This window comes from Ambystoma mexicanum, chromosome 9 (genome assembly GCF_040938575.1).
Source record: "Ambystoma mexicanum isolate Mex_15411 chromosome 9, UKY_AmexF1_1, whole genome shotgun sequence".
Taxonomy (NCBI): Eukaryota; Metazoa; Chordata; class Amphibia; order Caudata; family Ambystomatidae; genus Ambystoma; species Ambystoma mexicanum.
In genome coordinates, this window is record NC_090931.1 from 170,564,955 (window position 1) to 170,853,312 (window position 288,358).

Consider the following 288,358-nt stretch of genomic DNA (forward strand, 5'->3'; position numbering starts at 1 on the left):
GAGTTACTGTTGTGCTGTAGCACTGTAGCAACGCTCTGTGCAGATACTGCAGACTGCCCTTGTCGGTCCGCTTTGCGGAGGACTGGAAATATGTAGCAGGAGGGCTCGGGTCCACATGTCTCCAAGCGCACACGCCTCCAACAATAGAGAATGAAGAGTTACTGCTGTGCTGTAGCACTGTAGCAACGCTCTGTGCAGATACTGCAGACTGCCCTTGTCATTCCCTTCGCGGTCCGCTTCGAGGAGGACTGGAAATATGTAGCACGAGGGCTCTGGTCCACACGCCTCCAAGCACACGCCTCCAACAATAGAGAATGAAGAGTTACTGCTATGCTGTAGCACTGTAGCAACGCTCCGTGCAGCTACTGCAGACTGCCCTTGTCAGTTTGCTTCGCGGAGGACTGGAAATATGTAGCAGGAGTGCTCGGGTCCACAAGCCTCCAAGCACACGCCTCCAACAATAGAGAATGAAGAGTTACTGCTGCGCTGTAGCAACGCTCAGTGCAGATACTACAGACTTCCCTTGTCAGTCCCTTCGCCGCATGATATAAATAAAAGACTGTTTTTTTTAATTCATCATGAAATTACATAAAACGTGATTGGGCAGCACTATATTGGGTAGTGGTAATAGATGCTACTATAGCACTTAGAAGTGGGAGCGATCTGGTAATAACTGCTATATACAAAAGTGGCATTATTACTTGTGCCTATGGCAAATCCCTGTTCCTTAAGTTTATGCAAATGGATACCTGCATACTAGGTGCATGAATGCTCTAGCCTATCTTTGTCACATGTATATCCATGTTCCCTCGGTGTAGCATGTGCTAGTATACATGTAAAAGTTCATGGAACACAGACGTGCATATGTGCCCTCAGTACACATGTGCATTTGGTGTGCACATGTGCGCCAAGTTATATGTTACTGTCATTTGTACTGCACACAAATAAAAATAATAAATCAGGTTTTCGCATAGTGCTTAATGCTGGATTCCTCCTACTTCAGCGCTGTGATAATAGTTACGACTAGCCAAATGAATGGTAATCAAGGTAACAACCTGAGAGAGATGAAAGACAGAGTCGGCAATGATGGTTTTCTGACTTCCAAGAGCAGGATGGGCCCACGTCAGAGGTGAGGTTGAACCTGGGCTTTTTCACGTGTTTATTTATACCGCATACCTGCGTTCATGTCAGCATCACATCTCAGTCCCCATCACAACACATGCCGACATGTTCCATTCCATTCGGGTGATGCTAGCCTAGTCCTGGCTTCAAGTTCCTGGGACTTGTGTAGAGGTATCGCGAGAGCCCGGCTCTCGCGAGATCTCGCTCGCGCGACCAGCTCCGCCCCCGCGCGCTACGCGCGATTACGGGACGAGCTGAGGACGCGAAGAGCAGCGTCTTCCCGGCTCCTCCGAGCACGGGAGTTGTTTTATGAGTTTTCCAGCGGATCAAAGCCACGGCACCCAAACCCCTGTTAGCCACGTTTGGCACTGTTAATCCTGGACATTTTCCATGCCTCATTGATCCATAGTTAATGGAAATAAAGTCCTGGTGAAAAACCTGCCTGGCTCCTGTCTTCCTTCAGGCACCGTTATACTACATAAATTGGCGACGAGGATCACCACAAGCACCGCGCAGAAACATGCAGGGAGCCACACCGCCACCACCCTTTCTACAGACACCAGGTAGGCCTGCCATTCCTTGGCCACAATGGCAACCCCTGTTCACGACCTACGTGGAGGCAATGGGTGGATCGGGATTTTCAGCAGTGAGACGCAGGGCCATGTTACTTAACGCCTTAGGGGTGGAAGGGCAAAGAATTTTCGAGGGCCTTACCCCGATACCAGTAGATGACGTCAATGACGATGTGTTCATGGAGGCCGTTAGAAGAATCATTAAGAGGTTCGCCAGCAAAGAGAACACTGTACTCCACAGAATAAGGTTTTACACTCGGAAACAGGAGCAGTCCGAACCCGTCGATGACTACGTCACGAAATTAAGGGAACTAGCAGCCCTGTGTAACTTCGGTACCGAAGCGGAAAACCGCATATGCGACATGCTAATCGTCCATACCAACAGTCGCAAAGTCCAGGATAAGTTCATCCTCGAAAAAGAGTTACAGTTAGAAAAAGCCGTGGAAATTGCCAGAGCGGTAGAGGAAACCGCGGGGAGAAGGAAAGAGTTCACAGGGGCCCAAGTCCCCACTGAAATACAAGCAGTTGGATTCCGTCCAAGAAAGGAAAAATCTGCACCAGACACGAGAGAGTCAAGAAACAGCAAGAGAGAACCCCTCAAGTGTCATAGGTGCTCCAGCACCAAACACCTGGCATATGACAGAGAGTGCCCAGCCAGAGACAAGGAATGTTCAATCTGCAAACGCATAGGACACTTCTCGATAGTGTGTCGATGGAGGAACAAGAAGGTCGCGAGCCTCACCACAGACCACACAAAGGAAAGGGAATCCTCGTCAGATGAGGAGGGGAGACCCACGGTCATAATGGTGAACAGCACCCGAGCCAGGAGAGAGAAGCCTCACTGCGTCATCAGAATCAATGGAAGAGAGACTCGGGTTATGGCAGATTCCGGGTCGGACCTCACCATCCTACCCCTTCAGACATATAAAGACATGGTGGGTAAAGAGAAAGTGGAAGTGCTCACCACACGACACAAGCCCACGGTGTTTGGCGGGGCCTCAGTCGAACTTTTAGGGTATATCAACGGAAAAGTCGAATTCAAAGGAAGGGAAACCATCACCAGAGTCTACTTCAGCCATGAAGGGCCTGCAGTATTGGGCTGGGATGATCAAGACAAGTTAAAAATCAGACTGGATCCCAGCACAGAAGATCAAGTCCTATCAGTCCATACGAGAAATGAATCCGTTGTCAAGAGCGATTACCCCACACTTTTCTCGGAGGAGCCGGGGCACATTAAAAGTTTCATTCACAAGATCGTGCTCAAAAGAAATGCCGTCCCTGTCAAGCACCGGGTGAGACCAGTACCGGCCACAGCAAGGGACACCCTGAGGCAACAGCTGGACAAAATGAAGAGGGAAGGAGTGATAGAAGAAATTGAAGCGTCCGAATGGCTGAGCCCAGTCGTCCTGATAAAGAAACCCCACTCACAGGAATTAAGGGTGTGCATAGACCTGCGCAGCCTGAATTTAGAAGTCATCACGGACAACTACCCGCTCCCAAGCATAAACGAACTCATATTATTAATGAAGGAGGCCGAAATATTCTCAAAGCTTGACATGAGAAATGCATATCATCAGATACAGCTCCATGAAGAGTCGAAACCACTTACTGCATTTATCACGCCCTTTGGCACGTTTCAATTCACTAAAATGCCTTTCGGGTTGTCGTCGGCTGCGTCGGCCTTTCAGCGCATGATGGACGTCCTACTCAGGAAAGTCGAAAATGTAGTATATTTTCAGGATGACATATTGGTTTATGCAAAGGACAAGCAGACGCATGATACCACCCTCAAAGTGGTTCTCAACAAACTACAAGATGCAGGAGTGCGTTTACGCCACGAGAAATGCTCGTTTGGAGTAAAAGAAGTGGAATATCTGGGGTACAGAATTTCGGAAAAGGGGATCAGCCCGAAAGAAAATCTGATGCAAGCCATCACCAAAGCTCCTGAACCAGCCACCAAAGAAGAGGTGAGGTCTTTTCTGGGATTGGCTGAGTATTACGCGAAATTTATACCAAAGTTTTCAGAAACCACGTCACCCCTACGCGATCTACTCAAAAAGGGGACAGAATTTTCTTGGAGGGAACCTCAGAAGAGGGCGATGGACACCATAAAGCAACACATCATGAAAGCTCCATGTCTGCAACCCTTTAACCCAGAGTGGGATACGGTCATTACCACTGACGCCAGTGCATACGGATTAGGAGCAGTGCTAACGCAGAGGAGGGGTGACACCGAACATGTGGTGGCCTTCACGTCGAAGGCACTATCAGAGGCGGAACGGAATTACTCAACGATTGAAAAGGAAATGCTAGCATGCGCATGGGCAGTCGAACATTTTAGAACATATGTGTGGGGCACAAAGTTCAAGCTGGTGACAGATCACAAGCCGCTCATCCACATGCTCAGCCCGGGAGGCACCAAAACATCCACGCCTAGGCTAGCTCGCATTGCAGCAAAACTACAAGAATACACATTTGAAATCCATCACATATCAGGATGGAAAAACTCGCAAGCCGACTGCATGTCGAGACTGCCAGAGAACAAGGAAAGGGCTACCACATTCCTACAGGGGGAATGCATAGTCGCATCCATATCAGACATAAGGGCCCCAGATTACCTGGAACTCAGTGAAAGACACTGGGAAGAAGAAGACGGGAAGGACCTGATCATGGCCAAGATACGCAATTGGATCAAAGAAGGCTGGCCCCATGAGAAAATGCTGCCGGAGGGCATGAGAGCATATTGGAAGGTGCAAGATGAGTTGTCGGAAACGGAGGGAATAATCATGAAAATGGATCAGATCATCCCCCCCACAGGAATGAGGCGCACCATACTCTGCAGGGCCCACGCGGGGCACCTTGGGAACACGATGACTCGCCGCAGGGTGAGAGAAGCTTACTGGTGGCCGTCCATGGACCAGGAAATACGCACCATGATAGAGCGCTGCCATGAATGCCTAAACAGTGACAAAAGACTTAAGGTCCGACAAGCGCCTCTCATTCCCACGGAGATACCAGAAGCGGTATGGTCCAAAGTGGGCATTGACTTCATAGGGCCCCTGGAGGCGATGGAAACGGAACATAAATATGGCATAGTGCTGGTCGACTACTTATCCAAGTGGGTTGAAGCCGAGTTTGTCCCGAACATAACTACAGAGACGGTCATAGAGGTACTCACTGAAATATTCCAAAGGGAAGGTCTCCCCAAAGAAGTCGTCACAGACAATGGAGTGCAACTAGTATCCAAAGATATGGAAGCATTTTTGAGAAAGAACCACATCAAACAAAAGAAAGCGGCCTTGTATCACCCCCAAGCAAATGGACTGGTGGAGAGGGCGAACAGGTTCATAAAAGGGGCCATCCAACTGGCAACAGCGTCAGGAATGAACCCCCTCAAAACCGTCAAAGAAGCCATAGCGGCTCACAGGCTTACGCCAAATGGAATTACTCAAATATCCCCATTCAAAATGTTGAGAGCGAGGAGTGCGGCATCCACCCTCATTCCTCCATGGCTGGCGAAAGTAAGGGAAGATGAAGCAGTTGACATGACTGAAGTAGTATGGCGCATGGAGAGAAACAAGAAACGCATGAAAGAGTGGAGTGATGAAAGAAGAAGGACGAAGCAAGCGCCCAACATAAGAGAAGGGGACTGGGTCAAAATCAAACTGCCAAGAAAGGACCAAGCCACGGGATCCCGTTACAGTAGGCCCATAAAAGTAGCTCACCAAGGGACAAATCACGTCCGCACGGAAGACGGGCGCTCGTGGAACTTGGAAAGGGTAGCACTATACCAGAAAAGGCAAGAAGAAGCGAAGACCCAAGAGACACCCCACTTAGAAACGAAAGAGATAATTGGAGAAACGAGGAACAAGAAGCAGAGGGAGGCGAAGGAGAAAGAGACGCAACCGTAGTGGATCGAGAAGAACCATGTGAAAGTCCTGAACCAGAGCAGCAGAGACCATGCCCTGTGATCAGTGAGAGGCCCCGAAGGGAGCACAGAAGACCGGTGAGATACAATGACTATGTAGTACAGTGAACCCGCCCTGCTTTTGGGAAAAGGGAGGTGTGTAGAGGTATCGCGAGAGCCCGGCTCTCGCGAGATCTCGCTCGCGCGACCAGCTCCGCCCCCGCGCGCTACGCGCGATTACGGGACGAGCTGAGGACGCGAAGAGCAGCGTCTTCCCGGCTCCTCCGAGCACGGGAGTTGTTTTATGAGTTTTCCAGCGGATCAAAGCCACGGCACCCAAACCCCTGTTAGCCACGTTTGGCACTGTTAATCCTGGACATTTTCCATGCCTCATTGATCCATAGTTAATGGAAATAAAGTCCTGGTGAAAAACCTGCCTGGCTCCTGTCTTCCTTCAGGCACCGTAGTCCCGGATTTCCCCATTATAAACCCAGGACTACAAGTCCCAGAATGCGAAGTTAAAACCAGGACTGGACAACCATCTTTCGAATGGAATGCATAACGTTGGCACGTGCGAACCAGGAGACAGGGCTGTGCAGCTCTTCGGATAATGTGTGTTCTGAAACTAACCCTAGGTTAGCGCTGAATTGGGGTGCCAGTCTTTGCCCCAACCCCATCGATGGAGAGCCAATTGAGGTGCTGTTGGTTGTGTTCGAATGGTGATCCCATTGAAATCAAGAGATATTCCCAGTGTCTTTGGAGAGTGAGGGGAGTGTGTGGGGCGGGATCCCACTGAGGTCCAGCCGTGGGAGTCATTTGGCTTCTTGCTGGGGCAGGGGAGAGTGATGCCAAACGTATGGTTTGCAGAGGGGCCAAGGCGATGCAGCTGTTGGCGTGTGCGCGTGCATGAGCACGCGTGTACGTCTGTTTCCACGGCGACCGCAGATCCATGTGTGTGCTTACACGTGCTGTGCGTCCTGAGTCAGTAGGCACGTGTGTTTGTGTACATGTCTGTGCTGACACCTGTATTGCAAGTGCGTCTGTGTAAGTGGGCAACGGGGGGGGTATTGTTCTGGAAGGGGGGCAGTCCTCCTGTCCTGTGGGCCATCCCTCCCACCTAAGAGCCGAGCCCTCCTCCTGCCCATCCTGGTTCCCTCGCCCGTGACACCGCACACCTCTTTCCCGTGTTTTCTTCCTTCCTTCCCTCCCGCTCTCCTCCCCCTCCCAGTTGTTCCTCTCCCTCCCGCCCCTCTCTCTCGTTCCTCGTTGTGCCTCCTCTCCCCCAGTCACAGCTAGACCCTGGTCCCCCCTCGCTTCCATATCTTGCCTCGCCCCCTCCCCTCCTCCCCCGCTCCCCCTGACGTCACCCACCCTGCTCTCCTCCTCGCAGGCTCCTCACTCCTCTCCCTGCCTGGCTCGGTGAAGATGGCTCTGTACGGGATCTGCTCCAGCGCGCTCTTTCTACTGGCACTAGTGGGCTCCAGCGGGGGTGAGTACCGGGGCGGCCGGGAGGGGTCACCGTTGGGCTATGGGTAGCTCTGCTCTCCTTCTCCGTGGCACGGAGGAGGGCGCACTTGGAGGGAAGGGGTGCAATACATATGTGCTGAAAGTACTTGTTTATCGATACAGGTGCGCGCTTGGGGATGTCAAGTCAGTGGGAGGGACGCAGTTTGATTGGTATTTGTAGTGTCGGGGTCTTTAGTGACGGGGGAGAGCACTTGCAGCGTTGGGTGGTAAATGTAAGATCCAGCGGGAGACTGCGTTTGTAGTGGTGGGGTATTACGTGGCGAAGGGGGTGTTTGTACGCTGTATGGGCAGCATGTGTAGAGGAGGGCAATTGCATTGAGGGGCATGTGTAAGATGTACGTATTTGCAAGATGTAGGAACTGCATTTGCAGTGCTGGTGCATTTTGTAAGATGTAGCCATCAATTGGTGGGGTATTTGCAGTGGTTGTGCATTTAAGGTGGCAGTGCTGGTGTATTTGTAAGGTGGGAAATGCGTTTGGATTGGTAGTGGCATTTGCAGTGGTTGGTATTTGTAAGCGATCGGGGTTGATTTTGCAATGGAGGGGCATTTGCAGTGCTGCACTGCTGGGGTATTTTCTACGATCTAGTCATGTGTTTGGATTGGTGGGGTATTTGCAATGTTGTGGTATTTCTAAGAGGCCGGGAGTGTGTTTGCCAAGGTGGGGTATTTGGAAGATTTAGAGCATGTGGTGGGGTATTTTCAGTGTGGTGGTGTTTGCTAGGGAGGGGGGGCTACATTTGCAGTGCTGGGGTATTTATATGCTGTTGCGCCTGTAGTGGCATTGCTTAGATGCACTCTCGGCATTTGCGTTTTTGGCAGGGTAGTGGCGTGTGCACAGCTGTAGCTTGTGTACTTGGAGGGATGTGCTATTTCAGGCAGGTGTATTGCATAGTGGCTGGGGTGGAGTGTGTGGTGTGTTTTACAGTGGTTGGATGTGTATTCAGTGCTGGGGTACTTAGTCGTGTGGCCAGTGGCGGGGGTGTTTTCCCACCTATTGGGCATGCGCTTGTGTACCCAGGGTCTGTGCACACTGTATGGGGGACACAGCCAGGGAAATGCTGGATTCTTATATACAGTGGGTGCTCTTCCCTCGCCCGTCTCTTGCTGACTTCTGCAACCATTTCCTCACCACTGGCTCTTTCCGTATATCCCTCAAGCACTCCCTTGTTCACCCTCTCCATCTGCTGACCTCTTCTGCCCAGCTAATTTTTGCCCCATTTCCACTACCACCTTCTGGGTAAACTCCTGGAGAAGTTGGTCCTCCCCAACTGACCCTCCACATTGATCTTGTTGGCTGCCTTCGTGACCATCAATCTGGATTCCGGGCATTCAGAGGCAGGGAAGCTGCCTCCTTAACAGCTGTGACACCATGCTTGCAAATCTCAACTCCAATTCTCCAGCTGTTTTCATTCTCCTTGATCTCTCCTCAGCCTTTGACACAGTCAACCAACCATTCTCTCATAAAATGTCTCCATGACACCCTTGGCATCACTGACCGGGCACTGGATTGGCTGACCTGTTTCCTCAGTAACCACCCTTCCCAACTACAATTGAGCCCTTTCTCGCCCTCCGCCCCCCGCCCCCCCCCCATCACTCTCTGCCTGTGGCGTCTCCCAGGGCTCTATCCTATCGCCATGGCTCTTCAATATCTATCTTGCCCCTCTTGCTCACCTGATTTCCTCGTTCTCTCTACATTTCCAGTGTTATGCCCATGACATAGCTTTCATTCGAACTTCACCCTTGCACCTCCTCTCTGATCGCCATTCAGGCATTGTGTGCAGTCAACAATCTTTGCCTTAATGCAAGTAAGATGGAGATCCTCTTGTTTGGGACACCTGTGCCCTCTTTTCCACCTACCCTCTGGCAACCCTCTTTGGGCCCTCTACCCCTACCATCCTGTAAGACCAAAAACCTTAGGGTCATCTTCGACTCCGCTCTCTCCTTCACCCCTCACATCATGGACTTTACTAAGGAGCCCCACTACCAGCTGCACCTCCTCAGAGGCATCCATCCTTTCCCTACTTTCCCCCCGTAGCGCAATGTCTCCAGACCTCTGGTCCTCCCCAGGCTGGACTACTGTGACAGCCTCCTTCTCAGTCTCCCACTGACCTCCCTACGCCCCCTCCAGCTTATCCAGAATAGGGCTGCATGACTTATCCTTGGCCTCAAGCCCAGGGACCGCATCTCTCCCGCCATGAAAGCTCTTCACTGACTCACGGTGGCTGCAAGCATCAAATTTAAGACCCTCTGTGTCATCCACAAGGCATTCTGGGACCCGGGACCACGCCATCTCCAACTTTCCCTCCCTAAATACACCCCCCCCGCTAGCGCCCTACGCTCCTCTAACTTTCTGACCAATGCTTCTCCAAGCAGACAGTGGGGGGGACCAGGCCTCTCCTCGGTTGGTGCCTCCCTGCCCCTCTCCGACTTCAGCCGTACCTCCTCAAGTCCCGGAGACTGCTCAAAACTCTGCTGTTCTCGCTCTTTCCCTTCCTTGCTAACCACCCCACTGCCGCTGTGACTGGTGGCCTGATCATCACGTGTCTCACAGGATTCCAGTCCCTTCTTTCCCAGCCGATACCGGCACTGCCTCCCCAACCCCCACTGCACTACCCTTGTGGGCCTTGCGTGGTGGCTCTGCATCCCACCCTTGGGGGTCGCCTGCACTAGCACTTATGTTCTCCTCGTGGCTCCCCTTAGCACTTCCCTCACGAGCCCTCCATCAGCACTTGGCCACTCTTCTGCTCCCCCTGCACTCCTCCTCGCTGTACTTGCACATCTGAATACCACAAGGCCTAGAAGAACCACCATTGTCATTTTCCCCGGTTCCCTTCCCATTTAGCCTTGTGGTGCTTTGAAGCACAATTCAGTTGTATAAAGCACCTTACAAATGCTCAATAAAATAAATGGGATATTTGGACCATTGGGTGTGTACTTGCAGGGGTGTGTGATCTTCCGTTTTGCGTTGTTCAGTAATACCAACATGGCCCGTCCCATTCGGGAGATGTTAGGCCAGTCCTGGTTTTAACTTTCCATTCTGGGGCTTGCAGTCCCGGGTTTTTAATGGGGAAATCTGGGACTGCACGTCCCAGAATGCAAAGTTGAAATCAGGAATGGACCATCATCTCACGAATGGAATGGGGCATGTTGGCGTGTATGATTTATACTGGGGTACTTGCAGTATTCCAGGAAACATGTAAGGTGCGGAGGGTGTTTAGCGCGTGTTTTTTTTTTTTTTTTTTAAATTCAATTCTTGAGTATTTGCAACCTGTAGAATATGTATTTTTGGACCGTGTGATAGTTTAAGGTTGCAGGGTGTTTGAATATTAGTAACATTTATGATGTGCATTTACATTCTGTGGTATTTTATCTTTCCCAGTGAACTATTTGCGGCATGTAGAATTTGCCATTGCGTCGTGCGGTATTTGAGGCACGCAGTCATTTTGAAGTTGCTGGATGCCTGAGTATGTGTGCATTCTGCATGGAGCACATTTTCACCAGGGTATTTGCGGCATGCAGGGTGCCCCTTGTGGGGTGCGTGGGTATGTGTTATGCATGGCGCGCATTGTCCGTGCGGGGAGGTTTGTGGCATGCAGGGTTTTGCACTCTGCGGTGCTACGTGCTTGCTCTTCGTGCACCCGGTATCTGCAGGCGGCTTGTGTGCAGCGGCGGGTGTTCTCAGCAGCTGCTGCTTTGGGTGTTTTGTGGACGCTCAGATCTTCTGAGGTTTGATACAGCGGCTTCCGCTCATGGATCCGACAGCCTCAGTCTGGCGATGTTGGACGGTGGGGGATGGGGAGGTGTTCTTGGTGTGGGGGGGGGGGGGGCTCTACTTATGTGTCTGTAGTCGGGACACCCGGTTGTGTTCGGAGATGACATGTAAATGAAAGAGCCCCCGCCAAACGAATGGTACAAAATGGTGTGCCACAAAAAGGGGGGTGGGGAGGCAAACACCAGTGGCCCCACCAGGGATGGACTGGGAACCAAAAGATGCCCTGGAAATAATGTTGAAAGTGGACCCATATTACACATTTAAAGCAAGTCTTTTCCTGTGAGACAATTTGGAAATACCACCGAAAAGAGACCCATGGTACAAAGGTCTGCCGGGAAATCTCCAGAGTTCCCCATAGGCCAATCCAGCCCTGGCCCCCACCTTGAGTTCCGCCCACGCTCAGACGGCAGACCTACCCGGCAGAGCAGAGCAGAGCAGACACACAACCCGCTGTTCACTTAGACACTGTTGCACTGGACGTGTGCTGACAGGGGGGCTTCGCAGTGGCGCTATTCCTCGGGGCAAGTCCTTGTAGTACTTTTTTAAGCGCATAGAAGTCCATTTAGACAGCTTGCATGTACTAACTCATATTCGGGGCCTAATTCACAAAACGTTTTCCAATGGCGTTTTGCCATTATAAAACACTTCTTTGAATTGGGCCCTTTATAGCATAGTACAAAACACAGGTATGGAGAAAAGCCATCGGCCAATGACGGTATACATCTGCCAAAGTAGATTGGTATCCTGTAGTGAAATAACATTGTTTGGCCCAATATCGCCTGCAACATGCTAATGCCTTTTAGACCAGAGGTCTGCAATCTGTGGCTTTCCAGATGTTCTGGACTTTGTCACCCGTGATCTCTCACCATTGACTCTGCTTGCTATGGAATTATGGGCGATGTAGTCAAACTTCGGGAGATCCAAAGGCTGCAGAGCCCTGCCTTAGTCTAGTGCTATCCTGCCGCACTCACATACTGAGTATCGGTCATCCTCCTAGGGGGCAGAGCTATTGTCATAATATAGAGAAACAATTTACAATATGTGTGTTTAGGGCTGCACTTAACTAAATCCTGCACAGGATGCCGCTCTCCTTATTGTACGGAAACGCTCAAGTTCTATCAGAAAACCGACACCCCTTTCAAGCCCTGCGCCAATGATGCAGAGATCTGCTTTCGGGTGGAAAGGGAACTGGAGGCCCCGCCTATTCTCGTATCCTTCCCAGGGCGCATTTTCAAGTGACGGAAGGCGAGCAACCGTTGCCATTGTGGGGACCTGATGGTCGAAGGTAGACCACCTCCCTGTTCTGGTCCTCCTCATCCTCTACCCAGTGGATCCAACGAAGAACCGAGCAATCCTAGATTAGTCCAAATTTAGCAAATGTTGCACGACTAGGGTTTCCCCCTGAGGAAGGTTAACTGTCTGGGGTTGCTGACGGTACTCTTGTTCAGAGGAGAATTGCTTAGCATTTCAGGGCTGGGCTGTCCATGAGGCGTGACCAGACTGGACCAGACGTGCAAATGGATATTTCTCCTCTCTGAAAGGTGCATGGAGCCTACATTCTGGTTGCAAACACTGGCCATTTGGCTGTATCTCCTCTCGGTAAAAGAGCTTCTACAATTGTTGCAGATACTTTTCTTTTGTTGGACCTTTCCACCCCCACGTCAATTCTGTGTCCAGAGGAACAAGCGACTGGATGTACCTGGTCTAGAAGATCCACCCCCCTTCGTGAGGGAATCACAAGGTAGGGTCCTTTGTGGCACCAACCCTGACCAGGCCAGGAGGGACACTAGGAACTATTCCTTATTGATCCATTGGAAGTGAGATGGATGAATAAAGCCTGGTGGAAGAAGCACTGGAGACCCAAAGCGTGCGCTCTGGAACCCATTTTAAATTCGCTTTCAGGAATTTCTAAGGCTTTTCATGGAAAATTCTCTGAAGAAGTTTCATAGCTTACTTCCCTGCAATAACAGAGCCAGACCCAATCCAGCAAGCCCGCTGCTAGATAGCAGTCCCATTTCTTACAGGTAACAAAGCTGTCCCTCAACAGAATCGCTGATGACCCTACATCGGTGAAACACCCCACTTATCAAGAACATACTAGGAAAATCTGTGAGGCGGCCACATGCTTGCATGTATCATTCCCGCCGAGCTACCTAAGAAAAGCGTAACCACAACGCTCCACACAGGTTTGACAATGTTTCCCGCTAAGACCTGCTCCTGATAAAAGGCCTCTACCAACAGCCAACCAAATATTCTCAAACCCCCCCCCCCCCCCACCATGACCACTCCTTTTCAAAATGTGAGACAAAGATGTGTGACTGAAAACTTGGTAAAGATTTGGTGTAGGACGGGCAAAATCAAGTGTGGGGAGACGTCTCCCCACAATTCCCACATGTTGGTGGTCTTTTCTTTTAGGTAAGAATGCTTCTTTTCACATCAGAGGACAATCTACTAATGGATCGCTATGCAGAGAGCCCCCCTCTGCCCCACCTTCCCCCGCCCCCCAGGGTGAACCTGTTGTACTTTTTGGAGTTCCTGATATGTCACTCTGGTCCCATCTTCAAGACGGTTTTATAGGATTAGCCGTGCCTCATATGAAGATACTTAGCCTGGCTCCCACTTTAATCTGCCAAGAGATTGCCTTATATTGGACTTTAACACCATGGACCAAATGTCCTAGAGCATCTGACGCTTCTGGCGCCTTTTTATCACCTGCTTCCTCTCTCACCACTAAGGCATGCCACCTGGGAAGCTGACTGCTTTCTAGACAATCAAACTGGCAACTCTCTGGTGTGTCCACAGACACCCAACTAGTCTGTCTTCACTCTGAAAAAGTGACCTTGAGTTTTTCTGTCTGTCCCATATCAAACTGGGAACCTTTGACTCTTACTTGGAGGCAAGCAAACTGACCCGAAGATGCTCGTGTCTCGGCACAAATTCTCGAAACTGGCACCCCTGCTGTCTGCCTCCAACCAGATCTCCCGTCGAGTTCCCAAAGTACCCAACATAAGTTCCTCAGCCCTTGTTGGCGCCCACCCCCTGATTAAATGCACCATCCCCATTCAGTGCAAACCCATTTGAGCCACCAAACCGTCCTGTCCCCAATGATGACTCGTAATTTCGTCTGCTAACCATTTCGCCCAATTTGGGCCTGTAAGGGATGCTGGGTTGCACAGTGTTTTTGTGAGTGATCCTGAATCCTGCAGTCAGTCTGCTGGTAATCCTGGGTTGCGTACTGAGAACGTCACTGAGTATTGCTGGGTTGCACAGTGTTTTTGTGAGTGATCCTGAATCCTGCAGTCAGTCTGCTGGTAATCCCGGGTTGCGTACTGAGAACGTCACTGAGTATTGCTGGGTTGCACAGTGTTTTTGTGAGTGATCCTGAATCCTGCAGTCAGTCTGCTGGTAATCCTGGGTTGCGTACTGAGAACGTCACTGAGTATTGCTGGGTTGCACAGTGTTTTTGTGAGTGATCCTGAATCCTGCAGTCAGTCTGCTGGTAATCCCGGGTTGCGTACTGAGAACGTCACTGAGTATTGCTGGGTTGCACAGTGTTTTTGTGAGTGATCCTGAATCCTGCAGTCAGTCTGCTGGTAATCCCGGGTTGCGTACTGAGAACGTCACTGAGTATTGCTGGGTTGCACAGTGTTTTTGTGAGTGATCCTGAATCCTGCAGTCAGTCTGCTGGTAATCCCGGGTTGCGTACTGAGAACGTCAGTGAGTATTGCTGGGTTGCACAGTGTTTTTGTGAGTGATGCTGAATCCTGCAGTCAGTCTGCTGGTAATCCCGGGTTGCGTACTGAGAACGTCACTGAGTATTGCTGGGTTGCACAGTGATGGAGTACATTGGTGGGGCATCTCAAGATTCCTGGGAAGACGGGTCTTCAAATGTTCTATCTGCTCCTGCTGTACTACAGGTCTCTTCACCTGAGATTTCCAAAATGCCACACCTGTGGATTTCAGGTGGTTCAGAACTGTACCACCCATCCTGCCTGCCTCATGAACCCCCACTAGTGCAACTGACTGACTTCCCGGAGGCTCAGGTCTCAGACGGCAGAGCTATCATTCGTGTACACAGATTTTACCAAGGTACAGTCTTGGCCAAGGGTCGGCCTGGCAGGGTGGCACAATCTGGGAGGTTGCCCAGCCCCTGCAAGTCAATGGCTGGACAGCAGTGATATCCCTAACGTTGTTTATACAGGTATTGCTGGTCACTTCTTGAACAGCAGGTCTATTTTTCAGCTGACCTATTGGGCCAATCCTTAGACGTGCTGCTACCACTCAAGCCACACAGATTTCTATGTACGCGGGGCATATTGAACAGCAGATGCATCTTGTGCTAACCCTTTCGCTGCCGGGGCGTTAATGGGACTATGGAAATTGGGTTGTGTCTAAGGGTCATTCCGTTCTGTATGTTGAGCCCTTACGTAGTGGGATCCACCAGTGGACTGCACAGATTTGAATGTAGCCAAGGACTGGGTGCGGGAGCTGGCATCTGTGTGGGGTATCCCTCCTTCTCTGGCAGTGTGACATGCTACCCAGTCCCCAGTGGAATATTGGGCCTCTAGCCCTGTTTAGGGTCGGGAATGACATTTTCTTCTTAGTACTCATTTTTTCTGAAACTTGTTTTAGAACTCTTGCTTGTTCTCATCACATGGATAAATCTATTTTTTTTTTTTTTATTATGCTATTTATCTTAAATGTGTGTAAAGTTTATAGTTTAAACTATAGCACAATAAATATTAATAAATAAATAAGTCTATATATAACGTTTTGATCTTCATGTTTTGTGCTTTGACTTCATCCTGTATATTCATGTTGGTTTGATATATTTTCTTAATGCATTGCGTATTGATTGCCATGAACTCCTATCGGTTTTGTTCTCATTCCATTCCATGTCTTATGTATGCTAACGGATGTTGCATTGAGTTTACCAGCAAGAACAGTGCTTTGTATGTACTGCCCGCTTTCCCGGGACATATGAAACCGAAGGGTGTCCTGCCAAATGCATGTTCTTTTTTTTTTTTGCTACACTTTTAGTTTGTTTTTGTGTAATTCAGCACGTGTGAGATTGATAAGAAAGAAATAATTTAGCGTTTCATTTTCATTGTCTGTGCAAATAGCAAAAACATGAAGAAACATAATGTCACGTCCAATTAAAGAGGGCTGTCGAGATATGCAAGCTGTTGCTTCCTTCATTTGCACTATGACTCTGTGAACCTAGAAATTGGCCTTGGATGGGTTCAAAGGGCAGATTAACTCTAGCTAACATCTATTTCTTAAATAATTAATACATACCCTAACCATGGTATGTTCAAACCATTAAGTGGCAGGACCCCCTTCTGTTTCATATATTTCAAGCTCCTTCCACATGGGGTCGTGCCTCCAGTAACTTTTGCTTTCCCGGGACAGCGGCTTGGGCCGCCGCGTTGGCCACCATTTTAGATGGGGGCGTGTGAGGCTTTACTCGAACCGTAAATAGGTCGTGACATTCGCAGGCCTGTGGCAGCTTCACTGCCCTTTGTCTCTTCCTGCAGGGGGCGACAAGTCTGGTAGCAATTTAACGATCACCCCCTTTCTTCTTTCCTGGAAAATCACAATGGAGGGCTTTTTGAAAGAGAGTTTATTCTCTTAAAAATGGGACGGATGTTTCTAGTAAACCGCTGCTGATGACTTATTAGGTATGTAAACGTCAGTATTTTCAACTAAAACTTGCGGGATCCCTCTGCCTTAACTATGCTGGCTAAGGCTGATGGGAATTGTAGTTCAAAACATCTGGCGACCCAAAAGTTACAGACCGACGTGCACACCTCAGTCGTTTTTAGGTCATTGCACTGCAGTAGCTAGCTAGTAAAGTCAGTGGGTCCCCTGTGAGGAGCACTGGAGGTGGGCCCCTCTCATAGGCCCAACCCACCCCCTGTCAGCCTCTCATCCTTGGCATTCTGAGCCCCACCCTTTCTTCCCACCCTGACAGATTGGTTGCTTGTGAGCCTCCCTTCTGGTCCTCTCGGGACAGAGTTTCTCGTGTGACCCGTTCCTATAAAATGACGCTCCTGAGGCCGAAGGGGGCTTAAAACAATATTAGCACATGGAAATCGTTTTTGATCTACTCTCAGCTAATTAGATTGCAGCCAATAGCTACTGCGATTTCCAGGCACGATTTCTTTCAATAAGACACTTCCTCTCTAGGAGGATTTTATTTTGTTAAACTTTTTTTGCTACAAAATCCTATTTGACACACACGAGAAAGATAAAACATGGGGAATGTTGCTTTCCTGTAGAGAAACGGTTTACTTTCACATGACCCCAAATCTATGCTCCTGTTTCAGTTCAACCAAGTTTGGAATTAAAATGCTTAATTGATGAAGAAAACCATCTAATTTCAATGCTCCAAAATAAAACCACTTTTAATTTACTCAGTTGCCTGTTTACCCAGTATTAAAGTTCTACACGTAAACATGTACTGCTACTCGCATTATACCTCGGCAGGGGTCAATATCGCTTGGGGTAATGACCCTTCCCCAACATATGGCACGACGAGAAGAGGAGGGCCATAACTTGGTGGTGGGCGATTATCCTGCGATAATGACCCCTCCCCTGATCTATAAGGCTATAGAGTTTGAGTGCAGCCCAGCACATGTGTATTCTGGCTTGGGGAGGGGACTTGAAGAGTTGGATATAACCCACATCTCTCAGACCACTCCATCCTGTATTGAAAGCAATTTTTCTGGGCATCATGTAGGATTGGAGTCTTCCATTCTACCCACCCTCTTTCCTTTTCTAGGGCAACTCTGACCTTACAGTTAGCAAGGGCTTTGATCCTGTTCTGACCTCCCTGAAGTGGAGAATGATTTTCAATAATACTTATTCAGTGTAAAGAGAGAGCAACACTTTATTCCCAAAATAAGGGCTTCTAAGCACTCAAATCCTCGTCATGTATTTACATTGTGATGCAGTGGTTGGGGCCCCATAGTCCATGAGATGGGGCATCCATTGCAACTAGTGGTCCACACTTGGGTGTCAGCGTGAGCAATTTATGTCTGATTCTATGTTTGACTGGCAACCAGTATAGACCCCGCCTGGCAGCAGTGATGTGGGTGCGTCTAGCCACACCCATAACTGCCCCATTCTGCGAAACCTGTAAAGCAGAGAGGGTGGATCGCGAACAGCCGCAAAGCAGACTGTTGCAATAATCAAGGTGAGTGTTAACGAGGTTAGGCTAGGTTCTATTGGTTCAGGAAAGCTCGAATACTGCACAGAAGTTTATTAATCAGGCCACAGGAAGGTCTAATCTGGGCCTAATGGTGGTCATAGAAGTTCAGCGTCTAGAACTACGCAGAGAGTCCTAACTTTCCTGGCCACTGGAGTGGCCAGGGTGTAGGTGGTGCCAACGGCTGGGAGCCTAGACTTCCCCATGCAGAGGGCAACTTCGGGAAGTTGACCCAAACATATTGTGCTACTTTGTGCTACCTACCATGGTTTGCCCACTCGGCGAAACAGAACGAATGGATTAATTGGCCAGATCCAGCCAATTTATAAGTAAATAAAACTGTACCATAGGTAGGAGTGGTGGAGCATGTTCGATGCAGAAACTAACTGGGGTTCGCCCAACACAGCCCCAGCTGCCCCTTTGGGTGGCACTTATCATGGCGGAGGCGTGCACACTTTTGTTTTTTTGGCACACTTGGAATCACAATGTCACATTACAACAAGATATTGGCTACAGGTGAGGGGATGGCACAGAGGGGGTATGAGGATTACACGAGGAAGGGGTTCCGGGGGATCACCTGGGCTTGACATAGTCCATAGTAAGTATAATCTCAGTGGGGCCCATATGTCCTTAGGCCGGGAGTTGAGTGGTTGCCTCTGTATCCATTGCTCCTCCCTGTTATTCACCCAAACCACATCTCTCAACCACTGCCCCTTAGGGGCTTGTGTGTTGGTCCCTCTTAGGAAAATACGTTTTGTGAGCAATAAACACAGTTTTACAAATTTACTAATGGGTAGTTTGGGGGATCGAGGATATGGAATAGGCACAACAGGGGGGAAGGTTCGACAGGATCGCATATCATCTCCAACAGCACTGAACATATATCTTGCCAAAAGGGGGTTAACATGGGGAAGGCCCAGATCATCTGGAGATATCTAGCATTTGGGGATCTGCAACGTGGGCATGCCCCGGTCCCCTCATTGGAGAATAAAAAATGCTGGCTCGGAGTGTAGTAGTAACGATGCAGGACTTTTACATTTTTAACTGGATCCAACAGAATCGTGAGTTGTACGATACCCTAGATATCTGGGAACACAGAGGTTGTCGCTAATCTGAAGTTGGAGGTCCAATGCCCACTTGTCCCGTGCCTTATTTTTTATTTATTTGAATTTATAAAGCACCCAGCGGCCTGTAGGCATCGTGGCGCTGTTACAGCCTATTCATTTAGTACAGGTACATTACATAGCAGTTGTAGAGATTTGGGGAAAAAAATCTTTAGTGTCGGAGTGGGCCTGGATCAGTTGATCTAGGGTTAACACACGGTTATGGGTGTCATGTGTGGATAGGGCAAACCCTAGGAGAGGGTCACTGTCTGGTTCCACCGGGAAGTTGGGCCACAGCTTCTTGCATGCTTTCCGCAGGCCAGAATAGTGTAGCCACTGAGAGGATCTCGCACGTTTCAAGCCTGGTATCTCGGTGACTTGAACGAAGTTACCCTCTGGGTATAGCGAGTCCAACGTATGATATCCGTGTTGTAGCCAGATTTTCTGGGAACCAGTGTCTGAGTGTGGCAGCGAGGGAACCCAGTTCCAAAAGAGGAACGTTTTTGTGGTAACGATTCGGGACACCTATATCTTGCGCCACGCCAGTGCGGTAAACCTAGCAGGGTCAAATCTTCAGTCATTGGCGAAACCCATTGGGAAAATTAATGATCGGAGGTGCCTGTCCCCAGCTGAATGTCTCTCCAATTGCACATGGGGAGGAGGGGTGCTGTCCCCGAACCAGGCAGTTGCGGCCATCCAGTATCGCTGGAAGTTCGGAGCTGCAAGACCCCCTCTTTCATGTGATTGAGTTAGTGGCCCAGTTGAGCCGAGTGGCAAAACATTTTGAAATCTCGCTGTTCAGTTCTTGAAAAAGATTTCGACCCGGCCATAGGGGTATATTGAGAAAAAGGTATAAGAGCTCAGGTAGCATAATCATTTTTATTAGTGGTATTCGGCCGTCAATCGTGAGCGTGCAGACTTTCCTAAGTGGGTCTCCTAACACTCTGACACGGTAATATTAAGAATGGGCTGTAACGAGCTGATCGTAAGCCCAAGCCAATGTGTAATGTGTCTATTCCCCCATCCCCCTCCCCCATCTAATGGGCCTAGTGGGACAACTGCACCAAGGGACCTCCCCGAATGCCCCTCCACCCCCTCCGCACGATGGACCATGCACGGTCCCCTCTGCCAGCCCTTCCCTGCATTCTATTTTACCCTTCGCTTGCTCCCGTTTTCAGGGCGCCTTGTTTGCGCCGCCGTGGATAGGCTGACAGTTCATGTACAAAGCAGGGCCGTTAATTTGCTCCGGTTGACATGGAAATGGAAACGTCGCGAGCTCTGCAAGCTGGCAGCTCGTGCTGCGGTTTTACTTAAGCAACTGCTCCTTAGTGAAGCTACATTCGGCTTCTGGGCTAAATCCTGTCCGGGAAAAATGTTGGTTTCATAAACAGAGCATTCTTAATGTAATGGGGGTGGAGGGATACAAACGGAAGTGCTTTTGCAGCCGCGGTCGTGTGGATTGTAGTTATGTCTGCAATAGGGCAGCTCGCGACTGGCCAGCCCAACCGGCTGGTGTTTCCAGTGCTAATTATTATTTAAGAAATGTATAGAGGGGTGGGGTCCACATTTTTTCTGGCACGCCTGTGACGGGGCCAGCTGCTCGCCTACTGTTGACACCCCACGGCTGCTCCCTACAGTGTCTGCATCGGAGGTGTAGCCAGGATGGGCTAACGAGTGGGTGGGGCCTGACGCTAAGCTAGTTGCAGGCATGCCAACATTCTGGAGCCCCTCAGAGCGAGATTTCACCACAGACATTGGGAGACAGTATTTTTCCCATAGGATTGCATTGGCGTTATAATTATTTTTGGTGGGAGACAGTTAAAAAAAAAAGCATTTTTTCAATTAAAAATAATAATTGGTAGTCTCCCGCCTAAATCTGGAGGATTGGCATTTATGTATTTGGGTCCACCACAGTGACGTGCACATCTGTAAATGCCCACACATTGCTGCTGAGCGGGCAGTTAAGATTTTGGGTGGGCCTTGCCCACTCGGGCCCTGCCCTGTCTATGCCTCTGGTCCACCGTTGCAACCCCCACCAACTCATTCAGGGCGATGGATGCCCGGACTATGGCATATGTGTGAAACATACTAATTGTGTCGGATATAAATATTTATTTAAACACATCCTTAACATAGTGCTCTAATGCTTTAGGTGGCAAGTGGCACATGTTGACCAACTAGAGAGCAAGTGTTTTCCTTCTATGGGAAATTGATTGTCAAGTGCAGGCCGCATCGCTGCTGAACTTGCCTATCAAACACTGCAGCAAGGTGTTCTTGTCAAGGATGGCTCTCGTGGCAGGCCCTGCTTTGTGACAGTGGCCTTTTCCACCATGACCCTGCACTGGGGTTATGGACAGTCTGCTGTTGTCAACTCCTCCTGCTGTGGCATCTCTGATGGTTATTTACAGAAGAGCATCTGCACCAATGTCCTCCCGGCTGACTGGTGCAATGTGTGGACATGACTGTCACCTTTATCATTGTTACCCATGAAAATGGATAGGTATTTCTGCCCTGCCGAACTGGGTCATCAGGTTCATGAAGAACAATGACTGTGGCCAGCACGTGCTGTTTCTGGCTGTGCCGCCACACTTGTCTGACACTTAAAATAATACAGTTGCTAAAATGCCACACCATGATCCAACTGATGCTGACTCTGTCCTTGCCTGGTTTCGCTCTTCTCGCTCTTACTCGGTTTCCTGGTCTGGTTCTTCCTCTCATACACTCTCTCTTCTTCATGGCGTTCCCCAGGGTTCTGTCCTCGGCCCTTTCTGGTTTCTCTCCACACCTCTGCTCTTGGTGCGATTTTCTCATACATTGGGATTTCGCATCACTTTTTATGCTGATGATGCACCATTTTTTATCTCTCCTTTTCTTCTTTTTCATCTGCTATTCACGATAATTTAACTTCCAGTCTGCTTGGATGTCGGATCAATTTCTTGTCCAACTCGTCTAAAACAAAAGTTCTGTTCTTTTCTGCCACCAATATTCCCCTCCCCCCCCCTTCTGTCTTCTTCCACTCCTTCTTTGTTACCTCTTTTTAGCACTGCTTGGAATCTCGGTCGTTATCTTGACACTCATCTGTCCTTTTCTCATATTTCTATTGTCTCTCGTTTTTGTCGTTTCATATTTTTAATTTTCCAAAAGTTCTTTCTTTTTTTACTTTTGCTGTTACTAAACTCCTTATTTCTTTTATTTATTTCTTGCCTCTTTTATTGTTCCGCTATTCTCTTTGGTCTTCCTCTCTCTCTCGCTTGGCCCCACTTAAGTCTGTTTTCAAAGCTTCCATTCGCCTATTTATTAGCTCTCTCCTCGTAATTTTATTTCTCTATCTTTGCTTGGTTGGCTTTCCTTCTACTCGTCTCAAATTTAATTTTCTCTGCATTGTGTTTAAATCTCTCTATGGTCTTGCTCCCTGTTATTTGTCATCTTTGGTATCTTTTTATTCTCCGGCTCGTTCTCCTCATTCTCATTTTGTATTATTCGTCCACCCTGTGCCCAATCACGATTCAGTTTGTTCTCTCTTCTTGCCCTGTTGCACTGGAATGATTTTTGTTCGTTTTATTACTTCTCTGTTGTACTGTAACTTACTTCCTGTACAGTGCTTTGGAGTAAATCGCTCTATGAATGTCAAATAAATACACTTTAAGTGCTGCTGCTCAGAAATGCCAGGTGAGCCATGGGCTAACACCACCACAAATTAAGGACCAAGTGTTTCTCAGTTTTGTGGGACAATGTGTTCCACCTTGGTAGTGCTGTAGAGAAAAGTAACTTGTGCACGTCACAATTGTATGCAATTATTATTTTTTTTCGACTTGTTCAGCTGGACGATGTATTTGGCCCAAAGAAACCTGACTGTTGCACCAGCGGCCCTTCTCAGATCCACACCCAGAAGCTGTGTGGTGTCGCAAGGTCCCACCCTGCTGCCATGCAGTGCCACAGCACTAGAAGCGCCCCCAGCGATCATGCACTACCACAGTATCCACACCCAGAAGCTGTGCGGTGTCGCAAGGTCCCACCCTGCTGCCATGCAGTGCCACAGCACTAGAAGCGCCCCCAGCGATCATGCACTACCACAGTATCCACACCCAGAAGCTGTGCGGTGTCGCAAGGTCCCACCCTGCTGCCATGCAGTGCCACAGCACTAGAAGCGCCCCCAGCGATCATGCACTACCACAGTATCCACACCCAGAAGCTGTGCGGTGTCGCAAGGTCCCACCCTGCTGCCATACAGTGCCACAGCCCTAGAAGCGCCCCCAGCGATCATGCACTACTACAGTATTCACACCCAGAGGCCCTGAAGTGTGCCGACAGGCAGCACTGCACAGTAGCACTCACATTGAACTTCCTGCCGACAAGAGTTTCTTGATTGTTTTTTTTCTTCCAGATCTAGGACGTTTTTCCCGCCAAAGTAAGTACAAATGAATTTTAAGAAGTTAGTGAGTGTCTTTTGTCATGGCCCTGTGACAGATCTCTGCCTTGTTCTCACACAGATGGCTGCGTGCCCCCCTGTGGTGTGAAACACAAGACTCTGGTGGGTTTGTTACCGTATACACTTTCTCAGTATATGGGCTGGGGAAACCGCTATAGCCTGCTGGGGTAGAGCTAAATTCGATACAGGTTTCCCTGAGCAAACTAGTGTTTGTTATGTGGTGCGTCAGCGGCACTCGCCACTCATCATATGGGGTAACCAAGTCATTGGGGACCGGGATGGACCTGTTTATTAATTTTTTTTATTTTTTATTATTTGTATTTAATCAAAAAGATTTTTACAAAATGACGTTTTGTCATGAAATTCACATAAAACGGAGGGTCTGTTTCTACCTCATGTCAGACAGATGTGTGGATTGTGGGGCCCCCACGGATTCGCTATCCCCATACAGATGCAAACACACGGCCTCAAGAACAGCCCTGTGTAGTCTCACACCCGCCAACTCCATTTCCCACAATGCAACATGAAGGAACCAACCCACCTGGAGATCGGATACAGAAGCGAGCAGTGGATTGTTGATCCACAATGTACTCCAGCACCCATCCCGCGTAAACTCTCTACCCCCGGCAGAAAGAGCAACTGGACGGTGTAGAATAACCATCCTCAACTTTGAGAATTCCTAGATTGGAGCTGCATGCCACAGGCACTTTATGAAACCTGATTTTGTTTTGATTGGTTATCAATTGAAGCCATTCCCCTGTAAAGCAATCACTAACCAATCGGAGTCGGCTGTAAAAAGATCCCACAGCCTCATGGATATAAAGGGGTCTGGGGAAGTCCATCCACTGTCTCGGATCCCGAGGATGCTGACATACCTGCTGATGCTGGCTCGCTGCAAGCGGAGACTGCTACAGAGACGAAGGCTGGGAAAATGACTACCTGGAGTGAGCCTGGGGGGGAGGGGCGGAGTCCTTGAGCAAATTGGAAAGAAATGAGCCAAATGTTCTCCGCCAGTGTCCCCCACCCCCCCTCGAACACGACCTTTCACCCGTTGACAAAACAGGAAATGGCATCACATAGCATTGTACACTACAAAAAATATGGTTACGATATCACTATAATGTGATGTACATTTCATACGAGAATGGATCGCCATATGTATCGTTAAGATCAGTGTGTATAGGCCCATATTACCAAATTACTGTTAAAGCAAGCAGACGTCCATGACCAAATGATAATGATGTGTTATTGTATAGCACTTACGCTTAAGCACTTTATATAGAAAAAATATACACCCAATATCACCAAAACTGTGTTGGTACTTATTTATCGACCTCAGAAGGATGAAAGGCTGAGTTGAGGTGTGTAAGAACAGACTAAATCAGTGACTCACCCCTGAAGTGTGCCTGAAATAAATCTTTAATGAGTCTAGTAATTATTGTATAGAATTCCAGAAAGACACATTGTTTGGTATTCCTATTGTTTCTTATTTAGGATCAGTGCTGAAAGTGTTAGACTTGTGGCCCTCCTGTTCATTTTTCTTCTTTTTTTTTTACGGGGCCTGAACAAGAAAGCCAGCCACTCCAGAAGTAAAGAGCAACAGGCCAGGAGCTTGCATTGCATAAAAAAAGAAATTCTATACTTTTAATTATTATTTTTTTAAGAGTTCGCAAGGGAGACCTCAGAGGTCACAGTTGCCTCTGGCGACCCCTAAATGACGTCCCTGGTCACACCAAGCATTTTAGTGGGTGGTGCAACTTGCAGCTTTATGCTACTTCCGTGGACAGTGCATTGAGGCATTCTGCTGCTGGAAAGCTAGGTGGGATACCTGTGGTCACTGCTCGTGCAGTGAGTGGTAGCAGGGGCACCTAAAGTGAGTAGTGATCCCGTATTTGCCTCCCTGTCGACCAGCCGCCCTGCACCTGAACTCGATCCACATCCCCCAGCCACCCTCTTGGTTTTGCTACCAACCACTCAACGGTCAGATTCTAGGAGATGTCGTCGATAAGGAGTACTTTGGAAGCAGGAGGGGGGAGGGGGGAAGCGCAAGAGCTTTGGTGTACTGTTTGGTACCATCAGTTCAGAAAAAACGGTCACTGTATGTTGGTGTGATGTTAGTAGATTGGTGTTTGTGTGATGTTTTTGCGGATGCTTGTATGTGCGTTTTGGGTGTTGTGGAGAGTTGGTAGAGTGCCTGTGGTTTGGGTGTTTTTGTTGCAGGTCTGTGCCATGTTACTTCTGTGTGGGTGGCGGGTATGTTGAGTGTTGGAGAGTTTTTGGTATGGTTAGTCGGGGGTTTTCTGTGTTGTTTTAACAATGGGTTAGCCCTTTGATTTAGTCTTATTTCTATTGGGTTCGGGGTGGGTTTTCTTTGGGTTTTGCTGTCTCGTACGGTTCTCTTGCGTTGCAGTGGGGTGGTTTGTTGCTCCAATGTTTTCTTCAGTTTGGTGCATTAAAGAGCCACGTTTTTACCAGTTTCATGAATTTCAGGTGATCTTCTGTTTCCATTTCCTTTAGGAGCAAGTTCTAGAGTTCCACTGCTATGCAGGTGACTGCTGATTCCCCCACACTTTTGTATTGAGTATTGTTTCGATTCAAGGCGAATGTCGTTGCAGGATCTTAGTGTTTGTGAATCGTTATTTGTGCAATGCAGAGTTGAAGATGATTCATTTTTTGACTGGTAGCCAATGCAGCGTTCTTAGCGCTGGTGTTGTGTTTTCTCTTCTAGTAAGTATAAGGAATAGTCTTGCTGCTGTGTTCTGTATTCGTTGTAGCTTCTTCATGAGGTATTCTGGCATTCCGAGGTAGATGCTGTTGGTGTAGTCTATTCTTGAGATGACGAGAGCCATGACGGCGAGTGTTGTGTGTGTGTGTGTGTGTGAAGGAGAAGTATCTTCTTGATCGTGTAGGTGGAAGAATGATTTCTTAATTACTGTGTTGATTTGTGGTTCTATTAGTTCGTTGTCCATTAGGATTCCGAGATTGTTGACCCCTTCGGATGTTTCTGGCGGGTTTCCCAGCTCAGTGGGCCATGGAATGTTGTGGTTGTTCACCTGGATTTCGGGTGCAGTTATAATTTCGGTTTCCTCTGAGTTGAGTTTAAGGCTGTTGGTGCTCATCCACTGATTTAGTTCACTGGGGCCGCTGGTGAGGGTTTGTTTTGTTCTTCGCTGACATTGATTTTATAGAGAATTTGAGTGTCATGTGCGTAGTTGTAGCAGGTGAGGCCATGTTTTTTGATGAGCTTAATCAGGGGGTCATATAGATGTTGAAGAGTAGCGGAGACAGCGAAGAGCCCTGTAGTACTCCACATATTTTCTGAGGTGCTGATTTGAAAGGCGCCTGCCAGGTTGTTTCTGGAATTTAGCCAGAGGGGAGCGGTGTCGCCGAACTCATATCTTCTAGTCTTTTGATGTGGGTGTCATGGTGACTGTGTTGAAGACTGCTGAGAGATCTAGTAGTATTAGTGCTGAATTTGTGTTAGAGTTTGCGTTGCTCTTTAGATCGTCCCATTATAGATGGTAGTTTCCATTCCTCTCATGGGTGTGAAGCCTACTTGGGCCTGATCCAACAGCCGGTTGTTTCTGCGTATTCGAAGATTTGTTCATAGGCCTGCAATGTAGGAGCTCTGTCAGGTATGGGATATTTGAAATTGGTCGGTAGTTGGTTAGGTCTTCCCTGTTTCCAGATGTATCTTTAAGGAGTAGCTTGGTGTAGGCCCATTTTGAAGGCTTGACACGGTTCCTGTTGCTAGTGAGATATTGAAGCGGTTGAGGTACTATTCTGCCAGTGTTCTCGGTGTTAAGATGGTTTTGTAAACGTCTTGTGGGCTGCGGTCTGCTGGGAAGCCCAATCTAATGCTTTTGCTTACCAGGCTGTAGAATTTCTGTCTATCGGTGGGGGATGGTTAGTCTGGTTGGTGCTTCCGGTGTTGGCTGGTTGCAGTGATCAACATTGCTTTTTGGTTTGCTTTGTATGATTTGTTGGGTGCTAGTGATTTTGTTCTTGAAGTGAGCAAGGTTGTTGCATTGTTTATGCGTAGGGGTTGATGCATTGTTGCACATGGATGGGTTACAGAACATTTCTTTCTGGGTGTGGATTCATTTTGCAATCTGTTCACTGTTGTATGTCTTTTGCTTTGAGTATTTCAGCTTTATATACTCTAATCTGTGTTTGGTATGCATTTTGTGTTGGTTGTAGTTTTTCCTCCATTCTTGTTGTAATTTTGTGGTGGGTTTTTTCAGTGCTTTGAGATGGGGTGTGAACCATCTTGCCATTGTTTTCTTTAGTGAGGGGATGAAAGGTTTATTCTGGTGCAATGTCATTTTAATGTTTCTGCGACCCATTTTAGGATTGTCTGTTCTGACTTCTATTCTAGCTGCATCTAGGATGGTGATTGATGATTTTGTGGCTTCCCGTTTCGCATTTAGGTCTTCACTGTTGATTGTCTCCAATTTCTTTTCAGAATGGGATGGTCTTTAGGGAGTTTGTCAGATATTTTTATTGGCATTTGGATCACAAAGGGTATAATGAGGTGGTCGCTGTAGAGGATTTGCATTGGAGGCGCAGTTGTGACCGGAAACCTGAAGATTGCATCTATTGTGTGGTCTGCTATGTGCCGCTCCTTTTACCACTTGTCATAGGTGCATTGTCGCTAGTTGATTTAGTAGGTGTTTTTGAGCAGATCTGGGGTCGGTGGCCTGTAGACGAGTAGAAACATTAGGTTGGTTTGGGGATTTAGGGACAGGTGTAGGATGAGTGATTTGCAGTTTGGGATGTTTAACAGTGTTGCTGTTATTTGTATCTGGTCCTTGTATGCCACGGTGAGTCCTCCCTCTCTTTCTTTCTCGGTTGGCTAGCTTGAGTTTGAAGTTGTTGGGTAGGCATTAGTGTACTATAACCTTGTATTTTCAGATAGTCAGATTTCTGTGCGGAATAGGATGTCTATCCTCCGCCACTTATCAGATCATATATTTCTGTAGAATGCTTGGACGTAGATCTGACGTTGACTAGGTTGCAGTGTATCTTTATTTCTTGTGGTCTGTTTGGTCTTTGGCTGTGTATTTTGGTGGTTATTATGGTGTTGATCATTTTTACCGTTGGGTTTGGGTCTGTTGATGCTGTTTCTTCATTGAATAGGTCAGCCTGGTTTCGTATTGGTTTGATGTCTTCTCCGTGGGCTTGTCGAGTTGGTGGTACCTCTTTCTTCTGTGTCAATTTTTGTGAGGTATGGCATGTTGGTGTTGTTTCTTTCTGGTTTGATTTTGTGTGTTTTACCTCTTACCCTCGGTATTCTTTAATCCTGCTAATGTGCTTCAGATTTTTGATGATGGGAGGTTGTTCGTGTGGGTGGTAGGTTGACCAGTAGGACATTAATTAGGTAGAGCGATTTTGGTCTTGTTCGGCGAACTGACCTTTTTCCGTTGAACGTGTGGGTGTGTTATCGCTTGGTCTGCGTCTGTTCCCGGCGGTTGTTTTCGGAGGTTGTTCCACTTCATTTATTCTATTTTGGTTGTTCCTTGTGTGTTGGTCTTTCCTGGTGTGCGGTGTTCTGTGATAGGCAGGCTCTATCCCAGGCTAAGGAATATCATGGGTTCGCTTTTCCTGGAGATGGGGATATCCTGGGGGTCTGGGAGTTCTAGGGGCTGTGGGCTAGCCCTGGCTTTTACTGACTAAATCCTGGCAGTCGGGGATCGGCTCTCGCTGCCTCAGACTAACCTTGACTTTCGGGAACTAGCCATGACGGTAGGTGTCTAATTGTTGTGTTCTGGGACTAGGTTTGGGTGGTTAGTTGTATCAGGCTCATAGTAGTGGGGGCCTCGCTGCAGCAGTCTCTAGTTTGGTCTTTCCTTGGTGGTTCCTGTGTGGCTATCTCTCCTTATGGGGTCCTGTAGTTTTTGTAGTGGTGGTTTTATTGGATTGTATATGGCTCCCGATGTGAGGGCCTTCCTGTGGTGATCTTTGGTAGTCAGTGGTTATATCTTCCCTTGTGGGGTGGCTATCCTTGTGGGTTCCCGATGTTTTGTAGTTATTTGTATTGGATTCACAGTTGCAAATGCCTCCCTATGGTATCCTTGGGTTTGATCTTCCCTTGTGGGGACCTGTAGTTTTGTAGTTGTCAGGTTCAACGTGGCGAAAGCCTCACTGTGGTGACCTGTGGTTTGATGTTTCCCTTTGTGGGGTCCTCTGTTTGCGGTCTCTCCTTGGGTACCATGGTTTGTCATATCCAGTTCAGAGGCAGTGGCCTTCCTTAGGTGATCTGTTGTTTTGAAGTTGTGGCTGTATCGGTTTTACAATGGTGAGGCTCTTCCTTCTGTGACCTGTGGTGTGCTGTTGTTAGTTCTTCCCTTGTGGGGTCCTGTATGGTTATCTTCTTTAGTGAGTTCTTATAGGTTTGCACATGTATCGGGTCCCACCATGGCTAAAGACTCCCTGTGGTGGTTCAGTCCCTTGTTGGTCCTGTGTGCTTGTCTCCCCTTATGGGGTCCCGCAGTATTTGTTGTGTCCGTCCGGTTCACAGAGGCGTTTGCCGGATTCTTGATACTTACTAGGTGTTAACCAATGGTACAATCTAGTTGTTCTGTGGACGGAAACGCTGTGGGAGGAAATGCACTTCAATGTGGTATAGCCCCCCCCACCCCCGTTACTAGATTCCGTGTTACCTTACAGTAGTCAGATTTAAGGGGTTGGTGTGAAGTTCTCGTGGGTTCAACAGTGGCTCTTCTCCGATTAGTTTCCTTAGCTTTGGCAGTGGCGGTATAGTAGAATTCAGAGGAATTCTACAGTGGTTGAACTCTAGTGGTTCTCCAAGGTTCAACAGTGGTTACACTCTAATAATTCATCAAGGTTCAACAGTGGCTATTTTGTAAACTCGCATGGGTTCAGTATCTGCTATATTCTGAGAATTCCCCTGGATTTAACTGTGGGTATACTCCAATATCTCACCTAGGTTCCCCAGTGGCTGTATTATAAAAGTTCAACGAGATACGACCATGGCTATGCTCCAATATTCACCCAAACTTAACTGTGGCAATGTTTTAGAACTTCACATGAGCTCAAGCAGTGGCTAAAGTGTGAAATTTACCTGGAGTCAACAGTGCTATATTGCAATATTTCACCTATTGCAATATTTCACCTATATTCCATAGTGGCTATATTGTAAGAGTTCACCTGGTTTTAGCAGTGGCACTGTTGTAAAATTATTATCTAATATAAGGGTTCCTGGTAAGCCTTGAACATCCAGAGATCATGTAGATAACCAAGCAGAAAATTGTCAAAGCTGTAGTTTCTCACACTCCCCTCTTTCTTCCTTTGTTTGTAGCCACTACCATGAAAAATATTTAGTTCTTCATAAAAATCTGTTTTATTATTTTGGTACTAACAAGTCTTGTATAAATCTCTCTTTACAAAGAACACATTTTTAAACAGTTAATTTATACACATTCATTTGGCCAGAGAAAAAAGGCCTCCAACACAGTATTTTGTACACTAAAATCAACATATGTTTCTTAGACACATAATCTCGCCACTGTTAATTAGTGTCTTTCCAGTTCATGTTCTTGGTTGTATAGGGCCTGTCCTAGTTAAAGCAGTGCTGTGGTCGCTGTATAGGAAGGTTGACACAATGTCTTTCGGCCGCCTCATCACCAGATGCAGTGTATTAAGTAAGCAGCCTTCATCAGGATAAGAAGATTCTAAAGTACACAAACATGTGTGGTGTGTCTTATTCAGTAGTGGCCCATCCAATCTTCATACAGGGGGGAGAAGTCCCCTCTATTGGGTGAAATCCACAAAATGGAAGGACACTGCTTCACCAGGCTTAGAGTGGTGTCTGTAGCCACGAGATGTACTGGTCGTGGAGATCTGGTCCACGTCCATGAATTGGGAGGGGGCACAGTTTAGCCGCGATGTAGTACCGTCAGGTTTCCAGGTTACTGTTGTAAAATTGGCATGAGTTCAACAGTTGCCATATTGTATGAATTGACATTGAGTTGGATAAAAGCCCAGTAGGTGATTTATAAATAGTCAATGCTAGTAGCGTCACTCTTGCTTGCCCCGTGCATCTTTTTGAAGCATGCATTGCTGTACTTGATCTTTGTGTGAGGGAAGCTTGCAGTGCAGCAGGCTGTAGAGAGAGAGTGTGTGTGTGTGTACGCTTGTAATATGTGTATTTTATATTGCACAGGGCACCACCAGAATGGTCTTGAATCACCAAAACCTTGTTTGAATGTGACCTGTTAATGTTTGACGCTTGCACTGCTCCTGCTAGTACTTGTTGTGGGTATACAGCGTGTGGGCATCTTGCACTAGTGCCGCTTGTGCTGTATGTGTGACGCGCCATGCTCGCCCTAAGCAGCATACTGGCCTATTTTGCTTCCTAAATGCATGCCAAAACTGCCAACATAGAAAAATCTGGAGTAACTGATAGGCATCGGTCTATTCTTTCATGCCACCTGCGCTGTTCGGTGTTGTGTGTAGCCCAGCGGCACCAGCAACCCCTTCCACAAGGGGAGCCCTCTAGGGCTGACTAGTATGGAAACGGCCGAAATGACCAGGCTTTTTATATATGGGAATGGCCAGCTACCAAAATGTATGTATACATTAAAAAAATGCATTTTTTATTTTGTGTTGTATTTATTTTTGGGGGAAAACATATTTTTACTTAAGCCAGTTTAAGCGAGACTGTTTTTTTTTTTTTGTACACAAAAAAATGTACTTCCATCTCCCCGAAATGTGAAATCAAAATGTGCTCGTCACCAATTCTTCTCTGGAGAGCAGGTGCAGCTTCCCCCGGTGTCCCTGTTTTGTGTGTGTGCCCCTTGCACTGCTCTGCCAGTGCTGTAGCAGATGCCTGTGTCAAAGATGCCAACTGTACACTGCCGCTGAAGGTCGTGACGGTACTTCCTCTCCACGTGGGTTTGTTTTGCGAGTTCTTGTAGCTCTCTCTCTCTCTTCACTGTTGCACTTGTTCTGTCGAGCGTTCTGGCCGGCCAGGTCTCGGGTCCATATTGAATCACTCTCTCTCTCTTCACTGTTGCACTTGTTCTGTCGAGCGTTCTGGCCGGCCAGGTCTCGCGTCCATATTGAAGCACGTCGAGGCTTTGAGAAGGGGTTTTCTGAGGGCAGATTCCGTCCTTGGTGGCACAGGCCTTGGCAGAGCTCCAAACCCTGATCTGGGCTTGGAATGCTCGGCGCCACTCGCTCTATGTGGAATGGCGGGAGCTGCTGTGGGCACCAGCCTTGAACGGAGCGTTTGCTGGGGGTGTGGGTATGTCGGATGCTCGCCCTGCTATATCCCCCTCACACTGGTCATCAGTCTGTGATGCTAGTTTCTCATAAAATGTAACAGATTTTTTTTTATAGTTATAAATCATAGCCGACTTTAAACATTTCGTTCTAAAATAAAATGGGGCTAGTGGTGGGCAGTAAGGTGTCAGTGAGGCTAGCGGTAGGGATGAGCAGTAAGGGGTCAGTGGGGCCAGTGGTGGGGATGGGCAGTAAGGTGTCAGTGGGGCTAGCGGTGGAGATGGGCAGGCAGTAAGGTATCACTGGGGCTTGCGGTGGGGATGGGCAGTAAGGTGTCAGTGAGACTAGCAGTGGGCAGTAAGGTGTCACTGGGGCTAGTGGTGGGGATGGGCAGTAAGGTGTCAGTGAGGCTAGCAGTTGGCAGTAAGGTGTCACTGGGGCTAGTGGTGGGGATGGGCAGTAAGGTGTCAGTGGGGCTAGCGGTAGGGATGAGCAGTAAGGGGTCAGTGGGGCTAGCAGTGGGCAGTAAGGTGAAACTGGGGCTAGTGGTGGGGATGGGCAGTAAGGTGTCAGTGGGGCTAGCGGTAGGGATGAGCAGTAAGGGGTCAGTGGGGCTAGCAGTGGGCAGTAAGGTGTCACTGGGGCTAGTGGTGGGGATGGGCAGTAAGGTGTCAGTGGGGCTAGCGTTAGGGATGGACAGTGAGGTATCAGTGGGGTTAGCGGTGGGGATGGGCAGAGGTCGAATTGGGCGGGAGCGGTCGGGAGCGGTGCTCCTATACTTTTTATTTTTCAGTTTCACTGTTCCTATACTTTTATTTAAAAAAGAAACCGTTCCGGAACGGTTTAGTTTTAAATAAAAGTGTAGGAAGAAGTTGAAGCTTGCACTTCAGTGCACTGCACTGCACATTCCCTTAAATAACAGGTGTGTTTGTTTGGGGGTTTGGAGTGTTCGGTGTTGGAGGGGGCCAGGGATGGGGTTTGTGGAGAGTGTCTGGCAGGGAACATAGCTCCACTACTTATTTTTGTACACTTTGACCACTGGGGATGGGCGGTAAGGTGTCAGTGTGGCCAGCGGTGGAGATGGGCAGTAAGGCATCAGTGGGGCTAGCGGTGGTGATGGGCAGTAAGGTGTCACTGAGGCTAGTGGGGGGGATGGGCAGTAAGGTGTCAGTGGGGCTAGCAGTGGGCAGTAAGGTGTCACTGGGGCTAGTGGTGGGGATGGGCAGTAAGGTGTCAGTGGGGCTAGCGTTAGGGATGGACAGTGAGGTATCAGTGGGGTTAGCGGTGGGGATGGGCAGAGGTCGAATTGGGCGGGAGCGGTCGGGAGCGGTGCTCCTATACTTTTTATTTTTCAGTTTCACTGTTCCTATACTGTTATTTAAAAAAGAAACCGTTCCGGAACGGTTTAGTTTTAAATAAAAGTGTAGGAAGAAGTTGAAGCTTGCACTTCAGTGCACTGCACTGCACATTCCCTTAAATAACCGGTGTGTTTGTTTGGGAGTTTGGAGTGTTCGGTGTTGGAGGGGGCCAGGGATGGGGTTTGTGGAGAGTGTCTGGCAGGGAACATAGCTCCACTACTTATTTTTGTACACTTTGACCACTGGGGATGGGCGGTAAGGTGTCAGTGTGGCCAGCGGTGGAGATGGGCAGTAAGGCATCAGTGGGGCTAGCGGTGGTGATGGGCAGTAAGGTGCCACTGAGGCTAGTGGGGGGGATGGGCAGTAAGGTGTCAGTGGGGCTAGCAGTGGGGATGGGCAGTAAGGTGTCAGTGGGGCTAGCGGTGGGGATGGGCAGTAAGGTTTCAGTGGGGGTAGCGGTGGGGATGGGCAGTAAGGTGTCAGTGGGGCTAGCGGTGGGGATGGGCAGTAAGGTTTCAGTGGGGGTAGCGGTGGGGATGGGCAGTAAGGTGTCAGTGGGGCTAGCGGTGGGGATGGTCGGTGAGGTATCAGTAAGGCTAGGGTTGGAAATGGGCAGTAAGGTGTCAGTGGGGCTAGCGGTGGGGATGAGTAGTAGGGCGGGATGGGCAGTAGGGCGTTGGTGTTCTGAATCAGATCTTGGGTATCTGGAGCTCGTACAGCATTTTCAGAAAGCAACATTGGACAAAGGGGTTGTGTTTTTAGTTCTTTGTTATCCATTTTCGTACCCAGAGGTAGTGTGCAACTAACACCAAAGGACAACCTGGCGCTACACGACTTTCAGAACACCAACGTTGGCCCAGCCCAGGCTATTAGAAAAGCAAGGTTTTTAATGAACGTCTGTCCTGCAGCTGAGCAGCAGTGCACCGCAGTGTAATAGGCAGAGCATTCCACAGCTTGGCAGCCATCACAGAAAAGCAGCGACCCCCCCCCCCCAATTCTGACAAATCGAAATCTAGGCACAGAAATAGGAAATCTGTCCCCAGAGCGGATAGAACGGCAGGGCACATAAGGGCGAAACTTATGCTGAAGCTATTCAGGTGCCACAGGATGGAAGGCCCCGTGAGCAAGACACAGGGATTTGAAATGCACCCGCTTGGCCACTGGGAGTTCTTTATACCCTGGTATCACCATTAGTCCGGCAGCAGCGTTGAGTTGGATCTTTTCATGGCCAATACGTAGGCTGTTCAGAAGTGTTTTGTGCTAAAGATGCATCGTCTGTTAGGTATTGAAAGAGTGATTTGTTTTGGAGGTGCATTAAAATAGTATTGCTTGCAGGGAGGGTGGTGCGGGGGGCCTAATCCAAACCAGTATGTGAGAATATATGGATTGAAGTGTGCCCTCTTAAGATCATCTGCAGTCATTTGGCTTTCTGAGCGGGCCAGAAGTATTCGAAGTTAAGTCATGAGAATGTAGGTATGTGGTTTAGACCGTGTTTTTGTAATCATCATGGCCGTTTTGTCATGGCATCAAGGCATGTCGTCTTTAACCTCTAAGTGCTAAGGAGGCGTTGGCTCGTCCTTTATGCGTTGACCTGCATAAAGCTCAGAAGTTCAGTGTCGACAATCTTTAGGCTTTGAATTTGAAATCTGTTGGTGATCTGGGAGTCTCTCTTGTTTTAGCTTGGTTTTATTAGCATTCATGTTGACCTGCAAGTTGAAGCTGCAGGGGGTTGTGGTAATATGAAAGAGGAGCATGTTGCTCGGGAGGGAGGGATGCAGTTAATTGGTGCTTCCATCCAGAGCGATTGGTCTGTGCTGCAGTTGAAGTGGAAGGATTGGCTTCAGTCTTTGTCCCAGAAATGTGGGTTGTGTTGGTTGGCTGGCTAGTGGTGCGTGATGTGGCTGCACGATGAATTGATTAATAACGAAGGGAAGCTGGTGGCCAGAAGAGGCATATGGTATACATTGGGAATGCCGGGGCAGTTTCGGACCAATGGTCATACTTTTTTCTTTTTCCTACTATCTGACCTCTCAAAGGAACCTACAGGTCATGAAAGTTAAGAACGGGCCCAAGGTACAGAGGAAGCCATGAAGAAGCCAACGAGAGAGGCTGCGAAAGAGGTATTCACGGAAGATGCTGGTCTGATGACCACTCAACGTTGCTGCTTGGAGATGGAGCGGGGTCACTGAAGAGACCGGTGTTTGCAGCCCGAGAGAGATGATGTGCTGGAAGAACTCCAGGATGAGTGAAGCCGGGAACAGCTGAACAAGATGGAGGAAGGCGTTGGCTGCATGCGCTGATCAAAGCTAGTGGAGAAGCAGGAGCGGAAGGCTGCCAAGTGTAACGGTGGGACAGATGAGACCCAAATCTGAAGGCTTCTACTGAGGGAGTGCCACCTGGTGAGATCTTGATTGGATCCACTGTCAAGCGGGATCTCAGCGGTGGGCACAAAAATAACAGATTGGAGACCCAGTGAGGTTGGGGAGACCGGAACACAGAAGCTGCATTGCAAAGAACTGTGAAGAGCCCAAATCTGTGTCCACTCATTAATCCAGCCTCTCGGTTCGGCAATGAGATGAGAACAGTGCAAACCACTTACAATCTCATTGAAGGGGCAAAGCCAAGTGGTTTTGTCTAATGGGATTTGCAGTCCTAAAACTTAACGAGTTGAGTCTGCTGAAGTGATACTTAATAAGTATTGTTGTCCCGAGACTCCTCAACCTGCATGCCAAGTGGGTTATGCGCTGCTTGATCTAAATTGTGGGGAGCACCCAAAGAGAATAAGGGTCACCTGGACTTTCAGGGAAACTTTGGGCGTCCTTGTGACAAAAGCGAGTACCGAGCGAGCTGATGTGGAAAGAGTGGTGCGTTGACGGCGAGTGCACCACCTGATGAGCCTAAGGTTTGTGGCTGCTGCGTCCGAGGAGATTAAACCCCCACTAAAGAGATGGCGGACCCAAACAACACGGAGGCATAGCCTGACGTGCGAGGGAGGTGAAGGAAAGAATTCATATTCGGATGCCACGAGGCCCGGAAACTGAAATTACCTGTAAAAAAACGTAGACGCTAACAAATGTCTTTTGAATCAAAATGTTTGTTCTGATTATTTCAGAGAGGTGATTCCCCACAGTGGTGACCGTTGGGTGGTAGGTGACACGGGGTGGGGTTGTGGAAGGGTAGTGATTCCCCACAGTGGTGACCGTCTGGTGGTAGGTGACATGGGGTGGGGTTGTGGAAGGGTAGTGATTCCCCACAGTGGTGACCGTCTGGTGGTAGGTGACACGGGGTGTGGTTGTGGAAGGGTAGTGATTCCCCACAGTGGTGACCGTCTGGTGGTAGGTGACACGGGGTGTGGTCGTGGAAGGGTAGTGATTCCCCACAGTGGTGACCGTCTGGTGGTAGGTGACACGGGGTGTGGTCATGGAATGGTAGTGATTCCCCACAGTGGTGACTGTCTGGTGGTAGGTGACATGGGTGTGGTTGTGGAAGGGTAGTGATTCCCCACAGTGGTGACCGTCTGGTGGTAGGTGACATGGGGTGTGGTTGTGGAAGGGTAGTGATTCCCCACAGTGGTGACCATCTGGTGGCAGGTGACACGGGTTGTGGAAGGGTAGTCATTTCCCCACAGTGGTGACCGTCTGGTGGTAGGGGACATGGGTTGCGGTTGTGGAAGGGTAGTGATTCCCCGCAGTGGTGACCGCCTGGTGGTAAGTGACACGGGGTGCGGTTGTGGAAGGGTAGTGATTCCCCGCGGTGGTGACCGCCTAGTGGTAGGTGACACGGGGTGTGGTTGGAAGGGTAGTGATTCCCCACAGTGGTGACCGTCTGGTGGCAGGTGACACGGGGTGTGGTCGTGGAAGGGTAGTGATTCCCCACAGTGGTGACCGCCTGGTGGTGGGTGACACGGGGTGTGGTTGTAGAAGGGTAGTGATTCCCCACAGTGGTGACCGTCTCGTGGTAGGGGACACGGGTTGCGGTTGTGGAAGGGTAGTGATTCCCCGCAGTGGTGACCGCCTGGTGGTGGGTGACACACGGTGTGGTTGTGGAAGGGTAGTGATTCCCCGCAGTGGTGACCGTCTGGTGGTAGGGGACATGGGTTGCGGTTGTGGAAGGGTAGTGATTCCCCGCAGTGATGACCGTCTGGTGGTAGGTGACACGGGGTGTGGTTGTGGAAGGGTAGTAATTCCCCACAGTGGTGAACGTCTGGTGGTAGGTGACACGGGGTGTGGTTGTGGAAGGGTAGTGATTCCCCACAGTGGTGACCGTCTGGTGGCAGGTGACACGGGGTGTGGTCGTGGAAGGGTAGTGATTTCCCACAGTGGTGACCGTCTGGTGGTAGGTGACACGGGTGTGGTTGTGGAAGGATAGTGATTCCTGACAGTGGTGACCGCCTGGTGGCGGGTGACACGGGGTGTGGTTGTGGAAGGGTAATGATTCCCCACAGTGGTGACCGCCTGGTGGTGGGTGACACGTGGTGTGGTTGTGGAAGGGTAGTGATTTCCCACAGTGGTGACCGTCTGGTGGTAGGTCACACGGGTGTGGTTGTGGAAGGGTAGTGATTCCCCACAGTCGTGACCGTCTGGTGGCAGGTGACACGGAGTGTGGTCGTGGAAGGGTAGTGATTTCCCACAGTGGTGACCGTCTGGTGGCAGGTGACACGGGGTGTGGTCGTGGAAGTGTAGTGATTCCCCACAGTGGTGACCGTCTGGTGGAAGGTGACACGGGTGTGGTTGTGGAAGGGTACCGTTTTGTAAAAGTGAGATTATGAAAATGTATTTTAAATGGGGCTTTTTATCAAATTTGAGGATAATCTCCGATCTCTGATTTGTTGGGATTAATATAACTCTTTAAAAACTATCTTCATTCTTCTCCAGAAATGTGGTGTTCTGAAGAAATTTATCCGCTGTAGTAATACTATATTTTTTTTATTCTTTTTTTAAATGGCGAAATATTGAAAGATTCTATGTTTTCCTAAAATTTCAGATCTCTACGTAGGAACGAGGTTGGCTGCTTTATAGCATTTGATCTCCTCCCAACCACTGTAGGAAGAGATTTGTGGGTTGTTTAAGCCACGCGCCCAGCTTATGTAGAAGGCCACAGATCGTCCTACAGATGACAGCGGGGAAAAGTCACCCGTTCAACTGTCTCAATGAGTGACTTGGCCTGGGAGTTATGCGGCCCTAGGGCAGGACAAATCGGGTCCCCTCCAACAGTTGTCGCCATGTGTTGGCTGCATTCCGCTTTAGTAGACTGACACTTGCTGTTTCATGGTCGCCTTGGGAGGCCGTTTACAGCTATGAAATTGAACGTGCTAAATAGCAAAGGGCATTCTGGGTAAACGTCCTCCATCCTCGTTGTAAACATGCGAGAAATAAACAGTTGTCAGGTAGGTTTGAATGGAGGAGAGGACTGCAGCATGGAAAGTGTTGGTGTTTACCAAGAGAACAGATATTTTTTATTATTTTTTGGATTTATTTTTATTTAAAGTGCCCACACGTGCCGCCACCCAACTGTATTAGCAGAAGAGACGCCAATTTGACCAACTGCAATGCCAGTGAAAATTGACCTGGCACACACTCCTTGTTGGCCATCCAAGGGTAGGCGGAAACCAGGCACTGGAGCAACTGTGAGGATGTTGTGTTTTCATCGACATCAGACTTTAATGCCTAGTTTAATACCTGGATAGATGGGGGGGGGGCCTGAGAGGGGGGCCCATCGGCGGTGCTGCATTAGACGCTAGTAGTTTCTGCTTCTCTTGTACTGTCTGAAACCCTAACACAGTTGAGTTTGACGCGATTTGGGCCGTTTCTAATTGTGCACTGCCTGGAATTCTGGTCCCTCTGATCAGAAGGCTCACTGCCACCACTGCAAATCCCTTCGACCAGTACCCGCGGCCCATCACGGCGAAGACCCTGTGAAACCAGCCCTACTGTGACAAGTCCACACAGACCAAGCAGAACCCTAACCCACGACTACACACTCAACCCGCGATGATGGAGGAATGAGGATCAAGCCTTGTATCCAATCATCGCAGCTGATGGATAAAATCTATCAGCATGAAGAAGCAAACAGACTGACTGCCTGGAATTGTTTCAAATCTGCAATTTCAAACGCTCTATACCCTTGGCAGTGCACCTAAACTGACCCATCTCGCCCCCACACCCAAAGCACCCGACCGCTCCAATTTGTCATCCATGGGACCCTTGCTCGTCTGCGCAAAACACTAATTATTAGATTTAGGTACTAATACACTGAAGCTGCTACTTCTTTGGATGAATACGGCATAACGGCATGGACCAAAAACTTAAAGGCCTAAAATCCCACATGAGCCTCACAGTAGAAACTAAATGAATTTAAGGGTCCTTTCAATGCACCTACCACTCGGTTTCCAATTTATAATGCAAACAATGAATACAAGTTCTTAATTCGTCAAGCTTTGTATTAAATACAGTATGTGCTTGGTCTTGCCAACACGTGTTTCAACCTGCAGCACATTTCCGGTCTTCATCAGGGTTCAGCACAATCTTACTCAAGTACATCATCCACTATATTAAAGTTTGTCTATTGACAGTTATTCTTCGAAATCAAAACCAAACCCCCAATTGGTGTTCAAGGTACATTAACTCCGTGATATTCCTATGACTGCTATCAATCTTCCACTTCTTCGATTCTATATTGCGATCTTGTTAGCGCATGTGCGATATCCTCTGCAGTGTTCTGCTACACACTTATACCACACTGCAGAGGATATTGCACTTGTTGGCAAGACCAAGCACCTTATGAAAATATTATACTGTATTAAATACAGAGCTTGACAAATTAAGAACTTGTAGTCTTTGTTACAACTTGTATACACTGCTCCATTCCCCTTTGACAACATTTATGTCCATGGTTAGCATTTCTTTTTAGTCAAAACTTAGATAAAGGAGTGCCACTGTTTAGGGGCATGGCACTGTGATCATGTTGATGAGGGAGTTAGATGGGTGGGCTGATGGAGTAGCGCTGCGGTTTGAGGGGGCGCGTGGTTGCTTCTCTCCTTATTGGAAGGCCCTCTGCTGATTCACAGACACTCTGCTTGTTGACCGGCCCTCCCAGTGCCGTGCAGTATCAGTTTGCCTGGTTGTTGCTGCCTGCCCTTTGAGAGCGCCTGGACTCCTTGATTCTGCCTGCCTGGATGATGGAGCCTCCCTGCCTGATGGAACGTGCTTGGTGTTCTGGGCCTCAACTACTTGATGGTGCTTCTATTGATTGATAAATCATCTCCAGTTGAGAGCCTGGTTTAGTCCACGAAGCCTCCCTGGTGGTGCGCCTAGTCTAGTCTCCTTGGTGGAGCGCCTAGTCTAGTCTCCCTGGTGGAGCGCCTAGTCTAGTCTCCCTGGTGGAGCGCCTAGTCTATCCTCCCTGGTTGAGGGCCTAGTCTATCCTCCCTGGTTGAGGGCCTAGTCTAGCCTCCCTGGTGGAGTGCCTAGTCTAGCCTCCCTGGTGGAGCGCCTATTCTATCCTCCCTGCTTGAGGGCCTAGTCTATCCTCCCTGCTTGAGGGCCTAGTCTAGCCTCCCTGGTTGACCCAGGCTCATGAGTTTTTGGATCTTGCCACGTTGGCAGGGTCTACTTGACAACTTAGCTTTCATGGCAGACATTGATTGGCCTTGCTGGTTGACCGACCTCCGGCCTGACAATGGAAGCTTTCCTGGTTGGCCGGGCCTTGCAGGATTGGTCTAGTCCAGCATGATACTGGGGCGTACCATTTGCTTGTTAATGAAGCCTTCCTCTTTCTATTAACAACCGTTTCCAAATAATAGTATCATGGGATGGCGGAGGCTTGAAGATGAGTTGAGCCGTATTATGACACTTCTAGGTGTGTCCATACTGTGACACTGCTAGGTGTGTGCCCCTCTGCCAGAGTGCTTATGCTTTCTGTGTAGATGCATTTTCCAGTTTCAAGTCTCTGAAGTCATGAATGCTCCCTTGCCAATGGACCACCCAAGTTGTTGACGCACACTGCTCGAAGATCCCCGAATTTGTACTGACCTTCATGGAGCCTCTGGCTTTGACGCTGCCACCTGGTTTGGAGGATCCCCGATAATTGCTGATGCCTCTTGCGTTGCTAACGTTCTCTGGAGGGGGACCGGGTATGCCACCTCAAAGGGGGTGGACATGTATCGGTGAAGAGGGGTGGCCCTATCCCTAGCGTTACAATAGGCACTGAGCACACTGGAGCAATGGGGCAGGAACCCCACTTTGCCCCTGTAAAGCAGTTTACTGTGTTGTGTTGCTGCACAGTTCGATGGTCCTGGGACCAAACGCCATTAACTTTGAAGTCCCTTGCAGTTATTGACCAGTGTTCTGGGACCCACAGCCATAATGAATTCTCGGGAAGTTGTGTGCAGTCCAGAGACGGAATGCTGCAAAGGTAGCTCAGCAGGTTCAGTGAATGCTATTCCTCTCACGCTGCAATCGGTCACTTCATATTCGGGGGCGTGGGGTCGAAGAATCGGAGGTCTGCTCAGTATTAGTGTTGGGTCCTTTCTTGGGGGTGCGTGCGGCTCTGCTGTCTCTTGATGTTGTTTTGGGAAGTGGTGCGCTAATATAATGACGCACCCCTGCCGGATATCCCTGCTCCCCTCTCATTTGGACCTAATTTGCAGAGCTCCGATTGTTACTGTACGTTGCATGTCCGGCTTGTCGCCATGTCTGCCAGCGGAGGTTGGGAGGGGGGCAGTCGGGCCAGGAATTGTGAAAGGGGCTTGTGTGCGTCAGAAATGGGATTCGCTGACCTTCCCGAAACTCGGAAAGTTGGCGGGCTCGGCCAGCCTGAATGAAAACGCTTGTGCGCAACCCCCTCCCCACCGGGCTGTGCTATGCGGAAGGGGCTGGGGGGGCGGCGAGGGAGGCGTGGGGGGTGGGCTGCATTCTGCCCCAAAGCTGCACCCTATGTGGCTACGGAGAGACGTCCTGGCAATGTGGTAGCCCCCCCCCCCTCGACCGGACTTACCCCTATGGCATTGCAATGTGTCTCGTGGACCCACAACCACCTTTGTAACCGCACCCGCTAGTGTTGGGGTGAGCTCTACGATTGGCCCTTTCAGTATGACGTCAAAACGAAGACTTCCGTACCCGGTAGGGGGGATCAGACGTCTCGGTTTTCCCTCCCCGGGACAGTCCGGGGAAATCACCACACTTTCAGAGTTTTGGAGTAGGAGGATTGGCTCAAACCCCCAACCTTTCAGGTACAAGTCATGACACTTACTGAGCTAAAGAGACTGGCTTCAACATGATTGTACAGCAAGCCGTCATATCAATTAGAGCAAACGCTTGTTTTGCAATAACATGCCAAGATTCACAGACAAAACTGCACCCATGAGATCATATGCAGTTTATGGAAAGGAGAAGTGCTGGAAATATGATTGGGTGGGTGTATGTTGGGGAGGGGCGGTATTTGTATTTGTATTTTATTTATTTGTATAGTGCACCAGGCCCAGGGGCAACCGGGCGCATCACTTAGTTACAACATAAGAAAAACAGACAGATCCATAATTACAAAGTTTACAGGTATAATACAGAATTTACAGGTATAATAATAGCAATGAGGGGACAAGCAGGTTATGTATATTCATGTACAAATTAAGCGGAGAACCCAGAGCTAAATGTCCTGGGCGGCCAGCCAGGTTTTCGTAAGGTGTTTGAATCTCGGGAATGAGGGTTCTGCTCTAAGCTCATTAGTAAGCGTGTTCCAGAGTTTAGCTGTCAAGATAGGGAAGCTAATTCCACCTGATCTTTGGAGATTGAAACGTGGAACCTCAAGGCAGTTTAAATGAGCCATGGTGGGTAATTGGTGGGCTGTGATGGGGTAGTCCCTCTTATGTCGTTGGTCGTCCCGGTTTTTGGTTTTGGAAATCTGGTCACCCCAGTACCCGGTAGCTCACCGGTTCCCAGCTGAGCAACCAGCATCAGTAGCGTTCATGCACGTGCTGCAGTGATCTTCCCATAACCTGCAGGTTTCAATCCTGTTGCCGCAACACTGCCCGGCGTACTGATGACAAGAAAATGAGCCGTGTTTTCGCCGCAATACCATTCTCTGTTACTGCGCCACGAAGAGGCTTTTCGGGTGAAGCACCACATAAGGGGCCCTGCTAGAAGTGGCTGCATTCCACCCCCACCCCCAAGGGAGAACCAAGATTAAAGATAACAGACACCAGGGTTAAATAAAAAATACTTTCTTAAATGTGAGTGTGTTTTACTTTTGTAATAATCCATCCAGCCTACCATGGGGCTGGGTGGAATGTTGAAAGGAAAAGAAAACCAAAGGACAATAACTCCTCGGGTCCAGAATGTGTAGAGGAGAAAAGAATCTGGAGAAGAAACAGAAGGAAAACCACTCCCTGGGGGGCCGGGTGGGGGTTAGGGGCTTGCCCCGTTCTCCAGGGCCTAAGAACAATTTATATGCAGGGCCATGTGTGGACGGTGACCCAGCCGAGTAAACCGCGCAGCCCGACTGCATGGCAGGAGCGGCCCGACTGCTCGGGGGGCTTTGGGGGGGTGGGAGGGGGGTTCGGCCTGTCCGGGTGACAGATCAGAAAGGCCCAGAAAGATGAAGGGGCCCCATGCAGGTTGTGTGGGGCTGCCACGCCCGGCCCACGTGATGGGGGTGGCCTGGCCTAAACCAGACATCCCGGCCATGCCCCCAAGTCGGCTCATCTCATGGCCTGTCTAAAAGTCCTCCTGGGCCTAGGGTGGCCAACTGTCCCATATTTTTCAGGATTGTCCCATACGTGGGGACTCTGTGCCCCAGTTTGCAGAGTCCTTGTGCGGGACGCAAGTTGTCCCGACTTGCTTTGTTCCCTGGAGTGTGACTCTCTGGAGACAGCAAGTCCGGACAACCTGCATCCAGCACAACCACTCTGCAGACTTAAGTGGCTGTCTACACACCATGGCACTGCCGCCTGCTGCTTTCTTTCTCCAGGCGGCTCTGCAGCCCTCCCTCCTTTTGAGCCTGCAGGTCGAGCTGCTAAATCATACACCTGTCTTCATTCCACTGCTAATGCTTTGTTCCTGGGGTCGTGATGGTCATGTTTGCAGTTAAAAAACGTGATCATCACCTACCAAGGACAAACCATTTGCATTGCAATTAAGCCAGGTGTTAAGAGCCATTAACACACTTAAATTACAAATGGGGCGGGCTAAACGTGAATGATGCTGTGACGTCATCACCCACTTTTGGGCAAGTGTCCCGCAAAAGGATATCAAAAGGTTGGCCACCATGCCTGAGCCGTGTACGCCAGGCGGCCCGGAAGGTGAAGAGGGCAGGGCGGAGCGGCAAAGACCAGCCACTGGCTGCCTCTCATGGCTGCCCGGGTGAAGAGCGGGACGGAGGAGGAAGTCCTGAGCTGCCTTGGTGTGGCCGCTCTGGTGAAGAAAAAGCCCTGGGCTGTCATAACGACGCAGCCCTTGCGAAGCTCCAGCAACCCGCCACCTATATCACTGTGACTCCGCACAGAGGGGCGTGTTGGGAAGAGGCAGCCGACCGCGGAGGCGGCAGTGATCATTTCAGGGCCCCACCGCCATGGGGACGCAAAAATGGCACAGCAGTGACGTGGGCTCCTGCGGCAACTGGGCCCCCAAAAGACTTGCAAGTGGGCACAATGGGGAGTGCGTTTGGGCCTCCAGCCTATGAGGCCCTCCCTGAAGTGATAGGAGTGTGGGTGGCCACACGTTGTGTACAGGACCACCCAGAAGAAAACAGCAGTGGGGCCAGGCCACAGCTTAATCAGGGGATCGGCCCCCAACTGTGAAAGGCATGGCTGAGTGCAGCAGCCAGCGATGTGTATAAAACCGGCTTTTATATGTTGTATGTTATTATTTGTGTTTATATATTAGTTTATTGTGTTGTAAAAGTTAAGTAGTGTATATATTTAGAACTGGGAATGTTAAGTAGAGAGGAGGAAACCTTGGCGTGAGGGAGGGAGGAAGGAAGTGGCGGCCTTCCCAAGGCCACCTAAGGATGGGTGACCAGCCATGGAGGGCATCCTCTGTCTTCACACTTCATTGGGTGGCACCATGAAGAAGGTAAGGGGTCTATTGCGTCACTCACCTTATGGGTCTCCCCGAGACCCCTCCAAAATAGGGTGGGCTGATGGAGCAGATCCCCCGCACCCCCCCCCCCCCCCATTAAGAGGGAACTCGCGTCGGGGGAATCTTAGAGAGGGAGTTGGGAATTAGTCAATTTGTTTTATGAATACAGTCCCCGTCGAGATCCCTATTAAAATGTGCTTTGGTGTCTGTGTCCGGTTAATAAGGTAAGAACTGAGGGTGTAGCCCATATCCTGTAACAGCAATTTTATATTACAGGTGCAGTGTCCCTCCCTCTGTAGGTGGGGGTGGGAGTTCCCATGGGGAATGTCCCTGCCCTGGGGCAGGGAGAGCTCTGTTCATATCCCAGGTTGGGCCAGAAAACAGGGACTACAGAAGCACCACGCCTGTATACAGCAGGGATGTCATTTGGGGGTTGCCAGGGGTTGCACCTGCGACCCCTGACGTCTCCCTTGCGACCCCTAAATAAAAAAATATTAAAAATAATAATATATATATATTCATTCTTTTTAAAAGTTGAAGCTCCTGTGCTGTGGCCACTGCCATGTGGCTCTTTGTTTCTGGAGTGGCTGGCTATCTTGTTCAGGCCTCTAAAAAAAAAAAAAATAATAATAATAATTATTTAAAAAAATACAGGGGGGTTCCACAATTGTAACACTTTGAGCACTGACCCCCTAAGAAAGAAAGAAAGAATAGGAATAACAAATAATTTGTCTTTCTGGAATTCTGTACAATAATTGCTAGACTCATTAAAAGTTTATTTCAGGCACACTTCAGGGGGTGAGTGTGAGTAATTCGACCATTTGCACGTGGAGGGTGTGCTCGCCTGGGCTTTTTTTAATCATGAAAAGGAATGCTGGGAGACCAACCTCCGAGGCCTCTGTGAGGCCATTCCACACATGTACTCCGAGAAGACACAGCCTACAGGCGCCGACTTCCCCCGTCATATTCAGCAGGAATGTGACCGCCCCAAGTACATCAAAACATCTCAAGGAGGGGGAAGGCACACCTTCTTGCAGCATGGGCAGCCTAATTTAAATTAAAGGTAGGCTTAGCCTACACCAATCACTGGTGCCAATTTGGCGTTAAGAGGGCTGAACCCCCTCACTTAGCAGATCATCTGAAGACCTTGAAAGGAGCAAGTAGGAGGACTCATTTGGACCCGAGCTGAAGGTACAATCTGCCTTACAACTTCTGCCAGTGAAGGAAGGCCAGGAGTTCCAAGAGGGAAGCAATATCCCTCCCCTAAACATCTCCCAGGGAACAGAGGTAGATACTGGACTCAGAGGACCCTTCCAGCAGCTCCAGAACCGGTACCCAGCTAGCACACAGCGTGCATTGCTAGGTTCTGTCATTAAGCTTCCTAGGTGGGAAGTGCTGGAAAGTCTCTTTACAAAGGACAAGGCCGTTGCCTGCTAACACCCTCCTGAGTTTGGGGCGTCTGCCTTGAAAGGACACGAGTCCTGCAAAGAAGCTCTGAGCAGTGCCACACAAGCATCCTCAAGCATCAATCTTTTTAAGGACAATTTCGAGACAGTCGAGTCCTCGAACCGCATCCAGACCTCAACCTGCCAACCAGTACAGAGACAATGATTCTTGGCCCGAGCCGCTGCGCCGGACAGCCTGCAGGCGTCCATCCAGCCTCGCTTGCCGAACTGCCTGCCGCCTGGTACCGCAGCTGTCTCCTGCCACTAACTCTGTCTCAAGGGCTAATCAGTTCCCTGGTAACCGCCTCGGCGCTATCAAGCACCTAGAACCTCTTCAGCACCAGATATATTGTGGTTCTGCCCCTCTGGTCGTTCTCCGAAGGCCCCTAGAGATAGTTACGACCCTTTGCCCCCTTGGTGCTGAAACCAAATAACCTTGAACAGTAAGACTGATTACTTTATCAACTATCCTCCTGTCAGTATCCGTAGTGCATCATTTTCCTTCGTGAAACTGTCGGTCCCCTGCATTCCTTTACATGGTGGGTTATATTTTGTAGTGTGCTAGAACGTCTGTTGTAATAATAAAGTAGATATGTTTATACAACCTTGACTGGACAGTCCCTTTTATCATTGGGTAATGTATTTTCGCTGTGTTGCAACTAACCAACGATCCACGACCTGCCGTTCCATCCACGTTCCCAAAATTGAACAAGGAGGTCTTATAATTCACTTGTATTCCAATCTGTTCGGATCCCTTCTGGTGTACTAGAGGTGTGGGGTTGATGGTTTAGAAACCGATATTCATCCCTGGACCACTGGTGCCCCGGAAGTTGATTTGCCACAAATCTGTTCTTAAACACCTCAAACTCACAATGCAGACAAAAACGTCCAAAAAACATTTAGAGTAGAATATGGATCCGTTTCGGACTACATGTTTTGCAGTTATTGTTTCTTTCTGCCGTTGTCTCTGTTACGATCATAGCAAGACATTCCATTTCGATGTCCTCATTCGCTTAACAAAATCCTTATGCCTAAAAGCTTGTGTACAGTGTAGAAATGTTTGACCATAGCACGTAAAGTGGCCCTTGATTTCATTGTGCCACAATTAATGCTTTGTTGTAATGTGTCTATCTTTCCTATCTCCATGGCATGCTGTCCAGAATGTTTATTTGCGCGTAGGCGGTAACGAGTGCCCAGAGTACGGGATGCTGTGTGAGTGCACTGCTTTCTTTTCCTTTGCTACTCTAAATTCTTTAAAAAAAACTATTATCAACCCTCCCAATGCTATGTATTTTTCCAACCTCTGAAGCCTGAAAATTAGATACACGCAAGCTTGACATGTAGCCAACTTTGCACCAGACCTGCAGATGAACTGGCCTGCTGTTAAATGTCAGTTAGCAGTTTAATGGTATCCACTAAAGAGTGTTATTTACTTTCTGACTTGGAGAACATTCAGACATTTAATTGCTCATTTTAGGTAAGATAGCTATAGGCGGTAAGGTAGCTCAGTGGGTTGAGCGTTCGCTGCTGTGATGTGTGTGATCCACAGGTTCGAATCCCGGCAAGGCCAAGTCAGCTTTTCATCCTTCTGAGGTTGAGAAATGAGTACCAACACAGGTTGGGTGATTTTTGTATGTATATTTGTTCTATATAAAACGCTTACGCGTAAGTGCTATATAATAACACATCATTATCTTTTGGCCTTGAACGTCTGCATGCATTCAGTGATTTGGTAATATGGGCCTATACACACTGATCTTAACGATACATTTGGTGATCTATTCTTGTATGAAATGTATATCAAATTAGTGGTATCGTAACCATATTTTTCATAGTGTACTTGGGAACAATGCTATGTGATGCCACTTTCTGTTTTGTCAAGGGGTGAAAGTTTGTGCTTCATCGACTTCCTGTGATGTCACTTGGGGGTGGGGTCAAATGACATCATTTCCTGTGATGCCATCAGGGGTCAAGGGTCATTTAATGTCACTTCTGCTACCCTTGGTATTTTGCTGAAATGACGTCCCTGGTATTCAGCTCTTTGTACTTCGTTTCATATGGTCCTTCTTGTGTAAGGTGGGTGGTAGGCGGGGTGGACGGGCAATACGGATATCTAGCCCTGTTCGGAAGCCGAAGACCGGGCTGGGCTTCAGCCGGATGAGTGTGCATTCAGCATATGAGGCTTCATTCGTGCTCGGATTTTGGCAGTGGTGGTGAGGGGAGGGGGCGCGGAAGCAGCACTACTGTGGCCCAGTAAAGGGGCAGGATTTTCAAGCTCGGCTGCCACTTGGACAAGTTTGACAGGGGAGCATCGGTGGCCCGTGAACCAGGGTCGGACTGGGGTAAAAGTATAGACAGGCTGGGTACCAAATGACTACTCGTCACTTTTACCTCTGGTGACACATTGAATGCTCCCGAAGGTGGTATTTTCGTCCAGTATGGTGCATGAAGTTTTTTTTTATTTGTTTAACGCATGCTCGGTCGTATCATTGGTTAAAATTAAAGCTGCACAATTCCGTTTCTCATCGAACAGGCCCACTTTGGCAAACAATGCTTGTCCCCAACCAGCTGGTTGGGCTGGGCCGCTCTTCAGGCATTTCCCGCCTAGTGCCATATCGGTCGTCGTCCCCTGCCCCCACGAACCAACACCCCCGCCCCCCCGCCCTCCCCCTGCCGGAACTGTAAATGAGCAGGGAAATCTGAATAATTGGCACTTTCTTCAAATGTAATTGGTGAATATTCTCTGCTACGTTTTAGATTTTGAATCCTAAATGATCTCTTGGCAAACTGATTTTCATGTTTTAAAAAATATATTTTTAATCCGGAATCCCTCGATTGCTTTCACTGAAGAAACTGTTCCTTTTGTGATATCAGTTATTTAATTCTGTTTCCTTTTTAGATAAATGTTTTTAAACGAAACTGTCATGACTTGTACATTGACAGCAAATCGAATAGTTGGACTGGGACTAATTCAATGTATCCAGTGTGACCAACACAGGGCTTTTCACTTCGTGATAAGCCCCTTCGCTTTACATTCCAATGTCAGAGTTTAGCAGGCTAAGCGCCCACTGGACAGATCTGCGGTTGCAGGTTCAAACCCGGGGTGGGGGGACCACTCTGCCCTTTATACCGAGCTCACTTAATGGAGCACTATAATGTCTACTTGCCCGTAGAAGTCCCTACTGACCTCCCCTCAATGCAGTCAATAACTACCGGCATTGACTGCATTTTGGAGCTGCATGTTCTATCCTTTGCTAGAGCTGACAGCATGGAAAGTGCCAGACGGCAGCCCCAGGTTCCTAGAGACGTATCTTCATCCTTGCCTCTGTCTAATTTCCTCATGCACTCTCTCTGCCTCGTCACTTCCTCCTTTTTCCGTCTCCACCCCTTGCTCCACTCCTCCCTTCCAGTGCCTTCTCCGCTTAGTGGCCTCCTAGGGACACACCAATACTTACTTTAGAAGCAACCTAGGAACCAGAAAGCGTTTATCTGCATTCAAGAAACAGCAGTGCAATTTCCTTTCAGCAAGACACTCCAACCTCATTTAACACAACATGGTGAAAGCTAAAACATGGAACCATGTGGTCAATTTTTCTGTCTGGGGTTGCTGTTGGTACTCCTGTTCAGAGGAGAATTGCCTGGGATTTTGGTGCTGGACTGCCCCAGGGCAGGACAAAGACTGAGATGTTTTGGATATTTCTTCTCTGTGAAAGATAGCGAGCTAAAGACTATGAGTAAGTCTCTCGTAACCAGGACTAATGCCTGGCAGAGGGACTCCCAGGACCCCCCTTGTTAATTTGCATATTTAAGTAACTTTGGGTCTCACCCTAAGTTACTAGGGGAATCCAGACATGGACCACTTGCTCACTATTCTTAGAGAGGCACAGCTCCTCCCTACTGATGAGGTCCAACCAGACCGAAACACGTGTCTGGGGTTGCAGTTGGTACTCTTGTTCAGAGGAGAATTGCCTGGGATTTCGGTGCTGGACTGACCCAGGGCAGGACAAAGACTGATATGTTTGGGATATTTCTTCTCTGTGAAAGATAGTGAGCTAAAGACTCTGGGTAAGTCTCTCATAACCAGGACTAATGTCTGGCAGAGGGACTCCCAGGACACCCCTTGTTAATTTTTCACTTTTTCACTTTTTCTAAAGCAATAACGTTCACTATAACATTGCACCTAAAGTAAGCCTGTGCCAAAAACAGTTCGAGTTCAACCTAGTTTTCAATTAAAATGCTTACCCTGGGGACTCTTTCCAAACGTGTGGCCCTCTGCTTCTCCTCCGGCCATATGGAAGCGGGCGATTATCCCGCGATAGTGACTCCTTTGTCAGTCTATAAGGCAATTTTATTTTCACATGTGGCAGCCGGTGGAACATGCCATGAATCGATTTGCAAAGATGTTTTAGTTGTATTCTTTCTGGGCACTCCCGCCTTTTGTGGTTTGTGGGTTCCGGTGGCACTGAGGGCGAGGGTGCCTCATCAGAGCAAGTCTGGGGCGGTTTGCCAGGGAGGAGCGGCAGTGACTCCCTGCTTGGACGGCAACACTGCACATTCTTTGCCCCTTTGCCTGATGAGTGTGCCAGGGGCTGGCTGGGTCAGTCTGTGCTCTTGGCTGGCATGCAGCCCCCTCACTTTGGGCCAGGATGCCTTTGGACTTCGTAATGAACTGCGATAGCCGTAAAAATTCAGCGTGCCTGCGCACAGCCGACATCGTGGGCACGGTGCCCACTTTTCACTCCCTCTGGAGTCCGCTCTGTGACTCGGCCTGCGCAGCATCCATTCTGCAGCTCACAGAATCCCTCTGCCGTGCCTACTCCAGTCTCACTCCTAGACACCAGAAAGGGGCCTGGGGGGCACCTGCTACAGCCTGTCTTTAGAAGCTACAGGGAGACTTGCTGCCACACTCCAGGGATTGAAATGAAGGGTTGATGCCACAGGACCGTAAGATACCCCGTCGTGGTAGGACCGGCGACTGTGATCTTTTAGGGCTGGCTGATCTGGAACGAAAGTCATATCGTGATATTTTTGGGCTGATTGGCGATATATGATCGATATCTGAATATTGTTTGTGGGTAAATTCTCTGTTTTAAGCCACCAACTACATGTGAGATGTCACAAACACCTTTTTATTTATAACACATTGATCAAAATAAAGTGCAAATACAGGGTTCCTCTTCCTTTTTGAGAATATGCTCCGCTATGTAAATAAAAAATGGTATACGTAATGTATATATAAATGTGCCCCAGTTAAGATTTGGTGGTGAGAGTATTTTACTCCTTATTTTTTAAAGTTAGGAGTAAAATGATTTTTTAGGGAGTAAAAATGTAAGTCTAATTCCCAATTAGAGTATTTTATAAGCAATTAAAAATGATTTAACTGAAAAACAGAATGTTTTTGTAGTATTACATTTTTTGCTCCCTAGTTATTCATGCACATTAAAAGCTGCATATTTGCTTCTTGCAACCAGGCAGTTAAAATATGAGTTTCTTCCAGTGGTACTGCATGCGCTACTGGTCTAAACATATCCATGGAGCTGTGAGGGTGAAGGCAGGGGCGATTCACAGTTTCCTATTATAAAAATGGCTGATAATCCCTTACTAGTATGTTATGTTGGGTTATTTGGGAATTTATATAGCCCTCTATATATCATTGGTATGATCTCAAAGCGCTGGTAGGTTGAACGCCCTCGGGGACCGCAGTCCAGGTCAGTAGAGAGAGAGAGAGAGAAAGTGTCGAAGGATGCGTGGGTGCACCAGTTATGTGTGCAGCTGATGTAATTGCCAGATGGTAGCTGCATCCTAGCGTTAGGTGGAGAAGATATCAGTTGGATGTGTGCAGTCTGGTGGGTGGACACCCAGACTGGGTTCTGGCTGTATTAGGCCTGTAGGACGCTTATGTGAGCAGCTAGGCCGGAATGTCATGGGATAGCCGCGTTTTATTAGGGTTGAGGTGTTCATGTGAACAGCTAGACCAAATTGATCTAATTGTATGATGGTGTAGAGTAGATAGTAAGGCTGAACGCACTCGAGGACCGCAGTCCAGGTCAGTAGAGAGAGAAAGTGTCTGTCATCCTATATCGATAAATCTCCAAAACATAATATATCGCCCAGTTCTAGTTCTCCAGATGCTTTGGATTTCAACTCCTATCAGCCATGGCAATAATGTTCAAAGATAAGGGATTGTGGGAATTGTAGTCCAAAACATCTGAAGCGGCACAAGTGGCAGGTCTCTGGTGTAGGACCTCACCCTGTGAAAAGGAACTATTTCTGATGACAGTGTGCGGCAAACCTTACCTATGCAGATAACAGCAGCGCCCATTTTTCCTCAAGTAGTACAGGCCTTGTTACAGTGAACTCTAAATGTAGCCGTGTACATATGTTCTTAAAATGATGCAAAGTAAATGGCGATCTGTCGAGTATTATTTCTGTGATCCGCCTGAATTTTGGAGTGAATTCCAAGAAGCATACAGGTGGCTTGATAGTCTTGCCGTAGCGGGCAGCACCGATGTGATTCACAGAGGTTTATTTGTGTGGCACCAGTTGCCCAGTAGTCCGTTCAAAGTAGGTGTCTTGCTGTGCTAAGCGCAGACCAATAGCTGCCAGCAGTTTGGATCCCTGCCAACCCTCTATTCAAATGCACTCTCCGTGGCGAGGGGTGATGGCCCACATCTTTGCATTGAACTGGTCGCCTTGGCTGTGGTTTTACTGTTTGACCTTCTACTCGTCTCTGTTGTAAATGCACTGCGCTCTGCTGGTCTATGATATAAAATTACTTTATTGAATAAATAAATAATATGCAAATAAAGGCATGACGGCTTATGGGGGGGTCGTCTTCTGTGTAAAACGCGTGTCCAGTGAGGAAACTGAGCTCCGTGCCTGCTGCCCAGAGGGCACCCCAGTTCCGAGTAGCTCCTACCTATTACCTTGCCCTTTGTAGGCTTGTGTTTTCTGAAGGTGCTTTGAAAAAGCTGGAGGGCAGCATGTTGGCACTATAGAGAGCTCCTACTCTGCACGTTGCCTTGGTCTAAGGTTTGCGTGATGTTGAAGTCTGCAGTTATGTCATCCGTGATGTCATCAGCGAGGTGAAGAGGAGTGCGCCAGGGAGCGCTAAGCTTGGGTTTCCTACATTAACTGGTACTTTTATTTTTTGTTTATTTTATAAAAAAAAAATTGTTGTTTATCTTCTATGCTTTGCATAATTTCAACTTAAATGTATCAACAAGGCGGATAGCCTTACCGGGCAGAGATTTGCTTGGTACCTCTCAAGCAGGGTGGGACTGGGGTGGGCCATACAATTACCCCGGGCACCAATGAAAAAGTGGCCCATAATTGCAAATGGCAATTCATTCCTTCTGTGACAGACTGTTTGAGTAGTACCCAAGGGGGAGGTTTTTTGATAAAATATGATGCAAATTGTGCATTTTAAAGAATATTTATCCAGTAACACTGGTCAAAACTACTAGTTGCATGGTGAAGTAACTCATCAAACCGGCCCACACTAGTATTTTTTTGTGTTTTTGGTTTGGGAATTGGCCTCTTGCCCATCCAAGCCTTCTCGCAAGACCACATGGGTACTAAGTACTTTGATTCAATGGGTGGATCACCGTGACCGTGCATCTTGTTCCTGCAGCCTTCCAGGCTCCATAGTTGATAACCAGCACCTCCAAACGGACATCACATACCCATTTAATCTGCCTTGATAAAGACCTGTGGTCGAAACACGTGTTGGCTTTCCTCATGTGATCTTTGATTAAATCAAGACTGAATATACAACCTAGTGTCTTGACCATTGGTTTTATTCAAATCAACCAGATGTGAATAGCATTCACGGATCCAGCGCAGATGCACACAGGGTTTCTCCCATGCTTCTTTACTCTTACTCCAAGATTCCCTCACGGCACACAGCACTTGGTGGACTCTAATATTTCAACCTTTATGACTTTCCATCAGAAAAGACAATGTATTGAGCTGAAACAGGATTTGGCAAAATTATCGAATACCTCCGGAAAATGGCTGTCGCAATGTAGCAGGGTATCTGATTTAAGAATGGAAAATGGTCTGTATGTGATGACTTTAAATAGATGGATACCTAGCTTACGTTCTATTGCATCTACTGATATAAGATGGGTAGAATTTATAAATGATCAATTGGATTGTGTTTTGTTGCACATAGATTCTGGACTAGTGAGGCTGTCATTACTGGAAACTGCACATAGTTTGCTTCCTCTGATCTTCGAGATATTTGAGCCTACCAGGCAAAAAATTGTAACTAGGAGAGGGGAAAGATACCAAACTGAGATTAAGTTGTCCACACACAATAACAAAAATAAAATTAAGGGGCAAAGTATGGATCTATGTGCACCTAATATCGCACATGGAAAAAGAGTTTCAGAGGCCATGATTGAGAGTTTATAAGCAAAAGTAGTGGATCTCTCTGATCAAGGGAAAGCCCCTGAAGAGGAGTCATGGTCAATGCTATCGAAAGCCTTGGTCTTAAAGATTAACGAACTGGTACAGCAAGTCATAGAGCCATAACGATTGCACTTATTTAATAAGGGAGCTTTTTGTTTTGAAGAGTATGATCGATTATTAATGCAGGAGGCTTTATTATGTAATACTCTGGTGTTTGGTGGCTTTATGACGTTGTTCAACCCTGCGTTGAAAGGCAGTAGGTGTAGACCACCCTCGGGGTTATTGATAGTCTTCAAAGAAGTGCTGGGTATGGAGTTAATTCCGATGGAAAATACAATCTCGCACATCCAGATAACCAAACTACAGTGGCCCCATGTTAGATTTCCTGGTCGGAATCAGACTGTAATATGTCATGTATATTTGAATCCCAAGACTGTCAGATGAAGTTTTCTTGAATTCCTTAGCTAATTCATTGGATGATTGCCTTCGTACCCTTGATTATTCTGCAATATTATGTGGCGATTTTAATGCATTATGTTTGTACAAAGGGGCGAAAGTGTATGAGATATGGTTGAAGGCTCCTCCCCTGCAAGGATGAGAGGATGGAAGTTGCTATGGGTGATGGAATTGTGTGATTTGCATATATTAAATGGGAACATTCCGAAGGATAAGAAGTAAGCTGGTCTTAAGAATCCCATGCAGCTTTACTAGATCAGGTTTGTCTCTGGAGTATTGCCCCATTTATTAACAACATACAAGTGATCTTCTCCCCAGCCCCTCCACCCCCTCCATCCCCAACGAGATCCTGTAATCCTGGATTATAGAAAGTGGAGAAGAACCTAAGGTCTATATATCTAAGATTGAACTTTCTCAAGGTAGAAATCGGTTGAAAAATGGACGGGATCTAGTGGGAAAATGTATAGATCGATGTAAATCATTCATCCAGGAGGGAATTGGGGTTGTGACACTTAACAAAACTATTGGATGACATCTGGGTTATGGAACACCCCAGTATAAGCAAACACATGTATATAACCGGGAAGTGTTACTAAAAAAGAGAGAAATGAGACCAGACATTAGAAGGCTGAAATTGTTACCTAGAGAGGAGTAGGTTATCCAAGTTAAAAAGGGAGAAATGGAAATGTAAGAATCGGTTACATGCTCACAAGGCCATCCTGAAACAACATGGCATGGAGAAGATGCTTATAGAAATCTCCAAGAAGCGCACCAGAGATGTTTGGGAGCTCTTGAAAAATGAGGGCACTCCTCAATTAGCTTTAAAATGTTTGACCAAATAAGAAGGTCAAGAGAGGTGCCTCTTTCTTGGAAATATGCAGTTATAATGAAGATTTTTTTTAAAAGGTTGATAGTGCAAATCTGTGCACATCCAAGAAACTATCACCCCATCACCCTACTAGATGTTCGTGGAAAGATATTCACTACCTTAAGATTAGATTGTTTGATGAAATGGATCAAGGAAGCCAAACGTATGGATATTTATCAGTCTGGCTTTGTTAAAGGCACTGGAACTACTTTACATGCACTTATTATTAATTTGTTTAAAGGTCGAGTTTTATCTGAAAGATTACTATCTATTAGGGCTTTATTGATTTTGCGTAAGCATTTGATAGTGTTGATCGCTCATGCCTATGGACTAAGATGGCCAATTGGGGTTGCTCTAGAGACTTATTGGAGATCAGTAGTACGACATTGTACACGTCAACATGTCTTAGAATTAGATTGAACCAAAGGGGTCAACTTTCTAAAGACATTAAAACATGTAAAGGTTTAAAGCAGGGCTGTGCATTGGCTCTGGTCCTTTTCAACTTATTTGTGTCGGATTTGAGAGATTGGTTGAGTGAGGCCAAGTCATTTCCTCCTTGGATTGACAGACTGCTAGTAAGCTGGATGCTGTATTTGTTTGTTTTATTCGTATTTATATAGCGCACAACAGCCCAAGGACATTGTGGCACGTGTTACAGTACAAAGCTTAGTTGCTTAGTTACATGGTCATTAGCAATATATATACAGGTAACAATATAGTTATATTACATTTGTGTTATATTACAATATACATGGCAGAAGTGGAGGCGGTAGTCCTCCACTTGCTAGTTGAGAGTGGCCTTGAGGTTGTTGCGGAAGACAGAGATGGAAGTTTCAGCTCTAAGGGTGGCAGGGAGTGAGTTCCAGAGTTTCGGTGCAATATAGGAGAAGCCTAGACCTCCCGCTGTGGCTCTCTTTATGCGTGATATGTGTAGCTGGTTGGTGTACTGAGCTGTGGTGGGGCGAGTGGATGTGGTCCTTGATATTGCTTTAGATAGGTATGCTGGAGCGGTTTTGTTGATGCATCTGTGAGTGATGGTGAGGATTTTCAGAGTAATACGGTCTTTGACCTGGAGCCACTGGGCTTCACGTCTGGCATGGGATATATGGTCTCTTCTAGGGATGCTCATGGCGGCTCTGAGGGCACTGTTTTGTGTGGTTTGCAGTCTGTGAATGTTTTTGGCGGAGGTGCCAGCTAGGAGGGCCTTGCAATAATCGTGTTTGGCTCCTATAGTTGCTCTAGCTATGGCCAAGCGGTTGGGGGTGGATAAGTAGGGTTTAATGGCATTGATGTGTTTGGTGCTGAACCCTGATGCAGAGGCTATGGCGCTGACTTGTTTGTTCATCGATAGATTTGCATCAATGTGAACACATAGTCTTGACAGAGGATGATACGGAGATGGTTGAGTTGTCTATGTTGAAGTTGTTGTTGTTGCATTGGGGGCTTAGTTTCGATAATGTGTTTGTCTGGCCCAGGATGAGAATTTCAGTCTTCTCCCCATTAAGACAGAGGCCATTGATTGCCATCCAAGCTTGGATAGTGGCATAGATGTTGTGAAGGGCCATGGCGTCTTGGTGATAGTCCAGATAGGGGTAAAGGTACTTGAGTGTCGTCCGCATAGTTTGTATAGGCAGCACCCATGGAGTCAAGTAGGTCGAAGAGGGGTTTTGTGAAGGTTATAGAGGGTGGGGGCTGTACAAGATTCTTGGGGGACACCGCAGTTTATAGTGGTAGGATCTGCATTAGCTGTGTTGAAGTAGACCTTCATAGCTCTTCCTTCAAGGAAGGAAGTGATCCTTCCTGATGCTGCTTGATTAGAGAAATGGGGTGCATGGTTGAGGTGGGTGGTGAGTGTTTGGTGATCTACCAGGTCAAAAGCAGCTGTTAGATCGAGAAGGAGGTGCAAGGCAGGTTTGCCTTTTGTCCATGATCTGTGAGATTTGATTTTTTTAGGTGTAATGAGGCGGATTCCGTTCTATGCCCGACACGGAAGCCAGATTGTCTTTTGCCTAGTATGGAGTTAGCTTCTTGTATGATTGGATCTGGATGTGAGCTGCTTTGTCCAGGATTTTTAGGAGGAACAGGACTGTCATTATCGGTCTGTACTTGTTGGGTTGCGCTGGGTCAAGTGTGGCCTTTTTTAGAAGTGGCCGCACCCAGGCTCCTTTGAGATTGTTTGGGACAGTTCCTGTTTGGAAAGATGCGTTAATGAAGGCAGTAATCAGGGGAGCTAGGTCATTGGTGCATTCCTTGATGATTTTGGGAGGGAAATGTCTGCTTTGCAGACGGATGGTTTGAGGTTTTTGATGAGATTAAGGACCTCAGGTTCAGTGACGTCTCTGAAGGAGAATTGAGCGTGATTGAGATTACTATGCTTGTCTTGTGTAGGGTAGTTGTTTTTTTGGTTTGGGAGGGCTTTGCAGTGGTTTTAGATTTTGTTCTGGAGGAGTTTTATTTTGTTGAGCATGGCGGACTGAATGCTGGCACACAAGGCTTTGTCTTTAGTTATCTCGTCAGCGGTAGCCGGAGGAGTGACTAATTTATTAAAGATTGTGAATAGTTCTTTAGCTTGGGAGTTGGCCTTTGAGATCCTATCATTGAAGGAGTTGGATTTTGCTGCTAAAATGGCTTTTTTTTTTATATTGGAGGGCTATTTGTTTGAAGAGGCTCTTATTTAGATCACTCGGATCCGTTTGCCAGTTTTTAAGCGACTGACGCTTTTGAGCTCGGAGGGTTTGGAGTTCTTCCGAGAACTAAGAGTTGCAGTGAAATGATTTCATTTCCTTCTTGCTTTCAAGTGGGGCTATAGAGTTTATGGCATTGATGAGAGTATCATTGAAGATAGCTGATAGTATATTTGGGTCCTGAGTGAAAGGTGGTGCTAGGCAGGGGCTTTTAAGGTGGGGACGCAAGTTGTCTGGGTTGAGTTTTTTAGAACTTCTTATTGTGGCAGGTGGTATGTGGGTGAGAGTCTTAGGTTTAGGGTTGGTGGGGATGAGGAATTCGATGCATGTGTGGTCCGTCCATGGAAAGGCGGTGTTTGAGGTAATGTTGGATGCACAGTTGTGATCCATGACCCAGTCAAGGGTGCGGCCTTTGGAGTGAGGTGGGGGTGAGGACTCCTTGGGAGAAACCTAAGTCTGCGAGTTCTTTAGCTAGGGTTGCTGGTCATCCTGGAGCAGACACCTATCAGTTTGCAGTGCCAGGTGGAGAGGCTTCAATCTTATGTCCAGGTAAGTGTTCTGTCAGTAAATGCTGCTAAGTATACCGTTTTGATAACGCAACCCTGTAGGAGAAGGATAAAACGTGTATTGTCCTAGGGTATAGGTGGGGAACCACTTAAAAAGGTGGAGACCTTCTCTTATTTGGGCATATGTATACACTCTAGAAGCATGGATGCCCTGAGTGCAGATGTTTTAAAGATGAAGGCTAATTGTTTGGCAGCACAGGGTTTCATGCTACTTAAACGTTATGGCCAATTTTCTCTGATACCCATTATTCAATATTCTAAAAAGTTCTTTCCTTTTTGACATATGGGGCTGAGTCCTCCCTGTGGTTTCCATGTAAGATGTGGTCAGTATTCCCGGGCATTTACTGGAAGAGGATTCTAGCCATACCTAAAAGGAGTTCCCATACAACGTATTGGATACGATTTATACCTCCTCTCTTTATGGGCTATGGTATGTTTGAAAATATATCTCTTCCGGAAATTATTACTGGATAATGTGCCCTATGTTTTCCAAATACTGCACGGAGCAGTGATGAAGGGCTGCGACAGGACATTGGTTCAATGGGAATCCTGGTGCATGACTATACTAGCGCAACTGGGAGCTTCAGTAGATCTGCTGATGGCAAATTTTATTGATGGCAAATCCAGGATTGGTGAAAGAGAAATTGTGGCTGAGTACTGAGGCTGAGATGCTATATGTAGATTTTGCAAAAATACTTCAGAGAAGGGAACGTTAAATCATATATTTTTTTCTGAACGAATGTAACTACCTTAAGAACCCTATAATTGGAGTGCTTTTTGGTTCATTTTGTTGCAATTACTTTGGAAGATTGGTGGGAAATGATGTGTGCGGGATCCGATGCCTCATTGATTATTGCTGCCGTTCCTTTTTTTAGGGAACGTATTTGAAATTGTTAAAGACTAATAGGAAATGTTATAGTTCATATTTCCCATATTGTAATTGTTAAATATTTAGGAATGCTTCTTTTAAGGATTTTTAAGGATTGATCAGGAAATTGTAGTTTTTGTATTTCTTCTATGATCATTGCTGCTGCTAAAAATCTAAGAAAGATGTTTTGTAGTTTTGTTAGGTTCATTTGATAAAATTCGAACTTTGATTCATTTTTATAATATTGGAATACTTTCTGGAATGACATCACTTTGTAATGTGTAGTTTCATGTTTGACTTTTATTTATTTTAATTCTTTGTAGTTATTTTTATTGATGTAATGTGATAGTAATGCGAAAGGTTCGTAATAAACTAATCGCTAATTTAAAAAAAGATATTGAGAAGATTCTGAGTTGACCTCTCCCACCTGGTCCAGTAAAGCGTGTGGGATAGCAGCACTTTAATAATGTTGTGATGAGCAAGCCAAGATTCTGGAATAGCGCTATCCAGTATGGAACCAAGGGGTTCTGAGATCCTGCATTCAGTATGGGTCGGAGAATTCTAGGATACTCCTTTCAGTTTGGGGCAGAAGGCCTTCTGGTGCAGCCCCATCCAGTATGTAAAGGTGTCTTTCAAGGGTAGCCCTGACCCGAACCCAGGCAGAATGGAACGGAGGGATTCTGGGTCAGTTCGTCCAGTATGGTAAGGAGGAGAATATTTCTGTACTGTGTGGTGCAGAGGGAGGACTGGTGGGTCTGATTGTCCAGTATAGCACAGAGAGTGGTTGTTGGTGGCACCGTACGTGTGGCAAAGAATGTCCTGTCCAGTATGGCACTGAGAGGATAAATTGATAGCACTGTACAGTATGTGGCATAGAGGATACTGGAAATGCCCTGTCCCTTGTGGCACAGAGGAGATTGGTCAATGCCACCTTACACTATGTGACATGGATTCTGGGAGTGCCCTGTCCAGTGAGAATTGCACACAGATTATTCATTGATTGCACTGTGCAATATTTTGGGAATACCCTGTCCCGAATGGTAGAAGGGGATTAATTGATGGGACTGTACAGGATGTGGCATGGAGGATTGTGGGAATGCCCTAAGCAGTACGGTACAGAGGGGATTCATTGATGGCACTGTACATGATGTGGCATGGAGAATGCCCTTCCCAGTATGGTACAGAGGGAATTAATTGATAGCACTGAACAGGATGTGGCATGGAGCATTGCGGGAAATGCCCTGTCCCGGACGGTACAGAAGGGATTCATTGATCGCATTGTACAGGATGTGGCATGGAGGATTGTGGGAATACCCTATGCAGTGCGGTACCGAGGGGATTCCTTGATGGCACTGTACAGGATGTGGCACGGAGGATTGTGGGAATGCCCTGCCCAGTATGGTACAAAGAGGAATCATTGATTGCACGGTGCAGGATGTGGCATGGAGGATTGTGGGACATGCCCTGTCCAATATGGTACAGAAGGGATTCATGCAGTACGGTACAGAGGGGATTCATTGATGGCACTGTACAGGATGTGGCATGGAGGAGTGTGGGAATGCCTTATGCAGTACTGTACAGAGGGATGGGGATTCTTTGATTGCATTGTACATGATGTGGCATGGAGGAGTGTGAGAATGCCTTCTGCAGTAGGGTACAGAGGCGTGGGGGGATTCTTTGATTGCATTGTACAGGATGTGTCATGGAGGATTGTGGGTATGCCCTATGCAGTACGGTATGGGGGGAGGGGGATTCTTTGATTGCATTGTACAGGATGTGTCATGGAGGATTGTGGGAATGCCCCGTGCTGTACGGTACAGAGGGGAGTTCTTGGACAGCGGTCTGCATGATGCGGCATGGTGGAACCTGGGACAACTCTGCTCAGTATGTCACAGAGGAGATTATTGGCTAGCTCCTTGCCATTGGGGACATGGAAAAATTCTGGGGTGGCCCTTTGCAGTAGATTCTCCACCCACAGAGGAGGTTTTGTGATGACACCTACCAATGAGGTGTGCATGCGATGCTTGGATTCTAAGATCTAAAGGGAGGAAGGGGGTGGAGGGCCGAGTGTGAACCGGGTGGAACTAGGGCCCGAGTGTGAACAGGGCGGGAGGGACGCTCCTGCTCTTCCGCCCACTGGTCTATGCTCCGAGTGTTCCGCTGTGGCCTTCACTTGCCGCCAGCTCATTAATAATGTAGTGAACTCTCGCGTCATCACTAATCCCTTGCCCATTACCTGCCTTTTAAGTTGATGGGGATTCTCTCGTTTTGCGTGTTTTGTGCAGACTGGGCTCTTTTTTTCTGTGATGGAAAAGTTCCTGACGTTTTGTAAAACCCTCCAAGCGCAAGGGAGGCTATCGCTGGACCAGAACCACAGCATTTGCTTGTATACCTTAATTTCAGTGGATCAACACCACACCCTGTTCCTGGCAAACTTGGCATCAGTGCCTCGGAATCCCATGCGCTGCGGGGTAGCGCTAGAACCAGCTCCTCTGAAGGTCGGGGCTGTGCCATCTGCAGACCAGCAATGGCTTCCCCAGACCAGAACCAGACCCGAGGGCCAGGAGCCGGCTATCCCTGGATCTGGACCCCACCCTGGTGGTCAGGCCTGGCATCATTGGACGATAACCTCCTGTAGTTTTCTGCTCATGACTGAACCAATGCACGGTTCAGTTACTTGACTCGAGCATAAATCTACCTGGATCGGAATTACATTGTGGTCCGTCCAGGCATGGTTTTATTCAGTATTAGGCCATCCACGGGTTCGTGGTGGAGCAGACCTACTTCTCTGTACTGGTAGCATTGTGCAAAGCCTGGTAGCTTCATCTCCCCTCATCCCCTAATAGAATGCCAGGCCTCCTATGCCTGTAGCCTCTGCCCACAATCCAGGGTCCTTACCATCCACGGAGACAGGTCCACACAGTTAAGACCCTTTCAGACAGCTTGGTGGCACCTGCCCCTTACCAGCCACTGCAGTGAGGAGATCATATTGGAATAGATTGCAGAAGAAAACTTAAGTAGTCTAGGCTGATGTTCACTGTACCCTCTCCCATCCTGTAGTTCAGGGAGCACTGGAAGACTACTTGGAAGTATTTCTTGTCCATTGTTTCTCTCTCTGCGCAGACAACCCTTCTTTCCCCACCCCAACTTTAACTCCCTGGGAGCTTCCACCAGTGTACTGTACTGCTTCCCAGATAGCTTTCCACATCATTATCAGTCCCACAAAGGTGTCCATAGGCTAGGGCCTCTCGCATCAACCTTCTGAAGATGGCCACCAGGGGTGGAGCTTAGGAGGACGAGTGTCATTGGCTGGGGGCAGTATGGCCCAAAGCACACTGATTGGCTACAGAAGAGACGATCAGTTTTCAGTCCAAAGCAAAACTGCTCTCTTTTTGCCAAGGATTCACAGCCTGAAGACGGGGAATATTCATGAACATGTGAATCCATGCAAGACCCCATGCTGGAGAAATCTAGGCTAGGGCCTCTATTCCGTCAACCTTTTATCCTACAAGAGACTGGCGAATACACAGCTATGGACCAGAATCCTCCAGCTGCACCATTTTAAAGTTTTGTGTTGGTATCACTGAGCTGAACCACACTCTCGTCAGGCTGGCACTGCCGTTACTCGAACGCATCCTATGTATGACAGCACTGATATTGCAATCACGCCATTTGGTCTTATATAGCACCCTTCAGCCATTAATTTGGGCCTTGTGTGCATAATGCAGATCGGAACTGGTTTCAGAAATGTGCCCTGTGCAGGTAAGCCCCACTGTTAGCAATTTAGGCCCACATTGGTGTTGGTGGATTGGACCTCTACTATCTGCAAGTCAGTACTGATAACCATGGAACTGAATTATGATCTAGGCAGCTCAGGACTGGTTGTAACACCATACACCCCGTGCAGGTCAACGTTTGTATCTGAACCACACCCCTTGGAGTTCTGCACTGATATTGTAAGTGTGCACTTGGCAGGTCCATGCTGGATGCTGAACCACAATCTAAGCAGGTCATCATGATCAGTGGCTCAGAACCATAGCCTTCACTCCTGTTAAGATGGATTTCTGAACTCTGACCAGGGATTGGGCCAGTTCCACTGCAGCTTGTCTTAGGGCACAGGGGGGCACAGCCGCAAGGCACCCACAAAGCTCGTCACCACAGCGGGGCGACACGGGTACCGCATACACTCTGGTTCAGGCGGACTCTCCTAATTCCAGAACTAGGAATGCTAGGTGCATGAAACTCGGCGGGAAGACTGCCTTCTACCAAGGGCTTACTGTTCCCAACGTCTGAAGTTGAAATTCGAGACTGCATCAGTTCCAAGGCAAAGGTCCCGTACAAGCTGGTCAGTTCACTGGGCGGTCCAGGAACACTTCTGAAGAGGATCATTTGCAGGTTAAGCAGGAGGTGCCAAGATTAGTTGGTCCCACTACTCTCAATGGGTCGAAGCACCCTTGCAGGCCTTCAGTGATCGATAAGATACAGAGGCTCTGACGGGACAATAGCGGGGTCAGGGTGCCAAACCTTCTAGCGGGTCACCTGCGGTTCCACAGATCTGCTTCTTCAGTTCAGGATACTTGGCTCCTTTACTAAGTTTGGTGTGAACTCAGAAGATCGACCTGAAATAGGTTTAGAGTGCCTTCTCTTATCCAGAATCTCCTTCACGCCAAAACGAAGAGAAATCAATAGGATCTGCTCACATTCGACCATTCCAGACGTGTACCATGGTGGTCCCAGTCATCCCAGCAGACCGGACATCCTGGCACCCAGGATGTGTATTGGAACTAGACCGCTCCTCCAGCCCATATCCTGGGCGCACACACACGAGGCATGCAGAAGCCAGCGAAAGCTTCGGTTTGCGCGGGTGTCTGTATGACCAAACAAGGAATCTCCCGGGTCTGCTCAATCTGGGGAAGGCAAAGGAACAAAATGGCCAAAGGACATAACAAAGGACCTCGTGGCATGGCCATTTTAGGCACTGACCACTGTTGTGGGCCAATTGCGGTAAGCACGGTTTGGACCATAGAAAAGAGTCAGAAATGCTTTAAAAGTAACTGCTTCCACCAGCTCTGTCCTGGGCACACTTGTACATTCACCAAAAATCATTTGAGGGTGTCTAGGGCCTTAAAAATGAAAAGAGACCCCAGCGCACTGTACTGTAAGGTACATTGTGCACTGATGCAATGTTACCAACAAATGGCAACAAAGTGAAAGATTAAGGGAAACGAAGTCTGCCAGCAGTGACGGTCTGAAGGGCATAAACAAGCAATGTTAGTGCACACCTATTTATAAAAAGGCAGTTATTGAGGAATTAAAACATCTTAAAAGATTTGAGGTGCGGGGAGGAACTGTGATCCTGGCACAAAATCGCCACAAAATACGAAAACAAAGGATCCAATATTGGACCCTTCCATCCCCTGCACACTTCAGTGTCTGAGAAATTCAATTAAAAAAATTGTAGTGAATCAGGAGAGCCTGTACTTAGTTTACAGAAGAAAAAAAGGTTTAATAACAAATTTCACAAATACAATATTCAGGTCTGCTGTTAGCTGACACGTTTCGAGGTAAAGACCCCTTCTTGATGAGCAATTCGGACAGTACTCCCTTCATGGAGTATAATAGACCAAAGAATGAAGTATAACGGAGTACCAGCTCCAGTTTTCAAAGCCAATCTTCCACTTCTGCGTTCACTCTATGTAATCAGATAGGACACAGGTGTCGTTCAGCATCAATATATGGAACTGTATTTGAGTCCCCCAACTGGGGGGTCACACCTCCACTTAACATTCGACCAGTCGGCTCAATATGGAGAAGGCTGGGCTCCACTGGTAAAAGTCAGGATAGGATGGTCTGACAAAAAAGGTGGGGGGGTTGACAACTGGAAGGAAAATTACCCATAAAAGGAAATCTTTCCTAACAACGCCACATCCCAAAGCTACAGTCATTGGGTGAAATCCCCCTCCTCCATGACGGGCAGCAGGTCTAGTCCATGTTCTTGTCTAAAGAAGACTTCTAAACTGGGATTGCACACCCAATAGTGCATCGTGTCAGTTTGGCTCGACACACTCTGTTTACAGCGACAAAGAGCCATGATTGATTTATTTTATTGATCACATTTGTTGATAGCACCCAGAGCCGAACGTTTCAGGGTGCTAGATATGGTTACGGTACAGCAATACAGTCATGATATAGTGTGTCGGACAAATCGGTACAGTTTATGCAGACATAGGAAGGAGGGTACAAAGCTTTTTAGGCATATTTGTAAAATAATTGCATTTCCATTTTTTATTTTATGATTTTATGGAACATTTGGTATGATGCTTCTTCTTGGATACATAGCGGAAGGGTGTTCCAAAGAGTGGGGGCGGTTACAGTGAAGTTAGTTCCGTCTGCTCTTTTAAAAAAAAATCTAGGTGTGGCCAGGGAGGAGGTGGTGGAACAGCATAGGTATCGAGGTTTGCTGCTTTTGTTGATGTGCTGGCTAAGATAGGTGCAGTGTTCATGAATGCATCGGTGTGTGATATTTAGGACTTTACATACGATACAGGCTTAGATAACCAGTGAGTGGGCCTTACGAGTCACATTAAGAGATGTGGTCTGATCATGTCATACCCCAGACTGCTCGAAGGGCATTTTTTTGGATAAGTTGGAGTTTGTTCATGTTTTCTGTGGCTGTTCCAGAAAGGATAGCATTGCAGTAATCCAATTTTCTCCCTATAATGGCTTTGGCTTGCATTTAAAACCCTTACTCCCCGGCAGATTTGTATGGTGTAATCAAAGACCACGAACCAACGTAACTGAAGGGCCCCCTCGAAAAATTACCTGCCAGCATTTATAACAAAACCTTCACACTGAAAATGGGCCTATTAAGGCAGAGTGTGGGGTTTCTGCAAATAACACAAGGAAGAGCCATGTGAAAAGGGCCTACATGTCATTACAAAAGGAAAAGCAGCGCTTTAATTCACAGTGGCAAACACTAACACCAAAATGACTTTGCATGGGTGTTTGCAGTTTAAAGCAAGACATGAAAATAAATTCCCCAGCTAACATAAAGATGTCAGGGAAAAGACATAGTGTGTGTTGACAAGATGTAATGTATATTCTGTTACACTTGCAAAATACAGGCAACATTTGGAAAGGAAAGTCAGCTTTGTTTCCATGGGTCACATTAACATTTCCTGTAGGCCCTAGCCATAGGGTCAAACTTTACAAAGGACTCCGCCCCCAAACCCCACTGCAAGCCTGGCTTGCATCCCAGCTGTTTACAACTACAATAAAGTGTGACTGCTAAGGATGCTGAAAATAAACTTTCCTCACATTTGGTGTCTCTGAAAGCTAATTTCTGTGCAGGACAGATGGACTACCCAGTGCACGACTGGAATGTAGGGGAAGGTGTGAAAACGGGGGCTGCAATCAAGGCTGAAAAATACAGGAACATAGAAGCTTCACAGATCGAAATGGTGGTACCCTTCAGATAGAGGGCAAGATGCCAGATGTCTGCCGCGGGCGATCTTTGTTTTGGCCTGTGCATCCCAAGCATTTACGATCTGCAGCATACACTTCAAAGAACAAAGAGACTAATTTAAAAAAAAACACTTGTCTCAGGCTGGCCCAGAGTGGCAAATGGCTTAGAGACCAGAGAGCTACAATTTGCATAACATGAAGATTTCCTATTAATGTAAAAGGCCTATTATCATTTAGGCGTTTTTCTCAGTAACCATACGTCGTACTGCCTTCATTTTTGTGTCCATTTTTAGATAATTTCCAGCCGCTTCTGTTGAAATAAACAAAATACACCCACCTGCGACTTGGAGAATTTTAATAGCTAGCTGAAAGGTGTTCCTGGCTGTGCTGAGCATGTCCTGAATTTGAGAATTGGTGTTCTGGTGGAGGGTAAAATTGGTAATGTGTAGTAAATGACATGTTCCTATTATGCTTTTTGTAAAAATTGTGGAAAATTGCCAAACGGATGTGGAACATGGTGCAGACCTGGCTCTTGTTTTATTAAATTCCCCGTGATTAGCTGAATCGGAAAATATATATGTTATACAGTTGCTAGTAAATCACGATGTTTTTTTTTTTTACACCGAACTAGATTTTTGCAGAAAGCTGACATGAAAACAAAAGGGGATTTCAAATGGAAATTGCCATGTCTACTCCAGACTCTTAAACCAATCCTTAGAGAGAGGGTGGATTTGGGATGAGAGAGAGAGAAGGGTGATTGTCCATTCGTGGTTGCAGGAATTCTTGCAAGGCACTGCTCTAAATTGAATTTTTTATGGTGTCATCACTGGTATATAAAGTAGATACACTTTGAGAGAAGGGACGGAACTGCTGACAATTACCATCTGACAGCCACAAGGAAACGCCAGAGGATTTTGCTGAGATTGCATCTGGGGGGAGCTGTCTATTGCTGGGGAGGCCTACAAAAGCTGACTGGACCCTATGGCGAAGAGCTGGGGACAATCCTTGAGAGTGGAGTGACCAGACCCCCCTGCACTGTCCACCAAGAGGATCCTTGAATGCAGCTGGCTTTCCTGAACTTTTAAACAAAGATTTTAAATGTAAGTAGAATTGAGCCCCTTTGAAACCAAAAGGTCGGGGAATATGCCTTTAAATCCTTTCCCTTTATAGTGGGGAGGGGCACAAAGCTGTGTAGATCCTTAGCCTATTTAATGTAAGTCATTCCCCTTGGCAGAACACCAGAGGGGGATTCTTGTTAAAATTTGAAATAAACAAAGCTCACTCCCAGTGTGCACTGAAAGCAAACTATAGACTGTATTTAATTGGGTAATCCTATTGGTCCAGCTTCCCCAATACAGACATTTAAGTGGAGGGGTTCTGAAATCCATAATTCCACAATCATCCCAAATCACCCTCGGTTTATTTCAAAACAAAAGTGTGGGTGAAATAATATTTGCCATATGCATTTGTACAAATCTGTTAACCCAACTTCTGGCCTTTTAAGCGTGCAGGAAAATCGAAATTGCATAGCACTGCATGTCTGATTTTGTTCATTGACTAGTTTTTGGTTATTTCTAGAATTGAAATCCGAATCAAGTGAAGTACTGTGATTTGTGTTTTTACCAAACAACTTATGTGATTTATTTATGTAAAATGAAGTTTAATTGTGAGCCAGAAAGAAGGTGGTGTGTGTAGTTTTGGTGTGATTTCCATTATCATCCAATAAAAACAAATAATTTCCTGTACACCGTCCTGGTTCTTGGCTCATTGGTAGCTCAGGCGGAGGAATTCAAGGGGTTTGATGATTCTGAAATAGGGCTGACAAAGAACTGACATTAAATCGTTTATTGTGCGACACCTAGTTTGGGGAGGGAAGGAACGCCCTGTGTTGAGGGTGGCTTCTCAATAAACTATTACAGATCAAGCAAAGGATGGCCAAGAGGAGCCTTCAAAGCACAAAGTAACAAAGCTGCACTGTGTAGTGGGGTGCATACACGTGGTGGAGCAACCGCACTGCTTGCCGTACAGTCCATATGGAGCGCTGATCTGAGTTCACCCCTTCCTGAGGCTTAAGGGGGTAGGGCCGCACTTCCCTTGGAGAATGGTGGTCCAGGTAACACTGAGCCTGGTGCGCAAATTCACCTTCTAGAAGCCAAGCTCCTCTGCGAGGCATGCCACCCTCTATAATTACAGCAGTATGCTGGAGAAACGTATGGTTTTAAAACACCACCTGTCCATGGAAATATGCCATACCCTTAAACATTGCTAATTATAATTGTGCTGTCTATCTAATTGAGATCAGAGTTAGCCTGTAATGATTACAGGTGTTTGTTGCCGTAAGCTAATTCCCTTTTTTAAATCTAGAACAGTGTGTTTTCAGCTGGGGTGAGTCGTTGGTGAATTAATTACTTATGTTGGTAGTAATTAACCTCTTGTGCAGGGTTCTGGTTGGATGCACAAGGATTGGCAGGCAAACCAGTGATTGGTTAATTTAAGTCTATTGTTAGTGTGCAGGTCATTTCTTGTAAAAGCTGGCGGTCTACATCCGGTAATACTAGGAACAATGATTGTAACACTGTGTATTTAATTCGAAGAAAGGACATCCTGTCCTGAAACATTAACCCGTGCGGAGAAGCTGCACATGCAATACACACAGCAATGTTTGGAGGATGGCCGGAGCGGCTTTGAATTCATTCATACTGTGGCCGGCTTTGCAGCACATCCATCTGCTTTGCTGAAGGATGGAAAGGATAGGGTTTCATTTTATTTTCCTTGTTGTTTTGACTTGTGTTGTCCTAATGTATTTGGGCAGAACGTATTGGTCAACAAGAACCAAAGTTAACCATGACGTCAGGGATTACAAGAATTGGAGTGGTGGGGAAGGGGGGCTGCAAGGTCTTCCTGGGGGGAATACAGGGTGGCTGACGCAAAGGTTTTACCCAAAGATTAACCTATTTCTAATATCCTCTGCTTCCTCTTCTACCCCTGAGGTTCCTTAACGCCATCTCTGGGAAGAATTAAATGCTATTCAAGAAACCTACATTCAGGTGGTCTTGTATGCATATATGATGCCCGTCTGGGATGCGCAACCTTATAAAGGCACCTATCCTTTTGTGTGCCTCTATTTGGCTTTAGAACTCTTGTGTCCCTGCTCCCACCGTGCTAACACATCCTTGAACCTGGGTGCTACAAGTCCCTGGGAGGAGAGATTATTGTGTTTTTTTCCTAGTGCGCCCATGTGCTTACCCTCCGTACGCTGCCGGACTGAATCCAACCTAATTGGTCCTTTAGTTGAGGGTCTGCTGATTTGGCAGTAAGGTGGCAAGTTGCCACTGTATACACCTAAACTAGCAATGGCCTGATTACTGACGATTGTGGGTGTTTTTTCCTATGCATAACTTGTATTCTTTTTGGGTAATAACCCATTACCACAATGCTTTGTGGGAAAAATCAGCCATGAACAGATGTACTAACTTCCATATGATATATTCTTATCATACGCCAGTGTCTATCTGAATTTGGATTTTTAATCCCTGCCGATCTAAAATGATAGATTTTTTTTTCCATGCATATGTTTGCAAACCCACATGTTTTAATAGATGGGGTTATAGGTGAGCATTACTCTTGTGATATGGGAATTTTTTTTTTTTAAAAGTCCCTTTTTAAAGTATCAAATTGAGGTTACATAATCCTATTTCCAGTTCGAGCTGGCACTGGTTTATTTTGTGGGCAGTACTCCCTTGAATAGAGTCAAGGTAGAGCCTTTGGAAGTCATTACGATCCTCGACCAACCAAGTAGCTGATCTTGCTACAATGGGAGACTACCCTTCATTGTATGGACATTTTCACAACTCTTTCTCCATCCAGGGGATTGAAACCTAAATCTGTGGTGTATCCGCAGAGTTGTAGGGGATTCATTCTTCAATGCTTTTGAGACGGCAAGGGGACATTTGTTTACTAAACTTTACCTAATTAGGATCATATTAGAACAACGAAAAGCAATCCAAGTTGTTAGCAGATTAATCAATACTGATTAGACCTTCTGATTATGGTGGGTAATATTATTCTGGTGCGCAAAGTAATATCTGAAGGAAGCCAATAGACCACTGGGGAACCGTCTGGATCATGACACCAACTTCAGACCCAATTAACTGGATAATCGCCTCTCTTCGAAAAATGTTTGGCAATTGACGTTTGCAAACTCTTATTCGTTTGGGTGAGTTTTAATTCCAATTCTCTAATTTTCCTAACATCCACACAATATGCCTGCCCCCGTCAATGTGCATCGTTTCTTTAAAAGCCAACCACGAAGCCCAGTACAGAGCTCAGTAGGTTGTTTGGCCGAGCCTTAAACTCTATTGATTATTTCTGGCCACTATGTCACAAAGCTGCCTTCTTTCATTCAGGACACGGGATGTGTTTAATGGTCTTCGCCTGGATCTCTTGGAAGGTTCTGCATTCGTCCTGTTGGATGCAACATGCTGGTATACCTCCTTTTACCATGAAATATCGTTCTAACAAATCACTTCTCCAGGCTCTGTGTTTTACACTAAAAATTATTCTGGAAATTGGTTTATTCATATTGACAAACCACTGTTTATTTTCAGCAGTGCATTTTTCCAGCATGTACAAGGGGCAGCTATGGGCATTAAGTTTGCCCCCGCTTGACCCTCTCACCATGGGCTGTTGGGAGCAGATAAAGATTGCATTTTGCTCTGATAACCAGTAGAATGAACAGTGTTTTGTGGCTCTGTTCTAGTGACTTTTTATAATCTGGAGGGGTGATTTGAGGAGTTTCAGCTTTGTTTCCTTCTGGCCCCAGTTTGAATTGATCTTTTTTTAATCACGATGGAAGAGAATGAAATTTTGAGACCTGCACGTCAAGGACTTGAATGAGCAATTGGATGGCTATGCCCTGTGCTCTGTTTGCCCACCCCTCAATAACAAAGGATCTTGGATATGCACATTTATTTGTTAGTTACTTGACGGGTCTGTTATGTGTGTAGAAATAGCATATCTAATCTAATGGACCTTATCAGACCGGCCGGATCTAGAAGCAGCATCAAGTGGAGGAACAGGAGCAGATAATTGGATTCATATTACATTTCCAGGGGGGAGTAGGACTAGTGTAGTGAGCCACAGGATGAGGTAATGAAGAAGAAGAAGAAGAGGGTTAGGGGGAGCAAGAGGATGTGATTAAGACTCGCATGGCTGACGATGTTATGCATTGAAATCATTATTGTGCCGGTAAGATGGCATAGTGGGTTAAGCACTGCAGGTGCTAATGTCGACTCAGCCTTTCAATCTTCCGATAGTCCATTTAAGTACTGGGTAACAATTCTTTATAAAAATGTTCAAAGTAAAGCACTTGGGATAAAAGCACTATATAAATGACGGTGTGCAGTCAAAGGGTCGAATGAAAAAGGGTCAAATACAATACTTTCGACTCAAAAGGATAAAAAAAAAGGCAAGAATGCCTTTTTTTAAATGTCTTTTTTTTGGGGGGCTTGGTATAGGTAAAAATTGTGTTTTTTTGGCAAGGGTGTGGGGTGGGGGACCCCCCTCCCAAAAAAAACAATGCATTCGATTTTTTTGGTTTTCGGTCCTTTTGATTCGAAACGAAACAATTGTATTTCAAATCTTTTCATTCGACCGTTTCACCTACAACTTAAATGACAGAATTAATATTAGACGGGGTCAATCGCAGCAGATCCTTGTGAGCCCTTAGTGTTGCTGTAGATTGACTGCAGGATGTTGGGTCAAAGGGGGGGTACAGTGGAAGAGAGCGCGGGGCAGGAAGGCACAGCTCTGTTAGATGGAGTGCAAGTTCAGTTACAGCGATTTCTAAGAGCAAAAAAGAATTGCCCCCTTGCCAGTAGTTTTATCTAGCAGAGAAGTCTCAAGATGAAGAGGTCTACACGTAGCGGTTAGAACAACCTAACTTCTAGGCAGTTTAAGACCAGAGTGGGCCAGTGGCACCAGGAACATTTATGCAGCTTAAACACTGACACCAAGAACTATATCATTAGATGTTTTCTTGAAATATGGTTGCCAAAATGGGAAAAGTTATTCTTTTATATAAGCACTGGCATTTTCTTTACACAGGGAAAAATCCCTCAATCCTTGCTTTTGGGCCCAGTACATACTATACAAGGTTTTACAAAAGTCCTCCAGATGGGGGAACTTTAAAATAAAAATGTTTTTATTGATTCTAGTAGAAGTTGAGTGTGTACAAAGGCATTGCCGACCCTACAGAGACTGAACATTGTGTACCATGTCCCTGTCCCCTAAGCAACATAAATAAACGTTGTTGGGGCATGCCGAGGTGCTGCTCCATGGTCCCAACAGGGTTAACTGATTCTACACTGGCAGAGTTTTGGTCTTCTCATGGTCCCCAGCAACGAAAGGGGAATAGGGAGTAGAATTTGACATTGAAGCCTGACTTGTAATCCATTTTCAGACCAAAGTTCCCTTGGGCCTGAACTCAAGAGAGGGCTATCACCTTTGTTCTCCTTCCCTAGTATTCTCAAGTTAGTCTCACTTGGCCCATATTTTGTGTTCGACTTATTTCTACACTCGTAACAAGTACTATGCCCCTAATTGAAGATGCACATCCTTAGTGAAATCTTGAATGCGTTATGTTGTCTTATACTGTGCACCATTACCACTGGGGTAGTCTCCAGGTGCTCACGTGGTGGCATTGCAGGAAACTTGGCGGGTGAGTTAATGAGGGTAGAAAGGTAGGATAGGTCCAGAACCAGCAGAAACTGCTGTGTGTGTGTTGGAGTGTTGGCTTGTTGTATTTGTAAGGGCAAGGCCCAATTCCTGGGTTGTTTGTTGTGTGCAAATATTTGTTTTGTTGGTGTGTGCTTCATGTGTAGTTGGCTGGTAGTTTTGATTGTGTGCACTGGCTGATTATGTCCTTAAGGGGAAGGTCCAGTGTCTGAGTAGTTTGTTGTATGTGAGTGTTTAAGTTGGATGTGTGTTTTGTGCGTTTCATGTGTAGTCTGGCTGGTGGTTTTGGTTGTGCGCACTGGCTTGTTGTATCCGTATGATTTGGGGTCCAGTGTCTGGGGTTGTCTGTTGTATGTGAATGTTACCTATGTTGGGTGTATGTTTGTGTGTAGTTTGGCTAGCCCATAGGGTGTGTATAGTACTTGGGAGGTATGTTGGAGGGAAGCAGAAGCAGGTGATTAGTACGTTGTCTTTTCTCGAAGTTCTTCCAGGTATGTCCTCACAGCTCATCCACCTGCAACTCAGTAGTACCCTCCAATTCTTCCAAGTGCAATACACTGGCCTCCCGCGCCACCCCCTCCAAGCTCAACACATCAGCTACTCCCACAAATTCCTCTAAGTGCAATACATTGGGTACTATCCCTAGCCAGATACACATTTTCCTCGGGAGTGCACCAAGATTGAACCGCTAATGTGACGCATGGATAATTCATCTTTTTGGATAATGGCATGGTGTCATCGTGTATTTTTGTCACCCAGACCCTGTGGGTGTTGCTTGTTGACCACATGTTTTCAGTCGTGATGTTGCAAGAACTGGACATTTTCTTGTGCTGGTCACAACTAGGTTTCATGTTCTTGGGCTAAAAGCCTCTGTCAGATGTAAGCCAGTATCTGTTTCAGACTCTAAGAAATGAACATTACAGACCTTTACAAATAATGGACTCAAAACAGAAAACACTTCCTATATGTCCCCTTGTCTTCTCCCCTCCAGCCTCTTGGCAGCAGCCATCTGGCAACATGAGAACTTTGTACAAATGTCTGTTAGATGCTTGAGCTGGAGTAAAGAGGGGGAAATACTGGTTCACGAAAATTACCTGAATGTTCTCTGATGCATTGAAGTGCATTAAGATGAAGGCTCTTGGAACCTTTTTGAACTGTTCCTGCTGCTGAAGGGACACCTTAGGTATGCACGTACGGATCCATCAGTCGAGCGCTCGTTTCCAGGTGGACGCGTTGACGTCTAGCGAGTCTCCCCATTAGACGTTGTGTGTGTTGGCGTCGCTTCATTAGGAATGCAGGGTGGCTGCGGAGGTGTCCTCGCAAGATCGCTGAGCATTTACCGCCCTTAGTTGGCAGCGCATGCCTGCAGACTCCCTGCGGTCTCTTAGGTGCTGGCAGTCCTACGTTTGGCGCCAATGTGCTATTCCAGGCAATGATAGTAAATCACACGGGACACTGATGGCAGACCATGCCCCTGGGATGGGCAAGACTGACATGTAAGCGGAAGGGTTTGTGTGTATGTGGGTTTATTCCTTTATCGGAAGGGCTCATTTAAAAATAATTGTATTTCTGCGCTCAGAATAGTAAACTGACCTACCACAGCGGTGGTCACTGGTCACATCTCTTTACCATACGTTCCTCGGAAATCGGACACAGCCTTTTTTTGTCTTTTTCTCTCTTTGTCGTTGATTGCATGTGTCCCCAATACTGAGAAAAGGATACAGGTAAGTGGCACAAAGCCCTGTAATTGGCCTATGCCCAGCTACTTGAGAAAAGTGGATGACCACCCCTTCTCTGGGTGATGGAGGAGAGTAGAATCCACAGCACTGAGGCCGCTGCTGAGAATGTTCGACATCCAGTTCTTGCTCTTCCGTGTTTGTGTTTTGACTAAAGCAAACCAGGGGTGGTGGCTGGAAGGTTTAGAATTAATCTGAACCTCTGGCACAGCTCTGTGCAACCCTCCAGACCATTGTTCTTCAGCCTGCCCAAGCCATTGCAGAAAGTGGAAGACCTTGAGTAAATCTGGCTTTGTCCTACCACTGAAGGGGCAGTCCAACCCCAACTGCTTGGTCACATCCCTTCTGCACGAGACTACAAGCAACCCCAGACATGTTCCAGCCTTATTTGGTGCCATCAGTGAGGAGTGGCTTGGGTTTTTAGGCTCACCAGCCTACTGGAAATAGTGGGCCATGTCCATAGAGGGACTAATGGGTAATCCAAACAGTTTGGTGGGGGCCAATGTTACTGACAATTTGGGAATCAAGTCTGCCGGTCAGGCTGTGTTGCCTCTGTGACTGATGTGTGCAGAGGCTGCACTACATAAATGTGGAAGCGGGGGAAGTGCAATCCCCATTGCAGAGTTTCTGGTAGTTAACGGAGGCTGTCAGGGATTTGCATGCAAGACTTGGATACGTTGGTAAGCACCTGTAGTACACTGTGGACTAGGAGGACAGAAGCCGGTAGTGGGGATGGTGTAGCAGATGTTTTACTAGAGGCTAAAGGGTGATGGTGTAAGTCTCAAGATGCTCCATACGTTATGCCCAGTTCCCAAAATAAGCACAGGACTGGAGGACATGCTCACGCCCCATTTAGGACCACCTGAGAGTTCTGCATCACTACATATTTTTACAAGAGGTTGGACAGGGGGCTGAGGAGGCTGTAGCCAGAGTCAACCTTGTTAACCTGTAGAGCGCTTTAAAAAAATCCCATATAGTGACGAAGCAATTTATCTATTGCAGATTTATTAAAGTATTTTTGGATTTCGAGCTCTGGATTTATGATGGAAAAGCAAAGAATTTTTAAAAAGTGCTGCAAGATGGTGGCTATACGCTTTCCACTCTGAGTCTGTGTCAAGGGTGCTAAATTACAATTATTACACCCCACTGGTTTGATAACCTATGAAGCTATAGGCTTATTTCTGGATCATCACATACACATTAATTCAATCAATTCTGATATTCCTGAAAAAATGTACAATTTGCATTTCTTATTGGTTTCTCAAAAAAATGCAGTATTTCTTTTCTCATAACATCACCATGTTTAGTCCTGATGGTGCCGACATATGTTTCGCGCATGGACCTACTCTTCTTTAGGGCAAAATTATAGATAATCTGTGACACTCCAGCCCTACTGCCTTTCAGAAGCACTAGTCTATTTGGAAGTCTCTGGATTTTTATCCGGCCGCGCTAGGCTGAGACTATCGGCAAAGTGCCCCCACCCCCTCTTCCACGACCCCACTCCTCCAAGACTTGGTGTTGATAGAATCCACTGCACAAACCTGTCCGTGATGAAGGTGGATATGCAGTCGTAAGGCTTCCAATGTCCATGCTTTTCCTTAAGTTACACTCCATAGACCCTCCAGGACATGATGCAAAAATTGAAGTTGCACGCTACTGGCCAGCCATAAAATGTCACTAGCCACCACATTCTATACATAGATAGCACACAATGTCGTACTTGCCAAGAGTCAAATGTCACTATTGTATACATACATAGCACACAATGGCCCTCATTCCGAGTCTGGCGGTAGGGGATACCGGGCACCGGTAAGGAGACCGGTGCCGGTAATCCCCTACCGCCCGATTCCAAGCTCCCCAAACAGAACCCATAAGGTACGTTTGGTCGGACCAAACATACCTTACGGGCCCCATTAGGGGACCAGGGCGCAAATAACGGGCTTCCCATTCGCGAGCCCGTTATTTGCACCCTTCCCCGGTGCCGGACCCGTTATTGGTGGCAGTCATGGGGCAAATGGCGCCATGACTTCCACCAACCTCAGAATGAGAGCCAATGTCTTACTTGCCAAGAGCCAAATGTCACTAGCCACCACATTCTATACATAGATGGCAACGATTTCTTACTTGCCAAGAGTCAAATGTCACTAGCCACCACAGTCTATACACAGTTGGCACACGATTTCTTACTTGCCAAGAGTCAAATGTCACTAGCCACCACAGGAGAGTGCAAATGTTGCACACTGCCCGAGGATATAGTGGGATAGATTACAAAACGTGACAGTAAGGAGAAATAAATGTTGCGGCATCTATGGTTTATTTAATCATAAAAAAGGAGCTGTGAGATATCCATTGATAATGATCCTGTTGTGCCCAATAATTGAAAACAAGCTCTCACAGATTAGTTCCTTGGTTTAATTGATGTCCGGGTATTTGGAATACAGCGGCCCTTTAGAGTGTCAGATAACAGAAATTTCCACTGATTTTCATGTTGCACTGAAAGTTGCAGATGGAAAGAATTCAACGTTTTGCGACTTTTTATAGCAATTTCCAAGTTATATGGAACATTTTGAAAATTACACTTTTTTGGGGCTTTTTGTTGCTATTGAAAAATGGCTATAAATTAGATTGTGCGATCAAAAACATTAACAAGTATATTTTAGAAAGTTTAGCGTACTTAAGAGCATGCAGGGTGCAGTTTATAACCTATTTAGAAAATGGATGTCCAATCAGACACAGCTGACCTTTCCTCGCCACTTGCTTCACCTATTACTAAAAGGAAATGTCCACCTATTACTAAAAGGAAATGTCCACCCCCCCTTTCTCTCACCTACAGTTCTCACTCTTCTCTTTCACACCCGCTGCCTCTTCCACCAACACTGCCTTCTCCAGCTTCCAGTCCCTACCACCTGACTTGTTCTCCTCTCCCTTCCCACTGCTCACTCTCACCCCTAAGTCTCAGCATCCTCAAACATGGGTCACCCCATTCATATGCTCTCCCCGCATACACATGCGTCGGCTGATGCACACATGGAGGTGTACCCACTCGCATGAGGACCTGCAACTCTACTACCTCTCTGCCCTGAACTCTCTCAAGTCCACTATTGATGGAGCAAGAATGGAATTCTACCTAACCCTCATTGACTCTCCAACATCTGGCTTGGCTACAGGGCTCTCTAAAATCACTTGCACTCCTCCTAAGTTTATGACTATAAACTCCACTCTGGCAGCTAATGACCCTGCTGAATACTTTGCTGCAAACATTTCCAAAATTGGACACTCTCTCCTGACCTTCCTTGCACTCCCTCCTACATTTTACACTCCGGCTACTCTACCATCATCCTCTGCCTCCATCTCCCACTTTAGTCACACTAATACTGACAAAGTGCTATCTCTACTGATGAAGGCTTACCCCTCTTGTGCCCCATCAGTCCCTCTTGCTCCTCAGCTAGTCAAGCCTATTGCCCCTTTAGTGGCCTCTCACCTCGCTGAACTCTTCAACCTGTCCTGTGACTCCGCTTGCTTTCCCTCTGTTTTCAAAACTCTCCTAAAAAGGCAAGGGGCTGACCCGAACCTACCGGGTAACTTCCACCCTGTATCTCTCCTTCGGCACTACTCTAAAGTGCTCAAAAAGGGTTGTGTTCAACTGTCGTACCAATTTCTTAGACATCCAAAACCTTCTAGACCCCCGGCCCCCTACAAGCAGGATTCCGCTCATTTCACTCAACGGAAACTGCTCTCATGTATGTTTCTAACAGCATCGCCTCTGCTTAGCACTCCAACCTATTCTCTACCCTAATTCTCCTGGACCGGTCTGCTGCCTTTGACACTGTCCATCACTCTGCTCTCCATAATACTCTTTCTTCCTGGGATTCAGGATCAAGCCTTTGCTTGGATTGAATCTTACTTTGCACCTCGCCAGCTCTCTTGTCTCCTGGAGCAACAACACCTCTCGCCTCTCTCCTCTAACTTTTGTGTTCAGTAAGGCGGTGGTGGTGCCAGTCACATATTTTCTCAATATGGTTCCTAGTGATTACGTCGACAGTCAAAACATCGACAAACCATAGCATTGACAACAAAGCATCTAAAAAAAAAAAAACATCAAATTTTGTTTCTTTTTTTTATTTTTATGGGAGGATCCCCCTCCAACTGCCCCCCCCCCCCTTTCAATGGTTTAAAACACATTTTTACTAAATTAAACCCTTTTCCATTGCAAAAAATGCATTTGATTGCTTTTTTTTCCCGATGGTATGGTTTGTCGATGCTTTGTTTTAGATGCAATGACCGGATACCCTCAATATCATGACCTGAACCACTGGAAAGCTCTGAAAGCTGCAACTAGGTCTTTGCAGTTTGATGGTTTTTTAATTTTCAGATGCTCCGCTGCTGTTAGCATTCTGGTTGAACGTTGCCACCCAAACAGTCTGCGTCTATGATAAGTGATCAGCAAAGGTCTGTTTAGCTCAGGGTTGTCCAACTCCAGACCTCGAGAGCCGGATCTATGTCAGGTTTCAGGATACCCCTCATTAATATTCATGTGATAAATTTGCATACAATGATTCTAAATATATGCAATTTTTTCCTCATGAATATTAACAAGGGCTATCCTGAAAACCCGTCATGGATCCCGGCCCTTGAGGCCCGGAGGAATCCTTTGTTCAGGTTGTTCTGTACCAGCCACCACTGCAGACCCACGCTTTCCTTTTCAGACATTATTGCCTTGAATCTTGAGATATCAGTATCCAATGTTGGTGTAGTCTTGCCCCTTGAGCCACAAATGCACAGGAATATCATGTGTCCCAGGAGCTGTAGCTAGGAACTCGCTGGTGTGCACTTATATGTATTCTAAGCCCAGTAGCAGAGAATTGTCCCGGGTTTACCAATAGCACAAAGTCCAGGAGTTTTCATGTCTTACTAGATGCAGCACTTCAGTTGCTCTTCCGATGTGGCCCGCGTCCAGAAAGGTGAATGCTTATATACCCTCCAGTTGCAAAGCTGTATGTCAAAGGAGCCAGGAATTTGGTGAATACCTCAAGTGCAATCTTCAAGCCAAAGGCAAGTGCTCTGAACGGTAACCTGAGGAACTTCTGATGGTTCTTCTGAATGGTCTCTTGCAAATGAGCTTCCTGCACATGTGACGACACCTAGGAACTCTTCCGCTGTGATTATTGGAGTCCTCTCTGCAAGCTCTGTTTTGAAGCCACAGTTCTGTTGAAGCTGAGGTCCAGGACCAGTCTGTATTTTACTGACATTTTGAGAACCAAGCAGGTTACGGGGGGGAAAACCCACCCGAAAACCCACCCAGTCACCCCCTTTCCAGCCCATCGGGATCCAGCTAGAAGGCTTCCTTTTTGCAGCGTTCATCCGTGCATTGTAAGAGTGCCCTTCTTGGTTTGCCTTTTGGGGGAGGGGGGGAGAAGTCACCAGATGGATTCCGCCAAAGCTGAGTAGCCGTACCTCTTACAGGTCTGTTATTAAATGTTTTACATTTATAAAGCACACAAGTCTGTCCTTAGGCATCGTATCTGTGGGTTGTAGGTGAAAGTATCTAAAACGGGAGGATCGAATGCCTTTTTTCGACACCAAAAGTGCCGAAAAAAAAGTTTCAAATGTTTGTTTTTTTTTATATATGGGGGGGTTCCCCTAACCACCCCCCCCCCCCGTTTTCCTTTTTTAAAAAAAATATATAAATAAATATAAAAGGATTCGAAACATTTATTTTTCGGTCCTTTTGGTTTCTAAAAAAAAAAAGGGCATTCGATCCTTTTTTTTTTTTTGTTGATCCTTTGATCGGACAGCTTATCTGTGCCCGTTGGCAATTTGATGGGCAACCTGCATCAGGACTTCTGCGGGGAAGGGAATATGCCGGATTGTTCCTCCTTTCTGAAACCTGCCTACTCGTGCATTATCCAGTCCTGAATTTTATACCTGATTTTGTTTTTTTCTTTAGAGTATCTGCATGTTTTTGTGTTTTTGATTGTATGTAATCTTTGCTTAAGACTGCCACAAAATAATGTTGCCCCCTTCAAATGGCATTTTCATTGGTATCCATTTTTGTGACCCATCAGTGTGCCATTCACAGGTATGCCCTCGAGACACCGAGGGCCCCATGGCCATCAGTGAGGCGCTAGCCCCTCAAAAGTGAGATTTATTTGTGAATCTTATATAGCGCTTTTATCCAAAGTGCTGAGCAATCGAGAGAAAATGCAGCAGTACAGAAAGGAAGGAATTGTCAAGGTAAACCAAAGAAAGCGCAAAGAGTTAATGAAGGCAAAGACTGAAGAAAGTGAGATTTAAGACGTTACTGGAAAAGGTGAAGTGGGGGACAAGAACGAATATCCAGGCAGAGGGAGTTCTAAAGTTTGGGGGCTAAGAGTTGGAAAGGGCGTAACCGCGAGGATGCACAGAGAGGGCGGGGAACAGACAGAAGAGATTGAGAGGCAGAGCGGAGATCACGGGAGGGGTGGTGCAAGGATTGGGAGAGGCCGGAGCATGAATGCTCTTAAGGGCGAGATTTGGAGACTAAAATGCACACCCTTCGTTTCATAGGAAGCCAGCGAACACGCAGAAGATGAGGAGAAAGGGAAGCGGCAGAGAGAGGGGAGAAAAGAGTACGACCTGCCGAATGAAGGATTGAGCAAAGTGGTGCGATAGAGTAATTAGGAAGGCCGACCTATATGGACCAACAGAAATTAAGCCAGGAAAGAACAATGGATTGCAACGGTGTCCTCGCAGAAGAAAAAGTCGAAAGAAGATGAATATTGAAAAGATGGAATTGACAAGAACGAACTATGGTGGCAATTTGTGGCTGGAGAAAAATGGAGCAGTCAAAAATCAATCTGAGATTACGTGCTTGGTGAGTACAGAAAGGTGAAGAGGAGGAAAGAGATGGAAAGAGGGGACAGATCGAGAGAGAAGCAGGAAAAAAAAGACTGTCAGTCTTGTTGGGATCTAAGCATAGCAAGCAGGTGTGTGTATGTATATATATATATAATTTTTTTTAATTAAATGGTATGCTAAAATGTATATTTTGCGATTACCCAGAGGTGCCTGGGGCATGTTGGTGCCTTAGGTCCCTTCTTGAGGCCACCTCTTCCAGGTCCTAGGCCACCGCCTACCGATCCAGCTACTTTCCATGTGGCTCTTATGTCCTAGGAGGATACGCTTGCATTTGGCGTGCCTGGGTTTTCCACAGTTTACATGGCTGTTTCAATCCTGCCCCTGTTTGCGCTTTTCCTCACTTGCATTGAGCCTGTCGAGAACTCCTCACTAAGATTGCCTCGCACATTTACATGCACGCTATTTGACTACACCCTAAACTAAACATACATCATTGTTGGCCCGAGTGCGACCGCCCATAGAATACAGCTGAGCCCCATGAAAAAATGTGGTCCAGTTGCTCACATAACTTGACTCTCTCTTGCTAACTTGACACAGCCCCCGTCCCACACCTGTTAATAGGGGCCGCTGTTGGAGACCTAGCCATTCCCTACTTTATTTCCGTTCAGGCTAGAAATGCACACATGTGTTTTACCACTCCTCTCACTACCTCTCAACTCAGACTACGCTCTTCCAAAGGGCGTTCATCCTCGCAGCGCTTCAAGGCCATACCAATGGCAGTAGGCGCTATACAATTGCCAGATAACATGATATGGAGGGGCTTGTCCTATTTGAAGTGATGGGGTCATTGCAATAGCACAAGGTAAGGTATTTTGGGTGGCTGTTTCCTGTTCTTGGTTCTGTTTGGGTGGCTGTTTCCTGTTCCTGGTTCTGCGCAGAGGCCATATTGGAAAGGGGGGTTCCAGAGCTCAAACCATACAATCCAGACTACAGACCCTGTTTGCACCGAAGAGTGGACACCTGTTGGGAGCGGGTGTTACTCGGGGGATGGGAGAGGGGAATGGTGAGCTGGCATCATAGTTTGCGGATGTTGAGCAGGCCCTGGCTTTAGTGACTCAATGTGCAAACCGCATTAACTGGCTCTTCTCTCCTCTCCACAATAACCGCTCCAGCCATCCTATACACTGTGGACCTTCTTGATCCCAGAAGAGGGGACCTCAGGCCGGATTCTGAGGGTGCTTTTACTTTCCTAAATGTGCTTGTTTCATTTCGCCATTTAAGGACATCTGTTGCTTATTGTATTGTTTTGGTGGCCATTAGCTACACACGGTGCACACATGTTCTTAATGTGCTCCACAGGTGCTTTTATTTACCCAGTGTCCTTTTCGTTACTTCAGGTCATTGTCTGTATTTTACTTCAAATTCCGTTAATATGGAAAATGTTGCCGCTACGAAGACTGCCGCACCCCCACAAGAATTCCGTGCAATACTCCTTGGAACTGTGGCTACATCACTTAGTTGGCACTACCCCAGTGCTGTACCCTGGCAGTTATTTCATAGGTGCGGTACAAAGGTGGTATTTTTCATAACATCTAGGGAGGACTGTGAATATTCGCCTGTGTTACATTGAGAGGATTGTGAATATTACCTTGAGTCACACCGAGAGAGGACCCACAAAATGAGTGTGTCTCTTCAGACAGCAATGCTAATAACCAGAGGCGTTGCTGGGGGGGGGGGTGGCTAAGGGGGCTATAGCCCCTGGTCTTTTGGTTGTAGCCCCAGATAGAATCTCAGGAGCTACAGCCAAAAGGCTAGCTAGCCCCCAGTCCCAACAGTTCCGGCATCAGCGTAGCCCCGGGTCTTTTCCAGGCCTTGCAACACCCCTGCTAATAACCAACCCTACTAAAACCCTCACCCCTCTGCATTCACCTCGCAAACTCTAACTAAACACAACCGTACCTCGAAAACCACAGCAAACCGCACGCTCTTCACTACACTACAACAACAAACAAACCACACATTGCCTTACACAACAGCACACGACGGATACCGACCGGATACAACACCAAATGGCTCAGAGAACGATTTTCACCGAACTCAAGCTGCCAACAGCACATCACAGCTCCCTTGCTCTTTGTCCAAACATTGTCCTACTAACGTACCCCAATCCACCCCCTTTTTTCCGATCCGCCAGAGCGGCAGTGGTGCTATTGCGCAGTATAAATAATCTTTAACATGAACATAATGGTGCCGGAACATTTGCATATGAGTGCAGCCTTTTGCTCAAGACGTGGGGTGAGATTACGGTGAGCAACCGCCCAATTGTATGACCACTGTGACAATGCCTATTTTGCGCCTTTTGAGTTGAAGATTAGAAATGGCAGGTATACACATGTGCATTGCGCATCTTTACAAGCAATCTCTGCTCCAACGCCTACAGCCGTATTGAGCCTCTTGTTTCCCTCCTGACTGCAGGCAACGAACCAAAGATGTTTATTTGTTGTTGGGAAACATCTCGTTTACCAGCATCGCGGCCATTAACGCTTCGCGAAGCTGCGCTCAAACGGCCTCTTGCGCCAGCGCCGATCGATGGCCGGGATATTTCCAGAGCGCTGGCGCATTGCCACTGCGTCCATTAACTATCGCGCAAATGCAAAGCCATGGCCGCAGCAGGTGGGAGTCCAGCGCCGGGTGGGGCTCCAGGTGGACCGCAGCCTGTTTAAAGTAAAAATAGGGAGCAGGAGGAGGGGAGGGGGGGAGTTTCCCCGCTGTTGCCATGGAGACGGTGTCAGTGTCTCGCAGAGGCTCTTTGAGGCCCAGAATCTGCTAGAAGCGAGCGCAACCTTGGCCTAATAATGTTCATTTTTTATGTCGTTTCTTGTAGAATACATTTCTACTTCTAAACGCCGAGTCGGTAACCTTTTGGCAAAAACAAGTGTTTAGCTAATCTGAATCCGCCGTTAGAAAAACCAATCGCATGTTGCCTTGTGGCGAGAACACAAGTATTGGATTTTCTCCACTTAATTTGCGAGGAAGAAACACCTGACACACGGAAGATGCAACTACACAGTATATAATGTACATCCCTCAGCGGGCTGGGGCAGGTCCACGAAGCCTTGTTCATCCATGCACGGATCTACTCGGCAGGTGCATTAACCCGCCCAGCTAATTTCTTGGGATTGGAAATTGACACGCACACATCTCTGCGGTATCTCTTTGTCCAGGCTTGGGACTAATGCCCGCAGCAGATCCATGCCTGTCTGAAAACACAGTGAAGTGGCAGCGCCTCGTTAAGGGGGGGGGCGCACCCCCTTGCTGAGTAGCAGGCCGCACAGTCCACCTGGGTTCCTTAATTACATGGGCAATCGTTGTCCGCCTCCTGAGCAGGTGCGCGTGCAGCCACCACATGAAACCTGGCCCATACGCTTCTTTGTTTCTTAATGGGGAGTACTTGGGCTGCAATAATGAGAGGCCGGTGGGGCCTAGGAAGTGTGGCCCGCCACCTCTGCATTAAAGAAACGCTGACTGGCTGGAGAGGAACCCATGCTTGCGTTTGTTTTCATGTGTACGTGCATGCAAGGAGTTGTATGAATGAATTAATGCATGCATGTGTTACTGCGTTGGGTGAAGGGGGTGGTGCTGGATTTGGGGGGCTGGAGGAGGCTGGTGGTGGCCTGGCTTGCTGTACAAGTGATGCGCTGTAAAACAAAAGAGGTGGCGGCTGGAAGGTTGAGAATGAATCTCAACCTCTGCCATTGCTCTGGGCAACCCCCAGACCATGGTTGTTCACCTGCCAATGAATCTCAACCTCTGCCATTGCTCTGGGCAACCCCCAGACCATGGTTCTTCACCTGCCAATGAATCTTAACCTCTGGCATTGCTCTGGGCAGCCCTCCAGACCATGGTTCTTCACCTGCCAATGAATCTTAACCTCTGGCATTGCTCTGGGCAACCCCCAGACCATGGTTCTTCACCTGCCAATGAATCTTAACCTCTGGCATTGCTCTGGGCAGCCCTCCAGACCATGGTTCTTCGCCTGCCAAGCCATTACAGAAGGGGAAAGACCATATGCAAATCAGGTTTGGCCGCATCCCTTCTGCACGAGACCACACGCGTCCCCAGACATGTTTCAGCCTTGTTGGGGCTCATCAGTGAGGAGTAGCTCCGGTCTCTAGGCCCAGCAGGCCATCACTTCTTTGTTTTTGTTTTGTCACACTGAGTGGGACGGGTATACCCCGACGTGGGTCCCGTGTCTACTGGGCCTAGAGACCCAAGCTACTCCTCACTGATGACGCCCAACAAGGCTGACACACTGGGGATACTTGTGGTCTCGTGCAGAAGGGATGCGGCCAGGCCTGATTTGCATAAAGTCTTTCCCCTTCTGTAATGGCTGACGCATATCTGGGGATGCTTGTGGTCGCGTGCAGAAGGGATATGGCCATGCAGTTCGGGCTGGTCTGTCCCTTTTGGGGTGGGACCAGGCCTGACTTGCATATGGTCTTTCCCCTTCTGTTGTGGCTTGGCAGGCGAAGAACGATTGTCTGGAGGGTTGCCCAGAGCAATGCCAGAGGTTAAGATTCATTCTCAACCTTCAGCCTTCACCTTTGTTTTTGCTTTACCAATGATGCACAGCAAAGAATTCCTTGGGGAGTTCTTTACTGTGCATCAAAAGTAAACTCATGTGAGACGTGTCATTACATGTCTACACTGGCCTACTTGGTGGCACCGGACTCTTCCCACCTCATCCTCCGTAATCCCACGATGTGGCCGAAACACAAAATTTTTGTAGTCTGACGTGGCGCTCTGCGGGACACTTCTTGGTTCTGAGCCAGGAACACTGGATCAAGAAAGCAGATTATGCTTTTGATCTTTCACTGTTTGTTGTGCGGGCCAGTCGGTGGCCTGGAAATTAGTCTGCCCATGTTCGGTAAAGATGAAGTCGACAAACCCATCTTCCCCAAGTATGGATCAGTCGGTATGATCACAATACCTGGGTACATTGTCCCTATACAAAAGACGAATGTGTTGTCTCTGCCAGTTCTTGCTTATAGCTGTACTTCTGGGCAGATCCCAGATGCCAAGTGTCTTTGGGGGAGGGGTCTTGTGCATATGGCATTGTGTGGTTGTTCATACGGTATCACTACATATTAACCCCACCAAATATATCGCTGTATATATGGTCGGCTGGAACGGCCATAGTCGATATTTTTGGGGGGGATAATTTTGGGGTTTTTTGGGAGCAGGGGTTGCGGGGTGTCCCCCGCTTCTTTAAAAATGTTGCGGGGGTGTCCCCTGCAGGTTCCTTGTCTTAATATCGCCGCAAAAATATGGCTATTTTTGTATGGCAATATTTTTGCGGGGATATTAACACATGGAACCGTCGAATAAGGCATGTAAGCTACAAAATGAAGGGAAATGCGTGTTTAAAGACCTGGCCACAGCTCCACTCCTATGGATAAGAGCCTGGAAAACGAGTGAATACTAAATAATTTATTTTCCTTCTGTAGTGGTTTGTGGTTTTCTAGCACGTGGACCGGCCCCAGCGCAGGCCGGAGGGATATGCATGCAGGGGCGAGGCAGGGTCATGGTTGAATTGAAGGTAAATGCAATTTGGAGCAACAGGGGGAAATGTTCAGGTTGAGTGTGGTCTGAATGGCCTCACTGATTGCATAGTAACCAACAGAATGTGCATATTTGTGCCCATATGGTGCATCCTTAGTGGTGGTGAAAGCGGGAAGCATGATTTGATGAAACCCCAAGCTTCTTGGTAAAAGAGCAGGTGATTACTGTAGGCTCCCTGAGGTTTAGGGTGAGGCATCATTGAGGTGACCTGGGTTCGAAATTCTTGATCATGAATGCTGCCACAGTTTATGGATTTGGGGCTGGTTATGCTGCGGTGCGGAGCGCGGTGTGTATGAGCCAGGTAACCGCGGGCAGGGACAACGTGTGAAGATGGTCCTATTCCAGTCTGGCCCTTTGTAGGTGTAACCAATGGACTACTGTGGCAGTGTACAGTTGCATGGCACTGTGATTACTGTGGCGGTGTATGGTTGCATGGCACTGTGATTACTGTGGCGGTGTACGGTTGCATGGCACTGTGATTACTGTGGCGGTGTATGGTTGCATGGCACTGTGATGGTGAAGTGGATGTTTTCTCTCTGGGTGGCAGGTGGAGGAGAGTTGAAGGGCCTGTGGTGGGAATGGGAAGGCGGAGTTCCACTATGGCCATTGCCATGCACTGCTCATGCCGCACATATCAGCACAGATGACCTCCAAATACCCACATTTCCTTCAGGATATGCTGAATAAAAGGGGCTGCAAGTATCGCTTTCAGGAGACTAAGTGATGTCACCTGTGACGTCTTCATCTGTCTTCACAGCGGTGGGAAAGTTGAAAATGGTCCTCTGTATCGTCAAAACACCACATACACACAATGCAGGGTTCCTAAACGAACAATGAACCTAGCCAACACCATGCAGTGATGCCACACACCCTGCCGCGGTGCAACAGTGGTGACCTCGCATAAGACCCCACTGACGTGTACACACTGTTCCTCAAGGATCCAAGAGTGGTTGAGTGTGCACAATGACCACTCTGAATTAGCGTACTCAGGCCAAGTGGAGTGGATTAATTTGTGTTGCATGCAAAATGAACCTGACTGGCGAGTAGCAGTGATGGAGTTTCGAGGCTTCTCGCAGGGAGTAAGTCAAAGTGGTGTCCATACTCCTAGTGTACTTTATGCCCTAGTGGAAACCTTGAGTACTGATGTATTTTGAAGTATATTCGTAGACCAAACCCAGCTGCAGTCCATACATGTGCAAGAGGTTGTGGCATCAGCACTGCATCTTGACACTGCAAAAAGCAGAAGTACACAGGCACCATGCATGCACACACATCACTGCAGAACTGTTCTGTACAAGAGAAGTGCACCTGCAGCAAACGTGTTACAGCACAGTAGCCAGTGTGCAGATGCCATTCTGCCAGCCCTGGCGTCTACACTGCAGTGGCATACTGGCACTCGCAGTATCCACACAGGCCGGGACCTGTGGTTACAGTGGTAACTGTATTTAAACTGGTTATGGCTGGCTTATAAAGTGACAAAGTGGGTGTGCGCAATGGCCAGTATTAAGAAATGTGTGCCTTGCATAGACCCCTGGGTGCACTACAACACATTCACCCTCTGTACTGAGTCTGTGTATTGCAGGGTGTGCACACGTTGGTGATGGAACACGTCCCATCATCTGTGATCTCACGAGCAGTGCCTGGCGCTGGCAAAGTTTGGTTATTTTAAGGAACCAATGGCAAATTTCTGAGGTTTTGTTTTTGATTGAAACAACTTGATTTGTATGTAGACCATGTAGATCTTCTGTCTTGATCAGAATTGGTCAGCAGTCTTGATCAGAATTGGTCAGCAGACTCACAGTGCACTAAAAAAAAGGGGGCATCCAGGAGCCCACATGCCCAATGGGCTTTGCTGGGGTGTACGAGGTGCCTGGCCATGCCAATGACACGCTGTTGGTTGGGCATGGCTACTGCAAAAACAAAGAGGTGATGGCTGGAAGGTTTAGACTGAATCTTAACCACTGGCATTGCTCGGGGCAACCCTCCAGACCATCGTTCTTCACCTGCCAAGCCATTACAGAAGGGGAAAGACCATATGCAAATCAGGTTTGGCCCCACCCCAAAAGGGGAAGTCCAGCCCGAACTGCTATGTCACATCCCTTCTGCACGAGACCACAAGCATCCCCAAACATGTTTCACCCTTGTTGGGGCTCATCAGTGAGGAGTAGCTTGGGTCTCTAGGCCCAGCAGGCACGGGACCCACGTCTGGGCATACCCGTCCCACTCGGGGTGACAAAGCAAAAACAAAGAGGTGATGGCTGGAAGGTTTAGACTGAATCTTAACCACTGGCATTGCTCGGGGCAACCCTCCAGACCATCGTTCTTCACCTGCCAAGCCATTACAGAAGGGGAAAGACCATATGCAAATCAGGTTTGGCCCCACCCCAAGAGGGGAAGTCCAGCCCGAACTGCTATGTCACACCCCTTCTGCACGAGACCACAAGCATCCCCAAACATGTTTCACCCTTGTTGGGGCTCATCAGTGAGGAGTAGCTTGGGTCTCTAGGCCCAGCAGGCACGGGACCCACGTCTGGGCATACCCGTCCCACTCGGGGTGACAAAGCAAAAACAAAGAGGTGATGGCTGGAAGGTTTAGACTGAATCTTAACCACTGGCATTGCTCGGGGCAACCCTCCAGACCATCGTTCTTCACCTGCCAAGCCATTACAGAAGGGGAAAGACCATATGCAAATCAGGTTTGGCCCCACCCTAAAAGGGGAAGTCCAGCCCGAACTGCTATGTCGCATCCCTTCTGCACGAGACCACAAGCATCCCCAAACATGTTTCACCCTTGTTGGGGCTCATCAGTGAGGAGTAGCTTGGGTCTCTAGGCCCAGCAGGCACGGGACCCACGTCTGGGCATACCCGTCCCACTCGGGGTGACAAAGCAAAAACAAAGAGGTGATGGCTGGAAGGTTTAGACTGAATCTTAACCACTGGCATTGCTCGGGGCAACCCTCCAGACCATCGTTCTTCACCTGCCAAGCCATTACAGAAGGGGAAAGACATATGCAAATCAGGTTTGGCCCACCCCAAAAGGGGAAGTCCAGCCCGAACTGCTATGTCACATCCCTTCTGCACGAGACCACAAGCATCCCCAAACATGTTTCACCCTAGGCCTGCTGGGCCTAGAGACCCAAGCTACTCCTCACTGATGAGCCCCAACAAGGGTGAAACATTTTGGGGATGCTTGTGGTCTCGTGCAGAAGGGATGTGGCCTAGCAGTTCGGGCTGGACTGCCCCTTTTGGGGTGGGGCCAAGCCTGATTTACATATGGTATTTCCCTTCTGTAATGGCTTGGCAGGCGAAGAACGATGGTCTGGAGGGTTGCCCTGAGCAATGCCAGTGGCTAAGATTCAGTCTAAACCTTCCAGCCATCACCTCTTTGTTTTTGCTATGGGCATGGCTACTGGCCATGCCCAGTGGACAATGTGTATGTTTACGAGACATAACCTGGGGCTTGGTCAAAGACTATACCCCTAGCTCACGGTCCACAGGCATGTTCACAGGCTATTTTATTACCCGTGGGCACTGCCTGTGAGGTTCTGTAGATCATCAGAAAACGGCACATTTTTCCTGGAAAGAAATCCAAGTACGGTTCACCTTCTATAATTACTGTCCACCTCCGCGATCTACAATTTCCATCAACGGGAAATCTGCAATACAGGGTAAGGAAATACGGGGGGAGAACCCGGGCCTGCGGACTGTGCACCATGAGTGAGAATGAACTTGCACCCAGGATGAAGGCGGGGACGAAGGCCTTCCTAGATCACTGCGACTCCCAATGGAGGACCCCAGACCTATGCACTGGTCCCAGTGGAAGAAGGTCCTGGCCTGCACGTGTTCTTAAGCTTTTCGAAAGCTACGCCATAGTGGAACGAGTTCTTTCAAAGGGTGGACCTGGTTCTAGGTGTGCCTTTTGCAAGGTCACTAGTCTGTGTCCTGGCCCACTTTTCCTGCATCTGGACCTCCAGAGCACCAATTGTGGCACAGAGTAAATCCGGGTGCTGTCCGCCTGGCTGGATATGGATCTGTCGGTGAGGGAGTGTTTCTGGAACATGCACCACGTATGATGAGATCGTTTAATGATCTTTATATGTGACCTAAGCAGTACCGCAGAGGGACAGATTTTGAGCTTCTTGTGTATTTTCAGCTAACTGTGTTCTTGTTTTTTCTAGTAATATGGCCAGGATATTAAATGGACCTGCTGAAGTCTGGAGAACCTTGTTCCCCTTTACTTGCTGTGTGTGCAGGTTTTGCCTCGGTTTACTGCTGTAGATTCTCCATTTTGACCGAACTAGTATACACAATAAAAAGGATTTTAAACTTCTGGTCCTGCTGGGATATGTTTTCAGTTGGCCCTCAAGTCGCATACAAATTGTTTCTCCAGGTCAATGTAGATTGCACACCTGACGATGGTTAACATTAACATGTGAACGGTGACTGACTGTATATGTGTATATATTTATTTATTTTTTATGGTTGGTTGATTAAATTAGTTTACACCTGCTCTCTCCCAAGTCCACTACAATGTGTACAGCAGTGACCCACTACTTGCATGGAACACTGTTACCATGCGAGGACAGCCCAGCACCAAGTGGGTATCTCGGACATGGGTGCCCCTCTTTGAGCCCAGACGAGAGACCACCTGGGGGGAGGCAGGGGAGGCTGATTCAGACGGTGACAGATGCGTAGAACGTCTCGGTCAAAGGCAACCTGAGACTGGGCGCGTGATGGCGGTAGATTAAACTAGAATAGGCCGACCGCGGTAGTATTTTTATTTTCCATAACTCAGCCCTTTTCTGTCACTCTGCAGTTCGTTTGTCGAACCATTGGGCTACATTCCCTGAAACATCCCCCTAGTAACGCCAGTCCCAACGTGCTTGCCAGCAAATACATGCCCTTCGTAATGCCAGCCCTAAAAAAGTCTGCCATCCAGTCAAGGGGTCTCTCCCGACTTCTGAAAAGGGGAAGACCCTCTGCCGTAACTATATATCTCTGGTGTGCTAGATCTAGGGTCACCAGATGTTCAAGGCGAGCAACTGCCCCCCCCCCCCTCTTAACCTGCCCGTCTGCCCCGCACCTCCATCCCACAGCATTTCCAGCCCTGCTCCTGTATGTAAACGGTGTGGCACGCTGATTGACATTGCAGGTCTATTGTTTGTCAGCGTGTGTAATGCATGCGTCTGGTATGTGCAAGGTTGGTGGTGCGAGCCCGTCCTGCACAGCAAAATTGTGAAACTATTATATTTATTTATATGATCGTTGTCTATTTGATGAAGTTGTCCCCCTCCCTTTCCCCCAAACCTGGACAGGTTTTTAAATTAAAAAAAAAAAAGAATCCTCTCTGGACGTGGGGACAGATGGCCCAATTCCGGGACAGTTCCAGCAAAACCGGGACATCTGGTCACCCTAACATGGTTGTCCAACTCGAGGGCCTGATCTATGCCAGGTTTTTAGGATGTCCATCATTAATATTCATGAGCTATATGTGCCTACAATGATTCTATATGTATGCACATTTTTTCTCATGAATATTAATGAGGGGTATCCTGAAAACCTGTCAGGATTCCGGCCCTCGAGGCCCCGAGTTGGTCAAGTTGCATTGAAAGGTCATTGAACTATTCTACTCTAGTGAACAGATCATTTCAATTTGGTGTGAATGCAATTTATAAAATGATGGCGAGTTATTCATGTAACCAGAAGGGCTTGGTCCATAGTTTACTTCGGCCTTGCTAAACGCTTAAGACCATGACGCAGCCTGCCAGAACCTTCCCCCTGCAGTACGAAAGGTGGCACCCCCGGTGCAGGGAGCAGCCGAGCAAGGACTGCATGGGACTGTGCACTGCTTCACAAAGGTTCCTTCAGCAGCCGGGTTTTATAGGTTTCTTTGTGAAACACACACTTGTAGGTTGCGCGATTTGGCTGGAGATGCCTGCCTCTCCCCCCGCATCCCCTAACCCTGTGTGGTCTCTTTCTGATACCAGTTCATGGGTAGTGACGGTTTCTATAGGCCCTCCATATGCCCGTTGTGGACCACTGTAGTCTTGGGGACGCAGCCCCGTTTGTCTTAAAGAGAGAGCATCTCGGAGCAGTTCAAAGTTGGCATAATTGCCCTCCCTGTGGTTGTTCGGGGATTGAACTGATGGGGTCCAGCCTTAGGATGTGACCCATGATTCTGAGCGAATGCTTGAGGAGGCCTTCTCGGAGCCACCTGGAACGGCTGCTCCCAGTCTCCACGTTCCGCAGAGCGCTTCATGGATAATTCAGTTTACTCTTCTCCCAGTGGCCAAATTCTATTTTGGTTTGGGACCGTCCCCAAGACCTGTCTGCCACCATGAAAGCTGTCTTTAGCCAGTGTTTGCGTCCCCAATGGAAATGTTATGCCTTAGCCCTGTCTGCGCCTTTGACTTCGAATGGCATGCTTGCCACTGGACCCCAGACTCTGTGTCCTGACAACTCCACCTCCTTGGCCTCCTGCCGGAGACGAGTTGCCGCTAGGTTCTGTCATTTGAAAGTCCCATCTTTGATTTGGGTGCTGTCTGGCTCGAAAGAGAACAGTCGGGTGTCTCTTGCTGGGACGGTGTGACATCTCACCCTTCACATCTCCCATAAGTTGTTAGTGTGCTGATGCTGTGGGTGCAAGAAGTCCTGTGGCCTTCAGATGGCGCTAAGAAAAAGGTGTCTTCTCTTGGGTCGGCCCTGGATATCCCCAGTTCTACATTCCATTGTGGGCCTCTTGGCATCCTTAATTCAAGGTCCCGGGGAATTATTTTGAATTACTCCATGCTGGATATTAGTCTGACTGTGCGCAGAAAGACTGTATCGCCGAAGGCATTCCCCTCATTGTCGAGCTGTAGACCAAGTAGACCAAAAGCCATGTGCCCTGGAGCAGCTCCCTGATCAGAGGTTATGCCTCTATATCACAAGACTTAATAGAATGTACTTGCATGCAAGTTTACAATGGGCAAACTCTGGCTTGTACCCACTTTACTTGGCACTATTTTATTTGTGTGCTTTGGCGTATGGATGAACTACCACCATATTTGAGAAAGTTCCCTTCTGCACATTACAGAGACCTATTGCTACGCTGCAGATTTAACATCTTAGCGACTAGAGAAGTGATGCTACTACGGAACCAAATCACATCAAAGGAAGCCACTTGTGGCTTCTGCAACGATGTGGATTCTATTGAAACAATAAGACATCTGATGCTTAACTGCCCATCTTTAAGTGATCAAAGGACAAGGGCATTGGGGGCCTACTCCGAGTGTGACTCTGCTCTAGAAGACCAATTGTGGGAAAGGTTGCTAACCGCGGACCGACTCGTCACACAATTGACGCTTTGAAATTTGTAGAGGTATTGTTAACAGAGAAAGTTGATGGGATCAACCAATGAACTGCGGCAGGGCAAAGGCTGTTACTTGGGGGGCTGGAGAGTTGTTAGACTTGATTTGTTTCTTTTCTTGTTTCTCTCTCCTCCTTGCCCTGCTCCCCCCGAGTTGAGTTGATGGTTGTTGGACTTATGTTAAAGGTTGAAATATAATTAACCAATAAAACAATAAAAAATATATATATGCATATTATTTCTGTTATAAGGTCCCCTATCTTGTTCTGACCGATCCACACAATGTTTGGTTTCAGGGTTCGAAAGTGGCAGGAGCTGGGAGCCATTTAACTCCTGTTTTATTGCCAAGGGGAGCCGGCCTAACTTGGACCCAAGAGCTACCAGGAGCTACTTGGGGCTCCCCATACAGGTGGTGCCATACAAACCTAGTTATGTGATATTAAATGTGTAGGTGTGCATAAAAGAGAATGAAGGACACCCGTAAGGGACACAAAGCCTATTGGATCATTTATAATGCACAGAAAGTTAGTTTGCATCTTGCACACAGGATTTGCGGTGCTGGTTGCTGGCACCTAGCTCCGGCCTAACGGGTGATGCCCGATACCCAGCTCCTGGTCAACAAATGCTAATTTCGACCCCCTAGGTTTACAGTAGTGCTTAAAGCCCCACATTTCTTTTTTAGATTAAGGGTGGAGTTGCTGTTCACTTCGGTGGTGTTGCTTTGCTCGAGTTTACTCTTCCTGGCTAAAGAACAGTTCTGGTTGCACTAATGTCCTCCGTAGGAGCTGCTGTGGATGGCTCTGTGGTGCAGGGGTGAAATGCTGCCCTGCATTGCCAGCCGTGGAATGGCAAGAGCAGGACCTGTCCTAAAAGTCCCCCTGTGGTTCTAGCAAGGACATTGGCTTCAGAGGCGCCAGCAGTAACGTGTGCGAGGGCTGGATCATCAACATTCTTCTTTAGACCCTACTGGTTGGCCCTGGTTACTCCATTAGTTGTTCGTTTTTTGTTTGTTTTTGTTTACTGGGAATTTTAATCCTGTGCCAGGGAAGATCATTTTCTATTCAAGCACTACACGGCTCCTTTCTGCCGAGGCTCCCAAGCTGTGGGCTGGACCACCCCACCTCGCTCCACACCCCCTTCCCACAGTGTGGCCCTGTAGCAGTCCCCATCCTGCCCTTTGAGAGCTGGCAAAGCCCAGGGCAGATCTGTGCATAGTCCTCGGATGTGGCGCAGAGCTGCCCTTGGTAATACAAGTCTGCGCTGCCCAGGCAACGGGTAACCAAGGTGGCGGCAATGTTCCGAGGCACGTGCACAGCCCACCCATGTCGCCTCGAGTCTTGCGGCACAGGGATCAGCGTCTGGATATTACAGCACAAGTAGGAGCGGGCTGTGTCCTATTGCAGAAGGCTCGTGCCATGCAGCAGTGTATCCCCCGACCAGGCCTGCAGCGGTAGGGGTCTCGCAATGGCTGTGACGAAGGATGAGTAGAGGCTAAAATGCCCACTCAGTCCTCACACTGCTACAAACCAAGAGCCAACCCAATCATGAAGGTCAAACAGTGGGACGAGGGACGGATAGCCTCTTAAGAGAGTTGTGAACATGATTTAGAGCAAAGCATAACTGTCCAAAATAAAGGGACTATTGAATCTCAAGGTGCCATAAAAATAGATATACTTTTAACAAGACACACCGGTACGAATTGTTCGAGTCACAATTGTTTGAATGACAATTGACCTTAGCACAATTTACCACATTTTGAAGGTCAATTGTTACATATATGCGGGGGGCAACCCCAAACAATGCAAAAACCCCATATCCTCCCCCACCCAAACCATATATATTCGGTCAATTGTGCATTCAAACAATTTGGGTAATACCGACACACCATCTGCAAAATAACTAAATGGAAAAACATTGCACAAAACCCAAACCTGAGGAAAGAACCGAGAATAAGCAAAGGTAGCACAATGCAGCACTCTGAGTAACGAAAGGTGCATAAGGCAAATAACCACAGTGATCTTTAAAAGGATAGGCTTTTGGATGAAAACGGTGCAAAAGTGACCTGGCCAGTTTCTAGGACCCGAAGGGACAGGTATTGGTTGATAGTACTTTGTTTTGCGTTTTTGACAGGTCGAAGGCATCAAACCCACTTCAAGCAGCGATGCAAGCATCTGGAGCTCAGTTCGGGTACGTTGGTTCTTGTGTGCTCGAGCAGGTTTGAATGTAGTAGCGCTGCTGTCCGAAGGCGGCTTTCAACAAAGCAGTTTGGGTGCTCACTAGGACCTGGTTGAGGTCAAGTCGGGTTGTAACCGCCAGGTAGGGACGATGAGAGATGCTCCAGTGGTTTTTCATCAGCGGGTGGCAATTTATCAACAGTGATTCTGTTGCTACCATATGCTTTTTGGCAAAGCAGCAGTTTGAGGGTGAATCATAGTGTAACCGCTGGTGCGAAACTGGCAAGTGACTCTCCACCGGTTTGTCTCGTGTCCTTGTGTCAAGCAGTTGATTTGAGCGTAGCAGATGACTGGCTCCGCAAGGGTACGATGCAGCATCGACGGGCTCAAGGTTGCAGGCATTGCTTCAGAGGAATGCAGAAAATCGGCGCCAACGGGATCCTTTTGGATGCAGCTCGACATCAGTTTGACTGGTGTCATGGTGCAGAACAGGGAACCTTAAATGATCTGGTCCTCGAGGATGCTGAGGGACACACTTCAGTGGCTCAGGAATATGTTTTGGTCCTTGTCCTCGTTCTTCCAAGTACTAGGGAGACAGGCCCACAACTACAGGTGTGCTTCACCACAGTGGGGGCCTGGGTACTGTTGTGAATGGCAAAGAGGCAGGTGTTGTCCTAGCAGCAGGCAATGCCCATTGCTCCCTGGGGATGGTTCAGAAACAGAGCTCGCCTCTGCCTTGGACACTGCCTTTACCTCAGTGGCAGAGGACTTTAGAGAGATCAACTCTCCCAAATGAGGTCCAATGGAATCGTAAAAGGTTGAAGTCCAAAAGATGATCCAAATAAGTGGTGGGAGAACTCTTCTTTTAAAGGCAAAAGCCCACATATGATTAGACTAATGCTAGCCTGCTTTATTGGTCTAATCCCTGTTCTTGAAGCAGGTGAACGTTGCCTTCTAACTTCACATGGAGTATTTTGTGCTACAGGAAGAGGAGGGGAAGGGAAGGAAAGTTAGAGGCAAAGAGAAGCAACATGGTGGAATCTTCCACTGTACAGATCTCCCCCCTTTCTACACCAACTCTGCCCCGTCCCTTCTCAATAGGATCAAAGCCGTTTGGATCGGCAGCACTCTTTTGTGGGGCCAAGCATTTTGTGAATGGGTGTGCCCTTTGATTCCTCTTGCCAGTCCATCTTCCTATGGAGTGGCTGTCCCTAGGAAAGGGTGTTACCTGCCCTTACAAAGAAACCAAGATTGGCAGTCCCTCCCCACCCCCAGGCTCCATTCTGGCCAATAGGGGCAAGGTCCAGCCTGTCTGGGGGGAGAAAACATAATCCTTCCACAGCTGAACTGGGCCTACAAGGCTGACACGTGATATGTGAATATAATGCGGCTTGGGTAACTATGAGCAATGCTGGCCACCATGTCGTAAACTCCGGTATGGCTTAAAAGTACACTGGCCACCAAGATACATCCATATAGTTATGTATATTTTGCAACGGGCTGCATATCTGAAATGCCACCCCTGTGCAGCAGTGACTTTGGCTGTCATCTCAGCTGACAAGCGGGCACCTGTGACCCGAGCCTACTCTGTGCCACCCTAGGGCAGGCGCTGCCTTCGGGCTACTGATGCAGCAGTGCACAGGTGCACACTATTTATGAAAGGGGAATCTGATCAGAAGATTACCCTGTCAGAGATTAAATTAACCACATCATTTTATTAAATTTAAAAAAGCCACTGCTTCTACATCCTGCCAAATGGCAATCCGTCAGGATGGCTGATGTGTGCTATTCAAGAGCCGTTTAACATAATCTGGGTAGGGACACATCCCAGTTACCACAAGCACGGGCATTACCGCTTTCAGTGCTCCAGATAAGATTTGGAAGTGGGAGTATTTTACTCCCTATTTATTAAAGTTGGGAGTAAAATGATTTTTTTAGGGAGTAAAAACGTAAGTCCAATTTCCAATGTGAGTATTTTACAAGCGAGTAAATAAGTTTCAACTGAAATGTTTTAGTAATATTTTTTTTTTACACCTAGTTATTCATGCACATTAAAAGATACATGTTTACGCCTTTATTTATTGGCCATTTGTAAGGTGCCTATACACAAGTGGTGTTTCAAGGCGCCACAAGACAAATAAAAAAGGGGGGGACGAAGGAGAAAGATACAATAATGGTCCTACTGGGCCTTGTGACATTCGGATTGTGCAAGATCTGTAACCAATTAAGTGCTAAGGAGGGAAGGGAATGGTGAGGGGGGGAGCACAGTTGTAACAGGAGGCCAAAGGGCAAGTGGCATTGAAGCAGGTATGCACAGGGAATGGGGGAGATAGGGGTTAAGGGGGAGGTTAGGTGCAAGTGCCATGGATAGCAGGTAAGCAAAGGAATGGGGGACTGGCGGAAGAGGGCCTGGAATCCTGTAATACTCAGAGGAAACCAAGAGGCCAGCCGTAGAGGAGGAGGAAGGGGGACAGGAGGAGGAGAAAAGGAAGGCGTTGAGGAACTTAAGGAGATCCGGCTCCTCCCTGCCTGAGAGGGGTAGGGAGACCATTCCCGAGGGAAGCTCCTGCGGAGGAGAGGCTTCTGCCACCACTCTTTCTTTGAAGAAGCGACAGACTCGCAGAGAGTTGGAGCTAGCAGACCGAAGGGCTTTAGAAGGAAGGCATTTAGGGAGAGAGTGGGGGGGGGTGTAGCGGGGTCCAAGGCCCCAGAAGGCCTTGTGGATGATGCAGAGGGTCTTGAATTTGATCCTAGCAGCAACCGGAGGCCAGTTGAGATAAATTAGGGCTGGAGAGATGTGGTCCCTGGGCTTGAGGCCAAGGATAAGTCTTGCAGTCCTATTCTGGATTAGATGAAGGGGATGAAGGGAGGATGAAGGAAGATTAAGGAAGAGGCTGTTAAAGTAGTCCAGCCTAGAAAGGACCATAGCTCTGGAGACGTTGAATGACCAGGAGAATGTAAGGAAAGGGAGAATACCTCTGAGGTGGTGTAGCTGATAGAGAGCCTTCTTTGCAAGGTCCACGATGTGAGCAGAGAAGGAGAGCGAGGAATCGAAGATAACACCATGTTTTTTTTGTCTCACAAGTGGGTCAGGGCAGAGGGCCCATAGAGGATGGCTAGGGGGAAGGAGGGAAGCTGGGGGTCCCAATGACGATATCCATTTTACTAGCATTAAGGCAGAGATCATTGGCAGCACACCATGACTGAATGGCAACCATACAGTCTGAGATGAGCGAGGAGGAGAAGGAGGAGGAGGTAAGCTTGAAGGAGAGCTGCGTGTCATCTAACACTGGAAGCGAGGGGAGAAAGAAGAGATCCAATGGGCCAAGGGGGCAAGGTAGATATTGAAGAGCCACGGCGAGAGGATGGAGCCTTGAGGGCTGCTGCAAGTGGATAGTGTGCTTAAGGAGAGAAAAGGGCCCAGTTGAACCTGGGCGGGTCTGTTGGAGAGGAAGGAGGTCAACCAGTCCAGAGCCAGACCTGTGATGCCAAGGGTGTCACAGAGCCAATTTATTATGGTGGCATGATTGAGGGTCTCCAAGGCGGAGGAAAGATTAACCAAGAGGAGAACAGCGGAAGAGTTAGAGTCAAGGTTACAAAGAAGGTTGTCACGGATGCTCAGTAGAGCAGTCCCCTGCCTCTGGCAACTCGGAAGCCAGACTGATGGTCGTGAAGACAGTCGACAGAATCCGAATGTTGAGTTAGCTGGGAAGTGGCAAGCTTCTCCAAGTTTCCCAAGGAAAGGGGTAATGGAGTTAGGGCGATAGTTAGCAGGACGGGAGGGGTCAGAAGATGGCTTTTTAAGGAGGAGGAGCACAAGGGAGCGTTTGAGGGGTTGATGGAAGGATCCCATGGCAAAGGAATGGTCACAAAAATCAGCCAGGGAAGGCGGAGGCAATAAGGCCCTCAATAGTTCTGGAGGACCACAGGATCACCTGTTTGGTGGAGACTTTCATAGAGAGGACCAATGTAGAGCCCTCATCCAGTGCTATGAGAGAGAAACACTTAAGTACAGGTGCGTTATAAATGACTTATATCAAGGAGGAGAGCGGTAGGGAATGGGGGAGGGGAGTTGAGGCAGGCATGGTTGCTGGGGAGGCGTAGAGGAGAGTGAAGACAAAATGTCGAGGGTTTTGAAGAGGAAGTGGGAGTCCAGAGGGCTACAGACAGACGGAGAGGGAAGCCGAGAAGTACAGCCTGCGGAGGGATTGGCGAGTTGCTTGCAGATTTTGAATAGCTCACTAGAATTGTTAGAGGCCCCAGAGATCTGATCAGGCAGTTATAGTAGTTTCTTCCTGTGGTATTACGTGCAGTACTGGTCCAAACCTATCCGTGTAGCTGTGGGAGTATTTGCCCATTTTTAGGGAGTAAAAGTGGCGGACACATCCCTTATCTGTATGATATGATAGGTTATTTATAACGCGCTTAATACCCAGAGGTTTCTAAGCGCGGACCCGGGGTTCGAACCTGTGTTGCTCCGTGTCGTCTTGCTTTCAAGGCGAGCACGTTACCCCTGAGCTATCCTCCGTAGACTGCATTACTAGGGCTCTATCACAGCACATGCCGAGACCACATTAATCTGTACTGTACAGGAATGTTCTACCGCTGCCAGACCACGGCACAGCCACAGGGCCCCGCTACACCGTTTTATTGTGTGGACAAAGACCACATTGCTTCTGATTCCTTACAGGCATGGGGTTTTGCCCTATGCTAAGACCTTGTTGTGCCACCTCTCCTCCTACAGTACAGCGTGGCACAGGTTACAATGACTGGGCTGCACCACCACTGCTCGATCGCAGCACATGGGCATGGCTGTGTCACCTTCTCTTATGCCAGGGCACCAAATCGACCTAATCACCAGGTCCCATGTGATTTCATCAAGGAGATTTGATTGAATCCAAATCCATTGGAAACATTCTTTTTTCTTTTAGGTGGTTTGACCGCAAATATGTGGGGGGGGACCCCCCACCCCTCCCACTGTATTACCCTTACCGACACCCCAAATATATTTGTGGCCAAATTCGGCCAAAAAAATGTGATGGATTTGGCTCAGACCAAATCCCCTACAATGAAACCTCCCTATCCCCGGTTTATGGTCACTGCATCGAATTCCTTGCATCTAAATGCATTTGCATCCAATTTTTTCCATCTAAAAAATGTGCATCGAATGCAAACCCCTGTTTTTTACCCTTTAAAATCCTCCTGAAAAAAAATGTAGCCCTTTACCCCCCAAAAAACCTGCATTCGATGCACATTTTTTAGATGGAAAAAATGTCGATGGAATGGCATTAGATGCAAAGGCCAGATGCCCTGTCCCCAATCACCAGACATCACCTCTGCGTGCGTTCTACTGCAGTACAGATGGGACCAGTGCATGCCACGGTACACCTCTACCACCGGGCATTACCGCCACGCCCCTCTCCCCAGCCCTGATTCATGAATGCGCACCGCCTTCCCAACAGTTTCTCCAATCCCCTTTCTAAAATAAATCTCCACCCCCTATGCACCCCTGTAAAGGCCGGGAAGTTGCCCACACTTCCTTTGCTCGCCGTCCTGGGTGCAGTGCCAGTTTAATGACTGGCACTGCTTCTTTCGCTGTGTATGCAGGTCATTTTCGCAATGTATATAGAAAGCAATGGAAATCGCGTTTCATATAGTTCACAACTTTTTTTAACCTCTCCCTTGCTGGATTGCAGGACTCTTTGGTCAACAGAATGCTAGGGAGTGGGGGGGAGGGGGAAACAACATGTGCATTGTTAAAATCCTCTTGTGCCCCGACTCTGTGGCAAAATTCTACACGAAGCCATGCAGCAGGTGTGTCGTAAAGGTTATCGCGAAAATAGCTACTGTCCTCTGCCCGGCAGAACAAAGAAAGGGGAGAAGTAACGCTGGCCGCCTAAGAAAAGCTGTACATTTTCATCAATTTGGGGTCCTCAAAAGGGAGTCCCGTTTCTAATTTGGAAGGCTCTGACGCCATCCATAGTTGAGGGCTATTTTCCATCAAGAATCCAGGTCCTTGTTTAGTCAAAGCTGCATCGCCAGTCTCTATCAAAGCCGAACAGACAGTATCCTCCCTCCCTCCCGCCCGCTTCGCTAAACCAGTGCCGTCATCTGATATAATACCGCACAGACGCGGGACCGCATTATCTCTATTACCACACAGGCACACGCCCTTAACCCCACTGCTATGCTACAAAACAGAGACACGACTGCTGCTCTATTACAGCACGTAGACACAAATGCCTGATTACTAGTCGTACAAAGATGTGTTACACCAGACGGAGCCCCAATCGCAGACATTTCAAGTGTCCCTTTGCGCGAGAAAGCCAGCCTTGTGTCCCCCCCGCCCCCCTCCCCTCCTCTCGTCTCTGTAAATTCCAGGACGACTTCTAGTTTTTGTTTCTTGAAGCTTGTAAACCACAAATTCCAAGCAAAGGCAAGACTGACTGGCCTCCGGTATATGGACGGTAAACGCGGCGCAAGCTCTCCCAATCTGCACGGGTGCCTGGTGGAGACGCGTGGCGGGGGCCAGGCGGCGGGAGCTCCTCTATTTTGCAACATCGTTTGACTAACGGAAACCTGCAGCTCTCTTAACACGTTTCCCCAAAAATGTCTTCTTGGGGAGAACGCGCCACTTTGTCATAAAAAGTAACACGTTGTCATTGTGGCCGCTTATTTGGTGGCGGGTTGTATTTTCTGCCCTAGCCGGACCCTGTGGGAAGTGCTTTAAGTGGGGACCTGTGGTGTAAGAAATTGAGGCGGAGGGAGGGGGGGGGGGGTCATTTGGGGGCGTGGCGTGTCTGATGGGCGTGGCCTAAAACTTGAAGGCGTGGGCCAAAGAAGAGCATGTAAAAATGGCCAGAGGGGCAGGGGGTCTTATCTACAAGATTTGTCCTTCCATCACCTCTTTCCTTTTGCAACTGGCCATTGCTATTCATGTGTTATTTGCAAATGGTAGATGTGCTGGTGGGGAGGTTAGGGCCTTTCCCCCTGAAGCTCAGTCATGGGCTTAATGGGTCAAACATTAACACCCTTTTGTCTCCACTCCTGTTGTGCTTGTTACAGGGCACAACAGGGAGTGGAGACAAAGGGGTGTTAATGGTGGGGACACTGCATTTCCTGAGCTGTGACTAACAAGTGCAAGCCAGCCACAGCTTCACTTTGAGGGAAGCTGTGACTGCCCTGCATTTCTGTCAGTCACAGCTGCCTGACTTGATGATGACGGGCTCATCTCCCATTGCGGCTGCGGACTTGGCGGGACAATGACCCGCCTTGAAGTGGTGGGAGGGGGGGGGGGTTCGGAGGGACCCGGCAGGGCCCCGGCTCAGCCTCACTTTTTGAGGCCCTGTCCCACTTAAAGCACTGCCTGTATGCATTGCAGCACAGGACCCAGTCATGCATTAGGTTTGCTGTCTCACAGCAAAATGGCTGATTGAGCTCTGCATTGTTACAGGGGAGGGCTTTTACAGCAGCATGCAGCAGCATGTAGGAAGGGTGCCTATGTGTGTTACTGGGAGGGCCTTTACAGCAGCATGTCGGAAGGGTGCCTATATGTGTTACGGGGAGGGCCTTTGCAGCAGCATGTAGGAAGGGTGCCTGTGTGTGTTACAGGAAAGCACCTTTACAGCAGCATGCAGCAGCATGTAGGAAGGGTGCCTGTGTGTGTTACAGGGGGAAGGGCCTTTACAGCAGCATGCAGCAGCATGTAGAAGGGTGCCTGTGTGTGTTACAGAGAAGGACCTTTACAGCAGCATGTGGAAGGGTGCCTGTGTGTGTTACAGGGAAGGACCTTTACAGCAGCATGCAGCAGCATGTAGGAAGGGTGCCTATGTGTGTTACAGGGAAGGGCCTTTACAGCAGCATGCAGCAGCATGTAGGAAGGGTGCCTGTGTGTGTTACAAGGGGAAGGGCCTTTACAGCAGCATGCAGCAGCATGTAGGAAGGGTGCCTATGTGTGTTTTACGGGGAGGGCCTTTACAGCAGCATGCAGCAGCATGTAGAAGGGTTCCTATGTGTGTTACAGGTAAGGGCCTTTACAGCAGCATGTAGAAGGGTGCCTATGTGTGTTACAGGGGAGGACCTTTACAGCAGCATGCAGCAGCATGTAGGAAGGGTGCCTATGTGTGTTACAGGGAAGGACCTTTACAGCAGCATGTAGGAAGGGTGCCTATGTGTGTTACAGGGGAGGGCCTTTGCAGCAGCATGTGGAAGGGTGCCTGTGTGTGTTACAGGGGGGAGGATATTTACAGCAGCATGCAGCAGCATGTGGGAAGGGTGCCTATGTGTCTTACAGGGAAGGGCCTTTACAGCAGCATGTAGGAAGGGTGCCTAGGTGTGTTACAGGGAAGGGCCTTTACAGCAGCATGCAGCAGCAAGTAGGAAGGGTGCCTGTGTGTGTTACAGGGGGAAGGGCCTTTACAGCAGCATGCAGCAGCATGTAGAAGGGTGCCTGTGTGTGTTACAGGGAAGGACCTTTACAGCAGCATGTGGAAGGGTGCCTGTGTGTGTTACAGGGAAGGGCCTTTACAGCAGCATGCAGCAGCATGTAGGAAGGGTGCCTGTGTGTGTTACAGGGAAGGGCCTTTACAGCAGCATGCAGCAGCATGTAGGAAGGGTGCCTATATGTGTTACAGGGAATGGCCTTTACAGCAGCATGCAGCAGCATGTAGGAAGGGTGCATTTGTGTGTTACAGGGAAGGGCCTTTACAGCAGCATGCAGCAGCATGTAGGAAGGGTGCCTATGTGTGTTACAGGGAAGGGCCTTTACAGCAACATGCAGCAGCATGTAGGAAGGGTGCCTATGTGTGTTACAGGGAAGGACCTTTACAGCAGCATGTAGGAAGGGTGTCCGTGTGTGTTACAGGGGGAAGGGCCTTTACAGCAGCATGCAGCAGCACGTAGGAAGGGTGCCTGTGTGTGTTACAGGGAATGGCCTTTACAGCAGCATGTAGCAGCATGTAGGAAGGGTGCCTGTGTGTGTTACAGGGGGAAGGGCCTTTACAGCAGCATGTAGGAAGGGTGCCCGTGTGTGTTAGGGGGAAGGGCCTTTACAGCAGCATGTGGAAGGGTGCCTATGTGTGTTACAGGGAAGGGCCTTTACAGCAGCATGCAGCAGCATGTAGGAAGGGTGCCTGTGTGTGTTACAGGGGGGAAGGGCCTTTACAGCAGCATGCAGCAGCATTTAGGAAGGGTGCCTGTGTGTGTTACAGGGGGAAGGGCCTTTACAGCAGCATGCAGCAGCATGTAGGAAGGGTGCCTATGTGTGTTACAGGGAAGGACCTTTACAGCAGCATGTAGGAAGGGTGCCTTTGTGTGTTACAGGGGAGGGCCTTTGCAGCAGCTTGTGGAAGGGTGCCTGTGTGTGTTACAGGGGGGAGGATATTTACAGCAGCATGCAGCAGCATGTGGGAAGGGTGCCTATGTGTCTTACAGGGAAGGGCCTTTACAGCAGCATGTAGGAAGGGTGCCTAGGTGTGTTACAGGGAAGGGCCTTTGCAGCAGCATGCAGCAGCAAGTAGGAAGGGTGCCTGTGTGTGTTACAGGGGGAAGGGCCTTTACAGCAGCATGCAGCAGCATGTAGAAGGGTGCCTGTGTGTGTTACAGGGAAGGACCTTTACAGCAGCATGTGGAAGGGTGCCTGTGTGTGTTACAGGGAAGGGCCTTTACAGCAGCATGCAGCAGCATGTAGGAAGGGTGCCTGTGTGTGTTACAGGGAAGGGCCTTTACAGCAGCATGCAGCAGCATGTAGGAAGGGTGCCTTTATGTGTTACAGGGAATGGCCTTTACAGCAGCATGCAGCAGCATGTAGGAAGGGTGCCTTTGTGTGTTACAGGGAAGGGCCTTTCCAGCAGCATGCAGCAGCATGTAGGAAGGGTGCCTATGTGTGTTACAGGGAAGGGCCTTTACAGCAACATGCAGCAGCATGTAGGAAGGGTGCCTAGGTGTGTTACAGGGAAGGACCTTTACAGCAGCATGTAGGAAGGGTGCCCGTGTGTGTTACAGGGGGAAGGGCCTTTACAGCAGCATGCAGCAGCACGTAGGAAGGGTGCTTGTGTGTGTTACAGGGAATGGCCTTTACAGCAGCATGTAGCAGCATGTAGGAAGGGTGCCTGTGTGTGTTACAGGGGGAAGGGCCTTTACAGCAGCATGTAGGAAGGGTGCCCGTGTGTGTTAGGGGGAAGGGCCTTTACAGCAGCATGTGGAAGGGTGCCTATGTGTGTTACAGGGAAGGGCCTTTACAGCAGCATGCAGCAGCATGTAGGAAGGGTGCCTGTGTGTGTTACAGGGGGGAAGGGCCTTTACAGCAGCATGCAGCAGCATTTAGGAAGGGTGCCTGTGTGTGTTACAGGGGGAAGGGCCTTTACAGCAGCATGCAGCAGCATGTAGGAAGGGTGCCTATGTGTGTTACAGGGAAGGACCTTTACAGCAGCATGCAGCAGCATGTAGGAAGGGTGCCTGTGTGTGTTACAGGGGGAAGGGCCTTTACAGCAGTATGCAGCAGCATGTAGGAAGGGTGCCTTTGTGTGTTACAGGGGGAAGGGCCTTTACAGCAGCATGCAGCAGCATGTAGGAAGGGTGCCTGTGTGTGTTACGGGGGAAGGGCCTTTACAGCAGCATGTAGGAAGGGTGCCTGTGTGTGTTACGGGGGAAGGGCCTTTACAGCAGCATGTAGGAAGGGTGCCTATGTGTGTTACGGGGAGGGCCTTTGCAGCAGCATGTAGGAAGGGTGCCTGTGTGTGTTACAGGGAAGGACCTTTACAGCAGCATGTAGGGAGGGTGCCTGTGTGTGTTACAGGGAAGGACCTTTACAGCAGCATGTAGGAAGGGTGCCTATGTATGTTACAGGGAAGGGCCTTTACAGCAGCATGCAGCAGCATGTGGATGGGTGCCTGTGTGTTGCACTCGCTTCTTGCGCTTTGGTCTGTGCCCCATAACACTCCTGACTCCTACTTGTGCACATGTATCAAGCGGCCCTGTGTGGGCGGGAGGCTTCTGCCCAGGCTACAGGTGCCCGCGGAGGATTAGAGACCCTGCAGTGGTTGGGGCAGGGACACACTGGTGAGATGGCCACCCTGTGAAGCGTGCATAGCGGGGCTGACCTCTATGGAAGCCCCCAAACCTAGAAATACATCACATGGTCTCGCACTTTTCCCCCAAATAAATTAGACCTACACCGATTTTTTATTGGTAAAACATGATCACTTTATTGGAGTCATCCTAACGGGCGGTCCTACCCTGCGCTGGTCCCCCGCACTCCCCCTCCCCCCTCCCCTGAGGAGGCCACACTGCGAGGGGAGCAAAGCGGAGATAGAGGCGTCAGCAAGGCGGGCCGGCGGAGATTGCGGGAGATTTGCAGAAAGGGGTGAACGGGACTGTGGAGAGGGTGGGGGCATTGTAGATGAGGGGGGTGCAATAAAACCGTTTCCCGGTCTGCGGGCGCTGCGCAGTCTGGTTCTGGGCGCCGAGTCTGGCGTGTGAGCGAGCCTTTCCTCTAGTATTCCGAGACTCGGGCCTACTCTAGGCCGCCAGCGCCGGGCCCTCTGTGCTGGCTTTCATGCCTCGCCCCCTCTCATGGAGGCGCAGGTGTCTTCCCTGCAGCCCCGCCGGGGGTGCGCGGCCTCTGGCAGGGATTAGAAACCAGCGCGGCAGGTGTTACTCTGTCCACCTAGGGCGCGGCAGATGGAAGGAGCCTGGACCCCCGCCACTTCCATCTTCCCCAGCCTACACCGGGTGTCTCTGGTGGGCCTCGGCCGCACAAAGGACCAAAGCGGTGGCGCAGATGGAGGCAGGGGGCAGGTATTGTGTGTGGGGGGCGAGGGGGCGGCAAGGAGTGCGCTCTGCTCTACCGGCAATCAGCATGAAGAGCTGGTGGCCCCTTCTCTTTGAGTGTGGCACCGGGGGGCCTAGGCAACCCTGCAATACTTGATGCCAGCACTGAAGGCCTCCGCTGTCCAGGGGTTTCAGTCTGACCTCTGTTTAGAGGCAGGAGGTCTCTTCTTATGTTAGCCCCCTGGCCCCACCCGGGGTCGATCTACCGAAGCCTTGCTTCTAGGAGTCGTTGGGCTGCAGCGTAAGGGCGCAGCTTCTTAACACTCACGAGCTCCTATTTTCTTCACTTGCACCTCCCCCCCTCCCGCCCCCTTTGTTATCTTTCCATTCGTTTCTCTTAATTGTATTACCAATTTGTTCTTGGCGGTTTTTAACTCGCATTCATTTCTTTGTTTTCACTACTTTTCCTGGTGGGAAGTGTCAAGTAAGCACGAGCTAAGCTCGAAGCTGTGAGCCACTCTGGTCCTGTATCTCCATCTCAGGCACCACTTTGAATACCAAACCTAAATGGCTATTAAATACCTTTTGGGATTAGTGTTAAATAGTCTAGTGCAAGGCATTGTCTTATACGGAAACCCCAAGATTGTCGATAAAATGTTGATTTCATCCTAACCGTTAGAGTTCGCATCACCATAGAACGGCGCAGACGGTACCTCTTGAAGCCCAACGAGGTACAGGTGAGGTTTGCAGGCTGTCGCGACGGTCTGTTGGGCCTGTGGACTCTGGTTCCACTGGTGGCCAGACTTCTTGCTATCGTGGTGGTTTTGGGATCACAGTGGGAGTTCGCCGGCAGTGCAGTGTGGTTCTTCCTGGTAAGATGGAGTATTTGTTCTGGCAATGGATCCGGTGAAGGCCGTGCTGGCGGTAATGAACACAATGTCTATGCACTCGGCGAGAGTCGGTTCCATGCCGAAGCAACAGGGCCGGTCCTAGGATTTGCATGCGTAATGACATCCCAGATAATGACATCATTCATACGCCTTGGCGTGATGGAAAACTGCATTAGAAGAAGTTGCCGGGTGCAAGCCAAGATGCAAACACATTTCTGATCTTACATATCTGAAAATCCACTGATTAATTATATATGGAGCTGCAACACTATCTGTCAAACCATGATTTTAAAAAAAAATATTGTACACTGTGAACATTGGGGCCTCCCTACTTTGGGAGATAGGGCAGAGTAAGAGAATGAGTGGCCCAGGATGACCCACTTCAGTTAAATGGAGGAGTCTATGGACTGTGGTGGCTCAGCCGCTAGCCGTTGTCCCTCCCAGAGGATGGAAGGAGTTGGATCCTGCAGGCTCGCCAACCCACAATGCACTGTGTATAACACCCAAAAAGGTTAAAGATCCCTGCTTCTAAAACTCCCAAGGAAAGTACATTAAGGATGCCTGCCCAAGAAGCAGACCAACACTGCAGGACACTATGCCTAATGCAGCAGTACTAGCAGGCAACCACCCACATGCTGCATACCGTTCCCATGCCATGTGGCATATCGGTGAGCAACGCGAGAGCGAAGCCCATGCAAGAAAGAGAAAGTACACACCAAAGAGTTCAGACAACCACAGTGCTTGTGGTTGGGTGGAATGGCTGTCGGAAGCTGCAGAGCCCCATCCTGTACGCGAGGAACCCTTCCGATGGCAGTGCACAACCCAGAGGAGTTCCAAGATGGGAGTGACGCGATCGGCTGTATATGTAGACGCAAAGTCTCGGGAGGATAGCTCGGGGGCAACGCGCTTGGCTAGGAAGCAAGACGATGTGGAGCAACGCAGGTCCGATTCCCCGGGTCTGTGCTTACAAACCTCTGGGTATTAAGCGCATTATAAATAACCAATTGTATAATTTATAAAGTGAACGGATGAAGTAGATCTTCCAATTAACGGACACAAATCAAGACTCGCACGAAGATTCCAATATACTTTGGAATCAAAGTAAATCAGCAATCTAAAACCTGGACACAGAACCACACCGGCCTGGACCAATCAGATGGGCAAAGCAAGAGTACACTTCACAGAAGCACTACAAAAAAGGGGGAAGGAAGGGAAGCAGTATGGTAGAAAGACGGTCACTCTAACATGCTCAGTTGCCTGTTTGAACGTTTGCCTGTCGCGGGCGGAGCCATCGGAGGAAGGGCAAGGCATTAGGTCAGGGCAGGGTCCAGAATCCCTGCTCATTTCTCCCAGAGTTCTACCTTGCTGTCTCCCACCAGCCCTAGACTTAATTCTGCTCTTTCATTTTACACCAGTTGTGATGTCTGGAGTTCTGGGGGGAGGGTGTGTGTTTCAGTCCTAAAGGGGAAATTGGTACAACACTGTTACACCTCGTTTGCCTCTTATGGTAACGGGGCCGAGGCCAGGTTATGGTCTTCAAGACTTGTAATTAAACTGAAAGGACAAACTAAGAAAATAGTTCTATGTGATTTTAACAAACCAGAAAATAAAGAATTAAATGTAACCAAATGCAAAATAACGAAAAAAAAATACCCATTTTGTTTTTGGGAGGGAGGCCCCCCCAAATTCCCCTTTTCCTCATGTTTAAACCCCCCCACCCAAACCAGATTTAACCCCTTACCCCGAGCCATACATGTGTATATATATATTTTAATTCAGTATGTTTTAGTTCTTTTTTATTTGTTATAATTTAATTCTTTATTTGTTATTAGGTATAATCACTGGATACCATCAAAACCCAAATAACCCATCCCTGTAAAGAAATACAGACTGCAGAACTGGGTAGAAGCAGGAAGTCCGGATATGAATAGAGGGTTAGATAAGCAAGTGTCTTTTGCAGCAATGTTCAAATTCAGTGATCTGTGTCTTTTTTTTTAGAAAGGTAAAGTGCAGGGTCTTAAATGTCACAAGGGCCCTTAATTTAGGCCAAGGGGACCCAACCAGTAGAGAGTCTGGGATTTTTCTGATGCAGCAATTCAGTGTCTGGTAGGTGAGCACGTCTACTGGATTCAGCGTACAGTGCAGTTTAGCAAGTGGCAGTGGCATGAAGAAGCTTTAGGCAGGTAGGTGGCACTTCTGGTTGGTGTTGCGCACTAGTGGTTTGAGATGGGAACCGGAGCTGTTCCTCTTTCCCTGGGTTGCTGTGAGATCCCCACCAGAGTCTCGAAGGATAAGGTGGGTCCATAGGCCGCCCTTCCCAGCCAGGAAGGTTGCTTGAGGGCACTTGTTGGGCTGTCTCTTCCAGTAGGGAGATTCCTGGGTATCCGTTTCTCTGCAGTCAGGCTTCGGTCTAGATAAGTCACTTCAAATGGTCCCCTGGAGTGGCTGGGTGTGGGCGGGCTTGCTCATTCATTGTAAAACTCATCTTCACCCCTATGGCAAGGACCTTTGGTTAGAATTGTACCCCAATACATTTCCAGAGAATTCCTTCTAAAAATCACAGGATTCCATTTAAGATGTGGCCTCACCCTCTCATATAGTTAATCTGTCACAGCGGACTGGTCCTTTTCACGCCACCTTGTGAGGGTCAAATCCTGGCAGCTGTGACCAGTGCCTTTTGCCTTGTGAGGAAGGGGCACAGGAAGTTTGATGGGCTCAAGCGATTCCAAGATGGTATGACCCTTCTCTGGACTATGACTAATCCTGACTACTCTTCACTCCTGCCTGCCCTACATCAAAGTCTCAGTAATTCATTTCCTGGTGTAACCTTCCGATTGTCCTAGCAGGGCTACCCCTTGAAAAACTGGACCCCTCTATATACTCAGTGGTATTGCCTGTCCTCTGGGGAAGGTGATGTGCTTTCCCAGAGAGAACAAAACGTTTCTAGGCTGAGCACAAATGGTTTGTTTTGGGTGAACCTTAGGCCCGGACAGCTAATACACAATGGCCCTGCTGGTGGAATGGGTCACAGTAACCAGACTGACAAAATGACATGTAAAGTTCTAGAGCAGTATAATTGTATATTCCCAGGTGCCACCATGTCTAAACAGATCTGGCGGTATGTATTACTCAAATTGCCCCCAGGACTGGAGATGTGCAAGTATAAGGAAAGCTGCTACTTTTCTTTCAAAAGGATTCCCGTTTTTATTCCAAAAATGGCCAATGCAAACATTAGACTAACTTTGGTGTTATACCAGCTAGAAATCCTTTGGGGGAAGTCTTCCTGAAGCAGTCATGAATTATCCCACTAAACTGTACTCTTATACATTTGTAGCAGATTTGCCAACCAAAATCAGGTTTACACTTTTAGTGAACAAACATCGGCTGTGGCACTTTGGAAATTGTCACCTCGGTGCTGCTAAAACGATGCTGGCATGCCAATTGCTTATGCCCAGCAGTAGGCATGGCTTGTCTAATATGTGCCATCTGGGTACAAATCAAGCAACCCCAGTTTGTAAAATGCAGAGCGCTCTATGAAGAAGTGAGCTTGCTTAGCAGACCTGACTCATGTCTGAATCAGTTTAGTAGAGTTCCTAAAATGTCTAAACATTTGGGTGAGCCCCCCTAGGAAATGGACATCCGTCAGTCAGTCCCAGAAGGACACAAAGAACAGAAGGAGTGTTGTGAGAAGCTGAGTACTGACTGAAGCATCCTAAGTCCGAGGCAAAGTTGAAGTGAGGGAACTTGATACAAGAACCTGAGCACTGGGAGTGGTCTTCGGAGAGCCGGTGAAAGCTGGATGACTGGAAGAGTCAAGCATGTAGACCCTGGAAGCGCCTTCATAAGAGGAACTGTTGGTTGTCTTCGTTAGCTGAGTCTTGGTACTTAAAGATTAGGTTTCTGAGAGCTCTTTGGTTAGCAGAACATTGAGATATTTGTGTTGCATGTTAGAGACTAGCCAGGAGGCTAACAGACTTGTTAAGATTAGGTTTGGAACGTTCGGTTGGCCCCATGGTTTGGACATTGTTTTGTAGAATACGGTGTCCCACTGCAAGGAAGGGAATTAAGACTACATTAAGAACTTTTATTTGAATACTGTACCCAAAAGTTGTTGGACAACAGGAGGACCCCACTTTGTGTCGAGAGGATAGCTCAGTGGCAACATGCTCGTCTTGGAAGTAAGACTACATGGAGCACACAGGTTCCATCCCCGGGTCTGCGCTTAACATCTGGGTATTAAGCACGTTATAAATAACCTATCATATCATAACATTGACCCATTACTGCCACTTTCTTTAGAAACTCCCTTACAGTTTAGAGTGAATTCTAGATTCCATAGGCTTTTATTCCAACCCTTGCCCAGAAAAGATGCACAATAATGCCATTGGTGGACTACCCTGATGACGTGTCAAGTGTGTCATTGCTCTACCTTATTGCACAGTGTTTGAGCCTTATTTGTGATTTTGGCACCTAACCACACATTTTCACAGCTCTGGTTGCTACACATGTCAATACTCTGCTATCGAGGTGACGTTGTTTTCACAAAATCTCATAAAGCCGCACTGATGATGTGCTGTATGTTCTTTTTTTTTTTTTTTATAAATATATTTTATTAGTTTCATTGCAAACAATAACAAAGAGTAAAACAGGTATCAGTGTAAATGATTGAGCATATCAGAGGAAAGAAAACAATTAAATCCCCAACTGTCCCCCACCCCATCCTCCCTCCCCTCCCCACCAAGACCACAGTAAGCGCTAAGTCCATCAAGAGTCCAAGCTCGGGCCAGGGTCGCTTTCCCCAGCCGTCTCGCTCTCTTGTGATTCAGGGTACAGCAAGGGTACAGTTAAGGCCACCCATCGGTGTAGCTCTTCGCTGGAGTCAAGCCTCTGCACTTGGATCGCAGTCTCCCATGCTGCGGTTTCCGCAGCGATCCACTTTGTAAGGTCCCCCCACCATAGGGGTATAGGTGGGCCTTTGGGGCCCTTCCACCCCATGGCAATGCGCCTTTTGGCAGTTATGTAAATAAGGTCTCTCAGCCTGTTGAGGGGTTTGTTCTCCCTGCTGCGCCTAAATCTGCCCAAGATGCATGCGAGGGCTCGTCCACTTCGATGTCAATGTCTGCACCAGCCACTCTATCCCTCACTTGAGTCCAGAATTCCCTGATCACTGGGCATCCCCAGAACATGTGGGTCATGCCTGCCTTGGGTTCGCTGCATTTGGGGCATGATTGAGTGGTCGCACCAGTGAATCTGGATATGGCTTCCGGGGTGAGATACGCTCTGTTCGTGACGTATAGTTGAATGAGCTGTAATCGGGCGTTCCGGGAGATTTTTTTATGGTAGTGGGTTATATCGCCCCATGCTTTGTCTTCGAAAACCAGATTCAGTTCGGCCTCCCATTTGTTTCGGCATCTGAGGTCCTCTTTGGTGGAACCCCATAGTAAGGCCTCGTAGATACGTGACGTTTCGTGGCCTCCCTCGGCGGCATTAAGAATCGTTTCAATGCATTCATTTTCATCAATCAGGTCGCCAGCGACGGGCCATCTGCTAGTTAGGGCCTGTATGACCGCTCTGTGCAGCAGGAATTGCCCGGCCGGGAGGCCAGTGGCGTCGCTAAGGTCAGGAAAGGGTAAAAACGTTTGCTCCTGGATCAAGTCCCCAAGCGTGGCCACCCCCAGGGGCTCCCACTGAGTACGGGTCTCAAGTTGACCCCAGGAATGGGTGGACATGAGTGCAGCAATGGGGATCTGTGGGGAGTATGGGTCTTCAGACCCGACCAGTTTGCAGGCCCTTTTCCAGAGTCGGTGTCCCAGCCTGACGAGGTAAGGGCAGTGTACGAGAGCCCCCTTCTTGGTCCACAGCAGATCCCTGAGCAATAGCTGGGGGAGGGCCGGTTGGAGGAGGCGGGTTTCTGTTGTGCTCTCGTCGGCCATCCACCGCACAATGTGTCTTAGCTGGCTGGCTAGGAAGTAGAGTTCGAAATTGGGGATCTTCAGCCCACCCCTCTCGTATGGCCTCTGGAGGGTCTCCAACGCCACCCTATGCCTGCCTCCCTGCCAGAGGAAGCCCCTACAGAGTTTGTTGAGGTCTTTAAAGAACGCCGGGGGGATGTAGAAGGGAATGTTAGTGAAGTAGTGCAACAGGCGGGGCAAGGCGACCATCTTAAGGAGGCCCGCCCTCCCAGCCACCGAGAGCGGAAGCCGCCCCCAAAACTCCATGGACCTCGAGAGGGAGTCTTTGGCCCTTACGGTGTTGAGTATGTGTTCCGTGCCGGGGGTTTGGTGTATGGTTATCCCCAGGTATTTAAATGATATTGGCTGCCATTCAAGATCTAGGGGAGGGAGGGACCCGTAATGATCACTGTGTAGTGGGCTAGGGGGTAGAGGCAAGATTTATTTTTGTTAATCTGGATCCCGGTATGCTTATGAAAGCTATCCAGGGTTTCAAGAATGTAAGGTAGGAGGTGTTCGGGGTCCTGCAAATATAAGAGGGTGTCGTCCGCGTACATGGAGACGAGGTGAGTTGTCCCATCTATGGTGATGCTCCCGTCTCCATATTCCTGTCTCAGGTAGGCTGCTACATGCTCGGCTGCAATGATGTACAGCATGGGGGACAGGGGGCATCCCTGGCGGGTGCCTCTGTGCAGGGACCATTTCGCAGAAAAAGTTCTATTAGTTCGGACTCTTGCCATGGGGTTGGCATAAACCAGCTGGGTCCATTTTAGAAATACGGGACCAATTCCCATCTTTGCCATGGTAGCATATAGCCATTCCCACCTCACGGAGTCAAAAGCTTTGGTGGCGTCTAGTGATGCCACCGCAAGTTTCTGTGGTCTTCCGTCGGTACTATAAATAACGTGATGCAGCCTACGCAGGTTCTCAGTAATGGATCGTCCCGGGACGTATCCGGTCTGGTCTTGATGGATCAACAGTGGGATCACCCTGCGCAGTCTGGAGGCGAGTAATGCAGTAAGGATCTTGCAGTCTACATTTAGCATGGAGAGGGGCCTGTATGAGGCACAATCTGCTCCGTCCTTCCCAGGTTTGAGTAAGGGTATTATCACGGCCTCGCTCAGGGAATCCGGGAGGGCGCCACGCTCAAAGGCCTCATTGTAGACCTGGGCCAGTATAGGGGCAAGTGTTTCCTCATAGGTTTTATAGAACTCCCCCGGGAGGCCATCCGAGCCCGGGGTCTTCCCAGCCGGTAGCGTTCTGATCACCACCTTGACCTCATCGAGAGTGATGGGCTCATTGAGGGTCTCTGCCATATGCGGGTCTAGTTTTGGCAAATCGATGACGTCAAGGGCGCCCTCGATCCCCGTGTCCGAGGGGGGGGTTCTCAGAGTATAAATTATGGTAGAAGCTGGAGAAGACCGAGTTGATTTCCAGTTGGGTATGCACAGTAGTGCCATCTGGTGCAAGTATGTGGCATATGGGCGGCCTGGGGGTTTCCCTTTTGTAGAGCCAGGCTAAGAGTTTCCCGGGCTTGTCTCCCAGGGCATGGACTCTCTCCGTGTGTTTGGCGTAGCTTAGTTTGCCAAGGGCTTCCCAGTGCTTTAGGCAGGTTTGTCTAAGATCAGAAATTTTAAGTAAATGATCGGGAGATGAGTCAGCCCTGCCCTCGAGGGTGCGCAGGTCTCCCTCGGCCTGTTCCAGCAGGGTTGTGATGGATCTCTGAGCGCCTCCGGCTGCTGCGATCATCTCACCCCGCATGACCACCTTATATGCCTCCCAGGCGGTGCCTATGTGTTTAACACTGTGCAGGTTGTTCTCCCAATATTCTTCGGTCTCGTCTCTAATGTGCTCTCTGAATAATGTATCAAGTAGAGCTTCGGCTCTCAATCTCCACGTGGGTATAGGGGGTCTAGGCGGGAGCACCTCCCAGGTAACCAGCAGGGGAGAATGATCGGACAGCACCCTCGGCAAGTAGTGCGCATCAACAAACATGGACTGATGTGTCTGGCTGAGAAAAATGTAATCTAACCTGGTATGCACGGCATGTGGGTTGGAATAGGAGTACTCGCGTTGCCCCGGGTGCTGGTCCCTCCAAATATCACTTAGTTGTAGCTGGTGGACTAATCTGGAAAGTATTTTGGCCGGAGGGGAGGGGCGGTCGTGTTTGTCGTCGGATCTATCCAGCAAAGGATCGAGGGTGCAGTTATGGTCGCCCCCCCATATCATGATTCTGTCCATATACGGGGTGAGTCGTGTGTAGAGGGAGTGGAAGAAGGTAGTTGCGTCGTGGTTGGGTGCGTAAGTGCTGACCAGGCACAGTTCTTTACCCTCAATGGAACCACAAACCACAACCATTCTCCCCTTGTTGTCTGATTTGGTGCTGGTCAGCCTGAAGGGGACCATGGGGGCAATCCAGATCAGGACCCCTCTGGCATAGGATGAGTATGTGGAACCCACTAGGGTGCCGCGCCAAGTTTTGGCCAAGGCGTCTAGTTTTTTGGCTGACAGGTGAGTCTCTTGGAGCATGGCGATTCCGACCTTGCATCTATTCAAGTAGGACTGGACGCATCGTTGTTTGACAAAGCTGTTTAGGCCTCTGACGTTCCATGTGACGATCTTAACTGTGTCAGGCATAGTTGTTACGTAGTCGGACGAGTGGGGCCGGCAGGACTCTGAGTCTTATTGATGCTGAAATGCTTGACGAGTGCTTCCGCGGTCTTGGTGATTTTCGTTTGCGGTTCCCAACTGTGGTAATAACTCCCTGTTTCCCATCTTCTCCCCTTAACTGTAAACAACCCAAACATAGAACTAGCCCAGCGAGGTCACCCTCGTTATGACAATCCCGTTTCTGCTCCATAGGACCGTGCTTGGGTCACTAGGTGCCCTACAGGTGGGTATATACACCCAAAAAAAAAACAAGAAGGGAAAGAAATTTCCAGGGGGAGGAGTGGGCCATGACTCGAGTGTCTCCGTATCAGGATCCGTTCAGCTGAGTAGGGGGCTCATTCCGCCCGCCAGTGGTGGGAGAAGGCTGCTGGAATGCTGCCGGGAAGACGGGAGGAACGTTATCTAGGTTTCCGCTTTTTTTCTTCGATGTCAGGAATTTGCTGTCCATCCATCCAGTCTCTGGCCTGTGCCGGAGTTTCAAAAAGGTGTGCCCTGTTGTTGTGCAGCACTTTGAGTCTCGAAGGGTACAGGAGCATGTAGCGTAACCCAGCTGCTTTCAATCTGGCCTTAGTGTGTATAAACTGAGCTCTGTTCATTTGAACCTGGAAGGTGTAGTCAGGATAGATTGCAATTGTGGCAGAGTCTCCTTTGATTTGACCACCTGCTTGAGAAAAGGCTAGGATCACTTCTCGATCTCTGTAATTAAGGACTTTCGCGATCACCGGCCTGGGTGGAGCTCCCGGCGGAGGTCTTTTAGCAAGGGATCTGTGGGCCCTTTCAATGGAGAAGCCTTGGGAGAGTTTGCCAGCTCCCACCTCTTGCAGCAGGAGGTTCTCAATATAGTTAGTGGGGTCGGAGCCCTCGATGCCCTCGGGTAGCCCAAGGAGACGAATGTTGTTGCGACGGGCTCTCCCCTCCGCTTCTTCCGCCCTGTCTTCCAGGTTCTTGACTCTTTGCTGGAGCTCGTCTACGTCTCGGAGGAGTTGCGTTTTGGATTCTGTATTTTCCTTGACCTGTATTTCGAGCGCGTCAGTCCTGCGGGCCAGGGAGCGGACATCTTGGCGCAGCAGGCCCAGGTCGACTGCAACAGCATCGATTTTGTGCTCCATCGTTTGTAGAAGTTTGATGGCCTCGAGGAGCTGGGTGTTGCTGGGTTCGGGTACCGCCGGTGCTGTGTGGTCCGAGTGAAGACTTGTGGGCACACAAATCGAGCTCTCAGCGTTAGGGGATTCGCTGGCGGCTTATGTGTCCAAAGTGGTCTGCCGTTGCTTGGGCCTGCTACTTTTACCGGCCATCCTGTGAGGGCACAGTGCTCTCGCGCCAGGGGCGTTGGTGGTAGGCCACCGTTAAGAGGCGCTGTGGGCTTATTCGAGCTGTCGCCACGGGGCCCAGGGCATCCGAAGAGGCAGGCGTCAGGTCTTGTGGAAGTGGAGCGTCGGGCCAGAGTTAGCTTCGGCGACACTCCCAGGCGCAAGGGGGGGGACAAGCCCCCGGTGATATGCGGTCACAAGTCCTCAGTCGCTGGCTACCCCCCGCCCCGCTCACCTTCGCGGCTCCGGCCGGCCGCAGGTCTTGTCAGGGCTCCGCTGGGATCCGCGGCCGCGGTCAGGACGCCGCAGGATGGAGGCTCGGGGGGCGGGTCGCTATGACTAGGAGCGCAGCTGATCTCTCTCCCGACCCCGGTGTGGGCTGGCCGGTTGTTCCGGCTCCCCGGCAGGCCCCGATGGATGATGTCCTCCGCGGTGCAGGTGCGCTCGGGTCCCTTGGAACTCAGGACGCGGGAGCCGCCATTTGGATTCGCGACTTCGGCTCTTCTAGCTCGACGTACGTCGGTGTTGGTTGTCTCCAACCGCCTGAAAGACGGGTCAAGCGACAGCAGATGAGATCCGGCGACAAATGGTGCAAGTTGCAGCTTTTAAAAGTTAGCAGAAAAGCATGAAAATCAGCTTATAATGGCACATCGATGCGGAGCTCACAGGAGACGCGTCCGCTCTACATGGCAGTTAGCCACGCCCCATGTGCTGTATGTTCTATAAGGATTTGTATATTCAACAAAGAGCATGCTTGTCGTTTTTCTAGTCAAGATGGGGAAAGTAATGTGAGCCTTAAACATTATTTAGGCCACCTAGCCCCCAAAACAAACCGTGTCTTATGATTACCTGCTTGTGGTCGCCATTTGACACAGCCATGCAGGTTGTTACTATGCAAGCTTGAAGTTGGATTAAAAAACGTTTTGTGTTTGACAGCAATGATACACCGTTAAAATAAAATGGGTGGTATAAAACTCAAGGTTGTTACTCTTGGGTCCGCCGTAAGAAATCGGACACAATTGAATAGTGCGGTTCTTAATTTAGGGCACCCATTTACTTGACCACTCTGGCAAAGGTCGTCTTTCTTGCCGGTTCTCAACTTAGGGCACCCATTGACTTGACCACTCTGGCAAAGGTTGTCTTTCTTGCCGAGCAGTGCTCTGTCCCCAGGCCCAGGGGCTAGCACAGAAGACTCGGCAGGGAGACTGAATACAGAAACAGCCAAAGCCTCACATATTGTGTTGCAGCTCTCGAAACTGGTATATATGTCCTGCAATTCATACATTGTCCTGTTAGAGTGAGTATTGTGATCAATGAAAACAGCAGAGGCCAACTTCCATTGTTCCCTCCAAAAGGGTTTCTTGCTCAGTCACTAGAAGACATTGTTCCAAATTTAAAATTGTGGGTATTTTTATGTTCCCATAATGCTTTTCGCTTTTATGCAAATCACCAGGAATGGGGTCTATGAGGAAATGATGTGTTGTCTGGCCTGGGGCCCCGCCCCTCCAAGAAGGAGCAGGTTCCTCCAGTAAACTATACCGGATGTTTTAAGATGCATGGGGGGGACGCGTACAGCGTGCAGACAACTCACACGGGTGGCTGCTGGAAAGAGGAGTGCAGCAGCCCTGGTGTCCTCACTTTACCCCCTATCAGACTTTGTAACTGCAGGCCTCGTTCTCTGGCATTGGCCCCCTTGGGGCGCCTGCTTTTGCCGTTTCGTCGCTTATTCTATTCCAGTGATTAGGCAGGGCTATCATGCGGGAGTGGGGCGGGGGGGAGGGGGGTGTATTACTTGCCCCACTACACCTGCTGCAAAGATTAACACCTGCTAATAAAAGGACACCAGGACAATCCGTGTTCTCTTCACAGTGCCAAGGTGTAATCAGTTAACCACCAGTGGCTGGGGGTAGGGGGGTGGTGGGGGGTCATCAGCGGAAGAGCTCCTCTATGAACTGGGACTGTCATTAGGAATCTCTGAAAGGCCAGTCGGGCTGGGGCCAAGTCCGTTCTTGACGGCACAGTCTAAAGTTTGAAGCCTGCGACGGGTGTCTGCTTTTTGGATGAGTTCTGCTGAGTGTTTACTTGGGAGATACTCCAATGATAAAAGTCGCACGGAGTTTGTGGTATCCTGCTTTCGTGCCATTTACAGGGCGCACATCCATCGCGTGGGGTTTCTTGGCGCTGGGTTCTGGGACAACGAGGACGTCGAGTGGAGAAGAAAGAGGCCACGGCCTGGTCTCCCAGAACACGGTATGGGTAGGACCGCAGAAGGGCGGTCCACGAAGGTCGAGAATGAAAAAAGGGGCAGAGCAGCCCCCACTTGTCTGGCCAGATGAAAGCTGCAAGCAAGAAGGGCTTGTTCCGCAGATCCGCGTGGACTCGATGAACGCAGCGCTTTAGTTTATTAGAGAGAAAGCGCAGCCTGTTCCTGCAGAGACGCGAGGGGGGCTAAATGATGGGGTATGCCGATGCTTGATTGGAAGCCAGTGACGTTTGCCCAAAAAAGGGTAGATATAGCGACTCGGTCCCAAAAAAGATCCAGGCAGCTGCTGGGTTTTGCAAATTCTGAAGGTGTTGCAAGCTGGCAGTCAGAGGACCCTATGGAAGTGCTCAGGGCCTCTATGTACGCCCTGAATGTCCATAAGGAATCCTGGTTGGCTCCGCCCCCACCCCATCACTTATAAGCGGGAATTGGCGTAGTTGAAGGACTGAGGGCCACCCGAGAAAGGGGAAGATTTGGCTCGAGACAAAATACAAAGCGCAGGGTGATCAGACCCGACTGATCCCAGGAAGGCCAGCAACGCATTTAAACCCACATTCTTAACATATGAAAAAGGCGCCAAATAAGTTCCCCCAAAATGAGGGCCAAAAAGAAAGGCCCGAATAGTGGAGAACCTCCCAGCCCTGCAGCAGAGACTAAACGAAGTCTTGAGCCTCCCAGCCCTGTATCGGAGTTAAGACTAAACGAAGTCTTGAACATTACAGCCCTGTATCAGAGTTAAGACTAAGCGAAGTCTTGAGACTCCCAGCCCTGTATCGGAGTTACGACTAAGAGAAGTCTTGAAGACTAAGCAAAGTCTTGAACCTCCCAGGCCTGTATTGGAGTTAAAACCAAGCAAAGTCTTTCTCCAACAGCAGGGCCATAGCCAGGCACAGAAGACGCAAGTCTTGTGCGAGTCTAACCAGTGAGTGACGCTTCGAGCAGAGGGAACTCGGAATGCACCTTGCACTCCGCTCCAGGGGGCAGGTTTCCAAACCTAGCTCCATGGGCTCAATGAGAGTGCCAGATTGAATTGCAAGACATGTGTACCTACAGGTTTCTCTGCCACCGAGTGCAGCATTCCACGTATTTTAGATGCAGCATGGAAGCAGGCAGGGCCTTGTCTAACAAAGCAGATCTCAACCTAACCCCCTTCCACCTCCCTCCACCCTGCCCGCTATCCAAATAACACTCGTTACGTAAGTTTAGCGCACAGGTCTTGGCGAAGAGTATGTATTGTCTGAGGTTGCATCAGACAAGAAGAGTGATGGGACAGTAGAATTGCCAGTCAGGTCTTAAGTGACATCACCATTTCTGTAGGTGTCTCTGGCTCCATCTCGGTTTATTGTCTGGTCTCTAAGAAAAAGAGTGGACCTGGCTGTCCTCTGTGATCAATTTCTAAAATATATATAGTAGGACTGTAAAGCCAACCCTCCTGTACCGGTGTTGCAGATTATCCGCGTGCAGCCCACTACTACGTTCCTTGAACAATGCCATGTACCGCAGTCTGTTCCAAAGGCCATGCAGCTGTTGATGGTGTCAACCGTACACATAAATGTTTAAGTGGATATGATTTTCTTGTTTTAAAATTAAAATATTAGGACAACATGACTTCTGCCCCGCAGGAGTACAATGATTAGGAGTGGCTAAACAAACTGCCTACTCAGCCCTCACACTAATACAAAACAAGAATGATCCCAGTCCATAAAGGTGAAACCGGCAGAGTTGAGAGATATACCTCCTTCATTTTTTTCTGGTAACATGGATCAAGGGCAGGCTATATTCTTATTATGAATGTGAAAATGTAGCAACCCAAACAGCAATGTGCAGCAGTCCACCATAAAGGAATGTCCGATCAAGGTTTATATATAAACACAATGAAACTGACTGAACAGCGCCCACACACCTTGTAACCGGCCAAGTCCTAAAAAAAGTAGACCGCAAACAATATTAGAATGAGGCAGAGGACTGGAAAAAGAGGCCTTTAACAGAGACGCCCCCCACCCTCTAAAGAGGGACTACTTACAAACAGGAGAAACTGGTAGGCTCGATACAACTAGGTCAAGGAAGAAGGCTCAAGGGAAACCGGGGGAGGGAAAATCAGGGAAGGGAGACTCTCAGCCTCCTTCACCACAGGGAAAGTCCCCTCGTGCCTCAAGGAAGCATGGGTCCGACCCCTCATAAAGAAACCCACACTTGACCCCACCTCCCCTAATAACTACCGCCCCATCACCACTGTCCCTTTCCTCCTCAAGATTCTAGACAAAGCAGCCTACCTGCAGGTCCAGCACTTCCTTGAAGAACAGAACCTCCTTGGACTGAGACAATCCGGCTTTCGCCCCAGACACGGGACAGAGACTGCCCTACTCGACCTTAAAAACCAAATGGACGACGCAAGGGACCAAGGCAAACCTGTCTTGCTCCTTCTCCTGGACCTGTCGGCAGCCTTTGATCTTGTATCCCACGACATCCTCTACCACCACCTCTCCCCCACAGCCAACTTCTCTCAAGAAGCCACCACATGGATAACCTCCTTCCTCCAAGACAGGACCATGCAGGTCTTCTCTGACCTAGCCACGGCATCACCCTCCATCATGCTATGTGGGGTCCCCCAAGACTCCTGCCTCTCCCCCACCCTCTATAACATCTTCACCCGCCCCCTCTTCCTCATCCTTGACGCCATGGGCATCTCTTACACCAACTATGCCGACGATACACAGATCCTTCTCACCCTGACAGGAGACTATGACACGGACTCTGCCACCCTCAACAACATCTACAACACAATCCAAATGTGGATGGCTATCAACGGCCTCTGCCTTAACTCCGACAAAACTGAGCTCCTACTCGTAGGCTCCCCTGACACCATCCAAAAAACTCGACGCACAGTTTAGTCACTTCACTATTGACTCAATCAGGATCCCAGTACTAGACATAGTAAAAACACTAGGAGTCTACTTAGACTCCGACCTATCCATGACCAGACAAGTAAACGCCATTGCCTCCTCTGCTGCTTACCATGCAAAACTCCTTAACGCAATCAGACCTTATCTGTCAAAAGAAACATGCACTAACATAGCCAGGGCCATTACTGGCTCGCAGCTTGATTATTGCAATAGTCTCTTCCTAGGGACCTCCAACAAAAACCTTGAAGCTCCAAGTAATACAGAACAATGCCCTGCGTGCTGCACAAGGCATTGCCAAGAGAGAGCACATCACCGCTGCCAGAAAAGCATCCCACTGGCTCCCCATAAAGGAAAGGATCTTATTCAAAGCTCTAAGCATCACCCACAAATGCGTCCATCTCGTCGCCCCAATGTACCTTTCCCAGAGGATCCACCCGGTCTCCTCCGCAAGACCCACCAGGTCACCCTATGCCAGCATGCTCTCAGTACCCAGGGTAAAAAGAGCCAGAGCAGGGGGCTCTAGCTTCCTGTACCTCGCTGCTGTACACTGGAACACCCTCCCTAGCTCCTTGCGCTCTGAACCCTCACTGGCCGCCTTTCGGAAAGCCTTGAAAACGACCCTGTTCACCTAACAAACATATGCCTAGCCGTCATGAATGTTCATGTATGATGCATTACGTAGTATGACACCACCTATATCTGATCACAGGTCACTGCCTCACTGTTAACCCAAGGCACAACCTGTACCCACTGTAACTAAGTTTTCCTTACAAGTAACAGTGCCACAATGCCCCCGGGCTGTCTGCGCGCTATATAAATGTAATAAATAAATAAATAGGTGTACCCCCACTGAGGGCCAACAAGTGAACAGGAGTAATGCACCAGACCCTCCCCAATAGGTAATGGACAACGCTCGTAGGGTATCGAGGAAGACACAGATTCCCCTTAGCCCAGTGAACACATCACGTAGCTAGAAATAGGGCTTGTACCAAGAAATCGGACCGCTTAACGAATTCCGGAGAAGCTTAAGAATTATGACCGATCATGTGCAAATTAAGGTAAAACCTAGAAAGGTCTACTGGGGGTAGACAAAGATGACGACTGCCACAGCTTACACGGTTAGATGAATTTCCTGGGTAGGAAATGTGACACACTTGGACAGATTTGAGGGGTGGGAATTGTGATGCACTTGGATGGCTGGTCGGGGTTGGGGAATCTGACGCACTTAGGTGGATTACAGGGGTAGGAAATGTGATGCACTTAGATGGATTTTCAGGGGACGGGGAGGTGTGACACACTCAGATTGAATCCTGGGGTGGGGGGGGGAGTGGTGCACGTGTTTGGATTTCCGGCGAGAGGGGGTGTGGTGCCCTTGGATGGAGTTCCAGAACTTTCACCAACAATCCGTACTAATAAGCTCACTCCTCTGCAAAAACCTCTCAAACTCTGAACTTAACACAATTAGATCTATACAGCACCACAGTCCGCACATACTTCACAACACCCAAACAAAAGAAACCACACATAACCTCGCACAACAGCACATGGGGGGGGGGGGGCAATATCCGAAATTCACATTTATGCTCTGTGAACAGTGTTTCCTAACGAAGTTGCCAACATCACATCACAGTTCTTACTCTTCTTTTCCCACTCAATCCTACTAACCATCCACCCTCCCTCCTTGCATTACATATCCACCGGAGCACCTGGAGACCACACAAGTGGCATTGGTGCACGGTTTAAAAACCTTAATGAAACACACCATATGGAATATTAACTTAATGGAAAAGCAGTACAAAAATCCTACCATGTGGAAAGAACAAAGATAGGAAGATGCAGAACTCTGGTAATTAGATGGGGTGACAATCCACAAGCAAAAGGGATCAAAGTGACCGAAACAATCTCTAGGGCCCAAAGTTTGACCAGTGGGGCAATTAGGAGTCAATAATACCTTCTCTCTGTTCTTGGCCATTTGACAGCAATGAACCTGTTTTTTTAGCACTGTACAAGCATGTTGAAGATTCAGCGAGCGCAAAAAGCAGTATCGAAGGGTCCTGGTGGCTCGAATGTGTCTAAGAGTGCTTGCAACATGGCTTGAGCAGTTCAGTGAAAACACCGGAATCCTGGTTGTTCTGGCGCTTGGGTTGCTGCAAGTCCCACTCCGAGAGCTAAGGGACAAGATAGGCCCTTGTTCTCCCAAACACAGGGGAGGCTGGCAAACATCTGCAAGAGTCCTTCACCTCCTGTGAGGTCCTGGGTTCCGGTGTGACTGACAGAGGCAGGTCTTGCTTCAGCCGCTGGTCACTGCCAATGTGCCTTGGGGATGGTTGGGGAGAAGAGCGTGCCTCTCCATTGGAACACATGTCTTCACCTCACAACTGGAGAACCTTGGAAAGCACTGCTCTCCCTCTCCAAACAGGGTCCAGGCTGTTTCTTCAAGTGTTGAAGTCCAGGGATGAATTGGAGAACTGGGAGACCCACTCCTTTTTATAGGCAAAAGTGTCATGATCTCTGCTTCCAAAAGGTCAGGGTTTTCCCAACTCCCTTGGAAGCAGATCCATAACCAAGGTTCCGAGTGCCAACCAGTCCCAATTGGGACCTTTTGGACCCAGTCCTGGCGCCAGTGGCACCAGGCTCATAAATATGCCCAGTCCCAGCGCTGGAAGCGCCGGGCTCATAATGCTTGGGTGGACTTACCTGCAGCAGACCATGCTGCTTACTTGCCTGCCAGTTGAGTCTCTGATCCTCTTCTGTTTGGAACTACTTTTCCTGTTGGGTGGGGCAGGAGCCACTCCCTAGATTCAGAACACTGGAACTCTTCTGGAAAGCAGGAACTCTTTTCTTACCTAGGCGTGGCTGTGGAAGGAGACACCTAAGCACTACAGGAGGCTATTTAAACCACACCCGATGGATGAATCTTGCTTTGCGTTATTCTGCATCCTCAGCAGCAGAACGCTCATCGTGTCTTCTGCATCTGATCCTGGGCCTAAGGAAAAAGGCTTACCATTCTGAATCCAGTCTTCAGCAACACCTATAAAGACAAGAAAGAACAGGTTAGCATTACGGTCTTCAGTGACAGCTCTTCACTTACCTGGTCCATCGGCTGTCACCAACGCCTCGCGCTGCATTCCGGCATCTGAAAGACAAAGGCTTACCTACTCTTCGTGCGCTCCGGAGGTCTTCACACTGCATTCCGGCATCTGAAAGACAAAAGCTTACCAACTCTTCGCACGCTCCGGAGGCCTTCAGCGCTGCATCCCGCATCTGAAAGACAAAACAAGGTGCGTTTAAAGACATTGGGGAACTTTAATACTCACGTGCCATTACTCCTTTCCACATCTAACCCAGTGGGTATTCCGGCACCCTGCAGCCGCCCCGAACTTGTACCTGCAAAATAAAAAGACAGTTAGAGCGCATCGTGAAGCAGGCAACAAGCGCTTACTTACGTGCTTCCAGGCGCTTCTATTCATCACACGGGCTCCATCTTCAACTCACTTCAGCCCGCCATCCGCCATAGCCGGAACCCTGCAAAACAAGAGACATCATTACTAAAGACTTTAAAGACATTAGAATTACTCGAAACTTACCGTTTTTGCAGTAAACGACGGACAGCAGTCCTCTGAAGTCAAGAGGCCTGCTCCCCTTATCCAGTGAAGAAACTGGTTACAGCACCCTGCCTCGAGGCAGATGGAGAGCACGGCGTTCACTTACCTAAGGTGAGAGCGTTAACCTTTGGGGTTCTACAGGAGAAGAGAAAGGGAAGAAGAGAGAGACATTCAATAATCCCACATTTTCTATCTGCAGACATCTTACCCTTCGAGCCAGACATACAGTGCACAGAGGTCCAGCCCAAAGAGCCAGCCTTGTGTTACACATCACCTTTGAAGATACGGTATACGCCCAGTCAAGACCGGCGCCTCTACGGGAATCAGGTGAGCGTTACAGAACGCAAAGCCTACCACAAAACTCCCGTCCAGGCGCTATGGAAACCTCGGATACCGACCAGCTAGCCCAGTTACTTGGGGAACTAAGGGCAGAAGTGTATGCAGCCCGTCAGGAAACGAACGCTCTAAGAAGGGAACTGATTATTTCCAAGGAGCGAACAGATGATCTCGCTAGACAATTGCTACAGTCACAAGCCGGACAGACCCCGTTACCCGCATCTGGGGGAAATCTTCCTTCTACATCCTCTATGAATCCAGTGCAGATCAACCTACCTGGGAATGTACCTCTGGCTCCGCCCGAACGATTTTCTGGTGACCCAAAGAGGTTTGCAGTATTTATCAATCAGTGCCGGTTGCATTTCTTATGCCGGCCAGCAGCCTTTCCAACTGATCAAGCTAAAGTAGCTTTCGTGCTTTCGTACCTTAGTGGCAATGCGGCAGACTGGTCGATCCCTCTAGTAAATCAAGATGATCCGGTCCTCCATGATTTTCAAGCTTTTCAGCTCAGTATGGAAAAACTGTTCGCAAGACATTCACAGGGGCAGGCCTTGGACAATGAGCTTCTTTCGTTGCGACAAGGTAATCAAGACCTTTTGGCTTATATTGCGTCTTTCAACAGACTGGTAGTGGAAACTCACTGGCCTGAGGACAAAAGGATTACGCTGTTTTATAGAGGTCTACGCGGAGAGCTCAAAGATGTGTTAGCCCAAGTAGTGAATCCCCCACAAGATTGTTCGGACTATATAGACTTAGTCATTCAAATAGATCACAGACTGCAGAACAGGAAGGCCGATCGTTCCAAGTTTGATGCTCGAGTATTTTCCAAACCGCCAACTCCGTCCAAAGGAGTAGACTCCGGGGAACCCATGCAAATAGGGGGTCTGAAAGGTCCTCTAACACAAAAGGAGCGGGAAAGGAGAAAACAGTTGCAATTATGCCTCTATTGCGGAAACTCAGGGCACTTTCTTCGAGACTGTCCGGTGAAACCTGCCAAGAAGGCAGTAGGAGCTGCAGTTACCAAAGTTACAAACTCTGAGCAGGGAAACGACCTCGCCCGACAAGAATAGAGGTCCTCTTGCCGAGCGTGAAAACCAGTTCCGTGACCTCGCATTTCGTGATACCTATGGTCCTCATTAGCCCTGATAATCCGGATCGATTACATGCAATTGAAGCTTACGTCGACAGCGGTGCCATCGGCAATTATGTGGATCATGAAATGGTTTTGAGGATGAATCTAACTCTTTGTCCCAAGGCTGTAAAGGACGTCATTACTACGGTGGATGGTACGGAGATAGCCTCCGGGCCAGTAACGCATACCACTCAAGAAGTGACGCTAGTAAGTCAAGATGGACACCATGAGAAGATCGTGTTCGATGTGATCAAAGCCCCTCAGTTTCAGATTATTCTAGGAATACCTTGGTTAGAGAAACACAATCCTCTGATCGATTGGCGAGCAAGAACGGTCCAGTTTCCAGAATGTGTCTCTACTTGTCACCCTCCACCTGGTGTTGCACTGGCAGCAATTTCTTCAGAGACTCCCCAGTTACCTCCCGAATACCTAGAATACCAAGATGTTTTCCGGAAGGATCAGGCTAACTCTCTACCTCCTCATAGGTCTTATGACTGCCAGATCGACCTGATACCTGGATCTACTCCTCCTTGTAGTAGAATTTATGCCCTCACCGAGCCCGAGAACCTTCACCTTCGACAATACCTGGATCAATACCTGGCAAATGGGTTTATTCGTCCTTCCAAGTCCCCTGCTTCTTCAGCTTTGTTCTTCGTTCTAAAAAAGGAAGGAGACCTTAGAACTTGTATAGATTATCGCTCCCTGAACCAGATCACCGTTAAGAATAGATATCCGTTACCTTTGATCCCTGAACTCCTGGACCAAGTCAGAAAAGCATGCATATATACAAAGCTGGATCTTAGAGGAGCTTACCACTTGGTACGAGTAAAAGAGGGCGATGAATGGAAGACAGCCTTCCGCACCAAGTATGGGCTATTTGAATATCAGGTCATGCCCTTCGGACTTTGTAATGCCCCGGCCGCCTTTCAATATTTTATGAACGATGTCCTCATAGAGCTCATAGATGTGTGTGTTGTTGTTTACATTGACGACATCCTCGTTTATTCTTCATCGGAATCTGAACATCGGAAACACGTGAAAATGGTCCTCGAAAGATTGCGTCAACACAAACTTTTCGCTAAGTTGGAAAAATGTGTTTTCAACGTGACTGAAGTTGAATTCTTGGGATTCATATTATCACCTGGCGGAGTGCGTATGGATTCAAGGAAGGTCGATGCAGTTCTCAAATGGCCATCACCATCCTCCGTAAAAGGTGTGCAAAGCATGTTAGCTTCGCTAACTTTTACCGCAGGTTTATCCCCGAATTCTCTCGAATAGTCCAGCCCATCACTGCCTTGTTAAAGAAAAACAAACGTTTTGAATGGTCTACTGAGGCGGAACAAGCTTTCCAGGATTTGAAGACTAAATTTATCTCTGCACCAATCTTAAAACACCCTCGCCCCGAACTCCCCAACATCGTGGAAACTGATGCTTCAAGCCTTGCCATGGGGGCAGTTCTATCACAAAAGGACCCGGTAACCAATCAGTTGCATCCCGTGGCATTTTGGTCCCGCAAATTCTCGCCTCCTGAAATCAATTACACGATTACTGACAAGGAACTTCTGGCTATCAAGTCTGCCTTTAAGGCCTGGCGGCATTATCTGCTGGGGGCCCGACACACCGTTACTGTGATTACGGATCACCGAAACCTGCAATATTTGAAAACCGCAAAAGCCCAATCCTCTAGACAACTCCGTTGGGCATTATTCTTTGCCGAGTTTGACTTCATAATTACCTATCGACCTGGTACAAAAAACGGTAAAGCTGATGCCCTTTCTCGGATGGGAGTGGAAGAACACTTGATCAACCCTAAACCTGTACCAATCATTCCCGAACAAAGAATTCTGGGTGTAATCGCCACAGAATCCATAGAGGAAGTTAAGGATAAAGCCAGGCAACTTGTAACTCCAGCAGACATACAGAATTGGCATCTGCAGGGAAAGGACTTTGCAGTAAAGGACAACTTATTGTATTTCCAAGAACGATTATACCTACCCAGCACAGATTTACAGAAAAAAGTAATCTCTTGTTATCACGATTCTTTAATGGAAGGACATCCCGGTATGGCCAAGACCTCAGAAAAGATCAAGCGCTACTTCTGGTGGCCGTCTTGGAAAAAAGATATCAGAGACTTTATAATGTCCTGTGGAGTATGCGCCCAAAACAAGAGTCAAAAGGAAAGACCAGCAGGCCTCTTACGCCCTATTGACATCCCACCTCGCCCTTGGCATACGCTTTCTATGGACTTCATCACCGATCTACCTCCATGCTCCGGATACAATACGATTCTAGTAATCGTGGACTTATTCTCCAAGATGGCGCATTTCATTCCGCTCAAAGGCTTGCCAACAGCAGCAACTCTGGCCCGAGAATTTCTCGAAAACATCGTACGACTGCACGGTTTTCCTTCGGTTCTAATTTCGGATCGAGGTAGTCAATTTATTTCTCATTTTTGGCGAAGTTGCTGTCGGTCGGCTCAAATTGATGTGAGACTATCGACCAGTCACCACCCTCAGACCGACGGACAAACCGAGAGGACCAATCAAACTCTGGAACAGTATTTACGCTGCATGCTGCAACAAACTGAAAAAACTTGGAAAGACATCCTTTGGATAGCCGAATATGCCTACAATAACTCTGTCCATTCGGGAACTGGGAAAACCCCGTTTTTTCTTTTGTATGGCAGTCACCCTCGAACCTCGGAGTTGGATCCCCTCCAAGATCTTGAAACACCAGCAGTAGACTACCTGCATTCAACAATCACCCAAGCCTTTAAGGAAGCTGTTTCTCACCTTCAAAGGGCTAAAGAACAATACAAGAAAGGAGCAGATCAACATCGGAAGGAAGCCCCTCAATATCAAGTAGGGGATCAAGTCTGGTTATCCACTAAATATCTACCTCTAAAAGGGCCACGCACATTCAACCCAAGATACCTTGATCCCTATTCCATCACTACCATAGTAAACCCAGTAGCGGTCAAGTTGGACTTGCCCCCGCACATGAAGATACATCCGGTCTTCCACGTCTCTCTATTAAAACCCGTGCAACCTCAAACCCGACTAACCAAATCTCCAAAACCTATCCTAGTTGATGGAGAACTCGAGTTTGAAGTCAAAAGCATTCTGGACTCCAAGATCTCCAAATCTAAACTATTCTACCTAATTGACTGGAAAGGCTACGGCCCCCAAGAGAGATCCTGGGAACCTGCTGAATATGTCCACGCTCCTCGCCTAATCAAAAGATTTCACCGAACATTTCCTGACAAGCCAAAACCCCCGGAGAAGCCCGGTTTGGGAGGGGCCTTGAGGGGGGGTACTGTCATGATCTCTGCTTCCAAAAGGTCAGGGTTTTCCCAACTCCCTTGGAAGCAGATCCATAACCCAGGTTCTGAGTGCCAACCAGTCCCAATTGGGACCTTTTGGACCCAGTCCTGGCGCCAGTGGCACCAGGCTCATAAATATGCCCAGTCCCAGCGCTGGAAGCGCCGGGCTCATAATGCTTGGGTGGACTTACCTGCAGCAGACCATGCTGCTTACTTGCCTGCCAGTTGAGTCTCTGATCCTCTTCTGTTTGGAACTACTTTTCCTGTTGGGTGGGGCAGGAGCCACTCCCTAGATTCAGAACACTGGAACTCTTCTGGAAAGCAGGAACTCTTTTCTTACCTAGGCGTGGCTGTGGAAGGAGACACCTAAGCACTACAGGAGGCTATTTAAACCACACCCGATGGATGAATCTTGCTTTGCGTTATTCTGCATCCTCAGCAGCAGAACGCTCATCGTGTCTTCTGCATCTGATCCTGGGCCTAAGGAAAAAGGCTTACCATTCTGAATCCAGTCTTCAGCAACACCTATAAAGACAAGAAAGAACAGGTTAGCATTACGGTCTTCAGTGACAGCTCTTCACTTACCTGGTCCATCGGCTGTCACCAACGCCTCGCGCTGCATTCCGGCATCTGAAAGACAAAGGCTTACCTACTCTTCGTGCGCTCCGGAGGTCTTCACACTGCATTCCGGCATCTGAAAGACAAAAGCTTACCAACTCTTCGCACGCTCCGGAGGCCTTCAGCGCTGCATCCCGCATCTGAAAGACAAAACAAGGTGCGTATAAAGACATTGGGGAACTTTAATACTCACGTGCCATTACTCCTTTCCACATCTAACCCAGTGGGTATTCCGGCACCCTGCAGCCGCCCCGAACTTGTACCTGCAAAATAAAAAGACAGTTAGAGCGCATCGTGAAGCAGGCAACAAGCGCTTACTTACGTGCTTCCAGGCGCTTCTATTCATCACACGGGCTCCATCTTCAACTCACTTCAGCCCGCCATCCGCCATAGCCGGAACCCTGCAAAACAAGAGACATCATTACTAAAGACTTTAAAGACATTAGAATTACTCGAAACTTACCGTTCGTGCAGTAAACGACGGACAGCAGTCCTCTGAAGTCAAGAGGCCTGCTCCCCTTATCCAGTGAAGAAACTGGTTACAGCACCCTGCCTCGAGGCAGATGGAGAGCACGGCGTTCACTTACCTAAGGTGAGAGCGTTAACCTTTGGGGTTCTACAGGAGAAGAGAAAGGGAAGAAGAGAGAGACATTCAATAACCCAGTTCATTAATCCCACATTTTCTATCTGCAGACATCTTACCCTTCGAGCCAGACATACAGTGCACAGAGGTCCAGCCCAAAGAGCCAGCCTTGTGTTACACATCACCTTTGAAGATATGGTATACGCCCAGTCAAGACCGGCGCCTCTACGGGAATCAGGTGAGCGTTACAAAAAGTCCACAGGTGATCGGACAAACGAAAGCCCACAAGTGGTCTTTGCCTTCAGACATCGCACTCAAAGTGCTTTGTGCTAAAGGAAGTTGAGGGGTCTGGACGGAAAGGGAGGTACAGTGAGAAGCAAGATGGTGGAGCCCTTCCCTGCGTTTGCTGAGCTCCTTTTGTCTACACTAACCCAGCCCTTTCCCTTGTCCCCAGCACCAAAGACCCTTTGGTATGAAACACCCTAGTGTGTGGCTTGTCCTTTTGTGTAGTGTGTGTCCTTTGTTTCTGGTTTCTCAGGACAGCTCCTACTGATTGTCTGTCTTGCTGGAGAGCGGTGTTACCCGACCTCACAAAGGATCACAGAGAGGCATCCTCCAGGGCTACGGTCCTGATGGGTACAGCAGAGACAGTCTGGGGAGAATTCACACAACCTGCTCACAGCTGGACTGGGCTCATTGTTAACACATGTATGATTCCAATGAGATGTGGCTTCAATAATTATGAGAAATACTATCCACCATATCCTAAATGCTGGCATGGGTTTTATTTAAAGTTTACAACTGACCCCATTATACTAACACTAGTAATTATGTGGTATTGGGAGACCGGTGCAGATTTAAATGCAGCCTCTGCACTGCAGTGACTTAACTGTCACAGCAGGTGTCAAACCTGATACCTGTGACCTGTGACCTCTGAACCACCTCTGTGCCACTGAAGAGCAGGAGATGCACATCAGGAGACGGAGGCAGCAGCACAGGTGTATGCTATGCTTTTGGTCTGGAGCTTATGCAAGAGGTGTCAGATTAGCAGGATACCCTTTCTGAGATGGAAATACTGCCATAATGTGTATTCATGATTTGGCAATTGCTCACAAGTATGTTCCCGGTGTCTAATTGTTCCTCTTTGGTGACACATGGACTACTTAAGTAAAGCAATGCTTTGTTGGCCCAGGCAAAGCTCAGTGGAGGAAAACCAATCTGACTTTTGGTTGCAAGGCTGGACGCTCAGGCTGAGTAAAATGAACCCAGCTGGGTCTATATTGCAGCCTATCAAATGGTCCATTTCATTACATAAATGGGTCGCACAAGGTTACTATGACAATGTAATTTGCATTCACTCAATTTCACATCAGCAAAAACTACAGTTAATACAAAGTTTGCATTTGAAACGTTATTTTAAAAACTGTAACTGCTATTCAGTTTCAAATACAGAAGCATAGGACTCTTCGATTCCAGTTGGGCTTAGTTCCTCCCGCTAAACATTTAGTGCATCCTGAAGTGTCTCAGTATGTTCTCAGGGAGCTGCAGAGGAAGCTTCCCTGCAGTGATTCTGCTTCAGGGGCTGGCACTGCCACAGCCAGGGGGCTTTGGATGCTACCAAGGAGAGGTGAGCTTGCAGTCCTGAGGTTATGGGATACCTGGCATTCCCTTGCACAGTACATCCAACATTCCCCAAATTATGCTGAATGCGCCATTTCCCGAAGCTGTTTAGTGCATGGGGGCTGTGATGCACAATATGGGCCTCTAGGCACTGTGAGCGGCAAGGCACTTGATTATTTCCTGGCTATTCAGCACCCAGGCAACAGGGATTTCTTCACCCCAAGGAGTCTGCTTCTCAAGAACATACTTTAGATGTTAGCTGGGTTGGCAAGGTCGCCTTACTCAATTATATTTAGTTTATTGGGTTTTATAAGGCGCCCATCGGGGGTTGTTAATGTGACCTTTCACAGGCTCAACTCTATAAAAGTGCTAAGGGAGGGGGATCGGGCGATAGGGCTTGGTATAGCAGAGTGAATACCTCAGAAGTGCCTAAAAAGTATGTTGCATCAGAATAAGGCAAGCACATAACAGTACATTCAAGTGCCTAAAGGGAAAGCAGGGTAATGAGAGAAACTAAGAGGTACAATTGAGATGGGAGGTATTTGGAGCAGAATGTACGAGTTAGGTGGTCTGCATTCTCATGCATGATCTGGGGTCATGTGCATAGGATTTCTACAGGAGGAAAGATTTGTCTAATGTATGGTAGACTGTTCCAAAGGCAGGATCCTGAAGCACCAAAGCTTCTGCCTCTGCTCTTTCCCACAGACACAGGCAGGATCCTGCGGCACCAAGGCTTCTGCCTCTCAGCTCTTTCCCACAGACACAGGCAGGATCCTGCGGCACCAAGGCTTCTGCCTCTCAGCTCTTTCCCACAGACACAGGCAGGATCCTGTGGCACCAAGGCTTCTGCCTCTCAGCTCTTTCCCACAGACACAGGCAGGATCCTGTGGCACTAAGGCTTCTGCCTCTCAGCTCTTTCCCGAGGACATAGGCAGTATTTACAGCACCAAGGCTTCTGCCTCTCGGCTCTTTCCCGAAGACCTAGGCAGGATCCTGAAGCACCAAAGGTTCTGACTCTCGGCTCTTTCCCGACGACACAGGCAGGATCCTGCAGCACCAAGATTTCTGCCTCTTGACTCTTTCCCGAAGACATAGGCAGGATCCTGAAGCACCAAAGGTTCTGACTCTCAGCTCTTTCCCACAGACACAAGCAGGATCCTGTGGCACCAAGGCTTCTGCCTCTCAGCTCTTTCCCACAGACACAGGCAGGATCCTGTGGTACCAAGGCTTCTGCCTCTCAGCTCTTTCCCACAGACACAGGCAGGATCCTGTGGTACCAAGGCTTCTGCCTCTCAGCTCTTTCCCGCAGACACAGGCGGGATCCTGTGGCACCAAGGTTTCTGCCTCTCAGCTCTTTCCCGCAGACACAGGCGGGATCCTGTGGCACCAAGGTTTCTGCCTCTCAGCTCTTTCCCACAGACACAGGCGGGATCCTGTGGTACCAAGGCTTCTGCCTCTCGGCTCTTTCCCACAGACACAGGCAGGATCCTGTGGTACCAAGGCTTCTGCCTCTCAGCTCTTTCCCGCAGACACAGGCAGGATCCTGTGGCACCAAGGCTTCTGCTTCTCAGCTCTTTCCCGCAGACACAGGCAGGATCCTGTGGCACCAAGGCTTCTGCCTCTCAGCTCTTTCCCACAGACACAGGCAGGATCCTGTGGTACCAAGGCTTCTGCCTCTCAGCTCTTTCCCGCAGACACAGGCAGGATCCTGTGGCACCAAGGCTTCTGCCACTCGGCTCTTTCCCGAAGACATAGGCAGGATCTACAGCACCAAGGCTTCTGCCTCTCGGCTCTTTCCCGAAGACCTAGGCAGGATCCTGAAGCACCAAAGGTTCTGACTCTCGGCTCTTTCCCGAAGACATAGGCAGGATCCTGCAGCATCAAGGCTTTTGCCACTCTGCTCTTTCCCGAAGATATGGCAGGATCCTGCAGCACCAAGGCTTCTACCACTCGGCTCTTTCCCGAAGACACAAGCATGATCCTGCACCATCAAGGCTTCTACCACTCAGCTCTTTCCCGAAGACACAGGCATGATCATGCACCATCAAGGCTTCTGCCTCTCGGCTCTTTCCCGAAGACATAGGCAGGATCTACAGCACCAAGGCTTCTGCCTCTCGGCTCTTTCCTAAAGACACAGGCAGGATCCTGCAGCATCAAGGCTTTTGCCACTCTGCTCTTTCCCGAAGATATGGCAGGATCCTGCAGCACCAAGGCTTCTACCACTCGGCTCTTTCCCGAAGACACAGGCATGATCCTGCACCATCAAGGCTTCTACCACTCGGCTCTTTCCCAGAGACACAGGCAGGATCCTGCAGCATCAAGGCTTCTACCTCTCGGCTCTTTCCCGAAGACATAGGCAAGATCCTGCAGCACCAAGGCTTCTGCCTCTCGGCTCTTTCCCCGAAGACATAGGCAGGATCTACAGCACCAAGGCTTCTGCCTCTCGGCTCTTTCCCGAAGACATAGGCAGGATCTACAGCACCAAGGCTTCTACCTCTCGGCTCTTTCCCGAAGACATAGGCAGGATCCTGCAGCATCAAGGCTTCTGCCTCTCTGCTCTTTCCCAAAGTACCAAGGCTTGTGCCTCTCAGCTCGTTCCTGAAGACATGGGCAGGATCCTGCAACATCAGCCTATCGGCTCCTTCCAAAAGACAGCCACAACTAGTCTTAAACCCTGAGGGTCTCTGGTGTTTTACCAGAAGGGATTTTTTCTCTTTCTTTCTTCTTCAGATACTGTTGACCCTTGTTCCAATGGGCCCAATGAATAATGCTGAGGATTTTATAGTCTGTGCGCGCTCTGCCTGGGAGGAGGTGAAGGTGATATAAGAGCAGTTGTACTGCTTGAATTTGAGGCACAGGATGAGTCTTGCAGATTCATTCTGGATCACTTATGATTAGTGATAAAGGTTATGACTGAGGGCCAAATGGAGACTATTCCTCTAATCAATGTGAGAAAGAACCATTGCAGAGGAGCGGGCCCTCCCTCTTCCCTTCCTTCCCATTTGTTTTCACAGGCAGACGGAGGCAGCCGGCGGCGCTCATGGGGCACTGTGTGTTCTGTGTGAACACTGACTGAGCAATGCATCCATTAAGGTGGAGGGGCTGCCATGTTTACTATTCATAGAGGCGCCTTAGCTGCTTTTAATGAATGCGGAGGGAGGGGGTAGGGGTGTTGAGCGCCGAGTGTTTCCAAAGAAATGCATAAGTAACGGGTTTGCGATTTGCCCTCTAGCGAGTAGGCAGTTGGTGGTCTCCCACCATTTACAAGGGCCCATCATTATCTCCACCTGAGCAGCCGTTGGCTCCCCATAGCCAGGCCTTTCCCCCTGGTGCGAATGTCCACTCTGGGTGTCAATGGGTGGCGGAGCAAATACACAACCCTTCCACGCCCAGAAGAAATCTTTAAACAAAAGGCATCACCTAAGATGATGGCCATTTGCTGTCCTTCCATTTCGCCTCCCAGTTTATTCCTAGTAGACCAAACGCATCACGGGCTAGACGTGAATAAATTAACACATTCCCGCAATGAAGCCAACATTATAAACAATAGCTTTTGTCCCTAAAGCTTGCTATTGTGCACTCGTGATCACAATTAACTTCGCCCACCCATCATGGGCCCTTTGTCACGTGCTGCCCATGGGGCCCTTTGCCTTAAATCTGCCACTGCCTTTCTGGCATACTGAAGCGGGAGAATGTCTCGGAACATGCCCTGGGAGTGGGATTTCTTTGTGAGATCCTGAATCTGACACTACAAATAGATCCCCGACTCTAATCCACATGTAGCACTGGGTTGTTAAGGAGAGTGGCTTGATGTAGACTCTCTTGGTCGGATTGATATCTGCACCGAATACTCCTACCAGACCAAAGGCGGAAAGAAAAAAAGCTGAGGACATTGGCCGAGGGCCGTGATGTCCAGCCTGCCCTGTCAGTGGCTTTCTATTGAAGCGAACACATTGTAATTCTCCCGAGTCCTGATCAACCAGTAGATGGCGGCCTTTGCATAGCATGTGATTCTGAACAGCTACGCGATTGGAGCAGGGCGATTTGGCGCGAACCTTTACACTCCAGCCGTGTGCCCCGGCACGTTGGCCACACTAGTCCTTTTGGCACAACCTGTTGGCCGCGGCCATTTCAGCGCCGGGACCTGGCAGCTGCCTGTTTCCCTAAATATGCCGTCACCCTAAACGGGAGTAAAATAAATCTAGTGGTTAGGCCGACAGTATATTTAACTTGGCAATGCCATGTTTCCCTAAATATACTGTCATCCTAAACACTAATAAATGAAGTAGTTAGGATGACCTATATTTAAGGAATACATGGGACCAGTAAAAAAGCTGTCCTTTAAACGTGGTTTGCTGTGTCCCGCATGTCATGTGTGCTGCATGTTTCTGTACATGGGGTTTTCCTTTAGGTATGGCAGATTGTTGATTCAGCCGTCCATCAATTGAACGCTGATATCTGCTTGGTAGAGGCTGTGCAGATCCAGTGGACTAAGCACTGTGTTGCAGACTCTCTGTTCTCACTCAGCACGCAAATGAGCGAATTGCAAAGCAGATCACTGAATGCTGTGGCTTGCATGCATCACTCTTGGGAGGATAGCTTGGGGGCAACGTGCTCGCCTTGGAAGCAAGACGACACCGAGCACCACAGGTTCGATTCCCGGTCTGCGCTTAGAAACCTCCTGGGCATTAAGCATGTTATAAATAACCTATTATATCACTAGGCGGGGTAGGGGGCAGGCCACGGTGTGCAAAAAGGGGTGGAAGTGCTACCTCTGTGGAGGCTTTTATTTAGTTCACTTACCACCACGGCTGTATAATTGATCGAGGAGAGGATCTGGGTACATGGTGGCAGTAGCTGTAAGATGGCAAATGCCTATACCAGGGGTCTGCAACCTTGGGCTCTCCAGATGTTTTGGAATGCAACTCCCAATTGTTGAGACCCTAGCCTGTGCAAGGTCTACACAGGCCACTCCTATAGGCTTTGTCAGTGTGTGTTCGCTCTTTCGTAGGGTTTGAAACAGTGCATTAGTGACAGGAAGTCAGCAAAGGCATCCATTTTGCAGAAATATTGGTTGCATTTTGTTATCTCAATATGTATCATCTTAATTAACAAACTCCGAAATTCTCATGATTTCAGGATGACTGACTTTCGTGACCTAATAGTAGAAAGCGGAGGCCACACCTCCCTTTCCCGTGCTCCCCGAATTCCATTGTTGCATTCTTTTCTCCCATTCCACAAAACGGTAGAACTTTTCTCCCGGTGTGTCTATTTATTTATTTATTTATTTATTTATTTATTTATTCATTCAGTTATCTGGCCCTGCCGCTGGAACCCTTTTAATGATGTGCTGCCCAAGTAGCCCATACGACCGCCATAGCAAAGGTGCCGAACAGCACCCAATTTTCATGCCAGGGTCACACTTCACACCCTACAAGTGTGTAAGGTGGTAGCAACAGTTTACTTTTAGCTTCTCTCAAGGCAGTCATTTTTACTACATTGGGTACTAATGTATTTTTATTTTTAAAACTTAATTCGGACATTTTGTTTAGACCAGCCGTTTGTGTGGAACATAAGGCAGGGCTAAAATGGTTGTCTTGACATGGGCTTACTGTGAGCCCAGGCCTGCGCCCTCTAAAATGGTTTAATCTGGGTTAGACTGGATTTCTGCCCCAAATATGCCCAATACACCTCCTATGTGGGTGGTCCCAAGTATTTGGTGCATTTTAAGGCCAGCCTAATTGGCCCCCCAACTCACGTGTGTCTGCCTCATGTGTGATTGGATGAGGCCTGCCCCATGGTGAGTGTGCTTATCAAGGCTATAACCTGTGTTTTCCTCAAATCAATTGATTCTTACCTGATCAGCTGGAGATCTGCCACAAACAAGGGTTGCTGCTCCTGAGATCCGGTTTGGCGTATTGGCTGGATCGATTGCCCTTTCTCTTTCTTAGGCTGCTGAAAAAGAATCTTGGTGTGATCCCCCGGCGCCCCCCTCACCAGCCCCAGTCCTCCATGTTGCTTAACTGGCTGCCCAAGGCCAGGTCGTTGCTGTGCTGTCTTTCTGCTAAATCCTCCTGAGCTAAGTGCCTTAAAGCAGGGGGTCTCCCTGAACTGGAGGAGAGGTGGCTTCCCACCACCCTGCTTCAGGGCCATCTTGGGCTGTCTTGGGTCTCCTCCACCCGTTGCCCCTATCATGAGGCCATTCTTTGTGGGCTGGCTGCCCGCTCCTGTCTCTCGAGCTGCCTGGAACCCATTGGTTGGGTTCCTTTGTCTTCCTGGTGCAGTCTCTGTAGCTGTTGTTGCCTCTGGGTGGTTGGTCACCATTTGTTGTACATGAATTATTCTTTTCGTCTGTCTAGTTTGTCGCTGGTCTGTGGTTCAAGTCCAGAGGGTAGTTGATCCTTGTCCCAGCCCTGCAAAGGTGGTTTCTACTTGGCAGGCTCCCCTGCTGTTTCCGAGCCGAATTCTCGTCACCGGAGCCATAAGTACACTTGTGCTGGGTTTTGGAGGCCTGATGTGTTCCTTGGAATCGCGTCCATGAGTCTGTTGGGTCCAGGTGAAGTGGGGGTTTGCAGGACCTCACTCTACTATGCATTATTGACTGTCATTGGCCCGCATCTTGCTTGGTATCCACACTTCTGCCGTTGTCTGAGCCTCGATCCTAGAGCTCTCCTCTCTGGGGTAGAAATAGCACCTGAGTGGCTTTAACGCCAAACTGCAGCTTGCCTAAAGGTTTTGACCCACTGTTTTCTGTAGACAAATCTTTAGCAAACTTTTGAACTCCTAAAAATGACTAAAAACGGAAACTCAACTGGACTTTGGCATTTTTCAAGACACCCCCATGTGATCCTCTGTCAAATACGGTGAGTTTAACTGTACGAGTGAATTATCGCAGAATAATAAATCGGTGCAGTTCCCTTTCGCCCACGGGATCTCACTGGACGCTCTATTACATCCAGAATCGCATTATCAGAAGTATCTGGGAGTGGGAAGGACCGCCCCTTAGTATTCTAAAGTGCAGGGTTTACCCCAGGCATAGGACTTGCATTCGCTTAGGAGTTGGGAAGGGTTTGCCCCAAGAGCCCGTTGCTCCTTTTTTAAACTCACCTGTTGTGTGTTACACCCAACCCAAAGTACGTATTTCAAATTCTATCTGCCTTGTGTAATTGTACTATATAGTATAACCGTGTAGTGCACTTTCGTGGGCTGTCTGTTTTGTATAACAGTACCCATCCCCCAGCCTTCTCCCCTCCCTCGAGTGAAGCCAAGAAGTGGCGTAACATAAAATGTGGGGGGACCCCCCTGCAAGCCCTGCTGGGGGCCCCCCCAACAGCACACTGGGCACCCCCGCTGGACATGGGAGTATGGTGCCCCCTGCACAGCGGGGGCTGTGGGAGGGGGCGTTACGCCAGTGAAGCTAAGATTGCACGCCAGTGAAGCTAAGATTGCTACCCATACAGAATGTTTCTTTTGATTGAAACCCTCTCTCGGCCTTAGGATAGCTGGTTTTACCCCCCTCCCTGCCACCCCACCCCTTGCCAGAGGACCTGGGGAACCAATCCCTTGCACCTGCCATCCTGCTTCTGTGCTCCTATCCTTCCTCTCCTCTGACCTTGGCCACTTTTCCATGCCCAGTGAAATGATGGAAGCATTTAAAGCAGGACGACGACCCTGCATTGTTTTTAGTCCAACGTTAGTGATCATCAGTGGCACCTTTGAGAATAGCACAAGACTGCATGATACTCTGCCATAAAATGAGTGATCGTTTTGACTTCTGACGGGTGCCATTTAAAAATGAATGTCTGCCACGCTTCAGCCAAGGAAGGATAGCTCAGGGGCATCGCGTTTGTCTTGGAAGCAAGATAATGCAGGGCAACCCAGGTTCGAATCCCGATCTCGCGCTTAGAAACCACTCCTTTTATCAAGCTGTTATAAATGAAATATAATAAATTATAAAGTAACAAGAATAGCTTGAGAGGAAGCCAATATATTAAATACACTGCTTCAGATTATTCTAGTTTTAATTTTTAAAGTATGTGTTCTGTTAAAATAAACAGTTAAACAATCAAGACGTGAGGCAGATGTTGGGGGAATTGGGTACAAAGGGAATCTTTGCCAGAAAGCCACACCGGACCATCCTAATGCAACAAAGCTTTGCCCAGGCCCTTTTTCTAGGGGAGGGCAAACCGTGCAATAGCCCGGGGCACAGTTGGGGGGGGGCAAGGGTGCAATGGGGACAGCCAGTCAAATCTCCCACCTGGGACAGCAGCTTGAGCCTTTGCATTTTAGCATAATTAACAGGAAGCAACGCTTCACAGGGCGCGTCAGGAGACCAGTCCGTCTGGTCCATATCCATCTACGCCCCAGTCTATCCTGTCCATTTCCATCTACACCCCAGTCTATCCAGTCCATATTCATCTACGCCCCAGTCTATCCCGTCCATATCCGTCTACGCCCCAGTCTATCCGGTCCATATCTATCTACGCTCCAGTCTGTCCAGTCCATATCCATCTACGCCCCAGTCTGTTAGGTCCATATCCATCTACGCTCCAGTCTGTCCAGTCCATATCCATCTACGTCCCAGTCTGTTAGGTCCATATCCATCTACGATCCAGACTGTCCAGTCCATATCCATCTACGCCCCAGTCTGTTTGGTCCATATCCATCTACGCCCCAGTCTATCCGGTCCATATCCATCTACGTCCCAGTCTGTCCAGTCCATATCCATCTACGTCCCAGTCTGTTAGGTCCATATCCATCTACGCTCCAGTCTGTCCAGTCCATATCCATCTACGCCCCAGTCTGTTTGGTCCATATCCATCTATGCCACAGGATGCGGCCAATGGCTGAATACTCTGCTCAGGTTTTCTTTCTCCACATTATCCTCTTTGTGAATATAAACATCCTAAAATCGCCCCACAACCGTGCATTGTGTGATCGTTGCATGCCAGAATGGAGGGTTGCGGGCTTATGGGGGACTGAACCGCCTCATTTTCCTAACGTGAATCAAAAAGCAGGAGTGGGCAGTTGTGGGGGCAGAGGTAAAGTAAATGGCCAAAGAAAGGCCTATTATGAGGGAAAGAATTGGCGGCTTTAATGTGTGGGCTTGCAGCAGCAGCAGCAGCAGCAGCAGCAGCAGCAGCAGCAGCAGCAGCAGCAGCAGGTGACGAGGCTCATTTTCTTGTTGGTGGGATGTTGTGAGGTAATCACATTAGTGACTCTGTGTCATCTGAATAGCACGTGCACTTCTTTTGAAAATCATTGTTTTATGGATGTTGAAACAAAGGGCCTTGCTAGGGGGGGGTGAAGGGGCTTTAGCCCTTGGTCGTTTGGTTGTAGCCCCGGATAGAAGCACAGAGGCTACAACCAAAAGGCTAGCTATGCCCAAGTCCCGACAGTCATGACATTGGCGTAGCCCCGGATCTTTTCTGGACCTAGCAACACCCCTGGTTTGAAACAAGACTACAACTCCCATAATTCATTGATCAGATGAAAGCCAAGGACAGGCAAACACATGCTCATTCGACAAGGAGTCACATTGCCAAACTATGCTGTTTAATAGAAGGCATAAAGCTTGAGTAAGTTTTGGGAAAAAAAGCTATATTCTTTTACCCATGTGGTTTATTGCAGCCCTTTATGGTTTGGCAAAGGGGCCAGGAATTGGAAAAATCGAGGGTTTGAAGGTTGCTTATGGAGATTGCTTTCTTTGTCTCATGTTGTGTGGGCCCTGGCCTCAGGAGCAATTTCGCGTGTGTTATTTACTGTGAAAAAATTGCATGTGCAAAGGTAGATAACAAGCATTAACAAAGCCAACAGTCTCGACTTGTGTAGTTTCTTTGTTACTGTAGGTATTGTGGCCACAAGCACATTCACAATTTGCCTTCTGGTACAATCCTGTTAACATACAACCTAATACAGGTATTGTCATACAATCTACAACTGGTTTTTTAAACATCATACACCTGATTATAAAACTGCAAGCACTGCTAAAACCAGGGGAGGCCCCACAACAAAGCAAATAAATTGATATGACATTGCAGATTATCAGTGTCTGATCTATGTGTCTAAGAAATGTACTATGTTGATACTAATGTGCACAATATTGTGCAAGGCCTGCTTTTTGGCCAATGAATGTGTATATATGAATCGGTTGTTTATTGCATGGTTTTTAAGTTCAGATTTAAACAAGATCTGAGGATCTAAAAATAAAAAACAGATGTTTTTAAGTGAAATAAAAATCGCTATTTGTGTATCCATGTAAAAGAATGTATGTAAAAAGATAGGAGTGTGGCAAACTAGCCTTGACCATTCACATATTGTTCACTGATTATTGACCTGGAGGTTCAAGGCTCGCCAGGAGCCCCCGGGGAAGATAATATCGTACAGTATGGTACTTGCATCATAGCCAGCTTTTGCCATCAAACAGCAACTACCACAGTTTACTAAGAATTTCATTATGTTGGCATTGCACTTGCATCATATAATTACATTTTGGTGATTTTCAGAGCTTTATGTAGATTGATCTATGCTCTGTAGCAATCCATGTAATCATTACCCACTGATGGTAGTCCATTCATCAGCCTCATAATGATGAAGGGCCTATTCGCACCAGTGAAAGACAGATTGACATCACAATTTGCCTTTCTGGGGCGTGAAAAACATGGCAAAAGAATGGCTGCCGCCATTAAAATAGAAAAGAGACTATGCCCCTTGTCAGATGACGGCAGCCATTTTGGGACATGTTTAACACGGCTGCCGTCATCCGAAAAGGGCCCTAGTCCCTTTTCTATTTTAATGGCTGTGACCATTTTTATTGTCCGCTTTTTTTTGTTTGTTCTGGGTGATGGGCTCACGCTGAGCTCATTTCCCATCGGACATGTTCCAGCTGGGGGGTGGATATGGGATTTAACAGCCCGCAGACTGAGCTAAAGCTCAGGCTGGCGGGCCATTAAACCCCATGTCCGCCCCCCCACCCCTGGTGTGAAAGCTATAATCCGCACAATCAGGGTCTTGTGGCATTGTCCCAAAACAAGCAATGTTGCACATGAGCCATCCATCCGGCAGGCAACTATATATGTATCCCAGGAACTCTCACAATTAGGCAGCCTTTGCAGGATTAAGAACTCGTGCAATATTGTGGATATTGCCTTCTTATATGAGTCCTAGTATAACCATATACCAGGTTTTGCCATTAAATGCTCACGCACTTACAACATTGGGCGAGTGCTGTTATACTTTGCCTTGCTACTCTGATCATATAGCAACATGCCTGCTTTACCTTAGGCTTACCTACTTTTCCGGTCTTCCCCCATAGCGCTTTGAAGTCGTTTAAAGGCACACTTTGTAAGATCACCATCGTTCATGTAGCAGGGCACTGCCTCCTTTTTTCGCCCCCGCCGATCTCGTTCTCTTTCACATCTGGCTTTCTTCTGCCGGAGCATTTGAACGGCCTCTGAGGGTTCTGTTCGCCAAGTGACGGGAACGATTGGCTCTTGTGCCACTTTCAAATGTAAGCAAAATTGGTGGAACAATTGATCACGCAGCAGCAATGGATGCTTTTGCAGCAGCAACGTTTGTGGGAGTCCCTTTATTTAGACAATGAACCTGGGATAATGAAAATGAATTCCTGTTAGTATTACTTCTGTATACATTATCGACTTCATTAGTTAAGTCGAAACTGTATTTAAATTGCAATGACTTTCATTTTGGAGTGGGAGTGCAGTGCTGGGGTAGCAGCAGAGGAGCAATGTTGTGGCGCTTGGTGGCGTATTCTAGTGTTGTGCCCTGGATGCAATATTGTCTAGAAAGTGCCCTTGGTTTTGTCCTTTGTACTTAATACATTCTATTTTGCTTTTCAGCATCATTAATGCACTTCTCTTTTCTGTCACTCAAGTGTTTCTTGCTTTCCTATTGGTTCCTCACGCAACCCCGCTTTTCTTATCCTTCCTGCACCCCCTTAATGCTACTGTCTCCTTTCTGGGCTCCTTCCCATGGTTCCCCTGTCCCCCTTTAGGCTTTTCTCTCCATCCCCTTCTCGATCTCTGATCCTGCCATCAGGACTCGCCTTCCCATGTCTTTTTGACCCTCCGCCTCTACAGGCTCCCTCCCTTCTGCATCTTGTGTGTTGATGGGTTACTCCACAGCCCCCCTTTTGCCTTCCTCTTCATATATCCATTCCCTCCTCTGTCACCTCCACTCCAGTCTCTTCCCCCTCGGTCCTCCTATCTTCTGCCTTATCGTCCTCTGTCCTTGTACCCGAGCTTTCCTCTGCCACCCCTTCACTCCCCGACACCTCTTGATTTCCCTTTTACCCTCTTGTCTGTCCTCCTTGTCCCCTTGACCCTTCATGCCTTCTCACATTCTTTCCGTTTCCTTTTCACCCTCCCTCTTGCTGTCATTTGTTTGTCTCCCTGTATTTTCTCTATCCTTGTTAGTTTCTCTTCGCTCTCTCCTTCCTGTCTTATCACACTCTATCCTTTTTGCCTCACTCCTCTCCTTCATATTTCTCAACCTCTCCTCCCTTCTCCACGCTATTTGCTCTCATACCTAGAACCCTTGTACCCGTCTTCTCTTTCCCCTCCCCTTCTCACGCTCTCCCCTTTCTCTCTGGTTTTCTAGGCGTGGCCGGCAAGGTGTTGGTCTCGGTCCCGGATGTTGTGGAGGTAGTGGAAGGTGGTACGGCCCAAATCAAATGCAGCTTTAACAGCACCGGACTTTCCAACTACACGTACCAGCACTGGCTCTATGTAAGTACTGGGGAGGAGAGGAAGTAGAGAAAAGGACCCTGAATAGGATTGCCTAATACGCTAGAACTGCGAGTAGGCGGTGGTGCGTAACTCTTGGAGTAGAAGGCAAGGGGGTAGTAGGAGGTAGATGGAGACCAAATATCAGGAAGAGGTTGAGGGGAGGAAGATAATCAGTGGATAGTTAGTAAAAAAAAAAGGGGGGCATAGCCCCTCATTTAACAGGATAACCCCAATGTAAGTGCAGGAACAAGCATATGGTAAACAGTCAAGGAAGGGTCGGAAAAGCCGGTGGTTAGAGAGGAGATGGGAGAAAATATAGGTATGAGGATATGCGTGGGGCAGGGTCAGACTGGGGCATCAAATTGTCTTGGGCCCCAATGGAAAAGTGGCCCACCGTTGCAAATATCAATCACTCCTTTTGTGAGAGACTGTTTGAAGGGGGAGTTTTCTCATAAAGTGTGATGCAAATTGTGTAATGTAAAGAATATTTATTCAGCCACACTGGTCAAAACTACTAGCCGCGTGGTGAATCAACTCCTCAAACCAGCCCACATTGGCCAAAGTAGTGGCCACTTTGACCAAAAAAACGGGCCCACACCAGCATTTGGGGTTTTTGGTTCAAGCATTCCCCTGTAGGCCATTCCGAGCCTGGCGTGGGGTCTAGGAGAAGAATGGGGTTGACAGGTTGTAGAGCCAGGACCTTGAGTAGGGAGAATGCGAGAGGCTTATTGGGAAACCTAGGACGGCTACTAATTAGCTTCTCCTTCTCAACGACCGCGGCTTTGGTTAAAGAGGGTCCGGATCCAAAGTCTTGCGGCTCCGGTGGACGACCTCTTCTCCGAACCAGAGGGCATCTCCCTACACATTATCTTCCGAGTATGTTCCGCCACCAACTCGCAAAATGAATTCAAACCCACAGTTTCACCCCCAACATCGAGAATAAACATGCTTTGAAAGGGAATGTGAGCCAGGAAGGGTCATAAAAAAGGAGGCGGCGGGGCGGGGGAGCAAACCCCTTACTTTTAAAAAGGTCAAAGCAATACATTGTCAAAAAGAAGAAAAAATTAAGGGCCTTTCGAATTCATGACCCAGCGCCACCTTAAATGTAACACCCGCCAGGTTGCAACTACTACAGACACTGCTCCAGATAAGATTTGGAAGTGGGAGTATTTTACTCTCTATTTTTAAAGTTGTGAGTAAAATGATTTTTTAGGGAGTAGAAATGTAAGTCCATTTCGCAATGGGAGTATTTTATAAGCGAGTAAAAATTGTTAAAATGGAAATGGTTTTGTAATCCTGATTCATTTGCTCCTAGTTATTCATGCGCATTAGAAACAATCCAGGTTTACTTCTTCCTGGCAGTATTAATAGTAGTTCCTTCCTGTGGTGCTACTGGTCCAAACATATCCCTGGAGCTCTGTGGGCGAAAGCAGGGGCACAAGGTCCTATTTGCGGTTTCCTATTTTTTTGTTGGGAGTATTTCTGCTCCCTATTTTTCAGGGAGTAAAAGTGCCCAATACACACCTTATCTGTAGGGCTGACTACAGAGGTTACGGAGAGGTGGGGGAGGAAGAACTATTCCCCCGCACCCTCCCGCACCCATGATGTGTGGACTTTGGTTCCACCAGACCTTCTGTACCATCCCTTTTTTCACTATTGCATTACAGGTGATCTTGGCGATGACCTGCATCATTCCACCGGGCACTCCAAATGAATAGACGTAAAGTGGCACTCCAGCAAAAGGGCCATAAATTCCAAAATAGGCCCGCAAATGTAAGCGGACTATGCACCCCTGTGGAACCCAATATCCCTGTGCTGCCCTCTTAACAAGATAAGCTAACTGCAGCCCAGGTAGAAAAGGCTGGTCTGTGCGGGTGATTCCCAGAGAATGCCAGCCTCCGCGCAGTGGGCATCAATCTTCTTCCTATGCAGTGGCACCGATGTAACGCCCGGCTCCCTATGCTCCCATTTCCACTCACCTGCATGCTAACATTGGGTAACCTCCAATGAAAGCTTGCGCTGCAGGGACTGCAATGGCCACCATGCATGTCCCGAATGCATGGCCAAGTACGCAGCGCCCTGTGCGTAGCACATCGCCTGCATCCTGTCCCACGCACAAGCCGCAGTACTGTGGCAGCATAAGCTCCTCCTGCAGTAGTCTGCGGTGAAAGATGCCGATCATTGCTTTGCAACAGTCTTTGGTCTTGCCCTGTGACGGATACCCAGGGCGTCTTTGACTACCATGGCACAATTCAAGAGTACTCTTTTGCTCCAAGCATCATGTCGCAGCAAATGCCCTTTCAGGTTGTGAAATCTGGTAGTCTTGGCACACCGCTGGCACCAAATAGGTCCCTTATGGCCGTCTTCAACACTTCAAGGTTGGTTGCTCCCCTGATCGCAGCCTGCCCCAAAACTGAGTGCCTGGGAAGAACCTGGGGTCGGGGTGGGAGGAAACGAGGGACTCTCCTCGCTCAGAGCTATTGTTTTTGCCCGCCTCCTTTCCTGCTGTGGCAAGAGACTTTTCCAGTTTGTGAACGTTCTGTTTTGGGGTCTTTTTTGCTTCTTCGGCTAGCCCTGACTTGGCAAACTACTGGTCAGGGGCCAGACCCGAACTCGACCAGTCACTGCCAAAATGATTGCGTTCTTTCTAATATCAAAACACCTTTGCTTAACCCAGCAGGTCCGAACCCACCTGCCCCAAAAGACACAAGGGGGATAAGGTGAGAGGGGGCTGGAGGGGAGAGTGTTGGAGGTCCCACGTCAAGAGTCTTCAAATTGAAAGTATTCCACAAGTTTTGAATCCTTGTTCTCACTCTGGATGAGAATAAAAGGAGTTGAAGGTGGAGTGGTTCCAAACGTCTTGATTTCAGGGTCACTTTGACACGGGCCCTAGGGCAGGGGCAGGGGGGGGTCTGCGAACATGTCCCCTCACCACGCTGATTAAGGCTGATGGGAGTTGCCATCCCAAACGTCTGGAGAGCCGAAGGTTGCAGACCCCAGCACTATAGAAGTGCTTTGCGTGATGTGGACGGTAGGAGAACTCGCTCTATGTAAATTCTGGGGTGAGTGTTGGGGGGGGGGGTTACACCAATGGCTCCAAGCAAGTACCGGGACAGAGTAGAGGTTGTGATAGCACAGCCTCTGCGGGGGTTCTGAGATATTGGGGGAGTCTCCAGAACACAGACAAAATGAAGGGGCAATACTATGTGGAGAGTCAGGTTTGTGTGATTGAAAATGCCCTTAAGACCAAAGCAGCCTAGAAAATCGTCTTCAATTTTAAAATCTGCGCAAAATACACCGTCTCTCCGACATGCTGGAGGCAGCATTGCATGTCAAAGTTTAACAAATATAGGAACGTTTTACCTTGTCCCAATATGCACGCTGTACCTTTAGAGGAATGTTAGTTGCCAACGATGGTAGCTGAAGCCAGTTGTCCTCGCCAGGTGCTGTGGGAATGTTTCGGTCCCAGAGCAGAGGCGTAGCCAGGATTTTCTAGCAAATGGGGCCTGAAGCTAATGTAGTTGGGCCCACTGCACTGACAAAAATATCTATTAATGCCCACACAGTGCTGCTGAGTGGGCATTTATAGATTTTGGGTTGGCCTTGCCCGCTCAGGCCCTACCCTGCCTATGCCTCTGTCCCAGAGAAAGGCAGGCTGCGGTCTCGAGGGGCAGGATCATGGGGTAACGGCCACCGTTCCTAGTGGAGCACAGCCGGTGATTGCGCCACTAGCCAGGTGCCCGTGATGTCTAGAGGCTGGACTGGGGCAGTACTAGCCAATTTCACATCCTTCAGCACGTGCAGTTCCATTGTAGAACATGTGAACTTCCACAGTCCGGCATCCGGGATATGGGGTGGCCTTATCGCGGCTAATGATTTGGCCTGATCTGGACAGAGTTTGGGGGAGTCGGTGGTAAATGTACAGGACTTTTGGAAAGTTCAGCGGTTCCTTGGCAAAACACATGTCCAACTAGCAGTGTGGCCTTTCCCTGCAGGGAAAGGTGGGAGCTTCAGGAGTAGGCGGGGGTTGGTTAGTCAGGAAGTCCAACGATGGGTGCCTGGAAGTGGGTTTTAAGGTCCTAGACTACTGCCATTTGGCCGGGGACACTCGTGGGAAGTGCAATTTTAGATTTTTGTGTTGATAAATTCGAGTTACATATAGGATCTGGTAAATGCAGCCTGCTGCTGCTACACACTCTGTGGGTGCCCTGCTATTGATTTGGGGTTCTGAAAGGAGTGCATGTTGCCCGTTCATGCCATGGTGTAGGTCTGGCAGGAAAGAAGCGCCGCAGATGACCTGTTTACCAAAAGCTGTTCTGGTATCTGCAATTGTTTATAACAAGGTTTGGCCTGGACTTATTAGCAACACAATGGGGACTTGGATATATGCTCTAACTCCAGGTAGACCAAGATCCTCCTCTGGCAACAACATAGGGTATAACTCTGGCAGGAAGACGGGGGATCAGTACAGAACTGCAGCTTCTTAAGGTATCTAGGTGCCTAGCTAGCTTCTGGGAGCTGTGTTCCAAGCTGCGGCGGTCTCATGCAATTCCCCACTTCATCTCTACTGAAGACTTGCACCCCCTTGATCATATAGTGATGGCTCCCACTTAATATATCAGTCTTTTAGTTCAGAGGGATCCTGTCTGTTGTCCTCAATCTGCTCTCAAGATCCACCAGAGTCTTCTAAAAGGAGGACCGTGACGGTCACAGTGGCTTGGAAGCCGTCGTAATTCAAGCCAAAAGACTATAAGCAAATGAATTAAGGATTTCTCTTCGCCAGCCTCTGATTCTACAAAAGGGCCATAGGAGGAGGGAAGATGGTGTTGGCCTTCAGGGGTGCCACCTTCACCCTGGCATTGGGGTTCATGTTAAATTAGAGTGCCTACTTTACATGAGTGCCAGGAGGCGGGAACCTTTGGCCGGGTATCTCCAGGAGTTATTCCACATGGTACTGCCATTTGCAGGTTCTCCAGGCGCTCTGGTGGGTCTGCAAGAGAGAGAGAGTGGATTAGGTTGATGGTGGGGGGAGGAGGGGTTGCGAGAGGGGACAATTCCAAGATGACTTTGCAACTGTGTAGTTCGGAAGTACCCGAATACTGTGTGCGAGCCTGTTCCCAGGTAGGTGTCAAGAGCATAGAGGCATTTGTGTCGAAATGGCAGCCTCGCTTCATGGTGCTAGGATGCGTTGGCCATGACACTGGTATGTAAGTTGGTTGTAGAGATGTATGTGGAGCACTATTTTTTGATATCTGCAGGGAAAGAATTTGAAATTGTCACACTTACTTTGTCCCACGCTTGGCTTCCACTTTTGCAATAAACCCAATTTGGTGTAAGGCGATGCCTGCTCTGATCACTACTAGCTTTCCCATTCTAAGTCACAGAAGATTCTGTGTCTCATTTTAAATGTACTAAAATTGCCCATTGTTCCTTCCCCAGGCAAGTTGACTTTATTATTGTTTGAAGAAAATTGTGTGCGGATGTGCTTGCACACTTCACAAGCATGTTTCGAATTGATTGTGTCCTCCCATGGATTCCTCATCTTAGATATATCTGTGTCCTGCTTTGCAATCTTTTTGGTAGCAGAGGGTACTGTGCGGCATGTTGTCAATTTCCCTCGACCATTACCATTTCTGCTTCCGGATGATGTGACATTGATGATCGTATAAATAGCACGCACTTCGCCCATAACCTCAGTTCAGTTTTTCCGCATGGAGAGCACGCTTTCCAAACAGTTGGACTCATCTCAGCGATTCTAACATTGTAACAAGAGGTCCACGCCGAAAACCGGTTTCAAGAGCTATACAGACTGTGACTCGAAGATGTCAATCACTGATCCACACACAAATGCCTCCTCCCAATCGATGACCAGCAAGGTCTTAAAAGAGAGATGGTTAAAACTCGCCCTAGGTCAGTCAGTTTCAAAGTCTCCATCTTCTATTCCTCTGACGAGAAAATCTTCAGATGGAAGAAGTTCTACCAGAGACAGGTCTACTGAAAGGCACAAGAAACACTCTAAACATGCTATGCTATCGAGATCCAGGAGTTACTTCCATCACTCTTCTTCATGGTTGTGATGAAAGAAGTCTAAGAAACAACGCCATCGCTTCTCATCTTCCGGCTCCTCGCCCTATGAGCATCGGGTACGATTTCCCGATAAGACCACCTCATCGGCCGAATGGGAACATTTCAGTCAAATGATGGACGTATTCTCAAAGGTGACCCCTCCTGATCCCTTGAAAGAGACGAAGAAGGCTTGTGATCCTGCTGCATCTTCCAAGAAAGGCAGGGTATCAAAAAAACTTTGATCAGTGTGCCAAAAAGCCGAATTCAGGAGACATCGGGGATGTAATCTTGTGTAGCGTTGATAGTGTTGACCATTGAGACAACATCAAAACCAAAGGCTCCTGTGCTCTCCTTGTTGAATGAATCTAAGTGGAAGGGCCCTTCAACGTCAACCTCGGATCAAACTTCGAGTTTCAAACCTCAGTCGAAGAAAGATTTCTTCAAATCTTTCGGATGCATTTTTGAGGAAGAAAGCAACATTATAACATATATAATCTCGTCTAGAAGACCTAGCTACTTGCCTGAAGGAAACCAGTGGTCTAGTTGCCTCTAATGAGGTTGAATTCAACACTCCAAATGTTCATGCGGCCTATAGAACGCCCATGAACAGTGTAATTGAATATTTGGGTCGGGGACATCCAGCGAAGGACATAACTTGGGATGACCTTACAGATATCCCGGATGAAGGTTCTCCCCAAGGAGCCTTTTTTAAAAAAAAAAAAAAGTCTGGAGAACTGGCAGAAATCTGACAACACTCCCGCTGTAAACGAGGAGTTGATGAAGAAATGCAGACATTGTTTGGGCCCTGACTTTAATTCAACGCACCCTACACCAGAGAGTTTGATGCAGGCAGCTAGTGCCACTTGGAAGGTCGCAGCGTATCTAGCCATCCCCCTGGATCGGGACAATAAAAGGTACGATGCCCTGGCAAAAGGGGTATTTTCTGCTGGAAGCATGGCTTTAAAAGCCATTGATGTATCTTGTGCTTTGGCAAAATACTCCTACCTTGTGGAATACTATCGCGCAGGCTACAGAAGACATCCCTGAAGGTAAGATGAGATGGAGTCCATAATCTTATCCACAATGGTAAGGAGGCCTCTTGCCAGTCCAGTCAGTCATGTCTACATGAGTCAGACCACATCGGTCAGTGTATGGGTTCAAGTGCAGTAATCAAAAGGTTTGCATGAGTATGCAAGTCTGTGTTTGCCCCCGACCTCCAATGAAGGCTCCTGGACATGCTATTTGATGGGTCCAACCTTTTTGGACCATCAGCAACATCTGCTTGGAAAAGCTGCAAGCTTTAAGGCTGCTGCAAAACCTTTAGGGTCAGCCAATCCATTAAGCGTGACAGCAACACCGGCACCCACCTTTGCAGGCTTGGAGAAAGCGTTCCTTTCATAATTACTCCTCTTTTGGCCAGAGTAAGACGTCAAGCTACCCAGAGAGGACTAAGGAGGTTCACACGTACCACCACAGTCTGTGGGGGGAAAAACTGCTCAGGGAGCCACCTCCTCACTGCCCTCTGCCACAGCTCTCTCAGCACTTTGCATACAGAACCCCAGTGGGAGGCAGGCTGACCCAGTGTCTGCAAGAATGGCATTGCATTACTTCAGATGCATGGGCACTGCAGACAGTTGCCAAGGGTACTGTCTCCCATTTCTACAAAGCCCCCCAGATTGTCCCGCATCTGAGCAATCTCTTTGGGAGCCAGATCTACTTCTATAGGATATTCTTCCCTGTTGGAGAGGTGCCGTGGAAAGGGTACCTGTAGCAGAACAATACCAGGGTTGGTGCTCCACCTATTTTCTGGTACCCAAGAAAGATGGAGGCTTGCGACCCATCTTCGACCTGAGACACTTGAACAAGTTCCTCAGGAAGGACAGATTCAAGATGGTTACTCTTTCGCAGATCCTCCAGGCCCTGTAGCTCCAGGATTGGAGAGTGCCACTTGATCTTCAGGATGCTTACTTTCATGTGCATGTATATCCCAAGCACAGAAAGTACCAGAGGTTTGCCATTGACCGTTCTCATTATCAGTTTCGAGTCCTGCCCGAGGGTAGTCACCAAGTTGATGGCGGTGATGGCAGCAAATCTAAGGAGGGGAGGGATTCACATCTTTCCTTACTAGACGATTGGCTGATCAAAGCTGATTCTCCCAAATAGGCTCTGGAACATCTCAACAGCACATGCCACTCTCTAAACAAACTGTACTTCTTCCTCAACTTCAAGAAGTCGCAGATGACACCTTCCCAGAAGCTGTGATTCATTGGAGCAATCCTGGACTCTTCCTCGGGGAAGGTTTCGGCTCCCGGGTTGAGGGCTCAACAGATCTTCTAGATGGTAATGAGATTTCAGAACACCCAGCATCTGCCATCATTGGACTTCCTGAGGTTGTTGAGCCTCATGGCACCCAGCATTGTCCTGGTGCCAGGAGCCTGCCTAAAATGAGGTCCCTCCAGTGGGCCCTCAGATCGCGATGGTCACAATTCTCAGGCAGGATGACAGACCTTTTTGATATCCTGAGCAAGGTTGCATGGGATCTCCTATGGTGGTCCTGCTAGGAGATTGTGATGATGGGGGAACCTTTTTGGCAACCCTGGCTGGAGAGAATAGCAGTTGCAGATTCTCACATGAGCGATCTCATGATCAGCAGACTTTGGTCTCCATCATTATCAAGACGACATACGCCTCTTAGAGCTGAAGACAACCAGACTAGCACTGATGGCTTTTTTTCCCGTCCATACAGGGGAAGAATGTCCTTATTATCACGGACAACCGAGTGACTACGTCTTACCACAACAAAAGAGGTGGTGTGGGGTTACTATCCCTGTGCAGGGGGCACAATGCAACTCTGGTTTTGGGTACTACAAAACAGTATTTCTCTGTCAGCTGTTCACCTAGCCGGGGAAGAGAGTACAACAGCAGATGCTCCGAGCAGGCAGAGCACGATTTCCCTAGAGTGGGAGTAAACTCGGGAAGTCCTTCGAGAGATTCTCACCCTTTGGCCGCCCCTCTAGTAGATCTGTTCACGTCGAGTGTAAACAGGAAATGTAACCTGTTCTGCTCCAGGAACTGCCCTCAGAGGAGCTCTGGGAAATGCGTTCACAGTGGAATGGGAATATCTACTCCTGTAGGCGTTCCCACCAGTCCCCATTGTTAGCGCATTTTCTCATCCTCCCGATGACATGAGGAAGTCCATGATCCTGTTTGTTTCAGATTGGGCCAGGAAGATGTGGTACCCAGACCTTTTCTACACCCGTCTATCTGCCCTCCATTCCATCTTATCCAGAGAGTGTATCTACTCTTGCAAGAAGGAAGCTGACTTCTTCACCCAAGAATCAGAACTCTGAGCCTTCACGCCTAATTTCTGAGAGCTTAAGATATAAAGATTTCGACCTCCCAGAAGACGTGATGGAGGTGTTGCTTTTGCCCTGAAAAATCAGCAACAAAAGCACTGTACTTCTGCCATTGGAACATGTTTTGCAGCTGGCGTAGAGCTAAAGATATAGATTCTTCCACTAGAAATACACCTGCAGTGCTTTAATTCCTGCTGCACCTGGCCCATCGGGGCTGCAGGTCGCTGCCGTCAAGGGATACCTCGCGGCAATATTCATTTTTAAATGCACGCAAGAGCAAGGCTTACTTTAAGATACTGATTGTCGTTCAATTCCTCAAAGGACCAACACATACCTTCCCATGGGTTCTTTTTCTTGTCCCGTCCTGGGATTTGAATCTGGTACTAACTTCTTTTAACAGGGCGCTCCATTTGAACCTCTCCATTCTTGTTCTCTCTGGGTATTATCCCACCTTTTTGGTAGCCATTACGTCTGCTCGCAGAGTGACTGAGCTACAAGCTTTGTCATGCAAGCTACCATTCGCTCTATTGTCCAAGCAGAAGATAGTTCTGAGGGTTCGTCCCCCTTCCTTCCCAAGGTGGTGTCTGAGTTCCATCTGACACAGAAGATTACCAGCTTTTTACCTACCTCCTCATGCTTCTAAGGATGAAGAGAAGTTACACAGGCTTGACCCTAAAAGGGCTCTTAGCTTCTACATTTCTAGGATGGTAAATGTCAGACAAGATGGCCAACTGTTTATTGGTTAGGTTATACTGGCCATAGGCTAGGCCAAGCCTTGACCAAACAAACTTTATCACGTTGGATCTTCCTATGCATTTCGGAGTGCTACTCCATTGCGGGCAAAGATGTCCCTGAGAACCTAAGAGCCCATTCCACCAGGGGAGTGGCAAGCATCTCTCCAAAGAGGTGTTACAGTGCAGGACATTTGCAATTCTGCAACTTGGTCCTCACTTTCTCAAAGCATTACTGCTTGGTCACTGTCTGGTCAGGATGCTCGATTTGGAAGAGCAGTTCTGCACAATATCAATCCATAATCGCAACATCACACAAAAATTCCAATTCTCCCACCTCCATCTACAAAACTACTATGGAAGTCTGTCTAAGGTGAATAATCTGTGGGAGGACACAATCCATTAGAAGAACACATTACTTGCCCCAGGTAATTGTTCTTTCTAGTGGATGTTCCTCCCATAGATTCCTGATTGCCCTACCAGCCTACCTCTGACTTTGGGTGAATTTATTTTTTAATATAGTTCTCTTTCAACGCCCATTCAGGTTATATAATCCTCAAGTCGGCTGTGCAGAAAGGGGGAACAACTAAGAACTGAGACAACTGGCGCAGTGCGTGCTATTTATATGTCCCGTCGGGCACGTGAATGGTAAGCTTTTGACGGGCATCGACTTGATGCCGCACAGCGTCCTCTGCTGTTGATCATTTTTCCAAGACTGCAAAGTGGGATATGTACATATCTAAAATGAGGAATCTATGGGAGGAACCTCCAGTAGAAAAGCATTACCCCTGTGTTCCCCACCCCCTTAGCACTAATTGGACACTATTGGGCTCCTGTAGTATGCACATTAACACAACATGAGTGAGTGGTGGGAATTGCACCGCAAGATGGTGGTAACTTCACTCTCCTTCCTTCTTAGCTGGAGAAGGATGTGCGAACGCAGATGTCGTACATGGGCCCGGACAGGGACCCCAACAGCCCATCCCTGCTGGACACCGACTACAAGGAGCGGATCAGCGTGCTGCCGGACTTCACGCTGGTCATCCGTGACGTGACTCTGCAGGACGAACGCCCCTTCGTCTGCCAGATCGGGGCAGGGATGGCTGGCTTTGCTGAGGGCCGGGCTGAGCTGCACGTGTACAGTAAGTTACCTGTGGGGGCCATCGGATGATGGCTGGGGGTGTACTGTGTACCGGGGTTAGGACTGCCACAATACAGGGGGGTGGTGGGGCTGAGCTTCCCCTTACTCCTCTGCCATGTTCTGAAAGGACCCCCTGTGAGGCCCAGCCCTTTTCTCTATATTTCTTTTTTCTTTTTATAAATGTCCAGTTATTTATCGATCATTTTATGAGCGTCATTATTTTTGTCATTGGAAGTGAACTGAGTAACCGCCAGGTAACCCGGGGTATGTTGTCTGAGCACAGAGAATCTATAACCAGTTGAAAAGTTCCATCCTCCTGCTTCCAAAGTCCGCAGTGAAGCCACCCAATCACAGCCTCCTTTACTGCCGAGTGCCGCCACTTTGCTGCGTTCTCCCTCTAGTGGTAGACGCTGGTTCTGAAGAGCGGTATAATGAATGGAAGGCCTCTGGCCGTGCGCACGAGGAACTTTGCGTCTCATATGTAATATAGCCAGTGCCTTAAGTGGCACTACAAATCGAGCCGGGGCCCATCGAGGGGGCGTGGCCTAACAGCGGGGTTTTGATGGGCCGTTAGGCCACGCCCCCTTGACGAGCCCCGGCTCAATGGGCTACTGGCACCCCTGCCAGGCAGCCTTTTGTAGAGATTAGCACCCTCTCCCCTATGGGGAGAGGGTGCTGATCTCTGCATTTATTTTGTATAGGCTTGCCTGGCAGGGGACAGCGCCTCGCCTATTCAGCCTTAATGGTGGTGCTGCCCCTCGCCAGCTGGGGAGGGGCAGCGTGTCACCATTAAGGCTGAAAGGGTGAGGCCACTGCAAGCAGAGGCCTTTTTCCTAAAGACTGAAACTCTCGCGAATCCGCGGGAGCTTCAGTATTTAGAAAGCAAGGCCTCTGCTTACAGCGGCCTCACGTTTCTCCATAATCGTGGCGCCGGCCCACGTGCATCCCTTGATTAAATGGATGCCTCGCAGGTGCGGCGCCACCATTCTAGCTGAAAGGCATTTTTTTCTGAAGCCTGAAGCTCTCGCACACGAGCGAGAGCTTCAGGCTGTAGAAAAAAATGCCTTTTCGTGTAGGGGCCGGGGCTGCCCGGGGAGATTAGTGGGCCCCGGCAGGGCCCCGCCTCAAAACGAAATTTCGGAGCCTGCCGGGGCCCAGCTTCAAGTGCCGCCCTTGCCCATTCTGAGCCACGAAGGTTCAAGAGCCAGCCTTGCTTTTGGGAGCCAAAGGCAGTGAGGCACGAGGTGAGCCACACCCATCTCAGCCTCTTCTGTGGAGCCTTCCTCAGGGCAGACTCTGGAAATGTCCTAGGAAGGGAGCTTTGTGCTCAAAATGGGCAATTCCTGTAACGAACTGCTCCCCTTCACTTTCTGTTGCTACCATCTCTGAATCTGGTTTTCTGCATCTTGATCTTTCTCTTAACCTGTCCATGTGTTTGCTTTTTGTGTCTTTCCATGTTTTTACCTTGTTGGTGTTGGATTCCCGTCCTCCTTTCTTCATTCCCACTCTACCTCTCCTACCCTCCACCTCTCCTTCCCTCCACCCCCACCATTCCTTCCCTGCACCCCTCTCTTCCCTGCTTCAGCCCATCTTCTTTGCGCCCCACTGGCCTTCCTTTCTTGCATGCAGTCCCCATGCCTCCCTTTCCTTGCTTGCGGCTTTTCCATCGCCCTCCCATTTCCTTTGTTCTTCTGTTTCTTTTTTCTCTTCTTCTAAATGTCCCTTCCTGCCTGTAGTTGGCTCTTGTAAAACCCCTTTTCCTGGCTCTCTCCGGCAGCTGTCTCTGTACTTTTATAATCTCTGCCGCCCAATGATCTTTGATTGCTGTCGTAACCTTGAGCTTTTCTGTTTTTTTAGGGGCACCAGAGCTGCCGGTGATAAAGGCAAGCAGTGATGGCATTCTCGTCACAAGTGAAACCCCAGAAAAGGTAAAGGTATATGATGATTCTGGGAGGCTCAGACTGCTGGGGCTTGCAGTATGGCCAGGGAGCTACAGGGGGGTGGGGGGTCTGACCCTACTCGGGTCTTGCAACCAGACCATAATCACACTACTGGCATATTGGTGCCCCAGGGGCAGCGCTGGGAGGTGCCTCATACTATGGGTAGTGACCGGGCATTGCTTAGGGGCTGCTTTCACTGCTGGAGGGAGCTCCAGTATTCAAGAAATCTCATACCGCAATAATCCAGAAACATTGGCTGGGCAATGCTGGATGAGGTGTGCACCATTAAGGAGTGATGGAATGGGCTGGACCCTGTTGTGTTCCTACAGCACTCACCGGGCACTCCCAGAGGAATTACTCTGTACTTCCATCCTGTAGTACTGACAAGGCGCTGCTAGAAAGGTGTGTGTGCTCCAAGAGTTCTGTAGCACTGGCTGGGTTCCTGCTGTAAGGGTAGGGTACGCTGGGAGGGATGCCTGTGCTTCTGGAGTGCTGTAGCACTAATTGGACACTATTGGGCTCCTGTAGTAAGGCTAGGGTACTCTGGGAGGGATGCATGTGCTTCTGGAGTGCTGTAGCACTGGCTGGACACTATTGGGTTTGTGTAGTACTGTCGTGGCACTGCTAGAAAGAGCCATGTGCTGCTAGTGTTCTATAGCACTGACTGGACACTATTGGGTTCCTGTAGTAAGGCTAGGGTACACTGGGAGGGTAGGGTGCCTGTGCTTCTGGAGTGCTGTAGCACTGATTAGACGCCATTGGGTTCCTGTAGTAAGGCTAGGGTACGCTGGGAGGGATGCCTGTGCTTCTGGAGTTCTGTAGCACTGATTGGACACACTATTGGGTTCCTGTAGTAAGGCTAGGGTACGCTGGGAGGGATGCCTGTGCTTCTGGAGTGCTGTAGCACTGATTAGACGCCATTGGGTTCCTGTAGTAAGGCTAGGGTACGCTGGAAGGGATGCCTGTGCTTCTGGAGTTCTATAGCACTGATTGGACACTATTGGGTTCCTTAGTAAGGCTAGGGTGCGCTGGGAGGGATGCCTGTGCTGCTAGAGTTCTATAGCACTGATTGGACACACTATTGGGTTCCTGTAGTAAGGCTAGGGTACGCTGGGAGGGATGCCTGTGCTTCTGGAGTGCTGTAGCACTGATTAGACACACTATTGGGTTCCTGTAGTAAGGCTAGGGTGCGCTGGGAGGGATGCCTGTGCTTCTGGAGTTCTGTAGCACTGATTGGACACTATTGGGTTCCTGTAGTAAGGCTATGGTACACTGGGAGGGTCGCTGTGCTTCTGGAGTGCTGTAGCACTGATTAGATGCCACTGGGTTCATGTAGTAAGGCTAGGGTACGCTGGAAGGGATACCTGTGCTTCTGGAGTTCTGTAGCACTGACTGGACACCGTTTGGTTGCTTGTGGCACTGACTGGGGTAGAGGAAAGAGGAAGCTTGCATTGCTGCTGCCCTGCAGTACTGTCAGGGTACTGCTAGAATCAGCCTCATGTGTTGCAGCACTGCCTGGCATGGATGGCTGGATCACGCCCTTACAGGATTCTAGATCACTGACTGCCTTCTACTGGGGTGGAAGCATTGCCATACGACTCCATGAAATGTAGGACACCCCACTCCACTCCTGGGCTTTGCACTTCGTTTTACTTCTGTTAACCATAGAGCAAACCAGAAGCCGACCCAATGTGTTTCGGCGTAAGGGAGAAAAGTTATGCTCCTTGTTTTAACAATGGCCTTCGTCAGGATTGTAGATTTTGACAGATTATTTTACATAGTGTTGCAATTGCTGTGCTTTGCTTTGGGGCAGTTCTTTCTCAGTTGTAAGCCTATACAAGAACAATACGTTTTGGTGGGGAGGGGGTAGTGGGTAAGTAATGTAGATGTTTAGGTTTTTATATTACTTCGATCAAGGTTAGACAACGCCTCCTCTCCAACCCTAGTTTAGTTTTGTGTGTCCCCTTCTATAAATCCTTGCTTGTTGAGCATGTCGCAAGGGGTTACTCCAAAAATTAAATCAATCCTATCTAGGACATCTCTCCAAAACAATTGCACTCTCGGACATTCCCATAGTAAATGTAGAAGAGTGACTCTACCAATATCACTACACCAGCATAAATCATTGTATTGAAGCCCCAATTTAAACATCCTAACCGGTGTCCAATATAGCCTTCCTACAAATTTCATTCTAATCAAACGCAAACCCATGTCCGCACCCAAGTTCAAATTCACCCTCAGAATGTCTCTCCAATCATCTCAGAAATAACCCTACCAACATCATGTGACCAATGTTCTTTCAATGTAGCCCATGCTAATTGAAGATTATTTTCAATAGGCAAACTGTATATAAGTCCGCACACAATATTCTTGGCCTTCCGACAATTTGCTAATCTCTGGTTTTTTCCCAACAGAACCACCAGCTATATCTATCCTCAATTTAATCATGGAAGCTAAAGCCAAGTATCTATTAATTCCTCTCTGACTTAAACCATATCTACACTGCAATTCCTCAAAACTCAACAATTGGTCTCCCTCCATTACATCTCCCAGGCTCAGAATTCCCTTATTTATCCAATTAAGACATTTATTATTTATTTGCAAAGTTTCATTATACCATATAGAAGCGTCCAGGCTAAAGCCATAGCCCTGCCCATTTTCTCTAAACCACGACCCTATCGCCGTCTAGTTGCCACCACCGGTATCAGTTTTAAACGTTTATTTGGCAATTTATCCATACTATAAATGTTCCCTAGTCCATATGGTGCACACATTTCCCTTTCCATACGTAACCAAATCAGTTCCTTTACATTTATTTCCCTAAAGTAATATGAACCTTTTTTAAGTAGAAATGCTCGATAATATTTCATTAAATCTGGATATCCAAATCCCCCATCTTCAACACTTTGCATCAGTTTGTACTTTGGAACACAAGTTTTTTTACCAGGACCCCATAAAAAGGATTGGAAGATTTTATCAATTTTTACCAATTGCTTTTTATATATCAATAAAGGGATGGATTGAATAACATACAAGAGTTTAGGCAAGAGGACCATTTTTGTCGCATTAACTTTTGCCCATAAAGTCAACGTCAACCTCTCCCACCTCTTTATCAATAACGACATGTTTGTAGTTACATGGTCCAAATTATGTTGTAATAATTTACTCAAATCTCCAATAACATGTATTCCTAAATATGTAATCCCCCCTGGTGACCACTTAAAATTCCATGAGCGCAAAATGGTAACATCACACGTTCTAGACAATGGAAAAATCTCACTTTTATCCCAATTAAATTTATGTCCCGACAATTCACCAACTTCCCTAAACATGTCTTTAACTATATCCCCACACTAAACCAGCACTATGTTAATATGTTATGTGGCGGAGATTGATACCGCACAGTGCTCCCAATCCTCGGGCTGATATGCAAGGGGAATGGGGGAGTTTAGTGTACAGAGGGGAAAATGCAAGATAGTTTTGCTACTGGGTCGATGCGTGTAGTTTGGAAGTACTCAGGTCCTGTGTGATTGTCTGTTTTAAGGTGGTCTATGTGGAGGGCATAGGCACAGGGGCGTAGACTTTTGCTTTTCCCGCTGGCAAAAAAAGCCCCATTGTGACATGTGGGGACTTTGACGTACTCTGCACCCCTGCATAGACACATATGTCCAGATAGGAGTCCTGTGTACAAGTGGTAGGGTGGTTTTCTTTCACTTGATGGAAGCGGTCGGTTCTTTGTCTCGCCTGGCATCTAAATGGAGTGTGGCCATTTTAAATGGGAGGGGCTTCTTAATCCTAGTTCCCTTCTAGATCTTTCCATCCGAACGAGCAATGGTGGCCTCTACCCAGAGCTGGATTGGAAACCCTCTGATATTACCATATTATGTCACCACTCGCGAGGTCTGGCGAGTCAGAAGGAGAACACAGGCACTTTGTGGACATGATCTGAAGCTTTAATAAAGGATAGAGCCTAACTTCCCCATTGCTATGGGTGATCCCCTCCTATATTTCTAACTAAGGTGCTTGCCAGTCAGTCGTGAATGTCCAAAACAAATAGTCCCTAGGCTAAACCACCCTAACTGACCCTACCGCTAAGAAAACTGACAGTAATTCAGAGAATTACTCCCTTCTGCTTGAGGGTATTTGAATACCAGTCTGTAGAGTGGTTTATGGATATGAACTTCTCAGTCTCTTGTGACTTCCTTTATTAGGCTCTGTAAATCTTCTGTTTTGTTTTGTATTCTCTCCTTCTCCTTGGGGTCCACTTTTTGGCTTCTTTTGCAGGATATGTATTCTTTGTTGCTGTTTCTCATGTAACAATAATGTAAGTTCAGCTTGTATAAGGATAGGTTTCCCTCTGAATTTCTACTTGGACGGGTGAGCTGCACGATATAATCTCTTTGCTCTCCTGTTATCCCCTTTCCCTTCTTTTACGAGGGTGGAACGTCCTTGCGAGCCTTGTTCCTTGGTGGACTCTAATCGAGCATCGGAACGTGTTTAGTTTGTCAGCTTCGAAGTTACTGGGGTTGCTGTTGACTTTGGTTTCCCAGTTTCTCATCTCGGGCTCCCGAGCTGTGGCTTTCTCGTCTCCCCCTCTCGTACTGGGCTCCTGCCCTGATCAGTGGTCAAAGTGTACGAAAAGAAGTAGTGGAACTATGTTCCCTGCTGGTCTGCCCCTGCTCTACACAAACCCCATCACTGTTCCCCCTCCCACACACAATCCAAACCCCCAAACAAACACACCTACTATTTAAGGGAATTTTCAGTGCAATGCACTGAAGTGCAAGCTTCAACTTCTTCCTACACGTTTATTTTAAAACGAAACAATTCCAGAACGTTTGCTTTTTAAAATAAAAAGTATAGGAACAGTGAAACTTAAAACTGCTCCCATCCGCTCCTGCCCACTTCGACCTCTGGCCCTGATGCATTCCTGGGTCGAGGCTGCACCGTGACTTTGATGTCTCACCCTTTGGAACCAGGCTCCTGCCCGTGTGCTCTCTCGTGCCAGTGTGGTGCCTGGACGTTCCAGCTTCTCTCTTCGAACGAGTTTGTGGTTCTCCTCTTTGAGGTGTACTCCGCTTCCTCCCAGTCTCTCACAGTGTGGGGCCCTCTCTAGTTTGTATGCGTTCATATCTCTCCAGGGTACGTTATTTAACGTATTTGTCTCAGTTGATTGCATGTTTGCACTTCGGGGACATGTTTATTTCCAATAAGATACTGGTATCTCTGAGTGCCTTTGTCCCAGTCTTGATAAACAAGGGCCATTGTTATTGTGGAGCCATGGTGTGTGCAACTGTAGAGAGTTCCTCACGGGAATGCGAGTTCATGTCCCCCAAGGGGGAGTCTCCCGGTGAGGAACCACTTGCCTCAACCCCCTAGAGAGTGTGTTGCGAAGCGGGCTCATCTCCCTAGCCTCATAGGAAGGGGCTTCCCACTTGGGAGGAAGAGACAAATTCCCTCAATTCGTCACAGAGGGCTAAACAAATATTACAAGCAATTCCTCTAAATTCAAGGAAATTGTGGTAAAGGAAGATTATGATTGTGTTTATTTTTTAGAACACGCTTTATAGCGAAGAAGTTTCTAAGCGCAGACCCGGGAACCGGTATTGCTCTGCGTTGCAAGTGAAGCACGTTGCCACTGAGCTATACTACCCGGGCAAAGATATTGAACACCATGTTCGTGAGATTTCATGTCGACGCAAATTATGAGGCTTATCACATAAAATTGGATAATGGGGCCAGAAAGAGAGGTAATGAACTGAGAGCAGCACTGCCAGAAAAAGAAAGATGGAGCAAAAAAAATAGGATTGTGTTTCTGCCAATTTTTCGCCCACGCAGCAATACACGAAAACTGTTACTCAACAGTAATTCTCATCTCATGAAGCAGAGTGGGAACCTGGAGCATAGTGCAGCTTTACGCATTCAAGCAGAATAAGCGCCGGGTTCTATGGAGCCGGAAGCAGGTCTTGGTCAGAGATGTTGCTAATGAGGGCTAAGGGGGCTATAGTCTTTTGGTTGTAGCCCCAGATAGAAGATTAGGTGCTACAACCAAAATGCTACCGAGTGCCGCCAGTCCCTACATTAGCTTAGCCCCTGATGTTTTCCAGACCTAGCAACACCCCTGGTCTTGGTTAAAACCTCACGCTCCGTCACCAGCGCTACGTCACGTCAGCCCGGCCTAGCTGAACATCACAAATGTGGAAATGGTGCGGCAAGAAATTGACTATGACGACACATACTGAGCATCAACGTAATTTGCATAATCCGAACCTCTTGCGACCTTTTATCCAATGGCAAAAATGCGGCAAGGCATTTCTGAACATGATGATGTTGGGGGGCCGGGGAATCGGGGCCCTGATAAACCACTTGCTGCACGTTTGCATGCAAGGACATAACCACAGATCAGACTTAAGTTTTCAATGCAATTTAAACCGAACCTTCATGCCCACATCAACATGAACCGACAATGGCTGAGCACTGCAGAAATACATTTTTTCAAACCTGCCAGTCTAGAACCTGCAACAGACATCTGGGTCCAATGTTTTGGTACAATATAAGTAAAACTGAAAGTGAATCTAAGAATGGGCACTGATCTGTTTTATTTGGCTGTATACATAGAAATGGGCACATGAGGTGTGCATCGATGATAACGTCAGGAAGAGGCTTACAAACAGACAGATCTAAGGCAGACTAACGTCGTCACATGTCTGCGCTCCCCTTCAGCACAGCGGCCGAGCTGACAGAGGACCCTTGCCCATTTAAAATGGCTGCTCGCACAACTGCACATACTTGCAAGACCGGAAGCGAGCAGTGCGAGACCTTTTGATAGACGCAATACGTGTCTACCAGGCAAAAGCCGCCTCCATAGTAACTTGGTGCTGGTCTGCGTCTGTTTTTCTGTATTCGCCAGAACGCGTTGGATGGACCCTGGCATGAGAGAGAGCAGACACGTTTTATTCACTTGGCACCTAAATAGAAATGGTTAAGTGGTGTTCATAATGCACGAAAGAGTCCCAAAGGCCAAGAGGTAACCTCTCACAATATCATTCCATGATTACCGGTATATATTAATTGAAAGTGTAAGCTCATATTAACAGAGAATTTGATTTCCTTTACAGAAGTGATCTTAGACTGATGGGTAGTTCCTTCACAACGGATGCTTGGAAGGGTAGATCCTTCATGACTGATGCTTAGGATGGGTAGGCACTTCACAACTGATGCTAGGAAAGGTAGGTTCTTTACGAAGGGTAGTTCCTTCACAACTGATGCATGGAAGGGTAGTTCCTTTGCAACGGATGCGTGGAAGGGTAGTTCCTTTGCAACTGATGCGTGGAAGGGTAGTTCCTTTGCAACTGATGCTTGGAAATGTAGGTCCTTCATGACTGATGCTTGGATGGTAGGTCCTTCATGACTGATGCTTAGGATGGGTAGTTCCTTCACGACTGATGCTTAGGACGGGTAGGTCATTTATGACTGATGCTTGGAAGGGTAGTTCCTTCATGACTGATGCTTGGAAGGGTAGTTCCTTCATGACTGATGCTTGGAAGGGTAGTTCCTTCACGACTGATGCTTAGGATGGGTAGGTCCTTCATGACTGATGCTTGGAAGGCTAGTTCCTTCATGACTGATGCTTGGAAGGGTAGTTCCTTCACTACTGATGCTTAGGATGGGGAGGTCCTTCATGACTGATGCTTAGGATGGGTAGGTCATTCATGACTGATGCTTGGAGGGGTAGGTCATTCATGACTGATGCTTGGAAGGGTAGTTCCTTCACGACTGATGCTTGGAAGGGTAGTTCCTTCATGACTGATGCTTGGAAGGGTAGTTCCTTCATGACTGATGCTTGGAAGAGTAGTTCCTTCACTAATGATGCTTGGAAGAGTAGTTCCTTCACTACTGATGCTTAGGATGGGTAGGTCCTTCATGACTGATGCTTAGGATGGGTAGGTCCTTCATGACTGATGTTTATGACGGGTAGGTCCTTCATGACTGATGTTTAGGATGGGTAGGTCCTTCATGACTGATGTTTATGACGGGTGGGTCCTTCATGACTGATGTTTAGGATGGGTAGGTCCTTCATGACTGATGCTTAGGATGGGTAGGTCCTTCATGACTAATGCTTAGGATGGGTAGGTCCTTCATGACTGATGCTTAGGATGATTTGGTCCTTCCCGACTGATGCTTGGAAGTGTAGGTTCTTTACGAAGGGTTGTTCCTTCACGACTGATGCTTGGGATGGGTAGGTCCTTCATGACTGATGCTTAGGATGGGTAGGTCCTTCATGACTGATGCTTAGGATGGGTAGGTCCTTCATGACTGATGTTTAGGATGGGTAGGTCCTTCATGACTAATGCTTAGGATGGGTAGGTCCTTCATGACTGATGCTTAGGATGATTTGGTCCTTCCCGACTGATGCTTGGAAGTGTAGGTTCTTTACGAAGGGTTGTTCCTTCACGACTGATGCTTGGGATGGGTAGGTCCTTCATGACTGATGCTTAGGATGGGTAGGTCCTTCATGACTGATGCTTAGGATGGGTAGGTCCTTCATGACTGATGCTTGGAGGGGTAGTTCCTTCATGACTGATGCTTGGAAGGGTAATTCCTTCACTACTGATGCTAGGATGGGTAGGTCCTTCACGAAAGACTTCGTCCCTGTTCAGCGGCATGCTTGCAAAACAAGGCACTGCAGAAATATTTGTCTCAACACATAGAACCGGTTTTTATGAAAGATTTCACTTTTAGGCAACTTTCCCTCATATTCTATGGACCCGCAAACTTGTTGCTTATGTTTTTGACCTGTCCTGGCTTTTTACAGAGAAGTACTCCCCTGGCCCTTTGCTCACTTGTCATTGGGGAAACTGACTAGTCCTTCAGACTGTCAATGTGGGGAAACTGTTTCCCTTTTGTCCATCTACTTTTTACCTTCTTTGGTGACCTTTTAACGTTGTACACAGCGTCTTAGAATGCAGTGCAATGTGGATGCTTTGGTGTCACACGAGACTCTTACCTATTGGGTTTTTGGTTACTTTTAAATGAGCCTAAAGACCAGCTGGTGGCAGCAGATACCTTTTTTTTACAATTTTTGCTATATTTTTAGTATGCATATTCGCATTTACCTTGTTTGGCTACTAAAGGTGGCTAGTTTCCTAAGACGGCCATTGTAATGAATTGAGGGCATTTTTCCCTTTTCCCCAAGGGGGCGCACTCCATGTGAGGCTAAGGATGTGAACCTGCTCCGCATCGCCCTCCCTAGGGGTCGAGGCAAGTGGGACCTCATCGGGAGCGACTCCCCCTTAGAGGCCAAGGACTCCTGTTCCTGTGAGGAACTCCCTGAACGAAGTCATATGATGGCATATATGGGACTAACTCAACTAATAAATACTTCCAATTATCACGATTTGGTGGAAGAGAAAGTTAAAATATGCTGCCCTCAGGAAGAAAGGCAGTATTTCTTTATAGGCGAATCATCAACCCACTGTAACGAGTGGATTAAAAGGAGTACTCTTTAATCGCAGAGAGGGAGTGAGTGAAAGAGAGTGAGCGCGATAGAGAGAGAGAGAGAGAGAGAGAGAGAGAGAGATTGAGAGAGAGCAAGACAAGAGGATTGTACACTGACGGGTCCACTTCTAACGTAACGCCAGCGGGAGGCAGAGCAAGCCGAACGCGGAGCCCGCAAAATCCCAAAGTAAAGGAGACAAGCAATGAAAACACAGGTAGTTCGGAGTAAAAAGGAGACGAGAAGCAGAACCGACTAGAGTCAGATAATCGGTGGTGGCGTGACCATGCAATCGGAGTGGTGAGCAGAAGGCCTGTATAAAGAGACCGCCGCAGGGAAGCCACAACCAGTGTCTCGGCTCCCCAAAGAGGCACATCGAAGCGGAGAGGGAGAACGAGTACCTCCAGGTGAAGACACTGGTGCGGACACAGAGCACACCAGACGATACAAGACCTGCAAGAGTCATAGAAAGGTTCCCCAATGATGAGGAAGGTAACTGGGACCCAAGGAGGAATGGGAAAACCAAGGGGGAATCTTTATATCACAATCACCCGAGAAACTTGTCACAGTAGAAACAAGAAATGTCTGGAACTAAAGCAGAGTGAGTGGAATTGCCTTATAACAGAAGGAGAATAATAATCATCCCCAAGACGGAAACCAATCGAATTGAAACACCCCTTGAAAGTCATTTGAAAAGATGAGAGACAGACTGGGGAACTGAAGTGATGAACGTAAACTACCTTAAATAAGTACAACAATCAAACCTGAGTGGGAAATTGAGAAATCGGCGTGAGAAAGGCTGGGGTGGAGACTTTATGAATTCAAACTGCCTAAATGGAAGAAAGAGAATAATGAATCCCAAAGGGAGGGCGATGCATAGAACAGAAACCTCATTATCTTGGAAAGAGGAGAAAGTTACCACTCAGTCAGAAGCGAGTGGTTACTCACAGAGACACAGGGACAGAGTAACTAAAAGCCAGAGAAGCCTTTTTGATAAATGACTTACAAGAGAGAACAGATGAGAACTATGAATGATATACACCAAAGAGACGAGACATCGCACAGAGCGAAGAATTCGCCCAAATCAATTAAACTTTTCTCAAGGACCTAATACAATGTGTCACCAAAGACTATTTGAGGATCACATTTTAACCCGAAGTATAAAGACTAAGGAGATCGGTGCCCAGAGCACTCCTCAGCAGAAGGGAGTCCTTCTCTGGACCCTATTTTGTTTAACTTATTGGTAGGGTCAGATGGTATTTGTTTTTGCACGGTGGACAGAATCCTTTTTTGGACACTCCAAGACGACTGACGAGCACCGTAGTTATTTATATAGGCAAGGAACAACCCATAGCAATGGGGATAGTTAGGCCTTCAAATGATTATTTAATTGAAATACTGCAGAGATGTCCTCGGAGAGTCTGCGTCCTTCTGATCCTCCAAAGCATCTTCTACCAGATCCAACAGTGGGAAACCTATCTGCAGCGACTCGGGTGTTTAGGTGAATTGTTTGCATTTCTATAACTAAAGGTAACACTATATTTGTTCTATATTTAGAGTGTTACCTGCTTGATTCATTTTCCTAGTGTGTTTTTGGACCCATAATATAGTATTTGTGCACTTACCTGTCTAAGCGGAATCATTATGTATTTCACTGTGTGGATTCATGACCCCACTCCCCTCTCTTGAGACTAAGCCTTGACCACGCCCCACGCTTGCCTTGATTGCACTTAGCTGACCTCTCAGAGTTCCACTGTTCACTATAACTAGGGTGGCCTCCTGAGATCTGTCTCAACACAGGTGACCGCAGTAGTGGTGTAAGAACTGTACACCCCCGCGCATAAACTACCAATTCCACAACATCCTCTTTTTGTTCGGTCGGCCATTGTCTAGGAAATCACTCCCTTGTCTTGTGACTCTGTAGGAACTGACTGGCTCTACCAATATCAGAGCTTAAACCCCGTCTCCGCGAATACTGGTGGGGAATAACTAAATTGGCAAACTGTTTCATCTGAACTGTAGGCCTGTGGCAAATTATACCAAGTACTAATCCTACTACTGGTGCCTGTGAATGTGGAGGCACTGGCCACCATGCAATTTATTCTCATCCTTTCTGGCTGGTAACTGGAATGTTGACGTAGGGTATTTATCAGTGGAAAGATGTTCAGACGACTGGAGGTATAAACTGGATGGAGCAGAGGGGGGAGGTTACTCTGCTGCGCTCCCGTCAGAACTACAGAATATTGGTTGCTCCTTACATGGCCCTCATCTATTTTAGATTTCAACTTCCCTTATCCTTAGCCGTCATTTACCCTGTTGAAGAATCATGGGAGTTGTAGTCCAAACCACCTGGAAGGCCATAAGTAACCAAAGCGAAGTTTTCTTTGCCGCTGTGCACAACAGTGATGTAGAACTGTTGGGGTAACTCACACTGGTGTGTCCTGTAGCACTGACAGAACACGTCTAGGGTCCTATAGGTTTTACAGGGTGCTCCGGGAGGAAACTTGAACTGCTGGGTCCTATGCAAAATGGCATGGCACTGCTGTATTAAAGGGGCAATGTAAAAGGCAATTATGGGTGATTACTGGGGTCTGTGCTGTAGGGCAGAATATCAGTTGGTTGGGAATTAGTCCTAAGGCATTGCTGGAAAAGAACGTGCATTCTAGAGCTTCCGTAGAACATACCCACTGCTCACTTTAACCCCTTGCTCTCTTTCTCAGATTGCTGAATGCTTGAGCAGAAACGGATACCCGGCACCAAACATCACATGGTACAAAGGACAGAGCCCCCTTCATCCAGTCGACGACAGTAGGTAACAGCAGGGCATACTCGCTGGGTGCCACCCACCCATGGGTGTCCTGTGTTTTTTTTTCTCCATTTCTTTCTGCTTATATCTCACTCCTGAAAACGTTTCCCATCCCATTTGAGAATTCTGCAATCCAAGCGTGTTCTGCCGGATAGAAAGCGGTCAGATGTTCTTCCTCTCCAGTTAAAATGGCTGCAGATATTTGCCTTGCTTACAGTTCGATATTTCAGAACCTATGTTCATTCTCTTACATACTGGAGAGCCAGGCCTTTTGGGGGCATGTGCCTGACCACATTGGCTGCATTGCCTGGACTCCGGTCCCAGTCTAATTCCCCCGTTGCACTGATCCGAGGGCAAAGCTTCACTCGTTCTTCCGTTGCATGGCTTCAGAGTCTGACTTTTCTGTGCCTCGCCGGTCAAATTGTCTGCAAGGTCTGGCTTCTGTTATCCCCCTGCCACTGGCTCCAGAGCATGGCTTCATGGAGTCACAGCCCCATCTCCCAGCCTGCCGAGTTTAGCCCAGCTGGGACAATTCCCAATCCACAGCCTCCTGAGCCTAGCCTAGCCGGGACAATCCCCAATCCACAGCCTGCTGAGCCAAGCCCAGCTGGGACAATCCCCAATCCACAGCCTCCTGAGCCTAGCCTAGCCGGGACAATCCCCAATCTACAGCCTGCTGAGCCTAGCCCAGCTTGGACAATCCCCAATCCACAGCCTGCTGAGCCTAGCCCAGCTGGGACATTTCCCCAATCCACAGCCTGCTGAGCCTAGCCCAGCTGGGACAATCCCCAATCCACATCCTGCTGAGCCTAGTCCAGATGGGACTTTCCCCAATCCAGAGCCTGCCTAGCCTAGCTGGGACAATCCCCAATCCACAGCCTGCTGAGCCTAGCCCAGCTGGAACAATCCCTAATCCACAGCCTGCTGAGCCTAGCCCAACTGGGACAATCTCCAATCCACAGCCTGCTGAGCCGAGCCCAGCTGGGACAATCCCCAATCCACAGCCTCCTGAGCCTAGCCTAGCCGGGACAATCCCCAATCCACAGCCTGCTGAGCCTAGCCCAGCTTGGACAATCCCCAGCCTGCTGAGCCTAGCCCAGCTGGGACATTTCCCCAATCCACAGCCTGCTGAGCCTAGCCCAGCTGGGACAATCCCCAATCCACAGCCTGCTGAGCCTAGTCCAGATGGGACCTTCCCCAATCCAGAGCCTGCCTAGCCTAGCTGGGACAATCCCCAATCCACAGCCTGCTGAGCCTAGCCCAGCTGGGACAATCCCTAATCCACAGCCTGCTGAGCCTAGCCCAACTGGGACAATCCCTAATCCACAGCCTGCTGAGCCTAGACCAGCTGGGACATTCCCCAATCCACAGCCTGCTGAAGCTAGCCTCTCTGGGACCATCCCCATCACACAGCCTAGCCTCTCTGGGTCCATCTCCATCGCAAAGCCTGCAGAGGCTAGCCTCTCTGGGACTGTCCCCATCACACCGTCTGCAGAGCCTAGCCTCTCGGGGTCCATCCCCATCACACGGCCTGCTGTGTATAACCTATTTGGGACTATCCCCATTACACAGCCTGCAGAGCCTAGCCTTTCTGGGTCCATCCCCATCACACAGTCTGCAGAGCCTATCCTCTCTGGGTCTATCCCATCTCACAGCTTGCAGAGCCTCGCCTCTCAGGGTCCATCCCCATCACACAGCCTGCCGTGCATAACCTATTTGAGACTATCCCCATCACACAACCTACAGAGCCTAGCCTCTCTGGGGCCATCCCCATCACACCGCCTGTGTGCATAACCTCTATGGGACTATCCCCATCACACAGCCTGCAGAGTCTAGCCTCTCTGGGTCCATCCCCATTGCACAGCCTGCAGAGCCTAGCCTTTCTGGGACTATCCCCATCACACCGCCTGCAGAGCCTAGCCTCTCTGAGTCCATCCCCATTACACAGTTTGCAGAGCCTAGCCTTTCTGGGACTATCCCCATTACACAGCCTACAGAGCCTAGTCTTTCTGGGACTATCCCCATCACACAGCCTGCTGAGCATAGCCTCTCCGGGTCCATCCCTATCACACAGCCTGCTGTGCAAAACCTCTCTGGGACTATCCCCATCACACAGCCTGCAGTGCCTAGCCTTTCTGGGACTATCCCCATCACACAGCGTGCAGAGCTTAGCCTCTCTGGGTCCATCCCCATCACACAGCCTGCTGTGCATAACCTCTCTGGGACTATCCCCATCACACAGCCTGCAGAGCCTAGCCTCTCTGGGTCCATCCCCATCACACAGCCTACAGAGCCTAGCCTCTCTGGGGCTATCCCCATCACACAGCCTACAGAGCCTAGCCTCTCTGGGGCTATCCCCATCACACAGCCTGCAGAGCCTAGCCTCTCTGGGGCTATCCCCATCACACAGCCTGCAGAGCCTAGCCTCTCTGGGTCCATCCCCATCACACAGCCTACAGAGCCTAGCCTCTCTGGGGCTATCCCCATCACACAGCCTGCAGAGCCTAGCCTCTCTGGGTCCATCTCCCTTGCAACGCATGCAGAGGCTAGCCTCTCTGGGACTGTCCCCATCACACAGCCTGCAGAGCCTAGCCTCTCCGGGTCCATCCCCATCACACAGCGTGCAGGGCCTAGCCTCTCTGCGCCCATCCCATCACACACTCTGCAGAGCCTAGCTTCTCGGACTATCCTATCCTCGCACAGGCTGCCTTTGCTTTTGACACGGGCCCTCCAGAACCTTTTGGAAATATTGGGGGTGTACACATGACTTTAGGAGCATAAGTACGCCCTCCCCTTGCATTATGAACGGAAACTCCAAAAAGGTGTGTTTCAAAGTGGATTAAACTGTTAATTGCGGTTCTCACGCATTTACTAAAAACACCAGGATGCCTACAAATAACCAAGCCCATTGTCTTGGCGCAAGAAACTCTCTGTTGGGAGCAAGCAGCCTGGCAATCATCATAAAGGCAGGGGGGCGGTGGAGGGGGGGGTTGCATGCCAATACAGCGTTGAGTTTGCAGGTGTCTCTGCCGCGTTGTACTTGTGAATAACCGCCCTGGCCCTGCCTCCCTTCCTTGTGCTCTGTCACGTAGTCTCGCTTTTGACACCACAAAACCACAAGCACCACAATGCAAAGGAGCAATCGGTGCAGCAGGCGCCATTTGCTTCTCAGATGGAGCCCGGTTGACACTTTTGGGTTGTCCTGTTGATCCACACACACCATTGCTATTGCGTCCAGCAACATGACCTGTAAAAACGGCAAATGGTTGGAGTTGTCCAAGGAAGCCGTTCAACCAGGCGTTCTTTGCTGTGCATTCGGTTACCTGGAGTTATGCATGTGCAATGCAGTAGCAGCTACAGAGAAGCAGCATACCAGCCGCTTTTAATCTTTAAACACTGGGAAATGATCCCAACAAAAGGCAGCATGCCCTGTGCTTCAATACTCGAAGCTCAATAGATATGCTGGGACCAGTGGATATGATAGGTTATTTATAGCGTGCTTAATACCCAGGGGTTTCTAAGTGCGGACCCGGGGATCGAACCTGTGGTGCTTCTTGTCTTGTTTCCCAGGCAAGCACGTTGCCCCTGAGCTATCCTCCCGAGAGGTGGTGTCAGCAGAGAAGTGACACAGGAAGTGCTTCTGGCAGTTTTACTGCAGGAACTCAAGACTGACCTTGTGGTAAAGGTGCATCTCGTCATTGCATGTGCAATTGGAGTACACAAATATTGGTTTTACGGTTAGAATCTAATTGCACATGTCTAAATAAAAATATCTCCTCTTCATGGTGGAGCGGGAATGCCTCGGGTACTCATTAAACAATAATTTTACACTCCATGTCAAGCAGGTGTCAAGTACTGCACCTCCAAAATGTTATCTGACACCCACAGTTCAGGTAGACCCCAGCCTTTCCACCTCTGCCATGGAACTGGTCCCACTCATTGGAGAACACTCAATCGATGTTTCTCGACTCAAGCCAAATGATGTAGAAGTGTAGCCAGGGCTGGATTATGCAGAGAAATCCCCAAAGCGCCCTGCCTCTGCACGATGGATTGCTCCTCCCACAACCACTTTCTCATTAAAGTTCCTGGCTAAATTCCAGGTGTCTCGTGACATTGCTCCCACAGGATTCACGGGTCAGAGAGCCTGTAGTTCCCCTCAGCGTCCCTGCCTATGGAACCGCCTGGTTCCAGGCACCTCATGACATCGTTCCCAGAGCATTCACGGGTCAGAGAGCCTGTACTTCCCCTCAGCATCCCTACCTATGGAACCAGGCGGTTCCAGGCATCTCATAACAATGGTCCCAGAGGATTCACAGGCCAGAGCCTGTAGTTCGACTCAGCGTTCCTGCCTATATAATCAGGCGGTTCGAGGCATCTCATGACAGTGCTCCCACAGGATTCATGGGTCAGAGCCTGTAGTTCCACTCAGCGTCCCGGCCTATGGAACCAAGGGGTTCCAGGCATCTCATGACAGTGCTCCCACAGGATTCACGGGTCAGAGAGCCTGTAGTTCCCCTCAGCATCCCTACCTATGGAACCAGGCGGTTCCAGGCATCTCATAACAATGGTCCCAGAGGATTCACAGGTCAGAGCCTGTTCCCCTCAGCATTCCTGCCTGTGGAACCAGGCTGTTCTGGGTCGAGGGAGTCCGTCAACTGTTCCCAAAGTCCACAAAGCTTCAGAACCCCTAACCCAAAGACCTACTCCAAGGTGTTGGGGATATTGCACAGCTGTTCCCATCCTGTGGCAATCTGAAGGGGCAAGGCGTTGGCTCCTCTTGTACACCATTGTAATGGTTACTTGTATGCATCCCTGTGCACCAGTCCCCTCCCCTCTTCGAACCTTGCAACTGTGGTTGCATCTCTGCTTCTATCTCTGCTTCTACCATAAGTGACGTCTGTCCCTAATCCAAGCAAAGAGCAGCGGTGTCGTGCTCCCGGCCCATCAGATCGACTTTCCTCCTGGCTGTTGGTTGGTAAGTGCGGGTCTGTCGTACGATCCACGTATGGGCCCGTGAAGCTGCGGGTTCAGCCCGTGCTTTCACGATAAGCTGTGTAGGCACATTTCCCCCAATCGAGTTGGCAAGAAGAGGGGAATGTACTGCAAAGGATTCCAAAAAAGCTGACCATCCTGTTTTGGGCGTTCCTTAAATGGTCACTTTGTAGGTTATGCCAGAGGGGCTGCTAAACAATTGTGCTGTCTGGTTCTCTCCCAACTTGTGGGCTGATCTCCTCCTTCACCCCCCCTTCCCGACCCTCCGTATTGGGGCAACTCTATAAAGTAAACTTTTTACCCTTTTGGGGAAATTATGAGTCATGGTCTTACAAAAAAGAACGGCCTTGTTTGCAAAATCCTGTCTGGTGTCTCCCTTCTTTTCTTGGCCTTGCTACAGAGGCTGGACTTTGGTGGCGGGGCCTGTGTTTTTTCGCCTTGCGTTGTCTCTTCTACTCTCCTTGTCATTCTGCTGTCTTGCACCCCCTTTTCACTTGCTTTTCCTGCCTCCCTGATTCTTGTTACCAGTTTGTCTCATTTCCCCTCTTGCTCCAATCCATCTCTGCCTGACTTGCAGCCCATTAACTGTCCTTCCTTAACTACCCCTCCCACACACCTATAACCTCATTTCGTTGTCTGCCCCCCCCCTTAGTCTCCCTCTTTTCCTTGTTCTATCTTCTACTCTCCTTATCAGGGTCTGCATTCCCTGATCCCCCTTTGCCATGACCTCTACCTCACGCCAAACCCACCATCTCCCTCTCAATAGCCCTTGCACCCCCTCTTGCTGGAGCCCTTGTTCCTTTCTTCTCTCCATTTCATCTTGAGTGTGTTCGTCCTCAGAAATCCGAGTGGAGACTGTTTTGACCACGGAGTCCAGTGGATTGCTCACCGTCAGTAGCACGCTCTACTCTCTGGTGCAGAAGCAGGACCGCGATGCCCTCTTCTACTGCGAAGTGAACTTTCGCATGCCGGGCTCTGACCGCATGATGGAGTCGGACCGGGTCAACATCACTGTGTTCTGTGAGTATCGCAGGCTATGCAAGTGTGCAAGGCCATAGGCCGTGAGTGAAGCAAGGAGTGCGCAAGGTCATGATGGCAGGGCCAAGACGTGTGCAACCAGTGTAGGTCTCCATAATCTGTGTGCAGGGCCAGCCTTAGGGGCAGCAGCGCCCTGGGTGAATTGGTGAACCCCCCTCTTGCCCTTGGTCAAAAGGGGGAGGGGCGGGCCAGAATGTGCCTTTTTATTATTCTTTTTTTTGCATTTGAATCCAAAATACTGCCTGCTACGACTTCTCCTGCTACGCCAGCTCGGGGAGCCCTTAAAAGACTCCCCCGAGCTGCCGTCGTGGGGGCTAATGGCGCCCCTGGCTCGCCGCCCCCCCCGGCCGGCTCTGTACATGTGTAGGAGAGAGCTTTTATTTTGTAATGTGTTTTGCATGGGATGTGGGAGACTTGCAAACCCTCTAGTGAAGGCTGTGCAACCATCTATTCTTAAGACAGACCAGTGCTTCTCACCAAAAGGAAACGCCACCTCTCCTTATTAGGGATTATCAGTGCATAATAGTACTGTCAGCTTTGTGGTTGGAGCATTTGGCCATGTTTTAACAGCACCAACAAAGTTATGGTGGCTTTAAAAAGGTTTTTAAATAAACCTTTCACCTTAAATGTGAAAATGGGAAAATCCATTTTCTGTCTTGTGTTGATTAAGCTATGTGTAAAGTAGCACTGCCCTCTTAGACAAAGACAATTTCCTGGAGAAAAGGTTTGCATTTGGGCTAATTTGCATACCCACAATGCCTTGCTGTTGTGGCTCAGAACTGCAGGTGAACTTCCAGCGATGGCTAGTAGGGGCGCTGTGGAGTGTATGACTTTGCCCCAATGGATTTTCTTTTTTCACATGTCAGGTGAAAGGTTTTTTCCAAACCTTTTTAAACCCACCAGATCTTTCTTGGTTTATCTATGTATGTATGTAGTCTGTGCATATATAAAAAACAGAATTGGTAATTGAAAACCTGTGTCGATCCATGTCTAAAAGCCGGTTACCAAAGGCTGAACGTGTAGATTCCAGAGCAAAAAGCTGCATTCCACAGGTACGGCCTTTTAGAACTGGTCCTTTCCCGGTCCCTCTCCAAGCCCCCGTCCCTCTCCAAGTCCCCCCACTGCTGCACGGCACCTTAAACTGCCGATCCCCACTTACCTGCTGCGGCCTCTGGCCTCCGACTGCCTCCTTCGGCGGTCTAGGTACTGTGTCCTCGGAAGTCCAACGCAAAGCACGCTGCGCTTTTTGTGTGCAACCTTTTGTGCTTCAAGTTTCCATGGCTAAGTTATCTAGACTGCAAACGGATCCATCTACTCCTAAACTAAATCTGTTGCCCTACTGTTATGGTAATACATGCACAGGTCTCCTTAGAACCTTGTGCATGTAGATTCCATTTGAGAGTGCCTCGCCAGTTGATGCTTCCACTGCAGCTACCTGGGGGCCTCAAATAAAGCTCTTCTCTTCTCCCATACTTTGTGCCTCTTTATTTCACCTACCCTCTACCACATGGTGAGCACCGCCAAGGGTTGAGGGCTGGGAAGAGCAGGGAACCCTAGACAATAAAAACATGTGTATAAAAGACAGTTCGATCAGGACCTAATCAATCATAGTAAGTCATAATGATACAAATGCAGGTCCTACATTAAATATATTATCTCGATGAAGCAAAAGGTTTAACACTTTATAACCCAAGCCTAAAGGCCACCAAACATCAGGGTACAATTACACTGATGGTACGAGACCATAAGGGCGTACTGCGCTCATAGAAAAATAAATACATTAAAAAAGTGAAGTTCTAAATAGTTAAAGAGCATTTTCCACAGGAAGGAGTATAATACTGGTACTTTAGAAATCAGCAGTATATACTGAAATTCTAGTTTTTGGCCTAAAACTAAATGTCCAAGTGCAGCTGAGTACCTTTTTAAGTTCACTTTCAGTGAGTTCAAAAATTCCCCAGAGGAATAAACTGGGTAAAGTCAGCGGCACAGCCACAGAAGGCATGTAACAGTGCTACCCCACAGGTGTGGAGAAGATGGCATCCGTCCCCCTGAAGTGCTCCAGTGCCAGGTTCCAGGCCCAGCAGCCCCAGGACGAAAAGCAAAGCGGGATTCGGGTGAATGTCAAAATGAAGTAGAAAGGGGGTTCTGAGCAAGCAGACCACGGCGGCCCGTGCTGGGAGAGTATCTCGAGTAACCCACTATCTCGGAGACCGAAGATCAAAACGCAACCACAAGCCTAAAACGTAACAATCTGCACAAACGTCACTACATTGCAAAAACAAAACAAACCGCACATAGACTCGCACAACAGCACACGACGACTACGGACCGTAAAACACCCCAAGCCCAGCCAACGGACCCACTGGACTGAGGCTGCCAACGGCACATCACTGCTCTCTTGCACTTTTCCAGCTTACTCCCACTAACTCACCCCTCGACCCCCTTCCCTTTTTTCAGAGCGCCAGGGGACCACTCCGGTGGTGATAGTGCGCGGTACAAATATCCTTTAACCTTAACAAAGGTGAATACTCACTGAGTCTCGGGAACAGTAAAACAGCTTGGTGAGGAAACCTCCGCTCTTGCAGGTCAGTTTCCGAGATCTGGTTACCAGGGACGTGAACCCTGGATCAAAAACAACCCAGATGGCCCAAAAGCAGAATAGGCTTTTCTTGGAGTGGGATCCACCAGCCATGAGTGAAAACAGAGAAGGTAACTCCAGGAGGTCGCAGTTTCTGGTGGCTTGATGGAAAAAGAGTGGAAGCCAACCAGTAGAAAACTGTGCCACGAAGGAAATAGTCAAGGTAAACCCAGGCAGTGCAAACAAGCAGGTGCATGGAGGTATTGTCGTCAGCAGGGTACTGGGACGACAACCGCTTCCTACCCCAAGGCACATGACCACTGCAGTATTTCACGAAAGCAATGATCAAATGTCCCAGAGATGGTCCCAGCAAAGCCAACAAGATGAACCAGGGAGAGAACAGGCGCAGCCCAGGAAGGGCGACCTGCAGCCAGAAATCCATGCCGCAGCACAGATGCCGAAAGCAAGACCAGCGACTATGGCCCAACATGGCCCCAACATAGTAGTAGCAGTTTCTTGGCACAAATCCTCCAGCAGGTCAAAACCAGCAAGACTGGATTCGGGCCTGGGCCACCCTTGGACAAGCCATACACTTATGGACTGGCCAAATGTTGCTTGTTATAGACTCTGAATGGGGTCAAAGGTACCAGGCGAACCAGTGAGATGATGTTGACGAAATGTCATTTGCTCCTGAGCAAATCTCTGCATGACGATGTGCCCCCAATTTGAATGCGAGTGTGCCCAGTGTCGCGGAGAGGCGACCGGTCCGAATGTAGCCTTCTTGTAGCCTTCTTTGGCTCGCCCACGTCTCTTTGTCTGGCATCGAACTGCCCACACAAGCAATGCGCTGGTCACATTTCTTTTACCAGTAGAATTGGAAAAGAAGGCATAGCTGGCCTCTTCCTCTGAGGCCATCGCCCTCCTTCGTCAGATATGAAAGAAATAAAAAAAAATATACGTTTTCCAAAATTCAAAATTACAATTGTTTTCAAATTACATGTGTAAAATAGGGCGTAGACCTGGGTGTGTGAGGGTAGGATGGCAGCTTTATGTTCATGGCAGTGTGGCTATGGATTGTGTTGCCTGCATGTGCATCTGTTTGTGAGCCTACATGCGTCTGTGGGTGTGGGTGTGGCAAGAGGGAGTGTTTTGCATAAATCTCCACCCCACCACGGCTAATGGTTGTGTCTCTGTGATGAGTGTGCTGTGTGGCACCTAATTGCCCTCCTTTGCCCTTCCATCCAGACCCGACGGAGAAGGTGACCCTCGTGATCGAGTCTCCCCAGGAGGCGGTGAAAGAAGGCGACACCGTCACCCTGTTTTGTGAAGGTGATGGGAGCCCGCCTCCGGAATATTCCTTTCAAAGAGTCTTGGTGAGTCTGAAGTGCAGCACAACCTGTGCTGAATTAGCGCTGTTCACATTGCGATCTCAAGTTGTGCTAGCTGTTGGCAGTCCCGATCAGTCCAAATATCACTATTAAAAAAACGTCATGGCTCTAACACACCCAATCCATTCACTGAATACGTGTTCAACTCGCATTTCTTGGTTCGCTCCATACGTCTGTTCTTCATAGGCCTGACTCCTTGCACACATCTCCAGGTGACACACTTGCACACCCCAGATGCATGCCACAGCAGACTAGTTGTATGCCCATCTTAAGGATTACGCATCTCTCTTTATAAAAAAAAAACAGTATGCACTTCTGCCCATGCCCACCTGTGGTCTGATTAGCTGTCGCTCTGACCACACCTTCGCGCAGAGCGGGCCAGATTGACATACTGGGGAAAAGGCACAGGCTTTGTATTTGCAGTCCGTAGGCCCCAAACACGAAGCCTGACAAATAAGGCTATGCACAGAAGAGCAGCGGGCGGTATGTGGGGCTTCCATGCTTACTACATACAAAGCAATGAGTAAGGCAGTTGGTGCCTACAACTGTTGAGTGATGGGCGGCCAGGCAGCGAGAGAGGGCTGGGAACAAAAGACCAACCTTATAGTGTCAACCTGAACGGCGTAGATTCGGCAAAGTCAGTGGGCCTCATTACAAGTTCGAACGGTAGCCGTGCCTGCATTACAGGCACGACTACCGCCGAACTCGCATCCGTCACCCGCGAATGGGCACTTACCGGCCCATTACGAGTTGAATGGGCCGGTAAGTGCCCATTCGCGGGTGGCGGTAATGCTGTGCTCCTCATCCCCATTCTGCCCCATAGGGCAGAATGGGGATGGGAGAGGGAGCAAACAACGGGCCATTACGAGATGGCCCGTTGTTTGCTCCCTCTTCCCCTCGCGGGACCCGGTAAGCATGCCTGGTTTTCCCAGGCGTGCTTACCGTGTCCCGCGAGGGGACCTCGTAATGTGGCGGAACGGGTTGAACGGCGCCGTCACCTTTTACTGCGCAGTTTAACCCGTTCCGCCAAGGTCGTAATGATGCCCAGTGTCTTGTTCCCGGCATATAGACCTAGAGTCTAGGCCATGGACGTGCTCCAATGTCTTCTAAGCCACTATCTATCATGGATTCTGTGCTTCAAAGATCGTAGAGCTGGCGGGTTCCTTTCCCTGATCTCCATCCATGGGCTCTCCTCATGACCGCCTGTGCATAGTTTAGTGAGAATTCAAGAAGGGCGGTCACCACAAGAGGACAGCATCTTTTTGGATTACCTGTGATTGGAAAATCTCTGTTTACTTCAGCAATGATTCTTGTAGAAGTCTTTTCGTGTCATTCCTGAATATGCGTTTTACTTGGGCGAGAAAAACTGTGTGAAAATAAAATCTGGTGCGTGTCTCACTGAATTCACTGGTTAACGAAGAAATGGCCCTTTTCCCCTTAGCCTTGGTCCATCATGAAAAGGACTTGCTTTTAATACTGTTTCAAACTGTTCTATTCCTTTCGTTGTAGGTTATATATTTTTTTTTAATTCAAAAGGAGTGTGGTAGCCCCTCTACTGAGAACGAACATGGGTCAAATACCCTGGTCTATGGAATTCCTTCCACTCAGGAGGGTCTACAACCACATCATGGCTCACTGCACCCTTCACAGACGAGAAATGGCTATTTGCATATCAGTCTTTGTCTCACCCACAAGGGCATTCCAGCACTGAAATGCTATATTTTTTTAAAGGGTACAATTCACTCATCTGTAATTTTCTGGGGATTGGGGTTTCCAGAGACAATGGTCAGTAAAAATGTGCGAGGCATTGCGTGCGTTGTGAATTAGCAGGTACACTTTGCAAATATTTCCCTTCTAGTGTGCGAATACGAGGGGGGACAAGCTTAGTGCTCTTTCACTCCCACAGTAGGTGGCCAAGACTATATATTTTTTGTATATATTCCTGCCTGAACATTTGTGCTATAAAATTTTACATGTCCACAGAAAGCCAACAGTTACTACCATTTTGCCACACTAGTCAATTCCGCCCCCCCCCACCCCGCCCCCACCCAGAGAGGTTTACAGGCCGTTGATTCTGCCACAAACCTAAGGGAATAATTGCTAATCAAATGCCCGATTTAATCATGTTCAGTTTATAGACCACAGAAGAGAGAAGGGCTGAGTCGGCCCGGCCAAGATAAAAATGTGGCGATTATACAAGCATGCCCTCTGTTATAGGAAAGCGTGTAACTGGTCTGATATTCACCTGATCACCCGCTATCGTGAGGATACGCGTTTTTGAGCTCTTGCCCATCTTTAGTTGTTTCGAGGGCTAATTTGCATTCTGCCTTCTAGTCCTTGTTGAATGGATGGCTGGAAATAAAGATGAACGCCTCAAAAACTGGGAGCATGATCTCAGGAGCCCCAACCGAGCCCTAGCGATCTGGCCCTTTACCAGCTGAAATGTGACCCTCCCCATCCCAGGTGGTCAGGGGTGGCAAATCCTTGTGGCCTTCACTGACGCAGATCTGAATTATTCACCGTTCTGTAGTAATTTCAGGTATGAATGAATAATTTGCGCAGGATTTATGGGCTGAGTGAAATTGACTAAGTGGGGGACTCTCTAGCCAATTACCATACATTTTTCACGATGCAAAGTAGAAAGAAGTCGCCACCCCAAACATTTCATTTTCTTTAGCTGCTCATAATGTAAAGGACAGGAGCCAGGAATTAGAATAATCTCCATTCCTCCCTACTCTGTATGAACGAGAACCTTTGCCAGGAAAAAGGTAAAGACTTTTCGAACCGTCCAGCGATTCACATTGTCCAAAAATTCCATAGAAGCTGCCGAGACTCAAAGCATTGCCGGATTTCCATTGACGTATAACCAGAAACCTCTATAGTTGCAGCCGATACATTTTTTAATTGTTAGAAAACACTTGGGCACCGCATAACAGCATGGTTGAAGGCACAGGCGTGGTCTATTGTATGGTCGAAAAATGTAGAATGCACATAGTTCACCCAAGGGCACCTAGGCACCGGTACAGAAAGAGGGATGAACCTAGGGTGGCGGCAAGCCCGGATTATAGAGGCCTGATTTAGTGCTTCCTAAGGCTTTGATGATTGGCTGCAGTCTGCAGATGTCACAGAAGGAAGTTCCATCATTTTGCTGCCAATACAGCGAAGGATGTTCCACCTATTCTTGTATTTTTATATTTAGGAACACTCAGGAAGCAGCCTGACCAAGCGCCTAGGGATCTTTTTGTTTTGTATGTTGTAAGGAGACTACACATTAAGGCAGGTCAGAGGCCTGCCTGCTTCCTTGTTCAGGAGGCCAGCACCGGGACTAAAGCCCAGGAGAGTTGTGGTCAAACTGGCCCGTGTTCAGTGAGTCCAGGTGTTGCTTTCTGTATTCTGTGTAAATGGCGTGTAAACCCATTCTGGGAGACGTAAAGGCATTAGCTGCCATGACTTAGTGCGGGAAAGTAAGAAGGGGTGGCGCAGGTTGTAGATTCTGTTAATCGCTGAAAGCAGTTCTTTAACAGAGACCAGACTTGAGGCCCAAGGCTGGTCACCCAGACTTCTCAACACCAGTGACCGGGGGTGGGCATTGGCCAAAGTTATTGGCCAAAATGATTGTTTCAGGGGTTATGTCTACAGCTAGCCGTCAATACCTCTGTTTATATTTGGATGGGCATCAAACCCAGCATTTAATGGAGGACACATTCTATACATCCCTGAGAGATAGGTTAGTCATCGTTCTTCAGGAAATAAAACCCCTTGAGTGTATTGGTTTCCAGTGTTTGGATGTACAAATTAAACAAAAGTGGTGAAATAGCTGACCCCTGAGGTACTCCACAGGTCAAAGGTTGATCTTTGGGAACAAACAAGAATTATTTAAGCCTTTCATCCTTCCCGAGGTCGATAAATGAGTACCAATTTCGGTTGGGTGATATTGTATGCAAATATGTGCTCTGTAAAGCGCTTTGGATTAAGGCGATATATAAATAACACATCATTATCATTACCCAAGAGAGAGAGGATTAAAAACCGTTTTACACCTTGTCTTTGAAACTGAACGACTTCAATCTATTGGAGGATGGAATAGCTGAGGATGGAATAGTCTATGTCGAAAGCCGCAAGCAAATCTAGCGTTCTCTGTGCCCCCACACCACTGCCATCCGATCAGTTAAGGTGGTAGTGAAGAGTCCTGTACTTCGGTGTGCTTGATGGAACCCCTAACGGTGCCTAATTCTCGAAGACGTACCTTAAGGAAAATCTCCTTAACCAAGAGCCTCGTCATTTTAAATTCTCCAATCTTGCCAATGTCTTTTCGTGTCTGGTTTGCAATGAAAAGGTATTCTAGCAAAGTATTTTGTCCAAACTGCCCCTCACACAAAGTAATTGTCTGAGCATCTCTCCTCAGGAGTCCAAGAATGGTGAGGTGGGGCTGGTAGACATGAAAGATGTTTCAGGTGAATACCTGGTGCTGGAAAATGTCAAGAAGGAGGACAGCGGTCGATACCGGTGCCTGGCTTTGGATCCAAATAATTTTGATAGCGATTTAGAAGATGAAGTCAAGATATCTGTGAACTGTAAGTGGATGGAGTGTGGTGAGGAGAGTGGAAGTAGAGTGGTGAAAGTTAGGCGCTTGGTGGGGAGTATCGGAGTTCTAGGGAAATGGGCGGACCGTGATGTGGAGTGATGGCAGTGCAGACGGAGGAGCAAGGACAAGTTACGGCGGCGGTATGTGTTGTAAGATGATTTCTGAGGTGCTGGAGGGTCGCCCATTGGCATGTTAATGAGAGCGAGGGGTATTGCAGAAAGTGTGTGCGCCAGGGGAAAGTTGAGGAGCATGTTGGGATTGAGTATTTCGAGAGTGGGGTGGTGGAATGATGGGAGAAGTTTGATAGTAGTGAGAGGATCCTGTTCATTTGTGAGGGGGTGGGGGGCATTTGGCTGATAGGAGCATTGGGGCAGAGTTGGGGGCCACTGGCGGGTATCCCTACAAAATATCCCAACCAAAAATATGACTGTACATATGGCCGTTTGTCTCGCCATAGGCGATATTTTTAGGGGGGATCATTTGTGGGAGCGGGGGCTGCGGGCGTGTCCCCCACACATTTTAAAATAATGCAGGGGTTGCAGAGGTGGCCCCCCGCAGGGTCCACGGGTCAATATGGCGATATTTTTGTATTGCGATATTTTTGCGGGGATATTAACACATGGAACCCACTGGCGGGAGTGTGACTTCATATTGAGGAAAGTGCATGAGTGTTTTGGGAATACGGTATGGTGCGGAGATTGGTGGGGGGTGCATTGTGTGCAAAACCCACTTTCTTTACTCAATGTGTTAATGACCTGTACTTTTTCAAGCTTTCCTTTGTTTTGGAATGTAGTTTCCTCCCAGCCAGTATTAATCCAAAGCTTGCTGTAGTGGCTCGCTCCTTTTGGTGGCCCAAGAGTCTACTCTCTTCTTGGTGTGGCTAGGAAGCGTTTTCTTTGGACGGTGATACTTCCACCGTGTGGAAACAATTTTACCTGCCTGGTGAGCCTTTTTGACACAAAATGGTGGCAGTCTTTGCCTTGAAGACCTGAGGGGTCACGGGGGTCACAGGGCTATCCTTGGCCCCTCTTTGTGTACCAGAGGAAGCCACCAGATTTGGTCTGGGCTTTTAGCCAGCATGCATATGACTAAGGCCAGACATGGCAAGAGTGTGGGAGGGCGGCACACGAAGGGTATGCGAGGAGTGTAGTGCAGCTCAGAGAAGGATGTTGGCATGGCGTGTGGGAGCCTTGCAAGGGGGTGAGAAGTAGGAGAGCCATGAAGAAAGAAGCAGCAGACCGGGAACACGAGAGGGGTGCGGTGCCCATGTCAGTGGCGCAGACCTGTTGTGGAAGACCAGAATTCTACCTTAAGAGCGAGTGAGTGAAAGCATGAATGAATGCGGTGTTTAGGTATGGCCAGGGTACCAGCGAGGGAATGGAGAAAGGAGGAGACTAAAGGCTCTGAGACCAACTGTACTCTACTTCTTCCAGATCTGGAATCCATCGAAACGTCCCCCGATTCCTCTGTGCAGGTGTCCCTGGGCGAGGATCTTCTCGTTCAGTGCACGGCCAGCGCCTCCATGCCGACTGCATTCCAGTGGAAAAAGGTAACAAAACAAACCTGCAACTGGTGTTGAGGCCTGTATCCCTGACTTGTGCATATGCTTTTCTAGAAGGTCAACGCCGCCCTCGCCATTGAGTATGTGGGTTGCATGAAGCGCGCAGGCGCTGGTCGCGTCCATTCGACAGCAACGTGAAGGGGTGTTCCTGTGCGTTTCCGTGGGTGTTTGTAGTGCTCGCATTGATCAAGATCGCGCGGCGATTGGACATAATGGTCGAACAATGTTGTGGGAAAGGCTACAAATCTGAAGCCTAACATCTAAAAAGTCAAATGTAAAAACCGTAAATTTGGAGGGCTTTAGTTGGACACCTTTTTTCAGAGACTTGTGAATCCGGTACCTCGTGTTTTGGCGCAGCGCTTTGGGCGCCGGCCGTTTCAGCCCAACGCTTTTTGGCGCCGGTTTCTTCAAAGCGCACCCGGTTGGCCGTGGCCATCGGGGCGCAGGGGGCTGCGCGCCGAGATATTTGTTTTACGGAAATAAATTATCAACCAAAACACAGGAAAATGCAGTGCTTTGGTTGAGAGTATACTTAAGCAAACAGTAGCCGCTCTGCACAAGGAACTGCACTGCGTCTCTGCGAGTACAGAATTAGGTTGCCGTGTGCCACGTGTGTGCAGGACACAGCAACCTATTTCTGCACCCAGAGCGCAGCTACATGTACTGAGCTATTTCTTTTCGCTTACACATACTGTCAACCAAAGCAAAGCGTTTTCCTGGGGTTTGGTTAACATTATGTTTAATTAAAACATGAATATCTCGGGCGAAGGTCCCTTCTCCCTGATGCCCGCAGCCAACAGGGCACGCCTAAAAGGACCTCCACCGAAAGCGCTGCACCGGAATGTCCGGCTTTGTGTGAATTTGCGTGCATGGGCTGCCATCTAGTGAGGAACTCGGAGTATTACAGGTCACCCTATCCCCATCCTACATGCAGAGGGACCCGTGATCCTTCTGTAAGGCACGTGTTCGGTGGATGATACCGAAACAGATTGGCATAAGATTCCCAAAGGTCAACATTAGCTTCTTAGCGCAGACCTCTGCCACCTTTGACTCTTGATGTTTTGGACTACCACTACCAGCCTTTTTCATCATAGTCGTGCTAGCCCAAAACGGGAAGAGCAACCGGTTGCAGACCATCTAGCTTAGTGTGTTTTTCGATGAAACGCCCAACACGGTTGTTGGCTAACGCGCAGCAAGCGCGAGTCCACGTCCAGTGCTTTCACTGCAAATATCCAGTCTCCTTAGAATGGCTGTGATTGGATACTTGCTTGTTCACCTTTAACCTCTGCCTGTCAAGACCTCGCATTTTTACCTGTTTAGAACCAAGACCAGCCCCGTCTTCCTCCTGAGGCCTTCACTATTGCAAGCCCCCCCCCTATGCTTGCTGACGCTGGGTCTTTCTTTGTCAGGCAAATATTGAGTCCCTTGTAGAGAACACCATTTCAAAATAAATAAAACAGTTCGTCATGAAAGGGCACCTATGTATAACTTCCTGTTGAGCACCATTGGGGGGCGACCCTCCGTCTTGCTCAATGTTTCTGTGCACACTATGTCCCAGATTCTTCTTGGATCTCTATGCACACAATGTGTGCTGCAAATGTACCTCACACTATGCATATGCAAATTGCCAATGTCAAGACTGATTCCTATATTTATTTTATGTGGGTGGCTGTTTTGGCTTGGGAGCCCGCAGCCAGACTGCACCCATCAGAAATGTGTATTCATTGGTTGGCTGGGATCAATTGCATTTACAGTGAGGCACCTTAAAATGCCACGTGACTCTAAATGAATTTTAATCCCTTCAGTTTGGGAGCTTGGAATGGGTAAATCCACATAGGAACGCTCATGCTGAGCATGAATGTTTCTGTTTAGTGAAGGGACAGTGTCTGGCTTTGACCGTATTGTGCGTTGCCCTGCGTCAGTCTCCGAAAAGGATGTGGGTTGTCTGCCCTCAATACCTTCGAAAAGAGATTGCACGTGTTGGAGAAACGGTTATATGGCAAGTGCGCTTTTGAAGCACAGTCCTTTGGGGATCAATATGCATGTTTGAATGGCCCTGTCATGGGCACACTTCTTACAGATGCAGTTTTGAGAATCCGCACCACAAACTTTCCTGTGTGTTTGTGTTCCGCACCCATGCATATATCCGCTTTGGGAAAGTGTCCATTTGTGTTTCCCATTGGCCACCTAGTGATGCTCAGAGTAAAATCAAGCATGCCTCCTATCATTTGGCCCTGAAGAGTGCAATATACTGTATTTGGGTGCATTTAGAAGGGTTTCTATTTAAACAAACAAACCATGCTGTATGGGTTCGTCATTGTGAGATTGACTTACAACCCTAGCCATCTCTATGAATGCATTACATAGTTGCCAACATGACCCGTTCCAATCTGCAGGTGCTTATCCAGTCCAGGTTTTTTCTTTGCATTCTGGGACTGGTAGTCCGAGTTTTGTAATGGGAAAAGTGGAACTACAATTTATTTATTGGTTTCTTATAACGCGCTTAATACAGGTACGAGTTCTGTTTCTAAGCGCGGATCCGGGATTCGAAACCGCTGTTGCTCTGTGTGGTCTTGCTTCCGTGCTATCCTCCATTCACCAAGAATGCAATGATAAAAAAAACAGGACTTGATAAGCAACTACAGATGGGAACGGGTCATGTTGGCAACTCTGCATCGAGGCTTTAAAGGCCATCCAGGATCCAGTCGTTAGATGGTGAAAGCATGCAACTGTAAAGCAGAGGTGAAGCTGCAGAACCTGTCCTGCAGATATGCAACTTGCCCCCCCAAACTTCTCCAACCACCATCAGTGGTACTGTGCAGCGGAAGCATAGTGAGATGTGCACAGGAGTTAGGCGTTTCAGGTAATACACGTAGGTGACTTATGCTTGAGTCCCCCCTGGATTTTCGCACATCCTCCAAGATTGGCCAGCACAAGCTCTCGTATCGATGGATTCCTTTCCCACTCTGCGCCTTTTTTCTCCATCAAACATCTCTAGGGTTTCTGCATCTTCTTAGACTGCATGTGTCTTCTTCTCTCCAGCAGGGGGAGCTGGTGATGCCGGGGCCTGAGCTAAGCCTGAGTAACATGACGTATGAGATGGCCGGCCAGTACCACTGTGCGGTGTCGGTGCTTGGCGTCCCGGGTCTCAACGGTTCCGAGAGCATCAACATCACAGTTCGAGGTAGGTGGGCACCGTAGCATGGGCGTGTTGGGCACTGGCGGGGAACTGAAGTACAGGTTGAGGACATAGTTTTCAGGCAAAGGTTGAGGGATCATTGTTGTGGAGCAAGAGGCTCGCCCAGTTTTCCGATATACCGACAGCGCTTTGGGGGGTTGTGCCAGGAGAGCAGCACGTGCAATGCAAAGAGGTATAGGATCATGGCATTGTTTGCAAGTAACCGTTTTGGGTCTTGTTGAAGTCTAGGTTCAGGGTAATACCATGAGGGCAGAAAGCAGAAGCGTAGGTTGGTGGGCAATGGGCGTGGGTTGGAATGTGGCCATAGGGTTGGAAGGTAGTAGCTAAAGTGAACTGGTACAGGTCATGGTTTAGTCTCTGAAGGTCAACAGGTGGAGTAAAAGTGTGGAGAAAAGTCGGTGGGCATTGGGTCAGAGTGCAGAGTCCCACAGGACAGTATCCATTGATCTGAAGGTAGAGTTGCGACAGAAGACATTGGGCCTCATTACGAGGTATGCAGTAGAGGGATAATGGGGTCGGTAGGGATGCCGGCCCCGTTATCCCTCTACCCCCCCCATTACGAGGTCTCCTTGCGGGAGTGGAGAAACTTTGCTGAAAATGTTGGGGGGGGACATGTCCTCTGAAGAAAAGGGGCCCCATTCAAATGAATGGCGACAAAATAGAGTCCCATGAAAGTTGGGGGGGACAAACACCCCCGTCCCCCCCTAAAATTACGCCCATGCGGGAAACGCTAAGGACGCCTGGTTTTACCAGGCGTCCTTAGCGTGCCCCGCGAGCAGACCAGGATGCAAACAACGGGCCCGTCATTAACGGGCCCGTTGTTTGCATCCTCCCCATTCCCATTGAGCCCTATGGGGGCTCGAATGGGAATGGGAGTGGGGATGCACCAGATCTGGGTTCCCGGGAAGGGGAATTACCAAGCCCTCCAAGGTCGGAATGGCCCGGTACTTCCCCATTCCAGGAACCCAGACCCGGTACCCGGTATGGGGGTAGCCATGCCGCTAATAGTGGCATGGCTACCTCCATACTTGTAATGAGGCCCATTGGTCGTAGGTCAGCCGAGAGTGGCCAGAGGCCGGGGTAAGTGCTTAAGAGTTGCACCGGGTTGGCCAGAAGTAAGAATGTTCCGATGATGGTGACAGATTTGTATGAATTCATGGAGATCTAGAGTCTGAAACCTGCAGAGACTGAGGACATTGCATAGATTCCACTAGTCTGGAAAAGAGAGCCTGGGAGGTTCAGGGGTCTGGTGCCCCGTCGCGGGTGCAGAAACCGGAGTAGTGAGTGGGTCAATGTTCTGGGCGAGTGAGGCATCTGGAAATGGGGGATGGGGGCAGGGTTCTGAAGAAGGGGAAGGGTTCTAGAGGGGCGGGCTGTCTTTGAAGAGACTGAGCAGGCTCTGAAGAAGGGTCCCAGAGGAAGCATCCAGAAGACCGAGATGAAGGGATGTCCAAGGGCCCGAGTCTGGTGAGGTCGCGGGTTCTTGTCTGTTCACATGGACGCAGTTGCTTCTTTAGCGTGTTGCCTGTGTGTCCTAGGGAGGCCACACATTATGGCGAAGCAGCGGCACGTGCTGGTGCGTGAGAACGAAATGGTGAACCTGACGTGCGAAGCCTTTGGACACCCGGCACCAGTGATCACGTGGGACGCAGATGGCTCTGTGGTACGGCCACGCACTCCTTATTCTCCTTCACTTTAGACTTTGCCAGTTCCCCTTCTTCCTTTTGCTCGCTTTCACCACTAGCCTCCTGCCCTGTTTTCCTCTCTCTGCTTTCCCCCTCTTCAATTCTGACTCTTAAGCACTTTGCTGCTCTTTCTTTACTTCTATTACTTTCTATTGATTCTCCCGATTCATATTTCTTTCTTGTTTCATCCATCTTTCTCATGACCCAGCTCCCTTATTTATTCTTTCCATTAGGATTTCTTGTCCAACCGCGCACTCTTGCTGTCTATCTCTCCTGTGCCACTCTCCTCTTCTCACACTCTTGCTGTATACTCTCTCCTGTGCCACTCCCCTCTATCTCACATTCTTGCTGTCTATCTCTCCTGTGCCACTGTCCTCTTCTCACACTCTTGCTGTCTACTCTCTCCTGTGCCGCTCCCCTCTATCTCACACTCTTGCTGTCTACTCTCTGCTGTGCCGCTCCCCTCCATCTCACACTCTTGCTGTCTACTCTCTCCTGTGCCGGTCCCCTCTATCTCAGACTCTTGCTGTCTACTCTCTCCTGTGCCGCTCCCCTCGATCTCACTCTTGCGGTCTACTCTCTCCTGTGCCGCTGCCCTCTAACTCTACTCTCTCCTGTGCCGCTCCCCTCGATCTCACACTCTTGCTGTCTACTCTCTCCTGTGCCGCTCCCCTCCATCTCACACTCTTGCTGTCTACTCTCTGCTGTGCCGCTCCTCTCCATCTCACACTCTTGCTGCCTACTCTCTGATGTGCCTCTCCCCTCCATCTCACACTCTTGCTGTCTCCTGTGCCACTCCCCTCTATCTCACACTCTTGCTGACTACTCTCTGCTGTGCCTCTCCCCTCCATCTCACACTCTTGCTGTCTCCTGTGCTGCTCCCCTCTATCTCACACTCTTGCTGTCTCCTGTGCTGCTCCCCTCTATCTCACACTCTTGCTGTCTACTCTCTCCTGTGCCGCTCCCCTCCATCTCACACTCTTGCTGTCTACTCTCTGCTGTGCCGCTCCCCTCTATCTCACACTCTTGCTGTCTACTCTCTGCTGTGCCTCTCCCCTCCATCTCACACTCTTGCTGTCTCCTGTGCCTCTCCCCTCTATCTCACACTCTTGCTGTCTCCTGTGCCGCTCCCCTCTATCTCACACTCTTGCTGTCTACTCTCTCCTGTGCCGCTCCCCTCTATCTCACACTCTTGCTGTCTACTCTCTGCTGTGCCGCTCCCCTCTATCTCACACTCTTGCTGTCTACTCTCTCCTGTGCCGCTCCCCTCAATCTCACTCTTGCGGTCTACTCTCTCCTGTGCCGGTGCCCTCTAACTCTACTCTCTCCTGTGCCGCTCCCCTCGATCTCACACTCTTGCTGTCTACTCTCTCCTGTGCCGCTCCCCTCCATCTCACACTCTTGCTGTCTACTCTCTGCTGTGCCGCTCCTCTCCATCTCACACTCTTGCTGTCTACTCTCTGCTGTGCCTCTCCCCTCCATCTCACACTCTTGCTGTCTCCTGTGCCGCTCCCCTCTATCTCACACTCTTGCTGTCTCCTGTGCCGCTCCCCTCTATCTCACACTCTTGCTGTCTACTCTCTCCTGTGCCGCTCCCCTCTATCTCACACTCTTGCTGTCTACTCTCTGCTGTGCCACTCCCCTCTATCTCACACTCTTGCTGTCTACTCTCTGCTGTGCCGCTCCCCTCCATCTCACACTCTTGCTGTCTACTCTCTCCTGTGCCACTACCCTCTATCTCACACTCTTGCGGTCTACTCTCTCCTGTGCTGCTCCCCTCTATCACAACTCTCTCCTGTGCTGCTCCCCTCTATCTCACACTCTTGCTGTCTATTCTCTCCTGTACCGCTCCCCTCGATCTCGCATTCTTGCGGTCTTCTCTCGCCTGTGTCGCTCCCCTCTATCTCACACACTTGTTCCAGACTGTCTTCTCCCATTGCCTCTTATTCCATGTTCTTCTAATCTTCCACTTGTTTTTTTGTTCCTTCTCCATTCGACAGACGCACACTCGCGAGTCTCACCGCGTGTCCAGCCAGCTCAGCGTACTGGCTACCACAGAGCTACTTGAGTCTGGGGTTACCTGCAATGCGTCCAACAGCCTGGGAAGCAGTGACCACACCATCCACCTGGAAGCAAGTAAGCCGCCCATAACAGCTACCCATCACTTGAGTGTTGTCTAGGCCAAAGAGACCAGCTGTGTCTAGACCAGGGGCCTCCAAAGGTTTGCAATACAACTCCCTTGATATGTGGCTATTGACTATGCTGCTTAGGGATGATGGGAGTTGTAGTCCAAAACATCTGGAGAGCCAAAGGTTGCAGACCCCTGGTCTAGACCACGGAAGAAAGCCGCTCCCTTTTAATGGTGTTTCCGGGACCCCGGTTTAAAGATGGAGCCCCCACTGCAGACCTCTTCCCCAGAGGAGCACCCTCTTTTGAATGCATGGTAAGCATTCATTAGAAGGACAGCACCCATTCAAGGGAACGCTGTAAATGCTGACCCCCAAACAGTGTCTAACTAACACCACCCTTTGCTAACTGCTGGTCACTGCCCAATTAACAGCACTGCCACTGCTCTCTGGGGAAGAGGTAAAGGAAGGGGGCCCTCTTACGACAAAAGGGGGCGTTTATAGCACCGCATCAGATGACTACCGTAGGATCCCTGTTTGTTCTCCAGTTGACCAGTGACGCATCGTGGGACATTACAGTTCAGCTCTGAGCGCCGACTTCCATTGCCTTCTGAAATGCCATGAATTCCACTGTATCCTCGCTTATCGAACGCTGGTCTATGGGTGCATCTGCGCATGTGCGAGGTGAGGCCGCCCTCGCCTCCCACACACCAGGTCTCCCTGTTTGCCATCCTAGTGGGTGTGGATCTGTGCAAGAGCTCTGTTGTATGGTAACGCTTTTCTCTCTTTTTTCGCCCCGGCCTTTTCGCGGCTGTAACGTAAGTGGTAAACTCCCCTCCAGTCACCACCACTGTGCCATGTAGATGTGAAAGTGAATGTCTGTACCAGTCTCACGCGCTCTGTGGCTGTGTGCAAGTGGCTTTGTACATGTTGAAGCAGGTGCACGGGCGGAGGTCCCGCCAACAAATGGTGGTGGCGTGCACGCTAACGCAGGTGTGTTAGCGTGCCCACCACCTGGGGTTTAATAATGTCGCCTTTGGGGTGCCACTAGTACTTCCACGGGGCAAACGCTCCCCTGTTTCCCTTATCCCCCTAGTGTAAGGGGGGCAACAGAACCACCAGGTTACAAGGAAATCTGAGAAGGCAGAAAGCCTCCCACACATGTTAAAATAGTGCTTGGGATTTAAATAGTTAATATTAAACCATCAGGGACCCTGCAGTTCCCTATGACACTTGAACCCCAGCTAAACGTGCCATTATGTCTGATGCTCTGGAGGTGGTGTAACCAAACCATCCCGCCAAGTAAATGTTCGCTTTCCAGTGGTAATGGAGGCTCCTAAGCCAGTACCCTTCCAGACTCAAAAACAGATCCACGTGATGGATATATAATATCCTGCTTTGACCTTTCCACACTGGCTCACACTGGAGACAGGAAAGTACTCTTGCGCCTCTTACTCAAATTTTCCAGGTGGCCCCTCCTAGGGCCCCCTACAATCACCCTTACTTCACTCGTTGGTTGAGTCTATGGGGGGCGGGGCAGGGGTTGCAGTTGCAGTGGCTGATGGTGTCTGATTGGGTCCGACTCTGGCAGGGGTAGAAGTGGAAAGAAGGAACTAGTGGTACTCTGACTGCATCCAAAAAGGAGAGGGGGAGATGGTCGGACAGATGTCGAGTGGGAGGGGGGACCAGGATCCTAAACCTTAGCTCATATTGTTGGATTTCAAGGTCTACGGTAATTATGTCTTATAGTTTACTTAGAAAAAGCACACAATGCACAATAAAACCACATGACAGCATGTAAATCCTTATAGCAACATGTTGAGCCGAAAGAATATCAGTGAGCCTTTAATTTCACATCCTGGATAGTAAACTACAATTCCCAGCATGTAAGATCCTGCCAACCTGCGCAAATCTAGTTAACCCCACGGTACTTTCAGTGATTTAGGACAGGTAATAAACAGAGATGAATATGCAGGTTCTTTGTCACAAACCTCCAGCTCTTGCTATTCATGATGTTGAAAACAATTAGTGACTTGAAGCAACTTTGTTTTTTTTTTTGCATGGTAGATAGTAGACATCATGGATATAACACATCTCTAAATGGGTGCTCTGTGTTGCTCACTTAAATTATCACAGATTTGCAATGTAACTGGTGCTTTGCAAGCTCTTTGAGTTGGAAATGCTCAATCATGCTTATGAAAGGCTCTGAGGCGGATAGTGTGCACCCTGAGCACCTGATGGGCCCGCAGAGCCACAGCCACTGTATGTGTGTGTCTGACTTCCTGTGACTTGGGAAACTGGCAGTGCTTGAATGTGCGGCCTGAGCCGATTCTATAACTGGCTCAGGAGAAAGAGAAAACGTCAAGGGTGCGTTTCTTGCTCCTTTGCACTAAAGGTACGCTCCGTACAAATTAAAAGAACACGTGGTACGGTGTACCAATGATTCATATTACACTTCCATCTCTGCTATGTGGTGGTTACGATGTCTGGTTCTGCAATGGCTCTTGGCAGACTTGCAGCTGGACATGCCAGACACCCTTGTATTCATTTCAACTGTGGCTGCTCTGCTCCCTCCTGGGTACCTCTCTGGGACCTATACACCAGCAGCCATTTTTGAGTCAGGCAGAGAGCCGGCCTTCCATCCTGGGCTCAGCAGTCGTTTCCTGTTTCTGCAGCTCCATTCTCAAGGGCACCAGCTTCTCAGGGTCTCCAATCATGAAGAGATATATGGGATCCCACAGCAGAAGATGGCATGCCATCCCTGACACCAGGCAGTTCTCCACCTCTTCCGCCGTTCCAATGAAGGCCCTCTGAAGATCCCATGGCATGGGTGACACCATGGCATGGGCATGGGTAGGGATGTTCTTTTGGGGATAATACTCAGTGTTGGATGTTAGTGGTGAATACCCGCGAGTGTCCCTGTGTCCTTTAGGGGCACCACGCTGTATTATGGCCCTGGCTTTCATACAGGGCTGGTCTTGTTATTTTTATAATGGCCCGGGCTCCAGGATCACCAGTGCATTTTCATAACATGAAGTTCAGCCACTGAGCTCATTACTGAACTCCGGTGGGTGGGGTATGGATCACTATGGTCATCAATGTCCTCGGGGTGTCTGACCTTAATATGTAAAGAGGCCGAATAGCGCGGGTCGGTGTGGGCGATGGGTTGTCAGTGATTCCTGAACCACCTCCGGACAGCATGCAGCTCTGGCTTAAATAGCTTGATAGGCCTGCTTTATGGGGTCGCAGAGTTCCCACAATGCCCTGTGATGGGGGTCCGGCAGTTTGACGAACTGACCGGTGGTATCGGATTGCATTTTTTTCTGTATGGACCATCTGGCCTGCTCGGATCATGACCAGCCTTACCACTATAATTGCCACATTTTAAGAAAATTGCAGACTCTTGGGGGCTTGTCCCCGCTACACGTTAAACCACTGATGATAATTAAAAGCATTGGTGATTGCTTTCACGTTGGGGGAGGCTCTTCAGTTGAGGACTGGGCTTGCCGCTCCATGGAACACCTAACCCAGTTTTTGGATTGACCAATAAATGTGCACATAAGGTCCAGTTGGCTCAGTGTGAATGGTTGCACCTATTCATTATGGATATCCAGAAATCCGGACTGGGTGCTGCAGTTCATAGGCCCTCTGTGCTTAGGCCCAGTTCCAAAGTGTCTCTTAATCATCATCATTCACAAAGTAATGCTGGGCCTGTTCCACCTCCCCCACCCCAACAAAATACTGCACCGCTTAAAGTACCGGTTGGACTCTACCAGAGGAACATACAATTTAATAGCGAGTGTTGTTCTTATCTGGCAAATGAATAATAGCCTGGGTGAGGCTAACTTTGAATGCATTGCTCTTGTGCTACGTGTGTTTGCTTGAAGTTGTTGAGACTGCGTGCCTTCGCTATTCCTTGTGCGACGTCGAGTGTCCATATGTCTCCACTTTAGTGCCTGTTTAGTGTAGAAATGTGCTGTTCTGTGTTCCAAGTCTGTCTATTTCTCCTTACTTTTTTTTTGTTGCCATTCATTGTAGGAATGTGTCGCTCAGAGCCCCCATGGAGGGGGCATTGGTGTTTTCCACTGCATAATCTGAGGGGTGGGGATGGGGAGGGGTGTCCGTAACCTCATAACCAGGTCTTTCTATTTTCACAGGGGTTGTGGTTGCAACAACGACAATTTTACCTACTGTCACTCATACAGGTAAGAGGCCAGGCTGCAGCCCAAGTGTGGCAGGTCTTTGGAGCAGTAGCGTCTGCTGGTGATGTGATTGTTTGGGTTTAAAGGGCGGTTGTAGGTGATAATGCTGGGGGGTGAATCCTGCTAATAACATTGCGCTCCCCAGCCTTTGCTTTTTCTACACGGGAGTAATACCCCCAGTCATCCTTGCTGCCCCTTATGCCTCCTTCGCCTTCTATACCACTGCCGCTTATCGCTCTGTTTAGGGTGGTGGTCTTCAACCTGTGTGTCTGCCCTGCCCTGGGGGGAGCCCAAAGGGTGTCCTGGGGGGGGGGATGGGGAGGCGGGGGCTCAAGGCTCTCCCAAAAGAGCGACAGTGACTGCTTTTAATAGAATATATAAGCAGAAATGGCATCTGGGAGGGGCCCAGCAACAATATTTGTCATCAAAGGGGAGATGGGCTGTGGAACAACAGTTTTAGTCAAAGGAGATGTGGTATAAAAAAGTTTGAATACCACTGGTTTAGGGTTTTTGTGTTACTACCAACCTTTTTACCAGTGGCCTTAACCCACCTCTGCCATCACCTAATACGACAGGGGGCCTTGATTAGCACTTGACTTGCCAAGGACATTGGTGGCTTTGCAGGGTAGAGGCTTATTTCACCTCATCGATTTCTCTTTCGATTATTGCTTCGTTTCGCTGTTAGTGGATCCTGTCCGGAAAGGTCAGTACATCGTCCACTGATTGCCCGCTCTGGAGTTGCCGCTACCCTCTTGTGCTCCATTCCCCCACTCCGCTGGAAGCCATTGTTCGGCTGCTACTCTACCACACTTATCCTGCTATGTCCAGGACACAGTTCCTGTTCCATCCCGCCCTGCTTCTGCATTTACCCCCCTACCTAAACCCCCTCGCATTCCCCCCCCAAGGAGATACACAATGTGCAGATAACAGATTATAGAAAGCTCAACGCTTTTAATGAAATCCAAAAAAACCTATATCTTAAATATGTGAGACTGGTATTAAGTGCTACCCACTATATCTCTTTCATTTACAAATCCAAGAAAAGGGGCCCTGTTCATTCAAGCTTTAGAGGATAAATTGGAACATAAAACTTAAAGTACCACATTTTGAATACATCACAGTAACACAATCTAGAAACACTTGGCTCCATCTAATCATGTTGCGCTACGGTTTGTTATGAAAAAGGAAGATTGGTGATATTGAATTGGTTCAGTTCTACAAAATAAGATTTCCTACTGACTCCTCACGATACCCCCTCTCATCTGTTGCTGCAACAAAATTCATACAAGAGTTAAATTATGACCTCAATATGAGCAATTATTCTTCTGGCCCTTTGTTTCTTTCACTTATTCCCTTATCTAGGCACCCTAATCAACATCAAAACATTATTTACTTATGTTTAAAACTGGGGTATGTCTGGTACCCTTCCCTTTCCTCCCTGAAGCCGCAACATGCCTGGTGTCCCCCTCGCACAGTCTTTCCACCCCTCATTTTATTTTTATCCTACCCCCACATCCCCCTGCCACGGTACAGCCCCAAATCCCCTACCCAAACATACAACACATTTTGTTGAATTTTTTTTATTTTTTTTATTTTTTAAACAAAATTTTATTGATTTCAAAGACAACCACAACAATGATTCCTCCGGGCTTACCCCTCCCCCCTCCCCACCCTGGCGAAGAGTAGGCTCAAACTAATAGAGTTCATGACGCAAAGATGTCCAAGATCCTAATTTTGTGTGGGCACCACTGAACCATATAGTCAGATTGAAGATATTCAAGTACTGTCCCCCATTCTTTCACAAAGGAACCCCCCATGCCTCGCAGGTTATAAGATAGCTTTTCCATTGTTAACAAGGACCAAACCTTCTGTAGCCACCCAAAGATTATAGGGGGGGGTCTTGTTGCTTCCAGCTCTCAGCTATCGTCACGCCCATGCCGCTATTAATAGTCCCGTGAAGCTTCTCCACTGAGCGCTAGTGAGCTTCCTTGCAGCCGAGTCTCTGATCCCGCACAGCCACACCATGTTTAATCTGCGGACTATCGAGCCAATGGCTTAGTTGCTCTTATTTATATCTATCTGAGTCCTTCAGATGGAAACTACTTTTACATGTCTCAAACGACTTGACTTCTTGCCCCTCCTACATTTCCCTGATTTTGGTGCATCCTGCCTTTTCCCACCTCCCATACGCCTCTTTCTTGTCCCGGTGGAAATTCGGGGTTCCCAAACATTGGAGTGAACGGGCCCAGAATCCCAGTAAGGGTACCTGTCAGAGCTAAATCATCCCATACTGCCAGCAAGGTCCTCATGACTTCACTAATGCGTAAATTGGGGTGCCGTGCCTGTCTCCCCATCCACAGCAATTCCCTCATTGGGGCTCTCGCCACCGCCCTATCCTGTTCGGCCCACACTTTCTGATACTCCCCCTGCAGCCATTCTCTCAGAGTCCATAATTGCGCTGATTGATAAATATCTCAGAAAATGCGGTAATGCCATGCCCCCTTCTTGGATAGGCTGATAATACTGCCTTCGCCACCCTCGGAGCCTTCCCCCTCCAGACAAATGACGAACTTGCCTTCGAAAGTACCCTAAAAAAGGACCCCGGGACCCTAATCGGCAGAGCCTGAAACAAATATAATAGTTTGGGGAGTATAGCCATCTTCATCGCCGAGATTTTTCCCACCATGAGATCACCAGCGGGGTCCACCTCTCCAACTCCCTATTCATTTCCCCCAGGAGTACCAGGTAGTTTCCCCCCCTTGTATAACTGATCTACCCTGGACATGAGGGTTATACCCAGGTATCTGATCCCCTCCCGTGCCACCTTTAACCCGAGGGAGTCTGCCCTTCTCCTAATTTCCTCCCTTTCCCCCGCCAGCCAAAGAATTTCTGATTTATTTCTATTCATTTTCAGCCCTGTGATCTCCCCAAAGTCTTCCATTTCCCGTACCGCCTCTGGAAGAGTATTGACCGGATCCGAGATGGCTACCAATAGGTCATCCGCATATGCCATCACCTTGTGCTGCCTACCTCCCATTGCAATCCCCTGAATCCCAGATGATTCCCTTATCTTAATTAGCAGTGGTTCAAGGTATATAGCAAATAACAGGGGCGAGAGAGGGCACCCTTGTTTGGTGTCCCTAGTCAACCGCACTATATCCGTGACCTCACCATTTACAGCTATTCTTACTGAGGGAGAGTTGTAGTTAGCCCTGACCATTCCTAAAAAATTTCTCCCCAAAGCCCATCCGACCCATGGTCCTTCTGAACAAGAAGGACCATTCTACGTGGTCGAATGCCTTTTCAGCGTCCACCGCAAGCAGCACCGCAGGGGACTGCGTGACTCCCAACTTTCTCGACCAGGTGAGCGATGCGCCTTAAATTATCATGGGTTTGCCTCCCAGCCCGACTGGTCTTCGTGGATTAACTCTGGGAAGAGTGGGGATAACCTGGCTGCGAGGATTTTCGTATACATTTTCGAATCTAAATTTATCACGGCAATCGGACGGTACGACCCGGGAAGGGTCTGATCCTTCCCCACCTTGTGGAAAACCAGAACTTTAGCCTCGTTCATTGAGGGGGTTACATTCCCTTCCTCCCTGAAAGAATTATATAATTTCGTCGGGAAGAGGATCGGTTCTTTTGCATACATTTTATAAAATGCAGCTGTGAACCCGTCTGGTCCCAGCTGACCGCACTTCCTCTTCCCTGATCTTTATCTCCAGCTTCCCCCTATCTTCCTTCGCGATCTGTGGCAAGGTAAGGGTATCAAGATATGCATCTTGCTCTCTCCCGCTTGGGTTCTCTGTAGTGTAAAGATCCTGATAAACATCCCGGAAGATCTCCCTCATATCACTTGAACAAGTGAATTTAACTCCCTGAGAATTACGAATCTCCTTAATCGTAGATTTCTGTCGTTTCGCCCGCAATTGCCTTGCTAACAGCTTATCGGCCTTATTGGCCTTCGTATAAAACCAATGTCTAAGAAGTAATAAAGAAGACTCAGCCCGCCTCGTGCGGAGAGCATCCAACTGCCCCTGTACATGTCTCATTGCCCATTTCAGTGAACGCGTAGGGTTTCCCAGAAGTTCCCCCTGTATTACTGTAAGCTGCCTTTCCAATTCCCTTTCCCACCCCCGCCTCTGCCTATCCTTCGAAGCCTTCATCGCAATCAAATGACCTCTTAGAACAGAGTTAAAGGCTTCCCACACCATTCCCACCTTAACCTCCCCTGTATCATTATTGGTAAAGTACTCCACAATCCTTTCCCCGATGGCGTCGCTCATGATGGGATGATGGGTTCCTGGATTACGTCATACGGGAGTCTCCACCTCCAGAGACCCTCACTGAATGCTGGGGTCTTCACTTCCAGCCACAGCGGAGCATGATCCAACAGAGATATCGGCCCTAGGACTATTCCCCGGACGTTCCCCAGGAGTCCCACCGAGACCCAAAAATAGTCAATTCTGGACATTGAGTTATAAACATGGGAGAAGTGGGTATACCCTCTCTGCTCGTCTTTAAGTTCCTTCCACACATCCTTAAGTGCCAGATGATCTATCCTGCGAGATTTGGACGGAGCCCCATGGCCCACATGTCCCCCCGAGTTTCTATCTGTTGCCGGATTCAGGTCCCCTCCCAGAACTATCTCCCCCTCCGCAAAGTCCTCCAGTTTGCCCAGGGTCTCTCTAAGAAAGCCATCTTGCCCTGTATTCGGTGCAAACACTGATGCCAGAGTGAGCCTAAGGCCGTCCAGTACCATATTCACAAATGCATATCTGCCTACTTTATCCACAAGGGAATTCTGTATTTGTATATTCTTGCCTTCACGGACCGCATCGCTACCCCTGCTTTCTTGTCCACCGCATTGGATTGCTCAACAACCTTGTAACCTCTTATCCGCAACCTTACCGTGTCCCTCTGTCTGATGTGAGTTTCCTCTAGTAAGAGGACATTCCCCTTTTCCCCACTAAGCATACCCTCCATTTTCTTCCTCTTCACCGGGGAGTTTAGTCCCCTAACATTAAATGTGAGGATTCTCAACTTGCCCAGTATCCCCGATAACCCACAGTAGCTTCTCCCAGCAAACTCGAAGACCCAAGCCCACTCTCCTACACCCCCCCCCCAAAATATCCCCCCCCTCAATAACAAAACATCAACCCCGAGGGGGTCCAGGTTCCTATGACAGCTAGGGTGCCCAGCCCCATGCTCCTGGCCCTCATACATCTCGGGTACAACTTCACGGGGAGTCCCAAACCCTGCATTACCTCTGTGGGTATGGAATTCCAGAGGCGGCTGCCCCTTCAGGCTGCATTCCCGAAAGGGCTGGATGGCAGCGAATCCTCCCCTCCCCCCGGCCGTCGACCCATCAGTCCCCACCGGCCACAACATTTAGCTTGCGCCCTTCACCATTTCCTGCCCCCAGATTGCTTCCTCTTCCTCTGGATCATTTTCCAGTCCCAAGCCTTCCTGGCGTCCGCCTCCCTTAAGCGACCAGACCCCTGATCCTCCTCCTTGCAGACCCAACACTTGCAGATCCTCATCATAGGTTGTCACCCTTCTTTGTCTCCCCTCCCACGTGAAGAGGAGTCCAAACAGGAAAGTCCAACGATATCTGATGTTCCTGGAGACAAGTTCCTTAACCACCGGGCCCATATACCTTCTCTTCTGTAGCGTGACCAGTGGCAGGTCCTGAAACAGCTGGATTTCCCTGCCGTTCATCCTAATATGGTCCAAATCCCTCGCTTTCCTCAGGATTTCCTCTTTATGCGTATACGAGGACATAGCCACTAACACATCTCTCAGCCGCTCCCCTGGCTCTCCTGTTCTCCTAGAGCCCACCAGGTGCACTCTGTCAATTTTGATGTGCTCCGTATCCTCTGCGGCTATGATGTCCCTGAAGACTTCCTGTATTGCCGTTTTAAGATCCTTATCCTCCACCGATTCTACAATATTCTATACTCCCGCTGATCTGGAAGTGACTTCCCTCTTACAGGCGCTGAAATGTCTGTTGCCCACATGTGTGTCAAACTACCTTCCTGCCTGGTCGACTGGGCAGGGGTGGCCCCTGATCCCCCTTTTCCCTTCGCCTTGGACATTTCTTCCGACACTGTGAGGATGCCGCCACTCTATAGCCAACCTCTCTGTGTGGGTGCCGCTGCGCTAGTGCTGACCAAATCCACTGCTGCCAGCCTGGGATCCCAATACAAGGGCCTGCCTTCCGTGTCCACCGTCTACCTGGGCCCAATGCAGGTGACCCCCACTTCTCTGGAGAGTGTGCACCCAGCATGCAGCAACCTGTTCGCCCACCAGGAGCACCCTATGTGAGCCACAGTCACTGACCAAGCCCTCTACCAATGGGGCCACACCGACAAAGACCACCTAAGCGATTGCCAGTCCTCCTATGGGGGGGGCGGAGAGTACCTTCTCCCTGCAAGGTCCAATACGGGGGGCCGGAGAGTCCACCCCCAGCTGTCTGAGCCTCTGGTGCCAGGGCTCCATCGCCCACGTGACCACAACCCAAATGGAGAGGAGGAGGAGCGGGGGGGCTGGCCTCTCTGCCCCCAGCCCCGGGCTCCCCTGGTCACATTCCCCGGCTCCACAGACCCTCTGCCGTACCTGGGTCCTGCTGCGTGGTTGCCGGCGTTCAGTCTCCCCGTCTCCTGGTGCTCTGCTGGGAACGGGGCTCGCTCCTTTGCTCCTTTGGGGGGGCCACCTTCCCCCGCACGCCCGCTCTCCCCGCGGAGCCGCTCCCCCGCAGGCCCCCTTCGGGAAACGGGCTACTCAGCTGCTTCTCCTGCTGGAAGTGGGGAGTCCCCTCCGGGCTGGTCTGGCTGGCCCGGCCGGGAAGGGCAAGCAGAGCGGGCCTCTCGCCTCGGGGCACTGCAGATCTTCTCACGTCCGCAATGAGGGCTTAAATACGTGCAGGCTCCCCTCTATACTGGGGCTCTGTGGGTCCCCGATGGCCGGTCTGATTTCAGTTACGGCCCAAAAGACTGCCTCGAAGTGTGCTTAAGTCAAGGCTCGGCGGGAGAGACACCTATTCATGTCTCCTCACCATGGCCACCATCTTGGAACTATTATTTTTGTGAATTTTTTTGTTCATTATTATTTTTTTTAAATCACCAAAAACTGCCCCGGCAAACACCACGGCTGAATTAGCCGCAGTTAAAATAGCCACAGTTAAAACGCGGTAAAGGTTCCAAACCTCTAATTCTGTTTTTTGAGCATTTGTATTTTGCGAATCTATATTTTAGAAGTTTGATCTGAACTAAGATCCACAATATCCGAAAACTCTAGGTACTGCAAAACAACGCCTTAAGAGCCGCCCTGAACCTTCCTAGAACCACACACATTTCTTCAACCAGACAGGATGTCCATTGGCTACCGGTACAAGAACGGATCATGTTCAAAACACTCACCCTGACACATAAATGTCTCTACCGGTCGGCCCCTTCATACTTGTCTGACAAAATATCAAAACCCTATCTTGAAAGGCCCATTAGAGCAGTCTACATGCACCTTGTCGCCACGCCGAGATTCAAACTCGAGAAAGCGGGGGGGGCAGTAGTTTCCCTACAATTGCCAGTAAACCGTGTGTCTCAATGTACATTTAAAATGTGAATTAATGATCTTGGAAAAGTATGGCGCAATGCCCACTGCTAAATATCCACATTAATTAAATTTTTTTTTGTTGTTTTTTTTTAATATAATGTGCCTAATAACGTACCTGAATTCGGTTTCTAATCGCGGATGTGTGATTCGAACCTCTGCTGCTCTGCGTGGTTTTGCTTTCAAGACCAGTGCGTTGCCCCTGTGCTATCCTCCCTTTTTAATATACACATATATATTAACCTAGAGGCCAGGGTTATCCAACTCGAGGGCCGGGATCCTGACTGGTTTTCAGAATATCCTTCATTAATATTCATGAGTAAAAATGTGCATACCTTTTTAGAATCAGTGTATGCAAATTTATCTCATGAATATTGATGAGGGGTATCCTGAAAACCCATTGGGATCCCGGCCCTCGAGGCCAGTTGGACAACCCATCTGTAGGCTAAGTACCTTTTTTAAGAATGTTGATCGATGACATGTAATCCAGCAGTGCTCTGTTGCAAGTCCGCCCCACCGCTTTTCCTCCATGCCTCGCCATCCCCATGTGAATACGCCCAATAGGGTGCAGTAATGGTCTGAGGCTGATGCAAATGCTGTGCCGTCGCTCAATGCTACTCTTGTCGTTGGTTGATTAGGGATTTGACGGCGTCTTTGTGTCTTGCAGAGCTGAAGGCGGGGGAGAGTAAGGGCGTGCTGATCGTGGTGATCATAGTCTGCATTCTGCTGCTGGCCATCCTTGGCGCCGTGCTCTACTTCCTGTACAAGAAAGGCAAGATCGCATGCGGCCGCTCTGGGAAACAGAGCATGTGAGTACAGCCCAAGGTCGCCACTGACTGTTGCACAAGATCTGGTTCTTTGGGCTCCCCCAGAAACAGGACAGACCCCTTTCTAATGGTTATTATCTGGGAGAGGAAGAGACTGCAGACACCGCAAGATTTCACGCTGATGTGTCTCAAAATGGCCTCCTGCTAGAAGGTGGCACTCCAAACCTGGGAGCTCCCATTTGGGCCCCTTAGTCTTTCCTTTGTGTGACTTTCTTCTCTGCTATTATTCTCACAATTGGTTTTCTTTGTCACTTCTCTACTGGTGATGTTTGGATATTTTTCTTTTTCTAAGCATCTTCACTCGTTCTGACTGTCTCACGGCTCTTCTCCTGCAAACTTCACAGTTCCGCTATCTTTGCTTAGTTTTTAAATGTGTCCAGTCTTGCTCCTTCCGATTTCTGGTGGCTCGCTGTACCCTATTTCTGCACTTCTATCTCCCACCCCACTGAGCTCTTCCGGCTCTTCCAGGCCCGCTGTATGTTCAAGATCTCTTTCGCTTGTGTGCACGTATTACTCCTAATCCCTGGAAAGCCCTCTCTACGGCTGCACCTATTCTGTCCCCTTTTCGCTCTCCTTTTAAAAGCCCCTCATGGTGCTACCTCCTAAATTAAACTGCATCCCCATCATGGACGTCCCTTTGACGAATGTGCTATAGAAATTCAAATCCATTAATCCACTTCTACTCCCAATACCACCACTTGCTGGGAGAATGTGGGACTACAAGCACCCCTCTATCCTAGAGGGTTACCGTTGCCCACAGCGCTTCCTGCTGGGAGAGTCTGGACCTGCAGGTGGTGTGAGTGCCCTTCTCTTGCTCTCTGCAGCCTTCTCCTTCACAGCCTATTCTGCCGGGCAGGACTGGGTCTGAAGGCATTGAGATCCCAACGGGTAACACTTTACTATTCCCAACAACTTACCCTAATGGGAGGGACTGGGGCTGCAGGGGTTGGTGGGGCGCTCACAACAGTCTGCTGAGAATGTAGAACAGAAAAAGGAGTTTGCACACAGCCAGTTGTCCCCTGGCACCAGTGGCGGGGCCAGGGGAGGCGGGGGTGTCCCTCCCTGCTGGATCCCCCCTGTTGCACAGTGCACCTCCAAGCCTCCTGCTGGCCCCCCTATTATCCGCCTCCCCTGGAACCAAAGGCTGCCACCGCTACGGTCTGGCGCTACTGCACGTGCTGTGCACTGTGGGCTCTGTGCACAAAATGCTCTAGTAACATTCTCTTTCTCCAAGGAGTTCTCTACCTCATTTGCACTCCATGTGTGGTCCTCCAGATGTTTGGAACACACTTCCCATGACTTTGCTGGCTAGGGGTTCATGGGGGTTGCTGTCAAAAATCTTCTAAAGTGCCAGGAAAAGATTACCCAAAGGCTAGCCGACGTACCCTGGTCCCTTCAGGGCAACGTTTCTATGAATATGGTTTGCTTGGCTTCAATGCACCCTCTGCTGGAGGAGTCCGGCATTACAAGTACTCTGACTTCCCCTCCCTCGCGCAAGCACTTTTTAATTCAGGAAGTACAAATACACTCCTGTTCCTTTCAATGATACTTTTGCAAACGTGTTCTCCTCTGCTTCTCAGAACAAACCCAGACGACCAGAGAGATGATATTGTAGTGGAAATGAAAAGCGACAAATTGCCGGAGGAGGCAGAGCTCCTGCAAGAATCCAACAACGGGGAGAAGAGGCCTTCGAGTGACCAGGTGAGAACGTCCTAGCAGCGGCGCCATCTTGAGGTTCGTCGCCGCCGGGCAGGGAATCCACTGCAGTACAGCAGAGCTGAAAGGTCCAGACCCAGCTCTCGGAAAAACGGCTGAAAAATGTGCTTGGTTCGTGTGCTGTTGGAATTGTCTGGCCCGCCTGCTAAACAGTTGTTCTATTTTGCTTGATCGCGTTGTGAATGTTAAGGTTCCTAATGGAATGCCCCTCAAAATGGCTTAGGAAAGTATTCATTTCTGTCAAAGGCATCCCATGATTGCAGTGAAGACTTCGGGTGTGCAGGAAAGATCGCAATCCCATATAACATATTTTTGCTTTTTGTGCCTACAAGATTGGACGAGGCATTCTTAAAGTTGGTGCTGTAATCCGTGCTTTAAAAAAAAAGTGCCAGTGCCCAAATATTTTGTAACACTCCTGGGACGCTGCGGGTGGTTACGACTGCTGCCACCACCCACAGCTGCTCCCCACAGTATCAACATATTTGAGGTTGCGCTACAGCGTGCACCTGCTTATTGTGATTAATGGCATAATGGCTAATCCCCCACACTAACGTGAGATGGGGGTTTAGATTCTATTGAAGACAAGGAGGCGATTATTATGCATGCTAATCTTTACTCTGAAACCACAGCAGCAAAGAAAAAACTTTACAAACAAAAAAGTTTAAAACAGAACTAAACAGAGTTCAATGTCAATGCAAGGGGGAACTCCCCAATCCATCATGGAGGACAGGTCATGCCCTGCAGGAGGCCAATGAGCAGGGACCCTTCCTTATATAAGTCCATTACTCTAAACCCAACCCCTCTTTCTGTAGCTGTCTTGAACCAGACGTCCACTGCACAGATCAGATGATAAACGATGAAGGCAAATCCAGCGAAGCTCTCGTACCACGCACTCCATAACTTGAAGCTGTGAGCCACCCTCCTGCTCAAAATCTCAACTCGTAGCTGTAAAACAAGCAAGAAGGGTGGGTGGATGGGAAGACCAACAAACCAAAGACTGTTATTTCTTAAAACATCTGTGTACATGCGTGTCATAACTGTCATATCATATCATACCCAGGGTGGGTGGGTGGGATAATAATCGCCTCCTTGTCTTTAATAGAATCTAAACCCCCATCTCACGTTAGTGTGGGGGATTAGCCATTCTATGACAAGACAGGAGGCTCATATTATGCAAGTTCAAAGCCCTTGCATCTTACTAGCACAACATCATCAATACCATAGACAATATAATAAAATAATAGGAGAAGAAAATTATTTAAACACTTTCATTAGATCAACCAACTGGCCGCCAGAGAACTGCCCAAGACTAGGCTGCTTTAATAACTGTCATATAAGGCATAGCCAAATCCCCTGCAGACCAACAACTGGAAGATGTGCCAATTCCTGCTTTCCTTACAGGTCACCAAACCCAACTGGTTAAAAGAGGGGAAACACTGAACCAAGTTTTCTACACTAGTAGGATGGGCCATCTCATGCGTTAAAGGAAGATATCGCATAAAAGACAGGGCATGTTACATAACTACACTGAGGAACAAGTGGGAAGACAAACCTTCATAAAAAGGTAAAATGGGAGTAAAAAGGTCATTTATTAATCTGTAATAGGACGACCCATCCTGAGCGGAGATGAAAAGCAATAGACTTAACCCACAATTGTCTACAGACATATGAATATAATAAAGAAGGTATGTCTTCTGGAGGCGGAAGCAGAATGGAAGAGCAGGCCCCACCTGACCACTAACATGCCAAATTACCCAGAACGGAGACCAACAGACCACCCAAGCTACTGAAGAAGGACTTTGCTACCATGACAAAGGCAGATATTTACAAACCTGACCTATAAGAGTCCAAACTTGGCAAAGAGAAAAATGTATCTTATATCCAACCACTACCATCATAGTGAAATCTGAACCCCTTTGCAGATGTGCCCGATCTTGTACCCTCCTCCATGGTATGACTCCCCTAGAGGATCATAAACTAACCGAAGGAGGACCCTCTAAATTCCAAAGACTCAACAAGTACTCTAAACTGTAAAGAACTGATCCTTAAGCAGTTAAAATGAAGTCGCTCCCCAGAAGAGCACTATCCTCTACCTTATGCAATTTGAAGAACCCTTGAAGCTCCCAGCACCCAGAGCTGGCACCTTATTGCAACCAACAATCTCCTGTGAAAACAATAGGTCTACCTGCCATGCAGGAGACTAGGCGACACAAGTCAATAACTAAATATATATATATATATATTTCTGAGGCTTGTGGAATCTGCTTAGATCACATGCTGTGCATAGGCCGACATCTAGTGGAAGCTGCGGAGTATTACAGTTTGTTTTTCGAAGTCGAAAAATGGGCGTCGACACAGGGCGTGCCAGTAATACTATCCCTAGTGTGACGTCCCCTGTACCCATGATCCCTCACGCGTCTAGGATCCCCAGATTGTTTTTTTCCGCCATTCTGGTCGGAAGCACTTCAGCGGAGTTCCCTGGCTTTGCCATATTTTCACTCTAAAATAATTCTAATTTGCCCCGTTTGACCAACCTTCGTCGATCAACATCTCGACGCCGAACCGGGGAGGAGATCAACGTCGAATACCCGACGGATTGGGCCTTGAGGCTTCCGCCTCGGCTCGGGCCTGGGCCGCTGGCCTCGGCCCTACAAGTAGGGAGAGTGGGGGTGGTACACTTCCACACTCGACACCTTATTACCTACACACACTTGCCCGCTGCCCACAGGCGCGTATGGAGGGTACGCCCTTTCAGTTTTGCCCCAAGTGTAATAAGAAATACCCTTGGGTAGATAAGCACGCTACGTGCAACCTTTGCCTACCCAGAGACCACCCCGAAACGGGTTGCAGGGCCTGTAGTAGGTTTAAGGCCAAAACTCTTAAGGACCGCTCCACCAAGCGTTGGGCCCACCACGCCAAGCTAGCAGCTATGGAAGCGGAGGGTACCTTCAGCGACGGCAGCGACGCCGAACTTTCGGACGGCGAGGGCACCAAGGCGTCGAAAGACAGCCGAACGCACGTCCCCGGCCTCGGAAGGTCGTCCGTCCCGGCGACTATGGGGAAGACCCCCGGCGACAAGAGCGTTACACATACACACGCTAAACACAAAAAATCCACCCGAGATTCGACGTCGTCGAAACCTCGGAAAGAGGCACAGAAGGAGCGGTCCGAAAGGACGTCCTCTGGGCGGTCCCGGTCGAGGTCGCCGCACGACGTCAGGCAAGCCTCCACACTTGCACAGAGTGCCTCGACCATTAATATCCCGGAAGATCAATCGTCCGGAGACGATCACGACTTCCACGAACACGACTTCCACCCCCAGCCTGCACCCCAGGGAAAGGGTACTTCACTTGGGAGTAAGGAAAGCCCAGTTAGCTCGAAAAACATGGATTCCACCTCCGATCCTCGACGCCAGGCGTCGAAAGATAAGGGAAAGGGGAAACACACTTCCACCCACGGGGAAGGGGGTAAACAGCAAAAGAAACAACCCTTGCAGTCCTCCACTACAAAAGAACTGACCAAGTCTTCTCAGGGCCAATCCAGAGAAAGTCCCAGCAAGGTCACCCCAAGCTCAAAACTCTGGTCATGCGAGGACATTGACAGAGTAATGTCAAGGATGTCTTCCTTGGCAAATTTTTTCGACAGACACCCTGAACAACTACTAGCGTTAAACCCTCAGGGAGATTCTCCCTCAGGGTCAGGGGACCCTATCCCCTCAAATAAAAGACCCCGGGTCGAGATACCATTTAGGCCTTTAGACCCCATCGAGGCCCAACCCTTTTCTTACCTCTTCCCTACAGACCAAGGAAACTCTTCCCTTATAGAAGGTCAGGAAATTGACACGCCAGAAGATCCTGCAGGATCAGATTATTACGGCGAAGACGAGGAGGAGCCAGAAAATAGCCCAGATATTTTCAGAATGGACTCACCAGTCGAAAGGGAAGCCCCAGTGTCTGATTCACCGATAGATAATCAGCCCCTCCTTAATGAACTGCTCTTTCGGGCAGCTAACCACTTCCACATAGACACACAAGGTGCCCAGGAAGAAAGGGACTTTGCGGAAGAACTAATAGGGGAAAGGAAGCCAGTAGCCCAGACCATTCCCATCCTAAAATCTGTTCAACGCAGAATAGCACCATCCCTTGTCAACCCAAACCTGACAAGACCTGTAAATCCGAGAGTGGAGAAGCTGTTTAAAGCAGCCCAGTCGGACCCCCTATATATTAGAGGTCAACTTAAGCCAGACTCTCTAGTAGTAACCAACACCCGCAAAAGAGCTGGTACACCATTATCTTCCTCTGAGGCTCCCCCCGACAAAGAAAGTAAAAAACTTTATGGTTTTGGCAGGAAAGTAGCTTCCACGGCAGCCTACCAAGCCAGAATCGCGAATTCCACCACACTGTTGGCTAGCTACAACTGTCACCAGTGGGAAGAAGTGGCAGCACTAATAGACTCTGCTCCCGAACCCCTTAAAAGCCAGCTAGCTCGCATTTGTGCGGAAGGTAGGAACGTGTCAGGCTGCACTGTAAAAGCAACTCTGGACGCCGCTGACAATGCGGGTAGACTTATAGCAGAGGGGACTGTCATCAAAAGGCATGCTTGGTTGAGGCAGTCGGGATTCAAGGCAGAAACACAAGCTGCGCTCTTAGACAAACCAGTGGAAAGTGATCTCCTGTTTGGGAAGGCAGTCGAGGACGCTCTAAAAAACGCTAAGGAGGAATTCGACACCCTCAAATCCCTTGGCCAATTAACTACCAAACCACCTAACCAAAGAGGGAATGGCAATTTTCGTCGCTCCCGCGGCCAAAATTCCAATAGAGGAAATAGCTACTCCCACACCCAGGGTACACAGTGGAACACCAGCTCACAACAGTCTACCCAGGCGTATGGTAGGGGTAGTAAAAGAGGACGCGGTAGAGGCAGAGGCAGCCCCAGTAAAGGAGGAGGCACGCCTCCACCAAAGCAGTGACGCTCAGTTCAGGGTCCCTTCCCATGCAACCCCAGTAGGGGGACGAATATCAAGTTTCACCCAGGCATGGGAAGGGATAACATCCGACAGATGGGTGCTGTCAACAGTATCCAATGGGTACTGCATAGAACTACTGCAACGTCCCCTAAACCATCCTCCAAGACAAAAAGTCCACTCTTTACAACATCAGAAGATCCTCCTCGAGGAGATCGCCATTCTGCTACAAAAGGACGCAATAGAACTCGTCCCGGGACACCAGGTAAACAAGGGTATCTATTCAACTTACTTCCTTGTGCCAAAGAAAGATTTAACAATGCGCCCAGTTTTGGACTTACGGCCTGCCAACAAATATGTCAAGCCCCAAAAAATTCCGTATGACCACACTACAAGAGGTAATCCCACTCCTAAAAAAGGGGGATTACATGGCAACCTTGGATATGAAAGATGCCTATTTTCATATTTCCATGCTCCCGGCGCACAGAAAATACTTGCGCTTCAAGGTGGACAGTCGCCACTACCAATTCAAGGTACTGCCCTTCGGGATAGCTTCAGCACCAAGGGTATTCACCAAGGTACTGGCGGTGGCAGCTGCACACCTACGCAGGGAGGCAATCCCAGTGTACCCTTATCTGGACGACTGGCTCATAACGGGGGAAACCCCAGGAATCTGCAGGTCAAACATTCAGAGGACCATCGACCTCCTCCACGAATTAGGCTTCTCCATCAACGAGAAAAAGTCAAGTCTGGTGCCAAGCACCTCAAAACAGTTTCTAGGAGCTATCCTAGATACTCAGAAAGGATTGACCTTCCCGTCGGAAGAAAGAATTCGGAACATACTTCTGCAAATTCCGCATTATCAGTCAGGTCAACAGATAACAGTACGCAAAGCTATGCGGTTACTGGGCATGATGGCGTCATGCATTTACCTGGTCCCCCACGCGCGTCTGCGCATGCGTCCCATGCAGGAATGGTTGGCGAAACAGTGGTCTCAGGCAGGTGGTCAGTGGGACGATCTAGTGGTCGTTTCGCCAACACTAGTACAAAACCTACTCTGGTGGACAAGAGAGAATCTCGCAAAGGGGAAACCCTTTTACGATCCCGAAGTACAGGCAGTGGTGACTACAGATGCATGCCTGACAGGGTGGGGAGCTCACCATCTCCACCACACAGCTCAGGGTCTCTGGTCTCACTCAGTAGCCAAGAACCACATCAATCTGCTAGAGCTTCTGGCAGTATTCCGAGCGCTGCAGGCGTTCGAGCCCCATCTACTAAACTTGTCGGTGCAGATCAGGACGGACAGCACGACAGCCATGTTCTATCTGAACAAGCAAGGAGGGACTCGTTCGCCAAATCTGTCCAAGCTTGCCCAGAAAATATGGATATGGGCACTCAGACGGAACATCTTCCTGTCATCGCAACATGTTCCAGGGGAGCTCAATTCCCTAGCGGATGCTCTAAGCAGAGACTCCCTCCCAGTAGAACACGAATGGGTCCTTCACAAAGACGTAGTAGAAGATCTCTTCTCTCAGTGGGGTTTCCCCACTATAGACCTATTCGCCACAAGCGAAAACAAACAATGCCCAGGATTTGCATCCAGGTTCCCACAACCGGACTCCCAGGGGAATGCCCTGTGGATGAACTGGTCAGGGATGTTTGCGTACGCTTTCCCACCAACTCCTCTCATCAGGAAGGTGGTGTACAAGATGAACAAGGAATCGATGACGCTCATCCTAGTTGCTCCCATGTGGGCGAGACAACCATGGTTTCCACACCTACGCAGGATGGCGGTGTGCGAGCCCATCAGACTCCCAGCCTGGTACAACCTTCTGTCCCAGCAACAAGGTCAAACAGTGCATCAGGAACCCAACTCTATGAACCTAGCAGCATGGCTCCTGAAGTCATAGAGTTTGGACATCTCAAATTACCACAGAGGTGTATGGACATTCTAAAAGAGTCCAGGAAACCAAATACAAGGCACTGTTACTTTGACAAGTGGAAAAGATTCGTTATCTGGTGCCAGAGTAAACAAATCAACCCGGTTGATTGCACTCCTTCCAACGTTGTAACATACATGCTCCACCTGCTGGATGCAGGGTTGGTTTTTAACTCTCTGAAAGTACACCTGGCAGCCCTCTCAGCCTACACCACATCCCATAACAAGGTTTCGTGGTGGAAAGTACCAGTGGTTAAAGCCTTCATGGAAGGAGTAAAGAGACTTCACCCTCCTATCTCGAACCCACCGCCAGGATGGGATCTCAATGTGGTGCTATCTAAGCTCATGGGGCCCCCCTTCGAACCCATGCATAAAAGTAGTCTCAAACACCTGACTTATAAAACGACCTTCTTAGTAGCCATTACCTCCATAAGAAGGGTCAGTGAAATTCAGGCTCTGTCAGTGCAAGATCCTTTCTTTACTATCCACAAGGACAAACTGGTTTTACGCACACACCCTAGATTCTCACCAAAATTCATATCCAAATTCCATGTAAACCAGTCCATCGAGCTTCCGGCTTTCTTCCAAAACCCACAAAGCTCAGCTGAGGTGAAACTACACACCCTAGATGTGCGTAGGGCGGTCTTATACTATGTAAATAAAACCAGACCGCTAAGAAAGACAGATCAACTGTTTGTCTCCGTAGCTACAGGCAGAGAGGGGGATCGCGTCTCTAAGGGCGCTATCTCAAAGTGGATTATCAACTGTATACAGCTGTGTTACTCTCTTTCTAAAAAGACTCTGCCTTTTACGCCAAGGGCCCACTCTACCAGAGGCATTGGGGCCACTCTGGCTTTCATTGCAAATGTTCCCCTTGACACCATTTGCAAAGCGGCTACTTGGAGCTCTATTCACACTTTTACTCAGCATTACTGCATTGACACTCATTCCAAGGCAGATACACAGGTGGGACAAGCGGTTCTAAGACACCTGTTTGCTCATGACCCTTCTCACATCCCACCTCCTTCTTCTGGTACTGCTCGCTAATCTATGCACAGCATGTGATCTAAGCAGATTCCACAAGCCTCAGAAGGGATACATTACTCACCGTAATCGTATTTCTGATGCTTGTATCTGCTTAGATTCACATGCGACCCACCCTTCCTCCCCTCCGAGAGAAGGCGCATGGTTGCTTGTAGTCTTACCTTTCTGTCTATCTGCTTGGACTATCTGTACTCACGCTACTCCTCATGCTACCTCATGTCAGGAAAAACACAATCTGGGGATCCTAGACGCGTGAGGGATCATGGGTACAGGGGACGTCACACTAGGGATAGTATTACTGGCACGCCCTGTGTCGACGCCCATTTTTCGACTTCGAAAAACAAACTGTAATACTCCGCAGCTTCCACTAGATGTCGGCCTATGCACAGCATGTGAATCTAAGCAGATACAAGCATCAGAAATACGATTACGGTGAGTAATGTATCCCATATATATATATCCCAGCCCTCTGGGAAACGCACTGACAGACATGGATGGGAGATTAGTAGCGCTTCCAAACCCCTCTATCCCACCAAGGGAAATTGAACCTCCCCAAAGGAGGAGAACCCTTCCCCACTTATCTAAGGAAAACCTTGCAACCCAAAAGAAGGCTACCCCGAGGACCACGCTAAAGCCTCGCTTTACACCCTTAAAATAAATAAATACACTCTTGCACTTCCAACCAACCCCCTGACCATGAAATGGGCTCAAATGAACTTATGGAAATATCAGGCATTAGCGCAAAGGAAGTAAACTGACGCGAGGGAACTGCTCAGTGCGAGTCTGCACTGGTCACGAGTCTGAATTCCTGTAAAGGAAAAACAGAAACTATCGGGTATACTCCAAGAGGTGTAATATCCTGATGCAACCCTCCCCAAGGATGGCGGGAAGGGGAATGAGGGGGAAAGCACTCTGGGGTAATTATCATGCCCCGTAAATGAAAAGGTTGTGAAAGCATATTGGGACCACTGCCCATCAGACCCAGAGGTCAGAGTCTCTGCGTGTTTTGTGAGGCTGAGCTGGCCACTAAGGTAATCAGGGAAGGAATATTAAGCACATTACCCATAGCAAAATAGCACTTGTATAGTGCTACGAACCCTCAGGTATACTAGTATTACTCATCACTACTACCACCAGTGTGGTGTGAGGTGTTTATTCATCGGTTGCAGCGGGATAAACGACTGATTTATACCCTTCCAAGATAGGAACCTGCATCAGTAGGCTGATCACGGGTGTGAAGGCAGCACTCCATTCGCTGCACTGTAGAAAATATATATACATAACAAAAGAGGCTAAACAACTCTCCTGAGTATATCGAAGCCTTGCTATACTCCTCTAGCAGAGGAGAAATTGTAACACGCTGCCAGACAGACAGCTGAACAATAGGCCAAGCTTTGGGAGGAAGCCCACGGGGCAGGCGCCAGAAAGTTATTATTTGGCAACTCACCCACCTGAAATCAGCAAGTGCTTCCAAACATTTCATCCAAGCAGAACATGGTTGTCCAACGTGTCATGCAACAAACTGAACAGTTACCCTCGAGCTGGCTTGTCTCCGCCAATAGTTCAATAGTAAAAGAACGTCCAAATGGGACAAATAGTAAGGGAACACTTCCCCACTAAAGAGAGCGTCAAGCCCTGCAGACCTCAAAAGGGGCATAAAGTATCATTTTCTCCCCTCATGTCGAGAGAAAAACTCTCTGCAGCTTAATCAGCACGAGCATTGGGTGGAGCAATTGTTATTGGGGAAAGCAAAAACCTAAGGAAAGGACTGAGTTGTCCCAAATCTAACTAAGGTAAAGGGCATCAGAATTTTTACTAAGACGAAGGTTAACACCATAGTGATGGCTAGAGGGAAGGTACAACCCCCACATGAGTCTGTTATAACCACCTCCTCGCAGTCTTTTCTTTAAAGAACTTAATAAATAAATATAAAATATAAAAAATATTTAAAAAATTGAAAATATTTAAAATATCCAAAGAAGAGGGGTTACGCCCTCACAAGGGTCCGAACCCCTGGCCCTTATAGAAGGTGATACTTACTGTACTATCCGGGTTACTGACAATTCTGGAAACGCAAAAGTGCTCCAGTCAACACTTAAACATATTGCTTATCAAAGAGTACACTGAGTAAGTGCACCTCAACTGCTCATATGCACATAATATAAAGAGTAAACCTAATAAACATATTAAACAGAAATAAACCCCAAACAAAGAAAACATGGCGTTCAACTTAAAAATAAATAAAGAGGACAGCTGCCCGCTGTAGAAGTGCTCACTAAAGAGCTTCACCAACTACAATAAGGCCCTAGCGAGCCGCCTCGCAGCCGGGCCCCAAAACAGGCAAAGCCTGTAACCTCCTGACTTCATACGCGAGCAGCGTATAAAATGGAAACAACACACACGCGACGCGCGTGAACTGATTGACCTGCAAGGCCAGTTTAAACTGCCGTGACGCGCGCCGGAAGAAGCTGAGCTTCTTGAACAGACCGCGCGCGTCACAAAACAAACTGAGGGAACGAGCGTGCTGGCTCCGGGGAGACCACCGCTTAACCAATAAACAAACCCTCTCTTGAGGGAAAAACATTTCGCGCGTCGCCGCCCAGTTGTTAAATGAGGAGGGCGACGCGACCAAATTAAAGTAAACAAGGCGCGAACGCCGTTATAGAAAGGCAACAAGAAGCCATTAACGAGCGGAATGCTCCATACGGAGCACTGCTACAATGTAACACTCTGGACTGGAGGAAAGCGTTCGAGCGCGAACGCGACTTTCAGTAAAGTAATGCAAACACACATGAAATGCCCATTTCTCCAGAACAGTGTTATAAATCACCAAAGCTCTTTCAATATTATTCAAAGAAAAAACTCTAAACTCCATAATTTCACACTAAGGCAACAACTAGGAGGAGTAGACTTAGCTGTGGATTTCAGCAGCAAAGAAAGAGGGGTTGGGTTTAGAGTAATGGACTTATATAAGGAAGGGTCCCTGCTCATTGGCCTCCTGCAGGGCATGACCTGTCCTCCATGATGGATTGGGGAGTTCCTCCTTGCATTGACATTGAACTCTGTTTAGTTCTGTTTTAAACTTTTTTGTTTGTAAAGTGTTTTCTTTGCTGCTGTGGTTTCAGAGTAAAGATTAGCATGCATAATATGAGCCTCCTGTCTTGTCATAGAATTAAGGTGAGACTAAGACAATAAGTGCTGGGGCTCAAAAATAAGAGCCAGGCCTGTGCCCTGGCAAACACCCCTAAAAATTAAGCACTGGTGCTGTTCTCGAGCACTCCCCACAGGTGGTGTTGTGCAGATTCACTATTCGTGCAATAAAAGGGTGTACCCATGTGTGTTCCGATTTAATGTATTGAACTGGACCAAAGGGAGTATTAGTACATGAAAGTGTATTTTTTTTTAAGAACCAGCAGTGACAGTCTTAGTCTTGGGAGGATAGCTCAGGGGCAACGTGTTTGTTTTGAATGCAAGACGAGGCGGAGCAACACAGGTTCGATCCTCGGGTCCATGCTTAGAAACCTCTGGGTATTAAGCGCATTATAAATAACCCATTACAATTACCACTAAGCAATCTAATGGTTAAATCATTAAAAGTCCAAACATGGTAACTTTTGGTAAGTTACTAAAGCATGGATGATTTAACTAAATGGAAAACCCACCCATTTAAAAAAAGGAATATACGTGTTATTGGGGAGGTAAGGTTTCTACAGCGCCTCATTTGTGACCTTGTGGACCCCTCCAGAACACTTGTACATGGATCCTTGAACAAATAGTGATGAACATGTGTGCAAGGCACATGTGGGGGCACCAGGGTTAGTGGGGGTGACTCAGGTATTTTGTTAAAGATGCAGGGTTTGGACACTGGTCACTTGACCGGTTCAGATTCTAGGGGCGAAGGAGCTATGTTTTGGGTAGAAGCCGAGAGATGCATTTAGGGCTAATGGCGGGTGAAGAGTGGCACTGATCGTCCGTCTCTCTAGGCCTTTCGGGTGAGGCCAGATTATACCATCTAATGGTCCTTAATTAAACGAGTGCCTCTCTCATGGTCAGTTTTTAGCATCTTTTATAAAGGTGAGGTACTTTGGCTGCTCTCTCAGGGACCCAGTGAGAGTATTACAACATTTTGGGCCTTGTATCCTAGGGTTGTGGAGGGTAAGGGCATTCCCTGGTATTTTTGTTAATTTCAACTTTTGTGAGTGAACAGTCTGGTCAAGGGAACATTAAATGTTCTTAATGTATGTGATTGGCTTGCAGATAAGCATTGCAGGGCTTGGAACCTATGTTGCAAATGGTGAAAAGTATTTCTCTTATTCATGTCTGGTGTAAGGAATGATTTTTCAAATAATGATATCACAATGTAACCCTGTACCATACTTGAGTTCAACAGTGTCTGATTTTCTTTCCTATGATTTAAATCTTAAACCTAATATCCTGTCGTTCATTGTCCTGCTTTTCAGGGGGAGAAATACATCGATCTGAGAAACTAAAAGGCAACAGACTTTTTTTCCTTTCCCCCCAAGATCTACCATGCCCCTAGCCCATCCCCTGCCCCCACCTTTCTTGGGACCTCTTCTTTGCCCAAGCACTGAGAGCAAGGTGAGGGGGGCTGCCTGGATCACCAGCCTTCGCCCCGGTGAGAGGATGGGAACCAAACACAGCACAAACATATCTGCGAGAAAGAGAAAGCCAAAAAGTAATTCTCATCAAAAAGGTGACGTGGTGGATTGTCGACCCCCGGCCACCTGGCAGTCTACAGAAGGGCCCCAGGCAAAGTCTGGGCCTGCTTTCTCTTCCCACGGAACCTCAGGAAGCCACCCAATGGGAGTCGGAGAACGTGCCTGACGGCCAGGACTCGTCTTGATTTCCACTCCAGTTGTAAACATGTTGATTGCATTCAAAAACAAAGTATTTGAACTGTCGCCGACATATCGTACCACTGTCCTAGTCTGCCCACCATCACCCGATGCCCTTTCCCCAAAATGCACATTTCATGGTTGGCTGTATCCTTTGCATTCCTTGCCCCCATGTGCCACGGCATGGTGGCAATGCCTCTGCATTTACTCTTGCCTGTCCCCATCAGAGCCCTTTCGCTGGCACATCTGGGTGCACAAGAGAACTGTTGAACCATGCAGCTGCATTCTAGAGCAGAGGGTCTGCAACCTGTGCCTCTCCGTGTTTTTGACTGACAACCATGAACCTTCAGTATTGACAATACTAGCTAATGTAGAGGGCAGTTGTGGTCCAACACATCTGGAGAGCCTAATGTTGCAGACTCCTGGATGTAAACACACCCCTGAGCAGACCTGGTGGGGAGCCCCCCCTACAGAGAATCCAACACCACGTGTACATGAGACACGTATGTAGGCCAACAGTGTGTCAGGTACCACTGCCTTTTCATGTCTAACCATGAGGGCGGCCATTTTGTTTCTAAATCCATCCCGAGTTTAAAGAATTTCGTAGCAAGCACTGGACCGTGTTTCTGGTTCTCAGTCATTGTTTCTTTTATAGACTTGCATGCTTTTAATTTGTCGAAGCATGTGCTTCTATGAACAGTAGCAGCACCCAAGAATCAGAGTTACATGTAAGTAACTCTCATCTCTGAATGACTTATTATGAACGCACGCAGTCTGCATTGTATAGCCACCCTTTACCTTTATCATAACGTGTCCATTTCTTCTTTCAAGCTGTCCTCTCCTCTCAATGCCCGTTCCCAGAGTCGTGTGCCGATCATTGTATGTTTTGTGTATCCCACCCCAGCATAGTGCAGTACATGTTTGCGTTTGTCCCGTGTATGTCTGCTGGTGCCTTCCAAGTGCAGGATTTTCTGGATGGGGATAAGGTGCTGTGGCCTCCAATCCACCATGGCCATTGTGCAGACCAGCGTGGGTTCATTTGCAGTAAGTCCTGTGCCCACAGCGTGGCTTCACAAGGGAGAGTAAGGTTGCTTGACAGTAAAGACCTCCTTCTGGGTGACTTGGCCTCCACCCAGGTGCACAGTTTTTGAAATATTCCTAGACATCGGGCAGGACCCCAACAGGATAGAGCCCTGCCCCAAAGATCCGGGGCTGAAGTTGCTTGCCTTCTGAGATTAGCAAGCAACAACTACATTGTTTCTAGCATGTGCAGGAGTTTGTCCATTTAATTGAACGTTTAGGAGCAATGATCTGCAACAGAATTGCATGCTTTGCATGCTCCTGGGTTGACTTTGGAAAAGTTCTAAACATGTTTTCAAGTAACGTGTTCCATAAGACTGGGGTTATCAGTAGAGGACTAAAAGTATGGTTTCAACAGGAATAGATTGGGTCTTCTAAGATAAGGGCATCGTGTTCTAGAGAAAGCTTCTGTGGGGTTGGGCCAAGCTCACCAAATCCTCTTGGATGTAGGCACAGGGACTCACATGGCACTGTTTGTCCACTGCTAAAGTGTTTCGGTGTTGTGCTTCTTCATGTGGATGTGAGGAAAGGTTGATGCTCTCTGGATGTGGGGAACTATAGGAGGGTGTGGTCCTGCTGAGGGATCCGCCACAATGATGTCCAAGTCCATCCCATCCAGGTTTCGTCAAATAGATACACCTCCCGCCCCTCCCCCAAAAACCGATCCTTCCAGGAGGACTTGCAGGCTCACAGAGTGGGCCTTCATCGCCATTGCCACCGAGTTGTATTAAGAGCTTTTGCGGAGGGCCTACATTCGTCCCATGTTGTGAGATCCCCTTAACATGTGCCCAAGGTACCAGCACCCTCATTAAGTGAATGATCGAGGCAATCTACCTAAAGAAAGGACCTGACAATGCCACTTCTGAAAACTCCCACGACAGGATGGTAAAGCAACGGACTGCGAAGAGAGGAATAGGTCTGGTGTGAGGGGTGGCCCCGTTAGTGAGGGGACTGATAGGCCATCGGCTCTTTCCGGGCTCATGCCTTTTTTACCTGGGCCAGTGTCTCTTTGCCTGGGTCTGTGTCTTAAATTGAAGTCTGTTCTGGCACAGGAGGATATCCGGGCCGTCTGATGAGATGACATAAGAACTCTGCAATCAACGTGCTAGAGAGTGATCAGCTGGAGCAGTCAGCAAAAGCTTGGGTTATCTATATATATTTTTGTTGGTTTGTGTGTAAATTTAAGAGTTGACCTGTTTTTGACTTGTCCTTTGCATTTTTTTAAAGTATTAATAAAGGTTGAAGTCCTACTTTGTTTCTCATTTTGTCCATCTTATCCTAAAGGTCCCATCAACGATGGCACCACCATTGCTTTCTCTTTTCAAGGCGAACGGGGAAGCTTTCTTGACCCAAAAGATAATACAGCAAACGATTTTCTAAAAGTCCTGTCCTACCTAGACGGCATTTCCCTAAAATGATGCACCATGTGCGTGTGGCACATGTACCAATCTGTCTATCAGCCTCGTGCTGCGGTGCCACATAGAGCTTGCTGCTGGGGGAGGACATTGGGTGCTTTAAAGGGAAAGGCTGGGAGATGAGGTGTTTTGTTTTACAGCCCCCTCCTGGATATCCCCCATTTCAGTACAGGGTTTATTTTGACTAAGGGGTGGTACTGTTACGTCATGTGCTGACACAAGCTTGTCGCAACAGAGGGTAGCAAGGTCAAAGCCCGAGACTGGAAAGTTCCTCTATTTTAGACTTGTCTTTGGCTTGGGGAGAACTTGCAGAGCCAACAGCCTGGTCAATTTAAAAAGCATGGTTTTATGTAACACCTCATGCAGAATATCCTGCTTCGAGGGCATTGGGTCCTCTGACGTATTCCATACCTATGACCGTAATCACCACAGCTGTGCTGCTTCGGAAAATCTTTCTTTCTGCATCCTGCGTCGATGACGTCGATACGCCGCCCTCGAGGACCTCCTCCGTCGGCCGACGTCACTGGATGTTACAAGTAGGACGCACGACGCCCGTAGCCTCAGTTCCGTTTTTTCTGCAAACGTGTTCGCTTCGGAGATCTCGGCGCGCCTCGACTCTTTGGAGTTTCTGTTCTTTCGGTTCTTCGAACCTGTTTGTTTGTGAAGTTTGTCGGGATGTCTTCCTCTTCTTCCACCCCGCGTCCGGGCTTCAAGAAGTGTGGGGACTGCGGGTCCAAGATGTCGGTGATGGACTCGCACAATGCCTGCCTCTGGTGCCTCAGGGATGCCCACGGCACGGATGATTGTATCAACTGCCAGTCGCTTAAGTCCAAAGCCTTGCGGGAGCGCAAGAAGAAACTGTCGGTCGGTAAGGTGTCAAAGCCCTGGAAGTTGAGGTGCACTGGGCTTTCGACGGACGATTCGAGGGTCGACTCTCCGCATCGTCGTCGTAAGTCTAGGGGGTCTCGGTCCCAGAGTGGGTCCCGCCACTCCTCTGCCTCTTCGAGGCACTCCCGGAAGCGCCGTCATCGGTCGCCTTCCCCGTCCTCGTCCGAGGACTCCGCCCGTCGGCGAGTAGTAGTTTATCCCACCAAGCATGCGACTCCAGAGGAATGGGCTTCCTTCGGTAAGAAAATGCTGGCGATTCTTGAATCGCAGGGCACCGGTCCGTCCACGCCTCCCAGTGGGGTCGGGCGTGACCGTACTAGAGACACCGCTCGTACGCCTTCAGGCTCGGGTGGTCAGCATGATTCGCGGAAAAGGTCCCGCTCTGACAAGGGGAATCGTTCTAGTCATGCCCGTTCCAGGTCTCGGTCCTCGACGCGCTCGAGACCGTGTGCACCTGTGATGTCTTCGAAGAAGATGTCGACGCCTGTGGCGCTGAGGTCGTCGAGGGACTCTCTCGAGGCTCCACCTCCGAGGAAGCCGTCAATGCCATCGGCGCCCAGACTGTCGTAGGACATGCTCTGGGCTCTGCCCTCGAGGCCTGTGTCGATGCTGTCAGCGCCGGGTTCGGCGTCAGCGCCGATTCACTCGATGCCTTTCGAGGCTGTTTTGACGGGGGTACCCCGGGGTACGGTGGTACTCCCTAGAAAGGCTCTGGCCAAGGCCAAGCATGGCTTTGTTCCCCATTCTGTGCCCACTTTCCACCATCTTGATTACATTTCGGAGGTGGATGAGGGCTCTGATGATGGCATGGTTCCTGATACAGTGCCAGATGAGATTATCTCGGGAAATAGTCAGATTGAGGACCTGCGTCAGTCGCTGCACGACGCCAGTGGTCTGGATACCTCTCCGGAGGTGGAGTTTTGTAGGCCTGATCCTGGCACCCATGCCGACTCCTCGTACCAGCGCCTTATGTCAAGGGTCACCGAGTACTTGGGGTGGTCTGCTCCCCCAGGGGATTTTCTTCAGGATGACCTCATGGATATCCTCGACCAAGGTCCACCAACTGACCCGGTACTGCCGTTCCATATGGCTCTACAGAGGAGGGTGGCAGCGGCTTGGACTGCTCCGGAAAGTCTCCCGGCAGTGGGCAAGTCTTTGCTGCGAAAATGCCGCCCAGCCAGTGGCGACCCCTGCTACTTGACCAAGCACCCCACTCCAGAGAGTTTGGTGGTGCAGGCGGCTATGGCCCCAGCAAAGCAGGCATCGTATCTTACCATCCCTCCTGATAGGGATGACAAGCGTTTTGATGGATGGTCGAAGAAGTGTTTTCTTCAGGGGGTATGGCTCTTCAGGCTGCCAACTCCGTATGTGCCTTGTCACGTTTCACGCACACTCTGTGGAACTGTGTTTCTTTAGCGGCTGAACATATTCCCGAAGGGGACGAACAGGATGGTTTTCTTGCTATGGTCCAGGATGGCAAGGATGCCATGTGTGAGGCCGTTCAGTCGGGTTTGGACATGGCAGATTGTGTCAGCCGGTCCATGGCGGCGAGCACCATAATACGCAGGTTTGCGTGGTTGCGGAAGTCGGGGTTTGCTCCTGATGTGCAAGCCCAGCTCCTCAACATGCCCTTTGATGGTTTCCATCTGTTTGGCAGCAAGGCTGACGAGAGCCTTGAGAGGCTGCAGACCTCAAAAGCTGCAGCGAAGTCGTTGGGCGCTGCAGTTTGCCAACCTCTGCCTTTTTGTCCTAGGAGTTTTGAAATAGGGATTGCCTTACTGCCACAGGTTCTACAGGCTAAATATAATGGAACAACAAAAATGAACCTGAGCGAAATGAGATCAGAACATCTGTACACATTTAAACAATACCAAGTCTTGTCAAAAAAATATATATTTATTTATAAGCAATTTACACAAATATTTATTGTTCTCAACATCCACATCTAAGCACCACCATTCATTCCATCATTCATTCACAATCTCACTATACATATCAGTATTCCACACTTGTGGTACTAAGACCACCTAGAACCAATATATTAACATACATTTCAACACCTCTTGGTGATTACAGTAAGTGTTAATACAAAAACAAATAGCATATTGCTTATTTGCTGTAACTCAACATATGTTTTGGTCATCACCAATAGGCCCCTAATTAAAGCCGGCAAATATAAGCGACCTTCTTCAGGAGACGGATGGTTCTGTTGCAACCACTCCGAAATGTCAAAAGGTGGAGGATGTCATCAAACCTCAATCTCCACGTGAATTAATGGAGACGCGTGTCAACAATGGACTAAATCCTGCAGTGGTGCTAGATAACTCTGCGCCTATACTGATCAAAAATTCAGGTATGGGGTTGTCTTGCGCCTTTAGTCAATAAATCCAAAGAGGAAAAATCCCTCATGTGGCCGAGTCCAGATATGTTCTTATTCTGGTACCCCAGTTTTTTCTCACTGCGCGGTGGTTCCAGTTCAATGTTCCCTGGGTTGCATCTCTCTTGTCCTGCACACACACCAAATTTCGTCTATTTGTTTTTGTATTAACACTTACTGTAATCACCAAGAGGTGTTGAAATGTATGTTAATATATTGGTTCTAGGTGGTCTTAGTACCACAAGTGTGGAATATTGACATGTATAGTGAGATTGTGAATGAATGATGGAATGAATAGTGGTGTTTAAATGTGGATGTTGAGAACAATAAACATTTGTGTAAATTGCTTATAAATAAATATATTTTTTTTTGACAAGTCTTGGTATTGTTTAAATGTGTACATATGTTCTGATCTCATTTCGCCCAGGTTCATTTTTGTTTTTCATCCTAGGAGACAGCAATGGAGGGGAGGTTCCTTTCGTCGTTACTCATCTTTTGGTAAAGCGAAAGGAGCTGCTAGTCAAAGGGGCCACCGTAGGAGTGCCAGAGGTGGAAATCAAGGTACTCGAGGTGCCAAGGCCGCTCGGGCCGTTACCTCTTTGCCTTCAGGCAACGCCGCAGCCGCTTCAGCTCAGTCATGAGGCCATGTCCCATGGTTCGCCGGTTGGAGGAAGGCTGGCGCAGCATCTTGTAGAGTGGCGTGCCATTACTTCAGATGTGTGGGTTCTGGAGATCATAGCCCACGGCTACTGTCTTCCCTTTCGGCAGAGGCCTCAAGACAATCCACCAGGGAATCTCTCTTTGAAGGGTCCGGATCCGCTCCTTGCGCAGGAGATACAAGCCCTGCTGGAGAAAGGCGCCATAGAACTGGTGCCTGTAGCGGAGAGGAACAAGTGATGGTATTCCCCATTTTTTGATTTCGAACAAAGACGGGGGATTGAGACCCATCATGGACTTGCGCGGTTTGAACAAACTCCTCAGGAAGGACAAGTTCAAGATGGTTACTCTCTCTCAAGTCCTCCAGGCCCTTCAACTTCAGGACTGGTTGGTGTCTCTCGACCTCAAGGACGCTTATTTTCATGTGCCGATCCATCCCAAGCACAAGAAGTACCTGAGGTTCGCGGTTGGCGACTCGCACTTTCAGTTTCAGGTCCTGCCGTTCGTATTGACCTCTGCCCCGAGGGTTTTCACCAAGCTCATGGTGGTGGTGGCAGCGTATCTCAGGAAAGGGGGGATTCACGTCTACCCCTACCTGGACGATTGGTTGATAAGGGCGCACTCTCCTGAGCAAGTCCTGGATCATCTGTCCGTCACCTGCCACTCCCTCCACAAGCTGGGCTTCTCCCTCAACTTAAAGTACCACCACTTGGCGCCAAATCAGAGGCTCCAGTACATCGAAGCAGTGCTCAAGACGTCCCTGGGGCAGTGTATTCCTCCCCAGGTGAGGGCTCATCACATTCAGTAGATGGTGCACAGGTTCCAACTTGCTCAGACTCTCCCAGCGTTCGAGTTCTTGAGATTGCTCGGCCTCATGGAATCCTGCATTCTTCTGGTGCCAGAGGTCAGGTTGCGGGTGAGATTTTTGCAATGGGCACTCAAGCTCCAGTGGTCTCAGTCCTCTGGCAGGATGTCCGACCCCGTTCAGGTGCCGCCCTCGGTCGGCCAGGACCTTCTGTGGTGGGCCGTCGAAGGCAATCTGATGAAGGGGGCTCCATTTTGGCTACCCTGGCCGGAGGTGACGATCGTGACAGACTCATCCCTCACGGGATGGGGAGCTCATGCCAACGAATTGAGCCAGCGGTCGTTGGTCTCCGTCGGAGTCCAGACTCCATATCAATTTTATGGAGCTGAGGGCCGTCAGGCTTGCCCTGAAGGCTTTTCTGCCGACTGTGCGAGGAAAGAATATCCTGATTCTGACAGACAACACAGTGGCCATTCACTACCTCAACAAAAAGGGGGGCAGGGTTACTTCCTCTGTGCAAGGAGGCGATGCAGCTCTGGTTCTGGGCAATCCAGCAGGAAATTTCGGTCTCGGCAGTTCATCTGGCCGCAGAAGAACACGAGACGGCAGACGCTCTGAGCAGGCAGACCGCGATCTCTCACCAGTGGGGGTTGGCTCAGGAGATTCTCCTGGAGATCTTTGCCCTTTGGGGGACCCCTCAAGTGGATCTCTTTGCCTCCAGTGTCAACCGGAAGTGCGAAAGGTTCTGCTCGTGGGAATTTCCTCCAAGAGGAGCCTTAGGAGACGCGTTTGTGGTGGAGTGGTCATTCCCACTGCTGTATGCGTTTCCTCCATTCCCCGTCATTCCGCAAGTGCTGCAAAGGTTACGGAGGTTCGGTTCCCGGATGATCCTCATTGCTCCGGCATGGGCCAGGAGGACGTGGTACCCGGACCTTCTCGACTTGTCCATCTGCCCTCCACGTCGTCTTCCCTACCGAGACGATCTGCTCTCACGGGAGGCGGGGGTCAGGTTCTCCATCCAGAGGTCAGATCCCTCAACCTTCACGCTTGGCTTCTGAAAGGTTGAGGTATAAGGATTGGGACCTCCCTGAAGACATGATGGAGGTGTTGCTTTCGGCCATACGGCTGGCAACAAAGTCCCTGTACCATTGCCGTTGGAGAAAGTTCTGCGACTGGTGCAGGGTTAAGAATGTGGATCCTTTTTCATGTGACATTCCTGTGGTTCTGTCTTTGTTGCTTTCTTTGGTCTACAAGGGCCTGCAAGTGGGTACCGTTAAAGGTTACCTGGCGGCGCTGTCCATATTTAAGCGCTCATCTGAAGAGTGTTCTTATTTTAAAATTCCTTTAATTTCTCAGTTTCTAAAAGGGCTCACTAATGTGTTCCCTCCGTCACCTTTCCAGGTGCCCGGTTGGGATTTGAACCTTGTTCTCAAGTTTCTAATGGGTGCTCCGTTTGAGCCTTTGCATTCCTGCCCTTTGAGATTGTTAACTCTTAAAACTGTATTTTTAGTTTGTCCTTCCTTTCTTCCGAAGGTGGTGTCGGAATTTCATTTAAGCCAAAAGGTTATTCTTCCAGCATTTTATCCTCCTCTGCATCCTCGTAAGGAAGAGGAGAGGCTCCATAGGCTGGATCCTAGGAGAGCTTTAAGCTTTTATATTTCACGCATGTCCCGGGTCAGAGTGGACGATCAACTCTTTATTGGTTACGCTGGTAGGCGTTTGGGACAAGCTTACTAAGCAGACTTTGTCTCGATGGATTATCCTGCCAATTTCTGAGTGTTACCGCTTGGCGGGTAAGGACCCTCCGATAGGCTTGCGGGCCCATTCTACCAGGGGTATGGCTGCCTCTATTGCCCTGCAGAGGGGTGTTCCTATTCGTAACATCTGTGATGCAGCCACTTGGGCTTAGGTCCATGCTTTTGTACGTCACTACTCCCTCGATTGTATCCGTGGGCAGGATCTGGTCTTTGGCAAGGCGGTCCTTTACTCTGCAATTTGATTGGGCATTCTAAATTTCTATCTTATAAATTCTTTTTCCCACCCCCTTACGTTGGTACTTCTTTGGGAGTCTGTCATAGATATGGAATATGTCAGAGGACCCAATCCCCTCGAAGAACAAGTTACTCTCTGACCTGGTAACGTTCTTTCCATGGGATGGTCCGACAACGTATTCCACATCGCTCCCTCTCTGCCTTCCCCGCTACAGAATTTCTTATGCGATTGCAGCTTACGTTTCCGCTAGGCTTTGTGTGGTCAGACTGGCAGAAGACTGGTGCCACACGTGCTGGGAAAAAACTACAACTGAGGCTACGGGCGTCGTGCATCCTACTTGTAACATCCAGTGAAGTCGGCCGTCGGAGGAGGTCCTCGAGGGCGGCGTATCGACATCGACGCAGACGTCGAAAGATTTTCCGAAGCAGCACAGCTTTGGTGATTACTGTCATAGATATGGAATATGTCGTCGGACCATCCCATCGAAAGAACGTTACCAGGTAACTTGTTCTTCTAAGCACTACAATACAGTGACCCGTCTCAAAGGTACTGCACAAATGTGCCATCAAAATGTGTTTTTATAAAAAAATTTATCCCATCAGAAACACAATGTGGTGTTACAGTAGTCTTTCGTCTGGTAAACTTAACATTTGAAACGTGTAGCTTCCACGTAAAATGCTGCAGAGAAGTTACTTGCCTATAGCACCGCTTTACAGCTTGACTGCAGTATATAGTCTGGTACTTAGCATACCCCCGTCACCGGACTAGTGTCCAAATCCTGTAACAGTGGTTTGGCTGTATAGTCCCAGGTTTGCATGCTCCTGCCTGCTCCTGCCAACACCTAGCAGGTACATTCTCCTACTGTTCACTGTTCTGTCTTTTGATTGGGTCTAGTATTACCTCTTTTTTTTTTGCCTTCAGTTTCGAACGGACTTCTCCTGTGGCAGCAACAAAAAGCAAAATGCCTTGGCACTGACTATATATATATATATATATATATATATATATATATATATATATATGAGGCTTGCAGATCTGCTTAGAATTACATGCTTGTATAGGCTGATATCTAGTGGTTGGTGTGGAGCATTACATAATAGTTTTTTCGATTGCGAACTGCGCGTTACTGTAATACTCTCCCTACTCTGACGTATACTGGACCCATGATCCCTCACACGTCGAGGTACTCGCATTGTTGGTTTTTTCCACCATCGGGTTGGTCACACTCTGCAGAGTTCTCAAAGTGATTATTTCCTTGTTATCGAGCGCACTTTCAACATATATATTGTGACGGATTCCAGGATATTGTCACTGCTTCTGTGGGGGGAGCCCCTTCCCTTGAGACCAAGGAGGTGAGGCCGCTACCCGACAGTCCCCATGGGGTTGATACTCAACATGTGGATTTCATGAGAGGGGAAACCCCCTATGGGACCAGTGATGTCCATGTTGCGAGAATGCAGTATGCCTATAACAGCCCCACCTCTCCTTCACCACCTCTCCTTCACCCCCTCTCTCTTCACTCCTATCCTCCTATCCCATGAACTTCTGTAGGAAGTACTGAGACGAGGAAGATCTCTAGTGAGTCACAACATCATAACCCGATCAGTACTGTGATGAGATGGAGGTACGGAGCAGTAGAGTACCTCCCAGAACCACTTTGCCCATTCTAGTGGTACTCGACAGCTGATTGGAAAGAATCAAGTTAAAAGTGAAGAATGACTTGACAAAGTGTCAAGCCCGCCTTGGAGGAACCGTGAGGCTGAGTATGTTCAGGGAAGGAGAGGGGCAGACCGGGGAGCTGAGACAGGAGGAGGTCACTGTCAAGCTGGCCCAGTGCACAGGGACAACATGGGGAGCTGCAAGAAAGATGCTCCTAGCATCCCAGAAAGTTGGAACCCATGAAGAAACATTCTCACGCCAACAAGGAAGAAGCAGGCACGGCGCAGCCGCTGGTGCCTGCAGAAGAAAGCAAGGGAAGCCTCACTGCAGGCGCACAGGATGGCCCGAGACATCATGGACCATGAAATAAGGTACGCTGATGGACGGGGAGGTGCTGGAGTACCAATAGAGTGGCAGAGGCAACTTTGTGTTATGCAGATGACACCCAGCTCTCCTACATGCTCCCCTCAGCCACCTCTGCTCCTTCTCTCATACCAGACTGTCGGGCTGCAATTCAGGAATGGTGTGACTTCAATGATCACTGCCTTAATAACAGTAAGACTTGAGATCCTCCTCATCGGGACACCTGCTCCCTCCTTTCCTCTCCCTCTGGCTGCCCACCCTGGGCCCTCTTCCTGTTCCTTACTGTGAGGCTAAGAATCTTAGTGTCATCTTGGACGCCACCCTCTCCTTCTCTCCTCGCATCTCTGACGTCTCCAAGAAGTCACACTATCAGTTGCACCTCCTCAGAGGTTTTCTGCCTTTTCTAACTTTGCGCCTGAAGCGCACTGTCTCCAGAGCCCTGGTCCTCTCTAGGCTGGGAGTCAGTGTAGAGATTTCAGTCCTGAAGAGATACGATACCTGGGCTTGAGGCCAAGGACAAGTCTTGCAGTCCTGTTCTGGATGAGTTGCAGAGGGCGGAGAGTAGAAGCAGGCAGATTTAGGAAGAGATTGTTGCAATAGTCCAGCCTAGACAGAACCAGAGCTCTGGAGACAGTGAGCTTCTGGGGGTTTAAGGACTTAAGGGTCTGTATCTGCAACCCTACAGTCTCTGGTCTCTGCACTCATCAGCCACCCCCCGGCAGCACTTATTGAGTTACCTGTACTTCCCACCCCCCAACCCTTGACACCCCCCCCTTCCTGGCACTTCTACCTTCCCTCCTCCCCACACTTGCATGATCTGAATGACACAAGGCCTAGTAAGATCATTTTTTGTTGTCCTCCTTCTGTCCCCCCACTCCTTGTTTTGTCGCCAAGAAACACTTGTGTACAGGCACGTTATAAATGACTTATCATATATCGTATCATATGTAAGCAAAAGAAGCCATGTGATTGGGTCTGGGACCCTGATGGAAGTCAAGACATTTCGAAAACTAAAACGAGATAACATTTGGCAAGTGAAACAAGTTTAGCGGGGTATTAGCGAAAAACCCGCAGTGCGAGTCTGGCACCTGCACTCATAAAATCATGCCTGTGTGTGAAATCAAGAAGTAACAAACAGAACTGTGAGAGTGATATAGGTAAAGGCAGTATTTGGCAGGAGAGTAAACCAATTCTGAATGTGACACCACAGCAACTGCATCCAAGCACTCTTCTTCTATGAAGTACCTGGTAGGAGGAAATCAGGTCTGACAACCCGGGTCAGAGACCCACCACAGCTTGGAAGTGCATCCAAGCTACTCTTCTTTGCAACTGTGCCTGGTGAAAGGGAACCAGGTCTCCATCAGGGGCGGGTACCCAGAGACGGAGAAGGAGCCTGAGAAGGGTCAACTAGGGAACTGAGATTTCCCCAACAATTGTTGAAATGTGTTTCAAACCTGAAGAAGGCTGTGGCAGGGAGGCATTCCCCCAGCAGTTGATGAACTTGACAAGAAGCCTGAATAAGGGCGGGGAAGGGAGCTATTCCCCCAATACTCGAGGAACTGTAGGGGGAAATGAGCTATTCCTCCCCCGACCCCCCCCCCCCAACACTTGAGGAACTGTAGATTACAGAACTGCCTTTTTGTTCAGGGGAAGGGAGTCACGCCCTTTGGGCTAGAATTATCTTTTCTTTTAGTTTAAACGTGGTGTGAGGGCCAGTTAGGATTCTGACTTTGGACTTTTGCTTTTGGACATTCTGACACTAGTTATTTTGGTTGAGGCAGGGAAACCCCTCTGAGAGTTAGGGCAAGATAGGGTTTTCTTTTCATTTGCTCAATTGAATTAACGTTTCTGCTAATCACTGACACCTCTGTGTCAGAGTCTTCTGCACCCTTATAGTAAACATTAAATGTTTTAGTATCAACGTCCTACAGATAGCTCTCGACCGAGCGTGACAACCACAGGAACCACCGTTGTAGTGGCTTTGGAGATCGGCACTCGAATGCTACAGCTACAGGCCTCGGCCTTCACAGTAGGAAGAGTGCGGGAAGACATTTACTCTTGCAGCCAAGGAGAATGCCTCCTTACATTTCACCTATGATATAAATTCTCTCGCTGTCCTCCAGCTTCCAACATGGAGAATACCCCTTTTCAATGTTGCCCCATGTACACCAAAAGGTTTCTGTAGAAAGACAAACAAGGTCTACAATTGCCTTACTAGGGATCACTGAGAGGACAAATGCCGGTCATGTAAGCTTTTTAAAACTAAAACACTCCCAAGATCTGCGGTTGAAATGCTCAGCAGCATTCATGATGCAAGCAGAGGTATCTACGGACTACCCGCCAGAGCAGTCGAGTCTGAGTCCGAATAGGCCAGCCCCGGTTTTGAATCTGAAGCCAAAGAGATATTGGATCGGGAATTTCAGGATTCCCACAGGCCAGTCCCCAGCACCGAACGGCAAGCGTCACGCTCTGCTATGGAAACTTCACCTGGCAACAAGGCTAAACTCATAAAATCAGCTCACTAACATTTCGGCGCCCTCTACAGAAACACTGAGCAAAATGCATTACGGGGGGTCAACGCATTTCACCCACTGGAACTTCTGCAATGCTTCCTTCGAAAGGCCTGAAATCCTCAGTGCAGATGGCAAACTCGGCGCCTTCCTGGTCAGTTGAACAAAGGTCATTTGTTCCTAACCTTTCTCGTTCAACACATGGCCTGAAGCCTACGTCCACGCTGACCGCCTCTGCACCGAAGGATACTGCAACTAAAACAATGCACGTGCTGAGCCATGTTGATAAAAGAAAACATACACATGTCGAAGCTAGTCCTTTGTTATCTGATAGTGTCAAAAAAAGAAACAACCAGAGGAACTGGGTAAAACATAGGAAGAAGTTATTTTCCCCCCTAGGTTCATTGATGACAGGACAAAAGAAAGGCTTGAGGTAACGATGAACAAAATAGCCTCATTCATGAAGTTCCTAGAAAATCCCACTGCTTAAATCTGTCAAGAGACCACTAGACTCCACCTGGCCAACTCCAGCATTAACCAAACCAGGTAACCCACAAGTTGAGGGAAGATTTAAATCAGCGCCTGACTTGTATGTCGTAAACCAGAACATGCAAAAGGGCGGGTACCCCTTTGGCTACGTCGGATGCCCTTCCTGATGATGAAGGCAAAACACTGGCAACTTCTGCAGCTTTCACGCGCATTGCCAACAACCAACTCTTCATGGCTTAATAGAGCTCAGTGGGACCACAGAGGTACTTACTGCTAATGTCCATGAGCCCCTAAAGTCGGAAATGCTTAAAGCCTTACCACTAGGGAAACAAACTGCTAGTGCAGCACTTAAGAACACCCCGGACAAAGCAGATACTGTTGGTGGAATCATTGCTGAGGGCACATTATTAAAAAAGACGTGTGTGGCTCAGGAACGCAGGTTCTTCAGCAGAGACTGGAGCTACACTTTTAAATCTGCCAATAGAAAATGAGGGTCTATTTGGCAAATCAGTTGATCGGGCCCTAGAGAGCGCATAGAAAGAACCAACACACTAAAAACCTTAAATCCTTGCACCGCCCTTTTCAGCAAAAAGGAGCACACAATCAAGCCGGCACAGTTTTCATGGCAAAGCTGCTCAAGGTCTGCAGCTCGGCCAACTTACTCGACCAGTACAGGTTCCTCATGTTTTGGAAACCAGGGACAATTGCCTACCTCACAATTCTCTTTTCCCTGATAATTTAGATGGGGCAGAGTCAAAGGAAGAGGTCAAACCTAGAGGCTTGATCCGCTGCCGCAAAACAATGATTCTCCAGCATGGGGTCTGGCATGGATTCACATGCTCATGAATATTCCCCGTCGTCGGGCTGGGAATCCTCGTAAAGAAAGAATCAGTTTCAGTTTCGTTTCTGAACTGTCTTTCTAGTAGTAACCAATCACTGGTCTCTGGGTCATACTGCCCCCAGCCAATGACTGCCCTCTTCCTAAGCCCCTCCTCTGGCAGCCATCCTCAGATTTTTACAGCACGTTCAAGTGTTGGGAGTCCTCGTGCTATAGCTCTCGAACTTTTACTGCGTTTTGCAATTTTTCAAAGAATTTAATCTCATTTTTTCGGTCAGTCGAGCCTCAAGCTCCACTGTTTCTACTTCCGATCAATGGGGACCAGTTTCGGAATTTTCTACGCCCCTCAAGGGCGAAATTTGAGTTTTCACTTCTTGGAGGATTCCAGAAGATCTTTGAGGCCTACCCCGCGTGGACGTGGCCCAGGACAAAGGAAACACGACGCCCGGATCCAAGCTGTTCAGGAACTGCCCTGGATGCGGACTACAGAATGTCTTCAAGGAGGACGAGCATTCCCGATGTCTCTACTGCCTTCACGAAGACAAAACGCACGTGGAGAAGGAATGTGCGTTTTGCAAGAACATGTTGGAACGGACTATGAAGGATCTGCATATCCGCCTCACCAACTGGCTGTGTCATGTCACGTGGGAGACCGGAGTCTGCCGCTCCCTTTTCCTCCTGGCGAGTCTACCCGCGCGTTCGCGTCTGGGGACTCGCCAGGGGAGGAGCGTTGGGTGTTGGGCCCGGCGGCCTACGGCGCATGCGCGGGAGACCTCTGTCGCGGTTCCGCGCATGCGCCGTGGACTGGGCTCGCCTCCTTGGAAGGGCTTGCCTTCCAGGCCTCGTTGTGGGTTCGCCGGTGCCCGGAGACGAAGCGGCTTGCGTTCCAAGCCTCTCGGGTGCCGGCGACCCATAAAAGATGCCACGAATCGATGCAAGCCGCGTCTCAACGCGGTTTGCTTCGCTTCGCTTTGTTTGTTCCTGTGCTCCTGTACTTACCTGGGTCCAGTCCTGGGCCAGCCTTCCACCTTCCTGAGACCTGCCCTGAGCCTGCCTGTTTACCCTTACCTAGGTCCTGCCCCGAGCCTGCCTGTTTACCCTTATCTGGGTCCTGCCCTGGGCCTGCCTGTTTACCCTTACCTGGGTCCTGCCCTGGGCCTGTCTGTTTACCCTTTCTTGAGTCCTGCCCTGGCCTGTCTGCTTACCCTACCAGGGTCCTGCCCTGAGCCTGCCTGTTTACCCCTACCTGGGCCCTGTCCTGGGCCAGCCAACTACTTACCTAGGACCTGCCCTGGGCCTGCCAGCTACCCTTACCTGGCTCCTGTCTTGGGCCTGCCTGCTCATTCCTGCCATAATCCCGTCCAGAACCTGCCAATCACTTACCTGGGCCCTGCCAAGCAACTCTTCCAGGTCAACTCTGGGTCCGCATACTCGGCACCTTTTAGGGCCTGACTGCTAGTTATATCTGGTCTCCCTCATTCCTGTCTGCCTGCTCCTGTCAGACCACCAGCATCTGCCAAGATCTTTTCTTTCTGCGGTATTGACCTGTCTTGCCGCGTCGGACATTTTGACTACTACAGCAGTTCTTGAGCCTCCGGAGTATTGTCATCGGACTTCATCTTGCCAGCAGTCTCCACCTAAACTTTGGCCTCACCAGTCTGTGCTTGCACAGTCCCACTGTCACAGTTATCAGAAGAGTGCCTTCGTGACATTGGGAGTCGGTCCATCCTCCACCCATTTCTAATCGTGGGTGGTGGAGAGGCTGGTTCTTCGTGCCACTTGTTCATCTTTTCACGAGCTCCAGACTGGCGACCTCTGCGAGATCGCCATCCAAGACATCAGGTACACGGCCCTCTCGGGCTTCCCAACTTGACAGATTGAGACGCCTGCCTTCTGACCTGGAGATGGATGATACGCAAGACATGCGGAATGAGTTACTAGCTCTCAGGGCCGAGATGACCGCCCTGCACCAGGAGAATCAAACATTACGCCAGATGATAACCCAAGGAGCTCCTAGTACCTCTCAGGTGGAGGGATCTTTGGCTCACACTACACCTATCAAGTTTGATGGAGACCCGAGACGGGTGGCTGAATTTTGTAATCACTGTCGGATACATTTCCTTTTCAGATCTACTTACTTCAACAATGATAGGGCCAAGATCGGGTATATCCTGGGAAATCTAACTGGAAATGCGTTAGCCTGGGCAACTCCGTTTGTAGTCACAAACAGTCCCACTTTGAACGATTTTGCTGCTTTTGAAAAGGCATTCCTTGAGGTGTTCCAGACACCTAATTTGGCCTCCGCTGCACAGAATCAACTGATGGATTACAAGCAGGGAAGCGTTGACATTATAGCTTACATCAGCCGCTTCTGACTTTTGGCTACCGACTCCCAATGGCCTGAAATTACGCAGAAGACTCTGTTCCGCCGAGGCCTCAGAGAGGAGTACAAGGACAAGTTACTCCATATCCCCGAACCAGAGAGCCTCCAACAGTTGATTGATCAGGTGCTCCGGATTGACCAGAGATTAGCCGAACGAAAGGCTGAGAGACGTCGGCTTGAAAGAAACAGTCCCAGGACGTCCAGTTTACCCGCAGGTTCGTTCGGTCCTACTGAATCTGGATCGGAGCCAATGCAACTGGGAGCCATTAGAGGTCCATTGTCTGAGGAAGAGAAGAAACGGAGGAGGTCTTTACGTTTATGTCTTTACTGTGGAGCAGCCGGGCATTATCTCGGTACGTGCCCATTGCGCCCGCAGAAGAAGAAGTCGGGAAACTAGGAGACCTGTCATGTACTGGAAGGGCAACGACCGGTCTCAATCCATCTTCAGACCCTTCAGTTGTTTGTTCGATTCGTCTTCCCATGCAACCAGCAGTGTTACAGACCTTGAAGATCCAGATTAAGTTACCTGACAAGAATTTGGAAGTATTAGGCCTGTTGGACAGTGGGGCTTCCGGCAACTACATTGACGAGACATTCGCCTCCAGACACAAGATACCATTAATTTCCAGACACATTCCTTTAACCGTGGAGCTCATTGATGGAACTCCCTTGTCTTCCGGGCCCGTTTGTCAGTTCACAGTAGGTCTAGTCCTCCAGATTGCGGACCATAGTGGAGAACTCGCCTTGGACGTAATAAAGTCCCCATCCTACAAAGTGGTCTTGGGGTTACCTTGGCTGCAATATCATAACCCGGTGATAGACTGGAGAACTCAGACTTTAACCTTTTCATCCACTGTTTGCGCTCAGAAATGCAAACTACCAGCTCCTACCCTGGCCGTTTCAACCTCCCTGGAAACATACGGCAGAGGGGTCAGTCTATGTTCCACGTCTCTGATTCCACAGGAATACATCGACTACGAACAGGTATTCTCTGAGCCTGGCGATATACCTCTTCCTCCACATCGTTCCTTTGACTGTTCCATCGAATTGCTGCCGGACTGTGTCATTCCCCATGGGAAATTGTATGCCCTAACACGAGACGAAAAGCAGGTGCTTCTGGAGTACTTGTCGGAGAGTCTACTAAAAGGATACATAGTGCCGTCTAAATCGCCCGCAGGATTCCCCATGTTTTTTGTAAAGAAGAAGGAAGGCACTTTGAGACCCTGCATTGATTATCGGCAACTGAACGATATGACAGCAAAAGATCGTTATCCATTACCTCTGATCCGCAGCATCCTTGAATCCTTGCATACTGCTCGGGTCTTTTCCAAACTGGATTTACGCGGAGCTTACCACCTGGTACGTATCAAGAGCGGGGACGAGTGGAAGACAGCCTTCAAGACACCATTCGGGCATTTTGAGTATCGAGTCATGCCTTTTGGCCTATGCAATGCCCCTGCTGTTTTTCAACGATTTATGGACAACATCTTCGGCGATCTACTTGGCTTATCCGTCTGGGTGTATTTGGATGACATCCTGGTTTTTTCCAAATCCTTTGACGAGCACGTAGAACATGTTCGTGAGGTCCTCCGTCAGTTGTCCATTAATAATCTATTCGCCAAGGTGTAGAAATGCAGCTTTCACCAATCCAGCATCGAGTTTTTGGGGTTTGTGATTAATCGGGAAGGAATTGGGATGGATCCCAAGAAAGTGCAAGCCATACAAGAATGGAAACCTCCTTATGATATCAAGTCCCTTCAACGCTTTCTGGGATTCGCTAATTTCTACAGGCGCTTCATCCCTCAATTTTCTCAGATCTCTGCGCCCCTCACCAGGCTAACCAGCTGCAAAATCGCTTTCTCGTGGGATTCCGAGGCTTCTCGGGCTTTCGACATCCTGAAGTCAACCTTTATGGCAGCCCCGATTCTGCGCCGTCCACAGGAGGAGCTACCATACATTGTGGAGGCCGACGCTTCCAGCTTCGCAGTCGGTGCTGTCCTCCTACAGAAAGACCCGACTACGTTGGTTGAACATCCAGTGGCCTATTTTTCTCGCAAACTGAATCCCAGCGAAAAAAAATATGCGGTGATCGAAAAGGAACTGTTGGCTATTAAGACCGCATTTGAGGAATGGAGACATTTCCTTCTCGGAGCTCGCTTTTCCGTGGAAGTACGGACAGATCATCGCAATCTGCAATACCTTCGCTCCTTGCAATGTCGAACTCCTCGTCAGGCCAGGTGGGCCTTCTTCTTTTCTCCATTTGAATTTCATGTTACTTACATCCCGGGAACCTCCAATTCGAAAGCAGATGCACTTTCTAGATCCCTAGGGAATGTGGAAGAGGCGTCCTGCCCAGCTCAGCCACTGATTTCCCCTCAACATTTCTTGCTGACTTTGTCTCCTCACCTTGAATCCATCGTGGACGCCACTCGAACTGATCCCGAAAGAGTGACTCTTCTCAGTCGTCGATTTGTGTCTGAACAAGATGGGCTTTTGTTTTTTCGAAAAAGGCTGTATATTCCAAAGGGAGCTATTCGGAATGGCATTTTGCATGGATTCCATGATTCACCTATAGGAGGACATCGTGGGATAAGAGCCACACGGGAGTTGATATCCCGACAGTTTTGGTGGCCTGGTTGGGCTACCGAAGTCCAGAAGTATATCGAAGCTTGTCCAATTTGTGCCCAGTGCAAAATACCTAGAAAACGTCCGTTGGGATTGCTGGTACCTACTGAAATAGCACCTTACCCATGGCATACCATCGCCACCGACTTCATTGTGGATCTACCTCCTTCAGATGGGTTTACTTGCATAATGGTGGTAGTGGACAGTTTCACTAAGCTAGCCCATTTCATCCCATTTCAGAAGATCCCTACAGCAACCCAGATGGCTTCAGCGTTCCTGCATGAAATCTACCGGTTACATGGTCTACCTGAGAAGATCATTTCAGATCGAGGGTCCCAGTTCCTCTCTTTATTCTGGAGCAAGGTGTGTGGTCATCTGGGAATTCATAGGGCTCTAAGCTCGGGCTATCACCCACAGACCAATGGGCTCACCGAAAGGACCAATCAAACTTTGGAAGAGTACCTCCGCTGTTTTGCTAATGCTACTCAGTCCAACTGGAAAGCTGGTTTAGATCTTGCAGAAGTGTCTTACAACAATACAATTCACGCTTCCATTGGAGTCAGTCCGTTCTTCTGCTCTACTGGTCTACATCCTCGATTGATGCCTTTTCATCCGGTTCCTTCCAGTACAGTCCCATCTGCTGATGGCTATGTCACTCACATTCAGAAACAACAGGAACTAGCACGCAAGATCCTGAGAGAAACCAAAGATCGGATGAAGATACAGGCAGACAGGAAGAGGAGTGTAGAACCAGATTTTCAGGAGGGAGACAGGGTGTGGCTATCCTCTAAGAACCTGCCGCTTCACAACCTGCCCATCAAACTGGCTCCCCGATTTTTTGGGCCCTTCGTTATTACCAAGCGGCTGTCCTCTGTAGCCTTCCGTCTCAGATTACCCCCTTCTTGGCATATACACCCCGTTTTCCATGTGTCCTTGTTGAAACCCTACGTGGTCGATACCTACGGCCGCACCTGTCCTCGCCCGGCCTCTGTCCTGGTGCAGGGCGTTCCAGAGTTCGAGGTTCACGAGATTTGTGATGCCCGTTATCGCAGGGGGGTACTCCACTATTTAGTTGATTGGAAAGGGTACCCGGCCTGTGATCGTACCTGGGAACCGCACCGGCACGTGCATGCCCCCCGTCTGGTACGTGAATTCTATAGACGGTTTCCTTGGAAACCTGGGGCCCCGGGTCTTCCTGGGAGGGGGCATAGTGTCATGTCACGTGGGAGACCAGAGTCTGCCGCTCCCTTTTCCTCCTGGTGAGTCTACCCGCGCGTTCGCGTCTGGGGACTCGCCAGGGGAGGAGCGTTGGGTGTTGGGCCCGGCGGCCTACGGCGCATGCGCGGGAGACCTCTGTCGCGGTTCCGCGCATGCGCCATGGACTGGGCTCGCCTCCTTGGAAGGGCTTGCCTTCCAGGCCTCGTTGTGGGTTCGCCGGTGCCCGGAGACGAAGCGGCTTGCGTTCCAAGCCTCTCGGGCACCGGCGACCCATAAAAGATGCCACGAATCGATGCAAGCCGCGTCTCAACGCGGTTTGCTTTGCTTCGCTTTGTTTGTTCCTGTGCTCCTGTACTTACCTGGGTCCAGTCCTGGGCCAGCCTTCCACCTTCCTGAGACCTGCCCTGAGCCTGCCTGTTTTCCCTTACCTGGGTCCTGCCCCGAGCCTGCCTGTTTACCCTTATCTGGGTCCTGCCCTGGGCCTGCCTGTTTACCCTTACCTGGGTCCTGCCCTGGGCCTGTCTGTTTACCCTTTCTTGGGTCCTGCCCTGGCCTGTCTGCTTACCCTACCAGGGTCCTACCCTGAGCCTGCCTGTTTACCCCTACCTGGGCCCTGTCCTGGGCCAGCCAACTACTTACCTAGGACCTGCCCTGGGCCTGCCAGCTACCCTTACCTGGGTCCTGTCTTGGGCCTGCCTGCTCACTCCTGCCATAATCCCGTCTAGAACCTGCCAATCACTTACCTGGGCCCTGCCAAGCAACTCTTCCAGGTCAACTCTGGGTCCGCATACTCGGCACCTTTTAGGGCCTGACTGCTAGTTATATCTGGTCTCCCTCATTCCTGTCTGCCTGCTCTTGTCGGACCACCAGCATCTGCCAAGATCTTTTCTTTCTGCGGTATTGACCTGTCTTGCCGCGTCGGACATTTTGACTACTACAGCAGTTCTTGAGCCTCCGGAGTATTGTCATCGGACTTCATCTTGCCAGCAGTCTTCACCTAAACTTTGGCCTCACCAGTCTGTGCTTGCACAGTCCCACTGTCACAGTTATCAGAAGAGTGCCTTTGTGACATTGGGAGTCGGTCCATCCTCCACCCATTTCTAATCGTGGGTGGTGGAGAGGCTGGTTCTTCGTACCACTTGTTCATCTTTTCACGAGCTCCAGACTGGCGACCTCTGCGAGATCGACATCCAAGACATCAGGTATGCGGCCCTCTCGGGCTTCCCGACTTGACAGGCTGCAAGGAAAGAGCCCAGGAGGTGAGAAGAAGAGGAAGTCCGAGCGGTCTTCTAAGACCTTAGAGGGCACTCTGGCGACGGGGGCCCAACAAAAGGCAAAGCTCCGCGCGCACCGATCGGTCGGGCTCCTCGGGTGCCGGGCAGGGCGCACTTTCACAGACGCCATCAACCACGAGCCAACGCTCTGGCTCGGGAAAGAGAAAATCGGAGAGCCCGGGTAAGCTTCGCGATCCCGACAAAGTCAGCCGTGGGGGAGCGAGGCAGTGACCCTCCCCCCAAGGTGAAGGCCTCATGCGCGCCTAAATTCGTGAAGGCCCTGATTCACCCGGCTAAGAGGGAGTCTTGGCGGCCCTGGAAAAGCCCGTGGAGGCTACCCCAGTGGAGGCGACCTCGGGGCCTAGAGTTTCCCTGCCACCGCAGAGGGAATCCTCTTTTCAGCCCATCGATAAGACCCCCGGGAAAACCCTGGTGGAAAAAGAGGGGGGGGCCCAGTGGCCATCACAGACACAGCTACTGCCTCTGAAGAGGAGCTGGCTGGGGTCGTGAAGATCCTGAACAAAAAGTTTAAGGAGGTCCGGGCCCATGGGAGGGATCCCGACGAGGCGGACGAAGAAAGCCACGGTGGTGCCGACAAGGAACCCATGGAGGCGTGGGATTCCACTCCCCAACCGTCGTGCCCGTCACAGCCGGTACCTGGGCCACAAGATAACACGGGGGCTATCTTGATGGCGATCCAGGCCTTGTGTACGAGATAAGGACAAGGTTGCCCTTACCCCCAACGGACGATCCAGCGGAGCCTGGACCTTCGGGAAGTTCTCCAAGCAAGCAGAGTAGAATTCACCCACCCTCCATTCCAGCCTTCACGGCCTTCGCAGCATTCATCCCCTTCCCCGGATCAGAGGGATGACACAGGTACAGAGATGGCCATGACGGGGATGGATGACGACGGTGGTGATGACGGGATGGGCCTTCCAACACCACCTCCTTGCTACTCCCAGCCCGATGAAATTGGCTCCTTCCACGCCATGATTGCCAGGGCATCCGAACTCTTCCAGCTCTGCCCCGAGGAATAGAAGAAAGAAGGTTTCCTCTATCAACGGCGTGAGGCCAAGAGGAAGACGGTCCTCTCGATCCCGTTACTAGACGACATCTGGGACGAGGGGCTGTTGCTCTTGAAGAACCCGTCCACGACTCCTGCCAAGAGAGACCGGTACGAGAAGAAGTACCGGATCTCGGATTCCGCCCCCTTGTGCCTTAGGGCGCAGCCGACCCCAGACTCGGTCGTCTCTGCAGCGGCCAAGAAGAAAGCAGCGGGGGTGAAGGCTTCAACTTCGACCTCCCCGCCGGATGGCGAGGGGAAGAAACTGGATGCCATGGGACGGCGGGTTATCTCGGCGGCGATGACAATTAAAGCAGCCAACGGCCTCGCGATTGTGGCACGCTATGACAGGGAGCTGTGGTTTAAGATCGCTCCCCTGCTGGACTTCCTCCCGGACGACAAGAGGGCTGAGGCCCTGGAGATCCTGCAGGAAGGTGAGGTGGCGTTGGACCACACCATAACGGTGGCCACGGACATTGCTGACACCGGTTTTCGCCAGATGGGCAACGACGTTTGCCTTCACCGGTGTGGTTGGCTCACGGCGACTGATTTCTATCAGGACGTGCAGACCAGAGTTCTGGACATGCCTTTCGACGAGAACAACCTGTTTGGCAAGACAGTGGATGAGTCACCGCAGGCCATCAAAGCCGACACGGAAACGGCTCAGGCCTTGGGTCGTTTGCAACAGCGACGGCCGCCCTTTCAGAACTCCGGAGGCAAGCAAGTTGCCTCCAAGGGATTTGGCGGTGGCCCCTCGACGTACCGCCAGGCTTCCCGATCCTCATCGCAGGAGGCCTACAGAGGACGTGGCAAATCAGGAGGATCTCATCATCGCCAAGGAGGCCAAGTCGGCAATGCTGCTGCCAAGCAGGACTGAACTGGCCGTAGCCTCGGGCCCCCACCTGAGCACCCCGGTGAGAGGCCTGCTGGCGAAGTTCGTCAGTGTGTGGGAGTCCATCTCCACCAACCAATGGGTGCTGGATGCCCTGGCCCGCGGGCACACTCTTGAGTTTCTAAAGATGTGCTCCCACATTCCACCCGTGGCCAGGAAGGAAAACCACGTCCCTCAACTGCTGCTGGAAGTAAGGGCGAAGCTGAAGAAAGGAGCCATCAAGCTCGTCCCAAAGAGGCTCCGGGGCTCCGGAGTGTACTCACGATACTTCGTCATAAGAAAGAAGACCGGCAGATGACGACCCATCCTGGAACTTCGTCGTCTTAACAAGTACATCAAGTACCAGAAGTTCTGGGTGGTCACTCTCCAGCACGTGCTGGGACAGCCGGAGGAAGGCGACTTCCTATCGTTGCTGGACTTGGAGGATGCCTACTTTCACAGCCCCATTCTAAAAGGACATCGAAAGTTCCTGAGATTCGTAGTCCAAGGGCAACACTATCAGTTCAAGGCCCTCCCCTTCGGATTAAAGTTGGCGCCCAGGGTATTCACCAAGTGCCTAGCACCAGTGGCGGCGCGGCTGCGCCTGCAAGGGATTCACATCTACCCCTAACTGGACGAATGGCTCATCCGAGCAAAGACAAGAAAACTCACCATCGTGCACACAGCAAAGACCATCCAACTGCTTACGGATCTGGGATTCTCGATCAACTTCGCAAAATCCCACTTGGTGCCATCGCAAGTCGCCCTGTTTCTGGGAGCCAGGCTCGACACAGTGGCGTGATTGGCTTCCCCGTCTGAGGAAAGGACGAAGGCCATCCTGGGCAAGGTGCAACGGCTGTCGACCATGGACGTGGCCAGGGTGAGGTCCATCAAGTCCCTGCTCGGCATGATGTCCTCGTGCATCTACCTTGTGCGTCTCTGCAGGCTGCGGATGCGTCCACTGCAACAGTTCCTCGACGCCCGTTGGATGCAGGCAGCGGGCAACTTCGAAGACAAGATCTCGCTCAACGAGACCTTCCGCCAAGCGATCCGGTGGTGGGGCAACCCTGCACATCTGGCGGCGGGTATGGACTTCCAGACCCCGGTACATCAGGGGACGGTGACGACAGACGCCTCCCTGGAGGGATGGGGAGCGCACACCGGAGATCTCCACGCAAGAGGCCTTTGGCTCCCGGAGGGGAGGTCACTACACATCAATGTCCTGGAGCTCCGAGCCGTGTTCTGGGCCTTCAGGTCGTTCCTCCCGTCCCTCAAGGGCAAAGTGGTGAGGATTTTCACCGACCACACCACCACAATGTTCTACATCTGGAAGCAGGGAGGCACCAGATCCCCAGCCCTATCCAAGGAAGCCCAGCATCTGTGGCACTGGGCCGTAGCCCAAGGGATGTTTCTGGTACCCATCCATCTGGCAGGAATAAAGAACACCATCGCCGACTCACTCAGCAGGGAGCTGCGCTCGTGCCACGAGTGGGAACTGTGTCAGGATCAACTGGATCTACTCTTCCAGCGATGGGGCAATCCCCAGATCAACCTATTCACGACGGCGATGAACACCAAGTGCCGGAGGTTCGCCAGCAGGTTTCCCCAGCCAGGGAGCATGGGCGATGCCTTCTCATTCCCCTTGGACGGCCTGTTCCTGTATGCGTTCCCACCGTTGCTGCTGCGACTCATCAACCAACTCGGACGGTCCCGGTGCAGGATGATCCTCGTCGCACCGGCGTGGCCGAGACAGATCTGGTTCCCAGACCTTCTGGACATGTCAGCGTCTTCCCCCAGTCAAACTGCCGATGGACGCAGATCTCCTCGCCAGAGAAGGAGGCGCCATCCTCCACCACGACCCGGGGGCACTGAAATTGCAGGCCTGGCTCCTGCAGCACTAGAGTTTGGAGGGTACGATATCCCGGCGGACTGCAAGGAGGTGCTTGCAAAGGCCAGGGCGTCCTCAACGCTCAAGTGCTATGGACACAAATGGAAGAGGTTTTCTGTCTGGTGCTGGGCACAGAAGATTAACCCTCTGCGGATTACGGCCCCTCATGTGCTGCCGTACTTGCTATCGCTGGCCAAGGCGGGGCTGGCCCATGTCTCCATCAAGATCCATCTGACGGCTATCTCCCGCTACACCAGAACTCCGGGGCGCTCATCCCTGTGGTCCCATCGCCTGGTGAAGGAGTTCATGAAGGGACTGTTCCGATCGTTCCCGCCGTTGAAGGCTCCGGCTCTGGCGTGGGAGCTCAACATGGTGCTGACCAGGCTCTTGGGGCCGCCATTCGAGCCTCTGCATTCTGCACCGTTGAAGTTCCCGTCGTGGAAAACAGCGTTTCTTGTGGCCATCACCTCTGCACGATGGGTGGGAGAGATCCAGGCCCTCTTCTGCAAGCCTCCGTACATGACTTTCCACGAGACAAGGGTGGTGCTGAGGACGCAACCCTACTTCATGCACAAGGTGCCGTCGGACTTCCATCTCAACAAGCCCTTGGTGTTACCTGTTTTCTTCCAGTCGCCTTCATCATCGGCCGAGAGGACTTTGCACTCGCTGGATGTAGCTAGAGCGCTGAAGTTCTACGTGGACCGCACAAAGAGTTTTCGGAAGACATCACATCTGTTTGTGAACTTTGGACCTGTGAACCAAGGGAAGGTCCTCTCGAAGGCTTCCATTTCCAGATGGCTCTCCGCTGCATCATGCACTGTCACCGGTTGGCAAACCGACCATTGCACGGTCGTCCGAGAGCCCATTCGACCAGAGCGATCGCTGCTATCACGGCGTTCCTATCTGGGGTGCCCCTGCTGGACATATGCAGGGCTGCTACGTGGAGGTCGACACACACCTTCATGAGATTCTACTGCGTCGACCGGGATTCCAGGGAGGAGTCCAGAGTCGGCCAGGCAGTGCTGCGCAACCTGTTCGCCTGAAGGTGGACCTGGTGAGGAGGTAAGAGATGCTTAATGTTGAGTTGATAAAATGCTTAATGTTGAGCCTTGCCACCTCCCGTGGTTTTGCATGTGTGCACTGCTATGTATTCTTGTATTCATGAGCCTGTGAATCCATGCCAGACCCCATGCTGGAGAAGGAACAAGTTACTTACCTGTAACTGTTGTTCTCCAGCATGGGTCTGGCATGGATTCACATGTGAACCCTCCCTCCTACCCCTCTCTGGCTCTTCACTTGGTCCTACTGCCACTTTACGTGCTTCCAAATCTGAGGATGGCTGCCAGAGGAGGGGCTTATGGAGAGGACAGTCATTGGCTGGGGGCAGTATTACCCAGAGACCAGTGATTGGTTATTAGGAGAAAGACAGTTCAGAAACAAAGCTGAAATCTGATTTGTTCTTTACCGAGGATTCCCAGCCTGATGACGGGGAATATTCATGAGCATGTGAATCCATGCCAGACCCATGCTGGAGAACAACAGTTACAGGTAAGTAACTTGTTCCTTCCTTGTTCCAGGTCCCAGCCTATATCACCTCCATTGGGGGTCGCATAACATTCGCCCACGTATGGGAGGGAAGCGGCTCAGGCAAGTGAGTGTTGCCAACGGCAGAAAAACGGGTATTGCATCGAGTTTCAAGAACAACTGCACAATCCCCCACCAAGACAGAGAAGAATACCAATATAACATCTGCAGATTCTAGAAAATGAAATACAGCTACTGCTACAAAAGGGATCCATAGAGCCCACTCCACCATCAGAGGTAAACCAGTGTATTTATTCTGTGTACTTACTTGCTCCAAAGAAAGACCAGACATAACGCCCAGTGCTGGACCAAAGGTCAGCAAACACACATCTGTAAATCCACAACAATTAAAGATGACATCACTTCAAGAAGTCATTCCACTGCTCAAGAAAAGAGACTTCATGGTAACGCTAGATAAGAAAAATACATACTTTCATATTTCAATGCTTCCTGCACATCAAAAATACCTACGGTTCAAAGGAGGTCGAGCACATTCTCCTTTCAAAGTGCTCTTCTTTGAGATCACATCAGCCCTCGTATGTTCACAAAGGAATTAGCAGTGGTGGCAGTGCACCTGCGCAGTGAAGGTATTCCAGTGTACCCTTATCTAGACGACTGGCTAATAACAGGAGAAACTCAAAAGATGTGTCTGCTAAATATGCAGAAAACAACGCATCTTCTGCACAAATTGGGCTTCTGCATCAACAAAAATAAGTCGAGCCTAATTCCTAGTCAGCAAAAACAGTTATTGCGGGCATATAGTACACTACTTATTGTGTTTATTAGGCTCTGACTTTGTTTTTAATTCATTAAAAGTCATCCTGGAAGCTCTATCTGCATATACCACTTCACTGTTTGCTACAAAAATGTGCAGTCCCCAAAAAAAGCAACCGTTGAAAAGATGCTCAAGACGAGCAGGTCGGTAGGAGAGTGACCCTAAATGGACATTAGAAGCTCTTTTTGTCTGAGACTTTATAATGTTACTCAATTTGTTGACCTCAAGGAGGAAGGGACAAGTTAGCCCTTTAGCCAGATTCGAACATGGAAGTACAGTTGTGCCCCGTTTTGAATGGGAGCACTTAATTCATGAGCTATCCACCCTGGACAGTATTTATCATATCAGTATAGCTTCCGTGCAAATAACTCCATTTGATCCAAATGTGTTTTGGGTGGATATCCTGAAAACAAGGATTGGATTTAGTTCTTAAGGACTGGACTTGTCAGGCCCCTGATATATATACTCATATGCCAGATAAAGTTGGTTGGGGGCAGCATATAGTAATCTCTGCCACCCCTACTAGGCAGTAACCCCATTACATTGCCCTCAACGTAGCCCTGCATGTCAGGAGACTATGGGTTTTCATACATTATTGGAAACCAGTCTGAGCGAGACATATGAGGGTGTTAATGGCAAGGAAAAATGTGACTAGGCAAAGAAGGCATTCATTTTATTTTACAACTCGAACGAAGGAATGCTCTACTGGAAAGGGATGTAATAAAGCAATACAACTTCAGGAGAGGGCATTACCGGTCTGATAATGGTGCTCAGTCTTTAATGTAAGTCCTGGGGCATTACCAGACCAGTAATCCCCCCCTCTGATTTATTTTTTTAACACGACCCTAGCTTCGAGAGGAAATGGAGTGCTTTACGGAGCCATACAACAATACACATACATAACGGAGTGCTTTTCAGAGGTAACAACAAAACAGATATACAGTGGGGTGTAGGACACAGAGGGGCACAAAGGAGTACAGATGTACCGGTGGAGAGGGGTGGCCTTCGTCTAGCAAGTCAGGTGCCGCGAAGGACGACATGATAGCCTGGGTGTTGAGATGGACAGACTCCTTGAAGAGGTGGGTCTTGAGTTCTTTTCTGAATAGTAGGAGCAAGGGTTCTATTGCTATTAGTACCCCAGCACGTTGTACTGGAATACTAATAGTATTTTTTCTGAAGTTGGGAAACTGTGGAAACTGTTTTGCAACTCAAGGAAAGAAAATGTCCACAATAGATTGCGGAGAAGGGGCAACACGTAGTCCCTTCTGTCTTTCCATGGTGGCCATGATAAAGATATTTATAAAAAGTAAACCATAAATAGCCACCATGAAACAGAGCGAAGGTACTACACAGAGTCCCTTCTCACTTTCCATGGCATCCAGTCGGAAAAAGCAAAGAAACTGCGAGGGATGTGGAAGGGTTAGCAGGAAAGTCTTTATAGGGCTGGTAACGACCCGGCGAGGGCCAATCAGATTGTCCCTCGCCGGGTACTAATATTGTAAAGTCTTGTTAGGAAAGATTTCTCTTTACAGCGCCTTTCCGTCCATTTTTATGAACCCCCAAACGTTTTGCTTTTATTTTTCAATCTGACCTGAACTTTTTGCAGTGCAGTGAAGCCTTTTGCTTATCTGTCATGGGGAAACTGACATGTCCTTCAGGCTGCCAGTACTGGGAAACATTGTTTCTCTTAGTATCATTGCATTGTTACCACTTTTGGTAACTTTGTATAATTGTACATTGCATCTTACAATGCAGTACAATGGGTGCACTTTTTGTTTTGCCCTAGACTAACACCCAGGGGATTTTTTGTAACTTTCAGTGTGCCTAAGGGACAAGCTGGTGGTAGCAGTTTTTATGTTTTGTTTTTTTTTTTTTTGGGTGTATTTTGATTTGGTCTTACTGTGTTGGGCTACTTACTGTGGCTAGTGTCCAAACAGTCATACCATGAGGTTTTTCGCTTGTCCTTTGGTCATCTTGTCAGGTGTCCAGTCATTTGGTCGACTGAAAAGTGGTCGAATGACATTTGGTCGACGCAATTTGGTCGAAAACCAAATGGTCGAATTTTTTTTTTTAATTTATATATTTATTTTTCGGGTTTTCGTTTTGGAAAAAAAGGGGGTTTTAGAGAAAAAAAGGGGGTTGGGGGGACCCCCCCCCCCCAAAAAAAAGGGTTAAAATAAAAAAACATTCGACCATTTGATTTTCGACCAAATTGGTTCGACCATTTGTCTGGTCGACCAATTTTTTTCGACCAAATGTCTGGTAACCATCTTGTCACGAACCCTTCTTCCTGACCTGTGACAACAAGGAAATCCTTATATGGGCTTCCAGGGCCTGGGAAAGCAGAGGCTTTTCACGGGCTACTGCAGGGCCATGTGTGTTTGCTGCCAAGAGGTGGTTTGGGACTGTCTGGTCCCAATCCACAAACTGGTTTCAGAGTGTCTGAATGCTATGCATGAGCACGGCCAACAGTGGTCCTGATTGGACCACTGCTGGGGTGTGTGTGGGCCACATCTTTGATTGGCTAGTGGGAGTATCAGCTCTTCTCCAGCATGGGCTCTGGCATGGATTCACATGGTCATGAATATTCCGTCGTTAGGCTGGGAATCCACGGTAAAAGAAAAAATCAGTTTAATTTCTGAACTGTCTTTCTCCTAACAACCAATCACTGAGCTCTGGGTCATACGGCCCCCAGCCAATGACTGCCCTCTACCTAAGCCCCTCCTCTGGCAGCCATCTTCAGATTTTTACAGCACGTTCAAGTGTTGGGAGTCCTCGTGCTTTGCTCTTCAAGCTTTTTGCTGTGTTTTTTGCTTTTTGCGAGTTAAACTATATTTGTTCGGTCAATCAAGCCCGTGTGCTCCATCGATCATCGTTCTGACTAACAGGGACCAGTTTTTCGGATTTTTCAGTGCCCCTCAAGGGCTGTTTTAATCGAGTGTTCTTCTTGGAAGCTTTTTTGCCGTGGCTTCTCGAAGCGCATGTTGAAGAAACAACATCAACTGTTGGAAGTATGGCTGCAGACCAAGGCCTCTGCACCGGGTGGTACCCAGGGGCATGCCTCTCCCGGATCTGGGAAAGCTGAGTGGGCTTCTAAGTCCTTTGAGGGCACCCCACCCGTGGGTGCCCAACACAAGGCCAAGCACAGCGAGTCCGCTTCGGTTGCGGTCGCCGCTGCTGCGGTTCCCGCGATGATCGGGGCGCGTCCATCATCCCCATCTGTCGATCTCCAGTCAACGCTCTGGTTCCTCTTCCAAGAGAAAGTCAGATAACCCGGGTAAACTAAGGGAAAACCCGGATAAAACCAGGCAGGAGAAGGTCAAGCAGGGTGCTGTGTCCGACCTACCTGCGACGGAGAAGGCCAAAGGAGACAAAGGGTCCAATCCGGCCCTAGTGGAGAGGGCCAAGCAGTACAAGACCTCAGACCCGGCTGTGAAGGGCAAGGCCAAGCAAGACAAGGGGCCCGGCCTCTCTGTGAAGGCCCAGGTGTACCAGGCGAAATCTTCACCCTGGGTGGTGCTGTTGAGCAGCCTGCAAAATGGCTGCCTAGCTTACTAGCTCAGTGCCTGACTGCTGAACATCCGTCCACAGCAGCGGCTCTCTGCATCATCCAATGCTGGGAGCGAAAGCAGTGTGTGCGTTAAACCCAGAGCAACATTTACATCCGTCCCTGGGTGCGTAACGGAACTCTACGGCTGAACTGGGCCCTTTCTCCTCCCGGGCCGGCTGCCTGCTTACTGAGACCTGCCGGGCTGCGTGTTGGCGTCGCGGGCCCCCTGTATGCTGCTGGAGCTGTGGTCTTGCATCCCTCACTGGCTGGCTACCTATCCTCGGTGGCTTGCTGAGCCGCGTGCTGCCGCTGCAGGCCCGACCCTCCGGGGGCTGCTGGAGCGGCGGGCCTGAGCTCCTCCTTACCCCGCTGCCTGCGTGCCTGGTCCTCCGCACGCCACTGGGGCTGCACTTCCTGCCTGGGTCCGGCTTCCCTTCAGGCTTGGTGTGCCTGTAACTGCACCTGGCCTGGGTGGCTCTTCCTCGCTGGCTCCCCCTAGTGACGGGTGAACGTGTCGGCCGAGACTGACTGAGTGGCTGCCCGATCGTCTTGTCCCATGTATCGGGGGCTATTGGAGCGGTCCCTGGAGGCCTGCCCTGTCCGCATCCTGTGTGCCACCCAGGTGATCGGGGGGGCTTGCACCCAGCCACCCACATTCCCATCCGCCCAACTGTCTTGGACTGCACCACCCGTCACTTCTGAGACTTGAGGTCTGCGGCCCTCCTGGGTCTTACGGAGCGCCCCATCTGCCCGGCTCCCCGCCTGGATCGCGCTGCTACACTGGACTAGCGGACATGCTGGACTTCTCTGCTCGGTGCCCCAGCACCCCGGAACACTGTAGCCCAGCAGTCAGCACACCCCTATCCCTACTCTGAGTTCTGTCTCTTTTTGGATGGGACGTTGAGGCCTCTCTTCCCTGTCCCGGTGCTGATATATTCAAGGAGCCCAAAGACCACGGACCAAGCACCCTGCAAAGCCTGCCCTGGACTGCTCCTCTGCATTCCCAAAACATGTCAAATAAATTGCACGGGGCCAACAAAGCGGGGGCAATGGACAAATATACTAGTCACTTCACAGACAGGAGCAGCGAGGGTCTGTCCCGGGCCAGGTCGACTCGGATGCACCTTCATGCCCCGCCCAGCCTGACTTGACGACACTAATGGAAACCATGGCGAAGAACTTTGCGTCATTCCACGAGAAACGGATGACATCAATGCAAGTGTGGCCTCCATGCGGGCCATGTTGCATCAACACGGAACCAGGCTAGCGGAGGCTGAGACCAGAATCGGGGCCAACGAGGATGATGTGCATACCCTCCAAAATACTCTGTCTGACCTGGTGCGTGATATGAAACAAGTCAAGGCGAAAAGCGATGACTTAGAGTCCAGATCCCGTAGAAACAACATCCGTATTGTGGGGGTACCGGAGTCCGCCCTCAAGAGCAAGATGGAACAGGCTGTCAAAAACCTCCTGAGAGACCTCTTGGACAATCCCCAGCTCTCTCCGTTCTTCACGATCGAGCGCGCTCACCGGGCACTGACCCCCCCGGCCCAAGCCGGGCGACTTCCCCAGGCCGATCATTGCTAAGGTTCTCAACTATAGAGACAGGGATCACATACTGCGCTTAGCTCGAGAGAAGGGGGAGCTGAAACTGGAGTCTCAAACTATTCAAATTTTTCCTGACTTTTCCGTCAGTGTGCAAATGGAGGGCAGACAGTTCAATGGCGTGAAAAAGCTGCTCAGAGAGAGAACAATTGAATATGCCATGCTGTTCCCGGCACGATTGAAGCTCACTCATCGCAATAAGTTGTATTTTTTCACAGTGCCGGAGGAAGCAGTGAAATTAATTGAATCCCACATCCCGCTTATTGATCCTGAGGATGAGCCAATAGATAATGCTTGAGGAGGTGCGCGCCGACCTTTACAGGTGGGCTTTCTTGAGCACCACCAATACACGCACCGTCTATATCTCTCTTGTTGAATTTATAGACTTTTGCATCCTGTTTATCCTTTGCTAGTTGTAACCTGATGTAATGGTTCCCTTGAAATTGTAATATTTGGTATCGCTGTACGATCTATGGTGCACTGCACCAACCTTTCACATAAGTTGGGTTAACGGCAACAGCGACCCCCGCTGAAGCTGCAATGCCGTGTTGGGCTGGTTATGGTCATTGGTTGCGTCGCAGTTGGGAGTACAGGCAGGTGTTGCTTTGTTGGGTATGGCATGCCTGCGTCTGACCTTTTTGGGTGGAGTTTCTAGCACTGCTAGGTTGGGGTGGGCAGTGAGGGTGGGGGGGTAAAGTTGTGGGATGTTACTTCAAAAATGGCAAGGTGCTTGTGGCTTGGAGGGCGGAAGGGTGCGCCATTGCATCGGCAACTATCACGTGGCCAACCAACAAAGCCACGTGGTGCTGGGATGCCCCATAAAGTTGTAATATGGCCATCAGACTAATGACGTGGAACATCCGGGGACTTAGCAATTTTACAAAGGCCCGCAGGATAACCGCGTATGCCCAGAGGCATGGGGTCAAAATACTCCTCTTACAAGTAACCCACGCCCTCGCACATCTCTCCTCCACCCTGGCACCGACATGGTGCGCTAATAAATTCTATACTGTATATTCCTCTCAGTCCAGGGGTGTCCTAACCTTAATTCACAAATCAGTGAAATTTTCCTTACGCACAAGACACATAGACCGAGAGGGTAGATATGTGATCCTCCATTGTCTGCTAGCTAATACAGATGGTCTTTTGGTGAACACATACGCTCCGAACATCGATGCCCCTTCTTTTTTTGATGACATCAACACCCTGCTTATGAGACATATTGGGGTCCCGATCATCTGGGGGGGGCATGAATCTCATATTAGACAGCGAGCTGGATAGGTCAGGCACTGCACACAGGACGATATCAAGAGCCGCCCGCTGGCTCCACGCGGTCCCTGCTGGCCTAATTGATGCCTGGAGAACACTTCACCCACTTGATAGGGAGTACACGTTTTACTCTTCTGCACACGACAGCCATTCTAGAATTTATCTATTTCTCCTTTCAACTGGGCTAATGGGGAAAACTCTCAGCATGCAGATATTACTGCGCACGCTCTCGGATCATTCCCCAGTGACACTGGACATTGCTCTGTGGCCTGCCCTCCCTTGCAATTTCAACTGGTGCTTCAAATCAGATGCATTACATGACATAGTTTTTAAGGCCGACATCCTTGCAGATATTAATTCGTTTTTTGATAACAACAAACGTCATGACACAACTGATGGGGTTAGGTGGGAGGCATTCAAAGTGTTCATCAGAGGGATGTGCATCTCTAGGGAAGCAGGGGTCCTGAAAGACATTAAGAACTCTTTACAACGCTCTGAGGCCAAACTTAAGTAACTCGAGCGGGAATACGTCTCCGCCCCCTCCCCACCCAAGCTGATGCAGATACGTACAGAATTGGAATCCTTTGAGGCCCATGCCCTCAGGGAGATACGATACTATGCCCGACCCATCGCAGCGCGGAAGTACGGCGAGGCGGAAAGACCCGGTCGGACCCTGGCCAGACTGGCCCGGATAAAAGGGGGTAGAACCCGGGTCAACAGTATCAGGGACAAGAACGGAGTGCAGCATTGGTCTGACCAACTCATTCTGGAGACCTTTGCGGAATTCTACGCTGCCCTCTATGCCCCACAGCGCGAGCATAGCCCGCAAGACCTGAATCGCCTCATGGACCATATCCCCATGTCCTATTTATCCCACGCCACTAAAGAGCAACTGGACGCTCCCATCACCACTGAAGAGATAACCGCAGCCCTCTCAGCCCTCCCCAAGGGCAAGGCTCACGGCCCAGATGGCCTAACCGCTAAATCTTATCAAGAACATGTTGCCCTGCTAGCCCCGCGCCTACATGAGGTGTGGACCGATTTGCTCCGTTTCGCCACTTTCCCCCAGTCCCTGCGTGAGGCCGTTATAACCGTGCTTCCCAAGCCGGGCAAACCCTCGGAGGAGTGCGGCTCCTACAGGCCTCTCTCTCTCATGAATACAGACACCAAAATATTCGCCAAGGTCATTGCGAGCAGGTTCCTCCCCATCATGACATACTTGATCCACCCGGACCAAAGTGGCTTTGTCCCCGGGAGTGTTCCTCTTAGAAACAGCAGACATGGCCAGCCTATCCTGATCTAGAACCAAAAGGAGAAGCGAAGGTGTTTTGATAGCGACTGACGTAGCAAAATCATTCATTCCATTCTTGTCCCAGATAGTGAACTCCTATAATATAAGGCAACTGTCCAGAATACTAAAAGATACCATAAACACAACGACAGATATAGTATTTAACATGACGTTGGAAGAAAAAGGAATCAGGTTAATGATGCTGCAAAATAGAATGGCTCTCGATGTGCTGATAGTTTAAAATCGGCCCCCCTGGTCGCAGTTTGGACCTCCCGTTGGAGACCAGTTTTAAAACCCTCAACCACAGGAGAATTTGAAACAGCCATGCTCTCACAGCCATGGCTGACTTGATTTCCCCCCCAATCGTCCCCCCTGCCCCCAGCAAGCAAATTCTTTGAGCCAGCCACCACATCTAAAACTCAAGTTCACCACCCTGAACGTTAGGGGCTTGAACTCTCCCCCCGAAGAGAAAATCCATTCTGCAAAGGCTACAGAATGATGGGACTTTGATCGCTTTCCTGCAAGAAACACACTTACTCCCAGCGAACTTCTCTCGCTTGCAAAACTGACTCTTTCCGCTACAATTCTTCGCTTCCAATGGAACTAAGAAGGGAGGCACCGCTATCCTATTCTCGAAAGACCTGAAGCCCCAGATCCTGGACTTGCTACGATGTCAGGATGGTCGCTTTATCGCAATAAACTGCACCAAACTTGGTCAACTTTACACCTTTATCTCGGCCTACGCTCCAAACGAACACCAAGAAGGCTTCTACCAAGATCTAGAAGATTACCTCCACCCATTCGTCGAGTGGCAAGTTGTCATGGGAGGGGGACTTCAACGGGGTCCCGGATCCCCTTAAGGACAGATCCCACCCCCTGACATCCAGAGATCTGAAGTTGGCCACTGGCCTGCCCCACCTGTTCCGCACGCTGAACATTGTGGACTCCTGGAGGGTATTGTCCCCGGACGAGAAATATTTCACCTTCTACTCGTATGTGCATTTCACCTTCTCCAGATCGAACCCACTCCTGACCTCCCCCCAGATCCTGACCTTCACAGACGATGTGGTGATTGGCCCCCGGATTCTCTCGGACCAGGCTCCAGTCACCCTAACCCTGCGGTCCCATGACCCGGATCCCCCTCCTCGCCGCCAGTGGAGTCTATAGGACCCTATTCTGGGGGACATGGCAGTGAGAGACTCAATCGCCAGGGCTATAAAAAACTTCTTTGCAGACAACCATGACGAGGATATTTCCTCGGTCAACACCTGGGACGCCATGAAAGCAGTGCTCAGAGGGGAACTGATCGCCACAGGCGCCGCATTCCACAAAAGAAAGCAGGCGACCCGTGCTGCCCTGGAAGCCGAAGTTCGTGAAGCTGAAGCCACCCACAAAAGAAAGGGCTGGGCCTCAAAATCCTACAGGGTCCTGCAAATGGCAAGGAAGAGGCTCGAAGCGCACTACGCCGACACCACAGCAAACCTATTAATTAGAACTAAGCAATGGTATTACGTCCATAACAATAAAGCCAACAAACTGCTAGTTAACAAGCTGGCCAGAGAGAAGAGCAGGAACACCATCCTGGGCCTCCGCGACCCGCAGGGGGCGATCCACTATGCGGACCACGAGAAACTACGCCTGGCGAACGCCCACCACTCGGACATAATGACGGCAGCCCAGAGGGACCCGGACGAGCAGCGCGCATACATCCAAGAGGCGGCCCTCCCGCATCTGACCCCGGCGGTCAGGGAAGAACTCGAAACGCCTATTACAGCCGAGGAAGTGGAGGCTGCCATCAAAAGCTTGAAATCTAGAGCCCCAGGCCCGGACGGATTTTCCACCCGCTTCTACAAACTCTTCCGGCCCCAACTAGTGGCCCCCCTGGCCCGCCTCTTCAACTCGTTTGCGGCCACTGGAACGGTCACTCCAACGATGCAGGAATCCATCACAGTCCTCATCCTCAAGCGTGGCAAGGACCCTCAGGAAATCAGTTCGTATAGACCCATCTCTTTGCTGAATTTGGATGACAATATATACTCTAAGATCCTGGCCAATCGCCTTGCACCTATCCTTCCGAGCATCATAGACCCAGATCAAACAGGATTTATAAGTCACAGGTTGACAAAAGATAACATCCGCAGAGCACTGGACCTAATAGAAATCACCAATCAGGACTCCCAACAACTGGCCTTACTGGCGCTAGATGCAACCAAGGCCTTCGACATGGTGGACTGGTATTACCTGCGCCTCACTCTAGAGGCCTTCAGCTTTGGCATGACCTTCGGGAAGATGATTTTTGCGAACTACCAAACCCCTACAACCAGGCTGCGGGTCAATGACTGCCTATCAGACCCAATCCATCTCACATGCGGGACGAGGCAGGGATGCCTATTATCCCCGCTGCTCTTTGCTCTGGCCATGGAGCCACTGGCTCTGTGAGTTCACAAAAAACCCCGGATCAGTGGCCTGAAGATCGTCTCCGAACAACATAAAGTTGCCCTCTACGCAGATGACGTTCTGTTGACCATCACGAACATCGAAGGGTCCATGAGGACGGCCCTGACTGAAATCCACGACTTCGGGAGGGCATCAGGGTTTGCCATTAATTTCCAAAAGTCAGCGGTGCTCGGAGTGGGCCTGACCCCAGCCGATCGAGAGGCCTTCGAGGAACGAGGCCCATTCCAATGGAGCACCCACTCAATCCCATACCTGGGGGTCCAGATCCCCACTCATCCAACGAAAGTCTATCAGGCTCATTTTCTGCCGCTCTTCGAAGAAATGGAGAAGGACTTGGCCCTGTGGCAATCGCAAGAAATCTCCTTGCTAGGCCGCATCACGACATGTAAAATGAACCTACTCCCTCACTTCCTCTATGCCTGCGCCTAATTCCGCTCCTCCCCCCCCTACAGCGGCTCCAAAGGAAGATGGTTGACTTCATCTGGAAGGGGAACAAAGCACGTATCCCGCGAAGATCGATGATGGCCAGCACGAGACTGGGTGGATTGGGGGTGCTCGACCTCTGAAAATACCAAATCGCAGTGCAGCTGGCCCATCTCCAAGCATGGGGGCTCACCACAGGGCAGCCGAAATGGGTAGATGTTGAGTAGTCCCGCCTTCCTCTCCCCCTCCGCTTCCTCCCATTTCTTCCCACCGCCTTATGCCAGAGCTGGCCAGGAGTACTGACGGCCACGAAACAATCAATAAAGGCTTGGGAGTGGGCCCGCAGACATCGTGGCGCTCCTGGAGACCTGAGTGCACTCTCTCCAATCTTCCTCAACCTGGCGTTCTCCCCTGGAGCCCATCCAAGGAACTTTAGGAACTGGGTCGCGGGAGGCCTCGAAACTCTCGGCAACTCTTCAATGGGGACTACCCCCCCCTAACCTTTGAACGCTGTAAATTGGCATTCCAGCTAGCAGAGACAGATAGTTACTCCTACGCCCAACTCAGGCACTGGTGCTCCCACCCCCAGACCCGAGCAGCGGCTACAAGACCCCTTACACCACTAGAGCTAAAAGTGAATGACCTGCCAGCTCGGGGAAAGATCTCAATCCTCTATAAGCTGCTACAAGATGACCCTTTACGTTCCAAGCCCTCCTATATGTCTCAATGGGAGATGGACCTTGGGCATGCTATAGAAGACCACACGTGGGTGGACATCTGGTCTAGAACAAGCACAGCATCCCGCTACATCATCAACCGGGAGTGCGCCCATAAACTGCTCCTGCGGTGGTATTACCCCCCCCCTGCGCCTCCATCACTTCCAACAGGCCCTGGACCCTCACTGCTGGCGTCTCTGCGGCCTCCCAGGATCATACTTTCATATGTGGTGGACCTGCCCCAGAGTGAAGGAGTTCTGGACTCACCGCCTAGCCACTATAAAGGACGTCACCCAGGTGGCCATTCCGCTAACGCCTGAGCAAGTTCTCCTGGGGATCCCGCTGCCAGACATATACCCGAGATCAGGGAGGAGAGCGGCCCTAGTATCCCAGTTTTTGCTGGCAGCCAAAATCACAGTGGCCCGCACTTGGAAATACACAGATGGGCCCTTGATGAGCCTCTGCTGGGTCAAACTCTGGGATATTCTAATAGCTGAGAAGGTCACGGCAGCTAAAGCAGGACTGCTCCACCGATTTATGGACATTTGGGCACCGGTGCTGGACTATGATCAAAACTTCCCGGCCCTGACATATAAACCACGCCTGATTGCGAGAGCCCTTCATTCCATGGACGATCCATCGCCGCCGCAGGACCAGCCCGATTGAGGCCCGAGAACAGTGCCCACCGAGGAACTTAGGGGGTGGAGGGAGGGGATTTTGTGCCTTATATGTTTTGAGATGCTATAAGTAATGTGAATGTATAAGCTCCTGTGTGTTGATTTATAAATAAACAAATAAAAAAAAAATTGAGGTCTAGTCAATAAGAAGTTTATATGTTTTAGAACTTCGGGGTGTACACTTGGTTCTGATAACCGAAAATCAGCTAAAATGCAGGAGCAGGAGGAAGTCTGTGTTTCTTTGTTGTATACATAATGAGTACCCTGATATATCACAGACCCCTTGTTAAATAAAAATATAGGGTGCAACCTACAATCTAAGGCTACAAGAGATTGCGTCAACCAGGGGTGGACTGGCCCATAGGGAACTCTGGAGATTTCCCGGAAGGCCTCTGCACTCTGGGCCTCTTTTGTATCCTAACCTATTTTATTTCAATATTTTCTCATAGGAAAAGGGTCGGGCTTGCTGAAAATGTATAATATGGGGCCTATTTCATCATTATTTCCAGGGTCTGTTTTGGTTCCCAGTCCAGCCCTGGCGTCAACGTTTCCTTATCCCAATGAATGATGGTACAATGAGGCAAATCTTGGACTTAAGGCCACTGAACAGCTCGGTGCACACTAAGAAGTTCTAAATCTTGGTCGGCTGGGAGTACACACAAGGCAATTTTGGGAGCAAAATGGTCCGAGGTAGGCATATCCCAAAGCGCAATTGGAATTTATTCAAAGTTCTTTTTGGCATCGAGTCCTCAGCTACTGTGTTAACAAATGTCTGTAGTGGTGGCAGAGCTTGAAAAAAAAGCACTTCTTGACTGTCCTGTCTGGGTCGCCCGTCTTGAGAAGGGGAAATAAATGTACTTGTGCCAGCCATTAGGGTTCACAGTAAACATGGACTGTCCAAGGTTCCTGTGAGTGTCTGGAGGTGTCTGCTCGAGCGCCCTGTTCTATTCCTTGTTCCGATGCCCTGGGGATCTCAGAGAGGAGCTCGAGAGGCCAACCAACACCAAAGCAGGCTGTGAGGAGTCTGGCAGGATCTGGGGAGGCAAAGAGTTCTGACAGACATCCATGTTGCCTGCCATACTATACCAAGATGGCTGAATACAGACATGTTCTAGTTGCTTCTGCAGCACTGAGGGTATTTAAGTTCTTACTTAATAAAGAAGACAGAAAATCAAACACAGAAGATTGTCAGGGATGGAATATCCCAAAAAGGAGTGTTTTTGTGCGGTTTCTTCAACTGGTTTGGGGAGGATTGAGAGTCCATCTAGACGAGAAGACCAATCCAAATGAGAGCAGTGGGCTGCAAAAGTACACCTACCTGCGCACTTAGGCATGGTTGGATGACGAGAAATGGATGACTGTAAATTCCTATTGGACCAGGACCAAGTGGCTATCTGATAGAAATTGATTGGATTTTTTTAATTATGGAAGCACTAATGACAGAGCTAATTTGTGAAGACATCAAGGTCTCTAGCAAAATAAAAATCCCAAGGTATTCACTTTTGGCAGAATAGAAAGCAAATTATTCTCTAGAGAAAATCTAATATGCAGGTACATGTGTTCCGACCAGTTGGAAGAAGACTGGCCCCCCAGACTTGGCCAGTTATGGTCTCCAGTTGGTTCTTGGGAATACTATTGTCCTCTTTGCGCCAAACTGATAACCTGATGTACACTTTCAAGGTGAGAGCCAAATGAGTCCAATGACACCATTTTTGATTCTTACAAGGCTACTCTTTATTTTCATGTACTCTCTACACGTGTTTCACCCTCTTAAAAGTAAGGTGGCTCATCAGGAGAGTATCTTATCACTATTACAAGTCTTGGCTGTGCTTTAAGGTTAGTTTAATTTTCTTTGGATTGGGTAAGTTTCAATAGAAATATTTTTTGATGTGGAAACTTAATTTTAAGTCCAGAGAATGTCAGTCGCTGGAGCTTAGGGTCTATATTATGCCCTTTTCTTGTACCAGGATCCAATTGCCCAGGAGCGATGCAGCTGCTTTGTTGTTGTGGTCTCCAGCTTTGAATTTTCTGATCAATATTTTCCGATCTGGGGTTGTCAATCAAGGAGTCCCGCTTGTGCTTGGAATAAAGCTGTGTGTCGTCTGCATTGCAGTGGACACTGACCGCCACGAAGGTCGTGCATGGGCATTCAATGGAAGTGGGGGCGAGGAACCCTACAGTACCCCGTACGTACCAGTTTTGGGTTGGGAAAGCTACACACACTGGGACCTAGAGAAAGGGAAATAATCAGAGATGCAGGTATTATTTGAATGGACTAATTTGAAAACTCTTCCGCATGCCAGGGTCTTGTGAGGCCCAATCGCAAGGCAGAAACAGAACACCCATGAAACCCCCACACCGTAAAGCTGGTCATTCCCCCTGGAATAACACGACGAGCACCTCGCTTCCTGCTACCCCAACTCTGCAGCCACTCACGGGGCTACCAAGGTGGCCTCCATTTGCCCTGGCAATGCCTTGTCAATACTCTGGAGCAACAGCTAGATGGCGGACTATGCACACTGTGAACCAAAGGGGCCGATTCCAAAATACGCACAATAAAAAAAACATGGCTTGATATGTATGCAGAATGCGTGGCTTGCAAAATCTAGACATTTTTGGAAAGGGCCTTAAACGATATGGTGACAAGCCACCAACATACATCTTAAGAGCAGAACATTGTTTGGGGGATATCCGGTCTGCTCAACTGCATAAATGAATGGGTGCAGCTATGACAGGATGCACAGCTTTGTCGCAATGGGGAAAGCCACACCAGTAGCCGGGCCCACAGGCTACCATTGACGAGGCGACCTTCACAGCAGAGGATGGAAATTAGTGCATCTCAAAGACCCCCACTCCTAGAAGGCAAGCGTCACTGCAAGACTGCAACACGTGCATCTCGAAGGTCCCACTACTGGAAGGCAAGCATCAATGCAGGACTGCAACACGTGCATCTCGAAGGTGCCACTACTGGAAGGCAAGCTTCTCCAGCATGGGGTCTGGCATGGATTCACATGCTCATGAATATTCCCCGTCGTCAGGCCGGGAATCCTCGGTATAGAAAAAAAATCTGTATCAGTTTCGTTTCTGATCTGTCTTTCTTAGTAGTAACCAATCACTGGTCTCTGGGTCATACTGCCCCCAGCCAATGACTGCCCTCTCCCCAAGCCCCGCCTCTGACAGCCATCCTCAGATTTTTACCGCACGTTCAAGTGCTGTAGCTCTCAAGCTTTTGCTGCGTTTTCGAGCTTTTTCAGGAGATTTTTCTCATTTTTCGGTTAAATAGAGCCTCAAGCTCCACCGTTTCTACATCCGATCAACGGGGATCCGTTTCAGAGTTTTCTACGCCCCTCAAGGGTGAAGATTTCGTCGAGTTACGCTTTTGGAGGATTCATGACGTTCCGAGGCCTACCCCGGACATGGCCCAGGAGAAAGGAAGCTTGACGCCCGGGAAGCTGTTCAGGACCTGCCATGGATGCCAGCTTCAGAATGTTTTCAAGTAGGACGAGCATTTGTTATGCCTCTACTGTTTCCATGAGGACAAGACACACACAGAGAAGGACTGTGCGTTTTGTGGGAACATGTCGGAGCGGACCATGAAGAATCGCCACCTCCGTCCCACCAACTGGCTGGAAGGGAAGAGCCCGTCAGGCGAGAAGAAGAAAAAGAAGTCCGAGCAGTCTTCGAAGTCCTGTGAGGGCGCCCCGGCGATGGGGGCCCTACAAAAGGCCAAGCACCGCGAGTCAGCGGGCACCGGGAGTGCCGAACGGTCGGGCTCCTTTGCTGCCAGGCAGGTCGCATCCTCCCCGGCGCCATCAACCACGAGCCAACGCTCGGGCTTGGGTAAGAGGAAGTCCGAGAACCCGGCGAAGCTTCTGGAGAGGCCCCGGTCGATCTCAAAGATTCCGGCAGAGGGGGAGCGAGGCTCGGACCCTCCCCCCAAGGTGAAGGCCCCAGGTGTACAGAAGGTGACGATGGCCTTAATTCACCCTGCTAAGACCTCGATTGAGGATGTCGCAGCGGCCCTGGCTCAGCCTGTCGAGGCTACGCCAGTGGAGGCGACCTCAGGACCCAGAGTCTCCCTGCCACCACGGAGGGAGTCGTCTTTCAGACCCATTGAGAAGACCCCCACGAAGTCCTCTTTGGAAAAGGTGGGGGAGGGGCAGGTGGCCATCGTGGATACGGACACGACCTCTGAGGAAGAGCTCATCGAAGTCGTGGAAGAGGCCCAGCCCATCGGGAGGGATCCCGACGAGGGCGACGACGAGAGCGACGGTGTCGCCGACGAGGTTCCTCAAGAGCCCTCGCGCCCGTCGTTTCCGGCGCCGCAGGACACTTGGGCAGCCATTTTGTCAGCGATTCAGTCCTTGTGCTCGGAGATAAGGACAAGGTTGCCCCTCCCCCCGACGGAGGTACCTGAGCCAGACCCGACGGGGGAACCGGAGCCAGGACCTTCGGAAAGTCCACCGCATAAGAGGAGGAGAACGCATCCTACGCCACCTCTCCCACCTCTGCGGCCTGCTCTGCCTTCCCCCCGGTCTACCACCCACGGGGATGATACAGGCATGGACACGGTTACGACAGGTACAGATGACGACAGTGGCGATGACGGGACGTGTCCCCCGTCGCCCCCTGCTTGGGCGTCCCCACCCGACGAGATTGGATCCTTTCACACCATGATTTCCAGGGCATCCAAGCTCTTCCAGCTCTGCCCAGAAGAGAAGAAGGAAGGGTTCCTTTACCAACGGCGCGAGGCTAAAAGGAAAACGGTCCTCGCCGTACCACTTCTTAATGACATCTGGGATGAGGGGCTCACCCTCTTCAAGAACCCTGCCACGGCGCCGGCAAAGAGGGACTGGTACGAGAAGAAGTACCGGGTCCCCAACGCTGCCCCCTTGTGCCTTCGGGCGCAACCTACCCCGGATTCGGTCGTCTCGGCGGCAAAGAGGAAGAAAGCTGGGGTGGGCATCGGCCTCGACATTAACTTCCCCGCCGGACGGCGAGGGCAGGAAGCTGGACACGATGGGACGACGGGTCATCTCATCCGCAGCGACGACTATCAAGGCGACTGTCAGGAACGTTGTCTTGCGCGGAGGTAGCACGTACACCTGCCTCCCCGTTGGGTCTTGGCGCCTGGGATATTCAGCACTCAGGTATCCGCGACCCGCCGGGGAAAGAGGGTTAGGGTCCGCTGGTTTGGATGGGTAGGGGGAATTTGGTAAACCGGGTTGAGGGAAAGGGAGAGGTTTTGGATAGGGATGGGGTAGTTCAGGGAAATAGACGTTCAGCCCTCCTGGGCATTCCGTGGACTCTCAGATACTGCCAGACTCATGCACTTTGCACTTTCTCGTGCTTACCAATTACAACACCCAGATTACTTCTCTAGGCTTGGATGCATTAGGCAATACCATATCACATTCATAGATTCATAGATTCTACCGTAGCACATTTCTCAGAGAGCTCCCATGGATTCAGATACACAGGTAAATGCCCCCAAAACATTAACACGAGAGCATTTCAACCACACAAAAGGTTAAGGCACTTAGCTTCAGAAGTACGGGATTCTGGCATGGATCGATCACTCCAATGTTCTTTAACGAGGCCGCGTAGTCGGCGCTCTGCCACTACAAGAAAAGAAACACCTATGAGCTTGGTGCCTTACAGCGTTAGACATGTATGAACTCAACTAGCTCGAGTGTTGCGAGAGTCAGCATGCGGCGTGCAACACTAAGAATGCAAGGGTTAATGGTGCCGGTTCGCTACAACATAAACACCAGCATGCTGCTCTGCCAAGCAAGGGTTAACGATGCCGGGTGCCCCGGTTCACTACAGTATTGGAATCCGGCATGCAAGTCTGCCAAACAAGGGTTAATGGGCCGGTGCTGGAGCCCAATCCGCAGTGTTTCAAGGCCCCGAGTCGGAGCGGGTTAGTAGCACCAAAACTCCCCACACGCCCTCGTTCCCAACCAATGAGTGAAAGCACTTATCTCAAGCAAGCAGTGGGGCCTGCGGTGTTCGCAGGCGGGGAATGGCCCCGCTGACAGCAGCCTGCAGGAGCCCGCGGAGACACGTCTTCTCTGGCGGAGAGTCTGTAGCGCAAGCGGGGATCCGCGTGGGTTCGGCGCGCATGCGCGATTGGACGGGCGTGGTCCCAAAGCTTCCCAGAGGCTCGCGGTCGCGCGGGGCCTCTGGGAAATGTAGTCTTCAGTTCGTTTTCAGGTGTTTGAGGACTTCTATGCCAGAAGGGCTGGTCCCAAGTCATTTGCCTGCACTTTGGACACAGGAGGGCCCTGAAATAAAGGTATTTGTTTCTGTTAGGCAGTTTGGCAACAGTGTATGCCCCAGCTACTCGCACTGGAGTAGGATTCTTGACAGTACTCCCCCTCCCAACAGGTCCCGGTTTGGTAGGGTTGTTGACATGAAACCGTCGGACCAAACGAGAGGCATGAACATTGGTCGCTGGCTCCCAAGATCGTTCCTCGGGTCCATACCCCAGCCAATCTATTAAATATTGTAGTACTCCATGTTGTATGCGTGAATCCAAAATAGCCTGTATCTCATATTCTGGATTTCCCTGTACGTCGATAGGGGGAGGTTTCTTTAGGCGAATGGATGCGGGTGCCGGCTTTATGAGAGGCACATGAAACACTGGGTGTATACGCATCTGAGGTGGTAAAGTTAGACGGATGGCTACTGTGTTTATAACTTTCTCTACCAAGAATGGGCCTATAAATCTTGGCTGAAACTTCTTGGGACCATGTAAGTGGAGATTCCGTGTAGCCAACCAGACCTTATCACCAATTCTGTACTGGGGGCCTGGTCGTCTTTTCTTGTCAGCAGACGCTTTGTATGCTAGTTTTGCTTTGTTTAAGTTCGTAAGGATATTTTTCCAAATCTTTACTAAGTGTTCTCTGTGTGTTTGAGCCGCAGGTACCATGTCAACAGCCCCATGGGGAACAGGTTGGAATCGCGGATGATAACCATAAGTACCATAAAAGGGTGTTATTTTGGTAGATGAATGTACAGCATTATTATAAGCCAATTCTGCCAACCAGAGAGTATCAGCACAAGAAGCATTATTATCATAGGTCATGCATCGTAAATACTGTTCGAGTGTTTGGTTGACTCGTTCAGTTTGTCCGTCTGTTTCTGGGTGGTAACTGGTAGACAGTCTCATATCAATACCAGTTGATGTACAGAAAGCCCGCCAGAAACGAGACGTAAACTGAGAACCCCGATCAGATACCATACATTGAGGGATGCCATGTAACCTTACGATATTTTGGAGGAAAAGCTCGACTAATTTTTTGGCCGTAGGAACCCCCTTACAAGGTATGAAATGAGCCAGCTTGCTGAAAGAGTCCACTACTACTATAATTGTGGTGAGGCCATGGCTAGCGGGTAAGTCCACAATCAAATCCAAGGAAACAGTATGCTAGGGCGTTGGTGGTGTCGGTAGTGGTTGCAGCATTCCGGCAGGTCTTTGATGGTCCGCTTTGTTCCTCAAGCAACATTCACAATTTAGTACATACCGCTGGACGTCTCGTCGTAGCTTAGGCCACCAGAAATGACGCCTCAATAATTCGCAGGTTTTGGCAACCCCCGGGTGTCCCACATATGGCGAATCATGACACCATTTAATACCTTGCAGTTGTATGGCTGTGGTATGCAAATATAAAGTCGCTCCTTGGAAAGGAAGTCCCTCTTTGATGATTCGTGAATTCTTAGGGTCATTCCATCGTGCTAGTTCCAGAGCAGTCATTGCATTCCTAATGTCATTGAACATGTCATCCACGGTGACGCTGCCTATGATGCGTGCGGAAGGCACGATGGGCCTTGGTTCCTCCTCCTTAAGTGTTTTAGGATCTGGTTCTGGGTAGCGAGATAGGATATCGGCTTTCTTATTTTCAGTTCCAGGACGATAAGTCACTATAAAATCGTACTCAGCAAATAGCATCGCCCAACGTAGTTGTCTGGGGCTTAGGGCCTTGGCTGATTTCAGGAATTGTAAATTCCTATGATCCGTTAATATGGTGATGGTGTGACGAGCACCCATCAAGTAGTGACGCCACTCATCGAAGGCCACCTTAATTGCAAGAAGTTCCCGGTCTGCTATCACATAGTTACGCTCTGCAGGAAGTAGCGAGCGCGAATAGTATGCAACCGGATGTAGCTGACCTGAATTGTCCCCTTGTGACAGAATTGCACCCAGCGCATAGCTGGAGGCATCAGTTTCTACTATGTAGGGGCGATCGGGGTCTGGATGAAGCAACACAGGGGCTGAAGCAAATGCGTTTTTCAGGGCTTGGAAACCAGTCTCTGCAGCTGCATCCCAAAGGAACGTGATTCCCTTTTTGAGTAGACGGGTAATAGGTTGCACCATCTTTGCAAACCCATTAATAAATCGTCGATAAAAGTTGGCAAAGCCTAACACCGTTTGAACTTCCTTCACTGACGTAGGAGAAGGCCACCCCAGAATGGCTTTCACTTTCTTATTGTCCATGGTTATGCCGTCTGGGGATAAAACGAAACCTAAGAACTCTATAGTGGACCGATGAAATTCGCACTTTTCTAGTTTTGCATAGAGTTGGTGTTCCCTTAGGCGTTGTAGGACTGCTTCCACATGTTTTTGATGTTCCTCCAGGTTGTGAGAATAAATAAGGATGTCGTCGATATACACCATGGTAAAAACGTCTAGATGCCCCCGCAAAACTTCCTCCAGGAAGTGCTGGAAAGCGGCCGGTGCGTTGCAGAGCCCGAATGGCATGACTTGATACTCGTAAAGGCCAAACTTGGTCCGAAAAGCAGTCTTCCATTCGTCACCCTCACGCACCCGCACTAGATGGTAGGCTCCTCGTAAGTCTAGTTTGGTGAATATCTTAGCGTCTCGCACCTGATCCAACAGAGTGGATATTAACGGCAGGGGGTACCTGTTCTTTATGGTTATACGGTTTATGGCTCTATAGTCAATGCATGTTCTCAAGTCCCCGGTCTTTTTTGGGACGAAGAATAAGGGGGACGAGACAGGTGACTTAGAATGGCGTATAAAGCCATTGGCTAGGTTATTTTCGATGTAGGCTTTTAAGTGTTCATTTTCTGCTTCCGTTAGAGCATATATTCTGCTGCAAGGCATGGATGCACCAGGTTCTAGGTCTATCCTGCAGTCGAAGGTTCGGTGGGGCGGCAAGGTCTCGGCAGCGGTTTTACTGAATACATCCTATAGTTCTCGTACACTGCGGGTAACGTAGTTTCGGTACTTCCTATTTCTTGTTCTTCCTTCGTTGACACCTTACCAACATGCAGACAGGTCTTAGAGCAGTAGCTTGACGGGACACAACGACGCTTGAACCCAGTCTACATCTGGATTATGGGTACCCAACCAAGGTAACCCTAGAATTATTCCAAATTGGGGTGCTGCGATAACATCGAACCTGATGTCCTCATGATGCTGCGTATCGCATTCCAAATGTAACCACCTGGTTTGCTGAGTTATGCGACCTGAGATTAGGGGTGATCCATCTACGGATTTCACTTCTTCCTCATGCTTCTTAGGGGTTAGAGGAATACCTAACTGCTGTGCCAAGGTTGTGTCAATGAAGTTCCCGGTAGCTCCTGAGTCTATCATCAGCTTAACTGGTATACGCCGATCTTCCCAACTAATGTGCCCGGAAACTGTTACATGTGTGAATTTTGATTGCTGAATAGGGGTGTCTTCAGATTGGCTCGCCGGGGCCACCCTTACAGGCGAGCTTCTTCGTTTCCCGACTGCTCTCCCTTAGGCTTGCTGGTGCAATCTCGAACAAAATGTCCTGCCTTTCCACAGTAAAGACAGAGTTTCTCACGACGTCTCTTGTCTTTTTCTTCCTTACTGAGAGGGCCCCGCACTGTTCCTACCTCCATTGGTTCTTCGGAGGGTTTCTCTACTCTGGTATTTTTAACCTCTAGTCGTACTAGGGGCCTTGCCTCCCATCTTTTCCTGTCTAGTTTCCTGTCACTCTGTCTTTGGTCTAACCGTAAGGCTAAGTCAATCATTGCTGAACACGTTTCTGGTTGGGGATCAACCTGTGCTATGAGGTCCTTAGTTTCGTCCCGCAACCCTTGGTAGAATAAGGCCAGGTGTTTTTCTTGGGGCCAATCCGTTTCTACTGCCAACCCATTAAACGTAGTGACATAAGAAACTAAATCCCTGCCTCCTTGACGCAAGGTGAGAAGCTCTCGGTCTTTAATCAGGGTCGCCGCCCTACGATTGAAAATCTTCCCAAAGTCCCATTGGTATAAAAGCTCATCGTCCTTAGACACTAATGGTGTAGCCTAAGATGCAGCGTCCCCCCCAAGGTAAGAGATCACAAAAGCCGAACGAGCCTGGGAGGTACAAAAGACATTTGGCTTAGTAATAAAATGCAACTGGCATTGCATGATGAACTGATTGAATTAATGCGGATCCCATGATACCTTTCCGGGGCTTACAAGGGAATAGGGGCTTCCGTGGTCACCGATACCTGGACTGGGGCAGGTGGAATTGGGTCCGGAGGCAACGGAACTGCTTGGGCATTGGCTTGCACCGTAAGGGCATGGACCTGACCCGCCAAGTTTGCATAATCATGCCGAGTAGTTTGCAATTTGTGTTTTAAATCACATAAGGCATTTAAAATCTCTTCCATGGCGACGTGCTACCCTACGCTTGTCAATACTTGGGCTTGCGCTCCTGTCAGGAACGTTGGCTTGCGCGGAGGTAGCACGTACACCTGCCTCCCCGTTGGGTCTTGGCGCCTGGGATATTCAGCACTCAGGTATCCGCGACCCGCCGGGGAAAGAGGGTTAGGGTCCGCTGGTTTGGATGGGTAGGGGGAATTTGGTAAACCGGGTTGAGGGAAAGGGAGAGGTTTTGGATAGGGATGGGGTAGTTCAGGGAAATAGACGTTCAGCCCTCCTGGGCATTCCGTGGACTCTCAGATACTGCCAGACTCATGCACTTTGCACTTTCTCGTGCTTACCAATTACAACACCCAGATTACTTCTCTAGGCTTGGATGCATTAGGCAATACCATATCACATTCATAGATTCATAGATTTTACCGTAGCACATTTCTCGGAGAGCTCCCATGGATTCAGATACACAGGTAAATGCCCCCAAAACATTAACACGAGAGCATTTCAACCACACAAAAGGTTAAGGCACTTAGCTTCAGAAGTACGGGATTCTGGCATGGATCGATCACTCCAATGTTCTTTAACGAGGCCGCGTAGTCGGCGCTCTGCCACTACAAGAAAATAAACACCTATGAGCTTGGTGCCTTACAGCGTTAGACATGTATGAACTGAACTAGCTCGAGTGTTGCGAGAGTCAGCATGCGGCGTGCAACACTAAGAATGCAAGGGTTAATGGTGCCGGTTCGCTACAACATAAACACCAGCATGCTGCTCTGCCAAGCAAGGGTTAACGATGCCGGGTGCCCCGGTTCACTACAGTATTGGAATCCGGCATGCAAGTCTGCCAACCAAGGGTTAATGGGCCGGTGCCGGAGCCCAATCTGCGGTGTTTCAAGGCCCCGAGTCGGAGCGTGTTAGTAGCACCAAAACTCCCCACACGCCCTCGTTCCCAACCAATGAGCGAAAGCACTTATCTCAAGCAAGCAGCGGGGCCTGCAGTGTTCACAGGCGGGGAATGGCCCCGCTGACAGCAGCCTGCAGGAGCCCGCAGAGACACGTCTTCTCTGGCGGAGAGTCTGTAGCGCAAGTGGGGATCCGCGTGGGTTCGGCGCGCATGCGCGATTGGACGGGCGTGGTCCCAAAGCTTCCCAGAGGCTCGCGGTCGCGCGGGGCCTCTGGGAAATGTAGTCTTCAGTTCGTTTTCAGGTGTTTGAGGACTTCTATGCCAGAAGGGCTGTTCCCAAGTCATTTGCCTGCACTTTGGACACAGGAGGGCCCTGAAATAAAGGTATTTGTTTCTGTTAGGCAGTTTGGCAACAGTGTATGCCCCAGCTACTCGCACTGGAGTAGGATTCTTGACAGCGACCAATGCCCTGGCTCTCGTAGCCCGCTATGACAGGGAGTTGTGGTTCAAAATCGGCCCTCTGTTGGACTTCCTTCCGGACGCCAAAAGGGCTGAGGCCCTTGAAATCCTACAGGAAGGTGTGATTTCTTCGGACCACGCCATCACGGTGGCAACGGACATCGCCGACACCGGTTTCCTTCAGTTGGGCAACGGCGTTTGCCTGAGACGACGAGGATGGCTCAAGGCGACGGATTTCCGCCAGGACGTACAAACCAAGGTTTTGGACATGCCCTTCGACGGAAACAACCTGTTTGGGAAGGCGGTTGATGAGTCCCTTTCAGGCCATCAAGACAGACACGGAGACTGCCCAGGCACTGGGAGTGCTCCAACAATGACGGCAGTCCTTTCGGAGCTTCGGAGGCAGACAAGGTGCCTCCAAGGGATCTGGCAGTGGCTCCTCCACGTACCGCCAAGCGGCAAGATCTTCGTCCAAGGAAGCCTACAGGGGACGCGGCAAGTCAGGTGGTGCCCGTCGTCGACAGGGAGGACAAGGAGGCAAGGCGGCCTCCAAACAAGATTGAACCGACCGTTGGGTCGGGCCCCCGCCGAAGCACCCTGGTGGGAGGCCGGCTGGCGAGGTTCGTCAGCGTGTGGGAATCCATCTCCAACGACCGTTGGGTGCTGGATGCCCTGGCCCAAGGGCACGCCCTCGAGTTTCAGAAAAGTGCCCTCGCGTTCCACCCGTGGCCAGGAAGGAAAATCACGTCCCTCAACTACTGTTGGAAGTAAGGGCGATGCTCAAGAAGGGTGCCATCGAGCTTGTCCCAAAGAGGCTTCGGGGCTCCGGAGTTTACTCAAGGTACTTCCGTGTAAAAAAGAAGACAGGAGGATGGCGCCCCATCCTGGACCTGCGACGACTGAACAAGTACATCAAGGCACAGAAGTTCTGGATGGAGGAGAGCGATTTCCTGTCGTCGTTGGACTTGGAGGATGCGTACTTCCACATCCCCATTCTAAAAAGACACCGAAAGTTCCTCAGGTTCGTGGTCCAAGGGCGGCACTATCAGTTCAAGGCCCTCCTGTTCGGATTGAAGTCGGCACCCAGGGTGTTCACCAAGTGCCTCGCACCGGTGGCGGCGCGGCTGCACCTACAGGGGATCCACGTCTACCCCTACCTAGACGACTGGCTCATCCTGGCAAGGACAAGGGAGCTCACCGTGGAGCACACTGCGAAGACCGTCCAGCTGCTCACGGACCTGGGATTCTCCATCAACTTTCCAAAATCCCACCTGGTTCCGTCGCAAGTCACCCTGTTTCTGGGAGCCAAGCTCGACACAGTGGTCCTCCTGCATTTAACTGGTGCGCCTTTGCAGGCTTCAGATGCGCCCCTTACAAGAGTTCCTCGACGCCCGCTGGGTCCAGTCGACGGGCAGCTTCGAGGACAGGATCCCTCTCAACGAGACATTCCGTCAGGCGATCCAGTGGTGGGGTACCCGCTCTCATCTGTTGGCGGGCACGGACTTTCAGACCCCAGCTCACCAGGTGACGGTGACGACAGACGCCTCCCTGGAAGGTTGGGGAGCACACTCCGGAGATCTTCACGCAAGAGGCCTTTGGCTCCCGGAGGAGAAGTCACTCCACATCAACATCTTGGCGCTCCGCGCAGTGTTCTGGGCCCTCAGGTCCTTTCTTCCATCCCTCAAGGGCAAGGTGGTGAGGATCTTCACCAACAACACCACCATGATGTTCTACATCCGGAGGCAGGGCGCAACCAGATCCCTGGCCCTATCCAAGGAAGCCCAGGATCTGTGCCATTGGGCTGTCGCCCAAGGGATGTTTCTGGTGCCTCTTCATCTGGCAGGAATAAAAAACACGATCGCCGACTCACTCAGCAGAGAGCTGCGCTCGTGCCACGAGTGGGAACTACGCCAGGATCAAGTGGATCGACTCTTCCGACAAGGGCGAACCCCAAATCGATCTCTTTGCGACGGCGACAAATTCCAAGTGCAGAGGTTCGCCAGCAGGTTCCCCAAGCCGAGGAGCATGGGCGATGCTTTCTCGTGACCCTGGGACAGCCTATTTCTTTATGCTTTCCCTCTGCTGCCATTGCTTCTCCGGCTCATCAACCTGCTCAGGAGGTCCCGGTACAGGATGATCCTCGTCGCACCGGCGAGGCCGAGACAGATCTGGTTCCTGGACCTTCTGGACTTGTCAACGTCCACACCAGTCAAGCTGCCGACGGACGCAGACCTTCTCTCCAGAGAAGGAGGCGCCATTCTTCACCACAACCCGGAGTCGCCGAACTTGCAGACCTGGCTCCTGCAGCACTAGAGTTTGGAGGGTACGACATCCCGGCCGACTGCAGAGAGGTTCTTGCAAAGGCCAGGGCGTCCTCAACTCTCAAGTGCTACGGACATAATGGAAGAGGTTCTCTGTCTGGTGCCGTGCACAGAAGATGAACCCTCTGCGGATTACGGCCCCCCAAGTATTGCCGTACCTAGTGTCATTGGCCAAGGCTGGACTAGCTCACGCTTCCATCAAGATACATCTGGCCGCCATCTCACGATACACCAGAACTACGAGACGGGCGTCCTTGTGGTCTCATCGACTGGTGAAGGAATTTATGAAAGGATTGTTCCGATCATTCCCGCCGGTGAAGGCCCCTGCTGACCAGGCTCATGGGGCTCCCATTTGAGCCTATGCATTCGGCACCGTTGAAGTTTCTGTCGTGGAAGACAGCGTTTCTCGTGGCCATCACCTCCGCACGACGAGTGGGAGAGATCCAGGCCCTATCTTGCAAGCCGCCATACTTGACGTTTCACGACACGAGGGTGGTGCTGAGGTCGCACCCCTCCTTAATGCCCAAGGTGCCATCGGACTTCCACTTCAACGAACCCTTCGTCGCCGGCTGAAAGGACTCTGCACTCGCTGGTTGTGGCTAGAGCGCTGAAGTTCTACGTGGACCGCACGAAGAGTTTTCGGAAGACATCACAGCTGTTTGTGAACTTTGGGACTGTGAATCAAGGGAAGGCTCTCTCAAAGACTTCCATTTCCAGATGGCTCTCCGGCTGCATCATGCACTGTCACCGGTTGGCAAACCAACTCCTGCCCGGCCGTCCGAGAGCCCATTCGACCAGAGCGATCGCTGCTACCATGGCGTTCCTGTCTGGTGTGCCCCTACTAGACATCTGCAGGGCTGCGATGTGGAGGTCGACACACACCTTCACAAGATTCTACTGCGTCGATCGGGACTCCAGGGAGGAGTCCAGGGTCGGCCAAGCAGTGCTGCGCAACCTGTTTGCTTAAGGTGAGCCTGGTGAGGAGGTAAGAGATGCTTAATGTTGAGTTGTTGTATTGCTTAATGTTGAGCTTGTTGCCACCTCCCGTAGTTGTGCATGTGTGTACTGCTATGTATTCTCTTATTCATGAGCATGTGAATCCATGCCAGACCCCATGCTGGAGAAGGAACACGTTACTTACCTGTAACTGTTGTTCTCCAGCATGGGTCTGGCATGGATTCACATGCAAACCCTCCCGCCTACCCCTCTGCGGCTCTTCACTTGGTCATACTGCCACTTTACGTGCTACCAAATCTGAGGATGGCTGCGAGAGGCGGGGGTTAGGGAGAGGGCAGTCATTGGCTGGGGGCAGTATGACCCAGAGACCAGTGATTGGTTACTACTAAGAAAGACAGATCAGAAACGAAACTGATACTGATTTTTTTTTCTATACCAAGGATTCCCGGCCTGACAGCGGGGAATATTCATGAGCATGTGAATCCATGCCAGACCCATGCTGGAGAACAACAGTTACAGGTAAGTAACTTGTTCCATCAATGCAGGACTGCAACAAGTGCATCTCGAAGGTCCCACTACTGGAAGGCAAGCGTCACTGCAAGACTGCAATGAGCGCATCTCGAAGGTCCCAATACTAGAAGGCAAGCGACACTGCAAGACTGCAGCAAGTGCACCTCAAAGACCCTCGTGACTAGAAGGCAAGCGTCAGTACAGGATTGCAACAAGTGCATCTCAAAGACCCCCACTACTAGAAGGCAAGCGTCACTGCAACAAGTGCATCTCGAAGGTCCCACTACTAGAAGGCAAGCGTCACTGGAAGACTGCAACAAGTGCATCTCAAAGGTGCCACTACTAGAAGGCTAGCACACTGCAACAAGTGCATCTCAAAGGTCCCACTACTAGAAGTCAAGCGACACTGCAGACCACTATTAGAAGGCAAGCATCAGTGCAGGACACAACGAGTGCATCTCAAATACCCCAACTAGTAGAAGACCAGCATCACTGCAAGGCTGCAACAAGTGCATCTCAAAGACCCCCACTACTAAAAGGCAATCATCACTGCATGACTGCAACAAGTGCAACTCAAAGGGCCCACTACTGAAAGGCAAGCGACACTGCAGGCCTGCAACGGCTGCCTCTCAAAGATCCAACTATGGGAAGGCAAGAATCACTGCATGACTGCAACGGATGCATCTCAGAAGTGCCACTACTACAAGGCAAGCATATCAGTGCAGGACTGCAACGAGTGTATCTCACACTGGACAGGACAATCCCAATTACCGGGTTTACAACTCCAATTAAGTCATTAACTCTCAGAAGACTGCTTTGAAAAAACACTGGTAGGCACTTTGAGTGCAAAGTTTGATGGTAAGGCCTGAATAAAGCAAGCAGAACGGGTTTCCAGGAGGAGGTGTTTTGGGTGGGTAGGGGCAGTAACTGGGTGGGAATGGCCATAGGGATTAGCATGGCATAGGCAGTTAATGGGTGGGTAAATAAACCAAACCACACCACACCAACAAGCGGTGTATCCCTCCTCCTATTCCATTTCTCCCTAGCTGTACTCTAATAGTTTAGGCTCATAGGTGTTGCAAGTGACCCCTAATAGTCTAAACCAAAAGTGGCTCACAGAACAAGAGTGAAACAAGCTCACCTTGCACACGAGAGGGATATAGCAAAACTTGACTGTCTCTGCAGGACTTAAACATGCATGCCTCATAGAAGCCAACACCTCAAAGCATGCTCTGCTCACGCTCTTCCTGGCGAGAGTGGACGCCATCGATACAGGTTCACCCCTCCCTCAGACGTAGGCATCTGGCTAGACTCGTGGGTGCCCCTCCTTCCTTGCGTGAACTTGCACCTTGGCTTTTGTGTATCAACTTTGTCAATGTTGGTCTCTAGTGGTTGGGCTGGGCTGTTCAGACATTGGTGGGGACCTCCAGGCTAGTGAGCCTGAGCGGCTGTAGCAGAACTAGGGGATTAGCCTAGCTTCACCAAGCTGCTTTGCTGGCGACTGAGACCCCCCCCCAAAGGTCAAAGGTATTAGTCGTGAGCCCTGAGTACACGGCGCAAGAGTTGGCTGGGGTGAGGCTAGGCCTACAAGCCTGGTCTGTGTAGGCGGGCACCCTACGCTGTCAGAAGGACTCTGCGGCATGGGCGTGCTAGCAGGGACCAGGCCTTCAGGCAGTCTGGTGTGCTCCGTAGAAAGTGGCTTCTCCCAATCTATTCATGGAAAATCCTTATCCCCCCCCACCCCTTTCTACTAAGCATCGGTAGTGCCCTTTTTACAGTCAAACCATGATGTGTAGTGCATTTCTCTCATGCATTTAATGTAATGTCTCCACCGTGTTCTTTATTTATAGCGATACTAGAGCCTGGATGGATAGTACTGGTAGCCTGGACGGGTGGCCCATCCCACTCCCAGCCCTATGCCCCAGGATATTCCCTGGAGCCGGGTCTGGCTCAGCGTTCCCACCAGCATGTTTCAGATCCCACCATCCACATCTCCGAGCCCTTTGACCTTAACAGATGGGCACGAGACGAGTACAAGCCTCCGCGCATACATTGTTGCTCCTTCCCAGAGGTCTTTGCTTCCGCATCCGTGGGCCTGGCCCTTGGGTTTGGGGTGTGTCCAGGAGCCAAGGTTTGCAAAAAACACGCTGCACAGCACCATTGGGGAAGCTTGCAGGGAATTCTGGGTAAGGACGCTAGACAGATCTAATTCTGTCTGTTTTCGGATCTCCTGCTTTCCGGAATCCGGACCCTGGTTTGAGAATGGATTCTCTCAGACGTGTGTTCGAGGCATACATCAGGGTCTCCCTTCATGGCTCACCTATGAGCAGCAACGCAGGCGCAGTGCCCACGCTTAGGAGGGCAGCCTTACAACGTTTAGAAAGAGAATGCACACAGCGAAGAGAAGATTTGAGAACGCTATACCACCCTCTGAGAAGAAAAGTCAAATCTTGTACAGGTCTCGAGTAGGTAAAGTATGATATTATATGATAGGTTATTTATAAGACACTTTATACCCAGAGGGTTCTAAGCGCGTACCGGGGGATCGAACCTGTGGTGCTCTGTGTCATCTCGCTTCCAAGGCGAGCACATTGCCCCTGAGCTATCCTCCTGAGAAGTACACCAGAGAGTCTCTTTTGGGGAGGGAGTGGGGGGTGTATTCAGATGTAATGGCCCTACCACCCAGGGTCACAGACAATGTCCAAAGTCAAACTGCTCCCTCAGGTACCAGGTGTTTCTTTCTGTACCTCAGGACTTGTGGTCCCTCAGCCAGGAGGTTGCCTCTAACAGGCAAGAAGGGGCGAGATGGACCGGCTTCCGATAGGTGCAGCAGTATATTAACCTTACTGGTCTGGTGCTCTGGAACCCACAATGCTAATTGTCACCTGAGTGCTAAAGATGGGGCATGACCCTGCAGGTCTGCTTTCAACGTCCGGTGACCACGAGAGATCTCGGCCATCCCTAAAAGCGTCCTAATGTCTGGGTGAAAAGTCAGTAGTGGCAGTCTCCGCCTCCAGCAAGGCTCCAAGAATTAAGGGTTAGGCATAGAGGTTCTACATTGGGTGTCCTGAGGGTTGCCGTTCGGATAGTCCTCTGGTTCTTGCGGTTCTTTTCTAGGGCTCTGTCCATTAGCCACACGGAGGCTGCTCGCTGCTGCAGCCGCATGTCTGGTCTGCACGGTGATGACCAGCAGGGCTTTCCGTGGAAGTAAAAGCTTGCCGAGTCGTGCAACCCAAATGTTGCCACCTTGGATCTACTTTGATCTGGAAACCTTGCAAAGTCCTGGCCTAAACTGAGTGCAGACTCTACTTCCAATAACAAGCGTGCATTCTTTCAAACATTTGACTGCCATCGCGAGTGTAACCTCATCTTAATCGACAGTAGAGGATATAGAGTCCTTTGGGCTGGGTATTACCATCTGCTAAGTGATGTAGGCCCTCTATGAAAAATAGGGAAGGTTGCTCTGCTTGCCTAGCCTAACTTTAACCTATTGTCACTGCTCCTGAATTCCCCATTGGAGATTGTGGCCTTTAAGTGGGGGGTGGGATTCCTTGATCGTTATTTTTGCATGAGTCGACCAGGACCTAAATTAAGGCATGGATTATTCCCTGCAGGACCCACATAAAGGACTGTCGCTGCAGGGTCTCGAGCGCTAGAGCGAGGCTAGAGCTCCCTAATTGACCACTCTGCCCCATTTAAAATGAGGCTGTTGGTGTTTATGCTCACTGTTACAATTTTACCCAATGGAGTGTGTAAACACTAGGTTGGAGCAGGATGAGGCACAACGTAAAAAACAGATTAAGAAGAGGTGGGGATGGCCAATAAAACATGTATAGACTGGCTGCACCAAAATGCCACTCCAGCCACATAATACTGGTCATGCTTGCTTTATCAAAGATGCCCAGTAAAAAAATGATGCTGTCATGGCATAATTTTTTAATGGGCATCTTTGATATTGCTGACATCCCTCCCCCCACATCAGCGGCATTTATTCACACCCATATACCACACACTCGCGCATTACACGCGCACCCACACCATGCATCATTCATTCACTCCTTTATACACATAAATACATAGTACATTTGTCTTACCACCCACCGCGTGCCATTAGCAACTCTGAAGCCCTCGGGCTCCCATGGCACACAGACAGGAACCAGGAAGCAAGCTGTACTACATGCACATGCACACAGGCGCCTGAGCGCTTCCTTGTCACAACCAGAGACCCAATCAATGTGTGGGGATGTGCAGGAGTGATCCCGAGCGGAGCACATTCAAAGATGCAGCTCCCTAGCCTGCATCCCCAAGGGGCCCTACAATCAGAGGCGTAGACAGGGTAGGGCCTGAGCGGGCAAGGCCAACCCAAAATCTGTAAGTGCCCATTTAGCAGCGCTGTGTGGGCATTTACAAACGTTAATGTCACTGCAGTGGGCCCAACTACATTAGCTTTATGCCCTACTTGTTAGAAAATGCGTGCTATGCCTCTGGATACAAGGCAGGGGAAGCAAAATGGCCCCGGCCTTCCATGGCTCACTGAGCATGCAAGCTAGGGAACTAAACTGTCAAAGGGAAACCACATTTCCTTTGGACAGTTTATGCCAGCCCAGGAGCACTCCCTCAGCTGGGGGAGTACTTTGTTTTTACACTGGGCTGGTTCGGCTCCTCCATAATGGGTGAGAGTACAGGCAGGTCGGTGCCCTCTTGCCCATTGTGTATGA

General features: G+C 49.2%; 1 protein-coding gene across 5 annotated transcripts; it reads left to right on the forward strand.

Moving 5' to 3' along the window:
- The first annotated feature begins 6,934 nt into the window (after positions 1 to 6,934).
- On the forward strand, positions 6,935 to 229,430 carry MCAM (melanoma cell adhesion molecule). 5 transcript variants are annotated; one of them, XM_069614371.1, is made up of 18 exons: positions 7,004 to 7,090; positions 84,102 to 84,408; positions 151,127 to 151,254; positions 162,327 to 162,549; positions 164,406 to 164,476; positions 176,705 to 176,792; positions 182,623 to 182,802; positions 186,644 to 186,771; positions 191,192 to 191,360; positions 192,805 to 192,920; positions 195,975 to 196,116; positions 197,670 to 197,794; positions 199,817 to 199,952; positions 204,100 to 204,147; positions 204,830 to 204,847; positions 212,423 to 212,564; positions 214,163 to 214,283; positions 226,705 to 229,430. In XM_069614371.1, the coding sequence occupies exons 4-18, from the start codon at positions 162,351 to 162,353 to the stop codon at positions 226,732 to 226,734; spliced, it is 1,713 nt and encodes a 570-aa protein (XP_069470472.1). In that variant the 5' UTR covers positions 7,004 to 7,090; positions 84,102 to 84,408; positions 151,127 to 151,254; positions 162,327 to 162,350; the 3' UTR covers positions 226,735 to 229,430. The 5 variants fall into 5 exon arrangements, with proteins under 5 accessions (XP_069470468.1, XP_069470469.1, XP_069470470.1 ...); XM_069614367.1 differs by lacking the exon at positions 84,102 to 84,408 and having other exon boundaries at positions 6,935 to 7,090; XM_069614368.1 differs by lacking the exons at positions 84,102 to 84,408; positions 204,830 to 204,847 and having other exon boundaries at positions 6,936 to 7,090.
- Positions 229,431 to 288,358: the final 58,928 nt, after the last annotated feature.

Bases quoted from the DNA above. Each gene is read 5' to 3' on its own strand.
- MCAM (XM_069614367.1), top strand. From the start codon at position 7,027: ATGGCTCTGTACGGGATCTGCTCCAGCGCGCTCTTTCTACTGGCACTA. The intron at 151,255-162,326 runs GTAAGTACTGGG...CTTCCTTCTTAG, and splicing joins CGTACCAGCACTGGCTCTAT to CTGGAGAAGGATGTGCGAAC. The intron at 199,953-204,099 runs GTAAGCCGCCCA...CTATTTTCACAG, and splicing joins CACCATCCACCTGGAAGCAA to GGGTTGTGGTTGCAACAACG.